The sequence below is a fragment of the Solea senegalensis genome, linkage group LG1 (assembly GCF_019176455.1).
Source record: "Solea senegalensis isolate Sse05_10M linkage group LG1, IFAPA_SoseM_1, whole genome shotgun sequence".
Lineage (NCBI taxonomy): Eukaryota > Metazoa > Chordata > Actinopteri > Pleuronectiformes > Soleidae > Solea > Solea senegalensis.
This window is the reverse complement of record NC_058021.1, coordinates 15,011,251-15,276,412: the sequence shown is the minus strand read 5'-3', so window position 1 is coordinate 15,276,412 and position 265,162 is coordinate 15,011,251. Positions and strand designations below refer to the sequence as shown.

Here is a 265,162-nt window from a genome sequence, read left to right as displayed (position 1 = left end):
GTATCAAAGGCAATTTTCTCATAAAATATACTTTAGTTTTAGAAGTAAAAGTATTAAAAGTGAGGATTTAGGATTGAGCCATGGTAGCTCAGTGGTAGGATGAGTTGTCTTTCAGCTGTAAGGTTGTGGGTTCAATTCCTGGCTCTGCTAGTCTATATGTTGAAGAATGGCAATGGGTGATTTTATTTGGTAGTAATGAATAACAAAGATAGTTAAAGGAAATGTAGTGGAGTAAAACTAAAAGTTGCCACAGATATAAATAGCAAAATAAAGTACAGGCATGTGAATATTGTACTTCACTACAGTACTTTGTTACTGTGTAAAGAACAAATAAACGTCTATCCATCCATCTGTAATGTATAATCTTTAAAACTTACAGAGTAAATGAGTAACGTATTAACCACACTGGTTCTCCACTCCTCGTCACTTTTTCAGCTCCTACCTGCATGAGGCGTCTTAAAATCAACTGTTTGCCTCACGGCACTTATATTTGTACAGCGTGTGATCTTTGTTGAGCCGCATATTGTTGTGTCCCTGTGTCAATTTGTTCTGCGTTGGATGGGAAGAATTGTGGCGAGTCCTGAAGTGATGCTAATAAGAGAAAACATTGTGCTTCTTTTCTTACTTGACTGCGTTTATTTGACGTTGTTGCTTTACGGGTACAAAATGAGTGATTGTACAATATGATGGTTTATGGTAGATTAAACAAACAGAGGCTTGGCATGGACTGGTGACCTGTCCATGGTGTGACCCCACCTTTTGCCCTGTGTCAGCTGGCATTAGCTCCCTCACATGGAGAGTAATGTAATCACCAACTGCAACACTAAAATACAGCGTATTACTGATCAATACTATATTTTTTATCATTAGATACAGACTTAACTGTAATATACAGATGCTATACGTTACTTTACCCTGTATGGTTATAGTTTTACTATAAGTATATATACAGTGGAGGCCTTTGTAATTGTATTTGAGTAAGCAACTGTTGCTTTTCAAACAAGCTGTAACCGTGACTCAATTTATCTTGTCATGGCCAACTTGTATTTCTACAAACACCAAATTGTGTCTCTGTTGTCACATCCTCATGAAATTCAGCAGCATAATTGCACCTTTAAATATTGACTGTATAAGCTTCACAGTATTTGAAAACGTTTGGGTGGAAAGTTCTACTTTATCAATGTACTTTATCACTACATTCCAGGTGGAGACATTTTATTTTTCAACCATGACGTTGATTAGAGCTAATTAGCAACATACAAGTTTGTAAACTATGATTTATTATAATGTGTATTTTTGATTATCCTGACAGAATGACGATAGGGAAATGAGAGAGGAGCAGTTAGTGTGGAGGACTTTATGTGTAGAACCTGGGACTGAAGACTGAAATATTTAGTGTATATTAGATGTTAAGTTTATCTGACAATATGAGACAATGGCCAAAGACTCCGACCCCTTTTGTGTAAGACTCCAGACAAAAGGAAATGTGTTTGTGGCCATTTTTGGCTCTTCGTTACTCATTGTGAAAACTCTTCTTTTGTGTGTGTTTTTTTACGGTCATTCTGCATCTTTGTGGAAATGTTGGGTCTCTTTGTGGTCATTCCGTGCCTCAGCTGAGGAGGGATAGCTAAGGTGCGCAAAGGAATGAGGCAATAACGCAAGATGTCAACTGCCGTAAAACACACAAAAACAGTTTGTGTGACTCATTTTGCATTTATAGAAATGTCCTCTTAATGGTCATTCTGCGTCTTTGTGGTCGTTTCACATCTTCATAGAAATGATGGATCTCTTTGCAACCATTTTATATATATATATACATATACATATGTATACACACACATATATATGTATATATGTATGTATACACACACACATATATATATATATATGTATATCATATATATCATGTTTCAGTTACATTTTGCTGGTGGGACCTCTGGCCCTTTCATTAATGTGTCCATGTGTTTTGTGTAACTAATAGAACCCTGGTCCTGGTCTGTCCTCTGGCCTTCACTGTGGAAGTGGGTGAAAGGAGGCTGTTGGCAAAGCTAAGACGCATCCTGGACAAGACCTCTCACCCCAACACAAGAATGTGGGAGCTTTCAGAAGCTCACACAGCTCATTCATCAGCAAACTGAAGCACCCACAGTTACAGGAGGGCGAATTATGAGAATTATGTCTCTCAAACGACTCAACACACATGTGTTGTTAACACATATTTCATAAATGGTCTAAAATACTCAAGTTTGTGATATCGGTATCGGGCACAACAGAGTGGTATCGTCCCATCCACACTTCCCACCGCAGGTTGGTCAGACTCGTTCACACCAGCTCAGTATAGAACCCTGCCACACCACTCAATTCTATAATTTCATCTCATATATTTGTTTGAATGAATGCGACACATCCTCATGCACACTGCAAACTGAAAGCTATACACTGTATATCATGTAAATACCTTAATAATATCTTCTTTTCATATTCTCATGTCTATATTGCTTTACTCACTAGTTGACCTCTGACCTTTCGCTGCTGTAACCAGTGAATTTGCCATCTGTGCAGTAAGCAAAACACGTTTCTCTTTGCTGTCCACACAAATACCAAACTAACAAAAGTTCACTAACCTACTCATTGAAACTCTTCACGGTTGACTGTGGGTGTGAGAGTGAATCATTTGTTTGTCTCTACGTTTCCCTGTGATGGACTGGCGACCTCTCCAGGGTGTACCCCGCCTTTCACCCTGTCAGCTGTGGAGGATAAAGCAGAAGAAGATGAGTGAGTGAGTGAGTGAGTGATTGAAACTCCCACCAGAACCTTAAATAATAAAAAAAAGATCAGCATAGGCCACATAAAAGACATAATGGGACATTTCTACAAAGGCCATCTTTTATTTTCTTCTGTATTTTGTGCTTTTACATTTTAACTGAGACGTTTCATGGTGCAGAAGCATTTATATCGCACGTCTCGTCCACTGTTTGACCATGACATTTATAGACTGACAAATATTCAAGTCAATTCCAGAAGAGAGTACAGTATGTAAACAGCTCTGAACCATTCATACTGTGATAGTAAAGAATGGGTGGCAGGAGCAACACGCCCCTTCTCTCCTCAAATGGGAAGTTAAGGGAAACCACGTGACCTCCGTTTGGACTTGACTGGCTCCTGAGAGGGCGGCACTTGTGACGTCAGCAGGGGGAAACGATACAAAACACTGTGCGAAACTTCACTCACTTCAGATGAGTGACAACAAGTGTGAAAGTGGGAGTAACTGACAGCAGCCTGACAGGCAACGAGACACGAGCGCGAATCTAAATCAGACTTCAGACTTCACAGAGCAGCAGCGGCAGAGTCACTGTGCTACACAGACAACTGTCACACCTGAAAAAAAAAGGGGGGAAAAAAACACGTTTATCTCCTTCTCTCCCACCACGTGGACAAGTCACCAGAGTTCATGTGTGACATATACAACCTGGACACCCACTGCGCGTCTCCACAATGCAACATGAGTTGGGCGATGGAGCCTGCTAACTTCTACGAGTGCACCAAGCTGAGCAGCGGCCCGCAGCACGGCGGGCTCTGCAAGCCGGGCAGCAGGAACGTCGGAGGGGTTGAGGAGAGCCAGACCATGGTGGAGCTGAACACCGCCCCGGCCATGTACGACGACGAGACGGCCATCGACTTCAGTCATTACATCGAGTCGATGACAGCCGTGCCCAACCTGGAGCTGTGCAACGACGAGCTCTTCCTCGACCTGTTCAACAGCGTGAAGCAGGAGAAGACGGATTACTACAGCATGCAGAGCTCGTCCGTGCTGCCCGGCAACATGCAGCAGCTGACAGCCGCGTACGCAGCGGACAGGAGAGCTGACAGCGAGCTGGACAAGGGCGCCTTCTGCGCGCCCATCAAGCAGGAGCCCGACTGGAGCGACAGTGACATGTCCTCGTCCTTGCCTTCCCAGATCGAAACCTGCGCGCAGACGTCTGTCAGCCTCCCCATGGGACAACCCACTCCCCCGACAACCCCGGAGCCTGGCTCCCAGGTCAGCTCGGCCAAATCCTCCCCGCGGAAGATGGGCAGCGGCGGCAGGGAGAAAGGCAAGAAGTCGGTGGACAGGTTTAGCATGGAGTACCGACAGAGGCGAGAGAGGAATAACATTGCAGTGAGGAAAAGCAGGGACAAAGCCAAGAGGCGCAACGTGGAGATGCAGCAGAAGCTGATGGAACTGAGCAACGACAACGACAAGCTCCACAAAACCATCGAGCAGCTCACCAGAGAACTCACCGGCCTTAGAGATTTCTTTAAGCAGATGCCCAACTCCTCATTCGCGGCTCTGTCCTCGAGTGTGGCGATCCGGTGACAAACATATGAACTAACTTCTGTGAACTAATTGCGCTTTTTTTTTTTTTAGGAGACATACCTCAACTTTACCATCTGTACCAGATGTATTTTAAGCTTTCCATAATGGCACTGGAAAATATATGATGTTGCTGCCATATTTTTTGTGGGATTTTCTCTGTATTAAATTATTTTACCACTGCATTTATATGATACAATGATGATATACGTGATATGGTACTTTTTTATATATAATTCCAAACTTTGTATAAGAGCCAGAGCATGATCTTTTATATAGTTTGTATGAAACCCGTGAAAAAAACATTTTATTGTTAATGGAATCTGCAATAAAATCATTGAAAATGAGCAGAAATGTCCTGGTCTGAGTAGTCTTTGCATGTGTAGCCTCACAACATGTCTGAAAGCACAACAGGAAATGGAAGTGTTAAGTCAGCAAAAAAACATGTTTATTGACAGTGTCTTAAATACAGAGGTAGATGATTTGGTCTGAAAAGGGGTTTTAAAGACACTTAAAAGACGTATAGCTCAATAGTTGTCCTCTGAAAGTCAGATTCAAGTTAATGTACCACGTGGGCAGCTTTGACAGACTGCATGCCACTGGTCTACCCTTGGGCTGTCAACTCCTGGTGCACAGGATCACATATCATTAACACAAACAAGACCTTGTCTCCTTGCATGCCGCCTGTTGACTTCAGCAACAGCCTGAAGCTGTCAAAGAGGCCTTCAGAAGGGGGCGGTGCACTAAACTGGCTCAGACCACGGCCTAGTGTGCATGCAGATCCTTGGAGCCTGAGGATTGATATCATTAGCTACTTGCCCTGACAGCCATTAGAGGCAGATCTCTTCCAGGCCGATCCAGGGGGCAGGTTTCTTAATGATGACACGGACGTAAACTGCAAGGGGGCCCACCTCTTTTCCCAGGACATTCTCCACATCGTAGCCTGGGAACTGAGACACACAGTCCATCAAAAGAAGAAAAGAAAAACTCGTACCTGGTACATAAAACGTAGTTTCACAAATTGTATCTACTACTTTTGCCTCTTTACTATAAAGTCTCAAAATGTTTTGGACTGCAGCTGCACAAGGAAATAAACTTGAATATGACGTCACATATCAGGGAACTACACCAGAAAGGATGTTGTTCTCCTTTGTTCGTGTAGTGAGCTCAAAAAGTGAAACTCACTCTCCGATTTGTCAGTTGGGGGCTGCAACAGAAACGTGCCGGTGAAAGATGGTGGCCTGCGTAAAGCAAGACCCTTGCCTTAAGTTCTGATACCTTTTCCTAAAATTTTTTATTTTAAAAGGACACTCACTTATTCACACAAACTTATGGCTATTATAATTAATATCTGCCAATCATTGAATTCTCCACATTAACACCAGTGAAGTGCCTCTCTATGAAACACAAAAATAACAACAATATCCACTGATGCCGTCACAAATTATTACTTTCTTCGTTGAGGGATCTTGACATTATTGTCTTGTCTATAACACACTAAAAGTAAGAAGAAAAAGTCCATACTATGATCACATGATTGAAAGTTAGTCAAACCAAAAACAAACAAAATACAACTCATTCTTTACAAACTCAGTTTGCCTGCAAGTTAGCGTGAAGACTATGTCTATATTTTGAGAGCACATTCTTTCATCTACATCAATAACCAGTATGACTCAGGGATTTTTTTTTCAGCTTTATCTCTGTGACATGTGCAGATGACTGTGCTTTCAGGACATATTGACAGATGATCAATGCACCGTGCAGTCCGGCCAAGCCTTATGTAACAGTTTGTAAAAGCAAACCTACCTCATTACCCTCCAGTGCTGCAGCGTTAAGAATCGACATGACCGTCTTTTTCTGCAGCTGTCGAGTGGATCAGAGAGCGTGGAGTCGTTAATGTCTTTTTAATCATAGCCCCATGTTGTAAATGAGGAATAAAACCAAACTAAACTGCTGACTAACACATTGAAAGAAGGACATGAGAACACTGATAATTCTATCAGTCATTTTATCATGATAGAGTCATAGGGGGGTTTTCTAACAAAGACACTATTGTGCACTGGGATGTCTTATCGATGCTGTTTTAATGTGCAGAATATTCATGCAGAATCTTATCTTTACAAGTCAATAAAAATCTGCGGAGTCACTGAAGGACAACACTTGAGAGAGGATTCACTGTTGTGTTCAAGAACACGCCTGCAGGTTTCAACAAGGTCTGAACTGAGCCTCAGTCACTGCACCGCCCTCACAACCTGCATTTGACTTTTCCCTCCATTTGTCTTAATGCAACGGCAAAACACGTTCAAAAATACTTATTGATGAGGGTGAGGTAAGAAAACGAATATGACTCCCGCATACGTACTGCAGATATGAATCCTGACAGCAGGAGAGGTTGGCGGTGCACTCAGATTAGCATAAACACAAGAAACAGCTGACCCAGCTTAGTCCTTTAACAAAATCCTCTAAATCTCAGTGATTAACACATTACATTTCCTTTGTTAATCTGTACAAAAAAGACGAAAACGTGAAAAGAGTCATAAACAAGGGTTTGTTTCAGGTTAGAGCTGTTGCCCTTTGTTTCCAATCCTGAAACTAACTATTTTCTTTCCGTTGCTTTGTACTCAACAGAGGTATGTGTGCGTTTTCAATCATTTCATTTCTAATCATACTCAGATTCATACTTAAAAACATCATAAACAACGTCTCACCTTAACCTTTAAAGTGCAATTGCTTAACGACGAACTGAGAAACACTTCCAGTTGAACCTTTGTGTCCGGCTTGTCCACGACTAACTTACACGTGACACAGTAGAAGTTCTGACTGTGGGAAGAAAATGACAAAATGATGACTTACTGTAGTGATTAATATTACGCTAGTCTGATTTCCTGTGAAGACTTACTGCCTTTCAGCTGACACCTCCAAGTTGTCACTTCCACAGACATTGCAGGCAGGCCAGGAATAAGCCGTGTCCTCGTCTACGCCAACTATCACCCCTGCAGGTGGAACCAAAAACCGCTAAAATCAACATCAACATTCACTCTCACCATTAAAAAAAAACACCATCCATATAAACTTATGACTAGCACTTCATAGTTTGATCTACTTGAAGCTCTTACTTACTCTTACTTACTTCTAGTTCTTATTTGTACCCAAATGTTTAAATGCACTTTTGTAAGTCGCTTTGGATAAAAGCGTCTGCTAAATGACATGTAATGTAATGTAATGTAATGTAAACTGTACATTCTCACTTGACTTTCATTTACTCTTTGGCAACAACCTGATTATGGTTTTAATTACTTTTATTTATGCTTCTTACTGTTTTGAACTGGTAAGTAAAAACATTCATGCCCAACTAGAAGAAACACTGATAAATGATCTAACCATAGGCTCAAAAGTGTGTGTGTGTGTGTGTGTGTGACAGGGTGTAGGAGATAAATACATCCAGTACATTTTTTTATCTGAGATTGCAGTGATAAATGCAGCCGAGATATTACTCCCTGCTTCTGCATCATTTCACTTCGACACCCAGAGCTCCTTTGTAACACACAAATTATGAGACCTTTTAATAAGACACTGAATTTAACACGTTCTTCTCGCACCTTCTGCTCTGAGGATTTTTCCACTGCTGATTTCCAGAAGATTCTATTTGCACACGCGTACAGGAGATAATATGTTTGTTTTATTTTTTTCCAGCCACCTGACCAAACATTAACAGCCAGAGGGGCCAGAACCAAGAGGGTTCACAGTTTGATCTTTGCCCTCAACTGCAGCACAAACGCGACAGATGCAGATTAGTCTCCGATTTAAGCCACTTAGTTCTGCACCATTTTGACAAGGTTTCAAAGAATTTAAAAGGGGGAAAAAAATACTCCTGCAAATGAATTTAAACCAGGAAAAAGAGCTTAATTTAATCAATATTCTAAGTACATTGCAAGAAGTCTAGTTTCTTTCACATAATTTTCACATCAATCAAACAAAGGGAAATACTTCCAATATTTGTTCATATTCCCATCACACTACAGGAAAGTGAAATTTATAGGACATAGGCATGTTAATTACACGAAAAATGATATAGGAATTGTAAGTGAATGCAGTGATATTTCATGTGTTTTCATTTCCTTGGGATCCAAACAATGCAATCCTGAGAACAGTGAATAAGAAACAGAAGAAAGTTTTTTGGTTTTCAAACCACATCAAGACCTCTTGCTGAGCTGTAAAGTTATATATGAAAAAAAAAACAAGCTCTTTTCTTTCACTGTGAAAAAAACAACACGCTGCATATTCTGCAGGATATCACAAGGGAGAAACTGACCTGAGAGAGTACAGAGGGAGTTGGGCGTGGTTTCTAGACTCAGGGGATCCAGTCTCACAGGTTGGGGCAAGGTCTTTGCCCGAGGCTCGGTCAACAACTGAGAAAGTATCTCCGGCCTAGTTGTGGACTGAAGGCTGCCTTCAGAGCAAACCTCAATGACTGAATGCTCCACACACAGGAGGACACCTAGATGTTAGAGATAAAAATACAGGTGTATGAACACTCAACAGTCATGTTCTAATTCTAATTTTATGGACAAGGTTCTAAAGCATGAACTGCAGTGTAAACTCACAGCTTTTTCAGACACGGCCTACTGATTTGTTTTCTGAATAACAGCATTTCAATGCATTTTGGGCTGTAGGGTCCACAATTAATCAGTGCAGCTTTTGCAAAACACCATCTAGGATAAAGATCTTTAGAAACAAACATTTTGGCTCATAGCAACATTGGTGTCAACCTCTTTAATGGCCATCACAGAAAAGGTAATTTCACTTTGTTGTTTTGGTGTTGCTTGTTTTGCAACAAGTACATTTCTATCCCATATATGTTTTTATCTAATTAGATATTGGTGCAAACTTTTTGTCAGAACTAACTATGGCCAGAAATATGTTTGTGAGGTCAGACTGACCTTGAATTTTGACCGTTAAAATCTCATGGGTACAGGAGCATCAGTGCGTCATAAACACAAGATGAAACTCAAGATAAAGACAACCGTCCGTCTCAAATCCAGTGGATTTGTGGTGATAAATGTGGCAGGAGAAAAGAAAAAAAACAAAACAAAAAAAACGTTTCCTTACACAAATGTGTATTCCCTTTTCTTTTGGAGTTTTCCCAGGACTTTTTGCTGAAATATTGGATAATTTTACCTCTTTGGGCCTCGACTTCTTTAAATGAAAACATGTGAGAAGTTTAGGGGAGAAAATGTCTCTGTAGAGATATCTGAGACATGACAAAGGGCCCCATTCAGCCCCACTATTTGTGAGGAACCACAAATTTGCTGTGAACCACTGGTTTAATCTTCATTGTATAAACTTATTGTAATTATGGTAACTTAACAGTTTGCCTACAAACTTGAATTACCACTTGACCAGTGGTACTTTTCAATTTCAGTTTCAGATGCCAGTGACAACTTTCCCACTGTCCCTGTTTTTATTCTGAGGTTTACTGCACCATTTAACTTACAAAACACCATACCCATCCACAAACACACACACACACACACAATAATGACTTTTGGCCTACTTTAAACACATTATCGTTATTTTTAACGACTATTTTAATTCAATATCCTATTTTTGAGGGGCCTCCTTTTTATTGTTTGCTATGTGTTGGTTGATAAAACACTCCTCACATTGTTTCTTTGCAATAACTGCTCAAATTATCCAATATTTTACAAAAGTCCTAAGGTTAGAGAAGAATAACACATTTCTGTTGCACAGCTGCATTTTATTTTCTTTCTTACCTCATTAATCATCTCATGACCCCCCTCAGATTTATCTGGTGAACATTTGGAGGGGTCTAACCCCAAGGGTGTGGACAACTGGACTAAGGCCCAGTCCTAAATACCCCCCTTGGTCTTACCCCTAGTAGGGATTGAAATGTTTATATTACTCCTTTCGAAAAGAATCATGGGATTTTTTTTTCTTCATCTGAAAACACATTGGAGGGCTAGATGACCACTATTCCTCAAACTCCAAAAGAAACAGGATACCCACAATGTAGCAGTGTGAAAACCAGAGCATTTGGATTTTATAGTTCTCTGTGTAAGTCCACCTTTAATAGCTTTTACTTAAGTAATGTTTAAAATGTCAATGTAAGTACTTACTATACATAGCATAGCAGCTAGTAATGGACTAAAAGTTACTATGTTCCCCTTTAAAATGTAGTGGAGTAAAAACATAATGTAGCATATTACGGCGTTCCACAATTACTATGAAGTAAATATACAATGGTGACACATGCACACAGTCTACCCCTGTACAATAGAAAACTTAAAAGGTCCAGTGTGTAAGAATTCATATACCAAGAGAGCATGTCAGCCTTTGTTTGCATAGTGACACTGGCTGAAAAATGCTGCTTTTTTCTGTTTGGGCTGCTGCAGAAACATGCGTGAAGCAAGGCCCTTGCCAAGAGTATGTATAACAACACACAAAATGATTTTTTTTTTTACTTTGTAGTAAATACACACTATTCAAACACAATTGTGGTTAGTAGGTCACTTTCTCCAAAAATTGAATTATAATGATCCATAATTCGTTCAAATATATTCAAACCCCCGTCCCACCAAACCAAACCACCGCAAGCACACGCCTGGACCTCTCCCCCAAAACTCCACAGCGCTTTCTTTACTTTATGAACGAGTATTAGTGACATGAAGAGTGGGAAGAAATAAACACGCCACTCCATACTAAAATTAAATAACGTTACATCCAGTCGCCATTTGTCAACTCAAACAGTTTCCTTTCTGATATTAATTGACAGAAACAAAAGTGTTGAGTGTGGCTCTCTTTTATATTTACATTATAACCCGCAGATGAGTGTCCAGCACTGTGAGCGCTGTGTGTTTGTACACAGGTACGTATGAGACATGTTGGTGCTGTCATTTGATAATATATCACGCTCGAACACGTATTAAGAGATTAAACATGAACTTTTAATCCCACGTTCGAAAATATAAATTCGAATTTCAAACAAAAAGTGATGACCCCAGTGGTTAGTTCATTTGTTTTTTGCCAGTAAAACTTAAAATGTTACACGCTGGACCTTCAATAAAAGGTAGTAGTCATATCACGGCATATCACAATAAGCCATGTTATATTTTATCTACCATGTTCCTTGATGGCATCTCTGAATGACAACCAACATGCAGCGGGGGAGTGCAGTGCTTCGAGGATAGAGGAAGTGAGCACACAGGAAGTGCTCACACACAGGGTGACTGTTCGCCTGCACGGTCTATCAGGCTGCTCCTCCTGAAGACTTGGGTCTGTCAGCACCAACCAAACCTCACCCTGGCCTACATCACAGCTCTGATGTAGGAAACAAAAAGGCAGACAAAGAGATAAAAAAAACAAAAAACAGACAGAGGAATATTTAGAAAGTCAGAATGACCTAGAAAGTGAACTTTAATGGAAACAGGACATAACAAAGCTGCACTTAGATGCACAGCGATTTCTGAAAACAGTTGTGATGAAGTGAGTCACAGCTGCACACAACGCTGACTTACTACAACAGCTCGGCTCTGAAAAGAATATCTATGTTTCAGCATTGTAAACATGTCACAAAGTCCACCAATTTGTTCTGAGCCACTATCTCAGCCTGGTCAAAGTTTAAAGGTTGAACCAATCAATGACGAGGAACACAGGGGCCTGACACAGATTGTCTTACACAGAGTGATATGAGAGCCGCTCAATGTCAGAGCTGAAATCTTATCAGTTTGTTGGTTCAAATGATCTGTAAAGCAGCTCCTGAAGACACTATTTATTCTGAATGTGTGGTTAAAGTCAAATTAAATCAGTGTTTTTCTGATATAAGACAAAGCCAACAAGAAAAAAAAATACAGTACCTGCACTTTCTTGTATATCACAGTGGCGACAAAACTGCAGCGACCAGGTTTCACCTCACTCTGAAAAAGAAAAACGACTGTTATGAGAGCCAACTACTGAAGACAAGTTGTCTTAATCTGGCACCAAAGTTTTCAAATGTGTACACGTGGGTGCTGTGAGAAAATGTTCACCTGCACTATGTCTCGTAAGGTTTGTCTTGCGGGGGCAACGTACAGCGTGGACACACTCTGTCCCTCAGTGGGTTCCACAGAGCTTTCCTGACCTGACAGCAGGTAGCAGAAACTCGGCGCTGGACCTGCAGCTCTGATCTCCTGCAAACGGTGAAAAACCTTTTTTTTTTTTTTTAAATGCTTGGCATTTTAAACAGAAGATATCAGAGCTTCAGATGTAACACAGGAAGCATGCAAACATGTTGTGTTGTATTTGCAGCATGTTTTGACACTGGATATGTGTTGAGTGTGTCTCTTTGACACTCATGATGTTTGAGTGTGGACAACAAGCATGCAATTATATAAAGCAAAGGCAGATTGAAGCAATGTAAAAAGGGCTCTGCGCACATCTTGATTTATTAGAAGTCTTGTGTTTTGCACCCTGTTGAACCTCGTCTCCAAGTAAACAACGGCCAATCACACCTTTGTGGGTGGGGCTAAAAAATAAGCTATGGATGAGACTGAGAGCAGTTGTACAAGTTGACATACAGACATAGCAAAACTCTTAAAAGTGTCTAATTATCCAAGAAAAAGAGTTGTCAGCAGGATAAACACAGTGCAACAATAGGACTTACATGAGGAATTAAACATTACGTGATACAAAATATTATTTCTGCCCAATACCGAGGGCAAAACATTGTAGAGTTGTCAATTGTGTTCACCTAAATTTAATCCAAACACAAGTACTTCCAGCTGCTAAACTGTAAAATTAGCTTTTCAAACTTGAAAATACATTATTATGTTAAGGTTTAGAGGTCAAACCAAACGAATGGATTTGGGCTGCAACTATGACTTATTTCCTTGTTTGAAACTTTGTTCTGTAAAATGTCAAGAAAATAGTATTAAGGGATGTGCATCCCTTAGTTTTGTCTGTTTCAAAACCTTACAACATTGATTTTTTTACATTTTCCACAGCAAATGATATTCAATGAAAACATTTGTCAAATGATAGAAATAAAGTCATATTCCCACACCAAACTAAGGCCTCACTTGAGGAAGATATATGATTTCTTATGCACTCAGAACTTACAGTGGACGTGCTTGGAGTATTTCCATGATCTCTGAGGGGAAGCACTGGAGGCCAGAGACTGTCAATCAAGCTGAAAAGTCTTGTGCGCCTAAGAGTCAGAAACAAAGAAGAATGATCACCCAGCAGCTGTAAACCTCTCATTGTACACATTTTTACCACAGAACCAGAGCTTGTTATTTTACGTTCAGGAAGCCAAACACAAATTTGTGCAAAACGTAAAAGGATTTCCTGCAAGTGTTACTGAGATAGTACATTCACAATACAACAACAAAAAAGAGAGAGATTCTCGACCAATAGTTTGTTCTCAAGTCCAACTGACTGCCTGTGCCAAATTTGAAGAACACTTAAACAATAGCACATCCCTCGCTCTCTTGGAACTGGAGTGAAAACATAATTAATGTTATTGGTAAAATCTGTGTTTGTCCTATTTCATGTGAAACAAAAAAATAGCTGCTGTGAAAAAGGTTGATTACGCCAGATTTATTCAAGACATGCTTAAGCATTACATAAACATGTTATACGAGTTAAACTCACAACTTTCAATCATTTAAATCCAAATGCCAATGATCACAGATTTTGACAGACATCCACACAACAAAGCTGGTGGTGCCCAAGGATTTTGCACAGTACTATGTAGTAAGTACATAGTGGACATGTGAATGGACAACCTGAAAAAACAATGCCTACAGCCTTCTACAACCAGCGGGCTATGAGGAAGGAAACAGAGTGAAAAGGGGGAGGGGAACAAGGAGAAACTGTTGAATCAGGGACAACAGAAAGTTTCAAAACCAGTTTCACTTCCACTGAAACATGAATCTGTTAGGATAGTGCTTGTTCTAACATCACCTAGAATTTACTGGGAGCATGCTTGGGCTGGCAGAGGCATATACATGCAATAACAGTTTTCACACAAGCCAAGTTTTGCGATACTGAAGGCTGGGAAAATGGGTTCACACCCCATGTAAATCACGTTACCATTATGGTGCAAAATGACCACGGTTTGGAAAACCAACAACATGAAGGTTTAAATCATAATGAGTCATTTGTTACATTTAATCTACATAATGACAGAATGAAGTTATGTCTCATGATGTTCTATTTACATTAGACTGATTCTCGTAAGAGGGATTAAAAAAGAGAACAAAGTAGCAGCTCTGTCAGAGCATGTCAATCTTCTGATTCATTGTCTCTGTACTAAGTCGTGCATGGAGCTGAGGGTGGCTGGTCACTGTTAGTTATTCATCCATGTAGGCGCTGTCATATCAGCTTGTGGTTAACAACCTGTTAGTCAGCCTGTAATCACAGGGCTTTTTGTGTGGAACTGGTTCTGCAGCCCATTCAAGTCCAGTGACGCCCGCTCCAGGAAGAGTAACAGCAAACTGACAGGACTCATTCTACACACTTTGATAATGAGCTGACATAGCAAACAAATGCGTTTGTTTCAGTGTTTCACAGTACAACTCAGGGTTTGAATAAACACTCACTGGCCATTTTATTAGGTACAAAGGACACCCAATAAAGTGGCAGGTGTGGCACACGCAGTGGTCTCTGCCGCTGTAGCTTATCTGCTTCAAGGTTTGACGAATTTTGCCTTCAGAGATAGTCCTTCTGCATACCTTTAGTATATGAAGTGGTTCTATAAGATACTCTTTTAAATGTCTACTTTTGCCCTTTTTAACATTTTGAACCAGTCTGGCCAGTTTTCTCTGACCTTTGGCATCGACAAGGCATTTCCAGAGTTCCATGGGCACACATCCAAAATCTGTCATTGTAGTAATAATGAGAGGGAGGAGCTCACACAGGTGACTGAGAGCCTTCTGATCATTTGATTAGAGATGAGATTTGGCAAGTAGTTTTGGAACAAGTCACATTTTTATTTATTTATTCATTTAACTACGACAAAGCCCTATTGAGATCAGGAAGCTCTTTATAAAGCGGAGGTATAAAACATCCGGCCCGCGGGCCACTTGCGACACATTGAGTCTGAGACCCCCGTTTTAAAAGGGAGAGGTGGCAAAATGACAGGCAACTCTAGTAGTAGTGAGAATGTTTTTGACACATTACCTTGACAGGCAGCTGAGGAAACTGATCTTTTTAACTGAACCAAGTGTCATTGATATTGACCTGGTCATGAACCTGTGTACCCTTTTTGTTGACTAATATATACATATATATATATAAATACATTTTCAAAAATATATTTAAGTCCTAAAAATGGGATAAAATTAATAATTATTAGTCACAACCATCATAGATTTGGACATCTTTCGACTTCACGTCATAGGCATTTGTAGGTATTGTTAACAACGCTGGGCTAATTATTGTGATCAAATAACACCAATGGACGATGCATTTGTGGATCGGCCATCCTAATAACAGGGTTTGGAACTATTATTAAGATATGCTTAGAAGTCTGGTTGCTTCTAAGAACTTGGACGTAAAGTATGAATGACTGATTTGTCACCACCAGCCACACGTGTTTTTCCACTTGAGCGAATGAGACAGCCCATGTGTGAGCCCTGAAGATAGCCCATCCGTCAGTCTGACCACAGAGAACTTCCAGACACATTATAGGCTGTGGTAGCATTGAAAATACCAAGGATGTAAACATACCCCCAGCCTGGCTCTAAATGTTCCAGTGTCACTGCTTCTAATCTGGGATCCTGACTATGGAAACTCACATGGGACCTAGAGCGTGCACCTAGGGATCAATTTACATGTAAACACAGTGGTACCGCTGGCAGGACAGCATAATAGATTCACACAGCAGCATAAATGTGGACGTTCATGTTTACAAAAAGGACACTTAAGGCTAAAAGTGAGGATTTGTTGAGCCATCTAATGCTTCAGTCCTACTAAAATCCAGACTTTTAAAATACAATACAAAATTTAATTTCTCAAAATCAGACCAGATAATGTGATGGAAGTAAAATTCCTATTGCATGTATCACCTATTACACAAATATCACCACCTATCATAGAGGAGGTCAACACACAACTTCAATAAATGAATTCCCCGCTATTAGAAGTCTGGCTTCAACTGAAGATTGACTTCAATGTACATTGTACTATACTATTATTATTATTATTATTATACTTTTGAATTGCAGTGGCTGGCCTCCACACGACTCTGAAGTTCTCATATCTGTTGGACGCATCTTGATTTAGAAATTCTTTTGGTCATGTTTTGGTGTGGATTCACAATGCAGCTATCACTTGGGAATGCACTGTGTAATGAATTACAGTACAATACTTACTTATTACTTAATTACAGTTCCACCCGTCATCATCAGTCCAAGCAAAGCTACCATGCAGTCTACACTGTTGTATCCTCATTTGTAGTAGTTTGTGCGCCTACACTAACTAACTAAGCTGCGGAGGAGACAGCCTGCCTCCTGTTTACATTGGCACACCAACGAACAGCATTTTCAGGTGTGTTACCAGTGGTATGTTTACCTCCACCAAGGAAGTTAGGTATTTGCCAGCAGTTGTCTGTCGGTCTGTTTGTGAGCAGCAAAACTCATGGTTACGGCCCAAGGAAGGAGGAATTTTATTTTGGTGGTGTTGGCACTGGGAAACCGTGGTTGGCAGAGGTTAATTTCTTCATAAAGAGTAAAAAGGGTTGTCTGAAAGGAGATCATTTTAGACCTGTCTATCACAGGTATTTACTCTGGGTTGTTGTCCAAGATAGTCGAGGAGAGAGATCAGATAACCTTCCACACAGCAGAAACTCAAATTTGGTATTCTTCACAGGGAGTTTATCTACAGCTGTGAGCTGAAATTCTGGTGAAAAGCTTTCCTTATCTAGCTTACAGAGTGCAGTACAAAGGAGAATGGGGATCTTACTTTTCTCGAGTGACCCGCTGAACCACTTTAATGCCTCTCAGAACACAAGTCTTCCCCTGCCACTTCTGGCAATAATGGAGGACGTCGTCCTTGCAGGGCAGGAGGTGAAGCTGGACCACACTAAACATACCACAACTGTCCTGGACAAGCACACACAGCCTGGAAAAACACAAAGAAGAAGAACACAATGAGCTGAGACATTTATTGTCAACAAATATCACTCTTGGAATTGTTTTCTTTCATCAAAAAAAGATATAGTTAAGGGCTATAGTAACATTTCTCTACACAGATGTATGCAGAACAGCACACTGAGAGTGGATGAGTGGTCTTAAACAATGGAAAAATAATACAAAGGCAAACTCAACTGGATTAAAGAAAGTTTGTGAGGTCTATTCTTTTCTTTTTTTTTTTGTTGCTCCCAATTTTTGTGTGAAATCTGTGCAGGTCACATTGTTTTTTGTATGCTGCCTTTATCCTGGCTGCACCTGTACATGAGTAGCAACATATTTATCAAAATAACAATAAACGGTTCAACTACTTATGTTCATGGATACAAATATGTGTATTAAACACCACTGGTATCAATGGTACACTAAACAATACACAGTTAAGACTTGACATTTTTGACTGGTTTGACAGTGTGCTGCTGCTGACAGAAAAGACCTTTGGCCTACAAAGTTGTAAGGCAGTGAACTGCAGTGTGTTCCTTCACCCTGCTGCACTCCCAGAGCACACTGCCTGAATTACTACAGGCTCTAGTCTCAGTCAGTCAAGCCCAGACACAGCCCAGTACCACCCCCGAGAGTAAACAGTGGAGTTCATATCCCTGGTTCAACAAACAACTTCCAGGGAAGAAAATGAGAAAGAAAAAAGAAGAAGAAAAACAGGAGGGAGGAGGATTGTCATCGTGCATGTGCATGCATGCACATATCCCATCCCAGACATTGGGAACGTTCTGAGACATTTTCAACCACCTGATTGGGCCTATAAATGTCCCGTGTTGGTAAACATTAGGTCCGTCTGTGTTTGTTTTGAGAGACCTGGAAATAGATATCTAAATAACATTCCTTTCATAACTTTTGGTGGTGTGTAAGCCAACGTTTTAACCAAGATTATTCCCAGTTGTTTGTTTAATTCTCAACCCAAAATCAGACCTATACAACATCTTCTCTGAAACCTGAAAAAATAAATATCAGATTTTCTGAAAGCGGCCAGTTAACACAAGTGCAAAGGTTCAAAGTGTCATGTGAACAGACCCCCGCCCCTTCTGCATAGATGGTAATTATCCCAGCAAAGACCAATCACTTCGTGACAAGTTGAACACGGCGCAAAACTCACATTCTTCACATTCTCTAAATTCAAAAATATCACACTTGCTACGTTTTGAGTGAGTGAAGGTCCAGCTCTAACATGAAAGATGTCATGCAAATCTTTAACAATGAACCAAAACTAACTAATCACTGGCATTTGTGATTTATGATTTGTTGAGAAGTCCAGTAATAAAAAGGGTGGCACCATCACCGATTAGAACCTCAATCTAAAACTTGGTTTTGACTGATGTCAAAGAATATGCAGCACATTTTCACATGAATGGAGCTGGAAGCAGCATATGATTTAATACATTTGCTTAAAAGATGACTAGATGACTTTAAGATACAGTCAGCAGGATTTTCTTGGCACGGTTGAACAATAATCCCATGTGTCTGAGCTCAGAACTGACTGTGATGACAAAATATTAGTATTTAACAACCTGTAAATGAAACTCAACAATTGTGCTATTGCAGCTTAAAAGTTGAGTACCAAGATATAATAGGTTTTGGGTAACAAACTTAAAAAAAGCTACAATAATATGTCACCACTGTTAATGCAACCGTTTGCTCTCTATACAGCCAAGGAAAATAACTACTAAAACTGTATTTATATCTTCACAAATAAAGCTGATAATATACTGTATATTTTGTGAGCTTAACCACTAGCTAGGGCTAAATCAGTGGATCAAAATCTGAAATAAAAGTGGGAAAAAAGTGTGTGTGTGTATATATATATATATATATATATATATATATACATAAATTCACATTTGGTGGAGCTTGTCTGAACTTGAAAACACTTTAGGGTGAGTGCTGATAAGACCAATCACATTAACAGATAAAGAGATAGAAGGGTGATGAGACTTGTGGTGGTACCAGCTTGACATAAACAACCACAGCTCCTTTGAGTCCCTCCCTTTAGTTGCTCACAGCCTCACTTCCTCAAACTACTAACCCCCTCACTCCCAGCAATCCTCTGCCATTGGCTGGTTGTAGTCAGTGGCCTTTTTCAGGAATTTGTTATTGTGAGTGATCACAGAAAATTCTCAGCAACTCAGTTTTCCTTCCAGGAACAACGATACACTGGGTCTGTTCAAACACACACACACACACACACACATTCACACACAGAGTGTGTTACCTTGCAAGCCCACACACATGAACATTACTTGGCAACATGCTAAGTAAGCGACCCACACATTAAGAATACAGCAGAGGGGCCTCATTGGTGGGGGGTGGACAGGCGGGATTCCTTCCGATGTGTTGTGCACCAATCAGTGCAGGCAAAGCAATAAACAAGCATGTAACAGGATCCTTGCAGCACATTGTGTTCCTTCTCCAGCGAGAGAGAGAGAGAGAGAGAGAGAGAGGAAAAAAAAACAACTAGCCTCTTCTCACTTCCTACAAACAGTTAATCTTCTTGTTTATTCTACTCTGAATTTACGGGAACTTAACATCTTCTTCAGGCATAAATATCATGCTGGCCTCACTCCCCTGTGTGTTAACACAGAGGCTAAACAACAAAAGGATCAAATAAGCATGCTGACCAGGGAAGTGAGTCATACGGGCTAGGGACACAATATGAGAGGTACAAACTGTCCTTGTCTTGACATAGAATGAAGGCAGTGGTTTTCGAAGTAAACTGCAGTGCTCGCTCCAAAGCAGACAAGCACACTGGAAAAGTACTATAACAACACAATGTACTGAGTGTGGTTATTTCTGTGCAGCAACTCAGACCAAACCCTCTTATGTGAAGTGATTATGGTTTTGGCATGTATAGTTATATTGTTTGTACTTTTCTATAGCATAAAAAAAGAAAAAACAAGATGGTAAAACTATTGTATATGTACAGAACGTAAACGGCTACTTTCGAGTGGGCAATATTCAGATTAGTAACAAATAGATATTTTGGACTCAGGCCACGATCACCTCCTAAACCTCTGCCCCACCATAATTTCACGACCAACTAAGCCTGTTGAATCTGGTTGAGTTCAAGAGAAACAAGACAGAAGGGAGGGAGAGTTTCCGGTCAGAGGACGACGTTTGTTTACCAGACGAAGAGGCAGCGTGGCAGGAGCAAGTGTCATATTACAACTGCTGCTCATTTAGTCAGTTCGCTTGTCAGCTGACTGGGGCTCTCCTCCCTTAACCACAGTGCCCCCCACACACACTACCGCAGCCCCCGCCACGCTGAGAAACTATTGCTTTTTATTACTCAGCAAAGGAGAAAAACAATACGTGTGGGGAGAGTCAGGAAACTTACTGGATTTGCTTCAAAAAGAACACTCACTTACTCATTAACTATAACAAGACCACTCAATTAAACTTCTAAGTCATGTCAATAACACAGGGCACATGAAACAGCTTGTATTGGATACAAGGTGCACTTGTTTTATATTTAAATCTTTTTAAAACGAGACTTATAACATGTAACTTATAACTAGGGGCGACAGTAGCTCAGTGGTAGAGCGAGTCGTCTTTCAACGCGAAGGTTGTGGATTCCCGGCTCCGCTAGTCTACATGCCGATGTGTCCTTGGGCAAGACACTTAACCCCACACTGCTCCTGATGGCTGTGTGTGAATGGGTATGAAAAATGAGTGGTAGAAATAGATGCGTAGTATGAAACTGTGATTGAATGGTGAATGGCAGTGGTCATCAAGACTAGAAAAGCGTTATATAATTTATCATAACTTGACCTAAGTAAAGCTGTACTAAATAATACAGGTTTTGTTTATTTTTTTAAATCCATAACGTTAGCTAAAAGTGTACACTGAAAGTGGAAACCTTTGGGATGCTAAAAGCAAGTTCATATTTTTGATTCCCCCAGCAAGAAAACAGTACATTTTAAGAAAACCTTTAATCATAGTAAAAACAATGTTGTATGATTGTACACTGTCACAAACAATGCACAATGTTTTCTTTGTCTAGTAAGACAAGTGGAAGAAGGGGGAGATCAGCCAAATGCCCAAAAACCTGCTGCCAACTAGCGGTCGGAGGCTTCAATACAAAGCAAAACCACTGTCAGAAAACCCACGTCAACAATATTTCCATATCGACACAGAGTTTCAAAGACTTGATACAGTATTTTAGCACGAAATATTACAATATTTCAGTGTATCAATATTTTCATGCATACCAAATGTCTACCCCATTAATCAATCCCGCTACAAAAGCTTGGTTCATTACTTTTTTTGAGCAATCCTACAAACAGCCCTGCAGACATAGCCCTTTAAGGTCACCACAGTCCTGATAATTCATTGGTAACACGGGAGAAATTATGGTTAGCTACAAAATCCTGGTAGAAAACAAAATTGGTCGTACAAGGAGAGCAGTACATTTGTGGACTTGTTATGACTACAAATAAGTAAATCATTTCTGTTGGATGCTTTTTTGTTTGGAAATGTTCAAGAAAATGTCAGGAATTCATCCAAAAACAATTTCCCCTTTATCAGATCCTCAATCAGAACGTTAATGGCTTCTTCCTTGGGTCTTCCTCCACCCAGATTTCATTTCTGTGAATATAATAATATAACCTGGCTTCATCTTCACAACACAAACTAAAACCTAAAACCAATCATCTCATGTACATCTATTAATTTTTTGCATTGTTTAGACTAAAATGAATGACATCAAGTGAAAAAAAAGACTCTGTACAGGTGTTCTTTGGAACAATATAGTAGAAAAGAGGAGGAGTATGAGTGGGCATCATTTCAACACCGGGCTTGCTGGTGCACGAGATTCTGAAAACATCATGCTGTCTTTCATGAGAATTTGGCTAGAATCACTCACAACAGGGCTGGATCCAATTAGAAGTATTTGTGTCCTTTGTCAAGCAATGCCATATGGCTGGAGACAGTATAAGCACTTTGTGGGGCCTGTTGCTCTGAGAACAATACACATTCTGCCACCAAGGGGAAGCATGTGAGGCCTGGGACCAAGGAAACTAGCATGCAATCTCAACAAAAAAGAGCAATGTATATCGTGGGAGAGAAACACACACACACAGCAGATGAAGTGTCTCGCTGGCATTGAGTGACAAACCAAAGGCCTCGCTGGGCCAGCGTGTTCAACAGTACCTGGTTTTCCCTCTCTCCGCAGGAGGAGGAGCTGTGGATGACCTGGAGGGAACTCTGGGTTTGACAATGGACACAGCAGAGCAGTCAGGCACAGGATTGGAGAAAACCCTCTGGACCACCACCTCTATGTCCTGCCCCACAGAGCCGGCCTGGCCCAGTCCCTCTATGGCTTCAAGGAGAGAAAGGCAGTGTCCTGTCAAATCCCTCCACCCTCCAAATCTGCTCAGAGTACTTGGGACAGCAACCTGGAGAGGAGAGAACATGACATTGAGATAATACTTTAAACTAATTATATTTGGCATCTGAAGGAATTAAATGGCTAAATGGAAATTATAGCTGCAGTTCCATAGCCCTCCCACTAAAACCACAGAGAACTCTATAAAATGAAACTTATTCCCACGGGCATGTCAATGTACAGTATTACGTACGTAACTCAATATCAACAAAACTCGCAAATTAGATTTACAGTTTCGCTTTTTATTTAAAATCTGCTTGAGCGCAATGGTGTGACAGAATATGTTTATGTTTTGCAGCCGTTACCAGAATCACTTTGCTCATTTATTTGTATTTGCTCAAAGTAAAAGGGTTTAAACATACATGAAAACCAACAACGGAATTCAGTGGCATCTGTCTGCCATTGGTAGGACACAGAGACTATTATGTTGTGAATTGGAACGACACACAGGAAGAGAACAAACCCTTCTGTTCACAGAGACGCACATGTAATTTAATAACTACGACCTGAAAAGTTAACACAAGCTTCTAGTGATTTGAGTTAATGTTTATTGACATTAACAGCTAAATCAGAATCTTGTCTTCTGGCCAGAAGCCAAACTGTCATGCAAACAACATGGTGAAACTGTCATCACATTTCAGCTCAAGACTGGTGTCATCTTTCCGTCTCGCAGTAATTGATCCATTGAAAGTGAATTTACAAGAGCCGCCGAGAGTACGCAACAATGCTTGTTGTCAAATCTAAAATCTAAAAAGGTGCTTGAATGTGCCAATAGTGAAGCATACACACCTCAGTGTTCCTGCACACCTCCACCACTCCAAACATTTTACCCAAATAATAGGGCATGCATTTGTCTGCTGTGAGCAGGCTTCTTGAGACTGGCATGGCGGCGGGTTTGGAATCACGGAACACTTTCTGGCTGAAGTGTGTGTTGAGAATAATATCATAGGTGAAGCCCTCCATAGAAAGTCTTTGCCTGAAGGAGAGAAAGTTTATCAGTTTTAAATTGGAAATTCACTTTTGTTGCATTCTGCTCTTCAACTCCGCACTTTCTTTTCACATGAATTGCGTGTGGGAACAAACATTATTTAGGTGTTGGAAAATGTTGAGATTACACTGATGACACATGCAAAAACTTGGATTTAAGCTGTTGCATAAATATGGGGGGGATGTCAAACTCAGATAAGCCAACCACCTCTGCAGGTCTCTTTTACTGTGCACCACCCAGCACAGAGTACAAGTTCAAATACATTTATCTCATCTGAGGCAACTTGACATACACACCGCATGTTAACTGTTCTCTTTCACAGAGGTGAAACACAATTTTCCATGTAATTGAGGTTCTTACAAGGCTGCACCTTGCAGACCTGCAGAGCTCGATTTAAAACATCTTGCAAAAGTGACGTCAACTGTGGAAAAGTACTTCAGCACCCAGTGCAATCAAACAGGTTGAGAGTTTGCTGATTAAAAACACAAATCAAAAGCACGGAGTGTGAAGTGTGACCTGAAGCGCTCTGGTGATACTCTTTAATTTCAACGTTACAAGCTTGAACCTCTCTCAGTGGTGAGTGCCAAGAAGACGTTACCTTTATTTTTAAAACCTTATGGAGCCTTTCTGGTCGTGGTACTTTACAACAGCCAGATACGTTTATGGCATATTGTTTGCTGTTCAGTTTATTTCTTTTTCCACATGTTAAAATGGATAATCATGTGATGATGGCTTATTACTGACTCAGAGCCAAACGCACTCTGTGACTGGAACTGCTGTACATGTCACAGCTCGTCATAGAACTGTGGTGATAGTTGAACCAGATAAATAAAAAATAAAAAAAACAGGTAAGTGGGGGGAAAACCAATTTTGTTTGGATTCACAATTACAGCAGTTTTATATAGTTCAGAAAAACTATGTGTTAAACTGAGAAATCCTATTATTTCTATAAATATAAATATAAATGATTATTTATGAATGTCTTTCAACAAATCAACTGGGTCTTTATTAATGGTATCTATTAGCTATAAAATTGCAATATATTACAGACATATTTAAACAGAAGACGCTGGACATAGTGACAACTAAATCACAGCCACCTTGTACAAAATAAATCAACATCTCTTTGACACCATCTCAATAAAAACAAAAAATTACGGTTTAACCTCAAAGACAGATTTATTGCAGTGTTATTAACTGTGACTGCATTAAACTCACTGCACATAAAGTTCCTGTACCCTGTACATTCACTACATAGCGTTTATTTCCCGAACAGGTGGAGGCAGAAGTGTGACTCATCTATAGCTCACTCAAAAGAAAATGAATCCACTGCTATTGTGACAGTCAATAATTTTGTGTCAATTGTCAAATAAGGACAGCTTATATTTGTTGGCAGTGTACAGTCATTAATTATCTTTCACAACACAGCCTTCACTCAAAAAGTAATTATTGTTGTTGACAAATACATGATAGAGAGTGATAGTGTGGGACTCTTTCACATAAATGAATGTCTGTTACTCTGAGTAATGAGTTCACATGAGTGGATTAAGATCGCCAGCACTGTGTAAATCTCAATTTGGTTACACTTCACCTGAATTTTTGAATGTTTGGTCTGTGTAAACGTTACCGCACTGATCCACTGTGATACTTTTTTTTTCCCAACCATAATGACTGATTTTTCCAAGCTGAAATACAGAGAACAGAATTATTTATATTTATCTATATTATATTTATATATAAACTAACATCAACACATGTATCGACTATTGGCCAAATGGTTATTTTAAACCTCAGTATAAGCCAATAAATTGGTCCATCATTGCATCCAATAAGGTTTAAATGCTTGAAGTATGTTTTAAAGGAGTCATTTCATTGTGTGGTTTTATTTTCCTACTTTGCAAATAGGTGAGGTTGTGTTTGTTTCCAAACACAAAAATGAAAAGACCCAGAACTCCTGTTCTGATTAAGCTTGTTGGTCATCAGTCCAATATCTCAGCAGAGATCGGCAATCAGTAAAAGCGATGCTTCATTGTTAGCAGAGCAGAACGTACTGTTCACAGACACACGTACATTTGTACAGGAAGTGTGGCACTGAACTAAACAGGTGAGTGGGCAGCTGTCATCATTAGACAGGTAGCCAGGTTAAGGAGTGGCCCTGGCTGCTGGCGTCACAGCTCATCAGTGAATAATCCCTGCAGGTATTTCCGCTCAGTCCCCAGCCCACTCACAAAAAGGTGTGGGAGGTGGGAGGAGTCAACCTACTCACTCCCGGAATTACGGGGGAGGTTGAACCTTCGACTGTCACACAGGAAAATCAGAAGAGGAATTTTACCAGCCAAACTGATGCTCTACATTCTGTGTTTTTCCACTTTGGGCTGTTCTGTAGATGTTAAATTTGGATAAACTAATATCTCTTTGGAGGATTTCTAGCATGTCATCAGCTCCTCTTGGTTATGACAGTTGATTTCTGATTTATGACTTTTTATTGAGTTAAAAACTAGTGACTGATTTAAAATGTAGACCAAATGCTGTAACGTCTGTAAGTGATTTTCACAAACAAAGAGGATGAAAAGAGGCATGTTCACTTTCTCCAAAAGAATTAATGGGTGTTTATGATGAGGGAGGGGCTCTCTACTCTATCTTGTGCTTTCAGGAATACAGCACAACATGGAATGAGAGGTGCTAAACCCAAAGATACTCTCAAAGCCGCCATGTGTTTTCAATCTCAGCCCTCTGGCTCCCTCCACACTCTTCTCCCAAATGCTCCAGAAAATAATCCAACAGTGTTTTTTCCCCAGCTTGCTGGAAATGACCTAACGATTGCCAGGAAGAGGAATGTGAAGCATTCCCTGGAGCTGTTTGTGACGTCAGAGCACAGAGGAGGCCCCTGCACTTCCGCCAGCCTGGATATTCCAGAGCACACTCAGCCCAAACTCCCAACAGCTGGAGTCAACTGTTGCTGCCTCGCTCCAACTCCATAACAATCCCAAAAACACTCACAAACCCCCCCGCCTGCAAGCCTCTCTGCTCCTTACGTGAGGAGATGTTCTTCACATCTGGGCTGTTGTTCCTTACTGATGTGAGCTGAGAACTTCATGTCCGTACTTAAAACCCCAAACAACTATGACTGCCACAGAATTATTTTGAAACAACAAAGTTATTCACATGCAGTACTACTGTAAATCTCCTCAGCATTACTATGCATTTCTTTCTGCAGTAAATCAGTTTCATACTGTATAACAAAAGCCTTATTGTACAGTTTTTGATCACCTGTCATCAGGTAAAAAAAATGCGGAAATAGACAAAATAGGTTTATGACCACAATATAAACTATGTTACCCTGATCATATCTCAACATAGTTGAACGGAAAATGAACAAGTCTTTTAAAAGCATTTTTCTGTGGAATTTTTTCTTCAGTTTCGGGTAATTTACGGTATGTTATTGTATACTTGGGGCTTGTCAGACCGAGCTTGGGACAAGCAATTTCTCTTCTGACTCAACGATAAATAGGAAACACAGACGTTAAGAATTGAAGACGGCAAATGATCCGTCTTACGTTATCTTACGAATCAGTTTTCTGGCAGTCAGCGCAAGACGGGTGCCAATTTAAATGTCCTACAAACAGCCCTGAAGCTCCAAACATGCACACAATTAAAAAATTAAAAAAGAAAATACATACACATACACACATCTATATATATACACACACACACACATCTATCTATCTATATATATATATATATATATATATATATATATATACATATATACGTATAAATATATATTCACACATATATGTGTATATATACATATACACACACACATCTATAAATATATATATACATATATACGTATATATATACACACATGTGTGTATATACATATACACATATATGTATATATACAGATACACATATATGTATATATATATATATACACATATACACATATGTATATATACAGATACACACACACACACACATATACATATATATATATATATATATATATATACACACATATACACTATTTTAATTTTAAGATCCTATCTAGAATGGACAGGTGCTGTGCTGTAGGTCTTAAATATCACCATTGATAGCATGTTTTTTTCATGCAAAGCAAATCAGAAACTTGGAGATAACAAAGAGACGAGCAATGGCCTTGTTTTGAATAATGTGATGTTGATGTATATAAATTTGCATCCAACCTACTCTTTCTACCTACATCTGAAATCCTTGATAAGAATCTATGAATACACAAATACACAAATACACAAACTTAACGGCCTTAAAAATATACCTGGTGTCAAACATCCAAGTGAATACAACACATGCCTTTTTGAGTAAAGGGGTCTTTATAGTGTCAAGGGAGTGAAAACAGTTCCTCTCCAGGCTTGCGTCCATGATGCACCGGATAAATAATTAGCACAACTCTTCCTGAAATGCTGTAATGATATAAAAAGACTCAGCATGCTTTAACAGCAGTTTACCCATTCACTTGTTAGCTTAGCTTTCTTAAAGATGAGAAAATGAAGTAGACTAGACTAGTAGAATAGAAAGAAGAGCAGATTCCTACTTTAAGGCTGCAGGTACCACTGATCGAGAGGAAGAGGGAGACATACTTGTTGGACAGGTGATCTGATACTGCTGTGTTTAGGTTAATATTCTGTGGTGTGTGTCTTTGGCTCCTCCAGCAAACATGCCCTCTGTGTTTCAAAACAGAGAATGCTGCTTATTTGTACATTATCTGAAATCTAAATTTAACACAAGATGCTTAGTAATACGTTTTTCTGTGAGGTGACAAAGTCAAATGTGTAAGAACTGGTGATTTTTTTTTTAGGTGTTGAAGTTCTTATTCTGCCTCCGTGAACAGAAACAAGGATTTGTATGCTGCATCCTTCACCTGAAAACAGTATAAAGTTTAAAAAAAAACATGACACATATTGCATCCTCTCACCATGGCGGGTATATGTGGATGATATCTCTGGATGCAGGAATCAGCTGCGCTGCAGTCTCTCTGTTGAATAACACCAGCACACGAGTTCTGTCCTCAGGGACAGAGTTGCTGTGTTGGTGGCCCTCTCCATGAGGCTGGTTGGGCTCACAGAGCGCCAGTTGCATGCTGCACTCCTTCCGAACTTCCAGCACCTCCAGCATTAGCACACCAGGCCTGTCCACTGGAGAGCAGAGCAACAACAACACAGATGTTCAGTGTGCATCTGCAAACTGTATGGGTTTGCTTACAGAGGGAACCCGTGCTCTCACGGACTCTAGCTCTCTGTGGAAACCATTATGCATTATGAGAGTAATCCACTTTTAGCAACAGAACAATTTGCACTGCATAGCTGTGAAGCTGTTAGTGACTCAGGCTGAGGTGCGTATAAAATTGAAAGCCCACTGGGCAAATGTGCAAATTCTTGGAATTGTACCACTGCTGTGAGTGTACTTTTGGCTCCAAAATAAAGTAGTCAAAGATAAATAAGATGAATAAAGTTGACAGAGATAAATCAAGACAATGCCCCAAAGTTATAAATCAAAGTGAGATAAGAGCGCAACTTGGCTGTATGCAAATTCCAGGCGAATTGTGAAAAGTGAAGCACGTGAACGCAGTTATTGACAGTTGAATGTCAGTGTATGTTAATGCCTGAATGTGGCTGGAGGGGGAAATATTAATATAATAAGCATAAATCACATCAAAGGGATCGCTAGAGAGCTATTAAGTTTGAATGAGCGTTTGTCCAAACATGAATGTTCAATGCTTCAATTGTGCATTCAGGTCCCAGATTACAAAATCAGCAGAACAAACTCAGGCAGCAGGACAAAACACGGATAGTACAACAGTCTTGACCTATAATGATGTGAAGTCACAGCTAGAGCACTATGTCAAGAAAGAGATCAAGGCCTCCTGCAAGTTAATATTCAATGACTTGCATCACCCTCCAAAATGACTACAACAGAGATTAACATGTGTTCTGTAATAGAACACTCACCAGCTGGGCAGCACTGTCTTGGTATCGTTATTACTAAGAAGGTGCTTGAAGACAGACAAAAATACATGCTTTTTCTTCTCGAGGAAAGTCATTTGATTGTAAATGGATCAAAAGCTTAACACAAACAGAACAAGGGATCTTCAAAAGTCACTATAAGCCGCCTCATTTTCATCCTCTCATCAAGTCCTTACACACATCAAATCATTCGCCCCATTCAGATCTTATACTGACATCCATCTCGAGTGATCTATACATATGCGGACAGCACCGCCTATAACGTTCACACCTCACATTAAAGTGATCTTATGTGCTAAGACCACATAAGATCAGATCTTGCGTCCTCGCCCTTTTATCAAATATATATATATATATATATATATATATATATATATATATATATATATATATATATATATATATATATGTATACTGACATGTCTGTTGCGAAAGAGGAAGAAATGATGTTTATAACAAGTCTGACAGTACAGACGTGACTGCTGTAAGCGTGTTTGTGTGTGCCTCGGTGTGTATATGTGAGAAACAGAGACCAGAAAAGCTCTTCTCGCACTCCTGTTGAGTTTTACCTTTGAAAAACTGTATTGTGATAATCAGCGTTTATATATTGTGACAATGACTACAAAAGACTTAACATATGGGAGCTGATTAGTGTGAAATTACCACAGATCGATCAACATCAGCTGAAAAGGTGGACACTGCGGGGGGATAAATGCATCCCGACAGTTTTTTTTCCTTTTACCTTTCCACAATCAACTGTCACATTTATGTACCGCCTTGGCTCCCATTATAAGGAGATAATCAGCATCAAGAGAACAAAAGGGTTCGGTCTGTTACACCACGGAAAAAAAAAAGAACTAGGTAAGCAGTTTCCTGTCACCCACATACTTTGTTCATGACCTACAGCAAGCACTTCCTCTGTATGACCTCTTCGTATGATCAAAAAAAAGTCACACCTGCTTAGAAAGAGGGCATCATCCCACGCAGAAATCAAAGTTCATTCACTTGTGGAGTTCACCATTGATCTGTGAGTGTGTGTGTGTGTGTATATGCATGTAAAACATATTGCATGAGGTTGGTCTCGTATGAATCACCTGTTGCCGCTGTTGTTGATGAGGTGTCAGAAATGGACTGATGCCTCCACAGGCTAACAGCTGACCTCTGTCTGCACTGGAGTTGATTCAGCCTCTCAGCAAGGCCGCCCCTTTACAGCAGATAGGCAGACAGATGCAGATGTTATATGATGAACCCACACGGCACATGCGACCTGAACAAAGGCAATGTGCCGAACTGTTTGTTTCAAAGAAATTAAACTTTTCCCTGATGCAGACAGCAAGCTGTCAAAGACACCAGATAGCCATCTGTTAGCATCAGAGGACATGAAGACGGCAATGACATTTAGCACCCACATCATGACACCAGGTGTCCCTTTCATCGTCTGGAAACTCTGCCGCCAAAGTTTGACAATCAAGTCTGGCAACAAGCACCATGTGCTGCTCTCTAATTTGTATCCCTCTAGCATGAAGCAATGCAACACAGCGGTCAATATATAAACTTCCTGGTCACTTTCTTTTGCTTAGCGAGAGTAATCAATTCAACTATACATAAAACAATACTCTAACGCTGTAGGGGATGTTGAACTATTATTGCTTCTAATTTTCTTCCTCCATTATGTTTGTAAAATGTGTGGGGGAGCATTATAAACAGTTCAGTTCAACACTAGTGCAACCTCAACAATAAACATATCATTAAATTACTACTTCTTTGACAGGTTTCCATTAAAATGAATCGCAAATTTTTAATTTTGAAGTTCCGGTGAAAGAAAATGCTCCTTCAGTGTTTCCATCAACTACTGTTGAGTTAGTTCAGTGAGATAAGCAGTAGGTGGCACCAACGTCCATGTCGCTGCAGAGGGATAATACGCCACACCATGTTCGTAATTACTGAATGCCAGTTGCTGTCGATACATGGTCGTCGCTTGTTGCTGCTTCAATTCATCGCTGTAGCGTCGTTGCTGTTGCGACCACCTCCTGTATCCGCCATCTATGCTATTTTTCCAGTGAAGTGAAATGCGTAAAAGCGTGAGGGACATTTCAGTCATGTGATTCCTAAACGTCCGCTTTCATTTGCTTCATGTGTTTCCACTGCACTCATTCACATCTACCTTTTATCAAAACACCACATTTTTCTCCCTCAAGCAAAGAAAATTCAATGCGATATTTTTTTTTTCGAATCGTCTGTTTCCATTCAGCAACTGGAAAATAAGCATGACAGAAGCTTAGAAATACTATTTTTTTTATAAATGCAAAATGTACTCTATGCCTGAGCTGATGAATTAGATTTCACAGGTGTTATTTACTACTACTGTATGTGTGACACATACATGAGACAGTGTTGCACTTCATCGGGCAAGTCGGATATTGGCCAGACACACATGACTGTTAGACCTCATTAGATACAATTTCTTTATTTAAAGCCACAATAAAATGATATTTAATCACTTACGTAATTGAGTCTTATCTGGGAGACTGAAGGTTTACTGTTATCACAAAGCAAACCCTGTCTTCATACCTCACCTGAACCCAACTACATCATTTAAATTTGGGGAAAAGGAACCATTAGTACTCAATTGGGAATTAAAGAGCCAGACTGGATCGGTGCATTCCCAGTAAGACTAAATAAAATAAAAAAATAAATCAAACCTCTGAAACTTTCTTTTCTTTTTGGCAGAGTCTTCAGGGGTCTTGGACTGTCGCACAAGCAGTTTCTGAGGTGTTTGCAGCATCGCCTGAGCAGATCTGACCCAGTCACTGACTGACCTTCTGCTGCCCTCAACAGTTTGGAGAGGAAAGCTCTCAGAGTCCAGCCTGCTCGGGGTCACTGAGTCACCAATGTTTTCCCCATCAGACACATAGCCTGAGATCTCCAGCTCCGCCACCTAAGGATAAAGTACAATAATAATAAGTATGAGGATCAAATCTTAAAATAACACTGCACACTGAAATGACCTTCCCCGAGTTTCCTTCATGAATGAAAAACGAGTTTTGTGTGTGGTTTCCTCAGGTTCACTCAGCTCGTCAGCAACCTGAGAAAGCCAAAAGCAAAACTCATTTACTATGAATAAAAATTAAATGACTTCAGTGTGTTCTCCACCCCCCCCACGTTTGATCCACATATTTTTGTTCCTGCAACCAACCTGACTGTTGCCTGGTTGTGCAGGGAGAGTTTGCATGATAGTAATAATGATCATAATCATCAGAATAATTGTAGTAATGACAATACTGTCAATAATAATAATAATAATAATAATAATAATAATAATAATACTACACACCCAGTTTTGAAACATCATGTGTCGTATCACAAGTATATTCTTAATATGACCTCAGGATTCAGTTGATTACCACAGAATCAACAAAGATCAAATAAAAAAAATCAATGAACTCACTGATGCAGTGTGTGGTTATGGTACACTGACACACTGGCAGGCTGACTAATAACAACATGATACGGTAACAGAGCAATCTTTTTTGCTGCATCACTGCACACTACACCTGAGGGAATCAGTTCTCATGGAAAAATCCATGAGAAACCTGAGTTCTTGTCATGTGCTGACAAGACCAGCATACCAGGCTCTGTCAGCCAACACGCTCTCTTATTTGAATCAACTTGACCCTGCTAGGCGGCGTGCCAGCAGACGTCACACTCCAACCAGCCACAGAGAAAAAGGAACACTATGTTCCTGGCTCTGGCTCAAAAATGTCCTCACCCGGCACTAAAAGCATTGTAAGTGCACAGCTCTGTGCAGCCTCTTCCACTCTCATGTTTACCTGAACAAACAGTAGTAAAATTATGTTTATGGTCCTGCTCTGATGGTACAGCCCAGATCCAGCAAAAACCTGACGTGATGGTGGAGACTGTTCTTCAGGGACTTGGACTGAGCACTTGGGAAGTGGCCCTAACTCACAGCTCCACCTATCCACTAACAGTGTTAGCACAATAACACGGAGATCTGGCAGACATATGTCTCAGCCATGCATTTATCTAGAGTAATAAAATGACCTGAACTGCGATCCTCCCCCTCTGTAACCTGTTAGATCCAGTTTGATTTACATTTGGCGCTACAGGACTATTGAATAAGCAAATTCAAACTAGGTTAATCCATTTTGCTCCTCTAATTAAATCAAAATGTGTGCTTATAATAAAATAAAGCCCTAGAATATGAGGATGGCTCAACACAAACGCATAATATAAAATTATGATTGTGAATACACGCTAATCAAGCTGCCTATGAAACAACCCATATATAAACTTAAGTGCAACCAGTCATCTAGTGGGCCTCTGACCTCCAGCGTCCTGTTGGGTGATCTCAGATCTTTTCTGACACCAGAGAGCTGATAGCAGCAAATAAACTGTGACAAAAGGAAGTAGCTGGGTCTGTGGGGATGATGTTTATCTGTTGATATGCTTCCTCTACACAAACTGCCTGCACACTCAAGACAGTGGTTACTTCAATCCATCCCACCTTTTAATTACATGATTAATAATGTTTCATCAACACCGTGCTGTACTGTAGTGTACTGGAGATGACTCACGAAGCTTACACACTCTCTTCATTGATATTTTTTTATGAAGCACAATCTCGAAAGACACCTCAGTGATCTGGCACTCGTTAGATCAATTACATGTTGGTGTGTGTGTGTATGTGTGTGTGTGTGTAGGTGTGCACGCACTGCGATAACCCTTTGTGCTGTGTGGTCTTAGGCCCAAGCACACCACTCCTTTTACATTCTCTCAACGCGAGCCCTGCCTTTCACAAACACTGCTCCTGAATTACTTCTGAGAAGGAGTCAACAGAGAAGCCCACACAAGATTAAATACAAAGATAACACGTTTACTAATTATATAATCAGAAGAATTGTGTTCACTAAAATACACAATTCTAAAATACTAACTAAAAGTCTAGTCTAAGATGTCAGTGGAAATGGCCCTACATCTTTGAATCACTTGATTTGTCTTGTTAAAAGCACAAAATCCCCCCATTTAGGGAGAACTAAATCATTCAATTGATAGTCAATAATATAGCTATATTTCGCTCTTAACATGTTTTGATTTCAGAGGTTCAAATGATGAAACATGTCTTCATCTCGAATCTTCATCATGTGTTGATAGCTGCCTCAGATAAGTGAATGAGAGATTCACTCAGCGCTTTATTGCTACCTCTATGTTGTGAACTTTGACAGTTTGGAACTTGAATCTACAATGTGCTCAGTGCAGCTGCTGGTTGGAGCCTGTCAGGTTATTTGAGGACATTAAAACATGAGCGCAATACTCCATCTGGTGGAGAAACTGTAAAACAATAGAAGTAAAACAAACCCAAGTAGGTATAATGCATTAATAAATAAAGTAAAACATGTTAAATCTAAAATTAATTTCAGTATCAAGACATGAATGATGCATGAATATAATTTTAAATTTCAGGTAAAAAGTATGAACATTTCAGGTATGAAAGTATGAAGTCTTTCACGCTGTAATTTACAATGTACACAATGGACATTATATCAGCTGGTGTCTCACCAACACATGCTCGTGCCCGAGACAGCTACGTGCACTGGCAGCTAACATACACTTCTACATCTAAATAAATATACAGTCACAGCTACATGGACAGAGAAACTAGCTGGATAGAGCTTAAGAAAGTGTATGGCCCCATCTAGTGTCCTTTAGCAGAAATAACACCACTGACACAACATTGAAAGGAGGTTATCTTCAGGCGGACCAATGTGCATTAAGTGTTCTACACGCAAGGTTAAATAATTCTGAGCTTCCAGCTGAATAAATGAAGCTCACTTACATTTGTTGATTTGGGAATCAATTTCTTCTGTCCATCAGAGGATTCGGATTCACAGTCAGATATTTGTTGTCCACTGTCCTCTTCAGCGTCCTTGTCAGACTCGTCCAGATTACTGTCTGAGTCTATAACAGGGAGGTCGTCTAAGGAAAAGAAAATAGAAAAAGAAAATATTGCTTGGCTCTTATGACATGATCAAAGTTCCTCATAGGATGAAAAAAAGGATTTACACTGTTTACACATGTTCGTTTATCTGCTCAGCTCTAATATGCAGCTTATATGAAACAAAAAAAGCAACTTAACTGGAAATCAACATGTCAAGGATATCAATCTACTGCATCTCTGAGTCAGAAAACTGATATGTCTTTTTACCTTTATCAGAGCTGAGTAGGCATGGTTCTCTGGTGTAAGACCGAATGGGAGCCGAGGGTCGATGAGGACGTTGTTGCAGTGCACTAACTCTGGTCAGATGCTGCTTCTGTGTCTCAGTGTCAGACTGTTCACCGTCACTGGAGCTCCATGTGATCTGCACCGGGTCTTCATTGCATTGAAGGCCACTGGTCTGCACTGGGCAAACACGTACATAAGGAAGATGTATTATAGTTACAATACAGAGAAGGTAAACAATAAGAAACAAAGATATATGAGATATGTCTCTGAGTAACTCTACACCTCTGGAAACAGTCAGTCAGTCATCATCTACCGCTTTATTCTCCACCAGAGGGTCATGAGGGGTGCTGTGCCAATCAAAGCTACATCGGGCGATAGGCGGGGTACACCCTGGACAGTTCGCCAGTCCATCGCAGGGCCACACACAGCTAGAGACAAACAATCATTCACTCTCACACTCACTCCTATGGTCAATTTAGAGTGTCCAATTTACCTAATCCCCACATTGCATGTTTTTGGACTGTGGGAGGAAGCCGGAGAACCCGGAGCGAACCCTAGCACACACGGGGAGAACACGCAAACTCCATGCAGAAAGACCCTTGTTCCAACTGGGGCTCGAACCCGGGTCTTCTCGTTGCAAGGCGAGAGTGCTAACCACTATATCACCGTGTGGCCCCCTCTGGATACATTTATACACAAAACCACACTGGTGGTATCGGTAAGTGTATGTGTGCACTTCCCGCTGTCCAAATTAAGGGGGAAAAAGTTGAGGTTTGTCAATAATGGCTGAGCTTTACAGCCTTTATAACCACTGTGTTGCATGAATTACCTAAAGCCGGTGACAACTTTCGTATTGCAGACAGAGTTCTTCCTGATGACTTGAGGTTCTGTGACAAAAACAAAAAATTATCAACACCACCGAACAAAATTAAAGCCTTTTATGACAAAACAGACTGTAACATTTTCATAGTGGTCAAAGAATAATTGGAAACAAACCCTAAGGTTAGCCATTATTTGATAATATTTCAATATATTAACTTGGTGAACCTGGTATCATATTTTTGACTGGACTTCTCAGATGCATATAAAAATAACTCCTGGAAATGTAATTATTCAATTAACACAATTTTAATTTTTAAATAGATTACAGAAGAGATCAACACTCAAAGCCATAAAGTGATCAAAAAAGTAAATAATGTAGTGGTCAATAATGTTGCAGCAAAGTGCAATTATTAGAGATTATATCATGGTCAGTTATGCATCTGATTTATCTTGTGGGTCCTGCATAGGAAAAGTTAGGGGCTCATGCAGATGGATTGTGGGGAATTTTTGGGGGGAGTTGCCAAATTAATTTGCCTTTTACATGAGAATTATCGAATAATACAAAGTGAAGTTGTGATTCATCACACATTATATGTAGTATTTCTCTTGGAAATTCAAAGAATTAAATCGCAGAAGAACAACATGACAATAAACAGGCAAACAAACCTGAAAAAAAATCTAATAAAATAAATAAAAACTGTGTAGGGTTGATGTTAAAATGTCGATCAGTGTTTTCCAAAACATTGAAATGATGATGATCCCAAATGTTAAATGTTATTTGGAACAAAGGAATGAGAATATATTCACATTTACTATTCACAGAATTATTTAAATAGTTGAAGATCAATTTAGTAATTGATTATTAATCGATTCATCATTGCAGCCCTAAAACTGTGTCACTATATAAGTTAATTGTGTCATGGTGGTGTGTCATCTTTAAAAAGTGGGGCCCCATAAAAAGAAATTGGCAACCACTAGTTACCAAGGACTCATTGACACAGATTTAGATGAATGACAGATTAACAAAATTAATGAATCAATCAATGACTGAAAGTCAAGTGAAAAGTTCCACTCATCACTTGTTGAAAATTCGTAAAATGTAAAATAAAAGAAAATATTCAGCCGTTTTAAAATTAAATTGATAACTTTTTACTGAGTTATTGTGTTTAACTTAACTATAAACACCTGTAGAAAACACTCACTCTACCGACCTTTACTACAGGAGACTCCAGAAAGCTGCCACCACATTTCTCCCAGCTCTTGGCTGAAGAGCCTGATGACAGAGATGAAGGCTCTCTCTTCATACGTGGAGCACCGTCAATGACATCATCCGGGAAAAGGACACACTGCAGATCCCTGGGATACTTTTTACGCTGCACAGAATTCACTAGAGTCAGGTTAACGTTGCTTCATAACATTAAATTAAACACTTGCTTTGAAAGTACATTCTAAAAATCAGCAATGATGCGGAAATTGGCGCTCATTGTAATTCCAACGGATTTTATTGTGTCAGATGAATTGTTATAGTTGCATAACTGTGTCGTGGTGCAGTCACTTCATTATACATTTGAATATACGTGCCTGGCAGTGAAATTCCACTCAGATGTAGAGTGAGGCAACTGCAGCTGACAACAAGTGTTGCTCAAGCAAACTAGCCACTGTGGTTAGCAATAAGTGGCTAACACTTTAGCTAGCAAGCAAGCAGATTTACTTACCTTTCTGTGAGACATGGCGACAAAACAAAGTTCACATCACAGCTGAAGTTCACATGCCAGACAGCTAATTCTGTTTTATCAACCTATTCTGGTAAAGTGGCGGTTCGCCGGCAGTCCCCACTACTCATTACTGTGCACGTACAGCTAACTAACATGCACAACTAAAGTTGTTGCTGTTGCTCAATCAAATTGCAGAGACAGAGAGGGGTGCGTTTGATTATTCGACGGCGTGTACCGGAGGCGGGTAGCTGTACCTGGCTGTACGTTCAAAATACGAAAGGGAAATAAAAGGGATACTAAAGGAAAGAATAACGTGAGAACTTGTGTTTCAGTGAAAGAAGTCAAAATTATAAAATAAAGGTACACAAATGTACACCTGTAAAATGTATTCTATCAAAATTTCTAAACTAATACAGCTATGGAATAATAAGAGTGAAGTACAAAAAGTAAAGCAATACACCCCATTTTAAATAGAGCAACTTTTCACTGCTGCATTTTACATTAAAATGTTCTAAGCTTCTGCACACTGACAAGTTTTCATCTTAAAAATTGTGTAAAATCATGATTAAACCTAATAAAATACAGTATGTTGTTTAACCTACAAGCTTTGAATTGAAAAACGTTTAGATGTTGATACATCATACATTGTATATCCATTTTGCACAATTTTAACATCACTTCAGTTCACATCGTGTTTTTATGCCGCTTTTATTATCTTAGGATCTCAGTATTTAACGCAGCTCCTCCCTTTGGGTATGAAGTGTATGAAATACTTGAAAAAGACAAATGAAATGGAACCTTCTGTCTCTTGTCTTGCAACCACCAAACCTCTAACATGAGGCACAGCTTATTGAATTCTTCAAAATCTGACTGTCTGGAGTGACACGACAACCTCACATGGACTCAAAACATAATTTTATTTCAGCAAATCCACCCAAATTGCAACATCTTTCAAATAGCAGGTTAAACATACAAAAGCTCACTTAACATAATGTTTGTTTTTTGTTTTTTTATTAAATATGTAAAAAGCCAGTCAAGTTATTCACAAATAAAATGCAAACATGCAACACAGTTTTTGGGGAATGCATAATGAGTGGGACATGGAAAGAAAAACATTTACCATTCAATAATTATTGACAGTACAAGTTTACATTCCTTTTCATTTACACAATAATATAGGACTAAAGCCTCATGGTGCACTGCCCAATTCAGTATTAGTAAATGCAATATTAAGAAAAAGAGTATACAATGTACTTACTGGAATATACTATGGCAAATTACTCAGTGAACCGACTCATCTCCCTAAGACCAGTGGTTGAAAGAAAAACCTCGGAACTAAACAAACAGCCGAAATCTGAACAAACCACAGGTTCCAGATGAGATTTAAAACTTAAAACGCTGCATCATGTTAAGAAGACTAGTCCACAATGATTCTTCCCTTCCTATGTTAAGGACAAATAAAATTATTTTTTCTTAGCCTAACACCAAACTTGTATGGTGTGAGTATCAGTGTGGAGAGTACAGATTATCTAAAATGTTGTATTTTGCAAAGATAGCTGTCAAACAGTCATAAATTGGAATTATACACTACAATCAACTGTATTGTCCTCCTTCATGAGGCTGCAATTCAAAATATTTCACTATTTCTAAGGCTTTACAATAATAAATATGGTGAAAGTCTATGGACAGATTGTCCAATACAGAGTCAAATGTCAGTGCAACGTATGGAAGGAGATTAAATAAGAGCTACAATGAGCCCTTTTAGGGCTTTTCTTATTGCATTCTTGTGATTGATATTGTTGATATGCAAAATAAAAACAAAATAAAAGTGGAAATAGGACAGAAGCTGGGGAAGTTAACACTTGCACTGACAGGTAACATTTACCTGTCTAAATTTCAGCATTTCATCACATCTACTGCAGGATTTGAATTGACGTTTTTCCACGCACAGTCTTCGGAAACGTCTGTGATGGTCTGAGCTTGTCTACTGGTGGAGGTCGTCACCACAAACCTGCCACAGCAGTTCACCAAAAGTCACAAAAACACTGAACAGTGAGCAAAAGGATACAAAAAAATAACAGCTGTAATAGTGCTTCTATTCAGGAAGGTTGCTTCATGTGCTCAGTCTTGGAGAAGACAACAAAAAGAACCATGAGGAAAAATTAAAAATCCGTTCAACAGTTCTCACATATTAAAAACAGGGGTGTAACTGTATTGAAGGATGGTGGCAGTCAGTATTCATCCTGTTCCTCCTCCTGACCTTGCTGGTCTACTTCCTGTCCGTCACCCTCAGCCTCCTCTACTGTATCCTATGAGGAAAAAAAAAAGACAAAAGGACACACGTGTTAAGAATTCTTTGTAGCAAACACACATGATTACATGCCGACCTGTGATCTTATTTATTTCAACTGCACAATAACTTTCACATGATTTTACCACCAGCAAAAAAATGACACTTGCACATGGTACACTTATCAAAAAAAAAAAGATTGATCCCTGAATGACCGACCTGCTCCTCTGAGGCATAAAGGATCTCCATTAGCCGTGCCACCAGCTCAGCATTTTCGTCAACATGTTCCTGGCACAACGTCTCCACATCTCGCAGCTTACTGAAGTAGTAGTCCCTCTCACTCACCACCCCTTTCAGTGTCGACTGTAAGTGGTTCACCTAAAACAAATATCATAACATTATTTATTTTTAACGATTTGTAATTCATTTATTACAGTTTCATGTATCTAATTCTATGCTTTATCCCTTTCAAAATGCTTTTTTAGCAAACTGCATCAGTGCTGGAGTGGACAGATAAACTGGCCTGCAGAGATACTGGAGAATCCAAACCCAATTAATATTGTGAGAAGTCATAAGATCAGTTTAACAATCACAGTGACTAGCACAGCACTATTATGTAACTGATGCAAGTTGTCAAGACACCAGAGTGCACAACTCCTACATGACGTAGAAAAGTAGTGCTAAAACCAAACATTGCCCAACCTATTACTCAATGGGCTGCAACTGATTTTAAGATTGTCTATTCACGAATTTAGTCAGGTAAATATGCTTCATCTTTCTTATTACCACTTCACAAATGTTGGCACAAAAAAAAAACAATATTCAATGAGATACAGTAGGTTTTCATTGGCTGCAGACCACACCACATGAGCAAACTACATCTTGGACCTGTCTACATGTGCAGAAGCATGTTGGAACAATTACATTAGACACACACATCTTCTTCTTTACTGGACCGTGTATGTGTAGCTCTCAGCCATGTACAGTGCCTCTTGAATATATCTGCATGTCTAATGTTTTGTTCCACAATGAATCACAATAGACACGCCATATATTATGTCAAAGCCAGTAGTATCTCTATTAGTAGACCTACATACATCTAAAAATATAGAATAAACAATATAGACAAGTATTATTATGCAGTCAGTATTCAGATGAAGATTGGCATAGAATATATTGTATCCACAGAGGATGCATAGAAAGAACAATGAATAGTCTTATGTTGGTGTGGTAAGAAGCAACGAGATTCCATGTGTGTTTGTGACAATCATTTGTCATTTTGGAAAATTGTTTGTTTGACTGTTGTGGATATTCTTGGCTGTGCTAATCTCAGCTGACATAGGGCAATAGGCAGGCGGGAACCTGGACAGTTTGCCAGTCCATCACAGGGCCACATACATAGACAAACAGGATATTCTAGTATTTCTATTAATTCTTAAATAAATGTGTTAGATAGTAGGTAATAGATAATGTATTTGTACATGTATTTACAGCAATTAAATGCAAATTTTGTGGATTGTTCGACACTGATTTTATGCTTTTGTTTGTTTCTCCATTCTTCTTTGCATATTAATGCTGTGCTACAGCTTAATAAGGAGCCACAAGTGAGAGTGTTTCGTTTTATTTCACTGTAATTTTGTTGTTGTTGTGATAGAGGTTTTTAAATCCTCCCTCTAACAAATACAGAGCATTTGACAAGTCTACACAGAGTGTGAAGTGGGAGGTAGAGGCATAATTGACATAGTAGATTGATAAATAAGTTGATGAAAATTGATGATATGACGATATGACCAACCTCCTCTGTAAGCTGTGTGACCTGTGCTTCCAGGTCTTTCTCCCCTTTGGCTGGAGTTGTAATTGCAGGGACCTTTTTGGCTGAAGAGGGTCGGGATGTCGGTGTTGCGGTTTTGGGGGTGGTCGAGGTTGACCTTGACGCTCCTGGAAGCAAATAAAAAGCTCATTACTCAAGGACAGGCCTGGGTATTGAACATCAGTACAATCTGGTATCGACTGGGTGTCACACAAACTTCCTGATATTGAAAATTTGTTGTCATTCAATATCACATTTCAGTGCCTAAGGAGTTAAACTCATCAGTAACAAAGAGCCAATAAGCATCCAGCATGCTGTCTGACTGAGATCTGAAAGTGCTCGTGATTGGCTGTCTCTAGAACCAAAAGGAGAAGAGGAAGACTGAGCTTAACATGCGTGTGTGAGAGGGTGTGTCTGTGTTGTGAGAGGCTGGTGCTTGTGTAATGAATGAAGGTTATGTCGTGAAGATTTTAAGTTCAGGGAATAAATATGAGAGCAGAAAGTTGCTCTATTTTGACTGCAGAAAGGAGGCCAGCAAAAGCTGTTACTATAATGTGTATTTCTGTCAAAAACAGATTTAATAAAATTGGTTAAAAAGGGAGGTATGATGTAATTGCCCATCAAAAGAGTAACTCTGGAAGGGATGAGAATTTAGATCGAGCCGTTTAGAGTTTTTGCTGGATAAATACTGTATTTATATCTTGGCAGACATGTCAGGCCACAAGCATTTATGTTGGCGCAACTTAAATCAGTGTTTCTACCACCATCAAAAATAAAAAATCACTTGAAGTGTACCTGCAGTGGGAGAGCTGGCTGCGTGGTGAGACTTCTTCGGCAGATTAAAGATCTGCTCTCCGGGGTCAGGTGGTGGGATGGCATCCTGACCCTGTCTGGCTGCAACTGGGTCATATTCTTTACCATCGTAATTGGCATCATAAAACTTCTTAAACCACTGGATGAAATCAAGATTGTCCTGAAATCTGCCTTTGACCAGTTTCTCTACAGGAATGATCTGAATCAAGGGGGTGGGGTGGGTGGGGGGAGTACAAAACATGTAAATTCAACCACATATTTTGTGGAAGATAATGTAGATGAATAATACTGAAGATAAGTAAAATAAGATTCCAAGCAATTTTCTGCAAAACCCACCTTGTCCACATTCATTCTTTTGAAGGACGCCTGCAACAGCTTAAAATTGTGGATGTACTCATGCTCCAGTTTGGCTTGAAACTTAACCTTCTTAAGACTGATGCAGCCAGGGAAGAGCAGATCCATGAACTGGCAATAAGCAGCTCCTAAAAATGTAATAAGGAGTTAGTTGGGTGTATAATGTACAACACATTGACGCCACAGGCTTGGATTTATCACGTCTGTTTGTTTTAGCATGACAGAAATCCCCTGGAATAACAAAAAGCCTGGGAGCCATTTCTGTGTCTAGACCACTGACATTTTTTCCTTAAAAAGAAAACTATTAATGCATGTTCTTGGTGGCATGGTTAATATTAACTGCCTAACTTTTAACTTTTATCCATTTGAAAACACCAGCTTAACCTGGTAGTGATCAGATTACACAAATCTGACAAGACAACACACAAGAACTGATTCACATTGAAAAAAACTTACACCTAAACCAGTGTGAGTGTGCAAAGCTCAGTTTGTGTCTCCAGATAGTGACTGAAATTGGATTTGGATTACTTGGTCACAGCAGGAGAGCACGGCAGGCAACAAGTTTATTTATAGACAACTGTTTGCCAGCAAGAGGTGAGCTTGTTTCCACAAGTTGCTTTAACTGTCAGCTTACACAGAAAATGAATTGACCCCAAAAGACGTAATCTCCAAAACACGTTACCCATCTCAAATTGTCTCTTTTCAAACTTACACAGGAAGTAGAGGGTACAGCATGTGATTGAGAGACACAACAATGTTTTGGTTCAGTTCTCACCTGAGGAGAGCTGCTCCACTTTCGTATAGTTTAAGCAGAGAATATCGTTTACCCAGGCAGTAATGTCATGCCTGCTCATAGTCTCCTGGGTAATTGAGGTAGAATATACGTTGACCGCCATCCCCCAACTGCAACAGAAAGACAATAACATTTAATACTTTAAACTTGCGAAAAGCAATGCTAAAACAGGAGGGAGCTGAAAAAATGAAAGAAAAAATCTAGCAAGCTATTTTGAACAGCTTTATTGATTTTTATTAAAAACAACTTACAAAAAGGGACTTCACATCACATCAGTGATTGCTTAATTGAACTGTTCGGTTTACCCTATGACACGGGAAGCCACACAGCAAGACTGCATTATTAAATGATCTTTATCAGTAGCATTTACCCACATGGCCAGAGTGACCCATGGATGCAAGTCCAAGGGGTTTTTCAGTCAAATGTATTTCTTAGCTCTTAGTAGCAGAAAAATCATTACACAAATTAAATATGTCTTGGCAGCTAAAGTATACCAAGCACAGTAGAACATTTTTTTTACCAATTTCATAGATCATGTAGAGAAAATTGCACATCGTCCACCCCATTCATTAAGGTATTCATTATCTATACCACATTGCTGCAGTCTGTGGTGCTTTTAAACTACAATTATGTATAATTTGTACAGATAGGTGTTAATAGTATTTTATTTATATAAAAACAGTGTGTGATTTATGGCTGGGCAATTACTCTGTGACGTGTCTTTCTGTGATATGTCTTTCTTCAATTGCAATTCAACAAATATTCAATGTACAGTATATTCATGCTTACTTTGAGGTTTAACACTTCACCTCAGATGTGCAAAACATTTCTGTGTTTAACAAGTTTTATTAAAATAAATTACAATTGACTGCTTTCTTTGCCTTTCACTTAAGCAAAAAAAAAACAATCAACCCTTTATCATCTGATATTTATAATCAATTAATTGAAAAATTGAACATTTTTATTGTGATGACCTTTTTGGCCACATCTTCCAGATCTAGTGCAGTCATCCTTTAGGTCTTCTCCAAAACACCACAACATTCCAACTTCCTCAACAGCAGCACAGACCTATGCAATCAATCACGATCAATATGGTATTAAATCTCCCCAAATCATTATTGCCTGCACAAGAACTAGCACACCAGGGTAGGCAGGATAATAATAACCCTTCATCATTAAATTTGGGCTATGGCAGCACTGCAGGAACCGAGATTCTCTGAGAAGGGAGGAAGGAAACTGGGCCAGAGGATCCCATGTCAACAAAGCGGATGTTCATGTGTGCTGCTGCTAGCATGCTTTGTTAGCCGGGACAGGGCTGGGCTGATGCCTGCACCCAAACAGAACAGGGGTGATATACAGGTTTGTGTGACAAGTACTGATGAGTCTGTGCATGAAATGATCGATCCACACAGACACAAACTGTGATATAAGAGGTGGTGTAATCACGTAACTGTGGGGCGCCATGTCACGATGGGAATATTCTAGCAACTGTCGGTGCACTCCTGTCATTTGACAAGCTGCACCGTTTCCACGGCTCCAAAAAATCTGCCCACACACACACACACACACACAACATTATACAGCAGCCAACGACAGCTCCTTGTGCCACACGCCAGCACAAACCACGGTTTCATACGAAAAATGTACGCCATAATCACAGGGCTAACATGAGAGGAGACTGGGAGACAGCAGGGGAAGAGGAGCGGATGGGAGCAAAGCTTAACCGACACACGTCGAGGAGGAAGAGAAGGAAGAGGAGGGGGAGGCCAGAATGCAGGGTTCTGTCTGCACCATTTTTAATGATCTTTTTTATTCTTACATGAAATCACATGCGGCATTTCACTGGTTTACCTGTAGGCGCGCTCTCCCCGCACTGTATTTTTCCTGTAAGGAATGATGTTGGTGCCGTTGTCCGGGACGATGTCGTTGTTATTCTCTCCATTTGGGGAAAGGGCTTGGGTGGGACCGGGCATTTGGGTCTCTAAAATGTCGAACAGATATTCTGTTCTCTGTCTGGCCAGGAAAAAAACAAACACCCAAAGCAAAGAAACAAGGGACGATGCGAAATAATAGAAAGTAGCGCACCTCCTGTGGGGCTCTTTGCCTCTCAATCTGCCTGCTTATTCTTCACAAATCTCTACCCTAGTAATGACGTTGCTGCACCACGTGACCGCCGGGGTTGGCTGCCTGCTCCTAATGTTGGGCTATTTCAGTACACACACACCAAATTACATTGATCACTTGTGTGCTTTTAACATAATCGTAGATGTAGGGCTGAACAATTAAATATTTTCAAACTGAAATTGCAAAGGCTGCATATTTAAAAAACATCTTTGATTGTATTGTTTTATGCCAATTGAAAAAATGTACAATTAATGTATACAGATTAATCTGTGTGGCCGATTAACAGGTTCTTTTTGTTTTAAATAATCTACATTGACTATTATTCAACGAATGGCCAGTTATTACCTATGTATGAGACCATGTTTACACATTTTTTTTCTCGAAAACTTGATGAACGCAGCCAAGTCTTGAAAAAGCTATATTTTCCACCAAAGATTAATATGATGCAGTTTCTTTTGATTACATGTGTTTAATTTTTACAAGTGTACTGTGGTCCAGACTGAATTGATAGACTTTAAGTGTTATTCAATAATTGTTTACAGTTTCAGATGAAGGAGAGGAAGAAAAGTGGCCATCTATTTTGATGGTGCGGTGTGTCAATCGCAATTTAAATCTATAAAGCAAAAAACCTATATAGCAAAACATATGTGCAATTAGATATTTTATTTCATTTGTTCAGCCCTAAAAGGAAACAAGCAGGCAGATTCTATGAGATAAAAGTAGTGCTGATGAGAATAATGACACACTGTATGCAACATTATGCTATTTTGATTACTAACCACAGGGAATTAAAGATACCGCTTCACTTCAAAACACCATATTTGATGTTCATGAGCAGTATATCTACATTTCATAAATGGTTTTTAAACACATTATATGATGTTGTAGTAAGCAGCACTGCTACCATTGATTCAAACAAGAGTTATTCTATAAAATAAATACAACTGACAAAGATATTCATCCATTTTACTATTGTAATGAAAAAATGAGCAGCATATATAAGAAGTACACTTTATACTGTAAGTTAATTGTTGACACAAAATGTCAATACTTTGACTGAATTTTTTCTGTCAAAATCACTGATTCCACCTTTTCTTTTCAGACGTTATGGGTTTGTACTGTTAAAACAGTCCTGCAGCTTTTTAACAATCAAGCACTTTAAATAGTTTTAAACTCCATTTACTCTATCTATAACTATTTTTGGGAATGAGAAAGAAAGAACAGATTCATCAGTAATAAAACAGTATCTGTTGTTTAAGTGCTGCTTCTTTTTTTATTATTATTATGTAGGTGCCTGTATGTTGAAACTTACTTTTGCTGAATTGACATTCACATCTATCAAGTTAGCTATAAATGCACATGGTTAGTAATCAATTATAAGAGGCATGATGGAAAACTGACAGCTCTGTAAACAACACTGGACTTCAACACCAGATAATACATTGCAGCTATGATGATGATTTACACAGGAATTTAATGCAAGTATGTCCCGCTATTTATAAAATATTTCCATTAACTAGCAATGCTCTTTTACTGCCTTGATTTTTTTTCATGCTTCATTTCTTATTCTGCCTATGGCATATGCTATTTTATTAGTGTGTTGCCACTTAAGTTGAAAACAGAGGTCTTCATCAGTATTTCTTTAAATCCAAACACAGATAGAGAGGTGGGTGTACATCATGAGATCAATATAACAATCATGCAGTCCACAGGTCAGCTCAGAGTCTGTGCAATAATGCTTGAACAGCTTTCAATTGGGTTGTGTGATAGTGAGTCCACCAAGTAGTTTTATTGACAGGAATTGAATGTTTTGTCTAACACTTGATTTTGCAACTCTTTTAAGCTGACTGAAGCCCTCAGTTGAAATGAAGGAATCTTCTGATTAATAGATTGATAATATTAAAACTGTCAATTACTGCTTTTAAAATATGTGCATGTGAAATACTCAACTATTGGTTATCAAGCTGTAGTCACTTGAACTAACTAAAACTCTAGTGCCACCATCTGGCCAACGTTGATGTCACATTTTGCCATTGATATAGATAATACATGCCCACTTTTTTTTTAACCTCTCAAAAAGAATTTGATCAATGAATCAAATAAAATAAATTGAACTCATTTTACCAAGTAACAATAATCATACATTCTCCTTATGAGTGAAATATTTGTTTTGCCTTTGTATCTATTCTCCTTATTCACGTATTTGCATTTAGGGAATTAGGTAAATTGGACACCCTAAATTGACCATAGGTGTGAGTGTGAGAGTGAATGGTTGTTTGTCTCTATCTGTGTGTGGCCCTGCGATGGACTGGCAAACTGTCCAGGGTGTACCCCACCTATCGCCCTATATCACCTGAGATTGGCATAGCACCCCCGCAACCCTCTGGTGGAGGATAAAGCGGTAGATGACAGATGGATGGATGGTATTTGCATTTAAATAATGTGAAAACAAGAAATAAATCAAGGCAGTCAACAGGTTGAGAGAAATATCCATTTCTACTTTGCAGTAAAAATGGAGGGAAATAAGCATAACCAGTTACTTCACTGGGTCATTCTTAGGTCCTTACACAAATTCCTGCAGAGCCAAACACAAGTCACAGTCAAGTTAAGAACTAATCTTATTAAGTGGCCAAACGGTGGACTCTAAGGAATTCTCCTCTAGAAGCCAAAAGCATGCAGAACTACATTTCCACTACAGTAATGCTTAGAGCATATTAGACTGGACAGTGACAACTGCAGCTGATTGTTTCATTACAATCATTCAACCTGCAGCACAACCTTCTTTTGCATCAGATGGCAAGCAGTCTGTAACTTCAGTGGCAGCACATTTTTGTCAATGTTGGTGTGCCACTGCACTGTAGGGTGAAAAAGTCAAAGGCAGGTTGTCACTTACCAATCTGAATGGCCTTAAAGTGCCACTAGGGTATAGCAGCATGCACAACCTGCTTTTTAAAAATGTTCAGAATGTGGAGACTATGATTTAAATACATAAAGCTCAGAGGGACATACTTGCCCTCTGAGCCCGTTTGTGCTCACAGATTCACCTGTAGAGGGATTCTCCTCCGAGACGCTCTTAAAGAAAAAAAAAGGAGGAGGTAAAGAAAATGAAAAGAAAAAGAAAAGAAACCTGAACATCTCCAACATTCAACATCAAAGGAATGATTATAGGAATTTAAAGAAGCTGCTTTTTTTGTTTGTTCTGGCATTAGGCACGTTTTGAGTACGGTAACAGCAGGGTTAAGATTTATAATTATGGTGGCCTAAGAAGAAGTCTTCTGGTGAGGTTTATCCCTAAAGTGGAAAAGGGTTATTTATTCATGCTGATGTTGTACATTTGTATACCTTTTAGTGTATTTTTAGTGCTTTCAAAAAGGAGGATATAATCATCACAAAACTCAGCAACAAAATGCAGTCTGTTTACCTATGTTTTTTAGTTATGCACACAGACATGGTGTCGCTTCTGCACCTCTAACATAGATTCATTCATGCCAGTGAATGTATAGGCTTAAAAATTCAATAATGACAAAAAAAGCAAACATCTAGTAAGCCATACGCTTGGTTTCCCTCCATAATGACGTGAGTATACAGCCTTAATATATGATGTTTAGCTTTTAATCCTAAGGTTGTTCCATTACGACAGACATACTGTAGCAGCCCTCCAATCTTTCTTCATTCATATCTCTTGAGCTGGTCCATCAAGTAAGTGGGTGAGAAAGGATGGCAGCTCCACCAACATAGAGAAATCCCTCAACATTCATAAAATAACAAAGTCATTGGCCTGAGCTGAAGTGTGGACAGGTCATCAAGGGTTCTGAAATATTAATCCCAGAAAGACAAATCAGGGTGTGTATAAACACTTGACAGGAACCACAAAACTAAAGAGGGCAGGGAGGACCAGGGCCAGTGAGGAGGGAACACTAATTCATCATGTCTTAAAGTTTAAGATGACTCAACATGAGAGGAAAATTTTCATTTGCTAGGTACAAATAAAGAAGAAGGTAGGGCATGTAGGCATGGAAAAATATGAAACGTCAGTAATATTGCGACCAAAATAAAGTCACAATATTACTAATTGTAAAAATAAAAACTCAAGTAAGTTACTAAAAGTTACTAAAAATATACATTTTTAAGTTTAGTAACTCAAGTAAGTTAATAAAAGTTACTAAAAAAATACATTTTTAAGGGGACATTTTTAAATGAAAAAAATAAATCGTAAACAAGAGCATTAGGAATCCTGAGCTCCTGGGATGACTGGTGCAGCTCCCCCTTGTGGCACTTCCAAATATATCACTAGGACTGTATGTTGGTGAGATAAACAAAATTTTTTGTTGAAACGTGTTGCAAATTTTATCAAATGTCCCAAAATTCTATATCAAAACAAACAAAATATTGCAGTTACTTACATATATTTTTAATCTAAGGGCCTGTCCACACAGAAATGGGTTTAGGTGAATATGCTTCTTTTTTTTTTGTCGGAGAGGCGTTCTGTTTTTTGAGTGGGAAGATCTTAAAACACCGGTCTTGTGTTTCCGTGTAAACGGCAAATACAGTACTTTTGGAAAACAATGACATCATATTCACAGCTCTCCCCTGCGCTGTTAATTTTTTGACCTATTAAGTTTCCATTAAGGTTTTTAAAAGGTACGAATCGAAAATACACTGGTGTAAAGTACCTACCGGGTCACATAAAATAATGTGGTGCAACAAGCAAAGCATCACTTATTGGCAGAAGCCATAGTTTGTACCAGTGCACTGACAACAGTACAACAGCATTGAACGCGACACAACAGACAACAACACAACGTTGGAGGACATTCAGCAGCTCGAGCAGCTTTTTTTCTGCTCAGTTTGTCTCAACAAGATGTCAAGCTTTGTATGAGAATGTTAAAGAAACACCAGTCACAAAGGAGTGATGCTTTTCTGTCACCCAATCAGCTGTCATGGGTCTAGCTCCATCCGTACCATACCGTACCATTACTCTGGTAACCCAAGGGAAAGGTGCAGAAAAATGGAATGGTTGGGGTCGGTTATTTTAGTACAATTCGTAATGTTAATGAAAAAAAAACTGTTGCACCCAGTGTTTGGCAAACAAGCGGCCCCCAAACAGCATCTTACATAGGACCCCCATAAAGCTAGAAACGGCACTGGGAGAAGCTAAACATATTATTAATTACCCAGATAATGGAAATTCACCCCAATCAACTTATAATTAGTGCTTTTTAACGGGATGCACGAGGATACGGAGAACTGTCCCATTCTTCGGGGTATGGTCACCCCATCATCTCGTCTGTGTTCACTACTTAGCTAATGGGCGGGTATGGAGGAATGAGACAATTCTATCCAATAAGTGTTAATTTCAGAGATTTATTACTGAGGGAGCGTGAGGTAATTCTACCCTGTATGTGCTAATTTCACAGTATTTTTTAAGCAACCCTGTGAGGAGGCAGCTAGCTGCTGTGAATGAAGCTAACTCTCGTAAAGAAAGACAGTGATTTAAACACATGCTAGTTACGTGGTCAGTGAAAAGAACAAAACAACAGTGTTTGAACGAGACAGACTCGTACTTACAGTGACGGTAGAACATCTCGTTCCGCTAACCGCCAAGTTACAGTAAGCTCATTAACACATTGTTCAGTTCAGTGACAGTCGACATATGCCCTGACCCTGGGTTAACATCACACAACCACGTCAACACGCTCCAGGCTTTTTTTTAATGCACGTACACGTATAGTGTTGCAGCTTTCAAATGAAACTCGACATTGAAATTATTGAGCAAAGCAAACGGGACTCACCAGTGAACTGCGACCCGTAGATAGATAGAGGTAACTCAGGTTACAAGGTGTTAAAAAAAAAGGAAAGTAGCTGTTTTCCGGCTGAGTCACCCCACCTTAAACGTCCCAGACTCACTCACTACAACAGCGAGCTGAGAGGGGACACCTGATTGGACAGGCTGTCAACAAAGTGGCAGCTGATTGGCTCGCGGGCGACATCTGTCGTGACATTAACCAATCACGTCTTGATGCGTTGATCACTGGGAAACGTCACACAGGTTTCCGGCTTGACCGTGTTTGTCGTGTATTTCTCCTTCATAAAATCGCAAAATGTATTATTTATTTAAAATTAAATGTTCTATTTTTTATATATGTGTATATACGTGTATGAACACACACACACACACACACGTTATTATATAATATATAAGCTTTTAATTTTACACACACATATATATGTATGTGTATATACATATACATATTGGAATATTTTCTTGCTTTTCTTTTTACAGTTGTGGAATATTTTCTTGTATTTGCGATATTTCATTGAGACATTTTATTATTATGTTTGCATGTGTGATGTATATTTTCTATTTCATATCTATCTATCTATCTATCTATCTATCTATCCAGCAGCATATCATGCTGCCAGGCAGTGTCACCCCCATCTGCTTTACTGTATTTTTACAGCTAGGGACAAAACAGTAGTAGTAGTAGTAGTAGTAGTAGCGTAGTTCACATTTTGCAAGTAGCTTTCCCATCAATGACTGCACACAGCTGCATTCCCACTCTTCTAACAGCAGGGTGCAGTCATGCACCTGATAAAAGACATGAAGACGAAGCTTTGTATAAAATTCATCAATGATTATAGCAGCTTGCTAACTGTGCTGAGAGACGGTGCATCAATGACCACATAAATTTGAGACCATTTTATGTTATCAGTTTGGAGCATGTATGTATGGAAATGGATGAATGCTGTTTTTGAATGTAGAAAATATTGGCCATTTGTTGATATACTGCATGTATATATATATATATATATATATATATATATATATATATATATATAATATTTTTTTGATAATAATAATGAAACCTCTTATCAGTTGATTCATATGCTGATAATACTGCCGAGTCTGAGAGCGAAATCCCCTTCCTAATATCCACATGAATGTTAGATTCAGAGCTGGATGGCTGCTTTTATGTTACCTCAGATGGTGAGTCTGTGTGATGAATTATAGACAATAGGTTGAGGGCAGCCAACAGTGCATTTATGACAGATAATAAATGTGCACTGCCAAACCAAGCCAATTGAAGTGTGCCGTTCTGGAATGGAAAAAGAAAGAGAGAAGGAGTTCATAGGCAAAAATTGTGATATTGTGTCAACACTTTATTATGCATCACCACCATGCAAAATCACTGCTATGAACTTGCTCCGGAAAAAAAAAAAAATCAAAGTAGATATATTTCACACATTTATGATTTTAGATTGGCTTGCCACTTTCCTCAAAGTGACTGAGCAAAGTTTTGCGCACTCTCGGTAAAATACATCAAGAGTGTGTATTTTTGTCTTGCAAGTCATCCAAAGATTTGTGTGAGAGCACTGGTGCTAACAAATGACGCAAAGGCAAATGAGTGATGATCGGACCTTAATCCATAAACCCTTAATTGTAAACACAAATTGTTCAATGTCCTTACCAGTGTTAACCTTTGAATTTCAACTCTCTGTTACATATTTATTTCAATATATTCTAAGATGCTTTAACTTATGTTTCTTTAACCATTTGTATGTAGTCAGTATACATATTAGCAGATAAAATCCATTCCAAGCATCAGATAAAACGAGTTTCACCTCATTTATCCTGGGAAACACATCTAGCATTGCTGCTGATCTCTTCATGTTGTTATCTACTGTACAAGTGGCATTGACACTTTGAACAAGCTTGCAGTCAGCTAAGGCATAGTGCATTGGTTTGACTAGTCAAAGAACTCTTTACGTATATTTGATCAGTAGCAGTTGGCCTGCTCCATAAAAAAGGTTACAATGAAAAATAATGCAAAAGCCACTTGACAGCAACAATAATAAATCTATGGAATAGTGACATAGTCTGCCCATCTCGGCCATTTACAAAAGATTGCAATCATTTCAACTCATACATAATTCTAAACATAAACCAGACAACTTTTCACTTCATTGAAAACCAACTCGGAAACATGAACATTTAAAATAACCAGTATTGTCACTGAATGTACGTACCGTTTTGTTGTAAAATGATTACAACTCATATAAAAAGGACAAAATAAAGAAGAAAAAAAATCCCCCAAATCATGACGTTTTTATGGCACCTGTGGTATCATAGACAGCTCATTAATTAATCTCTTTACATCAGCTCACAGTATTATTTTAAATATGTGGTTGGTTAAAAATATATATCTTTACATAAATGTATCCTGTGGTTGGATTTAACAATTGTTTTCAACTCAAATTCTTTGTTTCTTCAGTGCTCATTGGTGTTGGCCCATCCAGTGTCTTCTACTATTGTTGCTTTTCATATTGCTCACCTATATCGAACAAAAAACATGGCATTTTATACTGACATTATCAGCAGTAAAGGAACGTTTTGTGTGTTTACAACAACATTAATATTCCAGTGTTATAAACTTACCAGTAACCTGGGCTAACACAGTCACTGCTGCAGAGTCACCTGTACCACAGCATGCACACCAGGTTAGAATTTAAACAAAGAAGCAGGACTCGATAATGCAGTTATTGTCTTTAATGTAGTTTCGGTCTCACCATGCATGTTTTGTCTGGCTCCTGCTGGTGCTTCATTAGCTCCTCCATCTTCAGCTCGTCCTCCAGCTGCTGCTCTAGGTCGTTCTCAAAGCTCTCTGCATCTGCAGCACTGGTCATCCTACGCCACAGATCACACAGTTTAATACAAGATTAAAGATGCCATATAAAACAGGGTATACTGTTTATAAAATTGTTTCCATTGAACATGATTTAATTTCATAATGAAAAACCATCCCACAGACTTGTTGTCTTTTAAAAGAACCATCATATTTTATTCAGTTGTTAAAAGAAATGACCTGAGGTACATGGCGTTTTCCAAACACATCTATCTAACAAAGCAACACCACAAGGCAGCAAACAATTATTTGATAAATTGACTATGAATCGATTACTAAATGAATCATGGACTATTTTGATAATTAATGAATTGGTTCCAATGCTTTTTTTTTAATAATTAAAACAAGCTTTCTGATTTTTCAACTTCTTTCATTTTAATATTTTCTGGTTTCTTTGCTCCATATAACAATGGAATCATTAAAACAACAACATAATTCTGGTTTGAGAATGTTATCATTTCAAGGTTTGGGGAAACAACAATCAACATTTTTCAACACTCTATGACTGATTTTATGGACCAAACAATTATTCGATTAATTGAGAAAATAATTGAGAGATTAATTGATTATGACAATAGAAAACACTGCAGTGAACTAAAGCAGTATCTCAGGTTATGCATAGACATGTATCAAATGGAAGAGTGAAGACACCAATATTTATTCTTTGACATTGTTTTCCTCACTTTATTACAGTCACTCTCCTACAACAGCACAAACATTTGTAGAATTTCTTATTTATCGATTATTGATGACAACGTGTATCTGATTACAACCTTGTTTTATATGTGATGAAGGGATCTGAGGAGGTCGTTGCCAACAGGTCACTGCGTCCAAAGTCTGAATCTGCAGTGCTCTCACTCTCACTTCCACCCTCTGTGCAAATACAAAGAGATATAACGTCAGCTGTTACACAAAATTTCAGGGACAAACAGGCGGTCAAGCACTTTGGAATTTATTCCAACCTGAATTGAGTTCCCTGACCAGTGACGACATTGTGTTGGTGATGGAATCAGCAGCGATGAGCAGGTCATTTCTCAGATTTCTCCTCGGACCTTAAAAATAGACCCCCAAAAAGATTAGTTTGATTATGTAATATGTCAATTTGTCTTGAGACATTTCGGATTCCCTACTAACTTTGCTTGACTATAGAGATTTGGAGATACTTGGGAGACTTTCACAGAACTAATGCTGCAAATTGTACAAAATTAGATCCTGTCTAACCTGGTGCCGCATCAAAAAAAAGTCATGTTTACATTGGAAGAACATCAGGAAAAGGTCTTTGTTGTCGTTATACAACTGAAATTGCGAGGGTTGTACAGAGCTGCTGCTGCAACCTGACCGAATGTGTCTAACATTTGAACATTCACACATGTTTTGATGGTGGGAGGAAACTGGAGAGCCCCGGAGGGAACCCACACGGACACGAGGAGAACATGCAAACTCCACACAAAAAGGTCACAGACCGGGAATCGAAGCCAGCGCCTTCTTGTTGTGATGCTAGTGACTGAACAGACAATCACGGCTCAAAAGCATCCGAAATGTGGCATGTGGACGTATTTCTGGTTCACCACATAGATTTGTGCATAGGAGGATATAGGAAATGGCATACACAGTATTAAAAAAATATAAAGATCAGGATTTTATACATGTTGTTTCAAATAAAAAAGCATTACTCTTAGCTCTACTATATACAGCTTCCAGTCAGCCTTATCTTTGCCATATTTTGGAACCAAATGCATGTATATTTGTATTTGTTATATGTATAAGTATATAACTTACCCTGAGCGAAGGCTTCCTGGACGTCCCCGCCCACGCCCATGAGTGAGTCCTGAGGTGTGTGAGTCGGGGTCGTGACAGCAGAGTCTGAGTGGATCGGTGTGGGGATTGAGCGGCTGATGGTGTGGCTGGGGGAAGAGCGTGGAGAGCCCGGGCCCTGAGTCTGCAACACAAACACGCGGAGTCAACACAGTCATGCAAAAATGGCAAGACAGTAAAAAGAACATAATATGTGATTATAAAGGCAAACACTATAAGCAACATGTCACATGACTAAACTGTCAATTTCATTCTCAGAGCTCAGAACCTCAAAGCGCAGCTGCAACAATTCAGTTGAACAGTTTTTGAAGGTTATCAAGAGGTCAATTTGTCCTAAATGTGGACCACAAAAGCTTAGTGAGCAGCACACATTACACGCACGTTAGAAATGTACAATATGCAGAGTCGTTAAGCTGAAACACAAAATTATTCTAATACTCAACATGCTGTTTAACTGAGTTTTCTCCCTAAAAGTGTTCCAGTTATGCCCACAAACCAAACCACACGTGTGTTTTTTGTCTGGTAAACAAAATCTTTCCGAAATATGTAAAAAAGAAAAAAAGAAGAACTGAAGTAAATTCATCTCTTTGTTGTTATTGGAAAGATAAACGTTTTTAAGGTTCAAGTATTCATTTCAAACATGCGTCCAAGTTTCACTCTCTTTTGCTGCCCTTGGGGGGTTTTCACACACTTACAGCTTGTCTCCGTTCCTCCTCCAGCTGAAAAACAATATTTATGGCCCATGAAATAAGAGAAATTGTATTTCTGAGTATTTCTGAAAATAAATATATAAATAAATAAATAAATAAATAAATCATGGCCCTGTTTCCCCCAGGTTGTGATGGGCATGTGGCTTCCTCATTCAGCTATAATGGATTAACATTGATCTTTTTAGGCTAATTGGATTGCTACCCCTGGAATGGATTGTCAACTTCAACTAAATGTTTGGTTTGGAAAAACAAAAACAATGCTGTTGTCATGGACAGCCAGGGTTTGGGGAGTAAATGTCTGTAAGATAACTATAATCATGTGTTAAGGCTCAAAGAAGAAGCAGTAATTCTTAAAATTGAAATGACGCACAATAAACATTAATAAAGTACGAGTACGTATCTCACACGGATTTGTCTTCGCAACAAGCTGGTGTTTAAAAGCGTCCACATTATTGTTAGCTTAAGGCTGTTTTTTTTGTTTCTGACTGAAAACGTTTTAAGGCATTTTGCCTGATGAAGATATGATGTTTTGGCCCAATATTCAATTGCTTTTACTTGCTGATCCCTGATTTAGAGAGTCCATTTAACCTGATATGCACGCTTTTGGACAGTGGGAGGAAACTAGTCTACTTAAACATGCAAACTCCACACGGAAAGGCCCTTTGGTCAAACAGGGGTCTGAACCAGTGACTGTCTTGCTGTGAGGCAACACTGTTTGCCACTGCACTACTGTGTGACCCCATATTTAGATCCATATATTTAAAATTGATGAAGAAATTATATGAATAAACCACATCTATATTCGTAATGCTTAATTAGCGTCGATAGTTATATAAAAGCAAGATCTTATGTTAAGAGTATGCTAGTGTTTGGCTGTTAAAGATGGACGCCCTGTAATGGACATGTTTTTTTTAGGTTTCCTCATCTGTAAAGTGCAGTGTTTGCTTTACATTAGCTGGAGTGATCAGCCACAGCTGGGAGGAACTGTAATACAAGATACATTCATCATCTGGCCATATTGCCTACCAGCTGCATCAATGTGAAAAAAGAAAACATACAAGCACTATATGTCCATGTAGTATTATATAAACATGAAAACATAATGGATTATGGCCAAGAAATGTTTAAAAAATAACAAAATCACAAGCATATTGTGCTGTACAGAGTGTGTCTTCCTCCAGTAATCACAAAGGCGACTTAATCTGTATGTGACTACTGTGCAGCGAGCGAGATGAGAGACATGTCTCTGGTACCTTGAGAAGCATCATTAGCTGCTCCAGCTGCACCATGAGTTCCCTGCGACTGTCCTGGAGACTAGACATTCTTTGTTCCAGCTCATCTTTGCGTTGCCTAACAGGAGAAACAAGTTGTACAGTGTGATGATACCATAATGTCACGTGAGTGGGCAAAAAACGGGGGGCATGATGAGCATCTGTTGTTCATTTCCCATTATAGAGTATAAGTTCTACTGCAGTAAAACCATAAAAAGAATTAGTGTGTTGAATTGAGCAAGAAAAGGTACCTGAGAAGTCGAAGCTCAGCCAGCAGAGTGGGATTCTGCTGACCCTTGTCAGGAGGTGGCAAGGAGGCCTCCTCATGCTGGAGACGCAGACGCTGGATTTCCTGCAGGATTTCTCTGTGATTGGGGGACAACCATGCAAATTATGAATTTAGACATGCTGTGTTGTGTCTTTGTGGATGTTATTATTCTACCTCTATTTTGTCTTCTTGAGCAGAAACTGTGTGAAATAATTTGTATGTCCTTTTTCTGAAAGAGGGCTCTGTCAAGCAAAACTATCAAACCTGACTATGAAAGCATTAGTGTGTATACACATGCACGTATCAAACTGCTAAACAACTGTTTGTTTTGTTTTTTTAGCAATACAATTCACTTCTGAAACTCTTAGTAGGTGCTCCAAACTGTTTTACTTACAAGTAATAATATTATAAACAATATATTTTCTTTCATTTGATTATTGATTTGATTAATATTATTATTAACAGCCATTATTAATGCAACTATTAGTTATTATATGAGAAATTTAAAAAATAATTCTAGATCCCACATAAGCAACAAAAACGATGTAGAAACATAATTTAAAGCCCTGATAGATAACCCAGTTGAATATTTTAGTTGCCTTTTTTATCGCTAAAATTGACAAGCTTTTAGTGTCCCAGAATTTGTCAAGAGACAAAGACAAAAAGGGCCGAACAGTATCCACCAAGGCAGTCATCCCTGACCTGTTTTTGCTCTCAAGCTCAGCAATGAGCTGCCTCTGCTGTTTGTTGGCATCCAGAGAGCAGGGAAGGTCTGTGGGGATCCGCTGCTGTTGAGCCTGTTGGTGAAACCAAGCAAGAGACATCACGTGAGCTGGCTTTACTTCAGGATGATGTCATCTGCTACCTTATTTAATATCTCCGAGGGGGAATAAAACGGTTAAGTCACCAGACCTCCATCAAGATCTGTTCAGAGGATAAACCGACATACGAGTCTGCTTAGAAATGATCACCACCCTTTTTCATCTTAGCAATAAAATGGATGAAACCCCCCAAAGGTAGAGCAGCAGCAAAAGTGAAACCCTTTTCTAATCAAAGACAGGATTTTGACTCTAACCACTGTTGCCAAAATAATGTGTGTAATATATATAGATATTTAATCTCACCGCAGCATCAGCAGCCAGTCGAGCAGCGTAGCGGGCAATGAGACTGTGCTCTTCATCTTGATGGTTACTGCTCTCTAGCAAACTGATCAAGAGGAAAATAGAGATGGGCGTCACAACATAACACAGTTAATGATACATGGTGAAAGCGATATTAAATATGCAGCCAAAAGAAATGCAAAAAAATCCCCCCAAAAAATTGTTATTTTGTTTGTCTGATTAATCAGAAAAGCTTCAGACAGCAGAGGCACCAGAGAACACAGGTGGACAAAGGTGTTAGATAGCACTTCACCACAAGCCAAGTATTAGTGCAGACACATGCAACACTATCTTAGTGTTGTTTATAAGCACCTGTATAAGCATCTGTGCAACAGAAAGAAGCAGATATTCTCATTAATATGCAGCATTTACTGAATCAAACATAGGGCTGAACAATCGAAACTGTATTGAAATTACAACACGGCCTACTGCAATTTTCAAATCGCAGGAGGCGCAATGTTTGTTAGAGTCAAAAAATCTTTGTTTCTCACAGATCTACACAAATATCACACAGTAAACACTTTTATATATGTTTTTTTCAAATGGAAATGGGAATAATCATGTACAAATGTGATAACCATTCCCTCTGATATTGCCACTCATAGCGAAATCGCAATTCCTGTCAAAGTAATCGCAATTAGATATTTATTCAAAATCGTTCAGCCCTAATCAAACATATCAAATACCTTTTAGAGATTTGCTGATTAAGTCAAATCTCAGCAGCAGCTAAATACCAAGAAACAAACTAATCCGCAATGAGCATTTGGAGTAATGCAACATAATGTAACAAATTACAGACTATGTCACATTATTTCAGACAGAGACAAGTAACATGTACATGAGACAAATGTTAAATCTCATCATTACTACATTACTTTTAAACTTAGAATCCACTCCAGTCCACTTAGGATACAAGTCAGTCACAGTAAACACTTAATTCTGCTGAAGAGCAATGATGTGTTGATGGAAGTATCAAATGTCATGGTATCTATTTAGCATAATTGTCTGACACATGCAGCGTTAGCACTATGGCAAGTTCAGAGTTAGATCAGGGGAAGAACCGCGGGGGTTCGGCAGCAGACCACAGTTTCCACTGGTGTTTGGCAAACACAGTGGCACACCAACTAACCAGGTTTTGGGGTTGTTTTGGAGGAGTTTCACATAGAGGCCAATCAGAACATGTTCGTCTGCAAGTCTATCGGCAACATCAAGGTTGTAGTTCAACCTGAAACAGTCCAGGGTTTCACAAAACATAAAACACAACGTTACACAGGTGAAAGCAAGAGGAGGCACGGGGGGGACAAGAGGGAAGAGAAAGCTAAAAGAGAAAACAAAACGAGGAGAAGAGTGGCTGAAAAGAAGCCTTTCATGGGTGACTAGAGAGAAACAAGGCCATATTATGTTTGGGAAGGCTAGGAGCAAGATAAAGCCTCATGAACTCCATGAGCTGCATGCACTCACTCAGTTCACTGCTATGAAAACTATTAAAAGTCATAATTTTTGACCCAAACGCTCACTCTAAATACATATCGACCATGCACAGTCATCATTTTATTCATTGAGCAACATCAGTTATGAGGCATTTGCACCTTTTTCATCTGTTATGTAGAAAATATGTCAACTAACGTCATTGGACACCGCACCAGAATCAGCCAGCGAATTAGACACAGGAATACAAGAGTAAAAGAAGTCATTTATATTTCCCTTTTGGCTTAGGAACAGAGGAACAAGCTGTAAACACAACATAACATAATATCACTGAAAAGCTGTTTAAGCCAAAGTGTTTGCACACAGCCGCTGATTTATGCATTAGGTGGATTAAGCATTGGTAACTCACATTTAAAACCATTTGTTTCTGGCAATGCAGCAAAGAGAAAAACAACAAATATGAAACTATTTTGCTTCTGCAACACACTCCAGAGCCGTCCTTCAAACCACTGAATGTTCCACGATTTTCAATGGCTGGCTGATAAACTTGTCTATAAACAGCCGAACACAATGAGGTTGTGAGAGTGAAATAAAAAAACCCAAAACATTTAAAACAATCAAATTAAGAGTCACTCTGTATTTGGTGAAAATTCTTCTTTTTTTACCCAAATGAGCAATGCCTTTCAAATTACACAGTCCTTTCCTACACTGTCAGTAAAACATATTAATTAGTGCAGCTTTAACAAAGGCATGCAGCAGAAATTGGGCCCATGAAGAAAGTAAGGAGGCATATTGTGTTGGATTGAAGGATTTCTGTCTTAAAAACAAAAATATCCCAATCTTCCAACAGAAGCACAGTAATAAATGTCTGGATTGCCACTTTAACTATTTATTCCATGCACTTTTATAAACGTTGTACATTAGAAACATAATCAAGTCATCTCATCAGTCACTAGCCAGCACCTGAAAGGCCCTTTATTATACATCAGACGCTCTGACACGCACACGGAGAGAATAAGCTGTAAATACTCATCACTCAGCACATTCTGTATGTTTTTAGATATGTTATGAAAGGGAGTAGTGTTCGCTTATGAAACCTTGTCCACATCATATACGCAGGTGCAGAGCAGCCCAGAGACCTTGTCGTTACAAGAAAAACCAGTGACTGACAAAAAAGGCTAATCCCGCTTCATCTAAACAGACACCTCTATTCACATTTATCATAACAAATGATTTAGGGGAATTTATACAGTTGAGGTGCAATAACTTCAACGTAGATTATGTTAGAAATGTAGCAGTCAGACATTTCCAGTTTTATGTGACTGAAAAGACTGTGACAGGCACTCTAAACTAATGGCCAGAGATTTTTATGATGCATGCTTCATCTGGCGTCTTTGAAATAGCCCCTAGAGTGCAACAGTGTGAGCCCCTCTCCAAGAAAACCAGTTTGCCAATAGTCTCCTTAGGACGATAAGCACTCTAGGTAATGCCCTGTTATTATTATCTATATTAGTGCATGCATGCATTTGCGCTGCATTCATATGCATTCATATGTGCACACCTGTGTCACTTACCCTTTCCCTTTCAACAGATGTGGAGCAGCCTCAGTCAAGGGCTTTATGTGCTCAACATCATTATTCTTGCTGTAAGGCAAGTCATTTACATTCAGGGCCAAGAAACCACAGAGAGGCATGGTGAAACACACACACTGCTAGAAACTAAAGACAGTGTGGGTCACTGAGTGAATCTATGGGACAGGGGGCCTTCAGGGACCATGGCAAACCGAAAAGAGCTGTTGTAAAATCCAGGACGTCCATTGTTCAGCCTGTGGTATACTCACTTTTTGGTGGAGTACGGGTTCCCTGATGTAGGCATGGAGTGGGAGAATGAGTAGTCATTGGTGATGTTTACAGGTCTAGGAGGCCTGTGGAGGAAAACAAATATTAGTTTTTCCAAATACTAGTATTAAAACAAATTGCCTTTTCACTTATTTTGTAATGTAAATTCTTCCATTGTTGTGGATTTCAGCTGGATTATTTGTGGTTGTCTTTGCGCTACAGTACATAACTTTCTGTACATGGAACAGAATGGGGCAACAAAATGCACTACAATTAGTAAGGATGTGGTCAACAAGGACAACATGCAATGGCTCGAGGAACAGATGACTGGATCAACAAATACAGCAACTGCTCTCAGAGAAACCAGTAATAGACACTGACACTTCACTGGGGCGGGGGGGGGGAGAGGGGTGACTGTGATTAGCACAAAGAGTACAAAGGAACGTGAATATAAAAGCATGTTTCTTGTTTGTCAAATAGTCAAAAAAAAAACTCACCACGTGTCTCTATTTTGAGGAGAGTAAAGAGCAAAGAAAGGAATGGAAATAATTTATTACAACTGGACACTAATTGTAAAAAAGAAAATAAAAGTACAGCAGCAAATACATTTGACAAAATCTTCACAATTAAAAGTGGCAGGAATCAAAACATCTCATCACAATTGTCTGTAGTACAGAGTGTAGTGGAAAACATCCTACTGAATACATATTATAGACACAAATGTTTTGTGCACAAAATAATGAATTTAAATATAAAAATCATATTGAGAAATGTTTTAAATAACTCCTGCTTAGCTCAAAAGTCTAGTATTTTGGCTGCTTTTCAAAGGTTAAAATGTCTTATAGTGAATGGGAAAAACACACAAACCTATAGTGAACACATTAGCAGCAGAAGTAGCTTTATGTTCCATATCTAATTTCGCCATTACAAGACTGTGTGCCGCATAGTCTGAGCTGGTGTGGGCCTTCGTCTCATTATTTACAAGAAAACACAAAGCACTGCAGATTACAATCCTTCTCTCAGACATAATTAAGCCTCATTGATCAGGTGAACCAATAGTTCAGGCTTACAGGCAGCTACAGGATGAAATTCTGTATTTAAAAGTGATTCCCTCCGACTGCAGAGCCAGATTTCTATGTTTCTCTGTTGCACAGAAAACAGAAGGAAGATGAACTCACACAATATGAGCTAGGTTGAGCGGTTTCTCTGGCATTTCGAGAAACATGGGGTGAAGAGGCTCTCTGTTGGATGCACAGCTCAGTGACTTACTGAGTGCGCGGGATAACTTCTTAGCAGGGGATTTCTGGGGAGAAACACAGCAGTGAGAAACAGATTATGAGGAGCGCTAATTTCTTTCTCAGCACACGTGGCGTCGCGACAGCATTTCTGTCACCTGTGCCGAACATTTGATGGCCTCAAAATTGTGGTGAAGCAGAGCGAGAATGGCCACAATGACTGGTCCAGTGCAGACACACCTCCCCTCTGCCCGCCCCTCTCCTCCTTCCTCCCACCCCCACCTTACCCATGACGTATACTCCTTCATTTGGTGCTGGTTGCTATGGGAACCACTGGCATGCCCCCTCCAGAAGCAGTCCTGACAGAGCTGGTAATTATGACATTGCTGGCAGCGGTAGCGGAAGCCCATCATACTCTCAGTATGGCAGTAGGAGCACTCGACCGGGTGAAAGACTGCAGGGAGGAAAGGAGGGGTCAGACACACACACATAGTACACACACGTACACACATATGGCCTTACAGATGCACAAACAGATGTGACAGCAAACCCAGATATTCTGCACAACGCAGCAAGTAGAGGATTGATTTACATTAATTTACGCACAGATGTGCTGGGATATCAAGCCTGCTTTGTTGATTTGATTTTAAACAAATACACACCAATCAACCCAGGGCAGCATCAAACCGAATAGGTCACACTGTCCCTTCTGCTATCATGGAGGTGGTTCGAGATGATGAGTGCATCACAAACAAGCACAAACACACTCTCATGCACAAGGTGTAAGGTTCCTATTTACTGGAGGTGTGTGTGTGTGTGTGTTTTGTGGTGGGTGTCTGCTTGACAAGATTGTGGTGACTGCAGATTATGATGCAAAGCTGAACTTTACATCCTCCCAGACCTGCTGCCTTTTCCCGTTCATAAATATTCTGTGTGCCTTCTCACCGTTCTCCACGTTGGCGAGCCGATGCATGAGCGGCAACCAAACCAGACACTGAGGGGGCGGGTCTGACATCAACGTATCGAGGAATGTGTTGAGCGAGACCTTTTTCTGTTGACGTTCAGCACAGGGGGAGATTCACTCACACACTGCTAAATGCTAAGACAATCACAGAATCCAGTTCAGATCATGCGCTGCGGTTAAAGAGCCCTCACCTGCTGTGCAAAGCAGGTTCTCGCTGCTTGTTCTGTGTAACCAAATGAAGGCCCCTCAAAAACCGCCATCGGTAATTTGAGAACCTCCCTCAGAAATTGGTCAAACTGTGCGTATGCCATTATTCCAGCAGAATCTGATATCTGTGAAAAAATATCTGCAAACAAACGCAGGGAGAGATTATACAAATGAATCAAACTAATTGCCACCACAGTCGGCTAATTATGCGTTACACAATGCAATTATCCCACTTATTTGGGAAAACAAATCAAAGTAAAGCAGTTATTCAAATCAGACAGTATAATACACCATCCACACGGCTCTCCCTTTTCCTTACATGAACTATTGTTACGGCACCCACAGATTTAGTAGATTATGTAATAAATTGCATCCATCAGACGATGAATAATGAATTCTCCATTAACGGGCCAGTACTGCTGCTTTTTATGAGCAATAGGTTTAGAGTAAACATATACAAAAGATATAACAATACGCTTGTATAATAAATAGTAATACATTACTTAAAATAGGGACTGTGTGAACTTTACAAAGTGAATTAGCTGATTTATTGCATGGCAAAGGGTTGACTTTAATTTCATTCTTCACAATTAAAACAAAAATAAAGGGATTTGTCGTGTGTGCTTACATCTTAATTTGTCCAGCATTTTCCCACCACAGATGGTTGCTAGTGCCATCTTCACAACGAAGACAGATATCTTGCCATGGCCCTCCCTAAAAGGAGGAAAAACACTTTACATCATGGCCATTTAGCTGTAAAGGCCTTGTGTAATGCTGTTACAACAATGCAATGAATACAACAGTTTTTTGTGAAAGACACACGCTTAAAGGAATACTTCACCAATTTGCATTTAGCTTTGTATTACTAGAACAGGGGTAGTATTTGTGAAAGATTGTGCTTCCCAATCTCAGTTTGATATTGTTAGCGTGACACTTGGCCTGTTAGCGTAACTGTTAGCAAAGATGGCAACATTCTGGGAATGAGGTCCCGTCGCTAACAGTTGAGCTAACAGGACCAAGTGTCACTGGTGGGCACGAAACAAAGAAAAGAATGAAGATATTTCTCATCTCAGGGGAAACTGAGGTTAGGAAGCACAATTTTTCAAAAATATTACCCCTATGCTAGTAATACAAAGCTAAATGCAAACGGTGAAGTATTCCTTCAAAGCGCAAACTTGAAGTGATATTCAAAGGTGTTTAACTTCACTCTTACCCTCACAAAATATTCACTCTACACCAGCAGGTTGTGACAGTATTATTAATTTTAAACACGAGCAATCTGTATCGTCACTTCACGTTTTCGAACACTCTAACGTCCAACTGAACACTATGTTAGCTCGAGTCAAAAGCTCAGACGTCTAAGTACACAGACTATCATGTGATTGGCTGCTCACGGGTCATAGGCCGCCAGCAGGAAGTTCAGCAGCAGGCTGATGGACTGCTCCACATTGATCTGGTGGGTGGTGGGCATGCGTTTATTCAGCTGGTGAAATATAGTGGACAGCACCATCTCCAGACGAGCCACAGAGAGCTCCGCATTGAGGTCCATGGTGTTGAGCCCATTCTCTCGAAAAGCCTCAATGACATTCCAGATATCAACCAGATGCACTGGAGAGCAAACGGGGAAATGGGATATCGGCATTTTTAATGGGACAAACAAATGAGGTGCACTCACTCAGACATACTTAGTGCCGTACTCACGATTGCATTTCTTCTGCACAAATCTGAGTTTGCAGGCTGTTCTGTATGTTGATAATCGTATGGAATCCAAATCCTGAGCCCCTGAGAAAGAATGTATCATTACATAAGGTCAGATATAGCAACTCTGAATCTGAAAACATGTAGTCTGCTTTGTTGTGTGAAGGCCAAGACTATTCAATATTTAAAAAAAAAAAATAAACATTATGCAATACTAAGTGTCATATTATAAAATCTATCAACCACACTTCACCATTTATACTAAGAGGAAAGCTTGAAAAGTGTGTGCCTGTCCAATTTTGGAACGCCAATGTCAATTTAATACAAGGAACACACAGCAAATTTATTTTTCTAGTTCTACAGCCATGAGAAACCACTTGTCCAACGTAAACACAAAATATATTTAAGATCTGCAGAGAGCAGGGCTAAAAACAAACACTGGGTATCATGGAAATTTAAATTAAAAACAGACAGGGATACTTTGATAATGAAACGACTTAAATAAAATAAAAAAATAAAAACTTTTTCATAGCAGCCATTTAGACATTAAGAATTAGATAAACACAAGCATTTTTTAATTAGGATTCAATAGAACAGAATCTCCATTAATGTAGTAAGTAGCACTTGAGTTTACATATTTCAGGCCAAGACAGCTGCTGTAAAAGAGATCAACAAACACTTAAACACTTAAAATTTTAAAAACAAAAACAAAAACAAAAGAAACAAACATAAAAGCGCATTTTCATTTTGTGTAAATAGTGAAAGTGGCCAGTGTTAAAAATCATTCTGGTTGAAACTAGTGAAGAAAGGAAAATGTGTTACATGAAAGTTGCAGAGAGTAATTTGCCATTTTTATGGTCAGCGTGTAAAACAGGCCTGCATAAATCACACCGAGCTGTGTCCGGGAGCACTTACTCATCTCGACAAACAGTTGCCTTCTATCTGCCATGTTGTCACTTCACCGTCTGGAATCTTCAATCATTCTGGTCAGGAAGAGGGGAAAGCAATGTCAGAGTCCATGTATCCCGAATTTGTTTCAATTTAGGCTTAATATTGTTCTACCACTGAAAATGTGCTTCCTATTGAACTTGTGCCACATTCTGTTTATTATGACTACTAAAACTGAAGTGCTATTATTTTAGGACACTGAATGTAGTACAGCTCAGATAACATAGTAGACACACTGTCACAATATTATGTCCATTGGACACTCTAAATTGACCGTAGGAGTGAGTGTGAGAGTGAATGGTTGTTTGTCTCTAGCTGTGTGTGTGGCCCTGCGATGGACTGGCGAACTGTCCAGGGTGTACCCCGCCTATCGCCCGATGTAGCTGAGATTGGCACAACACCCCCCACGACCCTCTGGTGGAGGATAAAGCGGTTAGATGATGACTGACTGACTGACTGGGCACAATGCCACTTCTACTGTGATATTTCTTGTTAAATTACACATTATTACTATGAAAATGACTATTAGTATCCTGACTACGACTAATCTGGTAGATTTTTACCATTTTCAAATGTTCAGCAGTTTACATATTTTTATTGTCAGAATCTTGACAAATGCTGCTCAGTCAAAACTGTGTTGTTGTTTTATTTGTGTACATTTAAGCTAAGCAATTTTGTCTATCATTTCTACTCATATGTTCAGAGCAGTTTCTAGGGTCTCTGGGGGGCCCTGGGCAAAGAGGGCCATTGGGGGCACCTTTTGGACCGTCACAGCTTGGGGATTCTGGTTATATTCAATAAAACATACAGGGGGAAAAAAGTGAATAATCGCACATAAACAAATTATCCTCATATACAGTACATCGGTCACAGGCTGCACCAGATCAGGCGACTATAAATGACAGTTCCTGGCAACCAGTGAAAATTGTAAGCAAGTATGTCTGTAAAAGTCACTTTAAAATAAAAAATAACTAGATTTTTGTGGCTCTTACAATAAGCCTTTTATTTGTGCAAATAGGCAAAGGCACTACATTACAGAGGCCTTGTGCTTGTGCTGCCATGTTTCTACAGTAGCCTGAAAGGACAAATGAGGAGAGGAAAGCAGAGGATCTCACCATGAGATGTCACTAATCCTTCTACACTGAAGCTGTAAACCAGGTAAACGGACAACAATAGTGTTTCTTAAATGTTTACTCTTGAGGCTAAACAAAGGAACTTTGTGAATCAAAAATCTGATAGGCCTACTTCACCTTGTCAACTATCATTGGACAATCACTATTTGAAGGAGGAGGTAAAATGACCAGACTGACTCAAATACAGGCTTCCCAAAGCATTAAGGTGGAAAAACAGGGGCACCGCAACTCATTGTGCCCAATGAGAAATGATTGGACCATTCCACATGACAGGTTACTTTGGCTGTGGGGGGGCGGGTACTTAAGTAAGCAAAGGACAAGACTTTCAAAGGGCTAAAGCAGCATAGAATGCTCACACCACGCCTCACTGCACAATGTCCGAGGCAATCTAATACACCTAGTCATGTGGTTGGTTGCCATGGCAGCAAAGATCCCAGCCACTCCATTCGTAAAAACATAGCGGTAAACCACCCACCCCAACACACACACACACAGACACATAACCCCTCCCACTGCAGACAAGCAAAGTTTGTAGAGGAAAGTTTTGTGCACTAGTTAATATCTTGTGAGATAACGCTCAGTGGGATGATAGTTGAGAACTCAGTGGCACTTCCTGGGCGAGTGGCTCGAAAAGCACTTTTTCTGCGAGACAATCGTTCAGGCATGTTATTTCAAATTACTCTGACAGTAATTGGTAGACCTGGATATTACGCTGCCGTTGCCTGTGGTGCGGAAATTAAAATTAGCCTGGTGTTAAAAAGCAAACAACAGCATGATTTCTTTCCCTTTGCTATCCTTCCTCTGATTTCAGTCAATGCGAGCAGTCAGTTATGCCACTCGATGGAATCCAGTTTAAAGTGTGAAGTGGAGGTGAAATTATATTAATTTAAATTGAAGATAAAGCAATTGTACTTAAATAAGTGCGCACCTGAGCACCTGATTGTGTGAATTATTATTTTCATTCGCCCAGAATCAGCCTTTTTATATTTATATAAGGAGCACCATTTTTTGCAGTTTTATTTTGATGCTTGATAAGGGAGCGAGAGCTGTGATATTCAGCTACAATATGCAATGTTACCTACATTATAAACACTGTACCTTTAAGCAGAAAATGAGATTAAGAGGAAAAAATGTTAATATGTAAATATGATGGTGCGTTGTCCTGACCCAGCAGAAGATCCACGAGAATAGTGTAATGCAACGGACAAAAAGTGTGCAAAAACACAAATAATGACTTTGTTGTTTCATCAGTTGTGGAAACGACACATTAATCTACAACAGTAAACAGCAGTGTTGGATGTAAACAAAGCAATGTCCGCGGCGGGGAGTCCACTGTCATCCTGGAAGTAATGGATATGCGAGGCCATTCATCACTTCCACACTGAATGAATGAAAAGGTGTACAAATACATGCTCTTTCACAGATTAACATCAATATCCTTTTCCACGGCACAAGCAACCACCTCCTGACTTCCAGCTATGTGACCTTAATACAACCCATTGCAGACATTAAACCAGCTGACCATACAGAGATTCAACGCTGGAGTAGGAAACAAGACGATCGACATACTCTACCTTTCATAAAGCACCATGGTTGAGCTGCTTTCCCTTTCCTGAGCTGAGTTGATTCTCCTCCTAGACACAATTGTCCGCAGCTCCTGACTGACAAGGAATCATTAAAACAAAAGTGGTCTAAAAGCACGGCCCCGACTGACGATATCTGAAATTAGAAACTATCAGCGAGGATACAGCCTGCACTGCCTCTATCTTTAACTACAAATGAGAAGGCTCTACATTCTTGCACAGCTTTGCCGGCTCTCCAGTTGCAGACCCCAAACCTCAGTCCTGGCATGTGCCCAGCACGCATAACTCTTTCCCTCTCTGTGGCACTGTCACATTGGCAACATTAAATAAATAACTTCCCCTCTAAAAAAAAAGAGCAAATCCTCATTTACAATCAACATCACAGTCAGGCAGTCATAGCTGGTCAGGCAAGGACCGGCCAAATCCAAAATATGAGTCTCACAGTTATGACTCACTCTGTCTTTGGGGCTTCACTTCCACGGCATCACAGGCCAGCGATGAAAAAAATTGCCTTATTAGTCAGTTATTTATGTTGTGAGTCTATTCCTGTCGCTGCAACACCGTTAATGTACATCCTCCCACATGTACACGGAACAGATTGTCACACAACATGTCCAAACACAAGCACTTGCTTGAGTTACAGAGAAATCTGTGTTTGGCTGCGTACAGTTCATCGCAGCTGTTGCCACTGATTGGGCCAGAGTTATTTTTACATCATAAGACTATAAACAACTCCGGCATCCAAATATTCCAATCCCAGTCAGTGACAGGAATGAAAAAGAAAGAAAGCTGCACCAATTGACTTAAAGTAAGTCAGCTGCTGTGTTTTTCCTGTGGAGGTCATGAGACAGTTTTGTCTTCCCCGTGTGGTACCAGTCAGTGATGCCTGCTGTCTGCAGGGCCATGTGCTCTCTGTCGCCTGCTGATGATCGCCATGGTTTCAGCTACAAAAAGGCCAAAAACTCTGCACCTACAAATTTGCAGTTGTCGGCACTGTCCTTCTCTCCGTGACACTGTTATTACCTCTGCTGAGGAGGTCATGTTCCTGGCCACGTCTGTCTGTTTGTGGGCAACATAACTCCAAACAGAAAAGCACAGACTCGGATGACATTTCCAGGAGATGTAGGTCGCGGCCCAAGGAATAAAAGTATTAGATTTTGGTCATGATCCAGATACGGCCCAGATTCAGGGGTATATTTGACACTGTGGGAAACTGGCAGACGTAGGTTTGCCCTCTCTGAGTGCTTTCTCGTGTATTTGAATATTGAAGCATAACAAACAGAATAGGTGGAAATGCAGTATATTTACATTTCACGTGGGACGTGATTGCATTTAAATCAGGAGCTCAAAAAATAGATCGATAGCGGTGTCATGTTTGTCTCTTGTGGACAATACAAACAGCAAAATTCCAACACAACATTGACCAAAGGTAAAAGAAATGACAGGCAACAGGCTCCTTATAGTGAAGCATCACCTGTCACTGACTGACACCTGTATGGACCAGAAACAAAGGTCCCACTGTTACACAAGTAATCAGTCTCCATACATGCGACTGTGCTGCATCTTCTCCGTGTTTCAACCCTCGTTTTCATCGTCAAAACTTGATAAGTAAACTCATTTCAACCCGAGGTCGCTCCTGTTCAGCTCAGCAGCCGCTGTAGCAGCAGCAGCAGCAGCAGCAGCAGCGGCTCCACACAGCTGCAGCTGCGGCGCACTTGCATGAGACTTACCAGAATTTGTATCGAGGCATGTTGTCATGCAACATCACTGTTCTCTCCCCCTTCAGGAATCGGACTGCCGGGGTCGGTGGACCGTGTCCTGCGGTGCTACTTCTTCTTTGGTGTGGGCTGCAGCGGCATCGTTGCACGAAGGCTGCTGGCCGCTCCTGAGCCGCTCGTTCTCCTGCAGGAAGCTCGTGTTGTGGAAATTTTCCGGGCAGCGGCGGCGGCGGCGCACTGGCTGAGCTCAAACACACACACACACACACACACACACACGCAGCCGCTGCTTTACCTCCAGTGTGTGGCCTTTTGCGATGACGTAATGCGGGATCTCTTCACTTGCGTCAGTCAGTGTGCTCCGGCTGCAAAGTGCTCGATGCAAACAAACAATAATAAATAAATAAACTAGTGGGGAGAATAATACGCAGATGCGTATGGCTCATGCAAATGGATCGATGCAATAAACGCAGTCATTTCCTGTTGTGAAGCTGTTGTGTATGTTGCGATTATGACGTCATGTCATTAAAATCATGTCATATTTCAGCTAATTGTGTGGATGGAAAACAAAGCCGTGCATTTTTTAAGGGTTTTCATTTCATGAAATTCAAAATATTTGTCCCCCATAAAACAATTTAAAGGGAAAGTGTCAAACATTTAACAGGGTTTATCAGTGGAAATTGAAAAAAAACCCACTACCCTTTTTGGTTTTAGTATGACTTTTATATGTACTGTAGGTGAGGGCCTTGCTTTACTGAAGCTGCCATCTTGTGCCACAAGCGTGTTTCATGTTGAAGTGGAAACTCAGCGCATAAAAAGAAGAATGATACTACAGACAGACTGAGATAGTGGAAAAGTGTAGAGAGTGATGTCGTTATAAAGCCTGTGGTATACTTCCGTGCGCCGGAGTGTGCATCGTATATATCGCCAGTGGCGGCCTGTCCATAGGGCGCCGCCCCACCAGTCTCACATCGAGAAGACGATAGCAATCATCTAAAATAATTTATAAAAATAAAAATTTGATTAAATAAACAAGCTAAACATTATACAGTCCTTGACTACAATGTGTAATCTGCATTCAAGTGTAGTTTAACTCGATTACAGCGAGTGCAGGGCCCACGGCCGAGCAGACTGGCCCAGACAACCAGATATAAACATATTACCCCGGGACTTCATGCTCATGTGTGCAGCGTCAGTGTGGACACAGCAGGTGAGACACGTGTCTCTCTCGTGCGCCCAAAGAAGAAGAGAACGATGCTATAGCTCCCTCGGACACGTCTAGTTCAAGCAGTTCTCATCAGCTGAAAGGCGAGGAGTGAAAGAGGAGTCGGGGGGTCAGCCAGTTCGAGGGTCGCCAGGTCAGGGCTAGGATGACTATCCTTGGCAACTACTTTTCTGTTGTCGAAATGGTTTTTCTGCTTGGTGACCGGGGCTTATACTCCACCTACCGGTGGGATGGAGATTCAGTTTGCTTGTGCGCTGTCCACGCGTACCCAACACGCTATTTGCGCGCTGTTCCAAAATGTCGGCTGCAAAATCTGCAACCTCAACAGTAGAATCAGAATTCATTCATCAAGTGACCAGTTCTTAAACTCGTACTGTTCTCCAGGATGTTGGCAGTAAATCCCCAAATCCCTCCTCTTAGCAGCTGCAACTCAGAATGCAGGAGGTGAGACAATGTTATGAAAAATACTTAGCATATTTTCATAGTCAATTTTCTTTTTTTTACTTGGATATTTCCCTTTTTGATTTGTTATGCTACCACCATATTTCCAAGGGGAGCACTGTCCTAGTGAATTGTTCCTTTTGGGCTAAGAGGATTCTCCTTATTCTTTAGCTAAATAAACTTAACCCCCCTTGGATTAGCTGTACCACACATTATCACAAAGCTGAGGAAATGACTGTTTTCCCTTTTCTTTCAGCTCATGAAAACTGACGTCTTTGAGATTTTCACATGAAAACGATGATGCTACAATACATTTGATGATCGTACAGGTCTTTTTTTTCCCACAGTAGAGGTTTTATCACGTTGCAGTGGGGGAAATGAATGATGGCTGAATTCCATTTTGCTGCTCCAGTTTCATGTTCCTGGTATATTGTGCATGCTAGCTCACTGTCACGCAGAGACACCTGAACTGCAGAACCATTATGAATGTTCCAACATCTTTCACTACGGTGGCATGTGTGTGTATGATGCAGCGGTGAACTTTACATTAAATCTGAATGGTGAGTCTCTTTTTCAAAGAACCAAAAGCCACTATGGCCTTCGCTCGTTTGACGTTCTCATCTATCTGTTCCTCGTGTTAGAACTGAAATGGGGAGTGTTCAGCTTTGCTGCTCCCTCTGCATGGGACACTCTCCAGACTGATCTGCCAATGTCTGACCTGATCTAATTAGACTCTTATTAGCCTGTGTTTTTAAATTATTACTGTGACCTCAACTCCTGCACTTTGAATGTCAAGCCTTCTTCGCACACTGTTTGTACAGAAAGCTCAATTGGAAAAACAGCATTTTGAAGTGGACGTATGATATGCAAATGATGAATAACTGTATCCTTCCTGTTATGTGAAGGCCATCCATAGTTCCCTGATTTGTTCCTCTTTTTGTTGCAATCTGCAAAAAAAACACTACATGTGGACGATTCTTACATACTGCACCTTTAAGTATTATTTGAATCTGGTTTTGATTGTGTGGTATCAATAATGTTGGTTACACCACCACTGTCATTCAATTCCATTCCATTCTATTCTATTCTATTCTATTCCAAATGTACATATCGTCTTATTAAACGACTAGGACTCACCTCACTGAGCCACTACAACACAAAGCACCAACATTCAATGTTGCTCTTGAACGCGCCTCACTCTCTCGGAGCGCAGCCCACTGTTTCCTAGCAACCAGCACATAAGATTGACAGAAACTTCAGCTGATTCATGTGAAAGGGAACTTTGACAAAAGGCAACTTTTTGTCACAGGATAAGCTGCTGCTGCGGTGTTAACAACTAACAACTATAGTTTCACGGTGGCAGACGGTTAGATGGCAGGAGGAAAAGTAAGTTGACAGACAGCCATTTTCTTCTTCTTCTTCTTCTTCTGTGCTTTCACTTTCTGCCATGGCAACGACCCCCCGTCGATGGTTGTATCATTAATAACAGCAAAGCTGCAGCGATGCCCGACGTGGAACCTCTCAGATATCCGTCGAGGGAGGGACGACCGAGTCAACAAGGTGAGAAATGGAACTAGTTAGTTCATATATTTTTTTTTGTTTGTTTGTTGTTGTTTTTTAAACATATTTAATAACTAACTTTCGTTGATAAAATTTACTTCAGCTGTCACATCTGACTCTGAGAGAGAATCCAGTTTAAGTCATGTGATATTTAAAACAAACAAACTGAACGAACCTATGAAAAGCATCATTATGATGATTATTATTGTTATTACTATTATTAATGGTGATGGTAGTGGCGATGAAGCTGATTAAAATGTTATTTATGCACCTCCTTGAACCACACAAAATGTCATGCACGAGCAACTATGAGTGAATAAAGGAATTAAATAAATGAAATGAAATAAGGAGATTAAGACCATAGCTTTAGGCAAGAAACTATGATAAGTGTTCCAATTGTTTCCATAAGGGAAATAATTCAAAACATAAACTCACTGTGTCCCTGCTGTTTTGTCCACAATTGTATTTATGTATTTATTTAGTTAAACGTGCAAAGTCCTCTCACGCCATTGCGACTTTGTCTCCTTTCAAACAGGTGAGTGTCTTGCATAAGTTCAGGTGATGATTTATTCATTTGAGCTATTTTAAAGTCTCCAGTCAAATCTGTGAATCTGTAAACATTCTAACAGAATAAGGACCCCGTTTGTCGGCTCAAGGTTTGTTGTTGTTGTTGTTTTATGCATTCGTTAATAAAAAAATGATGAAAAAAACAGTGGACTATACTGCTGCCGATGATACTGAATGGCATTAGAGGACGTGTAACTCTAATCTCTAATGTCACTGGATAAATGGGAGATGATTGGCCCTCACACTCACATGGGCCTGCTCTGTGGCTACAATACACCCAGCCATTATATAGAGCTAATTCAGCCCGCCACTGGTGTATTGCCTTACACTTTGTTTCTCCAACTTTGTTCCTCCACCTGGGTCTTTCACTGCGGTGTTATTCATTCCAACTGCACTGCAACAGATGGCCTTTATTCCCGGTTTGTCCCTGTAGTTTTTCTTTCTCCTCACTCTGCTCTCGTGCTGGTCTGAGTCAGCTCACGCACGGGCCATTCTTCTAATTAATGGAGAATAATGGTGGTGTCTGTCAAATCAGCTGGGAAAGCTTTAACTAGATCCAAACATAGTGTTTTTAAATTACCCTTCCCTGACTGATCAGCGTGCATATTTGTCTTATTAGCTCAGTGAGTTGATGAGCATGTTTTGTCGCTGATTGAGAAGAGAGGCGAACAGTTTCTGTTTTTGTGAATCAAATATAATTGTTACTAGGGATGGGACGATACCACTTTTTTGTGTCTGATACCTCGACTGTCTACCGATACCGATATCAGGCCGATGCGGTGATTTTAGACCATTTATGCACTATGACGCTGTTAACAATAGCTATGCATCATTGAGTCATTTCAACGACATAGTTCTGTAACTGTGTAAAAAATATTGTCATAAACAACTAAAATGGTTTTGCTGATTTTTTATTAAGTATGATTTCTGGATTGCATCGGTTTTTACATTTTTATCTGTCCGATATCCGATCCAGTGATTTTGACCAATATCTGATACCAATGCTGACCGATACCAATTTTTTGATTTGGAATTAGTGGACAATCATTTTTCTCACACGTCAGAACAAACAAAACAGCTGCCACTATGTTGTTTTCTGAATGACAAATGGGTCACGACTAGGGCTGCAACAATTATTATTATCGAATTACATTTTTATCGATAATAAGTTTCTCTCAGATTTTTCAGCTTCTTAAATGTGGATATTTTCTGGATTCTTTGCTCCATATAGCAAAGAATTCATTCAAACTGAATCCGTTTGGTTTGAGGACAAAACAAAGACATTTGAGAGCATCATCATTTCCAGGTTTGGTAAACACGGATCAAACATTTTCTGACATTTGATGAACCAAACAAGTAGTAATAGTAAATAATTGACATATTAATTGATTATGAAATATAATTATTCGGTGCAACCCAAGTCACTCCAGTGTTCTATTGACTTGCCATGCACAGTTGACAGAAAACTATACTGAAGGAGCCTAATCAACTACCCACACATGTAACGCTGCCCAGTAAATGCTGCCAGACCACAACAAATGTCACTGTCTTGGCATGAAAAGCCAATTTTTTTCCCCCCGATGTGGTTTGCAGACTCAAGGAGAGCAGTGCAAGGGAACCAATGGATGCTCCTCATAAACGCTAATCTGTTTATCCAGGTGGGAGATGAAGATGAGGAGATTTTAGTCCCTGTCCAACATGGTGTCAGAGCTCTCCAAGACTCTGCTGTTCAGGGACCTTTATTTAAGCTCTCATTTCTTTCTTGTCTGTGATAAAGACTCAAAAATATGTTGTCTTTAAACATGTCAATCGTTATCATGACAAGATAACAGCGCAGGTCACCTACCTATTGGCCAAGGCGTGATCATTTGAAATAAAAATAATGACCACTTTACAATTTTGTCATTGTTAATAAGTGCACATAATACTTTGCATTTGTTTGCATTTGGCAAAGTGAATTTTGTGCTATGTAAACTAGCAGCCACAGCCTTTAGCAGTGTATTCTACAACTCCGGCAAAACAGTAAACCCTCAAAATAAAGTAGTAGTAGTAATAAAAGCAATGAAATGTACTGTTTTCTGTGAACATCTCTCTCTCGCTCTCTCTCTCTCTCACCGGTTTTCCCATAGACCTTGCAGTGTCAAAATCATAACACCAGCTTACCTATTACACAGCAGCTTTCAGTGTACGATGGAAGAGTGGGAATGTATAATGTTATAAAGTCTACAGTGTTGTTTGTAGTAAAAAATGATCAAACAAAACCTGATGCTCTGTTATCCTGTGTGTGCATTCGACTCTCTGTGGCTCTATCACCAATTCTAAGAATAAATGAAAACAAAATACAGTATAGTGAACATTTTAGGTTTACCAAATAAAGGTACCAGTCCTATAGTCATGTGTGTATCCTGTAGATTCGACTGCACCACTGCTGTATGTTTTCCCTTTTTTGCAGCCAGATGGCGTCCTTTCACCACCAAGAAATGTGCCCTTGGGTTTGTCTTGAGATGCTCAAATTTTGTCGTTCCCTGCTCTTTCACTGATGCTTCCAACGTATTACAGCCTATGCAAAGTGAATCTAAGAGAAGGGAAAGAAAGAAACAAAGAATGTATTTTTTTTATTACTTTTCACCGTAAAGTTAATGAAGTAGGTGGATTATTTGCTCCAAGAAAATCCAGGTTTATGTTATTCCATTGATGGTAATTTGTGAGAGTGTGTGTGTGTGTGTGTTTTTTTTTTCTCTTTAATAATATATTTCAGAAGAATTGTGCCATACGGCAAACTGGAGTGCTGTCTTCTAATTTCCTCCCTGAAAAGCAATTGTTTCCTGAGTTTTGTTTCTGTTCCTCCAGATCAAGCAGATCTCGGAGTCGTTTGCTCTGGTCGACGTCGCACGTGTGCTTTGCTCAACAGTCCCTCGCCATATGTCAACAATGCTATTCACCATATGCACGAGCTTAAGATGGCTGTGGAAAATTGGTGTCAACAGGTAAAGCGATACCAGATGTGATCGAGCATTAACATCCTCATAAGAGCAAAAATCAACCATAAAATGCCCCCCCCTCACACACACACACACTTTTGTTTTGATCTAGTGTGGGAAATATCAACCACACATGGACCAGGAGAAGCAGCAATACAGCAAAACTTCAAGGTGAAATATATCTTCTTCTTTTTTTTTTAAATTTCCTGTAATTTGTTAACAGCAAAAAATGACGTGACACAAGTTCAAATGCTTTTTTTAACAGATTACAGCCCAGGGACTCAGACACTGAGGCAGTGATGACTACAGAGTTGTTTGTCGAAGGCTTTGCAATTAGTGCGCGAGGTACATAAATAATGTTTTTCCGTCATTTCCAAATGATTTTCTCTCAATTATCGTTCTACCATAGAAAAGCAAACACTGGCCCTAATGCTCATGCAGATAATAGAGCAGCACATTAAGTAGAAAAACTCTGGTTTTGGATAATGTTTCATTTCTTGTAGCGGTAACTGTGACAATAATAGAGTCCTGGTTACTCTCACGTATTGTACGCGATAGATTTGCAAATAACATTCCATGGATGAGGACTTTCTTAACCTTTCCTTTGTAGATGGTTGTTTTATTATAGGACAGTTTATTTATTAAACTGAAATACCGTTTGCCAATCTTGGTAAGTTTTCCGTCCTCTAGGAAGTACAACATTATCGCCACTATTGAAGAAAATAAATGACGTCCTTGGAGAGGTTATGTGTCTGATCGAGCGTCTGGAGGCTGATCGTCAGAACGCAGAAGAAGCCCTCCACAGAGAGAAGAGGAGAAAAACATTCTTGGAGAAGAAAGTTGGCAGTATTTCACTGTGGAAGCAGCAAGAGCATTCTTCTGTTGTCCAAAAAGGTCAGGGACTATAAGGTGGTCTGTTTCTTGTGAATTATTTCCCCCCACGACTAGTACAAACTTTTTGCACACTATTTTTTCTAGCACGAGAGTCTTGCACGAGAGATGTCGCTGAACTGAAGTTGAAGCTGAAACTGGAAAAGGGAAAACTTCACCAGGTCCAAGGGAAACTATCAGAGACGGAGATGTCGAACCGGCGTTTACACGAGGACATCAACTTTGCCAAAAAACAAATTTCCATGGCGAAAGAAAACCTGGACCTCCAGAAGAACCTCATAAATGAAATCAACACTGCACAAGCTGAGGTAACTTCCAATCGGACTCATTCTCTTTGCTTTTTTTTTAGTTGGTAACACGTCAGTTTTAGAGTTTATTTTGGAATTTGGTGGTACAGGATTGTAATCTTTAGTCATGCCAAACAAGGTTAATATAATATAATTTTTTTTTTTTTTTGAAATTGGACTATTCTAGTGTAGTTTCATTCAACTAGTTTCTCACTTGCTCCTTTATAACTTTTTATCAACAAGTGCAATGGCACTAGCAATGTATCCATGTCATGTCAACTGTCTACTCTATTCAACACTTTGAATAGATATTTAATATTTATTTAACAACCGACTGCCTCTGCCATTAAATTTGGCACAGACGTCCATTCTTCCCAGACAGTGAATCCTAACTAATTTAATAACTCCTTGACATTTAATTTTGATTTTCCACTTAAAATTTATCGAATTTTTCACAACATTTGTCAAAATTTAATGATCTTTGGCTGTAATCTGAGCTTAATGTTGTCATGCAAATACCGTGGAAGTGGCGGACAACGGGTCAACTTCATGCTTGCTCATCGGAGAACCAGCCTGTTAGATGTTCTTTAATGGCATTAGATCAAGTCAATGGCTTTAACATTCAAGTGTGAATCCTCAAAAATAAGCCGATATGACCCCCTTCCTTCCTTGTTAAGGCTGACAAAGTTTACTCCGAAACACAAAGTGATCTCCTCGTGGTCCAGAAGGAGTTAAAAAAGATGGAAGAGGACGCCAACAATGAAAAAATATCATTGGACCATGCACTGATGGTGATGAAGAATCAGCTGTCTGACAGACTGTGAGTATGTGTCCTAACTGTAGTGAGAAGAAAACCCAAAATACCTTTAAAGCAGGTTTACTATCAAAGTAGTACAGCTGAGTAGACAGGAGACATCTTTCATCAAATGTCTGAATAGCTTTCATCAATTAAAATCACTACCAATGTCAGACAAAATGCATCTACTGTATACACTATATGCATATGTATATATATATGTATATGTATACATAAAAATAAGGATCGTACAATATATAATGTAAGTTCCATGGCATATCACAGCAGCAAGGGAGGAGGTAACACATGACACACAGCTTTATTATACACAGGAGCACCCACAAAATGGACAACAGGGAAACATGCAACTGAAAACTAAAGTTCCACATGTCCACATAGTACACAACATAATCATTTCCACTGTTACATAAGTATACAGTCATTTTCATTACCCCAGAATGTTCAAACTCAACATGTCTCGACTTTGAACGATAAGTATCATGAAACACACTCCGCTGCAACTGGCAACTGCGGCTAAACCTTAACAATACACCGTGTATACTGACCTCTGTCCAGTTTATGTGCGGTGACATTTCGGAAACATCTTTTTTGTGCTAATTAACAAACGTATTTATCCTGACAAACTCATAGCGCAGTCACTGAACATTTCATCAATTGTTATCACAGGGGTTTGTTGTATTTAAATGTATGTCACGGCCACAGAGAACAACTTGTTTCTGTTTGGTTGGCAGGTGTCTGCTAATATCAAAAAAAAAAACCAACCCAGGACAGTTTAATCAGTGTTCTGTATCAGTGCACAAGCCAAAGTATATACTGCATGTATCCATAGCAACCCAACCATTTGTTAAACTGCCTATACAAAAAGATGTAGGTGTCCTGATTTCCATAAATAATGGATTTGGAATTGTTTTAACATTGCTGTTTTGATCAGGTCGTAAAGGTAAATTCTCATAAATGAATGTTTATATATCGTGTACCATGTGGGTTGTGAGGTCATATATCGTGTAATTCTTAACATTCACCTAACGAATGAATATCTAAACGTTCTTCTTTCCAGGGAAGACTTAAACCAGTTGAAGATGCTTGAGGAAGGTGTATGTGGTGAAATAGCGACTGCTGAGAAGACCGTCGCTCTCGCACAGGAAAAGTGTGCAGCCGTAACGCAACATATCCCAGAGATGATGGAGCTTGAGAGAACTGAAAAAGAGCGGGTCACTCATATTTTCTATATTCCTTCCTTAAAGTTGTCTCCCAGCTGTGTCAGTCAAAAAATCAGTCAAATGAACGTGTTTCCTCCCTCTTTCACTACAGATTGTACATCTGAAACCTGAGATCGAGAACACGGTCCAAAAGAATAAGAAACTAAAAGAGAAAATAATTGCACTGCAGGAAGATATCGAGAGATCTGTAAGTATGTTCCCAGTAGCATGAAAAAAAGTCTCAGAAGCACAGTTACTGTACGTCTCTTTGTAATGTTGCTGCCGCCTTTCTGCTTAACATACAGTGCCGCACGTGTGTCTTGAGAGTTCACTGGTTAAAGCGGAGCGTGCAACTGCAACGGTTGTGATGGGACTCTCAGTGGAGTTGTGCATGCTAATAATGTTTCAATCCGTGGCACAGTGAGGTGTTTTCACAGTGAAGTGCGTCCACTCAGTGGCGTCTATTGAACATTGTGGTATCCGCAGAAACTTAATGGGGGAGCAGAGGTTTCCTGCATAGAAGAGCAGCTCCATTCAAAAAGCAATGCTGCCGCAGCTCTCCGCAGGGAGAACTTGGAGTATGAAGAGAAAGTTGAACACTACAAGATGCAGATTTTTGAGAGGTGCACTATTGCAGTATTCTTTAAATGTTGTGTTGGTAGATATTACTACAAACGTACAGTCGCAGGCCGCGTGTTTGTTTACCATCACTTTACTGTGTGATTGTTAGTGAGAAAGCAGTGGCGCAGATGTGCACGGAGACGAAGCAGATGTTTCAGAAAATCATTGACAGCGATGAGCAGTGGGGAAAGGCCAAGGAGGAAGTGACCCGCATTGTAGCCCAGCACAGTGTCATTCAGGCTAAGCTGGAGCAGCAGGAGCAGCTCACCTTCCTGGAGGAACAGAGAGCCAGGGTCAGTGGCAGAATACTGTTTGTACATGTTCTAAAAATACAAAATGTGAGACACGAGCTGCTTTCTCCGGTGTTACACGGTGCCTCTTTTTTTTTTTTTTTTTTTTGCTCCACAGAAAGAGATTGAAGACCTGAAGAAAGACCTGACAGGTCACATAACTGTGCTCGAGCTGCTGAAGGTGAATTCATGAGGTGTTTCAGATTCGTCACTCTGAGAACAGGGAAGGGGAAAAAAAGTCACTGCAAAACTGAACTGCAGATTAAAATAGATTTCAATTGAAAGCTGCAAACTTTTTTCTTTTTTTTTTTCATTTTCTGTGGATTGTAGAAGTTTATGGCAACAGTGTGTTGTCATGGAGACAAGCTCAGTATCAATAAAAACAGCAGTGTCATAAAGGGTGTTTACATGCATGTGTGTCATCATTGTCATCTTTATTTTTAAATCCAACATAATTGCTTTTACCATGATTTTTTTGGGGTTTTTTTTTTTGCATCAGGGTCAGTGTGCAGACATTAAGGAGGAAATGAAACGGCAGAAAAGAAGCTCAGAACTCTCCAGACAAAAACTTCAGAAAGATTTGGAAGACGCACTTTCAGCAACAGAAGCCCTAGAGACGAAAATTGAGGTACCAATAAAGCATGATAGTAATAACACAGGATTGTAAACGAAAAGCCAACCATAATGTGTGAAATAGTTTGTTAGCCTGTGTGATCTTGTTTTGGTTTGTTAAGAAAATCAGGAAAGAGACAGAAATCTTGGAAAAGATCCAGCTCGAGCACAGGAACACGTTACTCGACCTCAAGGAGGAGAAAGAGCGCAGGCGTGATCACCTGAAAGCCGCACAAGTAAGGGTCGCATGAAGCAAGTCGCTGTACGTCACATTTACTCTATTGCATCAAGCGATTCACATTCACATTTATCAGGAGTGCAGCCTTTCACAGTATTAATGCTGCTCTTTGTTAACAGGATTTACATGCTGCGACTATAAAGAGATATGACGACACCCAGGAGAGGATCAGTGACCTCATAAGGAGGAGCAAAGAATACCAAGATGCTTCAGAACAAATGGAACAAATAGTTGAAAGCATGCCAGAAATCATAGCACAACTTCAGTAAGATTTTTTATTTATTGAGCAAATGAAATGGAGTCACTGGTAAATATTTAACAGTTTTTTAAAAAAAAATAATATGACAACAAACATGAATATCTACATGTTTTTTGTTTTTCTTTTAGCATTTTATTGATTTAAAGTATTACATTTTAATCTAAAAGGCTGGGTGTTTCTGACGTAAATGTCTCACATATAGGGCAACAATGGGGAATTGTATTTCTCATAATCTCATTGTACACGTGTGATTTCTCCTCGCAGAAGTGCGTTTGATGCTGTGGATTTCCAAAACAAATCAGCTGCTCTCATAATGAGCACCTTGCAGTCTGATATTAATAACTGCCAACGACAAACACAGCGATCCATGCAGACACACACTGCTCACGTTAGAGCAAGAAAAAAGCAAATGGAAGAAACCAAGGTAGGAAAATGTGGTTTCGGTGTAACACCCTGTGTTGAATACATGCCTGTTTTTGTGTGTGATATAATGTGGAGTCAGAGGCAAGCTGTAAAACACATCTCATTGTTTATTTGTTTGTGGATTAGTGTCAGCACATTGCTTGTCACAATACTTCTCTTAAGATGCAGAGAAAAGAGCTGTGTGCAATTAAAATTACAAGCCATGGCCATCTTGTTTAAGTGCTTTTCCCACAAATGACAACTCACTGTTGTTATAGTCTTTTGTCTGGACGAATTTGATGATGCGTGTCGCGATGAGAGGCTTTGCCTGTTTTGTTACCTGTGGGCCAACATTATCAATTGCGATTTTCAACATATGGATACATTTCACAACATCAAACAAGCATGTAATCAGGATTTTTTTTTTATAGATATTAATGTCACAAATGGGCTCTTTTTTCTCTCGAAAGCGTGAATATTCTGTGCACAAAATGGCATGTGTTGGAACACTCCTTTTGTAAGAGAAGCCCCTGTTTATTGTAGGTTTTCATCTGCAGGATTATCAGCCCCAGCCAGAGCCTCTTTGCTGATGGGGGTTTCACATGGCTTATCTAATGTGAAATCGCCATGTGGTATATAGTTTCATTAAACGGTGATCAAGAATGCATTAGTTCAAAACAAGAAAAGGCAATGGAGCTTAAGCCGCCATGCATCCAAGTGCAGCAACTTTAAAGAAGTTGTTGGTGTGAGACAGTTTAAGAATTAGAAGTCTTCCTCATAGACAACTCCCATTAGCCGGATAAAAATTAGCCATGCAAACAAACGGGTTTAGTCTTTTCACTCTATGAAATAAGATGACAAAAACAACAACAATGCTCCTCACCGGATACAGAGATCAGAGTGTGAAGTTGTGGAGAAATTGGTCACTTTAGTCATTGGCACGGATATAAAGAACACATAATGTCTGCATTAGCATAACATAATAAGCAGAGAGCACATTCAGATGCTGCAGTGCATGAAGCAGAATGGCCAGACACTCAGATATGAGACTTCCTGTAAAGACACTGACCTGACACTGAAATGCCTCTCCTTCTCCCTAAAACACAAACTCGTACAGGTCAGTATCACAAACAGCCTGATGGAGACGTTTTAAGGTCAAGTGTGTTTTTTTATTTTGACCAAAATTGAATATAATACCCATAAGTATAAGTGTATAATCCCTTTAAAATAAAACATAGGGTTTGTTAGCCTTACAATAAGCCTATTTGTATGCACTGTCAGCATGGGCCTTGCTTTACAGAGGCCTCCATGTTGCGCCACCATGTTTCTACAGAAACCTGAACAGAGTGTGCGTTTAGCGTTTTTGAAGCAGAAACTTACGACGCAAACAAAGAAGAATGACATAGTTTCTGGAAAACTGTAGTAAAACTGTAATTCCCTGACACCGAGGTGAGTGTAAGATCTTCACTTTCGTCATTAGATGTCACTATATAGACTGGACCTTTAATTTGATAGGTAAAGGTATTACGAGGTATGTTAGGGCGGTATTTTATAAATGTGTGCTTAAACCCACACACATCTGGTTTCATACATGCATCTGTTTTTCTTTTTTTTTTTCTGATTTGATCACGGCTTGTCGTTCGGTGAGGACAAAGTAAACAATGCAAAATGCAGACGCAATCAGTTTCTTATGGGCAATGAAGTGTAATTTGTTCCATTTACACTTCACAACAGCGTCAGATGGGCTTTGTCAGTGCTGCATGGAGTAATTAAACCTGAAATCAATAGCAGGCATTTGTCATGTTTACAGCCCCTCTTTCTGCTGGGTTAAACTCATCACTTTAGTGCTGTTCTGTTTTACTGCAGAGACACACTTCATTATGTCTGCAGGTAGTGTTGAGATATTCACCAATCACATATCCACTACTCGGGGAAACGCTGCTCAAATGAAGAGGGGACAAGCAGAGAGACACATACTCACTGTGATTTATTTGCTTGATTTCACAGACAAAAACGGCCCATCGCTGATGTGTGTCTGGTTATTATTATAGCGGTCTAATTAACAGCACATTGTACTGTACGCACACATGGCAGGTCAGCGGTAAAAGTACTGCGAGTTCTAAATAGCTTGTGTGCTGTCACTATGTTAGTATTGTGTTACTTTTGTTATTTTTAGTTTTTTTAAGTAAAAGTCTTACAAGACTTAAGTGAAATATCTACATTTTCTCATCTATTGAGGAGTTACCGTTGCAATTTGTTTTTGAAACACGGAAAACATTGGGTGTCTGATTTCGCGGCCTTGCCTACAAACCTGGCAAGCGATACCAACACCACTATGAGTCAGTTGGTTGCATTAATCTAATGCTGGTAAATTTCTGGATATTTGAAAAGCATTGCGTTTAATGTAGAACTAATGTCAGTATTATTTACATTTTAGGCTCTGTAACTTTATTTATTTTCATTTTGTTGATGTTGATTATGAGTAATATAGTGTGTCTGTTACAAATAAAACTCTTTCTAAATGTGGCCTATCTTCTATATTCATAGCAGGGACTCGACTTGTGTTGATCTTGCCTGAGACTTGAAGGTTAAGACTTGAGACTTGCACATGTGCGACTTCATGACTATAGTGTCCTGTGGTTTCATCCATTATCTGTTTCAGAACTGAACTGTACATCATGTTGCCTCAGTAGTTGTTCTTAAGTAGCTGTGTCTGACTATATAAAGGTCGATATAAAGCTACCAGTGTGCACCAGCCATTTATTTAATTTAATTTGTATTTTCCTTTGTATAATTCCCCTAAGCAGCTGAAAGCCGAGGCCGGGCCATGAGTTCAGGCCAACAATCACTGGTGTTACTGATGAGGGAGAAGCAAACAGATTTCAATTGTGCTCGGACTATTTAGTGTTTGTCACACTGTGTTGAAACTTATCGGAAGTGATAGATGCAACAGTATGGAGTATGGACACAAAAGAAAATAAATGCATTATGTCATAAACTTGGAATTTCACTGTTTCACAAAACCAATGTTTTACAAACCTCTCCCACTTTTTAAAGATGAGAAACTATTGTGACCCAGTTCACTATAAATCACGACACAATATAACAAAATAGCATAATTTGTGCACGGTACAATGTTTCTGACTATTTTGATTCAATAAATCAGCCATTTCCAGGAGATATAAGTTTAATAAATGAATTACAGCTTTATTTTACGCAGCAAACTCATTTGGCGACCCGGCTGTGTGTCTTGACCCAGTCTGAGAGCTGCCTTTTTCGAGACCTTGTCATTTTTTTTAGCACACTAGTGACGTGTAATGATACCCCAGTCAGATACACCAGATCGTTATCATTGCGTGATTGATGCACATTAGTGTAAATATGCTCTCTGGGTTAATGTCAATATAAATATGAGCTATATTCTTTCAGTCCCAGCAGGATGCTGAGTCATGTTTTTAGCACCACCGTAATCAATGCAGTCAGGTGCTGAGATTTAAAAAACAAAGTAAGTGACACTGTAGTGTAGTTATGATAATAATGTGCCATCAACCAGTGTTTGTTTCTATGGTTATTTAGATGCTGTGGTGAACATGTTGTTTACTGGCACTGTTGTATTCAAACTTTTTGATTTCATGTGTGTGTATGTGTGTGTGTGTGTATAGGAAGCACTGGAAATTGCACTGAAGGAGAACAAACAGCTGGCAACAGAGTACAAAGGTCTTAAGAAGATTCTCATGGAGGCCAAACAAGAGGCAGCATCAGCACTGAGCAACAAGAACCACGAGCATAGATCTTTTCATTATTACACACAGGTAATGTATGTATAACCGTTGCTATGTGTAGATTATTTCAAACGTGATGTAGTGTATGTGCAAACTATGTAAACACCGAGGCGATTGCTCTAAAATGCCGACAAATATGTACTTTGTTGTATTTCCATTTCAAAAATAAGCGTGCACTAGAACACGATTGGAACGTGTTTCTGAACTAGTTCAGAATCAGCTAATCAGCAGAAACATCTTACGTGATTTCCGTATTCCCGTAGCAGCCTCCACATTAAAACCTTCTCTATGGGATAGCAGAATAGGCTTGACAGTGATTGGACAAATGCGTCGAAAACGTCACTTCCACTGAAGCTCAGCTTCTTTGGGAATCAGTGGATAAGTGGGCGGGCACAGAAGCTGGGCTTCTGCATGATGATTGGAGGAACTGTCTGAAAGGCGGAGTCAGTTTTTGATTGGCAGCGCTGCAGAAAACATACACCTGTGTGGATTTTGGGATGGAAGTCTGTAGACAGATAGCTGGTTGTTGTGCGTTATTTTCTAGGCTATATAGCTCATTTTTGTTTGTACATATACACTGTGAATAAAAACACTATTATAGCATTTCAGTTTTACTTAATTACCACTCTAGTTATACGTTTGCAGAATTTATGTATAAATAACTGGACCTGAAATGAGCTTCCCCTGTTTCAATGACCAGAAACCCGACCTTACAATGTGTTCATGCACATACACATAAGTCATTGTCCCACTGTCTGTTTTATTTTATTTTTTTATAAAAATGTAACCTGTTTGCTTAATTTTAACTTGTCAGCAACAGACAGAGATTGACAATAAAAGTTTGCTATAGAGCAGAAGTGGAAAATCATTACATGAGACCAGACATGGCGACGGTAAAAACATTTAAAACATACTTTAAATATCCATCAACAAAGTATATGTGACAGTATTCGCTAATCTTGGCTGATGTTCCCCCTTTTTAACTCCCATTTCAACGAGTCAAGTATCCACACTATATTTTAACATATTTCCACTGCAAACACTTGATTCTCCTCTGATTGATATGTTTTGGAAGGTGTAGTAACATTCAGCAATTCCAAGTCTTAGCCGCTCCCTGCTGGCATCCTGTATCCTGAAGTGTTATCGGTCAAAGGTGGTGGGTGGTGCAACTGACCAAAGCTCCCCAAAATCTGATGACACATGGTCATTTTATTGTCTTATTTGAATACATTTCGTACACATAGTATAACCTTCCCCCCCCCCGTCATGTTCCATGTTATTCTCCATAGCACAAGATGACTCTTCTTTGCATGGGCAGTAATTTAAAGAGGGTTTCAGCTTGGGGACCAGTGAGGAGGTTACTGCAGCAATCTAATAATGATTAGATAACTTGAGTGGAGGAGGATGATGGATGTGACATAATGTAATGATAACTATGTAGTTTTGCCACCAAGGGGAGTAAAGCAAGAGGTTGATGGTACATGCACATGCCATAATCTTAATTTTTTTTCTGATTATAGTTTCTTTAAGGTGATCAGAGGTGAAACGTTTCATTATCATTGTGTTACAAATGTGCCTCTGCTCACCACTGCGGTTGTTAGGGATCAGAGGCAAACTCAGTTTAAGATCAGACTAAAAAGTAAAAAAAAACTAATGCATCGTAGGTGTTGACTAGCTGAGGGAGACACCTCAGCAGCATTTTATTCTCTAATCTTTATAGTTTCTGACATGGTTTCAGTGGAATAGATCCACACATGACAACCCTAACACCAGAAAGAAGCCACATTGCTCCTGCAGTGAAAAAAATACATATTATTTATCCCCCCCCCAAATGGCTAATACCTTTACTTGAGCAATTCCTCATCTAACTGCATGAATGTTATCAAGTGAGAAATGCATGCAAAAATAAAATCCTGTGGACAGGATTTTCCACGCTCATGATCAAAGCCTGATTTTCTTTTACTCTGGATTCAGCCTTCACCATTTTTGTTTGTTTCAACTCTACACTTCTACAGCAGCAGCCTCTCGGCAAGTGTTTCATGCCTAAATTTAGTTGGGGTTTTTTATAACAAGCTTATAATCAACAATGTTTGTGAAAACGTTGAGGCAGGCCTATCGCATTTAATCTGATTTATACGGGAGGATTCCAGTGCTCTTCTTTCCTCTTTAAATTTCCAAGTGTCCTTATAATGTTTGCACATACAGTGTATCTTACGGTTAATACAAATAATACACAATAGAGTTTCCCTTAACAACTTACCGTTAACATTGTTTGGATAATTTAATAGATCAGAGATAATGTGTGTCATTTTCCATCATTTAAATCTATACAAAATAAACTGAAAAAATATACCGATACAAAATGTGATAAAGATGATTCTTACATATTCAATTACATGATTACTTCTGTGGATATGGTATTTTTCAGAAACCATATAAAATAATGAAAGATAATAGAACTCTTCAAATAATTATTGGAAGTTTCAGGTCACGCTTTACATTACATTACAGTATAGTAACAATATGGCAATAGTATGGTCATCGTTTTTTGTTTTTTTTTAATAAGGAGGCAGTAATATGGTAATTCCTATTTCCAATGCTATTTCTAGTTTGTCAATAACAGTGTAAATAGTGTGGGAATATGGAGATAATATTAGAGTAATGCCATGTCATTTCCATTTCCCATTATCATTGCCATGCTGTGACTTGGTGATTACTATAGAAATAAGCCTGCATTACCATAATATTACTCTCTATCACACTATTACCATATTGTTACTGTCCTGTGATGTGAAATGTCACCAAATTTCACATTTCCTTTCATTTCCCAAACCTTTGTGACACAACCAGGAGTTGATTCTCATTTTTACTGTTCAATGCTAAGTCTGTGGTGGAAAGTAACATTGCAGGTGCAGGTACAACAGGTGTACCTGTATGGACTGAACAACAGTGAGACAGTAACATGCTTTGAATACAGTAATATATCAGCAATAATAATCCAGCAGGATGATATTCTTTATTTTTCACTCTCACTACTTTTGTGTCACTTTGCCGACGAGTATAAAACATATGATGTTTATGCCACATGTAGTGCTACTGTCCGTCATAAACGTGTCTTGATAGAAGGAAATGGAAAGCATCATTAGTTACAAACACACAGTAAATGCGTGATGTATGTTGGGATAAGCACACTGTATATTAATATTCAGATGCAGATAGTTTAACTTATAAACTAAAGTTACATAAATACAGAAGCATGCTCTCTTTATTAATTAGCTAGTCATGACCCACTTCATATGACTGATGCAATGTTTGAAAATAATGTAGTTTAGAGTCATATTTGAGCTGTTATTTTTTTTAAAAGCCAGTATAAAGGACACAAATTCATCGAAATTCAACAAGTATAAAATCAAGCATTTGCAAAACTCTCTCTTTGAAAAAAAAAGAAGCATAATCTGTCTATCTATCATCACTTGTTTGTTTGTTATGCACCGCTTATAGAAATGCTCTTGCATGTACTGTACATGTAAGCGTTGCTTTGTTTATGTGGAGGCTTTCATGTCCTGGCTTTTAACAGGGCGCACCATAAAGAGCATTCTTGTTATTGTCTTTCCTTCAGGAGCTGATGACTGAGCTAATTCGCTTTAGTTTTCAATGCACTGGGGAACACATTGCCGAGCAATGATAAGCTTTGTAGGGAGAGTGGAGAGATGGAGGGGGAAGAAAAGCAATGGCATCTATCAGAATTTAAACCTCTTTGCTTGAAACTGTGTTCAAATAATAAAGCAAGCAGCATGTCTTTCCGAGAGACTAGGAATAATTTCTGGTTTCAGTGGGGGGTTCATGACTCTGTGTGTATGTGTAAAATATGTCTTGAGGGGATTGGTATAAAGTTAAACTGGGTGAAGTAGAAATATTTTACTCATCAGCTTTGCAGTCACAGAGTTTGCCTCGGCTAGAACAAAACTGCTGAAGCATTTAGAGAAAATTAACCCCCCATCCTGGCAGCCAGATGTGACTGGATTCTGATGAGTGCACACGAGTGGGCAGAGAAACCAAGAGACTGTGAAATTCCTGTCAGGCCCGTGTACTGCAGAATGGGCTATTGACTGCTTTCTCTATTCCCCTCCATCATTCTTCTTGAACACTGCCATTAATTTCCTCTCCTGCCTTACCAATTCCTTTTCTCTGCCTTCTCTCCCCCTAGCTCTCTTTGTTGCAGAAGAGGATGCACAAAGCTTTGGTGAAATACTTCAAACAACGCAACCTCTACAGCCAGGCTGAACTGGATCGGTGCCAGGCTCTCTCTCAAGAGACCAACCAGAAAATAAAAACAGCCCAGGTATTTGTACATATACATGTAAAACAGGCAGGAAACTGCACAAGCCATCACTTTTCATTTGAAAGGCCCTTTATTCGACATTTATCCTCGTCTACGTTTCCTGCCGGATGGGAGCATCCTCCTTTGCATAAGACTGTAACTTCATGCTATACTCAGTTTTGTTTGAGCCTCATCCGGCTCGGCAGTTGCCTCGTGTCTTCTTTGCAAGGCGATGGCAGTCGAGCACACGCCCACTGAGGCTTCGAGACTCTGTGCTGTGGTGGAGTTAAAGATGCCAGTCTTACATTACAGTCTATACATTCACTCATGAGATCACAGACGTGATGTGATGGATGATGTGTCTTTGCGAGTGCCTATGCAGTGACCCCATGTCTTGGCTTAGCTCTGCCTTTCTAGATAACTCTATATACACACACACACACAACACATTGTGTGTAGTCACGTTGCGTTAACGTCTGAACCTGTTTTCTCTTTAGGGAGTTCACCTTTTGACTTTAACATCTATTTCAGAGTGAGTGAAATGCAAATGGTCGATGTCGGTATTACAGCTCCTTTTTTTTTGCCGAGGAGAGTAACCTTCTGTCTGCCTCGGAGACGAGTCGCAGCCTATTCTGCAAGGTTGAGAAGTAAGGATCTTCAATTAGAGGATAATCGGTGTCTAATCTCTGCTGTGACGTGAGATGAGGTCAAAGCGGACAGAGGGACAGTGATGAATCTTTATGAAATGTTCTGTCCAGCATTACAGTGGAGCCGGGAAGCATGCAACCATAATATGGATCACTTTTTTTTTTTCCTCTTTAATAACCGCAGGGCATCCTAACCTCATAGCCTGCTATGTTTCTGTACACTTCCTTCTTTGTTTTGGCCAAAGGAAAAAAATATATAAATATTCTTTCTGACTTTATCACATGCTGGAGGCAAAATATGCTCAAGAATGCGATTAGAGGTTTTCCAGGGAGTACCTAGTGCAAATACTATTAAGTGGCTTCCCTCTCAGTTCCTCCTCCTGTGGTGGCTGACATGATTTTTGATAGGTCTGCTACAGACATTACAAGGAGCAGCCATGTCTCGGCAGCCCAGCCTCAAAAGGCCCCGGCAGATCACAGCTCAAGGCAGGGAGGAGTGGGGCACAGGGGGAGGAGCTATCACCGAGCTGCAGAGTGTGAAGGACAAAAGAGCTGGTGTATTCAAGCGCACCACACCGTCACCCGTCACAGCTCAGCACTGGGTCCATCAGAGCAGGCAGCATTCACTTTAAACAGGCTCCTCATGAGCAGTCCGGCCCAGGGTCTACACACACACACACACACACACACAGACCCCATTTTGAGTTTAAAAAAAAAGAAAACCTTTATGAGGTTATAAGCATGCGTAAACACACAATGTGCATGATTACCTAAATATGGGAACCTTGAATGTGATCCATGAAGGAGTGCACCAACAGTTTGTTCTGCCACAGTGAGGACGAGCCATTTTGGGAAGCAGAGGACGCTAAAATATAAACTCGACTTTTTTGTTTTTGCTCACATTTTCCATGAATTGGAATCAAAGATTTTGGATTTGTATATGTCTCACCTTGAATATTTTTGTAAAGGCTTAGTGCTCCGCAATAGAGAGTCACCAACAATGACAGAAAAGAAGCCTTTTGTTTGCGTGCAGGAAATTCTACACCTTCAACTCAGTGGGAGCACAAACATGGTTCACGATGAGTTTATAAGAAATAAATGAACACATCAACAGAAGGGATGCCAAATGTAACTGGAGTTAAACCGGGGTGAATCCTGATGAGGCCTGTACTAATCCATCATATCCACTTAACCTCACAGGCAGAACATAAGCGAGGTCAGGTTAGCACTTACACGGCTAAGGCGTGCTGGATCCACAAGCCAAGTGGCAGTTTGCTCAAAAGTATCTTGAGGGGAGGAAGGCCGGGGGAACCCTAGGGGTTGGTGGGGGGGGGTGGGGGAAGCGGGCTGTCATCCTGTTACACTCCTGCCAGAACTGGCAGTTCAGCTTTGTGTTCTTCGAGTTTACACCAGGGATGGCATAATTGACAATGGCTAACAGCGGAGAGCAGTGCAGAGCCTTGTTGAATGGCCAGTAATGATTGGAGCAGACGCCCACTGCCCCAGTCCCGGGGGACAGTAATCCAAGATCCTGTTTCTGATATAATTGTTAGTCAGAGAATTTCTGCATGGCTAGGCCGGTTCAGATTCCCAAGCTGGTTGACAGTGCCAGGCAGTTTAATAGAAAAACTGGATGCTGAGGTTTTTAAAACAGAAGAGCACTGAACCTGGACATGGTTCACCAGGAGCCCCCTTCTTCTTCCTTCCACACAAAAATAAGCACAAGATGGTACCTTCTCCTCTCACAACTGTGGGACGTGCACGGACTCACAGACATTTATTGCCTTTTAACAAAAACTGCACTTTCTTAATTAGGCTCTTTCCATTTCTGTGTGTGTGTGTGTGTGTGTGCCATGCATTCAAACAGGAGGAGTTGTCAGAAGAAATCCAGCTCATCTCTGCCTTCCTGCATTCCTTGACAGATGACTCTACTACCAGTCATGATGTCGGGGTGAACAAACAAGCCGGTCCAGATGCTGCTGGATCGAGATGACTAGATGCCCTCACTTCACATGGCACTGTAATTGGACATTCACCTGTACCAGACAACTTACTTACCCTAGCACGCTTCACTATTCCCCCCTCTTTACTTGCAGCAAATCCATAACAATGAAACAGGTGACTTTCATGCTGCTGTCAGGACTGATCTAATTTTAGCTGGGTGAATGATTGCAATTGGCTTTGCCTCATCAGATAATTAATCTATGTCACCATTAATTGGAAAAGAGAATAATTACAGGCAGTGTTGACAGAAATTCTACGCTTCTCCAGATTCCGAGATCTAATTACAACTAGTGAAACCCTATGACCTTAACTAGCACTTAGTGCACCTTGCCCACCTTGACCATGGCCATGAAGACCACTGTCTGCGAGAAGACGCTGTTTTTGTAATCACGCCGTGTGCTCCTCCACTCCACTCTCTCCACATTCCCTGAGAGCTGTCTCCCTCAATCACTTTTCAATATTCAATCTTAATTTTGTGGAAGTTTAGCATTTTCAATGAGCTGGAGATGAATGATTAATGAATAAATTTAAATGCTTCATTTTGTCCATGGATCATTAGTTAAGTCCTTTGTGGGAAGGACCTGAGAAAGGAGTGAAAATTATTGAGACATTAGCCTGAAGCAATCCAGGGGTAAATAGTGTGCACAAAAGGATGTTGTGTGTGCACTATCCACTGGCTTTTCTAAAGAACCCCGGGGAAACACTGTTTTCAATTTGGAATCTTAACCGAATCACATCTAGTACTTGTGGAAAATTGATTTTTTTGTTTCATCATGTTGTGTACAATGTCATACTAATGGCAGACGACGCTAATGTCTGCTCTATATAGACTTTTAAAAGTTGTGTGAACGTGTTTGGAGCCGAACAGAACTTTGTCTAAATGTGAGCAGATTAATTAACATTCTCATGATAGGAAAAAAAAAAAAAAATTAAACATGATTAAATAAGGAAATAAAATATACTGTATGGGCAGCAAAAATATAACAGAATAGAAATGACGGCAAAGTCATTGTTAGGTGCTTAGGGGAAAATAATTCAGTGTTTAAAAAGGGTGTAGGGTGAAGTAAGGATCAGTGTTTGAATGATTGTTGGTATTTATCATATTAAAGGAAAGAACATTTCATTTACAGTGGTCATATAGGTCTTGAAAGACTTGAAAAAGCGTGATATTGACATTCTTTATAGTTCCAGTGTTGTTATTGGTGCTTTAAGACTGCTCTTCTGTCTGTGTGTGGTCGATAGAGACGCTGTTATTTTGGTGATTTGCTGGATGCCTCTCCTACTAGTGATGACAGAAGGGGGCAGCACGGCCAACACAACCCTGAACACACGTTATTGACAGCAACGTGGTCCACTTTGTCACCTAAGAGGGGTTGTATCATTTAATCCAATTAAAGATCAGTGCTACTTACAGTGTCATCTATATACATACATCGAGAGGAAAGGGCAGAGACAGAGGTATAGATGTCATGTAGTGCTATAGTATTGTGACATACTGTATGCACACTAAGGCGATGCCTCATATTGACTGCTGATAAAGCAATGATGCCCCTCGAGCTCTGAGAGCACCTTGAAGAGAAAAATGTTCCGTCCGTCTCATATTCTTTAGTGACGATATGGCAATATCTCAAAAGAAAGAGCCGCCCCAACGCATTAATCTACGCTCCTAGCGTCCAATCAATCCCCCTAAATAAATGAAAGAGAGCTACAACTAGACGTCATCACATTTATCTGCAGGCGAGCCTCAGAGTGGACACATGCACCTAACTGCTGCAACTTTAAAGAGGGTGAACTGTGGAAACGCAGATGAGGGCCAGAGGCGTTTTGAATACACACTGAAAGGCTTTGCTTAGCGTGCTGTTGTATTCTTTCAAACTTTATGTGCTTTTATCCATAGTTTTGTATGGAGGCATATACAGTGTTTTTCAATAAACATGTTGGGGAAATCTGATTTACAGGCAGCATGATTCTCAGCCTGGCAACACCACGCAGGCGATGGGCCCGTTTCGTTTGGATTCACTCCAGTGATCACTTGTGATTGTTGATGTGAAGCCAAGTGAGTCAGAGCAACGTTCTGTAGCTTACCAAAAATTCTGCCTCAGGATTTTTTTAAAAGAAGAAGAAGAAAAAAAAAACCCCGAACAACAAAACAAACTGGAAAATGGAGGTGACCACTCCAACTGTCCTGCCTTTGTTCATGAGAAAGTGAAGAGTTGAGCAATGGAGCTGATGGAGTCCAGGAAAGAATGTGAGTGGCGAGAGAGAAAGAGGTGCTACTGTGTCTAAAATATCAATGAGGGAGACGCTGCCAGGTTTAGGAAAACACAAGAGGAAACAGCACTTCTGTTAACATAGAAAGCACCAGTCAGTTCTGCCCTGGTAACCATTAATATCTTTTATCTCACACAGAATGTTGTTGTTTTGTTTTTTTTCGTTCTCATTTTGATGCAATCATTTTAAACATTATCTGCTGTTTATTCCCAACAGAATTCACACACTACAGCAAAGTTATCGGGGAGTATGTTCCTTTAAAGTTGAGGCAACTACAGCATCTGTCACTCAGTCATACTGTACGGCTTAACAATACACTGGAACAGTGTTTGCCCAGGTGATCCTTCGGTGCGGAACTCCGCCGAAAACATGCCAAACAAACCCATCAGTATAACAATGCATGTTCCTTGTGTTTTCACACTCATTTGATTCCAAAGATATTTATCTTAACAGGATAATAATTTGTGAAAGTCTCTGACATTTGTGGCTAGCTAGCATGATAATAAATCCGTGGCTTGGAACATTTTTTAGTTAATTAGAGTCAATCAATCCAAACTTTTCTCACTTACCGGTGTGAAACCAGAGTATAATGAGCAGAAATCAGCATGGTGATTGGAAAACACAAATTACAGCTGTTAAAGAGAAACTCATCCGCTTTTCTTCTGTTGATGCCAGTGCCTGCTGCGAGGATTTAAAATTAGCATGGCATTCCTTTAATGGATGTTTGGGGGGAAATGTGTGCCTCTATAATTAAAAAAAAACCTGTTAATATCCTCACAGGCTAAAATAAGAGGGGGGTTAGTATTATTACATGACAACTCTTTAAAAAGAATTGGTCAGTTAAGTGTTAAAGTAAAAAAAACAAAAAACGTCTGTATTTATTCAATTTTATTTTATCATGAGACTAATGTTCTTTTGGAAAATATACACCTAAATCTCCCGACACCACTTACATACAGTATATATATATATATATACTATTTGTATATGTTAGTAATGCTGTTTTCCTGTTAATCTGTATTATGAGGAAATAAAGTAACCCTACATAATGGTGTGTGACCATAGCAGCACTGCTGCCTCAGTAAGATTATGTGGCATATTAATGAACTTTCCTGATAAATATGGGACAGTGTGTGCTGTTAGAGCCTGTGTGCTCTATCTCTGTGGTCAGGACTACATCCATATTACTCGTGACATATTCCCTGCACCTTATAGTCATGGTGTAATGATGTGAGTAATAACCCGATAATGTTAACAGCACTCGACATAAGGACCCGTTTTCTGATCTAGGCTCCCAGACAGTGGCATGAGTTGACCCGGCGGCTCGCGGCCGTGATGTATATGACCTCACTGCTGGATGTAATTTCCTCTCAAGAGTTCTTGGGAGAGAGAAAGAGAGAGAGAGAGAGAGTGAGAGAGAGTGAGAGAGAGAGAGAGAGAGAGAGAGCTTATGTTGTTGAGCTCATGTCGTCGAGGCTGGTACCAGCAGCTTGCCATTGTATTAATTATTGTCAGGGAATCCAAGGGGTGTAGATAATACAGAATGCACTGGTTGGTCCCATTTGTTTCACTTGTCAGTGGAGTGAATAATTGGGAGTGCTGACCATATTAGACACAGAGAATTTTCGAAAAAGATACGACTCAAACAGTCGCAACACAAAAGTGCGGCTCGGAAATTAAAAAGCTTAATGTCGGGAAATTTCAAATCAGTATGGAATAATTTGCTGCCTTGCCGTTGCCAAAAGAGTTCACTGAAGTTAAACTTAAATTTACTTCAGATGCGACTGTGAATGAAACGTATAGTTTAGAATTAATGGACAATATTAATTGACTATGTTTGGGACATTAGACCAGAATGGTAACACTTTATATTAGAGTAGAGTCATAACATAGTAATTGTATGTTCATTAGAATGTTTTCCATGCAATGTCCAGCCTGATAATAACAACGGTAATTTTTTTCATTATTCATTAATATTGAGCTTTTACTTGGTTGTTACTGTAGAAATAAGCTAATACTGCCATGTTATTACTTGCTTATTAAAATAATTATCATAACATTACCATACTGTTACTCTAATGTGTTTAAAGGTGGTCCAACAAGGTGGTAATTATGTGGTAATAAAAACAACATTACATACATTCAGGTGATTGTCCATTAAAAACAAAAAAACATCATTATATTTATTCCAAATTTGGGAGCAATATCACCTAAATCTTACACAGGTGACGTTTAAACATTACATTCCTGATGATAAACCTAAAACTTGCCTTTCAGAATCGTGTCAGATATTTTGAACCCCAACTTTAAAGACATGGGAGCACTGATACAGTTTTAGGTAGAAGGGTTTTGCTAATACAATGGGGCTCATCTTGCAATTCTCCCAAGAAATAACTATCAGTCCTGCTACAGCAGCTTCAGCGTCCCTAGGTGACCGCGCCACTGAGCTTGTGCTCGCTCCATCGCATCCCACTCCACGCCTGCTGCCACCCTGAAGGTAGATGCATCACGCTGGGGAGACTGCGCAACAGCACCACCCCCCCACCACCCCCACCACCCCTCTCCCTCCAGCCCCCAAACCTCTACAACAGCACACTGGCCTCCTGCGGCCTTCACACGTCTCCTGATGTCCACTACAGCCCTAGTCCCAACATTTCAGACTCTCCCCTCAGGTGAGTCTCCACATCGCCATCATACCTCCTCCCACCTGAGCAGCACAACTGGTATCCTTTTGTCATTTGAGAATGCCACACACATGAGTCCTGTACACACACACACACACACACACACACACACACACACACACACACACACACTGCCATGCTCACTCTGGAGGGGACACCGCCTGTTCCTCTCCGCTCACCTCCCGGCTGCCGGCTGACTCTCTGAGCCGTGTCTGTGGTGGCTACACCATGTGTGGGGATCTGGGGGTTTAAAACAGCAGGCCTCCCATACTCCCTGAATGGCAAATATAAGTGCTTCCACTTTATTACACAGCGGATGTTTTATGAATCATCTCTGACTAAGTTTGATCCGAGATGACAAGCAATTGCTAATCACACCAATAATCAGAATATTATGTCAAATCAAATGTTTTCATCCAGATAAAGTACAGTTGAAACCCTCTCATGTAGATTATGATAAACTGAAACAACCATTGGTACAGACAGGTCAAGTCAGAGTTTACTGAGATAATCCTGCTTGTGTTAAAACATACGGGTCCTTTAATATAAATGTAACTATACCGAAAGCGTTGTAATTTGTTATATTGTAGACTATTAATTCAGTCTTATTCCAGTGGCTCCATGCAGAGCTTTATTTCCTCTTAACATTTTATTCTAACAAGAAAAGGGCTTTAAAATACACAGAATACATTTTTATTAAAAACACAAATTCCAGCTTTCACTTTTAGAGGATGCTTTACCACACCACACTTAGTTAACAAAAAATATTTTACAAACAAGATGATATCACCCTCTCCATGATATTAATATGATATGTTCTCTGATCTGTAAACAGCTGGTTATCTTGCTTTTCCATGATAAGAAAAAGTGCTGAGGATTTACGCTTGGTGAGCACATTTGGGCTGAATCTTTCACACGTCACAAATTGCAGATGGGAAGCAGTGATCTTGAACAGCCGATCACATTTCCGTGACCATCTGACACCTTCCATTTAGGAAAATAATACTTTCTATCTTAGCATACCCCCTCTGCAGCAGCCAGCAAAGAGGAATTATGCCTGGTAGACTTTGGTATTCACAACTTTGGAGCCTCTCGTTGTTTTTCTGTCATTGCACTGATTAGATTAAATGTTTGCTCTTTAATCGTTTTCTTTTTTTTTTTCCAAGGCTGTAATAATGGCTACAGTTCATTTTGCTTTGCTTTCTTTGGGGGTTCTTTTATGCACAAAATTGCAGCGCTGTAAACAATAAAGGAAATGTGGTATACCGTGAGCACGACAAAGAAAGTTGTGTAGTATCCGAGGTTAAAGGAACAATCTTACTGCATCACTGCACCGTTTGGAGAGAAAGACTGGGATCTTTGTGAACCCTTTAATCTCGTTGGAAACTGATAATGTGTCTGTGTGAACCCGCCATTCTTTTAAATGTCGTTTAAGTGTTGTTATTTACTTTAACAATGTCTCCCCTTGTGTCTCTATAATATTAGGATGCAAAAAAAAAAACAACCCACCTTGTTTTTAGTGGTAGATATGGTATCTGAGTAATATGACAGATAAATATGAGTCGGGTTAACTGGTACAGAGGGTTGTAAATCACTGTAGTGTGATTCTTTGTCTCAAAGGGTTTAATTAGTCTAGAATTCCTCTCTTATCTGATGACCCCTTCCCTCCCTCCTTTTGCACACTGCAACAACTTACAACCATAAACGCCCTGCAATCTGAAGACCAGTGGCCTCAGGAGACTGAGTTGCTACAAAGAGCTGAAAGAGTTAGAAATGGTCATTTTATTGCGTTAGAATAGCTCGCTGGAGACTCGGGTAATGTAGTGCTAACGGAGAGCTGCTAACGATAACAGTGTGCGACTCCGAAGTGAAATACAGTGAAGTGCTGTGATGCCTCGTAGTGGCAAGTGCCTCCAAAACGAGAGGCCACACAATTATAATATCCGTCATCAATACATAAACTGCTTTCTCGGTGGTTTCAAAGAAACCACTAATTAATGCTCGAGTCTTGAAGTTTTCCTTGAGTGGTGATAATTGTTTGAGACGCAGCGCACTAATCAGTCGCCTCACGCGTTAGCAGGACGGCAAGTTATATATGCCCAGCAATGTTATAAAAGCTGCCTATATGTGGCCTGTTATTGCTTCAAGTATAGCACGGTGTGGCTCTATTTCATAGTACATGAACAAACCCATTTATCCTTATCTGTCATTTCATAACTTGTGAGGTATCTGTCACTTCTGGTCCCACGGGAGTCCTGCATGCAAGTTGTTTTTTTTTTCTTCTTCGTTTTTTTTTTACTCTAACTGAGCTCTTTATTTAATTGACAGTTTATTCTGTCCTAATAAGTCATATCTAAAATTGTTTGATTGGCAGTTGTTTTCCATCCTGCAATTATCTAATAATCAGGATTGCATTCTCTTAATTCCCTAATGTGCAAGGCCACACTCCTAATTTAATTGCATGTGAATATGTCTTGATGTCAAGGCTTTAAAATGTCACACATGCATTAATCTGAGAAGATGTTAGACTGAATAATGTGCCATAAATAACTTTTAGCTTATGACTTGTTTGCGATGCAGCTGTTCATGGGTAGTCCGGGCTTTGGTGGAGGAAACATGGAGGTATGTGAAATCTAAATCTACAAACTGGACTTTCACATAGCTACACCACACTACTGTGCACTGATGGATGTTGTATTGGGTTTCAGCCCTTTTGTGTTTACAGGCCTGCAGCTGGGCCTGCAGGTCATGAAACAATGAACTGCACCAGATGAGATAATAGTGCATCCAAACACTGTATATAGTGTGTGCAACTTCCATTTTTCTGCATGTTGTTTAGTAACTTTCCATCACTTTGTTTGTGTGTGTGTGTGTGTGTGTGTGTGTGTGTGGGGGTTTATGTGCTTTAATTAAACATGATAAACATTGTAAGGACATGATGTAGTGTTTATAATACAATCTATGCAAAAACTTGAGTTTGTGCACCTTCTTTTGAAGGACTAGCAGGAGCAGAATGAGATGAGGGGTTATTTTGGCGATGGAGATTAAGGCAGGGGCTTTTTGTCATTTGTGCGAGACAAGCCATTCATCCATCCAGTTCACAGCCAAAAAAAGGCTGGTCCCAGAAATTAGCAGTTTCAGCTCAGCAGCAAAGTCGTCGGGCTGTGAAGGCAGAGAGAAATTGACTAATTAGCAATGCGCACTAAAACTTGACGGTTCTCTCTATAACAGCGAGGGAAAGACTCGGTTTTCTCCCCCCTTTCTCTTTTCTTTCTTCCATAGATGTTTGAAATCGCAGTCATTTACGCTCGACAGTTTTTACAATAGCCTTGAGCCATAATTTTGCGAGTCTCTCCAGCATCCATACCCCTGCATGGTCTCTCTCCACCGGCCATGCACGACCGTTTCTCTCCCCAACCGTGGATTTCCTATTACTCTCGTTACGACTCACTGAGCCCCAGGCCCAAGGATAATGATGTGTTGTTTCTTGGTAGCATAATTTGTCACACGTATATTTCTTCTTCTTCTTCTCTTGCAGAAAGCACAGCTCCCTCTCACACACTCACACACTTCTTGTTAATTCAGAAGAACAAATGATCAACGTCAACAAATAACCTGAAATAGTGACTTTAAGAGTTGGGACTCCATGGTTATTTTAAGGCACCACCAGCGACTATAGACTTTTAGGAGGAGAAAGGACATTTCTTACAAAAGGAGAACAAAGGAAAATTATTGGAAACCTGAAGCTTACTTTCTGTGGGTGTTTTTTTGGTGAAGAGCTGAAGTCAGGTAAGTTTCTCAGGCAAACTGCTCACATCATTTAGTTGTGACAGGCGCTTTTAGTGAATCTGGCGACAACGTTGCTACACGCTTGTGCCAAGTTTGCGCACATTACGCACCTTAAAATAGCTTTTGTGCCGCTACTGGAAACATTAGGCATGCATGTTACATGTAACTTCTGCATTGCTCGGAATATTTTGTTGGTACTCACGTCCGCGTAACTCTCAGGTAGACTAAAAGCGAAAACGTGCCGCTGCTGCTCGGCTTGCACTCAGACAAACTAATTGCTTTTGTACGACTCCGTAAATCTATGCCGTGTGTAATGTCCTCGTCGTGTGGGTGTGCAGGAAGATAGGAGAGGGGATAAGTGTTGGCTGAATGCTGCATGTTGTCCGTCTGCTTTTTTCCCCCCCTCATCCGACAACTTCAGCCGCGCCACCGAGCTGCAGCAGCATCTCCGTCCGTATCCTCCTGGCTGTTTTGTTTTGACTGCGCCCTTCACACCTCAGCCTCCATTAAGATCATCTGGCGCTCGGGTTGAGAATGAATAAGAGTGGCACGCTGTGGGAACTACTGCGTTTTTGTTTGCTGCTTTACGACCACAGCGCAAAGTTGAAAGCGGCTGCATCCGCGGCAGTGGCGGCGGCGGCGGTGGTGCTGCTGCTGCTGGTGGATGTAGGTTGTCGCCGCCTGACATGGCACCGGTTCTACCCTGCTGGACGGACGCGCGTTCTATTCAATAACTTATTCAAGAAATCGTTTATTCCTATTGTGACAGTTGAGTGAAAGCATCCATAGGGCTGCATGTAGTGTTGTGCAAATAAATGACCTGAGGTAAATGGCTTGCATGGTTTATTTGTTGCCTAGGTGGCGTTCACAGTCAGGAAGTCATGTCCAGATCGGGTGATAGAACATCCACCTTTGACCCAACACACAGTGACACCCTGCTGCACGGGCTCAATCTCTTATGGAGGAAACAGCTTTTCTGTGATGTGACTCTCACTGCCCAGGGACAGCAGTTCCACTGCCACAAAGCTGTGCTGGCGTCCTGCTCCCAGTATTTCAGATCCCTCTTCTCCTCCCATAATGTGATCAACAATGAGGGGAGCAAAGGGGACCAGGGCAGCAGTGGGACCCCATCATCTTCTCCTGATGACAAGCTGGTGACTCCCAGTGCCAGGCCCATCAACAACCTGGTACTCCAAGGCTGCTCCTCCATTGGACTGCGATTAGTGCTGGAGTACCTCTACACTGCCAACGTGACTCTTTCCCTGGACACAGTGGAAGAGGTGCTGTCAGTCAGCAAGATCCTCAACGTGCCCCAGATTACTAAGCTCAGCGTGCAGTTCCTCAACGACCAGATCTCCGTGCAGAACTATAAGCAGATCTGCAAGATTGCAGCGCTCCATGGACTCGATGAGACCAAGAAGCTGGCCAACAAGTACCTGGTGGAGGATGTGCTTCTGCTGAACTTTGAGGAGATGTGTGCCATGCTAGATGCTCTGCCACCCCCGGTGGAGTCAGAGCTGGCTCTCTTCCAGATGTCAGTCCTCTGGCTGGAGCATGACCGGGAGACTCGCATGCACTATGCACCAGACCTTATGAAGAGGCTGCGTTTCGCCCTCATACCTGCCCCGGAGCTGGTGGAGAGGGTGCAGTCTGTTGACTTCATGAGGAGTGACCCTGTGTGCCAGAAACTACTCCTGGATGCCATGAACTACCACCTGATGCCCTTCAGGCAGCACTGCAGGCAGACTATGGCCAGCAGGTAAGCACAAGACAAACACAAACATCCAGGATGGATGTAGGGTGATTCAATTTTATGTTTTAATGTTTGGTCCCACTGCTTGTGTGGGTGGTCAGTGAGAGGTGTGAGGCACTCTGAGGCACAGGTAATGACAACAGAGGGGGGGTTCTTCCTGTAAAATATTACCCAGCTGTCAGAAGGGTTGATGCTACCCTGTATTCGTAATTACAATGTTACCTTATGTTTTGGTGAAGGGGGAAAAAAAAAAATTTTATTTCCTCACACATCTGTGTAATTGCTCTCTAATCTGTGCAGACAAGACGCAACAAACCAGATGAAAGTTATGAATTCGATTTGTGGGAACTCTCGTGAATTCAATTTTGAAATGATATAATTAGATTTATACCAGAATTACATGGCAATTACATAACAATTATGATGTAAGTACAAGGCCCAGACAAACAGAAATATAACACAGTCAATGGAAATCTAGTATAAAAGTAAAAGTATATCCAGGTGGGCTATATAGGAAAAAGTGTTGCATAACATTTTTTTCTTTTTTAAATGGCAATGTTATGTTATTCAGGTTAGAGGCTTGTGTCTCACTCTCACAAAAAGCAGGCCATGGATGGTTTGCTTTCCTGTTTGTCCCGATGAGCACTTTGAGGGGCTTGTCTGTGTTGTCACCAAGTTGACTGGTTAGTGCTGTCGTCAGCTGACTGTCGTTTGCTGGTCGAGTCAGAACAATTGTTTTCAGTGTGGGCATCTGTATTCAGATATTTAAATAATGCTATCAGGTCAAAGTAGAATTATTTTACACGTATCTCTTCCTCTATTATCCCACTAACATATCTATTCCCACATATGGACCTAAATGAGCAGGGAATCAGGAATCCTCATAATTAGTTTCACATGCCACTGTTTCTCTCCTCTCAATTAATCATTATTATCTATGTCCAGGGGCTCATTTGCATATGAATAACCCCCAAACACTTCAGAGTGGGCCAGTAGCAGGAAGAACCTACCGAGACAATGGTGATTTAGCCATGCATTAAAAAGTAAAATATGAAACTGGGGGGAAAAATGTGTCTGGATATAAAGGCCAGCTACTCTTAATCTTTTTACAGTATATTGTGATTAATTGGTGGACTTGTGTTGAAATCCATTAGGAGCCAGATAATGGGCATTAATGTAGAGTAAAGTGTGCAGCTTTGAGGTTATACATCATATACAAACAGTGGGAAATATCTCACGACTGGCCCAGTGATGTCACATGAATCACCGCAGCCAATGAAACGGAGACGTCGTATAGGCAGGTTTATGTAGTCAATTGTGCCGTTAGCCTCCAGCGTGGCACCCTGCAGGATTGTCCTCGCTTCACAGCTAATTGAAAAGATATATTTAGAGTGCAATAATTGTTCAATAACACATCAAAAGGATAAGTGCGGTGGAGAGCAATTTTTTTTTTGGTTAATTATAATGAACATGGACGCACGTTGTCTAATTGTATAGTCTCAACTTCTGTGGTTGTAGTCGGACAAGGATGCGCTACATATCTAACCATGCATTTATTTTATTTTTCACACACTAAGGGAACAATTAAACACACACTCTGTTAATAATGTCAAATGAATCATGTAAATAAAGGAATCAGAGGTTGCAGGTTTTTGTTCATTTTAGCCTTTGGATGTTTTATGTCAAGGCTTGATACCTGTTTTCTTTCTCCTCTTTCCAAACACTTGTCAACACACCCACACTTTTGACATTACAGAATCCGTTCCAGTAAGAGAATGCTGTTACTGGTGGGTGGTTTGCCTCCTGGACCCGATCGTCTCCCCAGCAATTTGGTCCAGTACTATGACGACGAGAAAAAGACATGGAAGATCCTCACAAGTGAGTACCAAAAGTGTTGCTCCCTCCTTTTTCCTCTTTTAACCCGGGGCATCGCGTGTTAGTGGATTTTATGATGAGAAGTAGTTGTTCCTATGGATGACTTTAACACAGGTTAATTTCCACCGAAAATGAGTGGAAGGAGTTCCCTAAATCCTTCAGGTAATAATGTATCACTATCACTTTTAATATAAGTTTTGAATCAGAGCGTGACTTTACAGCACTGTGGAGCTTCATGCCCGGTTTCTCTTGTTTTTGCTGAAATATGCTGGCAGGATGCATGATGAGATTTACTTGAGTGTAATGATCTATTGTGGCAGAGCTAGAGCTACAATGAATGACATCTCATCGCCATTTAAAATTTAGCTTGATTGTTTGCGCACATTCATCAATGCGCAGCATCGAATTACACCGATCCATACTAATACACAGCACGGGATTAACCTGTTGACCTGGTGTCACTATTGATATCAGGTTTGTATCAGGTGAAGTAAATGCCAACAGATAAGGTCAGGAAGACAGCAGCTGTATTGCTTATACAAATAATCAATAGATAGGTGATTGTAATGGACTAAGCAAAAAATAATAGTGGTAATAACAGACAATAAAGACGTATCCCAAAACCTGTGGGGGTATTTTTGTCAGGCTATTTTGTTATATCGATTTCATGATATTATAATGAAAACAAGATGCCACAGGTTCACAGAAAATAATTATTCTGTTAAAAAGGGGAAACCATATCTACGGAGAACACATCGTAATCCTTTGGGAATTTAGAAACACATCCCGACACAACACACCTATACCTTTCCCTGTCTTCTCTCTGTCTTCCTTGACCTTTTGAGGCTCACCACAATGTTGCCATATTGCAAAGGTCAAACGCGAGCTAATAGCCAACTATATTTGTCCTTTGCATCATCATTGCTGGACATATCGAGTTTTTGTCCTTTTGTTTTGGCTGGAGTGATATCTCAGCAGCCTCTTTCCATTTATACACATTACAGGTCTGTTTTCTGTCAGCTCGGCGCTGTGCAGTTTATTTTCTCACTGTGTGGCACGAGCTCTTAATTCAGGTGTTATGTTTCTGTTGTTGGGTCTTAAATTCAGCAGCAGCCTTTGCTGGAACTGGTTCCTTTTTGTGCTCAAATAGCATTTGTTGGCAGTCATCTTGTTTTTGTTGTACACTCCTGTTTGTCTAAATCATTTGGGGTGCATTCCATTAAAAGGAGGCATGCATACACAACAGCCCGAAGCTCACTGGTGTTTATATTGTCATTTTCTCATTAAAGTCACACTCCTGGGTATAAACTGCAGAAAGCAAAAGGTCAATAGGGATTTCCATCACTCAAAACTAAAAAGTTAACACTCAAATGGTCCGTGGCCAAGTGGAAGGACAAAACTGCAAAATCATCCCTTAACACATCAATGACCACCTGATGTAGCCTCCACACAATGGACGTGGAATAGAAGATTATTAACATTCAATCATAACTTTTCAATGAGGCGAAACCTGAGAGGGACAGCCTTTGATTAAGACATTCATCAACACAATTTGGGGAGAATCTGATCTCTCTCAGTGTGAGATGTAGCTGCTGCTGCTCCTGCCGGGTGATTCTAGTGGAAAGTTTGCCATCTAGTGTACCCACGGCAGCGTGGACAAACACGAGACAAAGGCAGGCACTGGCTCAGCCACAGACCCTGCACTGTTCTCTTCCTCTCCTTCGCCACGTCCTGATATGAAAATGTCACGCTCGGAAACGGACGACGGGCACACAGCGTGGCCTGGAACAAAGGAATGCAGCTCAGTGGGACGCAATTGTAATGGTGGTAAAAAAAAAAGCACGTCAGAGCTCGAGCAGCAGTGGTGCATTAGCTGTGGAGTCATTCAAGCGACCCCAAATGTGCCTCTATGCAGAGGTTTCTGACTCCCTCTAGTGAGCCCTGCAGCTCACTGTAGACTGGATTGATGGCGTCCATCTCATGGAGGACGTGCTCATCCTGCCCTCCTATGGCTGCTCACCTCTGGGCTTAGTGGAAAATTTGGGGCAAATGTTGCAGTCTGATTTCATACTCTTTTTCAGATTATACTTCAGAATATATCATGATATACTGTATATTAAATATATATATCATGTTTTATTTTACGGACAGTGCAGCCTTGTGTTTATTTATGCCACTGCTCACCTGTATCTGTGGCACCTGTAGAAGCAAAATGTCCTCACACTGTCGCCTGCAACATACTGTAAAGCAATAATCTCCTTTTCACGTGGGCTCGAGATGATTTTTGGTACGAGTGCAAGTCACTAGACATCAAATAAGAAGCCACCCGTCCATGTCCTATATACTGCTGACTGAATGATAATGTAAATAGCATGTAAGGGAATTTGCCAGTCATATGGCACTTGTCTTTGAGGTGCACCAGAGGCAAACAGCCTAATCCCCACCTCATTCAAGATAAATCTGTGTTTAGCGTATGTGGTATTAGTTCCCTTCTGAGACTCCCCTCCCATGGAGAGGACCGGCACATGTCAGCCCGCCAGAGTGAGATTGCAGGGGGAGACCAATAGGAAAGAAATGAGATTCAAGGCTGTCTAATTTTGCTGCAACTGTGATCCATCAGGCGGTGGAGAGGTGACAGTGGAAATGACTGATGGAGACAGACAGGTGGGCTTTAACATTCCACTGATTTGTGCTCAAAAAGCACCGGGCCTGAGATTTATTGAGTGAACACGATCATGTTCATTATGACTGTCACCTAAGACCATTTCTCTACATCTCAATGGGGTCACTTCACCAAAAAAAAAAAAAGATGGAGGAAGAGAAGGGGGGGAACACAAAAACATAGACACAAGAGGGAATATTATCCATGAGGGGTCCTGCTCCGTCTGAGGGCCCGTAGCAGTTTATGATAACTTGTGCAAAGATGGTGTACAGTATCATCTCATTCGTATTATAGGATGTAGTTGATTAATAGCTGCTTTGGCATATATTAATGCTAGATAGAATGAGTGGGGGAAACCTAAATTCAGTACCAGATGTCACATGAAAAAGCACCAAAGAAGAGATTATATCGTGTAGACTTTCTAATAACATGAACCCTTTTTTATCGTGAAATGTTTAAATGCTGTTCCACATTGTGAAACAATAGAGGTTAGTTAGAGGGACACTTTCACATTTTTGTTCCGGAAACACTTACAGGTACTTGTTGCTAAGATATTGATCAATTGGCCCCCGGTCTTGACATCACCCATAACAATCTGAAGTTTGATTTAAAGCCTCAGAAATCATGCCATGTTGAGGTTTGGCAAAGATGAGAGGTCTTATTGGACAATACCAGCTGTCAGTCACACTGGCGTCCACTCATATGCACTGTACTTTATCATGAATTGTTTTCTAAATGGATACATCATTTAAAGAAGTGAAAGCTCATTTTCCCATCGACCTCCGTTCAAACTAAGTTCTTTTTGCAACCAGCATAGTCGCCCCCTGGAGGCATTTCAGTATATTCTTTCTTGCTGATTGACTAAGCTGAGGTAACATGTGTCCATTTATTATATTATATACAGTCTATGATCCAAATTATTATTTGACAATGTTAAACACTTAGTTATAATTTGATATCGCTAATATCATAAGCCACAGGAAAAACCCACATCAGTCGACCTCTACTTCAGATGTGGGTGTACTGTTTATTATGGTTGATGTTGTTGTTGATTCAATTAATTTAAGAATAAAAATTCATTGATAAAGTTGTTCGTTTTAAGACAGATGTAACTTTTCCTGTCAGCACACACACACACACACACACACACAATCAGGCGCCAGCTTATTTGATACATTCAGCTATAACACCATAAATCATCCTTCATAAAGGTTTTAATGTTCAGTTTTTATTGCAGTTGTTTAAGAGAGGCGCTCACTCGACTGTGGGATGATTTCAGAGGCTGTAGTTTGTGATGCCGGCTGAACTATATTGCATTATACAAAGATGTGTCTGTTATTTAGCCCGTGCTCATTAATATGAAGACCAAATAATAGCCACATCTGTCCATGTGTGATTGTTCTGTTTAGTGTCATCACGAATGCAGCCTGACAATATGACAATAAAGATGAATCAACAGCTTTTCCAAAAAAAAAAAAAAAAAAAAAACTGGTTTCAATAAAAACTAAACATTATATCCGTCATTAAGGCGGGATTTGTTGCAGGACTGTTGTTTTAGACTCCATTACTTTTAGCAATGTTTATCTAATAAACTGACAGGTGTACATGTGTCGTTGAATTTGTAGGACGCAAATGTAATGATCAAATAAACTAAGGTGGTAGAATTAAATCTAGACTATGTGGATCAGTGGGCTCTTTTTTATTACATCTAAGCCCCAAATTGTCCATCTGAAGTTTTTTTGTTGTTGCTTATTTTAACCATAAAAACACCAGAAAATGTCCTGTGAGTAAGAGAAAAACAAAACGTTTTTATATTTTAAAATAAGAATGGAAGGGACAAACAGAACGTAACAGTATATAAAAAAAAGCATAATGTAAACTTAAAACAAGCTGCTCCAAAAGCAGCCGATTGGCCTACAGGAAAGAGAAAGACACCAGCCAGATACAACCAAACTCAAACCACAATAGTAAAAAAATACACCCTTTTTCCACTAGTGAAAGTATCACATGTACCGTTGGTAACAAGAAAAAAGGTTGAACAGAGTACACACAGCAGTAAAAACAGTAAAAACAAAACCCAAAATAACCCCTCAGTGGCTTGCAAGCTCACATGGCTCCAAAGAACTCGAGCACCATACCAGCTGTTCCACAGCTTTTTAAGCCCACAGCTTGATTGCTGAATTGGAGGCACCTGTGGAACAAGCAGAATGGGCGGACCCACAAAGCACACAGCACACACAGGAAAAAGGATGTGTCACACGGCACCCTGGCACATAACATTCATGAACACCAGCTTTTGTGTGTCAAATGTGAAATTTGAACAGTACAAAACATATTTAATGTAACATTTGTTTGAGTTTTTGTCTTTATGTACCAAAATAAGCACACGTTGGCTTTGATTTGCAACTTCTCAGCTTTCAGAAACAGTTGGAATTTTGCGCAAACGTGTCTTCTGCGATACATTTTGGTGTTAAAGGGGGAAGTGTTATTTTTAAGTTTATTAGATTAAACCTAAGTCTAGTGAGGCTTGTCCATAGTCCAGGTGGCAGTGATGTTGTATTATACAATTATACCCTCAAATATAGTTGTTGAATGGCCAGATTTCTTTTCCTGACGCTGACCTTATGTATTATAGTCATTCTTTTGCGTCTTACACCTTTGATTTTCCTGTCTCTCCTAGTAATGCCTTACAACAGCGCTCATCACTGCGTGGTGGAGGTGGAGAACTTCCTGATGCTGCTGGGTGGAGAAGACCAGTGGAACCCCAATGGTAGCGTAACACCACTGACTGTGGTCGCTTTTCCCGACTGACTTCACACAGCAACAAATTGCCAGTGTTTACTGTGTGTAGTGAGCAGTTTTAGCCGTGGAACCCCATCAGAGTGAATGTAGCACTTTCACAGAGAGAGTTTCAAACAGTCATTCTGCAACCAGGTCAGCTCTAAGTGGACACACAGCACTCTCCAGTCAATAATAGGCACAGGAAACAGTTATCAAGACTGTGGATGTTTGTGTTTGTGGTTTGGACGTGTTAATGGTGCTTTTTTTTTGTGGAATAAAATACAACAGCCCAGTTTCAGTGATCTACACGTGATGGAATCAGCAGGGTTTATGTAGCAACATACATTATCAGAGAACATTCAAGACTTTGCTAAATGAACCTGAACTTAATGAAGTACTTTCCTTAATATTGCTTTGTGTCTGTTCTTGCAGGAAAGCACAGCACTCATTTTGTCAGCCGCTATGACCCCAGATTTAACAGTTGGATACAGTTGCCCCCCATGCAAGAGAGGTGAGTCTACTTGTATTTGGGTGTGGTTTCGTCTATTCATGCATTCATATGTATTAAGGTTTTAAATGATATTTTCCATTGGATCGGTGTTTTTGTTCAATGTTCACCAAATGCAAGGTTTCCAATGGGCGGCAAGTAGGTATAAGCATCATAGGATGGAAATAAGAAAAGATTTTAGAAATGACAAGGTGTTTTTTTTTCCATATTGTGCACAGTTTAAGCTAAATGTACAGTATTTATAGTAACTGTAGAAATGTAAAAAACGTTTCTTATGCTAAATTGATAAATAAATAAATATCATTGCTGTGGTGTTTAACAGCTGGTCACACCTGGCAAACATGTAACTCTTCACACCTCAACTGTAAAACTAGAAGAGAGAGAGATGGAGAGTCTTAATCCCCAAATAATTTCCTTTCCACTCAGAAGATCTTGTCATTGCCACTTTAATGATGTTGTCTGTTTGACACCCGCTCCTCAGGAGAGCCAGTTTCTTCGCCTGCCGCCTGGAGAAGCACCTGTACGTGATTGGCGGTCGGAACGAGACGGGCTACCTCTCCAGCGTGGAGTCCTACAACCTGGAGACTAACGAGTGGAACTATGTGTCGTCTCTGCCTCAGCCGCTGGCTGCCCACGCAGGAGCTGTACATAATGGCAAGATCTACATATCAGGTCAGAAGAGAAGCTGACGCTCGCTCAATCACATTTGTTCTTCTTTTGAAAGAAAATGTGCCGGATGCGCATCGCGCAGCCTCTATTTATCAGCTGAAAAGTCATTGTCTGATTGTCATACGATAATTCAACATCTTTTCATAAGGCACTATTGCATTGTATTATAAGAATCTGATTTTGAAGCCTTGTCATAAAATGACCGGTGCCATTTTAAGGTTACTTACAAACATCAACTGCAACCAGGCTCCTGTTGGACAATACCAGCTGTCAATCACTCTGCTCGGTGTCTGCTCACATGTGTTGTGTTTCATCGTCTTTTTCCCTCAAAATGGGAACATCATTTACAAAATGCTGTAACCAATGGAGTTTCAGTATATTCTTACGCTTATTTTTCTTACCAATATTGTAAAATGTACAAATCTATGACAACTTTATGTTCAGCCAAAGATTTATCACACTAACGCAGAGAGTCATTAATCAATATCCTCCCTCCCCCTTCCAAGAGCTGACTATCAGTGAATCACTGGTGAACTTTATGACGTGACTAGTGTGCTGGATTATTCACCACGGCGGTGATTACAGTGTAAAACTGAAAGAAGGGAACAAAGGCGCCAGCTCTGTGCTTGAATAGCGCTGACTGGAGGAGGCACCATTAACTATGACGCACTATTAAAATAAAAATGTTAAGCCAGCAACAAAGGTTCTGGTTCAAAAAGAGCCAATAAGCTTTTCTGTAAGCGTGTTCTTCTGTATAGTATGAATATATGCAGATAGTTATAGTTTGTAGGTCATTTGTCACCTGGCATTTGTAATAAATAATAAAGGAAAGCATGACTTTTGCAGATCAGTGTACAGATACATGTCATTTCGGCATCTACAGTGCATCTACAGTGCTCCATGTATTTCAGCACAGTTTTTATAGACAGAATTGTGTGCTTACTTGTTGCAGGAGGAGTTCACAATGGAGAGTATGTGTCCTGGCTCTACTGTTACGACCCCATAATGGATGTGTGGGCTCGGAAACAGGATATGAACACAAAGCGCGCCATTCATGCCCTGGCAGGAATGAATGACCGCCTATATGCTATTGGTGGAAACCATTTGAAAGGTAAGTGCTCGAGCGTTTCAGGAAATCAAGGGAAAAAGGTTTTCAGATTGATCTTTTTGTTTGTTTGTTTGTTTTGTGTGTTTGGTCCAGGTACATTTGAAAAGCAGGATCATGTAGTTTTAATCAAATAAGGCTTTGGAGTCCCTGAGAGACATGAGAACATCCAGATGAGAGTGTCTAAGACCATATTTGAAGGTTCACTCTGTAACATTTAGGAGTGGTTATTGGCAGACATTTAATATGGTTATAAGTATGTTTGGAGTATCACTTCAAAATAAAAGCCTGAGGAAAGAAATCCTTTTACATGAACAATAGTTCAGGAAAAGGCCTTGCTTTTTGTAGGCCGCCATTTTGTGCCAGTGCGTTTCTTCAGCAGCATAAATAGACAAACCTTTTGAGAATAAAGTCCTACTAATCACAGGTTACAGGTGATCGTCAATGCTTTCAATAATGACGTTATTCTCGTAATATTACAACTTCATTCGACGTTCTTTTCAGTTTGGCCCTAATACTCCGTCGTAGCTTACCAAGCAAATGGAGGTAAATAGCTCCTGCCTGCATAAACCTAATTCACAAACAGTGGAGACAGTGGGAGAGTGGTTTACATCCTCTCTGGTATGCAGAGGTCATCAGATTTTCGTCATCAGAGTGAACAACGGAGTCCTCCACTTGTTGCACCCCTCTGTCTCACTGTTAGATGTCACCACTTCATACTCACTGGACCTTTAATTGCATATTGTGGCCGTGACATGGTCGTCATTATCATGATTTCAAAGTTCACATCACTTGGTTTTACCCATAATACCCCACCCCCTGATAAAACAGAAGAAAGCACATGAATAGAAACCCAAACTGTTTTTTACTATGGCAGACATGTTTCAGTTCACGTGCGAGTTAGAAGAAAATATTTTTATAGACAAACAACTGATTTACTACTGACATGTTAAGATGCACAAACGCCATTATTTTAACACAGTTGTCCTCGCACTCTCCCAGGTTTCTCTCATCTAGACGTGATGTTGGTAGAGTGTTATGACCCCAAAGCTGACCAGTGGAACATCCTGCAGACACCCATCCTGGAGGGTCGCAGTGGGCCGGGCTGTGCAGTTCTAGATGACAGCATCTTCCTCGTGGGAGGTTACAGCTGGAGCATGGTACTTTTGTAAAATTTCTTTTTATAGTACACGTTTTTTACACGATTGTGACTTTTCCTGGTTTTCGGTCTTGCACAGAAAATGAAATACATCATTCTTCTCCCTGCATATCTCAGACACGGTGTACAAATATAACTGTATTGTTCCAAATCACAACATACGTCATCTACAACACTGACTCATTCAGAAATTACACCGATACATTCAATCACACTTATTACCCGAATGGTGGTTAACTCACCGTACTTCTGTTTCATCCAAGTGTTGCACATGTTTTCTCTTACTGTGAGAAAATGTATTACTCATTTTTACACATTTCCCTCCACTTTACCACACCATTATGTGAATATTAGGAGTTGGTTCATCAAGATAAACAGCTGGTGGTGTTAATCCTCCACACTGGTGCCAGCAGTGTTATGGTGTGGTTAGAAGTGCTACAGTGAAACCTAAAACATGATGAAAATGTGGCATTCTTGTTGATTTAGAGGTGTTCCTTTCTCCTGAGCGCACCACTTAACTCTAAACTGGATCTTCAGTGAGCGCTTGAGTCACATGCTTCACGTGTATAATGATTGCCAGCATTCCAAATCCAGCTTTTGTCCACAGGACTTGTGGATGTGGAGCCAGCAAGGCTTAGAGTCTGTCTCTAAGTCTCACATGACATTTCATTCACAGTTACAAACTTAGTAATTTATTAAAATGGCCCACTACTTTAATTTTAGAAACCTATTTTTAGGTGTGAATGAACATACGTTGGTGCTTATTGTAGTGCATCCGGCCGGTGACTGTGACATTAAATCAAAAAACATTAAGAGCCCATGCCGTCTTGTAATGAAGAGTCATGTCTCTCCACTGCAACCACTGTGTGGCTCACTTCAAAATCCTTAAGTTTTGTATGGACTTTGTTCACAAAGTATTCCAAAAATCTGCAGACTTTTACATTAAAATTTCCCCTGCTTTTTGATCACACACTCCCCCCCCCCTGGTTACAAATCCAAACAGCATTAAGATTAATGACGAGAATGACTTTATTTTTGTTTTCCTCAGGGAGCCTATAAGTCTTCTACCATCTGCTACAGCCCAGAGAAAGGAACATGGACAGAGTTGGAGGGAGAGGTGGCGGAGCCTTTAGCGGGCCCAGCCTGTTCCACCGTCATTCTGCCCGCCTGCCTTCCTTTTAACAAATGACAACTAATCCAACCAACGGGCGGTGAGGGCAAGAAGCTGCCGAGAGACTGGGGGGAGGACCATCAATAAGCAAAACAGTTGTCAACCATTTTGTGACAAACCCTCCGGTGAGATGACAAGGGAGTGTATAAATTATTTTTTTACAGGTTTGACCAAGAGCACTTTCGTTATTCCCTACTGAAGGTTTGGAAGGAAAAAAAAAAAACAAAAGAACAGAAAAGAAAATTGTGTAACTCATGTATTTAAACTCATCGGTGTTATGAGAAATGGTCAATTTCATATTTGAGTTTTCTTTAAAAACTGATAGTGAGTGTTTTTTGCCTTCTCTTCTATAGCACGCATAGTGTTGAACTGAATTATAGCTTTCAAATCCATTGTATCTTGTATTCAGTAGACGAATATTTCCAGCAGAATGCTGCGTTGATTCATGGACTGACACTGGGAGGAGAGAAGCGTCACGGGGGGGTGGGGGTGAGTTAAAGTAGGGCTGGGTGAGTTACATCGCTTGTGATGATCAAAAGTGGATCAAAATCAATGAATTATTACTCATATTACCACTCGTTTTTCTCTGACGCATCACGAACCTACCTTGTTGACAAATGCGCGACTGTTTGGTTGTTGTCTTTGTCTGAAAATGAACAGATTTCCGTCTAAAACAAATTGCTCTGACAACAGATGTGAGGAACTAGGACCCGCAAGCAAATACCCCAAGGTTCAAGCAATATACGCAACCACACCGACAAAAAAAAAATGTATTACACAATGATCTTTACGAGGATGTGTTTGTATCACCCGGCCCTAATATTTAACTAGTTGTCATAATAATTTCCATGCTGGTTAAAGTCGTGTTTCTGTATAACTTGTTGAACAGAGAGTTCCTTACAGGTTACCTGCTTGACAGAAGAAAAAAAAAATCTTGCCAAATGTTTATGGCAGCTATTCTTTGTGCTGCAAGTCAAACAATTTAAGGATTTACCATAGACTTTTAATGTTCATATGACGCACTAATGTTCACGTTAATTATACGATGATGGTACAATCAAATTGTAATTGCTAGCCAATGTATTAATGGGTGGCACGTTTGGGCAAACAGATGGGGACGATGTTTGTTTGGTTTTGCTCTCCCTTTGCCGGTTAATGTTAACAGGTCCATTTATGAGGCTGCGTAGCATTAGCTCGACGGGATATAATCTTTAATGGGTGAAAAACCAAAAAAACATCAAGTGATCCTTAATGCACTAAAAGTGAACTTATAATTCAGCAAAAAAAAAAAAGTTCACTAAAAATGTAAATGAATTAATGTGATGTGTTTGAAAAAAATAATAATACCTTTACTACAAATGAATCTAAGTCCAGTCTAGTCTACGTTATTAGGTTCAAAAAGTCGACTCTAAATATTAATGCAGTACCTGTTGAATTCTGTACAGATTTGTTGATTTCATTCTTGTACATAATCGCTTGCAGTGAAACATTTTTGTGCACTCAACCTTGGATTTATTCTCAAATCCTGTTATGTCCTTTGAATTTTAGAATATGAAAATAAATTGACTCTTGATGATTAAAATGTCCTTATAGTTTTTTGTTTTTTCCCCACAATATTTCAGAAAGAACGCTGAATTTGACCTTTTGTATGTGTTTCCTCTGCTACGTCACTGCCCTTCAATGTGCAACTGAATTGTCCCTGATCAGATATTTTTTTCTTTCCTTGAAAGAGAAAACCCAGTTCAGTGGGAAACTGGGCTTCAAAGAATCATAGAAAGAATAACTTGGAATGAATTTGGTAGAATGAAGTCACAAAATAGGTGTCAAAGTAGAGGGTGTTCAGGGGCCTACAATCTCATCCACCAATGTTTTTAATTTATTTAATCAGTCACACAGCGGAGTAGTGGTTAGTGCTGATGCCTTGCAGCGAAAGGACCTGGGTTTCGGGTATTTTCGCCCTTTGTCACCAGCACCAGCAGCCCCTCCAACCTCACAAGCTTGAACTTATATTTATGCTAATATTTATGTGTATTAAAAGGTCCAGTGTGTATTTTAAAGGAAGGTTGATTCGCAGAATTTGAATAAACTATACTCATAAATATGTATATGAGTATATAATTGCTTTAAAATAAAATAATAGTTTGGTTTTTGTTGCGTTAAAGCAAGACTCTCGCACCACCGTTTTGCAATCTCACCATTAGATGTCACTAATTCTCACATACTGGACCTTTAAGTAGCATAAAAAGAAAAGAATGACACAAATCAGCATTTGATGACATGTACTTATTAACAATTTTACTCCCCCTGGATCACAGTACAGTGATGTCAGTATACGGGACTGATTAAACTCGCAGAGTTCCCTTCTTCAACCTCTTCTTAGACTGACTGACGTAAACAACAGCACCCGTCTCCGTCAACCTCGGAAAATTAAAGCAGCATTACACGGAGCAGGAGTCTGTAAAATGTGAGCCAGTAAACGTTCAGACCAGATCTCATGTTTATCCTCGGGGCAGCCGCTCATGCCAGACCAGATTTGATTTGCCAACCATTTACTACCAACTGTCTCATGCGACGAACAGCATGCACGTCCCCCCAACACATACACACACCTGATGGTTTATTCTGTGTTACATTCTTTCAGCCACAGCAGTTTCTCTTCAGTTTGCCATGTGCCCAGAGGATAATACCGCTTCATTTTCCCATAAAGATGACTCTGTTCGATGATATAAATCCATTTCTAATTCACATTATAAACTACGTGGAGATGTCGTTGTGTGAGTGTGTCACATTCTCCTCAGAAACCTGTCTTGAAGTGATATATTTCAAGGTCCAGTGTGGAGAAAATGTGTGACATCTAAAGGCGAGACGGCACATTGAAATTTTCCCAGGTGTGTTACATGAGTACGGTGGCGTTTGCAGAACGGAAAGGGTGTTAATAGGATGTTAGCACCTCTCTCCATTCCTCAAGTGAACCACTCTTTCTGCCGTTTCTCCCTCCTTCTTTGTTTTATTAACATATGAGGGCCTTGTTTACATATAAGCTGTCACTGCAAAATAAGAAATACACATCTGTTGGGGCTGCTGTGCAAACATGGTGGCACAAGAGGCTCTTAAAGTACACATTCAAGACTTAATAGTGAATACACACACCTGTGTGATCAGTTTCTGCCCATGAACCCTTAGAAATGTTACTTATTGGGCCTTAAAATCTGAAGTGAGTGTCTTTTCTTGACAAAAAGAACTAGACTGAACACACCAGCTGAGGGGATAGTGGGCGATGAAAGAATAACATCATCATCATTAAAACAAAGTCATTACAGGGTAAAAAAATAAAATAAAAATGAAGATGTATGGGCAAAGGAGCACAGACTGTCTGCGTGTCTGTGTGAGTGTGATTTTGAAGTCTTCATTTACCTTTCAGCATTGGTGGCAGCAGATGGTTTCTACAGGGCTCTCAGTCTCGATGCTGACACCTATTCAGAGCTCAGGGAATAACAAGGATCGCTTTAAAATGAACACAACTGACCTTTTCATTATCTACGCACACACAGAGGCATCATTAGCCCGTGGGCTTCAGGGGGTTTATGTGTGAATGTTGTCTGAAGAGCCCTGGATCTATTTATCTGTCACTCGAGTCTTATATGTCGAACTCACTGAAGACAATATGCTATTGTGGATATTGAGGATGAAGGCAAAAGATGCAGCAGGTGAAACATGAAGAAGAGGAGGAGGAGGAGGAGGAGGAGGAGGAGGAGGAAGAGCTACCAGATGAGTCAGGATGTGTGTAACTGAACATTGATGAAACTGATATATGTGTTGGTAAACACACACCAGTGTGTGATGAAGAGAAAGACCAACAATGTTAAGGAAAATGACTACAAAACATTTATTAATGGTTTTAATTTGTACAAACTAATTATGTCAAAAGTTTAAGACTTGATTTGGTCTTTGGTTCGAATGTACTTGTTTTAGCAAGAGTGTGACGGATGAGAAGGAGAGCTGCTGGAGAAAAACTTTAACATTTACTGTCATTATTATTATTTTGGTCACTTGGTCCAGTATGTGTTACACTGTGACAGACAGGTGAGGACCCTTTATATTAGTTTGCTGAACTGTGTCCCCCGGTCTCATTTCAAGAATATACCAACACCTGAGACCAGTGAAGGTTAGTTGTAGTCAAATGGACTTGCTAGAGTTTGAAGATGGTTCACCATTTCACCTCTCATCTTAGAGGCTTCTTCAAGACTGGACACACACACGTCCATCCATCTTCTGCCCTTTTATCTTCCACATTAGGGTCAATCCATCCAATTTCAATGGATGGATTTGAGAACCACTGCGTGAGGCGACCTATACAGTAAATACATTCCTATTCAAATAATAGTAAGAATGGAGATCAAGGTAACCTCCACATTGATGTTCTTGTTTGTGCTTTCTCCATTAATCTCAATGCTTCTCCTCTTCCTCACCCGCTGTGTGGCAGGTGCGTGGCTATAGTCCACCATCTAGTGGTCAGAGCATCTGGTGCCCACACACACACACACACACACAGTGCTGCGGTTTCAGACCTGTTGCTTTGATTCACTTAAAAACTCATTTCATCTCCCTCTGAGGAACATGCACAGCTTTAATTAAGTCTTTTTTCCCTTTTCTTTTTTTCCTTTTTTTTAAATGAAGCCATCGGCCATTCACTGTGAGCCACACCACACAGAGTGACTCATAATCTGCCACCGTGAACATGATGAGGATGATTTCCATGCCTCTCTCCTTGTCCCCATGCCTGTTTACGTTCCTGTGAGCCACACTCTCCTGGCTCGCAGCCACCCAGCGGTATTTATAGCCATGCAGCGGCAATCATCACCCAAGGAATCCAACGAGAAGCCATCCTCAGACCTCTAAACTTGGACTGAGGTGAGAGGGCTGCGTGAGGGATCCACCTGTATCTGGTCACTGTGGCGATGACGGAGCGCGCGGCACCTCAAGGTAAAACCTGTCAATGTAATTCATCAGTACATGACTTAATTGAAATGATTGCTTCCTGTCGCGAGCTCTGCATGGATCCCCATTCTCTCGCGAACACGGGGGAATCTTAATCATCTCTTCCTGGGCTGTTTGCTTTGATTTCTCCACTTGCTTGTAGACCTAAGCACTTAACTCCGAAGGAATTAAAGAAAAACATCTCCTCCAATTAGCAGGCTGGAGACTGTGCAGCCAAATAAATGGTGATTAGCGTCCTGCTTCTGAAGAAGACGGGCTAAGACAGGGAGTCTAATTAAAGCGGAGATCCAGTGATGAAACATTTGAATTTGAAATTGAAAAGCAAGTGTTTTAACTTTAACAAATTAGACAAGCCGTGCAGCAACAGGAGGCTGTTTGATGCTGTTAAAGCAAATTCATCCGTGTTATTTTTTTATTCTTTTAAATAAGTGAGCCAGGCGTCATGGCTCCACCCTGGATATCATCCAAGTGTGTTTGATGATACAAATGCCTTTATCATTTTATTTCAGGCTGCATTTTTATTTCTGGCATTAAAGGGCATGTGCATGTGAACTTGCGCGTCTGTGCTAAAATGAGCGTCAGCCCGCTCCGCGAGCAGCAGGAGTCGCCATCAAGCCACGCGTGTAAATGCGCGCGCTGACCTTGCTCCGTCTCGCGGCTCTCAGACGCGCGCTGTGCTGCTTTTAGGGGCAGAGAGTTGAGCTCAGACTCTGCTCAGTCTATATGTGAGGGGCAGGAGTCATGCTGCTGCTGCTGCTGCTGCTGAGTGAGTCACCGTGCCTCTGCCTCTCCCACACTCAGTCATCTTCCTCTCGGCCCCGGCTCACAGCATAGAACCTTGTTTTGTCTCTCATGACAATTACTCTGGATAATTACAGCAGCAACCAGTGGCCTGCAGACAATTAAGGGGGCAGGGACTTAAGTGAAAGAAGGGCACCCTCTCATCATTTTTAATTCCATCCATTCCATTTTCTACCGCTTTATCCTCCACAGCGGGGGGCGCTGTGCCGATCTCGGCTGACATAGGGCAACAGGCGAGGCCAGTTTGCCAGTCCATCACAGGGCCACATATAGAGACAAACAACCATTCACTCTCACAATCACACCTACTGTGGGAGGATACCGGGTAGAACATGCAAACTCCATGGAGAAATGTCCAACTGGGGCTCAAACCGGAGTCTTCTTGCTGCAAAGGCAAGAGTGCTAACCGCGACACCAACCGTGTGGCTCCTCATTTTTAATGGACAAATGAAAATAAAAACAAGCCTTGCATTGGAAGAACTACTTGTTTTTATTTACATATTTATTTATTTATTTCACAAACCATGTTTCAATACTCCACATCAAGGACGTGAGAATCCCAGTTGACATTGGGCAAAAGGTGGGGTAACCTACGGTTCATTTAGAGTGTCCAATTTCCTAATCCCCAAATCTGCAAATGCTCAAACCAATCATGTTTCTATAAAATGATTGTATAAAAACAACTGCTTTCTTAAAATGACAACATAAATGCAATATTTGGGCAGGATTACACACTTCTTTTGTCTTTCAACTTCTCCCTGTCACAGAGTTGCCACCGTGATCCATGTATGCAGGTTTGGGACCAGCACTAGGAGTACACTGGATGTAGCCTTCATGGCTGGGGTCAATATAGAGTGTACAATTAACAGTGAGCAATGGGGATTGGGTACTTTGCTCAAGGGGCACCTGGTAGGGACTTGAACCAGTAACCTTCCAGTCCTTTCCACTTGACTCCAGATTAAAAAACTGGAAACTGTCTTTCAAAAAGATGCACATGTGCCACCTGGGGTCTTTCTGTGCACGTCCATGGCAAAAACAACACGTTATGTTGTGTTTAGTATTCTGGAAACAAAGCATGTCACTGGAATGAGGCATCAGACCGTCTCTTTGTTGGTTATACAAAAACATCTTGTAGTCTGCAGACAATTACAATCACGGGTCTATTTTTTGCACGTCTGCTGCTCCTCAGAGCTTTTGTTCTTCCAGTCAAACACAGTGGCAGCAAAGATCTGGCTGAGACGATCATTTAGGGAAGAAGTGCAGACAAGCAGTGGCCTTCCCTTGGTAACTCTGCATTCAAGCTGAAATGTTTGTAGGAATAGGAAAGTATACTATCCTACGTTTTTATTAAACTCAATAATTTAGTTTTACTGTAAAAAAAAAAGAAGTACCCCATTGTATTTTGTTGCACAGAGAAAACAAAGACGGAGTTTACGGAAACACGTGCAAGTTCTGTGATGCTGCATTTTACTACTGTAGTCCAGAGAAGCTACACTTCTCTGGAGTGTGTAGCCTTTTACTATTCTATTATGTCTGTTTTACTTCTATTTTTATTGATTTATGTTGTATGCCTTTTATGTTACTGTGCCTTTAAATCTGTAAAACACTGATGGTTGTTTTTAAATGTGCTCTAGATATAAAGTTGACTTGAATTGACTAAAAGCTAACATTAACATATTGGCATTATTACATTGAAAATGCTTATATAAAGATCAGACACAGCAGAAACATTATAACAGGTAGCCTCTTGGAGCATTTTTCAGGTGATGAAGCTGCTGAAATTCTTAAATGAGTTTAAAGATCCTTGGTCACTACTAGAAAATATGTCATTATATGCTTCTGCTCTGCTCAGACTGGTTTGACCATTCACTCTGCTTTTGGAAACATTCTAGCTTCCATTACGCCTATAAGGTTTGCCTAAAGGACATATTAAAGATGTATTCTGAGGCTTTCAAACCCAAATTACGTTTAACATTACACACATATTAATGAAAAGTCAATTTTACTTGAAGGAACACATGAAGGAAATACATCCTTTTTAAAAAGGTAACTGTAACAACATGACTACCAGTGGACTTTTTAACTTGGTCTTTCTACAAAGGCTAAATTCATGGAATTACGAGTGACAGGTAAATTAATCACACGGTGATGACGGATGTCTGCACACAATTTCAAGAAAAATAGATTATAACTCAACACCTTTGAAAAAGTCATCTATGTCTGAAGTTCAGGGCAGTCCATTCAAAGGTTGTTGAGATATTTGAATCTGGAGCAGGACTCAGCCACACTGACAGAGGCTTATATAGATGAAATGAATGTTTTATGAGCAGCATATAGTGCATTATTGTCTTGGTATCTTTTAAGTGTCTCCTATTTTCTTTGTTCCATTTGCAGCAGTATGCTGAAACCGGCAACCTCAAAAATCCGTCGAGATGCTCACCAGTTCAGACCAGTCCCTCTGCCTCACACCAGCTCACAGCCTCCACTCTGCAGCGGAGACACACATCCAGTCCACTCTGTCTCTCCCAGAGCCGGAGGCCTGGAAGAAACCCAGTCCCACAGCCCGTCACGGCCTCACTCAGGGAACTCGCTCATGTTCTCTTCAGGTTCCTCACACTGTCCCTGACTACCTGGTGCTCCCCCCGCGAGCAGCCAGCTTCGATGTGCCTTACGGTCAGGAAGAGGGCTCATCTGACCAGGGTTCGGGGTCTCTGAGCCCCCACTGCATGCTGCGGAGGCGCGGGGGACTTGTGGAGCAGAAGGACATCATCATGGCCCACCAGGCTCACAAAATTCAGAGCACGCCTCAGGCCCGCAGGAAAGAGTGGGAGTAAGTATAAAAGAGATTCAGAGGCGACGGAGTCCTTTTAAATTGTACTTGTAAAGATGCTTAATCTCTGTGGGGGAGGATGAAAGTGTGAGGGTGAAAGAGTGCACATATACTGCGCTGTACATGTGCAGTATAACTTTTCAACCTGCCTTCTGGGTCCATTCCAGAAGCATCCTGGGAAGTCAGAGATGTCATTTTCATTTAAAAATTGTTTATTTCTGTCAACCTGCCGGCCATTTTTACACAAAAGGCACAGTTGTAATCAGAGATGATGGCACTGTTCCATGTATGTGTCTCAGTAAGACCTGCAGTAAAGCATGCATAATAACAGGAGGGATGGACTGGAAATGGAACGTGGCCAAACGCATGTCTGTGCATTTCCTTCTTTAGACCCAGAATACATTTTTTGTTGATATGTTGGATCCAGTGTCTGTCTGATAGATGTTTTTGTTATTGACCATAGACTGGATATAAAAATTTGTAAAGTGAAGCCTAGGAAGTAGGACAGAAGTAGCAGTTAGCCACCAGGGGGCGACTTGCAAATATAACTCAGATTGCCTGGAGGTCTAGGGAAAGTGAACCACCTAATCACTTGATTTATACTGTAGTACACATTTTACTGAGGAGTTAATGTTCTTGATTGTTAGTTCCAGGTCTTCTTTAATAACACCACACATATGAGTGGACCCCAGAGTGATTGACAGCTGGTGTCTTCCAGTAGGAGGCTGCTTGCAGGTGACATCAGTGAACCTCCGGGTTGAAGCAGGACACTGGTCACTAAGCAAAATCTTGAGGCTTCAGAACGGCAGTTTGTTTCGCAACTGGATCCATTTTTAAATCCAGTCTGTTATAGAGACAGATTACAAAAAAAAATTTTTGTGTAAAAAAAAATTTTTTTTACACAAAGTTTAATCAAAAAAACAAAGGCATACTTTCAGAGACAGGTGCGTAGAATTGCAGTGACAAGGTACTTTGATCTTGCCTGATTTGAATCAAAATACACTCTCGTACTTTGTGTATGTGATCCACACTGCTGTGCTTTCAGTTCTGTAATGTAATTAAGTATTGCATTGTAATGCACCTTATACAGCTATTACATTGTGAAATGGCAAAAATCTGAAGTGAAGTACTAGCCAGTGAGGAAGATAGTGTCTGTCTGTGATTAAACTTAAGCGGAATTGCTTGATAAAAAAACAACTGTTTTAGTCGTGTGACAGGATGAAGATCCTACACGTGAGATGCATGTTACTTTGAGTCTGCTCGTTTAAACAAATATAATTCACATTGTGGATTTTTTTTATAGGTGATATAAATGTATTGAGTTGAAATGATTAAAATGTGCATATTTGAGGGACAGCTCAGGTTTAACGGTTTGGAAATAAAGTAAGAGAGTCACGGTTGAGATGGTTTGGTCACGTGCAGAGGAGGAGGAGGAGGAAAGTGATTATATTGGACAAAGGATGTTGAAGATGGAGCTGCCAGGCAGGAGGAACTGAGACACAAGGGAGAGGCGTGGCGACCCCTAAAGGGAGAAGCTGAAAGAAAAGGAAGAACGCAATGAATTCATTTTCTTTGAAAAGCTCCAATTTTACATTCACATTCAACTTGTTAGCAATGTCCTTCCTTGTCTTTGTTGGTGTTACGACCACCAATCCAATGTTGATCAGTGGGTGCAATATGAATTTAGTGTAGAGTACCGAAAACTCAAGGGTCCAGAATGATGGCCAGTGATTGTGTGAAACAACTTCTAATTGTTGTTTTGTTGCTTAGATACACACTCGTAATATGCCAATGCCTTTGTTGCAAGCGGTGATAGTTCCACTTCCACCAATGAATCAGATCCTGTTGCTGTCATGCATCATCAGCTGATCTGTTTTTTTATTTGTTTGTTTTGTTTCCATCGCTCATGTCTGTTCATCATTATTGACTGTGGTTTAGTGAAATCAGACGCTGGATTGCGTTATTAATGGTGAAGCTGATGGTGCTTGTTTGTGAACCTTTGAACTTAGGAGCCACATCACTCTGATTACCTGCTTCCCTCCACTTGAATGTGGAGTGGTACTCCATCACCATGACCCTCCACCCACCAACGAGCCACCCCCCATCCTCTGATTCCTCTATACCCTTTTGTACCTCCTCCTCCTCCTCCTCTTCCACCCACACCATGTCCACTTTAATGACGTCCTCTCCTGTTTTCCATATCTTTCCTCACATGTACAGAAACACACTGAAGTGAATAGATGCCAGAGTTGTTGTATTTTTTTTTTTATTTGCAACATGCAAATGTTGTCAGAATGAGCAATAGTCTAATAATATGAAAACGAGGACCTTGAATGGGGAAAACATTGATTTCAGAGTACTGTACATGCATTGTGCTTGTTTGTCCATTAGGGGATGCTAGGGAACCAAAGTAGAAGCAGCAGGGAGGCAGGTGTTAGAGTATGGAAACAGTTTAGCTTGCTTACAAAATACTAAACAGGATTTATCAAGATAACTGAATCTTAATCACATTTATTTGACTGTAGGGGGCTGTTCAGAAATGAGAAATTCACATATTGTAATTGAATAAATTTGAGTACAAATTTGTCTGTGTTTTCCCACCCTACTCTCAAACTTCCTTTTTGAGGTCATGTATTGATAGTCAACATTTAGAAATTTGATGGCGCTTACAAATGATGCCCTGTTTGCTCTGAAACGAATGTTTCAAGGTGAGCCGGCATCAATCTGCCGCGCTATATAAGCAGCAGTTATTGGTCGAATCAAACTGACATAACTCAGTACTAGAGGATGTCTGTTGCTAGGGAACAGAGAGGAAAATAAAATGCTAAAACCACTCGAGTCAGTGTTGGGTGAAAGCCTGTCTACAATTATATAAATGCTCTTCAGAGTTCTGGCTCCAAGTACACCCATTAACGTTTTAACTCACAGTGCATGTCACCTGCGCCCGCTTCCAATATGGTATTTCTGATTATGTTTGTTTTTTTTTCGCTTCCTAAACTATAGACACAAATATGTGTGTTTCTACTAAAAGTGCTTCCCTTATATACTACTCACCTGAGGACTGCTCTTTCCGCTCAGGCTCATTCAAAGTTTCACACGAGTCTCTCTGCTGCTTTTATACTAACAGCTATTTAGAGCCACATTTGAGTGAGTAGGCTTTGAACAAAAGCAGAACAACAAAAGCAAACACTCCTAAATGAGACTACACCTGGTCATCTGTGCAGCGTGCAGCAGCATGGATCATCCGTGTAGCAACGGTGCTGTAAAGCAGCCAGTTCATCTCCTCTGTGTAGACCTGTGTGTTGACCTTGTGTGTTTATGTCTGTGTGTGTGTGTGTGTGTGTGAACATGCACGATGGGAGAAACATATTTCTGTAGGAAGAGGTTGCTCCATTGTGCAACATGGCTTTTGTTGGCAGAAATGAAAAGAACTGAGCAGGAATGCAAGAGAGCTATGTCGCTATGGAAACAACAGCAAAGAGAGAGCTCAAGACACACACACACGCACACACACACACACGTAGCCTACTGTTTGCGGAGATGGAACAATATTGTCATCGGGCAACATACAAGTAGATTACTTTTTCTTGTTAGAGTACTTATGTGAGACTGAATGTGCAATATTTTTAATACACCGCACAGATACTTACAGTACAAGTACATTAACTCTCATTAAACTCTGCATATTACATGCTGATTTAATCATGCTGCTATTTTTACATCGTCCACTCAATAGGTGATGATAGTCTTCCGTTGCTCTCCTATTATTCATTCTTTATGCACATTAGGAAGAAGAAAGTAACAGAGTTATGCCAGAGAGCAGAAGAGCTCACATGGGACTTATTCATAGATCCTGTTAAATGGCTTTTTTCATCTCCCTGAGATTTTGACTTGTTTGCCAAGGCATAAAATTGTCACTCTCTCTTGGATTGCTTTCACAATCCCCCATCTGAGCTCTCACCTCCTGCTAGTCTGTGTCATACCTGCATTAGTAAGGTCTATCAGTCCCAGTCCCCATTATAGGTCATTTCTGCGTGGACTGATGATGTTGTTGATTTTTTATTTGTGACAAGCAGCAGCTTTGGGCATTAAAAAAAAGAAAAGAAAAAAACAAGGCTGAAGAATATCATGTCTGTGGGGGCTGAAGTGGTCATCCTCAGGAAACAGTGGGGAAGGGAGAGAGCAGCAGATGGAGCGAGAGGGCCCAGTTGCCTAATGAGGTCTCACTTGTGGCACTGAGTGTGAAAAAGACCCTGCTTTCTTTCCCTCTCCCTCTAAAAGGGAGCAGCACTATACGATCTATTTCATGCTCTATTTTTACTCCTTTCACTCCAATATTAGAACAATGGCCTACTTTCAAATGTTTTTTATAGTATGTGCATGCCTCAATTAGTGATAATACAATAAATGGGGATGTTTCGTGACTATGATATATAGTGTTGCAAATGAGTCACTCATATAAGAGCTCCTCTATACGTTTCTTCTATAATATATTCGACTCGCTTGTCTCATAACCACATACTTGTTGCACATTTCTCAGCCTTTATAATTTAGCGATACATATATTTTACTCCCCCTTCTCTTCCCACAAACATCTTTATATAATTGTTTTTTGAGCCACATACCCACACAGCCTACTGTATATAGGCTCGGCTTTTTTTCTTTCTTTTAAATAAACGTTTTTGTTCGTACCCAGCAAACTGTAATTGCTATGGAAACAAAAATATATGTCCCTCCTCTCCAGCAGCTTTCATTCAGATGCATTTTGAAAATTGCCAACATGTAATGTAATACTGCGGGAGGGGACTGCCACTGCTTATGCGTGATCATTTTTCCTGCAGGAGATAAGAGTGTACGATTCACGCGAGTCTCTTGCTACACTTTCCACAGAGAGGAAGTTCAGGCGTTGGTTGAACGGGCTTCGTTTGAATGAGAGCCTTTTTCTTCTTCTAAATATCAAGTTGAATGGATCCAGAAAATGCGTAAACTTTACCAACTCTTTCCTCGGATATCTCCATCTGATGAGCGCGCAATAGTTTGTCACGCTGCTGCCGGTTTGTCAGATTTGTCAGAAATTGAAACGTAGGGGAGAAAACCTCGGTGGATTTTTGTCCTCATCTGTAGCCTGAGTTAAGAGACGCGCTCAAATTAAAAGTTGTCCATTACGCGCTGTTAAACCGATGGGATGACAGAGATGCCGAGTGTTTTGCAGTCTGTGTGCTGAATGATGTGGTTTTCTCCTGTGGATATGGAGTGATAGGAATCGGCAACTTTTTTGGGTGGAATCTTGGTGCTTGAAAAGCTGTCCGCGGATTGAAGGTGGACCATTCCCCGCACAGCTCCACTGCACGTTTCCTCTTTGTTAGAAGTCACTCTGCAGTGGTGAAATACTCTAAGCCGAGCGTCTCCTCACCTCTTTTTTTTTTTTTAGAATGGCTCGGTTTGGAGACGAGTCCGTTCCCAGCACGGTGGACTCCGGGGACGGGGACCTGGAGCCCAGTGGGGACGCGCAGGACCAGGCGGCGGCGGCACTGACCGCTTCCATGAAACAAGCCAAGGCGCAGCGGGCCCGGACAATGGCTCTGTACAACCCCGTCCCCCATCGGCAGAACTGCCTCACCGTCAACAGGTCGCTCTTCATATTCGCAGAGGACAACTGCATCAGGAAATACGCAAGGAGGATCATTGAATGGCCATATCCTTCCATAAAGAGCGTTAAGAGTCATTGTGTTAAGTTGTTTTGTGCCTTTTTAAATGATAGGCTACTTTTGTTCCAGAGGGAATGTTCAGATGTGAGTTCAGCACCATGGACAGCGACAGGCAGCGTGTATATGAGCTGCAACGATTTAAAAAAAAAAAGTTTCATACAAGCCAATGTCAATAATTATCGCGATAAATTTCAGATAAAGATTTACATTCTGGCTGCAGAGTGAAAGTTTTGACAACATCTCACGTGTTTGCACAAGGCATGGACATTACAGCGTATTAAACATTTGTCTTACTGATACTGGATGATAAATTGTATTGCGATAATTGTTATTGAATGACCGCCCAGCCCTGCAGCATTTTCTAAAAAGTACTCACACCGTTTGTATGATTTGTAATAACTGGCCACATGATTTCTTGTGCAGGTATAGCTGTCCCATCTCTAATTGATTTCTCTGCTTAGCTTAATTTAACCTCTTCATAATTGCTTAAAACCTGCATTTGATTCATCTGTGGGCTCTCCCATGTGACCCAGTGCTGGCAGAAGACAGAAAGTTAGCATGTGGTGATCATTAGAAGCACCAGTGCTCACTGCTGTGGGGGAGGTATGTGGGCACATCTCTGCTGCCTTAGTGCTCATTGAAATATGAACCTGGCCATGAGTAGGTGTCGGTTCAGATCCACCAGGCAACACTTCTCTGCTTCCTGCTGCAGCAGCCAACACTTTATGTCTATCCATTGAACTTCTGCAGATCTAAGATAATATGACAAGGAAAGCATTTTATTGCAGCAGAAGTATATATTGCAGGCATATACCATGAAACCACTTTCCCTTATTACAAATCAATAGCGCTATTGTTTACTTAAAGCTGCAGTGTAATCTTTGGTGATATTATTATTTTTTTGCCACTGTTTGGTCTTTAAGGAGGAGTGACATTATTTGTATGCTGCGTCCTCCATCTCAAAATATAGACAATGACATCTGAAAATGTCAAGCAATACTATCAGACGTGACTGAGAGAGCTTTTGTATGTGTAGAGCCAGGAAGCATTTATTCCATCAAGCAGCCAGATGACCGGGTTTTTACTCCTTCTGTTACCATCCCGTCATCGCTGTCATTACGGTAGCCCTCAGGATTTCCGCGGAATGACCGTCCAATCACAGACGAGGTTCACCAGCGCGTTGCACGTTTGTCAGCTTATTCCTAAACATTTGAATAACATCCAGATATCGAAAGTAAAAGTAATCTTGGAAAACGCAGCAGAAAGGGGCTGAATCACTCGGTCGTTGAACACTTTTTGACAATTCTACAGCCATAAAATCAATATAAATCCAGGCAGCCTCATTATATTGATGGTCATAAGAGAGTTAAGCAGAGGAATTCTCTTCTGAAACATGCAGTGCACGCCTGTTTGTTTTATTACTCATACTCCAACTTAATTGCGGACATCTTGATTTACTAGTGCAATGTTGCTGTTGCCGCCGGGCGACACAATATCTTAACACGGCTATACTGAGAAACACTAATCAGCATGCTCGTCCATTTTTAATTACTTTATTCACTGGTTTGCATGTTAAGTGATTTCCTGGTATACTGTGTGCATGTTTTACTGTTTTCATGGCGTAATCACTTCAACAACATCACTCAGTTGCCATATCTACCCACTGCTCCTCCTGTCTTACACCCCCTCCAAAGCAGTGTGCCAGTCTCCCACTGTTATCTAACCACAGGCTCTGTGGGTGTGTGGGAGTGGGGCTGTGTTGGTCAAGACTAGCTGGCCACACTGGTAGCGCGGTAATGTGGCTGTCGGTATTATAGAGGCAGAAGTATGTGGGAGAGAGCTGGCCAGTAGTACAGTGGTGGTTCGTGGGCTGTAAAAGCAACACATGTCAGAGTATTGACTGTGTGAGACCCTGAGATTTGCAGTTAGTGTTTGTGTTCTGAGATGGCAAGAGAAAAACAAATTCAAAGCAATAATATTTACTTGAATTTGAATTTGGACAGGAAAAAAGAAAATAGTGGGACAAATTGGAAACACACCTAAATTAATTGGGTTATTTTAAACATTCCATTTTCACTTTGGAGCTTCATTCAAATGTAGATGTGATTAAAACAGACGATAGTCGATAGCACGGTGTGGACGATGCTTAAAGAGCATTGTATGTCATTTTTATAGTAAATGGTCAGCAACGTGCTCAATCACCTGTATGCATGGTAACAGATAGTTGTTCCAGTGTAGACAGGAACAGCAATGGCAGGAGTGTGGACCGTTCAATGTGAGACAGTGTCCCAGAGGGCTCTATCTGAGCTCTCCTCTGTGAGTCAGTGACCCCATTTCACTCATAGCAGGAAAATTAATAACAACGGGCAGCTCCCTCATGGGAACTCCAAGAGCCTGAAAGTCACAGCACAGACCTGTGTTGGGACAGTATAATCACATGTATGTAGCCACATGTGGTGTCTACGCAGGCACGTGTCAGTGAACACACAGAAAACTGTCTGACACAACTGATTCATTGATTCAAATTGTCCTAGTTATTCTTCTGTTGCTCTATTTATTAATCAGCCCAGCGTCTCTAAAACATGGATTGCAGATTTGATCTCATTATGCAGTTTTGTGAGTCTCCAAAGCAGAAATGAAGTCTCTCTCAGGACACGATTGTTTACATGCAGCAGTTCTCATTCACACTGTATTGTTTTTGATATTATTTACTGTACAAAGAGAGCACATGGCAACGGTGGCAACATCTCTACTGTGAAGAGACATTGAGCTGTAACTGAGCTATCTGCCTTGTCCAGTTGGACTGAGAAAGACAGAGAGAGAGACATATGACCGTGGTGCACCCTCTCTCACCACGAGACACTCAAAAATACTGCCTCCCAAATATGATGATGTGAGGGTAAATCATCACAATCCAGTTCGGGCTGCTCAGTATGATTGGAAGGTGTTTTTACAGGTTACCGTGACAATGCATTAATTAATTGGTTACAATCGGGTTGTGAAGAGGATTTTAAGCAATACAGTAAAAACTTTATATGGCCCAAAACTTTGTACTCCATTGTGTCCACTGTGTAACATTTAGGCGTGGTTTATGGTCCAAAATTTAATGTTCTACTCATCAGTATAGTTAATAAAAAATTGTTTTCTTAGCCTTAGAATAGGCTTTTATGTGTATAGAGGCTTCCGTTTTGCGCTGCCATGGTTATAGCAGCCCAGGCAGCACAGAAGCTTTCTGTGTTAACAAAAAAGAAAAAAATAAATACATTTTTTTAACTAAAGGCCACTGTAATTCCCTGATGTGCTTTGGAAAGGAAGGGTGGAATGGACGGGTCCTCTGTTTGTAATAATCCGCAGTTGATTACAATTCTGTTTAAACTTGGTGTTCAAGCCTTTCTATATAATGTATTTACCAAAAATAACCTTATATTTGTTGCCCGTTTGATTTCCTGAGCATTAGACAAGATCATCTCAAAAAACCTGATTTGTGAAACTTTACATTCAAATCCGAGTTCAAGCATAAACCTTTGCTGCTTATCTTTAATAGCAAAGAGACATGTCAACATTGTGTTTTTCTCAAGGAAAAAAGAAAAACAAGGAAACTGTTGGATATCGCCGCGTATGTATCGTAAGGTATGTTGTTTTGTGAGCTGTGGATGCTGACAGGAGTTCAGAGGAAGTCTGTGTCAGGCCAAGGTGACTTCTCTTGCTCAATTTACTCTCTCCCTCCCTCACCTGCTCTTTTTCTTTTCATGAAAAGCACTTTTAAAAGCAGGTTGCCATGGATACTGCTATCTCTCTAAAAGACTGCTTCCAGTATAGCAGAGAATACAAGCCATGCTACAAATCATTTGTCATGCAATCATCCATGCATTTAGACTTTTTATCCCCCTCCACTGCACCACAGACACATTTATTTTAAAGATTTCATAGATATGCAGTATATGTACATAAAATACAGTGACTGTGTTGGACATAAATATCTTGTACGCATGTTATATCATATAGAACTACTGCATGTATCCATGCATGGTATATTGTCTTGATTTTTGAGATACTGTCGCCGTTACAGTTCATCCTAATTTGTTTGATTTACGTGTCACTTGTGTTCTGATGAAAGAAACCTCCTTAACTTTGTGGTCTTTACACCATTTGAGTACATGATCCTGGCCACCATCACCGCCAACTGTGTCGTCCTGGCGCTGGAGCAGCACCTCCCTGGAGAGGACAAGACCCCCATGGCAAAAAGACTGGTGAGGACATAATCTGGGCTTTGTTAACTCACAACACATGTTCCAGAGAAATGACCTCATTAAATGTGTCTTCCATCACTCTTTCCCCTCAAATATAACCTGCCATGACATTGGGTCTATGTGTTTTTCACCCCTGCTGTGCACGCAGCCATGACGATTCGGATAAGGAATATATATCGGTTTCCCCTCCCCCAACTGTTTATTTAGGGTCATAAAAATGACTATCAAGTTAAACTGTGACAAGAGTGAATGTGTGCAAGAGATAATGGAAGTAATTTCATGCATGATATTGAAAACAAATAAGATAAGATGAGGATAAACATGCATTTTTAAATATATCCACACAAAAATCCTAAAATTCTGTAAGTTTATTTGGTGACCCCCAAAAATCTCTTGCAATGCACCTGTTGGTCCTGACCTAGTTTATAATGACTGGTCTGCAAATATTGAATTTTATGGAAAAAAAAAAACCCTATAGTGAGATATGATATAGGCTATTTATAATAGTTTGCTCACCTCAGCTTCTTGTCCCTACAGAGCATAGACTATATAAAAATTAAGGTAGTCCTCCAATTGTAAAACAAAGTCCTGTTTCGAAGCCTCGAGACGCTGACAACCTGTTGCTTTATTATTACTCATACATTTCCTTGTGCTCTATTATTCCCCACAGGAGAAGACAGAGCCATACTTTATTGGGATCTTCTGCTTTGAGGCGGGGATCAAGCTGGTGGCCCTTGGTTTTGTTCTCCATAAAGGTTCTTACCTGAGGAACGGCTGGAATGTCATGGACTTTATAGTTGTGCTTAGTGGGTGAGTGACATCTGCCAGTCTCCATAACAACAGTCCACTGTGTGTGTGTGTGTGTGTGTGTGTGTCTGACAACTTTAAAATGACACCTTAACATCCATAACGTTTTTAGCCGAAAATAGAAATGAGTTGGCGTTTCTTGAGAACAGTCCATCATATAATCTCTGAATAATTTTTGATCATTTGCGATTGATAAACTTAGTACCCAGATACCCAGTAGATCAGTTAATTAATGTAAATGAAATCCACCTCAACCTGGATCAGTCACTTATGGAAAAATATAATTATATTACCAGAGGTAATATAATTTGAAAAGCTATGACTTGATTAGTTCTAGCACCTTATTTCTCCACAGTTTTGATATTACATTTGTCAGAAGTAGCTTAATCATACTTGAGCTTACAAGAGTAGTGTTACAGGCCTCCGATGATTGGCCCAAATGTCACAATCTCTGCTGATTGGCTGGGTGAAAATCCACGTGATTCTAAGATACTCCTGTTCCTTGCCCGGTAAAGGGTTAAAGCTTTTCTCCAAATGCACAGATGTGACATAGAAAAAAAAAGGACACTATACCTACACAGCCTCAAACCGCTGACAGACACAGTTAAAGACTTGCAGGCGAACGTAGTGATGTATTTAGAAGTTTAAGAGCCAGATATTCCTCACTGGAGTTGGTAGAGTCCAAATACATGACTTAAATCATGCGGATATTAGATGTTTATTCTTCAGGTGGGCACAAGCATGATCACAATTATGACAATAACGTAATGTCACTGATGTAACGACACATCGGTGACAGGAAAACAGAAAATTACATGGACTCAAAATGCAATGTTGTTTCACCTTAAGCTCTGTTATTGAACTGTGATTACCATCAATGTCCAGCAAGCAGGACTAATAGTCAGACTATTTTCAAGCACGGACTAATACACAGATGGCACTCGTGTGTGTTCTACGGTGTGCAGCGCATGGCACCGAGTCAAAAATAAACCACGGTGCTCATGCTCAAGATAACGAAGGGACATGTCACCCAGTACAACAATGTGGCTCATTAGTTTGCTTTTAATGTGTTTTTGGACAACAACCGAGCTCTGTGGCTCAGAGGCTCATTAGCAGGATGGATTCATTATACTATTTGTTGACCACAAAAATAAACAAGTACTGTCAGCCTTTTGGTAACAGTGTCACACTGCCCACATGAGAAATATAAGTTGTTAGCTGTAGTCAAAAGGTCAGCAAAATAGCCTTTTAATATAAAACAGTGTGAATGTGTATGTGTATGTGACGCATGCCTCCAATAGTCCTATTTTCATTTTGAATTTGGTTGAACTCCGTGATGAATTACAAACTTGACTGAGTGTATGAGAGAGAAAAAAAGCAAAAGTTTTAAATGAATGTTCAGCAATTAGACAGTTTTCATTTTCACTTTACCAGGCTGTGACCAGTGAACCAAATGATTAATTTCAGACACTGATTGTCAAGTTATGTTGGTGCATTCATGCATGCGACTCTCCTTGTGTCGACGCTTATCAGTATTCCGCCATGCATGCAGCTGAGAGGATTTTTATTTCCTGCGTGTTCTACCTCATGTCTGACATTATTGAAACATGGTTAGCGATGGCTGTCCTTGCCGGGTGGACGTTATTGTTGATACCCTGATGCGATTCCCTTCAATACGAGCGTGTGCATTTACACGCCGCGTGTATGCACGGGCAGAGAAAACATAAATGCAGAAAAATGTGTGTTTCCATGGCACAGTCAGGCTCTGCAGTCAGTAATAGGTGGGTGGATAAGTGGATTGGCAGTTGTGTCTAAAACCTGCCTCAGTTCGCCTCCAGGACCTCTGTGAGTTAAATGTGAATGCAGCGTGAGAGATGTTATGCAAAGAGAGAATGGACGCATGGTAAAGAGAAAGACAGGAAACAGGGAGGGGTGAAGAGATGGAGAAAATAATATAAAAAAGGAAAAAAAAAATTGTTTTTGTTCTTTTGTTCCCTGTGAGATTAGATTAAGTGGATTGTTTATGCATAAATTATGAATTGTTGAATGCTGGTGTGGTGTTTGGCTACATGCACAGTTTTCAGTATTCCGGAAGATTGCTGTTGGCATGTTGACATCTCATTTTAACCTGACACCCACATCTTTCCCTCAATCTGTATTTCTCTTATTTTTCTTTCTGTCTTGCACTTTCTCGATTTGCCTGTTACATAAAAAAGGACACACACTTAATAGCCGCACTAAACGCTGAGCATCTTTGCTGTTCCCAGATCACCACTAAATTTCCACAAAAACAGAATTATTCCGGAAACATCTCCAGGATGCAACCTGTAAAACATTTTGTCAGGCAATCAAATTTCATGAAACAACCCAATCACTGTCCCTATAAAAAAGGTTAGTCATTGACAGAGAATGTCCTCTGTGCAAGGATTAGTGACATCTAAAAAGGTGTGACTGCAGATTGCTCACCGCTCACCTTTCAAAGTGTCAAAGAACTATGGTGGCCTTTGCATACCAGAAAATATGTCAGCCCTCCTTGTTTGCATAATTAGCTTCCATTTCAAAACGTGAAATCCATACTTGGGCTAGTTTGTGCAGTTCAGGCTGCTGTAGCAACAAGTAGCCCTCAAAAGTAAATATAAAAGTTATCATACACTTAGGTATTACCCATAGGTATATACACAAATATACCTAAGGGGAAGAATATTCAATGTTAGCCAAAGTAAATATTATACACTGGATGTTAATGGAAAGTAGGGCAACATTTTTGATGAAGTCCACAGAGCTAATTGCTGGTTAGCTGTGGCTTGTGTTGTAGTCGTTATTTCATGCACATTTAGCACAAAAAGACATTGGTAAATATTTTAAATTGTTTATGTCAGTGGTTAATAATGAAAGACCAGGCATTGACAATGTGTGCACCAAAACTCAAAATGTGGCTTTTTTGTTGCTTCTCTAAGCTCAGCTGTTGAAACTTGAAGTCTTTCTACATCAGTCTTGTCACCGACTTTTATAAAAATGCACTAAAAGACATCACCGTGCAGCCCAAAGATCAACTCACCCAATTCCAGCCACAGCTGGAAATGGTAACTGATGACCTGGTTTCCTGCCTTCAATCTGACATATTTTCTGGTCACACATATGTTACTTTCCCAATCTCTCCTACCCTCTCTCTCTCTCTCTCTCACACACACTCTCACACACACATATACAAACACACACACAGACAGACAGACAGAGTCCCTCTCACTTGGTGGCTCAGTACAAGTAAGTCAGACTTAAAAGAAAACACATATGTGTCATCAGGGCCAGTTGGGAATGAAATCGAGGCCACTGGGCCAGCGCTGGCGGCATTCATTCCATATCATATTAATGAATCGCTAACAGCAAATCTGCTGGGACACTGAGCTCAATTAAAATTCTTAATCTGAGTTTAGAGTGTGTAGCAAAAAAGACCCCTGCTAGAACAACTCATCCACAAACTAAAGTAATTAGTGGGATTCCTAAAATGGTCAATTATATCCCGGGGCAAACAGATTGGTACAGGTGGATCTGATGCTTTGACTGGCAATAAAATGTCTCTCAAATGACTTGAGCATGAGTGTGTACTCGTTATTCCATTAATAAGGCACATGTTACCGCTGGAGATCCCGTTGCCCTCATGTTGTTAGATATGGCAGAACCCAGCTGTGCCCGCTCAGTCTCTGCATGTGTGTGTGCGTGTGTGTTAGTTTCCCATGTTGCGTGAAGGATATCACCTTTCCCTTTTCGCCTCAGTCAGTGCGCTGTCCCTCTGCAAAGTGTGATACTTTACTAAAATGGTTGCTCTTTAGACAGAATGAATAATACAACTGGGTGGGAGTCGGGAGTGATTCATTTGCCATCTGGCACAAAGATGCCAATGTCTGTAACATTAAATGTGAATGTGGCTGCGGCCAGATTAACTTTAAGTGGCCATGAGGTAAAAAAACAAACATTTTACAGAAGTGTCGCGCCTCCTCTGCATTCTTTATTGCATGAAAATCACCTTCAAGTACTGTGCACAAACACTGCACATTAGACAACTGTTACACCTCCTCCTACTGTATGCTTGACTTTAACAACACAGTCCTAGTATATATGAAGTCCTACATTTTGTGTACATACAACAGTATATGTACCATGTGAGCAAACTATTGACAAAATAAATTTTGATTTTGCCACTTGACTCACACATGTACCGTCAGAAATCAAAGAACACTCATCAGCTGACTATGAAAGTGACCAAGCTTAGAGTGAAGAGTATGGAAGCTACATAGCTGGATGGGATTTATAGCCTGGCTGTTTCCTTAAAGCTGATTAACATAGTGCTATTGTGATAGATGGTCCTAAAGATAGGGCATGAGATCATTTTCTGGAGCATTTTTGCACATTTGTACATGATTGTAACCAATTAATTAATGCATTGTCACAAAAAAAAATTAGGCCTGTACAAACACCATCCAATCATTTTGAACGGTCCAAACTGAATAATCAGATTGTGTACTCTTCTTCATGCAGTAATCGTGCATGCTCATAAGAAAACACCACAGCTTATGCTAGCTTGCTAAATCCAACGAGACAGTTGCAGCAAAGTTATGGCAGAAAAAGTCCCAACAGCAGGTGTTGGTTGCAAACGAACAACATATTTTGGGAAAGCTACTGCCAAGAAAAAAAGGCTTATGCAGCGCGATCCAAGACCACAGTGAGCACCGATGTGGTGCTGCGTTTGAACCGTGGCGACAAATGAAAGCCCAGAAAGGGCTGCAAAGGGATGGCATGGTGGCCCTGGAAGTTTTGAGCCCCTTTCATCTGCCTTGATTGCATGGAAAACCCATTGCACCAAACCAACAAAACTGATAGTTAAATTACAAATGCAATTTTCCAAATGTTTCATCGACTTCAGGAATTAAGATATGAACAAAATCTCATCACAACAGTGTTTTGTGCATGGAGGACAGCTGCAGTTTTACTAGCTTCCTATTGCTTGTATAATTGAGTGGAATAAACAATAGCCCATGGTCCCAGGTGGGTTTTCTTTGGGAAAACATACAACCAGCCATTTATTCTAATGAGCAAATGCCTTTTTGTGCAGTCCCAAATCACCAGAACGTTATTGATGCGACCATTAGATGCATTGTTTGTGTTTTTCTCAATTTAAGTCAAAAGCATTAATTTGTTAATGCGTTATGTTGATGTTGATTTAGCCGTGTATTACCATATGCAGAGCGGGTGCTGAAATGTGAGCAATATGATGCTGCTGATTACTGTAGTTTTTGGTGGTGTTCTTTGTGTAGGTGGAGGTGTGTGGGAGAGGCTGCATTTGATGCATGTAATGAATTCACCCTCTCCTCAGCCAGTTTGGCACAATACTGTGCAACAGTGCTTCACTTAAAAAGCCAATGAGGAAGAGATGAGCCTCTCACTATGAGCATCAAATCCGGGCTGGATTGTTACAGAGTTTAGTCAGTGGAGTGACACTATGTGCAGTTATTTCATGTTTGTTTTGTTATTTTACTAATAGCTGTGCTGAAGTGATGATAACAGTATTGCTATGGGCTTGTTATATTTTTCTGGCCGTCAGGGTGAATTCTTTAAAATTACATTTTACTCCCACAAAACTGGATTATTTGTCAGGTGTTTGGCATAATGTGGATAAACACGGCATGGCAAATGTAGCTAGACAGAATGATTCACACGAGGCAGTTTCTTTTAAATAATAATAAAACAAGAATAATCAAAAGGGAAATATGCATATTTAGAGGCGATAAAGACATGAAAACGCTCTATGTTAAGACTATTTCTGACTCAATGTCATGCTTTACTTAAAGGGCCACTTCACCCAAAAAATATACCTTTTCTTTCTTTCTTTTTTTCATACTAATTTCCAGAGATAAATGTGTTATTCGGTCATCAGACAGTGGAACTGAGATACATGTCTCATTCACACAACAACAGAGGAAGTTACGATTGACAAAAAGTCAACGTCAAAGTCACTTCCTTCAAAGAAAATAAAAGCCCTACTCTGCTGTTTAGTGCGTTCCTGTCAAGTTTTATGAGTAAAAGATCTGAAAAAATATGTGAATTAAACAAACACAGCAGCATCGTAATGTTTTTAAGTTTATTCTTCATTTGACCAAGTGGGAAAAAATGGGTGAAACTGCCCTTTAATCAGGTTTTATCATTAAAACTGTGTAGTTGCTCTACATTTGCACTCTTTACAAAAATGACTGAATTTGATATGAAGTTACTGCAGGTTTACATTTAACCCTGTAGAACCTCATATAAACACCCACTCTACTGTATGGTATTGGCATGCGACGTTAGCATTATATGCATTTCTTATAATATTTGTCTAATCCTTACTAAATCTTACTGTTTTGATGTATAGTTGTAACTCTTTATATTTTAGGATATCCTTTATGGTCTTTATCTTTATTTATGGTCACTGCATCTTCTTACTGCTGTCAAAATTGCCCAGCGGAAGGTTTTGTTCCCAAAATGCCTCTGTAAATTTGCCAGCCTATTATTTAGGAATTAATTATATTTATTTTATAGTGCATATGGCATCTATGCTGGAGAACTGAAGAAAACTATCACAATGTGTTTAGGGATGATTCATGCCCTTCCACAAGCAGACAGTATATTTTCTTTCATGTTGACGGAGCCCCCAATGAATTGCTGTGCTCAAAGTGCCGACTTGAGTTTTTGTTTGTGTGTGTGTTTGATTTTAAGAGCATTTCCACTGTCACAGACTGTCACTGCCGCGCCTCCACTCTGTCATCTCTTTGTCTGACAGTCAGTCTTTCTCTCAGTCACTTATTAGAAAAGACTCAGGACACATGGTGAAAGAGCCTTTACTCCTTTGCCCTAAAAAAGTATATAAAAGGGCAAAAATCAACTGATTACTGTGGCAAATCAGGAGTCAGTCAGATGAGGCAAAAGTTTCAGAATGACAGGATTTAAGAAAGAACAAATAACTAAGAAGGTAAACTACTAGAGAACCCAAGGAGACAGAATGCTAGGAGGCTTGCATGTCAACTAACAAGTAGATCTGGTGAGTGGAGCCTTTATACTGAGCTGAGATAATGAGGAACAGGTGTAACGTGTCATCTGGGAGTGGCCTGCAATCACTGTGGCAGGAGAGGGAGGAGGTGGAACAGGAAAAGAATCACTCACTGCCACAGAATAACTAAATGCTTTGTCTGTGTTCATTAGTATGTATTATTTCACATCATTTACTTTGATGTTATGCTGCTCCACCTCTGCCTGTGCGGTCGCTTGTGTGCAGAAGCAAGACGTGAACATGTCGCGTTGGACGCTGAGCTTTCAGCACTTTGAACAGCATTTTTCAGGTTTATCTGCATGAATCTGCTTGAATATGACCTCACTCATTCACTCGCTCTCTTTGCCTCGCTCCCTCCCACTGCTTTCAGGAGAGATTCTGCGTGGGCTCACACTTGAGTTTCTGCCGTGTGCTTAATACCTCCCCGCTCACACACACACACACACACACACACTCACACTTCCCAATGCCATCCAAAGATTTTATGAGTTTGTATATTTCATAGCGCTGTGCATGTAAAAGAGGGAGAGAGGTGGAACCTAATTTTGACTTTCAGGATCATTTTTACAGATCACTTTAAACATTACACGGCTGTGGATGCTGACCCTCTCATCGGTGAAAGCATTAGTGGTGTGGGTCACCAAATTGACTTGGCTGATTTCGATGGAAAAATGTAAATGAAAATTGTCTCTTTTATGGGGAATTATTGTGTCACACTTGAAATTTGTTATCCTTGCTTGAGCGGAAATAACACAATTATGTTTTCGCCGTTGCTGTAAAAAATGGGATGTCTGGTGATCGTTGGTATAAACGATTGCTTGTTGGTTGATCCGGATGCTGTTTTTCAGGGTTTGTGTGTAGGTGGAGGGACATCAATATGAGCGTGGGCAGATGTGAGTAGAGATGCCTGCCAGGTGAATTCAGTGTGCATTCTTAGTCTCTCACCATGTAAGTCTGGTGTACTAAATAAATACAGTATGTCGTGCTGCATACTGGGTGCACAACTGACTGTGATCACGTTATAATTATATGATAGAATACACTTTATTGTCCCCATGGGGAAATTTGGTTTGGGTGTTTTGGGGTATAACGCTGCATACATCACAGTCACTAAATACCACACAGTTACATTAAATAGGAAAGACATAACATAACTAATCTCAGTATTGCACAGACCCTCACATTGCACAGTATTGTATGGAAATTAATAGCATATTACACAGACGTCAATGTCGAAATCTTTGGTTGGTATCAACTACTGTATCTTCTTCTGGATAGTAAACACTGGCACTCAAAATTAAATAAAAATAACAATTCTTCCCTACAACTGTTCTTGAGTTGCATCATTTCTCCTGTGTTTGTTATTTAATTTACAAAGCATATACAAGAGGCTTTGCACCAGATTTAGCCTATTTTACATGTCCATGATGCATTTTCTCTATGTCTTTTTCTTTTCGCATTACAGTGTCAAACCTAAAATCAACTATGCTGTACTGTATGTGTTTGTGTGTGTGTTCTCCACCAGGATCCTGGCCACTGCTGGTGCCCACATGAACATCCCAGTTGACCTTCGGACGCTGAGGGCTGTTCGAGTGCTGAGACCTCTCAAACTTGTCTCTGGGATCCCCAGTGAGTCATATACTGTCCTCTTGTGTGGCACTGTCAAGGTCAAACAAACTGATATATTGCGGCACACAACCATTAGTCATTCTCCTCCTTATATTTAGATGTTTTCCCTCGTCATCAGTGCTGGCATTTCAGATGAGTCAGTGATGTAAAAAAGCCCTATTTACTCTGTGTTCCCACAGTGTTCAGACACAGTGTCGCTTCGTTGTTGTTAATCATCATGATCATCTCAGGACCTTTGAACCAGAAATGGATAGTCAAGAATTTGATCATGTTATTGTTTTGTAAGTCTTTAACGGGGCATCTTTTATAGGCCTCCAGATTGTGCTGAAGTCCATCATGAAAGCCATGATCCCGCTGCTCCAGATTGGCCTTTTGTTGTTCTTCGCCATCCTCATGTTTGCCATCATTGGTCTGGAGTTCTACAGCGGGAAGCTTCACCACACCTGCCTGCCATCTGCCGACATTCTCGGTACGATCCACAGCCACACAACAGTCTCTTCCTCTTGTAACGCGAAGAGGGCAGACCATCAACCAGACATAAAGCATACCTACCATAACTGATTTGCCTTCAGCTACATCAAATATATGATCTCAAACAGAAGGGGTAAATGTTTGTCTTTGAGGAAGTGAAACCTTCCACACTTTACAGCAGCTGTGAGCTCAGATGTATCATTAGAGTTGCTCCTGGCTTAATTAGTCAACAACTACTCTGTAATCACATGCCACGCCATGGTATTTACTGCCGTCGCCCCGGAACAACAGGAAGATGGATTGTGATTCAAAACCTGAATAAGTTGACAGCATGTAAAGCTGAAATACCAGATTTCTGTTAAGGTCCCCCAAAATCTTTAAAATTTAAAGGATCTCCTTCAGATTATTACACTCCTTTGTTCTCTTTACATTAAATCTGTGTATACAACCTTTGTTCAGGTTCAACTGCACCACATTTGGTTTACAAATGTTAGGGCTAGTTAGGACTCAAGTTATGCTCTTATAACTGAAACTTAGAATTACTGTGAGTACAGAAAAAACATCCATCCACCTACATCTCAAGGACAAGGATTCACTCTTTTGAGGATAAGTATGTTCACAATCTGGCCAGGGAAGACAGACGGTTTGAAAGAGGAGTGAAGGGAAGCCATCTTTGTTAACCTGGAGAAACCATCACTCAGGAGGTGGACTAAGACACCAACTATCAGCCACCTGCAATGCTGTCCTGAGCTCTCTTCCAAAACAAACAAGCAAACACAGCAGTTAAGTCCAACACCCACAAAATAGTAGGTGAAACCAACAACCTGAAACTCTCGAGAGGTGAACGATCTGCATTGTTCAACTTAACGACTCTCTAGACCGGTATCAGCCACTTGGATGAGAGGTGAAACGTATTCAACTTAACTCAAATAAGTCGAGTTGCCCACAGCTAACTACTGAAAAACATTATGACATGGATGTCTGAGAGCCTTCACCAACATCTCCACCTTCCCATTGTTAAGATGGAAAATTGAAAGAGTTTTCAGACTAAAAAATCTATTACAATAGTAATTCAGGCTTTAATACTATCACATATTGGCTGTTGCCCCAGCAGTTTGGCTGTTACACAAGACAAGATCACAGAACTAGAGATTTACACCAACATGCCACCAGACATGCAGTTAAAAGACATTTTTCATGAAGATCAAAGTCAATCAATGAATGCTAACTAATTATTCAACATTAATTACAAGTAGCTTGTGTGTGTTGTCTTATCTGTGATCATTGTATAATATAGTGTTTTCTTGTAGCCCCAATAGAGAATAGTAGCTGCAATGCATTAGGTGGATCCTAATAAAACAAGGGCTGGGTCAAACTTACCACATTCTGTGTCCGTGGAGAGCCCTTTGTAATTCCATGGTTTTGTTCATACTAGCATTTCACGCATCCACTTTCTCAATCTCATACTTCATTTCAGTAGTGGTGTTATGTTTTAAAAACATTAAGGACCCAAATGCTGGTTGGAAAAGTGTTCAAAAGTTAAACACAATCAGAAAAAAATACCTTGAAGACAGTGGGGAGAGGCAGGGCCAATCAAGCACAGGTGCAACTAATGAGACACAGGTGAAACACATTAGGAGGGAAGACAGGACAGGAAGTGAAACTTAACAACGTGAACACAAGGAGAAACTTCAAAATAAAAGAGGAAAACCGGAACCAAAGAAGTAAAAACCCAGTGGGTGATGACAAGTGGAGATTTCTCACCAGGAAGTTGCCCACATTTGTATATCCACATATTCTTTGAGCGCTGACTTGTACATGTGTGGGTTACTGGCAGATTTCCTTATATAACCTCGAGCAAGTTTCAGTGGTAAGCCTCGTCTTTGTTGTCTCTTGTGACCAAAGGAAAAAAGCTCACCAGACCTCTAGAAAAGTTCTGCACACACATGGACATGTAGAGTATGACTTAGCCCCAATTTACTAACCACATATACATTAGTCTGTAGAGTAAAGCTCAAACATTTAAGAATGTAAGATATGTTATGTGACGTGGTGGAGGCTTTAAATATGTCAGTTCATCCAATACGGAATGGACAAGTACATAACAAACACAGACAATAATTCTATGCACTGTCAGGAATCCTCTCACTCTCATGTGAATACATACATTGAAAATAGATTGACGACAGCAGAAGGTTGGCTTTGCTTAGCACCTGGCTCTGTACTAAGGCAACACAATCCACCCACTGGATACTTTGGTTCTTTGGTTATTAACCCTTAGAACACAGAGCATTTAGGCTGCATTTTCCCATTACTATGTTAAAATGTATATATTTATATTTTATTTACATTTATATTTATATTTATTTATGTATATATATATATATATATATATATATATATATATATATATATATATATATATATGTATATATATATACATAGGTTATAAGAATATAGGTTATAAAAAATGTATTTTATTTAATTTATTTACCTTACTGAGAACAACTGATCACATACACAAAAGCTTTAAAAAACATTAAGCTTTACACTTAATGTTACAAAAATGTAATTGTAACAGTGTCTAAAAACCACAAAAACCATAAATCACGTTTAAGACAGAAAATCCTTTCCATGATAGACAAAGGGGCAATTTACCACCTGCGGCACGGATCCGTGCCACGTTGGCACTTAGGGTTAATGAAATCCTCTCAAAGGCAAACTGTTGACTTTTGGTTTTCACCAAACATGTTAAGTTTTAATCAAACAAGATCGCATTAGCTTCCTATTTGAAATGACACTTACAGTATATCACTTTTTTCAGCTTAGTCTCACAAGGTAACGAAAATAAGTGTATTTCTCAAAAATGTCTGATTCCTTTAAGGATTCAACATTAGGGATTGATTTTCGTGTTGTGATTGATACCAGATGGTTTGATTAGACAGGACATAACTGGGGTGTGAGGAGTTAATGTATACCACATACAGCATGGCAGCTTGTAGTGTAGATTCTGCGTATGGAGCTGATTTAATTAATATGGAATGGGATGGGTCAGTCGTTGGCGGTGAACCTTGGCACCCAGAATAATACACATTAGTCTCGATATTAAGCATACAGTACATCACCAGAAGACTGTAACATTTATTACATGCCTCTTTTTTTTTTGTAGAAAATGAGACTGTTGACTCGTCAGAACTGGCTTTTGCATGTGGAGTGAGGAAGTGTCCGGAGAGGTACGACTGCAACGACACTTGGATCGGGCCCAATGACGGCATCACGCAGTTTGACAACATCCTGTTTGCTGTGCTCACGGTCTTCCAGTGTATCACCATGGAGGGATGGACAGCTGTTCTATACAATGTGAGCATTAACTATTCAACACAACAACAAAATCACACTGATTACTATAATCAATTAGTGATTGTTGTGGATTCCAGACCAATGATGCCTTGGGTGCCACATGGAACTGGATATACTTTATTCCTCTCATCATCATTGGCTCATTCTTTGTCCTGAACCTGGTGTTGGGAGTCTTGTCTGGGTGCGTAACACTTTTCCCATATTATGTACATATATGCTGTATGTTTCGTCCTGTTTTCTGGAAAACAAAAGCTATTTTCATGCTCTCGTCTTCAGAGAATTTGCCAAGGAGAGAGAGAGGGTGGAAAACCGGCGGGCCTTCATGAAGCTTCGCCGCCAACAGCAAGTGGAAAGAGAACTGAACGGCTACCGTGCCTGGATAGACAGGGCAGGTACTGGGCAGCAGAACATTTTTACATATTTAGAGACAAACTTGTTTTTTAGCTGCATGCAGATATATACAGGCAGGATTTGTTATTTACAGTGACTAGAACAAATATTCTGTGAATATGTCGTAAAGAGTGATCTGTTCTTCATCCAAATCACAAGTTATAACAAACACAATGGGCTTGAGGTAATCACATACAAACAATTAAAACAATTTGTGTTTTTAGTAAACTCATTCATTCATTCATTCATTGTCTACCAATTTATCCTCCAAATGAGGATTGTGGGAGCCACTGGAGCCAATCCCAACTGACACAGGGTCCAATTAACTTTTACATGTTTATAGACTGTGGGAGAAACCAGGAGAAAACGTATGTGCACACAGGCAGAACATGCAAACTACATGCAGAAAGCCCCTTGGTCAGACCAGCCACTACAACCGTGTGACCCTAAACTCACTGTGTGTACTTTGTGTCCCTGCCTGTTCCTGCACTGCTGGTGCATACACACAAATGCTCCCTCAGATAGGTCTGATAGTATTGCTTGACAGAGCCAGTTTTCAGATGGAGGATACAAATAACGTTACATCCTTTCTGTTCATGAAGACCGAACAGAGGCAGAATCATAACACTAATCAAAAACACCATCAAAATGTACAAACTGCAGCTTTAATACACAATGTGGACAGAGCCAGGTTAGCTGTTTCCCCCCCATTTTTAGTCTTTATGCTAAGCTGTTTGTGGTAACGGATTCTGTACTGACTCTACAAAGAAAGGTGTATGAACATATTTCCCAAAATATCCATCTTTTCAATTATGTTCCACATTGTGAGACGGATACTACGCACGCACACACACGGGAATCTACATCTCTAGACTCCCACATCGGCAGAGGGTGAGGAAAAGGTGACACTGACTCACTGACTTAAATGTGTGCACATGTACAGTAAATCTGCACACTCACATTTCCATGTGTTTTCATGCATGTATGTGAGAGAGCGCTAAGTGCCGTGCATAGTTAATGTGCACAGATGTGGGAGAGTGTGGGAAGGGAGAGAGATAGAAAGATAGATAGTGAGAGAAGAAGAGCTCTTTCCGTGAAGAAGGTCACACTGGCCTCCAGAGCATGAAGTCCTTACATCAGTTTGGCCTCAGCTCTTGTAAACGAATGTGAATTAAAAATAAAAAGCTGCACTGACATGTATATTTCCATGTCTGATTATTTAAAATGTTGCCCTTAATAAAAAACAACACACAGTAGTATAAGCCTGTGTATACAGTAACTTCTAGTTCCATTTCATTACAGAGGAGGTGATGCTTGCAGAGGAGAATAAAAATTCAGGGAGATCACCGTTGGATGGTGAGTTCACACCTTCACACCTACAGCTAACACCTGTATCTGTAACACTGCTATTTATAACTGTATCTAAAATTCCTTTCGCAGAGGTTGTACCACAGAAAGACACACATATCTAATAACATTTTAGTCCTACAAACAAAATGTCTCATCTATGTGACAACTCTTCAATGAATTATTGTGCACAATGGAATATATTAGACTGAAAGTAACCATGGCAACAATGCTTAAGAGTACGGTATATCAATGTCATATTATTGAGTCTCAATGGTGAAACAGACCAAAAAAAACAATAATAATCATCCTAATAATAACCGCTAATAAATGGTAACTAAGAAGTCTTGCAATAACTTGGCCAATTATCTGTAAATGAGACCTTTTGAAGTCTTCTAAGACAGCTGTATTTAGCAGTGTGTTTTTGGAAATTCTTTTCTCTTTTATGAGTTTAATCTTTGTGAAAGAGGACAAACTGTCACACAGAACACACACAATCTGTAGGAGAGAATGACAAGGAGTCTGTGCAGAGACATCTTTCTATTATAGTCCTGTGAGACAACGAAGGGTGTGTTTATCTTCTGTCCTTGAAGGAAGGAAACACAATTGTGTAGAGCTGGTTCAAACTGGCACTGATATCAAAAAAGAGATATTGTCTGAATCCAAGCACAAATTATAAAAGGTAAAGTAAAAAGGTATTTGATGGTTAAACTAGCCAATTTTCCATTACATAAGCATCTGTTAATTTCATGATTTTTGTACGTATACTTGCAGATACTGTATATTTTTTAAACTTAATTTTGCTCATCATCTTTTTAGTGTTAAAGAGAGGGAGTAAGAAGACTGGTGCAAGAAGAGGAGCACCCGGGGATGACGCGAAGTATATAGACAGTAAGTGAATCAATGTAAAATGATTTGCCTTTATTGTATATTCCATCTTTGTTTGACTACACCTTATTACCTTTCTCTTTGCTCAGACATGTCGCGATCAAGGATGAACTTCCGCAGCGGCCGCCGCGGCCCTGCTGCCTACCTGCGTCGCAAAGAGCGCATGTTACGCATCTCCATCCGCCGCATGGTGAAGACAGATACTTTCTACCTGATGGTGCTCAGTCTGGTGGCTCTGAACACCATCTGTGTGGCCATCGTCCACCACAACCAGCCCGACTGGCTGACCATCTTCCTCTGTGGGTGCTTCACGTTCTTAGATTGTTCTTTGTGGTTTGATGCTAAAATTTCATGTCTGATAAATGGAGTGCTGCCTCGATCATTCTCCCTTTTTTTTTGTTGTTTTACAACCACCAGACTATGCAGAGTTTGTTTTCCTGGGGCTGTTTTTGGCTGAGATGTTTTTGAAAATGTATGGTCTGGGTTTCCGGCTCTACTTTCATTCATCTTTCAACTGCTTCGACTGTGGGGTGAGGTCCTTCATCTCTCAAACTAGTTATCTTTCATATAAGAATGTGAGGATTTGTGATATGTCATACAATTATTTCTCCTCTTCTCTGTTTTTATTTTATTCTAAGGATGTAAATGCCCTTATCATATCTCAGTGCTGTTTGAATTGGTGAGGCATAAAAAGATTTTAGTCCTACAGTTAGGGAAAATGAAGCACAGCTCAACAAAAGAAAGTGAAAAATGGGGTTGAGTCCTCTTAAAACATGATGTCAACCTCCTAGCTGAGTGGTTTTGCTCAAGGTGTAACATTATATCCTCCAGCCAGTGTTAATGAGATGGTGCTAGTCCTTTTAATTTGGCCACTTCCACCAGTGCTTTAATTATGTTTTACAGGTTATTGTTGGCAGCATCTTTGAGGTGGTTTGGGGTTTCTTCAGACCTGGCATGTCGTTTGGTATCAGTGTTCTACGGGCTCTGAGACTTCTGAGGATTTTTAAGATCACAAAGTAAGTGTGACAACTATAATTTTGAGACCATACTATATCATTGTGTACATTTTTGTAGATAATTGGTGAAAAAAGACACAAAAAGCGTGCCGTGTCATTTCTTTTTCTGTCAGGTACTGGGCCTCCCTCAGGAACTTGGTTGTGTCCCTCATGAGTTCCATGAAGTCCATCATCAGCCTGCTGTTTCTTCTTTTCCTCTTCACTGTGGTGTTTGCTCTACTGGGGATGCAGCTTTTCGGAGGAAGGTAAGTAAAGATTTACCATGTCAAAATCCTCCCTTTTGAGTCTGCCAGAGTGGTTAAGACCAGTGGTTAAGACCAGTGGTTAAGACCGGTACCCTGTGAAAGATTGGTTCAGTAGATAATTCAGTGATTCGATTTACTGTAATACTTTGTAATATTGAAATTGTATCTACACTCTGTAAACTAAGCATCAGTTCCTTCAACGGATTATTTAATAAAACTGAGAGGAAATGGCACGTCCGGATGAAAATAGCAGTGGCCTCCTCCTCTTCCTCCATCTCCTGTTCTTCCTTGGTCATATCTGACCCTGTTTTCTCTGTGCCTCCCCTCTAGGTTCATCTTTGAAGAATACACTCCCACCAATTTTGATACGTTTCCAGCTGCCATCATGACAGTGTTTCAGGTTTGGCTCCCACAGATCCCCTCATTCTGTCTGCTCCTCCATGACACATTGCACCCTGGGATATTTCTCACCCCAGGCGCGGATTAAACAACTCTGCTAACTCGCTCTCCACCCCCTGCCTCCGCTATCATCCCACACATTCATGCTCACATATGCGCACATGAATATCAGACAAGTGAAACGTGAACAAGCCCACATCAGATCTGCTACAAAACCAACTGCACTGTGAAAGAGTGTTTTGATCAGCACACATAGTAATTATACATCTTGCTGCCATTTTTTAAAAGCATATCTTCATCTGGTTTGTAGATAGAGATTATGTTTAGGCCATAATATGAGCAATATAATTATTTACGCTGCTTGTCATGTGCATTTTCCTTCAGATTCTGACAGGTGAGGACTGGAATGAGGTCATGTACAACGGGATTCGCTCACAGGGAGGTGTGCAGTATGGCATGTGGTCATCCATCTACTTCATTGTCCTCACACTGTTTGGAAACTGTATCCTTGTTTAGTCCTCAAATGTGACTGGAGAGCGCTGATCTAGCTTCTGAACATGTTTGCGTGGTGTCTAAATAGATATGCTACTGAATTTCACTGTAAAAGTAAAAGTAAAAATTCAACAAACACATTACCTGAGTAAAATATTCAGGGACCTATACCAATTTCCTAACAAATTAAATCAAATTGAATCGTATACATGTCTGTACAAGGCAGAAGTCCAAGGTCATCCATTACAGGTACCAAGATATAAGATATGCAAAGGTACGCTCAAAAGTATACACAAACTATTAACACAATGATAGAATATATATATGCAATAATTAACCATCTGACCAGTGCAATTATCCAGAATAAAAGCAAGTTATACTTCAGTTATTCTATGAACAGTACAATCACAAATGTAAAACTAAAACACAGAGCTGCATCCTTTCTCTCAAAAATACTGCATCTGCATGCCTTAATTAATTACTATATTGAATAGTTGATATTGATTACTATAATGACCAAGAACCAAGTGTAAACGACATTAATGTTGTCTTACTTTTATTGTGCTATACTTGCAAAAGTGATGCTTTTATTTTGAAAGGCCAAAATACCAGAAGTAGAAGAAAAAACGAGAGTGCAAACGGGTCTCAAGCACTTTTCATGGTTTATTTTAGCACCTGGGTGACAAGGGCGCAAGGTGTGTATATGTTTTATTTGGTATTATGTGTGTTTTGAGTTAATCTTTCTTCTTTAATCTCAGTTAGTACTTTATAGAGTTTATAGAGTTGTAAATGTGAATGTTACGCTTGTAGCATCACTTAATTATTACTTAATTAGCATCATCCTATGTGTGAGTTATGCACAGTTAACTCTTTTACAAGGACTCATATCTTTAATAATGAAGTTATTATTAGTTAGGATGATTTAACGGCATATTTGGAGTGAATTAAGTTTTCAATAAAGCATTCTGAACCATCAATAAAGGAGCCAGACCATTATTCAGCCAGGGATGCTACACCAAGAGCTTCATATACGTACTAGAAAATTCAAAAGATGCAAGCCCATAAAAAACTATTTATTCTCAAAAGTTTTATCAATAAAGTGTGTCCATATGTAGTCATGTAAGAGACAGGGGAGTAAAATCTACATACAGTATGTGCACAGTATTTTGTGAGTGTGTGTGTGTGTGTTTGTGTTCTTAACTGCCTCCCTGTCAGACACACTGCTAAATGTCTTCTTGGCCATCGCTGTGGATAATCTGGCCAACGCGCAGGAACTGACAAAGGTCTGCAACATTTTTGTCTTCTCACTGATTCATTATGTTGAAGTTTGCACCGGTAAAACTTTTATGTTGTAGATGCAGTGTTTATGATTGTGAATCTCTGCTGTCAAACAAAGGCTCACATGCTTCAAACTCAACACCTTCTGTTCTTCTGATTTAAAATCTTCATAATTTTCTTAGTCCTTAAAACCTTTGCACAGCACTACTTAAGACAAGCATGTCCAAGCAAGTCCGGCCCTCGATCAGATTTTGTGGCCCTCGGCAACTCTGTGTTTTTTTATGTATTATTTATGAGATACATGTGTTCACATTGATAATTGTGACAATGAACTTTTAAATTATTACAAAACAGTGCATCTGTATATCAGTTTTACTGTTAAAAAAAGGTCTTAATCTTAACATTATCAAATCTGTTAAAAACATTGTTAAAAAAGTTTGGACACCCCAATCAAACTGAACCTACTGTGTAAAATCATACATTTGTCTTTGTCTGTCTCAGGATGAAGAAGAGGAAGAGGAGTTCTTCAATCAGAGATATTCCAGAGGCAGAGACGGCTTGATCTCAGAGTAAGTTATTAGTGGATAGTTTAAACAGGAGATACGCCCGAGGGTTCACAACACATAAGTAAATCTTAGTAGTCAAGTGTAGAGGCTTTCCTCTTGAACAAATAGATAATTAGCCTTAGACTGATGAGTTTTTCTTATAGTGCCATCAAACTAAGGTTTACTTATCATATGGATGCTGTGATAAAACGGATGGTGATCCTGAATCTGATCATGATGCTGCCTCTGTTACTGGAGGAGATACCACTGAGCCCATAGACTGAATTGATTGTGGACTCTCTATGAATCAGTGTAGCAGACTTTTATGTTCCTCTGTTTCCTCAGCTGCATGGTGAATGCAAAACAAAAGACAGAACAGCATGTCTAAGGCATTGATGACGCGACACAGTGATGAATGTGTGTTAAATGTGCTTGATTGAAAAGCATGACCTGTTGCGGTCAGCAGCTTAACTGCAGACACCTTCTGTAACTGCCTTGACCTATATGACTGGAATGGAGTAGCCTCTTTTGTTTAATGACTTCCCTGCTCCTCTTAGTGACCTGGTGGCCTTCCCATAGGTCTAATGATCCAGATAGTCAGGGGGAGGAGGAGGAGGCATTTTTCAGAGGATATTGGGAACAGTTGGGAGCTCAGTGTGTCACTCTGCTGGGAGGAAGCACACTTTGGAGTGTGTCAGATTTTAGTGAAGCCTCCCTACTTTGTCTGATTAGCACTGAGCTTTTGTAATACTGTGGCACTGGGGGCATTAGTGGCCTGAAGTGACTGACCTGCCTTTTTTGTAGGAATGTATTTATTATTTTTGCATGACTGTATTTTATATATTGTTTTCCACAAAATACTCTTTAATAGACCCCTGAATGTGCTGTTCCTGCTCTCCAGGTGGCCACTTATTTGTGTGAAAAACAACTTGCAGAGACTTGAAGCTTGCAATTAATCACCATGGTGTTTTTATCAGCTTTTTTCCCCCTCGTCAAAGTTATATTAAAATTAACAGCAGGATTTTCTTTTTATCATTGTTGGGACTCGACATAAGAGTCACTCCTTGTTGCCCCTTTTGCTCCCTCCTTTCCATTTTTGTACTGACATGCAAAAGGAGGCAGAGTCAACACACCTTCTCCAGCCAGAAAAATATTTCTGAGGACAATGTTTCAAATAATTATTAATTTAAATTCTCATTATAATGAAAGTGATTAATAAGTATTATACTTGCCACAAATGTTGCCCTGGCTGTTCGACTGTGAGTTCAAAATGGTTCAAGTCTCTGCAATTTGATTAAAGATGACCTGTCCAGGTTGCACCCCGCCTTTATAGGCGACCCTCATGTGGATGATAAAGCAGTAGATGATGAATGGATGAAATGAATATTCAGAAAGATCAATAGCTGCCTTCAGGCAGGAAATGAAACCAGAAATATACATCAGGATGTGCTAACCAGTGAAAACAGGACTGGAGAAATCCATGATAGCAGGTTCTTCACACTCCCTAAAAAAACAAAGTAACAGATTGTGTCTGTGAATTTTTACCCTCTATGTTGACTCTGAATGTATCATTCGTCCGTGACATATTTGAATGTTAGTCTTGTATGTGTTGCAGCTATCAAGGTGCTGATATTAACATGCATTACAGTGTTTTGATGGTCTCATCACATTGTCTTGTTTTATGCCTGTTATGTGACACGGACCAAAATGCTGTGTTCAAGGACACACAATGTGAGAAGTGATAAGAAATAGTCAACAATGAAGGCCATAAAAGTCAGTGGACCTTAAAGGTCCAGTGTGTTGTTGAATATTCTACATACAACATATAAAATAAAAATCATTTGGTTTGGAGGCTTTAAAAAAAAGCTTTTCTTTGAACTTGTGGCATCTTTTTCAAAGGCTGCCATTTTGCTTCACCATGTTTATAAGTCTGTGCTCTCATATATGCCTGAAACAAAAAACAAGAAGGATAAGGCAGAGAGAGTAGAAGAGTGGCCGCTATAGTTTTCTGGGGAAAGGGAGGGATGAGTGAACGAGTCCTCCCCTGTTGCTCTTTGCAGCTCCACCATTAGATGTAATTTGCTCATACACACTGGACCTTCAAATCACATATTTACACATAATAAAAACACGAAGATTTCAGACCCTCAAAACCAGTATTTTGTTCTGTGTCACCACAAATGTTTTGTCTATGGTGTAAAACACTAATGTCTTGTTTTCAAATAATCACTCATTGATTACATGGACAACAAAAGAATCTGAATACCAGTAAGTATGATTGTATGAATCTTTGTCACATACAATTTTTCTTGCGTTTTCCTACTCAATTATTGAGCTTGTTTTTTTTGTTTTTTAGATATTTAACTATTTCTTCTTTAATCCTGCACATTTCCCTCTTTGGTACTTGTGGGTTTTGTTTTTTTCCCTTTGATCTGCCCTTTACCCTTCAGGTATTCTAAGTGATTTTTGAGTTTTTTGATGCATTTGTACTTTTTAACTTGGTTTTTCCCATTGGATTTTTTTGTGTTACTTATCAAGTAAAAAATATAAAATCACAGAAAAGGCCTGTCCTTTTCTTTGAGCTTTTATTTTAAGTGTTTCTTTTATGTTTTTGATATGACTGGTATGCTGAATGCACATGTTAGTTGTAATGTTTCTTGTCAAAAATTCCTTAACTGTTAGCCTGACAGTGATGTGAAGTATATTGTGCTTCTTAGTGGGCGAAGAAGACCCTACCTGTACAGGAAACGGGCGATACACAGAGGTCGTCCAAATTTCCCAGAGGAACCCGAGATTGTGACGGCAGCTGCAGATGAACAGCCTCTCAATGGCTCCAATGCCTTCGCCAACCGCCGTGAGAGGAGGAGAAAAGTTAACATGTCAGTGTGGGAGCAGAGAGCCAACCAGCTACGCAAACGCCGCCAGATGGCGAGCAGAGAGGAGCTGTTTGCCAGCCCTACAGAGGACACCACTGAAACTCCCACTAACGCCCATGTACCTGCCATTTCCCCAGAGGTGAGTCCAGGTCACTTACCTGAGTCTCCCATGTCGGTTGGGATGCCTCTCCCTGAGCCCCCAATGTCCATCTCCATCCCCATCCCTGAGCCTCCTGTGGCTGAGCCGCTGGTAAACCTGAATGAGGAGAAAACTGGAGTAGCTAACCACCGGACTACAGGTGGGGGCAGGCACAGGATGGCCCGCAAGTTCAGGCCCAGTCAGGGCCCGGAGGAAGGGGCCCGACACAGACGCCACCGGCACCGTGAGGCTCGCACTGAAGTCAAGAGTCTGGACTGTGCTCAATCGCCCCATGAGGTGCCACAAGTGACACGCTCGTTCAGCCAGGAGCGGAAGATACTGGATGAGAGGGATGAAAGAGAGGAAAGAGTGAAAGCAGAGGAAGAAGGAGGGTCCATCCAAGACGACAGTGAAACGTGCATCGTCAATCCATATGCAGAAGTTGGAGAAGAATGCAGAAGGTAAGGCTTGTGTATTTATCCGTTTACAGACTTGGTGGCACCCCACTTCTGCATGAACTCTAATATAATTGCTGTATAATGTCTCTATTTAGTACCCAAATAGTTAATTTTTCTTTTTCTTTCTACCTCAAAACATTGCTCACATGTCCTCCATACACTCTCCAAACTGGCTGTAAAGAAATCCCATTATAATGTGTCTCCAAGGGAGGAGACGGAGACAACAAATCCTCATGCTTTGCAGATTTGGCACTCTAAGTCTCAAAAACTGGAACAAATTGAACAAACTGTCCTGTGAAGTCACTGGTTGTGAACCCACAAATCTGAGCCATCTCAAAAAGTCCCTCTATTGTTTCTGACCCTCAGCATTTGCAACATGCTGAGTTTCATATGCTCCCTTCAAGACAGAGGTTTAGCCCCCTCAAAGAGAGCATGAACACACTCAGATTGTCCTTTGTACTAACAGCTGTCAGCCATGTAACAGATATGTGAATTGTAATTTATTATAACAGCATTCACCTGCACTGTTTGTATCCTTTTGAATGTGTCTGTCTATCTGTGTTGTAATGATTTTTATTTTAATATTGATTACTGATGAAAAGGAAATTTCCCTTTGGGGTTATTGAAGTCTTACCTTATCTAAATAATATAACAAATATCATAAAAATGTACTACAATTCAATACAATTGGTGCAGTGGTTAAGTAAAACATTTTGTTTTCTGTCCTATGTCAGAGCTGTTGTTCCCGGCGCAGAAATCCCTGATCCTCCTCAGTGTGAGCCACTTCTTGACTGCACCTGGTCAGAGCACCATGAAGGCAAACACACAGACCAGCACGAGTCCCTGTGTCAAAACATCCCAGTGGAGCCGGCCTTAGAGGCCACGGAGTATACTGTGAGTGCCATGGTGTCTGAACACTGCCCAGTCTCCGTCAAACACAGTAAGTCCAACCTGGAGGGAAGTGTTGTCATCGAGATGTCTGCACAACCACTGCTGGAGCTCACCCCGATGACAGGTGTGTTCACTTCCCACTGCCAACACACTCTTTACTGTGCATCATGAAGTGGGATATAGTGTCTGTGTCGCTTTGTATCATCACTACGTGTGGGTGTTTCTGACATCCAAGTGCCACACATGCACTTGTCTTTTTTTTGATCAATCCATTGTTCTGGTGACTCACATTGTTCTCTGTGTTAGTGGCTGAAACATTGTTGTTTTTTTTCTTTCTCCTTTTGCACCTCTGTCACTGTTTCAGTGAACAGTAAAGAGCTGGAGGCTTACCAGTCTGAGCAGAGACGGAGGGAGGAGGAGGAGGAGGAGGAGAGGAGGAGGAGGAGGAGGAGGAGGAGGAAGAACCTCCAATTCCACCCAAACCTGTTGCCCCTGACAGCATGTTCATCTTCAAGGCGTCCAACCCGTAAAGCCATTAAATCCCAGATGATAAAATGTTACTTTTTCCTATTTTTACTGCCATTCATCAAGCAAGAATTAAACACCCTCCCTTTTTGTCCACAGCATCAGAAGGATTTGCCACTATGTGGTCACTCTACGCTACTTTGAGATGACCATCCTGCTTGTGATTGTGGCGAGCAGCATTGCACTGGCTGCTGAGGATCCTGTGTGCACCAACTCAGACAGAAACAAGGTGAGATCCAGATACATCTCTCCAGATAGTGAGAAATAGAAGATAAAATCACTCATTTACTCTCAGGCTTTGCTGAAGTGAAAAAAGTACTGAAATGGGTGTGAATCATTTCTGTCATAGTGTTAGGAGAAACCTTCAGATTTGAAGCATGAGGACACCTTTAGGATTAAGTTTATCAAAGCTACTCACTAGATGGTTGAATATATCAGAGTTTAGTTTAGTGGGAGGCTGCGTCCAAACATTTCCGTAACTTTCTAAAACGTATCTATCCAATGTTGTTATTTAACAGTGGATTTATCATGTGCAAAGGCAAATTGCAAAAGTTAATAACCACTCTCCTGTAGAAGTGCAGCAAATGTCAATTAACCGGTTAATTCCATTCATTTAAATGTATATACTGTATGTTTGAACTCTTATCAAATAATTCCTCAGTCGTCGTCCTCAACAAAGCACACAGACAAATTTTACAGGTTTGATCTGAAGTTTACATAAAATTGTGCCAGCAGCAAAGTGTCATGACACATTTAGTTCACACACATACAAGAAGGGAATCAGCAGTTCTGTCTGCGCAGATTTTCGTCACTCAGTATTGTGCAAAAAAGTGTCAAGAGTAAAGTTGATGAATCACATGACTAAAATCTACTCTGTATTTCCCCTGTAACATGAATGAGAGAAAAGAGGAAAGTCACTCATAAAGTAAATAATCCTATATTTATAATAGGAAGCAAACATTGGAGCAAACCTGGCACTATGGAGCTTTTATTTTGAGTTTTGCGTTTTCCCAATATATACTGAGAGTAGAAGTGTAGTACTTAATTTCCCGTGTAGTCCTTTACATCTGGCAGGACTACATAGGAAATTGGAGAACTGTGTTTTGTCCTACATTGTTTATAATTGCATGGATTTAGCCTGTGAAGACTTGGGCAACGGTAGCGGTAGAGCGAGTCATCTTTCAACTTGAAGGTTGCGGGTTCGATGAGGGTTGCTCCTGCTCTGGCAGCGTGTGAATGGATATGAAATATGAGTGCTAGAACATGTGCTGCACTTAGATGTGCTGTATGAAGTGTGAGTGAATGGGTGTGAATGGTAAAAACTGGAGTGTAAAGCAGCTTTGAGTTTGAGTCATCAAGACTAGAAAAGCACTATACAAATACAGATCATTTACCATTTATTCTTAATTCTAAAAAAAAAACAAAAAACTCTGATCTAGAAAGATTAACTAATGCTAGCAGTGTAAGGCAGCATTGGCGTGGCAAGAAATTAGTGAAGAAGTGTTATTTCACCTCAGTGATTAGAGTGTGAATGATTGACTGCGGACAACAGTGTCCTGCATGAACTAACATCCGCTTTATCCTCCACATCAGGGTCCTAGCTGACAGAGAATGTACACAAAAACATAAAAATACTGAAATAGACAGTGAGTGGCAGTGGAATAGCCACATCAGGTGCTTCATATCCTGCTAGTGATAATTCATGTATATTGTGTGAATATCTGTTAGTATAATGAGAGAAAATATATGGAATTGTATGCTAATAACAGAAGTTGTACACCGTTACAACTGCTGAAGCTAAAAAAAGGACCATTAGTGTGTATTATGTTGAGCATGTGTTTCCAAATTGTGTCTGTTTGTATTGCACTGTTTTATTTAAATTAGATTTTTCTTCTCTTTTTTGTGATAAATGCAGGTCCTCCGTTATTTTGACTACGTCTTCACCGGAGTGTTCACCTTTGAAATGATCATTAAGGTAGGCCAACGAAACAAGTCTTGGAAAACACCTGTGACACACTGAAAAAAATATTACGTGTTCTCTTTGCATGTCCTTGAACGCGGGTGTGTTTGTCCTCCAGATGATAGACCAGGGTCTCATTCTTCACGACGGCTCTTATTTCCGAGACATGTGGAACATACTGGACTTCATCGTGGTGGTGGGAGCTCTGATTGCTTTTGCTCTAACGTGAGTCACTGTACTGTGTAGTGCTGCCTGTGGATGACTAATGACTGACTCACTGCAGTAAATCATTTTCTGAGCAAACGGTATTGTTATAAACAACCTTCACTCAAAGGCACTTATTGCAGTCGCTAAACAAACATGAAGGCCGCCTGCTTCTCTGTCTCTGTGAAGGCAGCTCTGTGCATGGTCGTGCAGAGTGTGTAACACAGACTTATGTTCAGACTGAAACAAGAGGAAAAGGTGGAATTTTATACATGGGTGTCATGACTGATGTCGATGATGTGTTTCTTTTTTCTGTTGTCTTTCACAGCTTTAGTGTTTCTGATAACTCAGCGTGCGTTGTAATGTACAGCAGGACTGTACTACTATACATGTTAATTTCTCTGTTGTGAATATAGCTGTGATCCTCTGATCTCTCAACTTTTTTTCTCTGTTGTTCCTGGGATTTGTGTCACTGTTGGGGCTACCAGGAATGTGATGGGGTAAACATTTCAGTCACACTAAATGTAAATGTGTCACATGCACCTCTCCCATATTTCATGTTTCTTTCATTTTTGTGTATTTTATTTTCCTCTTCTTTTGTACTTAACATGTTTTATATTCTACTGCAGAGCCTGACCGGTATCATGGGTGAAATCTTTGATAACTTTTCAACAGTAAAAGGTCACTTTACTGCTTTCTTATCCAATATTTGAACTCAAGTTTCCTGATTATTATCCTCCATATATGATAATTATTTTTTACTGCTATGGCATTAATTGCCTGCATTAAGTTTCACCTACTATAACCTAACACCCTTACCATTAATTAAGGACATGCAAAGTGTAAAAGGGCTCAAAGTAAATAAGGAAAGGTATATATATATAAAAAAAAAACTTTTGACCCCTGCTGGGCTCCATACAGACACATTCAATATGTAGTTCTGTGTTTCATTGTGGTTTTTTTTCATATGCACTTTTTTTGTTGATATTTTGGTTTCACTGTGTTTTTTACCTAAATGTGTCTTTGCTGTGTGTCCTCATGTGTTACCTCAAGGGCACAGCTATGCTCCTAAAGACTGAATTTCAATTTTCACAGAAACAACAAAGGCAGAGATATCAAGACAATAAAGTCTCTCAGAGTTCTGAGAGTCCTGCGACCGCTTAAAACAATCAAAAGACTTCCTAAACTCAAGGTATGACGTCGGCCTCTCGCCAGTATTCCAGTGTTTAACTCATGGACCTGATTTTCTTGGCCATAATTCTTGTGTTCCTTCTTCGCAGGCTGTTTTTGACTGCGTCGTCACATCACTGAAGAACGTCTTCAACATCCTCATCGTGTACCAGCTCTTCATGTTCATCTTTGCCGTCATTGCGGTGCAGCTGTTTAAGGGGAAGTTCTTCTTTTGCACTGACAGCTCCATGAATTCGGAGAAGGAATGTCAGTAAGTGAATATTAACACATAATGAAGCACATCTGTCACACATCTGTCATACCATTCACACACTGCTGGTGCAGTTGTCAGGAGTAGCTTGAGTGTAGGTTTCTTGCCCAGTAACACATGGAGACTAGTGGAGGCAGGGATCAAATCCCAGACCTTGGAAGACAGCCCGCTCAACCACTGAACACAGCCACCCTGACTTGTTGACTAAATGTCCTGATGAAAAAAAGCTCACTATACAAAGAGCTCAGACTCACCAGTCATAAGTATAAAGTGTAGCGTGAACATGTATTGTAATAATAGATGTAATATATTCCTCTTCATTAAAATTGGCGGTTTAATCAGAGAGTGAAGTGAAAACAATGGCCCAATGTGCTGCTCTGTTCCCCCGCAGAGGCTACTACATCGACTACAGCAGAGACAAAAAGGAGGTGAAGAGGAGAGAGTGGAAGAGGCACGAGTTTCATTACGACAACATCTGCTGGGCCCTGCTCACGCTTTTCACTGTCTCAACAGGAGAGGGATGGCCTCAGTAAGTATACTTTAATCCAAGACCTTTATTCCAAAATCAATGCACATCGCATGTCAGTCAGTCTGATGTGTATCTAAATTGAATGGGACAGTGGCACATAACAGAATGTTTTGTTTTTGTGCACAATCAGACCAAGTGTTTTTTTTGTCTTTGCTTTCTCAGTGTTCTCTGAGCTAGTGCTGTAATCAAATAAAATAAAATGGTGGGCCAAGACACAGCAAAAATGGAAAACCTTCATAAAAAGGAAACTGCAAAATGTCTTCTAAAACCCTGTTTTAGAAGACATTTAGAACCCTGTTACAGATAACTCTGATGAGCAGACCTTCCATTTTGAGATGAATTGGCAACTGCTAATAGCTGTTTCTGTCATATCAGAATTCTGAAATAAATAAATCACAATATTCAAAACGATTCAGTTTTCCCCCCCACTCTGGCTTCTCTGGGAAGAACCTGGAAACATCCCTGGAAAGACCCATTTCCCCACAGTTTCTAACTGACTTTTCTACTGCTAGGGTCCTGCAGCACTCAACTGATGTAACAGAGGAGAACATGGGGCCAAGTCGGGGGAATCGAATGGAGATGTCAGTTTTCTACGTAGTTTACTTTGTGGTCTTTCCGTTCTTCTTTGTCAACATCTTCGTGGCTCTGATCATCATCACCTTCCAGGAGCAGGGTGATAAGATGATTCAGGAGTGCAGTCTGGAGAAGAACGAGGTGTGGCGCGGTGAAACACGCACTCACAGATGAATTATATATGGTCTTTTGTGTTCAAGTAAGGATCATGGATCACCATTTCTCTCCATCAGAGGGCGTGCATCGACTTTGCCATCAGTGCCAAACCGATGACCCGCTTCATGCCCCAGAACAGACAAACCTTCCAGTACAGACTGTGGCACTTTGTGGCATCGCCCTCGTTTGAGTACACAGTGCTCGTCATGATCGCCCTCAACACTGTGGTCCTCATGATGAAAGTAAGGAAGCACATTGTCTTTACTGTAGAGCTGAACCTTTGGTTTAACATGCTTTCACTCTATAGCACCAACACTGACGAATAACAGCTGACAATGAACTGATCCGCTGTTACTGGCCTAAACTGACTTACGTCCTCATGCATGTGATCATGCCTCAAATTGAATTTCACTTTTTAGATTTCTGTGAGGCTCAAATTCAGATTAGACCGAGCTTTTGCTGCCAGGTTCCCTCAACTTTGGAATGAGGAGAATCCATGGCATCTTCTAACTGGCATTATTGTGACTTTGTCTAGTCATATATTATTTATTTAGTTCTATATCATCTACCTTTTATCCTGACTTTTATATTGACAGTAATTATCTAACACATACAGTATAAACTTTTATTGCCTATATTTTTATGACTATTATTAACATACTTCATACGATGCTGCTTTTCAACAAGCTCTTTGTTGTATAGTTGCACCCCTTCAAAGAGGTAGCAATGTGGCAAAAAAAAAAGGGATGATTCAGGTTATAAAAAATGTCTCATTTCAGTTAAACACATTAGTTAGATGATTAACAAAGTTGTTTGACCTATTGTTCTTGTTGTCCATGCTCACAGTTTTTCAGTGCAGTGAATTATAAACCGGATCAGGTCATTTATTTGTCTTATTAGTCAGCTTGTTAACATAGATCATGCCATTACACTCTGAGATCTCAGCACCTACTTTGCTTACTATGATTTATTTGTTATAGGCGTGTTCAAATATACTTTTCTTGAGGAAAAAAAGGTTATTATCAGAACAACCACGTATGAGACTGGAGGCACGAAGATTAACACAAAATGAACACCTTTCAATGAAAAAACAAGCAGACAATCCTTGTCACAGCGCTCCCCTTTATTTATAGTTGTCTTCGGTGTTTGATTGACACCAGACCTGACAGCAAAGACCACGCATTTTCTCAGTGAAACTTCAAACAAGACAAAACTTTGCAGAAGAGTTGTTATTTCTGCACCAGAGGACAATAATTAAAAATATAAAAGACAAAGAACCATTTTCATTTGGTCTCTGCAGTAGTGTTTTCATATCAAAATGAAATGAAGTGAAACAAACAATTACGATTCTATAAACTCAAGGTATTCTGTGGAAAATAGTCAAATAACAAAAAATGATATGTGCTATATCTTGGCGAGCAAAACGTAACGTAACGGATGAATTTGTTTTCCCTTCAGTACCATTCAGCACCAACGGCATACGATACAGTCCTGAAACACCTGAACACAGCTTTCACCGTCCTCTTCTCCATGGAGTGTATACTTAAAATTATGGCGTTTGGTTTGGTGGTGAGTATTGTGATTTGAAAAAAAAAGTCAAATAGTAGAGGAGAAATTAAGTCAGCTCCACATGAACAAATAATGTTTTTTTCTCCCTGTGTTCTTTCCTACAGAACTACTTTCGAGATACTTGGAATATCTTTGATTTCATCACCGTCCTTGGCAGCATCACAGAGATAATTGTGGATTTACAGGTAACTTACTGCCAAGACAACGTCGGTTTTCACATTGTCGAGAACAGTGAAAAACAAAAACAACTCAAGCGGCACGCTTTAAATGTGCCATTCTTGCTTTAGAAGTTCCCCCTCGAGTGTTACGATCCCTGCCTCCAGACACATCTTAAGTCGTGTTGTGATGAATTTTGCCATCTGTGTCTCACGTCCTGTCTCTCCCTTCTGTCTGCCACTCTCTCTCTAACCATTTGTGTGTGTCTCTCTCTCAGTCAGTGAACACCAACATCAACATGAGTTTCCTGAAGCTTTTCCGAGCAGCCAGGTTGATCAAGCTGCTGAGACAGGGTTACACCATCCGTATTCTGCTGTGGACCTTTGTGCAATCGTTTAAGGTCAGACATATTATTATTTATTCTCTATTCAGTGTATGAAAAATAAATAAATGATTGTCCTAACAGTGGTTTCTAACCTCCTATCTTTGTTGTCTCTTCTGCCACAGGCTCTTCCCTATGTGTGTCTTCTCATTGCTATGCTTTTCTTCATATATGCTATTATTGGAATGCAGGTATCCTTACATTAATAATAATCTTATTGAATTATAACAATGTTAGGTTTTGAGCTTTTGACTGTGGTAAGACTAACTTTCTGAAACATTCATCCTGTGTGTAGCATTAGAAAAGCGGGATATGCCTGCATATTTAAATGTATACAGTTTTTGAGTGAGTGGTATTAATTTGGTGGCGTTGTATAAGGATTGTTTTTTGCTTTCTTCAAGATATTTTTGTTTTAAAAAATAAATAAATATACCCTCCACACCTCAAAAACTTACAGGTGTCGGTCGCAGGAACAACAAAAAATTGGAAAACCTCTCACTGAAATGGCTTCACTTAGTTTTATTCATAGGTGAACCACCACTATTGAATTGCTCAGTCATTTCAGTATATACTTATGTTTTACTTGATCCCAGGAAGTTTAGCATCAGTGAGGGTGGAAGCTAATGGCGACTCGCTGACATAATTTCACTAAACCAACCTGTTTTTTGCAGGTGTTTGGAAACATCAAGCTGAATGATGAGAGTCACATCAATCAGCACAACAATTTTAGGACATTTTCCAGTGCACTCATGCTTCTGTTCAGGTGAGCTTATCAAAAACATGTTCACCGTCTCATGGTCGTTTGAGTTAACATTCATCATACTCTTTTGTTGCTGTTTACGTGCGTGTTGAAACCACCAGGAGTGCGACAGGAGAGTCCTGGCAGGAGATCATGCTCTCCTGTCTGTCAGGTCAGGAGTGTGAACCTGACCCCTCCATCGCACCCCTCACCATGTCTCCTGACCATGAGGGAGGCTGCGGGACTGACTTTGCTTACTGTTACTTCGTCTCCTTCATCTTCTTCAGCTCATTCCTGGTCAGTGCTCAAACAAAATCCAGTTATATTCCTGCCTCACTCCTTTTTCATCCTACGTTCCTCCTCTAACTTTGATGTTCCTCTTTAGATGCTAAATCTGTTTGTGGCCGTGATTATGGATAACTTTGAGTACCTGACCCGAGACTCGTCAATCCTTGGACCCCATCACCTGGACGAGTTTGTCCGTATCTGGGGGGAGTATGACCGTTTGGCATGGTGAGACATTACTGCTGCATTTTGTCACGTTCAGGCTAATTGTTTGTCTTCTTGATCAACAGTAACGTTTTTTCCAGCAGAGGGCAGCCAAAGGGTGTGAAATGTTATGTAGCAGTGAGCATATACAGTGGGCATATTTAATTAAAAGGTAGTAAAGGTATCTGTAATTTACAGTTTTGTTTGTTTTTTAAATGATACGAAAATGACATCTTTCTAAAAACCAAATAAGAAAAGCAAGACAATGGAATGGGAATTGTGGGAGTTTTGATGTCATTTCATTACATTTAATGCTTCTTTTTTGTCTGAAGTGGTCGTATCCACTATACAGCCATGTACGAGATGTTAACACACATGTCACCACCCCTCGGCCTGGGAAAAAAGTGTCCTGCAAAAATTGCCTATAAGGTATTAAACACATGCTTCCTTATCTATCAAAAAATATAAATTATATACATGTGTTCTAAGTGTACATTGAATTGAAGTGAATATAACTAATGAGTAGTTGTCTCCATCAGAGGTTGGTGTTGATGAACATGCCTGTGGACGAGGACATGAGCGTCCACTTCACCTCCACTCTGATGTCACTCATCCGCACAGCTTTGGACATCAAAATAGCTCGAGGTTAGAGTTACTGACAAGCATGACTCACACATTATGGGTGCAAGAGCAGCTACTAATGATTATTTTTATGTTTTGTTGGGGTTTTTTTACCCACAGATTATTCTTATATTTGATTAATTGTTTGTTCAATAAACTGTTCTGTCCAATTTCCTAAAGCCTGGGGTGACATTAAAGTATTTTGTCTAGCAAATGGTCAATGCCTTTTAATCATCTGACTAATGATTTCAGCTTTAATGGCATCAATGACGTGCTGTGTTTGTCAAAGTGGCTCAAAGTGACTGTTTGTCACAGGTGGTGAAGACCGTATTGCTCTGGATAGTGAACTACAGAAAGAGATCAGTATCATTTGGCCGTATCTTCCCCAAAAGAACTTGGATCTTCTGGTACCTATCAACAAAGGTCTGACTCTAACTATGGAGGAAATACTTGGAAATAGTGTGCAGCTGAGGGACAACCAGTAACAATTAATGCAATGTGTCTGCGCTCACAGATACGGACATGACAGTGGGGAAGATCTATGCTTCGATGATGATAATGGATTACTTCAAACAGAACAAGGCTAAGAAACTGAGGCAGCAGCTAGAAGCACAGGTTGGCTCATTATTAAGTTTCTGGTGCCTCTTGAGTGAAAGTCTCTGGCTATTATTTGACCTGTTGACCTTTGTTTCTCAATTTCAGAAGAGTAGCCTGATCTTTAAGCGTCTGGATGCCTCTGCACTACCAGAGGACATTCTCTCCAACACCCAGCCTCTGCCACTGATGGCTCACAGTGCTGGTTCAGCCCTGTGAGTGTGAAAATGTCTATAAAAATGCCTCTTTACTCTCTGTATGTGCATCTCTGTGTTTAATTCATGTTTTGTCTTTTTCTCTGTCCTGATACAGGACCAGAGGAGGCTTTGTGGCACTGAGCCCGATCTCACCACAGGAGCTGTTTTTGCAGCCAATGAGCTCCGACACTGATGCCAGTCAACAGCAGAATCTGGTAAGAAAGAGGGCGAACACAAACATACAACATTGATACCACAACTGGTTAATAGGGGGTGGAGTGGCTCAGTGGTTAAGACCGGTACCCTGTGTGCGAGAGACATCATGGTCGCAAGATGCTCATCATGGTCGCAAGATGCTATCATAATAGCATTAATATTAGCATTAACATAATAGCATAATTGCAACCATAATAAGGTTGATAGCATCTGGTCACAGAAATATAGAACTTGCCTAAATATGGACCAGAAACACATAGCCCATTCACACTGCCATGGCTCCAGCATGGTTTCATTTCCCAAACCAAATTCTGAACCTGCAAGTATGTTCAGCACTGAAAATTAATTGGTTCAGAACTCGAAAATCTGATCCCCATCAGGAAGAACATCATTAGTGGGCTTGTCAATTTAAGCTGTAAACAAGAGGAATGCTGGTGAAAATGGCGACGGAAACAAAGTATGTATGCAATGATGAATTCCAGCTCACAGGAGCTCCTTGTGATCCACCATGTTGCTACTGTATTGTTTACTTCCTCACATGTTGTGCATCGAGTAATGCTCACTGTTGATGACATCGAGCGGAGGAACCTTTGCTCCACATAACTAGTGTGAACATGGGCTGGTTCACTGTGAGCACCAAAGTTTCAAACAGAACTTAAGCCCAAGTGGGAAGTGTTCCGGTGCTTGCTGGTATAGAAGTGTTACCAGAGTAAACAGAACCAGAAGCTGTGCCTGACTTTTAATATGTAGTTGCGTGAGATGTCCTACTCCTGTCCACACCTTTCAGCCACAAAGTAATATTTTCATAGCTGCCTCATTCAGTTGTAAAATTAATATAAAACAAACATTGGTTCGGATTTGCTTGAATATTAAATGGCTCTGAGCCAGCTCTGGACCCAAAAGATTTGATCACAATGATCTTATGTTCAAGCAAGCTCACTGAGTATTCAACAACAAAACAAATATATATTTAATTTCACTCTGAGGCAGTGATTCAAGGTTGTAATCACTTAAACTAAAACATGATTTTTATGTTCTCAAGTACAGTATATCATTTTTAGTGAATACATTTTACCACAAGTGAAAATGTTGAGAACCAATGATTTTAATCGCACATTTTCCCTCTGAAGCATTTAACTGTAGGAAAACATTATCAGCATGTTTCAACAAATGACCCTGCTGTGATGATCTGTCAGTGCCTTGGAGCAGCACGGCATCGCTGACTCTCTGTGCCCATCTTTGGTTGTGTTTTAGTCCCATAGAGGTCGGAATAGTGGACGTGGACTGTCCAGTTGTTGATGTGTCGCTGTGTATACTGTCTGGTTTTACTGGCCTACATCGCCTGTTTGATGAATGATACAGGATTATGGGGAAATGATCACATATTAGTGTGCAGAGGAATGTGTTTGGCCTATGGAGAGATGCTGTCTGCCTCTTGTTTGTGTAGCTGTAAAGACTTGAATATGCATGAATACATTTGGATCCCATCTTTCCCTGTTACTGTTTATTGTCTCTATCATTCTTTCCATCTTTCACACTTCTCTTCTTCTTTGAAGTAAGTTTTCTTGTTGCTAGTTGTTGATCTGTCCGTTTTCTTGGCTGGAATGGCTTCTGAGTGGATGATGGCTATGATAGATGAACCTCAGTGATGAAATGGCATGGCTGCCCTCCTCTCACCTGACCTGGACCTGCGTGTGTAGACGCAGTCGTGGCAGGGACGGGCCTGATTGGTGCTCTGTCTCTCCTTGCCCTCCTCTCTTGTTTCTGTACTCACATAGGTGGGCGTGTGCAGAAGGGGGATTGAAGCCCCACTGGAGTTTCCACTGGGGAAGGGCCTGTGTGTGCGGGCTTCTTCCATGCCCCGTCTGGCTGTAGAGTCGCAGGTATTCTCATCTTCCATGACAGGGACTCCTCTTTGGTGCCTCTTTTTCCTTACGTGCATGAGATATCAAGGTTAAATCAGTGAGGTTTTGGGTCGGCTTTTGGTATGCAGGGAGTCAAGTTGTGATCCCTGAACGTTGATGCCTTGCCATTTTACCTCAACTTCTTTCTTTTCATCTCCAGAATGAAGCAAAGACTATAAAAGCATGAGAAAGAATGAATTGCTAAAGACATGCACTGCCCCACTTTTATGGAATATCTACATTTTATCAATGTTTTTAATGTTTTGTGTTTGCACTTCTGTCTGTGTGTGTGTGTGTTTTTACAAGCAAACCGAGGTGGCAAGTGGCTCCATGAAGCGTTCCGTGTCAATTGTGGGGGATGAGCGAGTGAATGGTGTTTGGCAGGAGGAGAAAAGTCCTGAGCGGTTGTATCGGCCTCGTCACAAAAGCTACAAGGCTGCTGGTTGGTCTATTCATCTATTATTACCAAAATAGTTTGTGAGGCTTACCTCTTAATCACACCACCACTGATGCAGTGATACAATGGCTTCAATCGTGTTACTTTGATTCTGTAATTTTGCATTCTGCCCTTTTCTGAATGTCTAGTTTCTAGGTCAGAACACTGGAAGCAGGGCGACAGGGAGCGTGGCCGATCAAAGGAGCGCTGTCACCTCCTTTCTCCAGACACATCTCGCTGTAACTCAGAGGAAAGAAGCTTGCAGCCGTCACGCTCCTCCAGTGTAGAGAGAGCACACGCTCAGGATAAACAGGTAGATCAGAAAAACCTGAATGACAGCAAGGGTGTCTCTGCAACTCCCTGACTCTATTGCTTTGTGACCATATAACACTGTGACTTAATCACTGCGTATTCAAAAATGGACATAGTCCTTCAGTTTGAAAAGGGAAGCCCAAGACTTTAAATTGCTTTGACGAAAATGAGCCAATTCTTATGTGATTTGATAGTTGATAACTGTAGTAAAATTTTTCTTAAGGATTAATGTCTCATTTACTAGTTTCAGGTCTTATTCTATAGCAAATTATGTCAATGCTGGAAATGATCTCATTTAGAGGAAAATAGACAATAAAACACAGCACATATCATGTCATGTGCCTGGATTAACAACTATTTTCATTATCACTTTATAATATGATTATTTTATATTTTGTACAGTCTGTAATATTGTGTACATGGCCCAAAATCAAAAGTGGCAGGCTGTATAAAAATGTGTTTTATTATTTCATATGATGTTGAAATTGCACTGATGTTGACAAACATATTCTCCATACTTATTGCCATTTTCACAATTTCAACTGCACCATTCATTTACAGTTCACATTGCTTGCCACAACATGCCTTTAGTCATATAATTCAGTGAACATATTCTATCAGCACAAAAGTTTTAATGAGGTAAAACTAATTGGAGGTTATTGCAGGTAATGATAAACTCTTAGTAACTCTTGTTCTCAGGGCAACAGCTCAGAAAGTCCAGTGCCCTCAACCTCAGAGTCCAGCACTCCCAGTGGCCGGCGACCTTTATCGCAACCCCGCTCTCGCCCTCATATCTCCTACTCCCCACTCGTGTGTCGCACACAAGTGTCTGTCGGTGAAGATGAGGATGAACAGGACAGCCCAGAGACCATGAGGCGAAGAAAGCCCACCTGGCAGACCAAAGAGGGAGCAGGAGAGAGGCAGGCCGAGGCTGGCCGACACCAGTCCCCACCTCGACGTTACCCATCTGAGCCTTTCCTGGCCTCGCAAGAGGACGACCACAGCCCAGATCCAACTGGTCCCATTGAGACCTTGACCTTTGAGGCAGCTGTGGCCTGCAGCCTGGGACGCTCAAACACCGTCAGCTCTGCCCGCCCACGTTTGCGGACTGGCTGGCAGGTCCCCAACGGACACTTCCGTAAACGTCTAGCACAGACGGCCTCAGTTGCAGGCTGTGATCCTCTCAGCGACACAGAGGAGGACGACAGATGCTAGGGAAAGGAGTCACAGCATGAAAGAGGAGGGAGAATCCCAGAGAGGTGTGAAGAGGAAGATGTACGACAGTGTACAGAGAGAAGGTTATTGTGACTCTATTTACAACACAGCTTTGAGGCCATGAGCTCTTATGGATGTTTGGTCAAATGTGAACCCAAAAAACAATGAAGAAGAATAATACTTCCCGAAACTGTAGTTGCCAATTCACACAGAACACTGACAATACATAAGGTCTATTTCCTGACTTGTACTTGATAATAGAAAGTAATAATGCATTTCAAATAGTCACGGGATGCAGAAAACGAAATAAATAAACATAAATGGATGAGAATATGTCATTTGTGTTAATATAAGATATTTTCAGTTCTGGAGATGTTTCTAACTAATTCAGTATTTATCTGTGGGGTGTGTGAATATGTAACTACTTTTTCTTATAAATAACATGTTTTGTAAATACATTGTGATTACCACACCACTGCCATTGAGGAGACCAGATTAATACAACAAGCCATCATGAAAAGATGATCTGATACTTTACAAGACAATTTGGATACTAATACTCAATAATGCTGGATTTTTTAACAGTGTGAATGAATATGCTGGGGAAAACTGCTTGATTCTCCCCGTTGTTGTTTTTTTTTTGGTATTGCATATGATAAATTGTGAGATATGAATACAGTTTTAGAATAACATAGAAAAGATGCTTATTTGTTATTTTACCCTGTGTTTTGTAAATCAAGTATCCTCCAAACCACAAACAGTTCTTTATTATGCTTCAAAACTTACTTTTGTTTCACCAGTTTTCACCTTTTTATTGAGAACTTTTCAATGATGTTTAACATATTTTTTTTTTCGGTAAGTAATTTTACATGGCTTAATTGGAAAACAAATGACCTTTCAGTTGTTCTTCCTTGTGAATATTGTACGAACCATTGCAGATGATAGAGAACACTAGAGACACAACATGACACGTTTTGCTTCATAAGTTAACATTACTTTTACTCACTAATAATGTACAGAGAAAGTATACCGTTTGTAACATTTAGAGGGAAAAAAATAAACACTGTCAGCTCATGAGCTTTAAAGGTAAGGGAATCTTTAAAGATGATTATTTTAAGATTTGTGTGTTTTATTTGCCTGAAGACGGCCAATTCTGTGAGAATCACTTAACCAAAAATATGAAGATTTGTATCATAAATTCCTGGAATGCAAATAATGTGTGGGTTTTTATGTGTACAATAGCTGTATATAACAAAATAAAGCTGTCCTCAAGTTGCCACTGTAAATGTCTTTACTTTTAAATGTATGCTATTTGATAGCTCAGTATAGGGGATAGTGTTGTTGTTGTGCCACATACAGTTTCACACTGGAATTTTACCTTATTAATCTAACAATCTGAAACATAGTAGTGGGTGTTTTCTATTCATGTAATTAAGACTAAATAGTAAAGCTTCCCCCACAATATATTTAGAACTGATATTATAAAACTGGTAAAGGAAAAAGTATCGATCAGGAAACAGTATCGAAATGAAGGTATTGGTACTGGTATCTGCTGTCTGCAAACATCGGGAAACAGTAGTTTCAATCATGGTGTAACTTATAAAATGATGCAATTTATTCCTATCAGAAGTGAGCTCACCTTTTCACCGGGACCACAAACTCGGCCAGCGTTGCCTGGTTGAGACGTAAATATCGCATTTGCAATTCCTAAAAGATAAGTGTAATGTTATGCCTAGAATATGCCTGTAATTATAACTTTAACTCTGAAAGGGGGCAGCACCATGTGTAATTTAAAATAACAAAGTATTTGTACATAGTTACATTACAACAATGACTATTGTCCTATGTAATGAAACAGAACCTCTGTAATTTCTCTGGTTTGCTTTTCTGAACGTTTTTATATTAGAAATTTACTTTGCGGACAACTTATTTCTTCATGTAGATGTGTATTTCTGCACGTTTGTTTTAACTCTTTATTTTGAAAAACCGGATGTGGTTGAGTTCGCTCCGGGCTGCACATTTAGGAGATGGCTGTTTTGACGTACGGACGTATGAGCAAATGTAAAAGATGACCGTGTTAACGGCGATATAATAACGTGAGTAACCATTTTAAGTTTATGAAAATAAAAATTATGATGATAATAATATGTGAATGGAGTCGTCTCAATGCGACATTTACTATCTGAAGTGTATAATGGAGCAAATTGATCGTGTGGCTTAACAGAGGCATGACTCGACCTAACCTGGCAACCCCATCGTAACCAGACGTCAGTTGTCTGCGGAGGTTTGATGGGCGGTGCTCTATCTATTATAATACATCCATGATCTATAGACATCCACATGTCATTTTGACACACGTTTACATTTCCTCGTTTTGTTATTGTTGACATTGAAGGGGGCGGGCCTTAAAGTGCTTGCTGCAACGTCACAGAAATACTCCAATCACCGGCGCATAATAACACCTACGTCATATCCAAAGGACTGTTAACATGTCGATTGTTCAAAGAAAGAGCTAAGTAAGAGCTAGCATGGAAGCATACTGAGTGATGTAATTCATGAAGTTCTAAGGCAGATATGTCGCTTCGGTCCAGTTCTCAGACTCCTCAGATTCATCGTCATAGTTTCCATTAAAGTTGATATTTTGTGAAAATTGCAGTTTCATACAAAGGCGTGACTGGTACGTATCGATGTCTGGCGAAACAGTGGCTAGCTCTGCCGCTTGATATCCTTAGCAAGGGAGTTCTTTGTTTTGTTTTGTCCGTGTAAACATGAACACAGTTTAGTTTGGACGTTTGTTGTAAAGCTTTAGCGTACGCGCAGAACCTTTTCAAGACATGCATACAATGTTTCCGAACTGTAATGTTGTGGTTTGCGGGATAGTAAAAGGACAGCACCAACAATAGCCACTGAGAGCAACTTTAGCAACAACAAGATCAGGCTGTGTTTGGTGTGTTTACGTCGCCCAGGTGGAGCGGGGACACGAAGACATGGGCAACTGTCTCAAGTCACAAACAACGGATGACATCTCACTGCTTCACGAGGCCCAGTCACGTAGGGCGAGTTTCTGGGACGCGACGGACCTGGAACCACCTCCACCGTATCAGGTGACAACCATATACTTTACTCGCACCTGTCACGTTATTAGCTACACCTCTATAGTCCCGTTTGGACTGAACCCCCGCCTTTACAACTGTCTTAATTATTCGTGGCATAGCATCTGTCAAGGCTGCACATCCACAATGCCGATTCACCACATCCCAAATGTGCTCTGGCTTGAGATCTGGTGACTGTGGAGACCGTTTGAGAATGTTTTAGAACATTTTGAGATGATTTGAGTTTTGTATCATTGCACAGTTTTAATATGCTGGAAGTAGCTAACAATCAGAGTTAGGCTGCTCTGTGGTCATAAAGGGATTGATGAGGTTAGCAACAATACTTAGGGGAGACGGGGCTTAGAGCTGGGCAATGTCAATAATGTTTCTTCAGTCTTAATGTAACAGAGTTTCAATATATACCTATACAATGTTAATGTACTACACAGCGACACTTGCGTTATGGGCAGTCAAACTGTTGTACCTAATAAAGTGACTGGTGAGTGTATTTACATCAGTAATAGACAAATTAATGAAGTTTCTGCTACATGTCGGACGAGTGTTGGCAAAGATAGTAAAAGTAAAAACTCCAAATGTTGTCAGTGTGTCAGGTGTTTCATGTCATCACATGCCTGTCTACATGTAAGTAACATGATATCATTTTGGTCTTTTCTCTGTTTTCTCTGCTGCCAGGAGCAGGCTCATATGCCCGTGTACCACCCCACACTGAGTCAGGCCCGTCTGGCCTCACAGCTGACAGAGGAGGAGCAGATACGCATTGCTCAGCGCATTGGTCTGATCCAACACCTCCCGACGGGTGTTTATGATGGAGATAAAGATGGCTCAGAGAAAAAGATCAGAGAGTAAGCATTTTTGTGTTATTGCAATTTAACACATGCAGCTAGTGCTGAGTGTGGCTCTGAATGTACCTAATGAATTCTGAGTGTCTTCTTCTTCCAATCAGCATTCAGAGGTGGTTTGGAGACACATGTGGCCACAAGTTTTGACATGCATGAATGCAATCCATTCTCAGGATGCATTAGATACCACCTACTTAGCTGAAGTATTTTGCATTTCTCAGTGCCCATATGTCTAATGCCAGTAATATTAATAATATTGTGGCTAGCCAGTTGTTTTGGTTCAGTTTGCTGAAGTTTATACAAAGTGGTATCATGGACAATACAAAGCTGTTTACAGAAAATGTTTGACATGATCAATTATCAGTGACAGAAAACAGAAAGTACTAAACTCCTATTCAAAAGATACATTTTAACTTCTATGTAACTGTATTGTGTATTTTGGTGGTGGTACATTGTGGTGTATATATGCTCTTAACTTGTTTGCAGGTGTGTGATCTGTATGCTGGACTTTGTTTATGGGGACCCCATCCGGTTCCTGCCCTGTATGCACATCTACCACATGGACTGTATAGACGACTGGCTGATGAGATCCTTCACCTGCCCCTGTTGCATGGAGCCTGTGGATGCCGCCCTGCTCTCCACTTACGAAACAGATTTTTCACCCCTCCATGCTTAGATCAGACAGAAGGCCCCTCCAGTCCCAACCCTTTACACAAACCTTACAACTGCCCTCAACTAGTGTGAGAAGCTGGAGAAAATAGGTCTGCTGTTGTATTGCACTTTGAAAAGTTCAAAATTTACTCACCTGATGTTGGCCTTCTATACCCCCCCAAGTCTAAATGAGCTGGTCTTAAACATCCATTAGAGAAACTGTTTGCAGTCAACCCTGCAAAGTTGTGTTTAATGTGCAGAAGCTGTGTGACAATGAGCATGTGGGATTTGTGAGCGATTGTCTCACTGGTGTTCCCTCAGCTGACACCATTTTATTTTTATTCCCAGTTAGTCATGTTACTGACCAAAATGATCAGAGGTGTTGCTCGAAATCTGTTGGATTCAATGTGAAGTCTTATGTGGAAATAGCAAAGACTTCCTCAACACGTTGTTTGTCTTCAACCGGTCTTTGAGAAAATGCTCTGAGTTGACGTGATGTAATGGTGATGTTTAATGTGATTGTTTGACCAGAGGGTGTGTAGAATAGCTGGCAGCAAGTGTAAAGGGCTCACTTGTGCATAGGCGGGTGAATCAGTCAGTCAAAAAATTAGAAATGCTTGCGCACACTTTTCATCTGATCCAGAGATTTGCACTTTACTTATAGGACAGTATCTAAAACAATATATTAATATATGTACCTTACAACCTTGCACTATCAATATTTCATTCCTCTTATCTCTTGAGATGCAAATGTGTTAATATGGCTGATAAAAACAGTGGTCAGTCGTCACTTGCCACATCGAAAGTAAGCCTGATGTAACAGTAGTGTGAGCCTCCGCTTTATTTTTTGACTCTTGTGTGTCTTATGTGTTAGTATAGGGACAGAAGCTTGCTCATGGTTAAAGGAAAAGTTCAATGTTTTTGTGAAATTTGCTTTTTATGTTTAAAATTGGGGTGAGAGTGGTGCCGGTCTGGAGTTGCAGCCAAAAAGGCAGTGAGCTTAACACAAAGACTGGGAACAAAGAAGGGAGCTAGAGCTTGAATTAGCCTGGCCCTGTTAAAGTTGTAAATTATACCCGCCAACACCTTGAGATAAAAAGTAACACACTGTTTGTTTGTTTGAATAAACTGCACAGAATGAAACTTAATCATCGTCATGCTTCACAGGGAGTTACATGCTGTTAAAATAGAGAAAGACCTCAGCCAATGCCTCTCAGTTTCCCACAGTGTCCATGCACTCAAAATAAGATCATTTTAAAACTTAGAAGTCCAAGAAAATTCTCCTCTATGTTGTTTGAGTTATGCTGCTCAAAGATGCACAAACATGTCCAAAACAACCTCCTTGACAGAGCTAATAAGGATGTAACAAATAAAGAAATTGTTATTTACTTTCATACTAGATTTTTAAGTGATATTCTTTTGCTTGAAATCTCTGGACAGAGTTAGAACAGCTAACTATGGTTTTTAATTTTAAACTGAGCTCATTATCAGTTTGCTGTCGCTTTACATTTACTGTATACACATTCAGTATTTCTATAACTGTCACACTATTCCATTTTTTTTAAAAAAAACCTCAAGAGTGTTAAACTTTGAGTCCATGTTACGTGCATCACATTTTTGTTACACATTAATGAATTAAGTTTGTTGCTTTATTTTATTTGTATTTGTGGAAGGGCTTGGTGGTGGTGATGATGTGGTTGTGCATTCCTTGTTACCTGTGTTTTATCTTTTCCTTTCTTCACATTTTGCAAATTTTTTTTATTTCATTCATTTTAATTTAGGGCAACACGTATGTAACTATTACAGAGGGCTGATGTGTGGCTGTGCAAACCTCTGTCCCAACTCCTCTCATGGTGTGATAGTTAGATCTGAGATATCACGTTTTTCCATTGAGCCTCTACCTTACTGTGTTTTTCTGCTTAACTTTATTCTGAAAATTAATACTTTCTGTAACCTTTTTCTTTTTATTTATTTCCTTTTTTTGGAAGGCTGACAAGCCCTTGTGTAAAAATAAATAAATAAACCGAAGTGGAAAAAACCTACTTGATGTCATGTAATGAAGGAGTGGACTAAATGCTTGTAAGTGGACAGATTTGTAAACCCTGTGGCAACTAACTCTGAGTGATTACAGAATGAGTGACATGATTGCAAAATGTTTCTCTGAGCAGTTCATTAATGAAAATCTCACAATCTGTTTCATGCTTTGTTTCATGGTCTTGCATCAGCCGGGGACGGAGACGTGTGAATCAACTTGCCTGTTAAGAACATCTGAGCCTGTATGTGTAATTATAAAAACATGGTAAACCCTCCTTTATCCTTGACAACACAAGTTGACACCATTCACACCAAATGGACACTTGCATGTATCCAACAACACTCTCTTTCTTTCTTTGTTGCTTTCTTTCTTTCAAAAGTTAATCAGCTTAGGGGTGCACGCTCTTTCCTTTTTCTTTTCTTTTTTAGATTAGATTCAAGACAACACTGAGCAGCACAATAAGGACTGTCACAGCAAGGTCACTTGCAAATGTGACCATAATAAGATTTTGTGTTAAATCTCCTTAAATATGTGAAGAATTTTGGCTGAAGGATTAATGGCACTGCTCGCGTTTGTTGAACTGAATTGTGACTTGATGCATCTGGGAAAATGCTTGCTTGTTTTAAGAAAACATGCCAAATGTAGATCAGGTTGAGGAAAACTTTTAAACTATAGGATTAACTGAAGAAAGACTCACTTACACAAATCTGGACCTGAGATGAAAGACACTTACCAGCTTCCCAATGAACAGATGTTTTTATTTCTCCAACCATGAAATATTATTGACAACATGTGAACAAATCCATTTCCATTATTTAACCAACAATGACACTCGACTAATATAACTTCTACCACACTCAAATTGTTATATAACATCTTGACCCACAAAGGCCAAATACATCCCGCGAGATAGTAATGTGTTAGGGTTTGTACATCCCATGAAAGGTGACTGGAATGTCGCATTCCACTTCTGCTCTGGCTATCTCAGACAGATCCTTGGCATTAAGGATGAGGAGAAAAGCTGGTCTCTGGGAGCCGGGAGCTGCCACAATGGTCATCAGCACTCCTGATGGTAAAGAACAAGGTTATCTAATACTAATATCTATCAGAAATAATTAAAAGCTTTTTTTTTTACTTACCATCGTCCTCATCTACCCCATCAGGAGTCTGGACAAACAGAGGCTCTGAGGGGTAGGTGTCTGGCTCTTGCCAAACCCAGGTCTCCTTAGTCTTTACGTTCAACTTGACGATCTGCACACAAGGCAGAGGAAAACAGTTGTTCATGTAAGTTGCTTTACACACTCTCATTCACGTAGTGTGTGTCTGAAGGCCTTACCCTGTCTGGTATGAAATGGTTGAGACCCAGACCGTAGGTGTATGTGTAATTCTTTCCCGCATACTTGCTGTAGTTGATCTGAGGGAACTCAAGAGCTATTCAAAAATAAAAATTCATGGTTAAAACCAATATGCCACTGTATCCAACAAAAACAATAGATTTTTGATGGTTCTGTTGGTACCTTGGCGAGGCCCGGAGAACAGCACCTCAGGCTCCAGCCAGATTGTTCCATCAGAGTGCATCACCGCAGTGGCGGTGGTGTACGGGAGGCTGACGAGGTTCTTGCCTTGCTCCTCCTAAGTCATGTCCACGTCAAGACGACAGAATATAATAAGACTCCATTGACTGGGTGGGTGGTAGTGTGTGTGTCCTGATTTGTGTGAGTATGACAGGTGAATCACCTTGTGCACATCCAGGGGAATTACGTATCTGCGGACCTCTGGCTGAGGCGCTATCATGGCTGCCTTCTTCACCTCCTCCCAGTTGGCTCTCAGGTTGGCCAGCCAGAGGTAGTTGTAAACAAACTCAAATCTGTATGAAAAAATGAGTGGTTATTGTAAAATGGAAAGTGCTCCATCTGGGTCTCACTTGCAGTGTTAAGTCTACTTAAGGACAAGTGACATTTTGAAACATAAAACCTGCTTTTGATTCATTTCTTATCCTTCCTCTGTTACAGAGCACACATTTTGTTGATTATAACATAACATCATCGCTTTTATTGTGATTTTAAAAAGTGAAATAATCATTTTGAGTATGTATTGTATGTATTTGTAGAGATAGATCATTTACTAGATGTTTGAGGGGTTGAGAAAGCTTGACAATAGACAATGAAATTATTTGGATCACCACGAAACGAAACCAGGCACGCACCCTTTCCAGGCACACAGGTCAAAAACAACAAATCCTTGGTCCTCATAGGCGTTGATGTGGTGAAACATGCCAATGGCCGCCCCCTTGAACTTAAGGTCAATGTATTCTCCTGGGTTTTTTCTGGCAATGTGGAACAAAGTCTACGAAAAGTACACGAAAACAGAGATTTTAGGAAATGAGCCGATGATTTTCGAAGGTGTTGACACTTTTAAAATCGCAAAGGACGTCAGTCTACTGCAACATCTTACTCCTTGGCTCTCGTTGGACTCAAAGCAGTCCATGTAGTTGGATCCTCGGATGCTCCAGGCACTCAGGAATTTCAGCAGATTGATTTTCACCGGAGTCTCCACAAAGACAAAATAGTTTTCTGACATGCCAAAGCTGAAATGAATGAGTGAAGGGACAACATTAAAAATTCCCGAGGGGGCATCGATAACACACCAAAGGGTTTCACGACAAAATCACACACCTGTGAACATAGGCGGGCTTGAACCTCTCAGCACTGGGGAACTGCACCACCACCTTGGACTTCTCGATGGGATCAGACTTATCTAAGTTGTGATAGTTGAGTGTCATCCTTTTTTTTTTTTTACACTTCATTTACAATGGTTATACACATTAATACCAAAGAAAAGGTTTATTTAATTGTAAAAGAAGGTGCAGTTTCTATACTTCCTTTGGGCTAAATAATAATAAAAAAGGTTCATTTGCCAAGAGACTCTGTGGATCTTTTCACACCAGTGATACCCTCATTAGTGCCTACCTTTCTGTGTGGGTGGGATCATGACAATGTTGTAGGCCAGCGTTGCTCCTTTCCCCATGCAGTTTCCAATGTTATACACTGTGCCGTCATTCTCAATATGAGGGTGGGCTGTCACTCCGTTAATATTGATGTAGTTGCACATATCAACCTTCACAGAAAAAAAACAAAATAGTTTGAAATCAGATAAGATTAGTTTTTTGTTTTTTTTATTGTTATATATGAACATTCAGTGGTATATTTCTACCTTCTTCAGTGTCTCCAAGGTGTCAGGATTCACTTTAGTGATGTAGTTGGTTTCTGTAACAGCGTAAAAGTCCTCACCAACAGGGTAGACATTCACCAGGCAGTTGTCTGTGACCTCCACGCCCTTGAAGTAAGAGAAAAACCTGCACACAAAATATACATACAGGATTGACAAAGTGGGCAATAGATGCATTGATGCAGTTCCATTTGCTTTTGGCCCATGCTGATATAATAGGTCTGCGTCTCGTGATTTTTGGGAAGCATTTAACATGGTGGATAATGAGTGTTTTGCAGTCACTCACCTTGAGAAAATGTTTCTGCAGGGATCAGGATATGCAAACGTGCCAAACTCTGTGATCACCACACGTTTCTCTGTGATGGCTCGCACATAAGCATCTGTTCTGATAAACCTTTAAAAGACAGGGGAGACAACAATGAAAGTTTTATTCCATAAACACAAACGCTATAATCTAAAAACTTTGCACAGAAAATTATTTTAGAATATCTTGAAAGTTTGTAAAAAAAACAACAACAACACGGTAACCAACAACTGTCTTAACAAAGAGGTTCAAAATGAAAACAACGATCTGCATTATTGTAAGTTATGTCAGTACTTAGTTGGTAGTCTGTAAAGTCTCACTTTCTGTAATAGGTAACTTGACCATTCTTGAAGTCGAATTTGTGCATAAGTGCCTGGCCATCAAAGAGATGATAGAAAGGTTCATCTCCAACTTCAAAAAGCCCAGGTCCCAAACGGAGAAGACTTCCCCTCAGAAATGAAGGAATCCTTCCTGTAAAGCATCGATAATACAGAGACAAATGACACCTGATTCATTTATGTTCTGAGACTGAAAAGGAAACACTCGTGCTACAGGTAACTTTCAGTGTAACTCAAGAGTGAATGTCAAAAAACATAAGTTTGACAAATACTAAACTTGTAAACAAACCTGTGACTGATGCTGGAAGAGGCTCAGACAATTCCTCACATGTCTCAAAAATCTTTTTGTAGCCACCAGCTGGGTGTTCAAATCTGCCATCACAAAGCAAAGACGTCAACAAACAGTACAGCCTTTGTTGCAGTGTGAGTCTGTTGACTCAGAGCTTTAAGAGCTGGATCAGTTCATGCAGTTCAAGGCCTGAGAGGTCAGCGGGAACATTCAAGTCCTTCAGCAGCAGATAAAAAGTTTTATTCAAAAATAAAAATAACATTTTTAAAATGTTCACAATTTTCAGCTATGATGTGCAAACCATTTGGTTATCAGTGAATGAATGATAATTAATGAGAAACTCACCGGCTGACCATGTTTCTTTCTTGTTGTGGCAGCACACAAAAGCAGCTCTTGGGAAAACTCTGGTCTCCTCTGAACTGAGGGCTTCTGATCTCTCAGTGGATTTGGGGTATTTATTTGTCTGGTCCCCCTCACAGTCATGGAAATCTGCCCTGTAAACCTCTCTCCTGGCCAATCATGTTGCACGATGAACAAGAATCCCATTGTCCCAATATCCTCAGTGACCACCATTCTGAAACCGGATTTATCGTGGAGAATATTAAATACAGAGAAACATGTGTCGCAATGGTACATGTGATTGTTTTTTCAAGTCATGCTGCGTAATGCCAAGTGCTGTGTAGAGTAGATTTGAATGCTGATGCATATGTAGGGCACGTGGATTGAAATTATTTTATTCACAATTAAGATTTTTCGAGTGGTGAATTTATAGAAGGAACTATGTAAAATATTCAATAAACAAAAAAAATCCAGGAAAACAATAAATATTATGTTTAGAATAAATGATGATTATAAATAATGTAGGAATACAGTGAGGATATAATAAATATATGTGAAACAACCATTTTTAATGGTGAACCTTGACTTTGTGTTATTGCACAATACAAAACCAGGTGGAATGTAGCCAAGTCATTGTGTGAACTTTCTTGTCTCGGTGCAACTACAGACCTAATCCTCAGGTGTAGGGATTATGTTCGACGTAGCCTGAAGACAAACGCTGTATTGTTTCTCCTGGGAGAAAACACTATTAGTAGAAAGTGTTTCGTCAGATGCCGTTTGGTCAGCGGCAGGGCTGTGGCATGTGGTGTGACTTTAATTAGCCACATTTATTTGATAACTGGTTAGTGCAAAAGAGATTTTTGCTATATTTGGCTCCCATGTGGAAACAAAACCAGCCAGGAATGAAAAATGTAAAACACAGAGAAGAAAAATAAAATTTTTGGACATTTCAGTCAATACAAAGGAGTTGTGGTACTTTAGTCTTTACAGGTGTTGAATTATAAGTGACGTGGAACTGAATTGACCTACATACACTTGATAATAGCTTATAATTCATAATAATAATAAACTGTTCGACGCCATGTAGAGCTTTCAAACACACAATAGCTGAGCATTTTCAAGTTTAAAGGAAAGCTGCACTATTGACAGTCACAAAGTTAACTGTGTACAGTTAGAAAATCATTATATCGCTCATGAACTGCACTGACTTGATGTGATAATGAGTATTTTGTATTGAATCCATACAGTGTAAACACAACACAATTAGACATAATGGGTCACCACAGTATTAATAACCTGTGCATTGCTTTGTAATGACCAAATAAGAAACAACAAATGTATTTGTTATGTATAGATGAAATACATTTACATAATTTACATTAGAAAATTAGGTACAATAGCTTTGGAAACCATTTGAGATTATGCATAATATTAATATGTATGATTGGGACGTTTTTGACTGAAATCTGAAATGTATAATAAAATAAAATATAATGTTAGAATAATAACAATAATAAATCAAAAACATTTCTTTAAGAAGAAGGAGTTTTACTATCCAGCACATCTAAACTTTGTTTATGCATTGAACAAGTGTACGGCGCCCTCTGGTGGATGCTCATTGCATTTGAAAAATCTTCCTTCGTAATATTAGTCTTCCGCACCAGTGTATGCAAAACTGGTTTTGCACTGATTAGTCACATTAGGCGAAAATAAACCAGTACGTCAATAAACTGTAATATTTTATCAATACATAGACCAGTAAATAGAATTTTGCTTTTATCCCTACTGCGCATGCGCATTCTGCTCAAGAGTCATTCAACATGGCGACGAAATGCAACAGTCCGTCGTTGTAGTTGAGATTTAACACATAGCCAAACCAATTACCGACGTACAACCGGGTTAATAGCTATTTTATAAGCGTAATTCGAATTTAAGTTTGCGTTACTGTTTGTGTTTTAAGGGCCGGTAGTAGAGAAAAATGAGTTACACTACGAAGGTAGTGCAGGTGACGAACGTGTCGCCGAGCACAACATCGGAGCAGATGAGGACGCTGTTCGGCTTTTTGGGAACCATCGAAGAGCTGAAGTTATTTCCTCCAGAGTGAGTTTACTGGTTGCTGGTTTATTGGGTCAATCGATAACGAGCTGGGTGGGTTGTTAATCGTGTAAACTACCAAGAGGTACGGCCACCTAGGCCCATGCTAACTAGTGTGGCTAACAAGGGTGTACATACATACTGTACCTCATGCTACAGCGTTGCATTCAAATCATTTGGAGCCCGTATCATTGCTTCATAATTCAGTATCTGAACTGAGACTGCTGGGATTCAACACAATTAAATTACTGATAGTTCTCACTATCTTCATCATTGCCTTCAATGCATTACAACCACCCTTTTGATTTACTGTAATCATACATACAATTTACATACTGTTGTAATTTAACCTGGTTAATTACTCATTTTCATTTTAGTAGCCAGGTACTGCTAGTTAATGTGGAGCCTATTTCTCCATGTCAACTATAATATTACACCGTTTATAGCAATCAACCACAATTAATGTTATGCGTCGTTATTCTGGCAGTGATGTGCGAGAATATGCAACTTCACGTTTTCCACACAGTCCATGTTGACACTGTGCTGCTTAAAGTTCGCGACTTTGCAACAAATGACATTAAAACTTTTTTCTTCCTCAACAGCGATTCTCAGATGCCAGTGACGTCCCGGGTGTGCTTTGTTAAGTTCCACGAGCCAGAGTCTGTTGGAGTTTCTCAACATCTGACCAACACTGTGTTTGTGGACAGAGCACTGATCGTGGTCCCCTTTGCAGAAGGTTTGTGTCATAATTACTTTAATGTACATGAAGTCTCTGTCTATTGAATGCCATGACTCCTGAAAAGTGATAATGCCAAAGAGTCCAAACAATTTCACCTCTCCCCTTTGTGAAGTCAACTCACCTTGGCATGTACATATGAGCTTTATGAGATATAATGAATTATACTGGTAATTTCTTTTTCTCTCATATTGTTCATAAGAAGCTGACCGCTAGTTCTCAATTTCTGGTATGCTGTATTATCACTACCACAAGTTTCTTGATGAGGTGTGCACATGTCATTAAAACATTGACTTGCTCGACATGTAGAAAGTGCAGTATACAAAATCACTTTTACATGCTATTTAAGAACTCAACTTGTGGGCTGCACAGTTCAAATTTGAAACTGTTTTAAACTCTTAACCATATGTATTTTATTTTTCCCCACATTGGACTGTCCTCTGTTAAACTTCTCTCTGTTATTTGTGCGAGTGTGTGTGTGTGTGTATGTGTGTGTGTATATGTGAGCGCGCGTGTGTGGTTTTTGTAGTGAAGAAGGCAAAAGCAGCCCCCTCATTGATGAAAGTGGTCCTCTGCCTGCCAACAGGGGACTGTAGACATTTGCAAAGGCCAGCGAGCATTCAAGCCCCATCCCTCTTGTTTTTGTCTCCTCCATTCTTTCTCTGCTCTCTTTCCCTCTTTCCCCCCCAATTTATTTTTAAACACAGTCCTAAAGGTCAGAAATCAAGGACTCCGTCTGAATGGGTGCTAATTCTGCACTATCCTGCAACACTTTTGAACGCTGCTTAGCCATTCAACAATTTTATGGCTAAAACTTTGTTCCTTACCATATGTCCTTCATTTTCTTGATGTCATTATATATTATAATAAGACAAAAATCATGGTCTCAAAAGGCATATTTTAAGCATCAGTGAACCATAATGTTACACTGGGTGATGTGTGTTTATCACAATAAATGCTGGCGCTTATTGTACATATACTTGCTCCACATTTAAAACATTCCATACACCATTTTTCAGGTTTGATGTGAAATTCCATTTTTTGGATTATCAGTGACACCAGCAAAGTTTGTAGCTGCTTTAGCCACTGACAGAATACAACTAACAGAGTGACTAAGATGAAGTTGGATTTGTTCGGTGCATGGATATCAATTGGGATTTAACTACAATGAAAGTATACCTAGCCCTATTCCTTTTAATGGTTAAATTGAAACCACAGTATTTATTTTGGTTCAGTGGCAAGAGTTTCACATATTGTTAAAGATATGAGTGAAGATGGGAATTAAAGGTCTAGTATGTAGAATTTATTGGCACAAAGGGTTACATTTGCATAATGCAGCAAAGTAAATACCCATGGCAACCAAATAAAGCATGAAAGAAGACTTACTGTGGACAGTTTTAATTTACAAGTGATAATAATTACATGAAAAGTTGATTTTATATACTGAATTCAGTATCTGCTGAATTCTACACACTGGACCTTTTGGGGTGGCATTGGTAAATGTCTTGTCTGATATAACCATTTAAACTCACTTTTATCCTGAGTTGTCTAAGATAGCCACCAACATCATACAATGTTGGTACGACAATTATTTTAACAGTGGTCTTCTTTTGTTGTTGTGTTTTACAGTTCTTTTTCCTGGCTCAGCCAGTCCTGTTTACCAGGCCCTGCTGAAAATTCCACCCAACAGTTTTGTCTCCTGCAGAATTTTCTCTCTCCAGTGTGCTTTTTTGTTTATATGTTGTAATGATTGTACGTCCATATTTATGTGAGTTTTGGGGATGGATGCAATATGAGAGCATTAAAAACAGAAAAAAAGAAAAGAAATAAAAGGCAAATTTGGAAGACCAGCCCAGGTCTAATTCAGTCCAGTTTGGGTAATTGACGCAGAGATGGCAGGTAAGGATATCAGAATAATGATGTACAAATGGCACACTACTTACCCATAAATCTGTTTATGCCATTAGTGTTTGTTACCACTTTACTCTCTGAAATGTGTTTCGGTAAGTAGACACTGACAGCTTTTGTAGTGTTCTTGCCAAATCCTTAAATCTCTCTTTGTTTGTGTGTATCTCGATTTTTCTCTGTGCTTTTAGTAGCGAAGCCGCCAACGTGAGTCGCTTGTTTCAGTAAACGTCTAAATGAAAATTGAGGGCACACCCAACTGGAGAAGCAGCTGTGCTTGCTAACGTTTGGTTCATGACTTAAAAAACACATGTTCAGGTGATATACTCTTGGCAGTGTTCATTGGAGTAGTGTGATTTATTCCAGCAATAGTTAAGTCACTGCAATGATTTTGTTGAATCAAGGGAACTCTTCTGACCTGTAAGGTAACCTGTTTGTTGAGCCTAATTTGAAGAAATGCAGTGTGAAGACTTTTCCAACATGTCTGTCTGTTGTTAATGTGTGAAGAAGTTTTCTCCTAATGGCCGATTTTATTTTTCTGTAGGCTCCATTCCAGATGAGGCTAAAGCTTTGTCACTGATGGCGCCAGCAAATGCTGTGGCAGGAATTTTGCCTGGTGGAGGACTTCTTCCAACACCCAACCCAATCCAAAATGCACATGTAAGACCTTATACTCACTGATCATTAGAAAGTTCAATGCATGAAGTGGTAATAATAAGAGATAATAATTCATGAGTTGATGTAATAGATGGTCAATTTATATACCTTTTTTTTTTTTTTTACACTATTCACCACTAACCTTGTGTTAGTGTAGATCAACAGAAAAATTAATGGCATAGGAGTGTTTGTACATTAAACGGGAAAAAATTTAAAATTAATCTTAACTTAAAAGTGATAGTTTTACAGACTCGGGCCTAAACATCTGCTCGAATGACGTGATTTAACAAACTTGGAGGTAATCATTTCTAACATACTCACCTGTGCTGAGAGGTCACAGCAAATGCAGCTCTATTTCAAGGGGTAACAAACCTAAAATGTATGTTGCTGACATTTCACTGGTTTCATCTAAACCAATTTAACATAACCTGGGCCAAAAGTCATTTTTTTGACATGGGATATTGACAAAGAATGGAGCGAATCATCGTATGATGAATTGATAATAATAATAACTGTTAGTCAGTGGCTTGGCTGTTTGTCACACCACATAAAATTTGAAAATATGAGTTGTCTACAGCATGCTAACAGCAGTTGACAAAACAAACTTGGTTCATATCTTTGTGGTGTTGATTTTGTTGTTTTTAAAAACTAAAAGGGAGTCAGTAGGTTAATGATCATTTAGTTTTCACATTTGAAATGTGTCTGTTGTTATTTGTTGTTGTCATCTCTTGCCTAATGAGTTGAATTTAAATGGTGATCTGTGACCACACTCAATCAGGATCATTTCTGCACTTTAACACCCAATATTCTTAAATCTAATTATAGAAATCTAGTAATTATCTAAGAAATCAGACAGACACTGTCTTTTTTTCCTTCCAGATGGGAGGGAACCCATTTGGTCCAAACTTGGATGCAATGGCTGCATTTGGCTTTCCAGGAACCAACTTGAATCCTCAGGTGAGACAATGATTAGTGTTTTACTGTATTCCTGCAAATCCGTTTTGTTGTTGTTTAATTCATAATACGAAGCCTTACCTAATTTTTACACTGTCTCATCACAGGCTGCTGATCAGCTATTAAAGTTCATGACTGATCCAAAGTACGTTTGTATAAATAAAGGCTCAAGTTGTTTGAAATCTCAAAGTCAAAAATAGAGGTTTGTAGAAATGATGAGTCAGCTAAAGACTGTTCCTACGTTTAGGCTGAATCCACTGGCGGCAAGCTTAAACTTCAATCCAGGCCTGAAGTCTGATTCCTCTAATAAGGAAATTGAAGAGGCCATGAAGAGAGTCAGAGAAGCTCAGTCGCTCATTTCTGCCGCGATTGAACCTGGAAGTGAGTGAACAAGAGTCATGATAACTCCCTTAACTGCCAGGATTTTGATTTTGTATTAACATTATGTGTTTTTTGCTGTCCGGCAGATAAGGAGAGCAAAAAGAAACACTCTCGTTCCCGTTCGAGGTCCAGAAGGAGGTGGTCTAGATCCCGCTCAAGACACAGGTGAAATCTTCAGTTGATTTTGTGAATGCTTGTCATGGGGATGCTCTTCCAGCATACTAAAAAAGTGAAATGGTTTCATTGTCTGTTTGCAGGCGAAGCAGATCCAGGCGGCGATCCAAGTCTAGAAGCAGGAAGCGCTCCAAAAGCCCACGCAAGAGACACACCGACTCCAGAGACCGAAGCAGGCGATCACAAAGCAGATCCAGGTGGAGTAACTGTGTGAAAGCTTCTCTATGAGATGAACATCCTTTTCAGAAAAATTTAAAACACTTTATTTCTTTACAGAGATAGAAAGAGAGAGGACACTGGGAGAAGAAGATCCAAAACGCCACCCAAGAGCTACAGCACAGCCAGGAGGTCGCGCAGCGCGAGCCGGTGAGTTCAGCACAAAGAAGTTAAAGAGCTAAACGTTTCTAGGTCAGGAGACACTTTTGTTACATCTTGTTCTGTTCCACAGGAGACACAGGAGAAGTCGCAGCAGCAGCAGATCGCCCAAGAAGTCCCCAAAAAAGAGAAGCTCCGTTTCTCCATCTGCTCGAAGGTTGGTGTGTCATGTGATGTATGGTTTGTGTTTATATAGCATAGCATAGAATATTTGAAAGGAAATATAAGCAATATTGGAGCACTTTTCACAGGATACATCCTGGGCTTTTTCTGTCACCTCACACTTTTTGTCTCCTCTACAGACACAAGAAGGAGAAGAAAAGGGACAAGGAGCGGGACAGGGACCGCAGGAGTGATAAAGAGCGCGGCCGGGAAGAACATGAACGCTCCACTAGCAAGAAAAAGAAAAGTAAAGACAAAGAGAAAGACAAAGAGAAGGAGAAGGAAAAAGAGTGGGACAGGAAGTCAGATGGTGATAAAGGAGATGTTAAGGTTGGCTAATGTTTTATTTGAGACGGTCTACATCAGGCCAGAGATGTTATCCCCCCTCCCCATTTTAAAATATGACTCCCTTTTCTACAGATCACCAGAAACTATGACGAAGAAGAACAAGGTTATGACAGCGAGAAGGAGCGTGAGGACAGGAAGGACTCGGACGACTCTGCTCTGTCTCCTCACTCGCACGACGACAGCACAGCACGCCGCGCTAAGCAGACCAAAGTTAACGGTGCCGACGATCATCGCGAAGAGGACATGGACGTCAGCGACTGAGACGTCTGTCCTGTTTTCTCCCCCTCCACACCCTCCACTTTGGCTGCGAATGCATTACAAAAAAAAAACAAAAAAAACCCTGTTTTTCTTACTGGGGTAAATTTAAAATGTGAAGAATGTTTGCTGGACTGTAGGCGTCTTTCTCTGGCTTTGTCACATTGCTTTAAAGAAACAGTGTTTAAGAATTAGTGACATCTGGTGGCGATACTGTAAATTGTAACAAATGGAGGACTCCTCCGCACACTCTTCCCTTTTCACACACACACACGTGTAACTGAACTACGGTGGCTTTTGCATACCAGAAAGAATGTCATTCTTCTTTGTATGTGGACTACTCTGCTTCAGAACATGAAATACACACTCCAGCTGATTTGCCTATTAGGTCAGCTGTGGACACATGGCCTTGTTAGATGGTGGGTAAAGTAAAGAAAGGCTCTTGCCTGACATACATATTAAAAGCTACAAAATCCTTTTATTAGATTTGTTTTAAAGCAATTTATTATACAACGAAATAGCGTGTTTATTAAATTTCTCCCCCCTCCTAAACACACTGGACCTTTAAAGCATTCATGTGTGTTTTGCTTCTACTGAGTTGACTGTAAAACTGGAAGTAGGCTTGCTTTGCTTTCCTGAGTTTGTGATTTCCTCTCTTCATATATTATTGTATCCTTTCATTTTTGTGGTGTGATGCCCAGGCTTCTTTCCCCATCCTTTTTTATTTGGAAACAGTTAGTACATTTGTTTCTTGTTCTTTAAAAGTGCTGATGTTTTATCAGGGATTTCTTTTTTTTTTATATAATAAAGCCTATTTGAAGAACCAAGACTTTAGTGTCACTATTTCCCATGAAAATCTACTGAGAGAGCTGTCTGGTTTATGGTGACCTGGTGTAAAACTAGAGATTTTAATGGGCTCTTTTGCACAGCAGCCATTTTGACATGTTTTAGCTGGAAAAGCACTGGTGTTATTGAGCAAATTAGCTATTGCTCTGTTCTATTCATCAGAACATGGATCCAGAAACTGAGTTAAATGGAACTCAGTTGTTGTTAACTTGATTATTTACACCTGTGATGTTCCTACTGTGACCTGTCAAAATGGCTGCCATACAAGAGACCCATTTTATTGATACCATGATGGAAAATATAGCCTGTATTATTCTTTTGGTGAAACTGAACCAGGTTTTTTTGAAACGGGAGTGGATGAAAGTAGCACCCTATGTGAGTTACTATCATAATATCAATATATCAAATAAAACTAAAACAACTGTCACTTGTATGCACACTGATGTGGCTTTTGAGGTGCCAAAGACATAAGAAACACAGGACTAAGAACGGGAAATGGCCTCAAACACTTGCACACACACAGCAAGACCAGAAACATTGTGACACTGACTCTCATTTATAACGTAGGTCACTCCCACTTGACACGTGTGCTGGCAATCACCACAATTAACCTGCACCTGTTGTGAGTGAGTCAGCGACCAGTCAAGGAGAATTGAACAGAAACGGATGACACCACTAGATTTTAAAATAAAGATTTGTAATAGATGTACATCCGTATACATGACATAAAGACATTTTTACTGTCTAGCTATGATAAAACCTTCAGAATCAGGTTAAATTCAACAACGTGTGCTGCTACTGAATAGTTCATTCATATTTCTGGACCAAACGTTACCTCTGTGTTCTGCAATTCACGTCTTTAATGCTCTCCTTGTTTTTGACTAGACATGAGATTTTTTTATAGGAATTGATTTGCATGTATGAGGGTATTTGAAGCTGTTATGATTCAGTATAATTATAGTATAATTACATTGGCTTCAACAACCACAGTGGCAGTTTCCATCAGGAACAAGTGTCTTTGTAAAAATCCAATTTGTTGCATCTTTTGAAAACCATTAGGTGTTATTATGGTGATTATAGTACATGCCAATGTTTTGTTATTGTCCCTCTAATCTGCTCTGCACCTTGTCACAAACTACCCATAGGTACAACCATGTTATAGAAGACACGCTGAAACATCCAGTAGTTAAAACAAGCTCAACCAATGTACCAATAGGCAGTTCTTTAAATAAAGGACATTCGTTTTGAATTGAACCATCTGATTTCCTCTCTCAGGTATATTGATACTGGAAAAATATCCTTGGAGGTTTTACAGGAGTGAACACTTTTGGATTGACTATTTTAAAACTCTCGTCACCACATGGACTGAACATTGACTATGACCTAAAGTGTCTCTTATAATGGACATCTTTGATGTACAGTTAAATGTCTTGTATGCCATATTGTATACTGATGTTAAAACCTTGTCTGTGCATGTATTAGAAACCTTTCATTTTTTGTATTGGTTTGTGTTTCTAGTGTCTAATTCTCCTCGACTGATTGCTCACTCCCAACAGGTGCAGGCTAATTATTGTGATTGCCAGCACATGTGTCAAGTGGGAGTGGCCTACGTTATAAATGAGAGTCAGTGTCACAAGGTGCTTGATCCTGCTGGAGACCTGATGCTTGAAATGTTGTTATTTTATGTAAAACTTTGTTCATATGGGGCGACCGGGTGCAAAACTTTTTGAGTCTGCTGTTTTAATGTACCTTACCTTATAGTTTCAGTCATTTTGTTATTTGATGTCTCCTGAAAACAAACAACATTTTCTCCTTGAAGCTATTTCCAGAATAACCATCTATATGAAGATTAAATGAAGACAAGGGTCAACTAGTGGCTATAGGCAAACAAAGCTTTCAAAGGGGAACTGTTTGGAAACCAGTTTCAAATCTTCAGGCTCTTAAATCTCAAGGTTCAAGGTTCAAGGTTTTTATTTGCCATTTGTGCTTAAACAGAAAGTCCAGGCACATTGGAAATCTTGTGCGGGTTCTACGAGTCAGTAGTACGAAACATAAACACACTTAAGGATAAATATAAATATAAGTATAAAAGTAATAATAAAATAAAATAAAAAAAATGTTGAAGATGTGGGGAAATAAAAATAAAGAAATATACAGTTATACAGCAGATTATGGGGTGTATTGCACATTTCTGACATTGCACATTTATCAGGGAGGGAATATTGCACATAATGTTACACATGGTTAGGTGAGGTAGTGTCTGGTAATTTACAGAGAGTTCAGTGGTTTTGATTTGCCATCAGTCTGACTGTGGCCGGGAAAAAACTGTTAAAAAAGCGAGTTCTGTGTGTTTTGATGCTGTCCGCTCTGCTGTGCCTCAGGTTGTACTTGCAGCGTTTGTGTTTGAGCAGAGTGTGAGCGGGGTGGAGTGAGTCTCTAATGATTCCCTCTGCTCTTTTCCTACAACGCTGCGTATACATGGAGTCCATGGTAGGAAGTTTTGTCCCAATAATCCTTTCCCCAGTCTTTATGACTCTCTGCAGGGCCTTCCTCTCTGCCTGTGTGGTGTTCCCGTACCAGACAGTGATGCCTGCGGTGAGGATGCTCTCTATCAGTCCTCTGTAGGCCAGGGTGAGAGGGCGGTGGTTCAGTCCAGCTTTCCTGAGCAGCCTGATGAAGTACATTCTTTGCTGGGCTTTTTTCACTGTGGCTGTGGTGTTACAAGCCCAGCTCAGGTCAGATGTTACCTGCAGTCCCAGGAACCTGTAGCTGTCTGTCCTCTCCACCTCAGCCCCGCTAATGAATAGAGGCTGTAGAGGGGGGGGTTTCTTCCTGAAGTCCAGGATTAATTCCCTGGTCTTGTCTGTGTTGAGGAGGAGGTCGTTCTCCTCTCCGTAGACCGTGATGTTATTTACCAGGGCCCTGTATCCTGACTCGTCTCCCCCCTTGATGAGCCCCAGGATGGTGGTGTCATCAGCGTATTTAATGATGATGGAGCTGTCCTGGGTGGAGACACAGTCATGTGTGTACAGGGTGAAGAAGTACTGTACACAAGGATTGAAACTTGTCAGTGTTGTTTTCAGAGCCATGGAAATGTAATATGTTTCTGCACTGCACTAAGGTTTATTAACCTATTTCCAAAGCTGGAAATGACAAACAGATTTTTCATGAAATTTCATGAAAATCACCCAAAGAAACACCCATTAAACCTCTTTGTGTGTATTTGATTAAACGTGTGAATACAGGATACAGGTGGTGTGTGTGTGTGCACTTCAAGCACTTTCCAGTTTCATATTTCAAAATGGATGAATTCATCGTCTAGTGCTCCATATGAGGGTTGTGGGGGATCTGAAGCCAATCCCAGCTGACATGGGGTGAAAGGTCACCAGTCCCATCACAGGGCCAACATGAACAATCATAAAAGCTATAGTCTAGTGAGTTTCTAATTAACCTCTGCATGTTTTGGAGTGTGGGAAGAAACCTGGAGAAAACCCACACACCCTTGGTTGGACAACCTGGGTCTTTTTGCTGTTAGGCAACAGTGCTAGCCACTACTCCGCCGTGTGTCCTGAAAAATGTATTGTGCAGTGAAAACTGCAGTTGTGTGTGCACCATCGAACTTGTTTTTAGATCATATAAAGGGTAAAAACTATTTTACTGGATTTAAAAACAACACTTAACGTAGATGTAGAACATGGAGATCTTATCTGATAGCTGAAAAACAACCCGTTTAAAAAGTGCCTTCAATTATACTTGCACAAAATCAGTTGGAACATGATGCTGGTGCTTTATTTAAAGGGATGTGAAGTGGGTGTGGTTGCAGTACATAATAGCTGAAGCCAGAGAAAACTCAGTGGATGAGATTAAACTTCCATCTGGGCATTTTTTTGGAAATATCCAGCAATGATCAACTTCACAGCTTAGTTTACTCTCCTTGAATTAAACAAACAAACAAAAAAACAACAAAAAACAAGGGAAAATTATAGGCAGACCATTATCAAGGAGAGATTTTATATGCAATATAAGGTGTGTTCAACGTGTTAGTGTTACAGTTTTCACTTTCATCTAAATGCCGAGAAGTCTGCAGATCATATAACAAACAAGAGAATATACCTTAAAAGATGCATGTGATCCAGTGGGCCAACACAGCCATAGCATGCCTTAAATATACGTAATATCAGTGCAGTATTAAACAAAGAACAGTTTACCTGATATTCCCATCTGGGTTCTCCCGCACACAAACGCACACACGACAACCCTTAATACAGTACGCAGTTACTCATTCACACTGAGCACAGAGTTCATACTATCACGACAAACATGGAGACAGCCAAGAGGTAACGTGAGCTAACCTGAAAACGCAGGAGACTGCGTCCTGCACAGGGAAAAAGGCTTCAATACTGAACTGTTGAGAATGTGTTTTCTTCTTTTTTTTTAAGCTAAACCTTCTCCCAGCTGGTTAAAAACATTCGTAAGTATTGGAAATGTATTGCTACACAGTGTTACTCCTTTTTTGAGTTTCTATCTATATATTTATATGTATAGTTCATAATATATATATATATATATAAATGAATATTAAGCTCAGTTTGAGGATGTCGCTCTACTTTTTAGTTTTCTTTTCTGACTTTAAGATGAGTTTTTATTTACAGGTGAGCGTCAGTGCAGTGTCAAAAATGAGGATTTAGTCATCGGTCCATGGATATCACGTGTGATAACTAAAAGCTGACGCAGGGTCCAGACGGAACTCTGCGACAGCTTTCACAGGAGACGACAGCAGCAGCAGCAGCAGGAGATGGATCTGCTCAGTAGATGAACAGTGAGCACAATGAAAGCAAAAAAAGAACCCAAACAATTGCTTACACGCATATTATTACATGTGAGATGGCACTCTGCAACATCTGCTTGCATTGACTTGCTTTGGATCCGTCTGCTAAAATGTAAAACAGTAGCAAATAACGATAATAACAACTGATCAATAAGACTAGCTCAATGATAAAAGATCCCTCGTCGCTGTTGTCACAACTCTCCCAATATTTACACTCGCTGGTTTCCACTTTAACAGGTCAGAGGTCGGGGAAGCGGCTGGGATCTTCTTTGTACTGAGCGGGGATGGAGAAAATAGACTCGTCGAATTTGTCGTAGCGAAATTCCTGAAAGGTGACGGTGGCTGTGATGGTGGGGAAGACTGGGATGTCTGCAAGAGAGGAAGGAAAAACACGTTTTTGTGATTTTTTTTGTGATCGTTCTGTGGAAGCTTCAGCCACATACACATACACACACACACACACACACACACTCACCCAGTTTGACTGGAAACCCAGGCGGGAGTTTCATCTGAACAAACTCTCGGAGCTTGTTGAAGTGTTTGAATGGAGCAATGACCTCCAACACGTTCAGTAACCTGCAGGGGGCAGAGAGAGGGTCAATGTGCGGTTTCCTTCCAAATATCTTTTCTTTACTGAAATCTCAACAAAAACAAAGGACAATCGAGCCCCCGAGTGACGAGAGAGAAGAATGTGGAAACTAAAAATTGTTACTCTTTTTTTATTGGTTCCATGATTTGATTTTTTCCATTCGATTTAATTTAAAATGTCCCTTTTACAAGGATTGTTAAAAACTGCACCGCTACATTAAGAGTAATATTTTAAATTGAGTCAGCATTCCCCCTCATAAATAACTTACATAAATACTAGTTTCATTAATTATTTCATATAGAAGATAATGCAGTGCAATACGAAATAACTTCTCGTCTGGTTCTGGAGAGCCCGGTGGTAAATTTAACATTCAAACAACATTAAATGGGAGATATTTTAACATTACAAAGCATGCAATACAAATGGGGTGTGGGGGGGGGAAATCACATTAAAAAACCATTAGTGATTATAAAGGATGGGGTTTTAGTGCTGGCTCCATTAAGGTTCATTCGGTAGAGGAGATAAAGCAATGTACTACATTATGTCCCAGTAACATTTTACAGCGCTGCCTGTAACCCATTATGAACCACATCCTGTTTGAATCCTACCCTCCTCTTCTACTCAGTATCACATGATTTAATCCTTTAAAAGAAAAAGGCTCCTTTTTCTCACATTTTGGTCACTCTTCATGAACGTCTTTCTTTCAGAATTTTACACGATCATACATTGAAAGTCACTCTCTGTGTTTTGTATGCAAGAATCCTGTGAATCAGCCTTAAAAACCTGGCTTAATTATGTCCGATGCTAACGTCTCCATGTATCTCCATGTATTCATTTGATCAAAAACAATGAAGCACTATCCAAGCCACCAAGTACAGGTTCAGCAAAACAAACACAGCTAATGTCGAGGCTTTGTTGGATTGAACAATAAAGTAAAAACACATATATTCTGTCATCACGTGGGTGGAGCAATAGATTTTGTTTACATCTCACCAGGGGGGTTCCTCCACTCACTCAGTGAAAGCCCCATGTTCACCTGGCCCAATTATCTGATCTGAATTATTCCATCTCCTCGCCACCTTCTGCAGATCCCAAGTGTATCTGAGTGTATTCACCTGGGATCAATCCGAGCAGAAAGCCTTGTACATAGATCTGAGGAGGAAGGATGTACTTACGACTCGATGCCTAGAGGGAAATCCTGGCTCATGGCCACAGTAGCTTTGAAGTTCTTCTTGCTTTCCTTGCACATGAGCTCTCTTCCAAGATGAGGTGGCCTGGAGGTGGGAAGAGACAAAGATAAACACACAGAAGAATTTGCTTTTTAATAATCCATGGTGGTTCACATACAACATTTACAGAATCCTTCTTATAGCTGCCCTTGATAAATTCTTAATCGGGGTAAGGACCAATTAAACGAGGAGAAAAGACCAGATGCTTACTTTCCCTGCTCTGCACTGATGTATTCCTCCCAAGAAATGGTGTTGGGGGCTGGAGCTGTGAGCGACTGCCTCCTCACAGGCTGCAGAGTGGGAAAATATTAGCCAACACAGCACCTTTTTAACATTATTAGTCAATCAACTCTTTCTCACCTCAAAGTTCTGTTCACTGATGCTGCCCCCTTTACTTAAGCTCTCCATGATGGCCTTGTTCCTCAGGATGTCCTCCTCACTGAGGTGCTCGCGTCGTTTTCTCGACTCCAGCACGAGACCGTTCACCGCGTAAAAGTCCGCCAGGAAGTTTCCAACTCTCTCCTGCACAGAAAGCGAATAGTCTTTGGTATTCAGGCTTAAAAGTTAAACTTTTGTGCCAAACATTGTCTTAAGCGCCACATTTAATTTTATTAAACAAATTCAATTCGTACTTTTAATGGAATGACAAAGACGCACGCACACAGATGCTTTTTGGGTCTGTGTGTGCACAGAGGTCGACAAGGGTCCTCGTGTTGTAAATTTTGTTATTCTGTATTGGACTTGGGTAGACTTGTCTGTCCAGGGTCCACGCCTGGAGTTTGATTCTGTACAGACTGTACTGACCATACACAGCGACGTGCGTGCTCCCTTTAGCACAACACTTCCCAGTCCAGATAGTGGCGTGCTGTCATTTTGGTCCAAAGGGTAAAAGGTGACAGTAACTATGGAAACTTGCTGTTTGCCAGTAGCCACATGTACAGGTCATTGATTTCCTTTTGTGACATTGCTGCATAAAGTAGGTTATCTGATGTTGGACCCTCATCTGAGCATGAACGGCACTACAGGCTTGTACGATTATACAATGGAGTACAATGGATAAACCGATTTCTTTTAGATATTAGCATATACCTGTCACTTATGGCGTGTCCACCGGGTATCCTTGCCTCGGCACGGCACGGCTAAGTTGCATTTCTAGTAGCATAGTATCTGGTACTAGGTACTTTTTTTAGTACCTGCTCTGGCGAGGCGTGACGTCACCAGACTGTCGGCCTCTAATTGGTCACAGTGCCATCACAGGAAGAGACGTCCGAAACAAATATCAAGCCGAACTGTAGATCAGTTAAAAATACTTAACAATACTAAAAACTTGGGTTAATCTTCTACAATTACCAGGGAAATGTCTAAAATCTCAATATTTAACATAGGTGTCTGGTGTATTTAGTGACAAACCCTTTCAGTCCAGTGACTGGACCAATATTTTTAATTAAGTGATTCTAGTGGTTCAGTTACACTGAAAACAACTAGCTTTACACTCGTCACTTGTTTGTGTGTGTGTGTGTGACGTGTGTAAAACAAAGTCACCGCAGCTTTATGCAGCCGTGCAGTGATCCGTGGAAATGCAACCTAAACCGTGCCGTGCCGAGGTGAGCCAGGGCCATGAGCCTGGCTCGTCTTTGCTTGCTTTGTTAACAACTCTGGACTTTTGTTTGTTTTACACTGTTTCACACATAGTCAGTAATTTCATGGATCTTTTTTTTCTGGAAAAAAAACTAAAACATGAATTACTCCATTGGTAAACCACAGTTCTCATAAGCCTTACTGTTTTATCCTCTCTAAAGAGCCAGCCAATCTGACTGCGGGAGAAAGTGATGGACTTGGTGGACAGAGTCGCGGAGTAGACGTCACTACTCATCAGAATATCCACCTCCTCTTCTGTCTCCATCTCGGACTCCTTGGAGGGAAACAAAACAAAACACAGAACGTTACTTCTCGCTATTCATACTAAACGGCTGATGACACAGTGCGAAACGGTGTCGCGACTCGCCTCATGGTGTATTCTTTGGTACACTTTGGCCTCATTGTCCAGCACCACAAAGGACTGGGAGGGCGAAGCGTCGCCTTTGAAAATGAAACTCAGATCACCGCGCTGACATTTCATGTCGGTGAAGTCTATGAGAGTGGTGTCGAGTCTAAATTAGGAGGAGAGAGATGAGAGGGCGTGTGAAAAGATTGTTATGTCCCACTTTTTAGACCTAAAAGGAGTCTGCGACCTGGATGTCTACCATGGCGACCAGTAGCTGCTTCACACACACAGAGTGAATTAGGATTTTCTCAATAGCAACAAACTTACTACTTTCCACTTGAAGTCTTACCTAATATTGATGCCCTGCTTGTAGATTTTACAAGCATCTGATGGCAGCATCCGGGACAGCAAAGGCACTAAAACACAAATGAGTGAATTAGTGTTAATGACTTCTGCAGTCAACACATGCCACATACTTCAAGACAACAACTCACCCCAGCTTTGAAAATCCCAATGTAGCTCCAGATAAAAGTCACCAAGCTACAGGAAAATTCAAAATGAAATGAATTCAACTGAGAGATTCTAATTTTTTAAAAAGCATGTTACAATGGGAAATCATTGAGCGCAAATCAAAGCCTGCAGAGACTTTTTTAAAATACAATATAATGGTGTGGAACAACAGCAGTTGCACACAGGTATTTTACTGTGGCGGCAACATCTGTGAACGAGAAGCCAGCTGTGATCCTCACCTCCCTGAGAGCTTTCAGTAATTTTGGCCGCTTATCCTCCACACTCTCCCTGGATTGCTGCTTTAACTTCCGTAGTATAGCTGTGACTGAGGAAAGAAGAGAATAGATATGTCAGTTATAGACTTGGATGGTGCAGAGTACACTTGCTGCAAGTTTTTTCCCTTATTATTCTACAATGACTTTCATTGACTGGTTGTTGTTGTTGTTCTGTGCTATTATATCCAAATTGTTTAAATGAAATGGTGCAGTCTTTATGTGAAGCACTTTGTAAAGTGGTTTAGAAAAGTGTTCGAAAGGATTATTATTATTTATCAGCCCGGCTTCTGCGCTAGAAATTATTAATCCGTTACGATACTAATTTACCAAATGCAGACAGCATGCGGTTCATGTTTCGAGTATCTCCTACAGCTCCCCTGTGAGAAGAAAGCGAGAGCTCGCTTTGTCTGTGGAGCGGCTGACTTACAGTAAATAGTATATCCTCCCTTTCTGTAACCTTGTAGAGGTGATAAGACATGCTGCAAATCAAAAACTCACAAGACCGCTGCTCAGCGTCTTGACATAATTTGTTAAAGCATATAATAAAACTTGCAAATAACTGATACATCTACACAGTTAATAATATCTAATTTTAGCTTGCCATAAGTTTTAAGACAATGTTTATACTAGGGACAAATAAGTAAAAAGGCAGAATATTATAAGAACCCATAAGGCTGGACAGCAGGGTTGGCTAATGTACTAAATTGGCATTGTGATGTTTGTACAGTAAAACATTGTGATGGCTTTGTTAAAAATAAACACATAAGTCTCTCTGTTTCTCAGATAGGAGAACTACTTAGACTTTTTTTTTTTCACTTTTACAGTTTATTTATTCATAAATCAGTCCAGGACACTGTTGCTCCTTAATCCACAATCAAGTACTCAAGAGATACGCAAGTCATTATCAGTGATTGGCTCTAGAGAATCTCAGCTCTCTGTCTCAAACTGACCAGCAAACACTTAACGCTACCAAACAAATCAAAACATCTGGCACATTATCGTAGTTATCTTGAGCAGGGGAAAATACTGGACTGTGCAAAGAAGTGCTGACAAGGCCCTCACTGCACTCAAACAGCTCGTCACTGCACACACACAGGAGCTGCTGACGCATAGTGCACACGTGTAAAAGCGAAAGGTGATGAATGATGACAGGACTGCAGTGTTTCGTGGAAAGGCTGGAATCCAAGTATTTGATAGTAAGCTCACATTATTTTCCTCACCGAGTGATCACCAGCTGTTTGCCGTATTTTATTTATCTAAAAGTCTAAACCTAAATACCCCGCTGTCACTGGAGTTTGACTGTCTTTGCATGTCCTTGCTAATGGTGTGTGTGTGTGTGTGCGTGCGTGTGAATGTACCCAGCCCCCTCTCTCTGCTTCACTGCCTCCCCTTCACCCTTGTGAGCGATGTGACCTTCTCAAAGTGAAACTCATGGTCTCAGTCCCAAGCCGGCACTGCCACACCAGGCACGGAGATTCGAGATGCATACTAACAAGGGTTGGGGGTCATTTCTCAAACTGCTAGGCCTCACAACTTCCATGAGAGGAAATATAGGAGGAGGATGCAGATGATTTACTGGACGTTATCGATGCAGCCACAAAGCAACGGCTGAAACCAGTGATCCAACAATAGTCACAAGTAAAACGGAGATGAATTATCAAATATTCAGTCTCTTTATTTGTCATTTAGCCTACATCTTTTTGTTTTAGCTCAAATATCTAGAATGTAACATTTAGATGGGTATCTTGGCAATAATTTAATATTCTAACCACAAGTATGAGCGTATAAAGATTTTAAAATTAAAACCATTGGATATTTATGTGTACTTTAGGTATATTTTCTTCAAATATGATCATAACAATTTCAACGTGTATATTGCATACTGATGCAAGGTTTATGCACTATGCAAACATGAGACACAACACAAAATTGGTATGAATGTCACAAATGCTTTCTGTGTTTAGCAAGTGTTTGTTGTTTTCTATCCATTAAGAAATTTAAAATCTTCACCATTCACTCAAGAGCAAAACTTAATCTTCAACCACCTAAAAAAAATGATCACAGTAATTATCACTTTCATCCCATTTGAATTTTTTGGCCATATCGCCCAGCCCTAATTTAAGACAAGTGCTTTGCTTTACAGAGCATGTAATTCCAGTTTTTGAAACAGAAGCTTACTATGCGCAAAGATGAGTAACATCCTTACTAATACGTGAAGGCCACCTTAGTTCCCTGATGCTCTAGGGAAAGAGAAAGGGGTTCAGCGGTGAAGTCCTACGTTTGGTGCAATCCACAGCTTGACTATTAGATGTCACTGATAGTCACTGACTCGACCTTTCAGTGAATTATACAACACGTCAAAAAGGGCAGAACAAGTGAATTAATCTCAGAGGTATTAGCTGGTGCTTTTCATGTCATCTGACTCAGTGGACGTGAGATTTAAAAGCAGCGCGTTGACCGGTCTGTAAATTAACACTAAGCCATTATTCAGGCAAAGCTCCAGCCATCTGGATGACGACAGCTCAGAGAAAATCCCAGCCTTTAGCTTTTTAGCTGGACTGACCAGATAGCAGTTGCGTCTTTATATATACTGACTTGAATTAATGACTCACACACATGCCACCACTCACAACAGTATTTAGCACTGTTGCTGTTTTGCAAACCATAAACATTTAATTCTTTCATTCATTAAAAACACATTAGTAAGCATAATAGAAAAAAATATTATAAGGATACAGAATCAGAGCACTGCTAACTTACTCATTTGTCTGTCACCATAGCTGATGGCTTCTGCTAAAGGACTCCATCCCTGTGCATTCTTTATCTTTACAGGTGCATTATGGGCCAGCAGGAGGAGGGCACATTCTGAAAGAAAAGGACAAATCATGCAGATAATAGTTAACGCACACTGACCATGTTATTATTATAATTTCAGAATGACAAGCCAAGAATGCATGTATTTTCCCGACTTATTAAGGCATGAAAGTTCAAATACATAAGGTCTTAATTATTTAGGAGGCATTAGTTTGTTATTTCCCCTCTGATCTAAACAATTGCAATCTTGCCAAATTAACAGTGTGAATCGAATGAGATGAATGCAAACTCCACAAAAGCTTCTTTGCTCATATATTGGTGACACTGCATGACATTTGTGTGCATTTTCCCTCACATTTATTATACCAATTCTCTGTTATCCCACTGCAGAGGTCAGAAAAGACATGCTGAGTGCTGCAGGAGTGTGGACAGCCTGGACACCAATTCAAAAATAGCGGAAATGACTGTGCTAAAAAAAAAAGAAGCCCTTTCTTGAAGATGTTAAAAAACTCTTATACTTATGCCACAATAAAGCAATGCTCAAACTAACCTTAATAGATGATCTTCTGACAAGGTTTTTATTTGCTTTGGTTAAACAACTTGGCTTTTAAGAAAAACAAAAAAACAAAACAAGTTCAATACATTTATTCAATCACACTAAAGTTCAGATTTACCTTTGTGGCCCAGCATCAGAGCCAGGTGAAGAGGTGTATTCCCTGACAAGAGAACCACATCAAAACAATAAGTGGAGCAATAGATGGTGTGGAAAAACAGATGAATACATGTGTTACAGCAGCCAGCCACATACTAAACAGTAAAAAAAAATAAAAAAAAAATACTAAAAGACAAGCATAAAATACAAAAACATACACCACAGCTATAAAAAGAATAGGAATAGTATGAAATACAAAGCACACACTCCACAGCTTCACTCACCAGCCACTTAGGAATGCTTTATCAACTGCTTGTTAACACAAATATCCAATCTGATGGCAGCAAATCAACACATTTAGGCATGTAAACAAGACAACCTGTTTACTTTCAAAGTAACTGAGCATTAGCAGGGTGGAAAATTGTAGTGACTTTGAATGCAGCATGGTTGTTGGGGCCAGAAACGGATCTACTGAGATTTTCATGCACCATTGTCTCTATGGTTAACAGAGAATGGTCCAGTGAGCAGCAGTTCTCTGGGTGAAATGTCTTGTTGGTGCCAGAGGACAATGACCAACTTGGTCCACAATTATAGAAATGCAGCCGCCAAACAAATAACCACTCATTATACCAAGGTATGCAGAAGAAAAGATCAAACATTGAGGCAGAGGGGCCAGCAGCCGAAGATCATAATAGGTGTCACTCCTACTACTTTAATGGGTATCCTGTGTACCTACAAACGTGGCCAGTGAGTGTATGCAAAGTGAGGAATAAAATGTTACAGTGCAACATAAAACAATGAATATTATTATTAAGTTCAGATGAATATATAAACATTAACAACTCTGTTAACAAATGTATTATATACCACACATTAATATGCAATGGGAAAATAACAGGAGCTCACCGTGTACATCTTTCTGGGAGATGCTGTGGGTCCTGATGAGAGAGGAGAGGCGACGCACGTCTCCCTTGAACACACATTCATGAACGGGGAAGTCCAATTCCTCACTTGACAAAATGATAGGATTCTTGTTGTTGTCATTGACAACGGTACCAACTGATGGCGGATTCCCATTGATGTTCTTTGCATTGAGCTGCTGTTGCTGCTGCAGCGCGGAGGATTTGATTGACTTTTGAAAAGCCTTGTTGGATGTGAAATGGTTACTTGTACCGTTAGGGATGGACTCGTTTGAGGTATCGTCGTGTGCGTCCCTTACTTCTTCATTTTTGTTCGGTTTGTTGTGGTCCTTTCGCATGGTGCGTATCTTCTCACCTGTCATGATAGCGATGGTCGTGTACGTTACCAGTTTGTAGACAGGCTACGAGCAACACGGCATAAGCAATACAAGAAAATATGATTGATAATCAGGCGCCGTGACGATTTTCGCTCGTTATTCTGCGGTGTTCAAATAACGTTACACCTGCTACACGGCTCCAGTCAACATTAGCTCCCAGCTAGCCCGCAATAAAAATTAATACGATGGGCGCGGCGATGGAAACAGAGAATAATTCTTATCATATCAAAAGACACGCGCTAAATTAACACATGCTTGAAATAATAACAAACGTGAAACGACTACATCGTTGTCTTTACCATTTCTGTAACGCGTTTTAAAATTTCGATAGATTCACTCGGCTTTGTGGCAAAGATCACACTGTACAATGAACCTGCGGAGCTAACTTATGGGCTAGCTACATACTCTCGCGAGACTATCTTGCGTCTCCCTCTAGTTTGAACGCAAGTTCGTTCGTGCAGTGGATAAGCATCCAGGGTTGCCAGGTCTGCAATATTCCCGCGGATTTCCTCTTTTTTTTACGTGTTTTTTTTGTCCGCGAGTAATAAAATGAGGGATCCTAAAACATAATAAGCGCACTGGCAACACATATTTCACTTCACGGCTCTAGCTGAGATGATTCGTCTCACACACAGCCTGTGTACCGTAAACCGTTTATTGGGTTTATACATATACTGTGGTTATTACCTACCTTGGTTTAGACGCACCTCATGTGAATTCACAACTACTTCTAATATTGTGGCTCATCTGTACACTCATAAGCCCTGAACAGTAAATGGATGTCATACATGCAGGAGAGATTTAGTGCATCAGTAAAATGATCGTCATATTTACATAACTATATATTGTGTATGTTAACACAACTGTGTCTCATTGTAAAATGCAATTAGAGAACGAAGAAAAACCAAAGGACTTAAATAACTGGGTAGTGTAAACTGCCTTTAATGCTGGAAAACTACAGGCTTGGCAACCCTGACGTCATATGTATGCGACACAATTTTTCTTCATCGTTTAGCGAGCAGCTCGCTAGCTAGCTCATACTTTGTTGTCCTTTCGATCATGTCGGCCTCAAAGAAAGGCAAGAAAGTCGTGAACCAAGATGAACTACGGCGTTTGATGAGAGCAAAACAAAGACAAACGACAGAAAAGAAGCGCGTCGAGTCTCCGTTCGCTAAATACAACAGTGTGGGTCAGCTCAGTTGTGTGCTGTGCAGTGTGCAGGTGAAGTCCGAGCTGCTGTGGCCGGCTCATGTTCTTGGAAAACAGCATAAAGAGAAGGTTGCTGAGCTGAAGGGAGCTAAGAGTCAACCAGCGACTCCACAGAACCAGCCAGTGAAAAGGAAAGCACCGGACAGCGAGGACGTTAAAGGGAAAAAGTCGAAACCACCGACGGCTGAGGCTCAGTCTGCGTCAGAGCTGCCAGGAGATTTCTTCGAGAAACCCAGTGAAAAGGCAGCTGTTTCTACTCACAAGTCTGCAGGTTTGAGTCTTCTGGCTGGAGTATATGATGAGGACGAGGATGATGATGCAGATGCTGAAGAGGCAGGTCAGCCAGGAACCTCAAACGCACCCCCTAAAAAAGCAGAAGCTGCAGGACTGCCAGACGATTTCTTTGACAGCTCCATCCCATCCACACCCGCTATCTCTCACTCTGGATCCGTGCTCAAGGCAGAAGTGCCGGAGAAGAGCGTGGAAATAAAGGAAAACACAGCCGAGGCTCTGCCTGAGGGCTTCTTCGACGACCCGGTGAGAGATGCCAAAGTGCGCAACGTTGACGCACCCAAAGATCAAATGGACAAGGAGTGGGACGAGTTTCAGAAAGAGATAAGACAGGTGAACACCAAGTCCGATGCTATCGTGGCTGAGGACGACGAGGAGGGACGCTTTGAACGTCAGATCGACGAAATCGATGAACAGATTGCGTGTTACAAGAGGGTTGAGCTGCTGAGAGACAAACGCGATGCAGTGAAAAGCAAACATGTGTCCAGCAAGGAGGAACTAATGGAGACTGAGGGTATGGAGGAGGAGGAGGAAGAGGAGGATGAAGAGGAGCTGCTGGGACTTTTGTCCCGCGATTGGAGAGCTAAAGGGGCACTGGCATAAGAGACGTTTTTCCCCCCCAGAATGTTGTCAAAACATCTAAGAGAGATATTTTTTGTATAATTCATAAGTTTGTAAATACATTTAGCAAAAGAACCTCATTGCCTCATTTTTTAAATGTCACCCTATTAAGAAAGTACAATGCAAGAACATTTAATAATGCGATACAATAAGACTTGCAATAAAAAAAACGCCTGTTAAAACGCTTCTTACTTTTGGTACCCTGCTAACGGACCCAAATACATAGCAGTGTATTCATACACTGAACAAAATGTTTTTTTATTAAGCAAGATAATCTTTATGTCTCCTTCAATAAATTCCTATTATTACCTGTAAAAATTCTCAAGAATTATATATAAATGTTAACAATTTAAACACAATGGCAATGTCTCCTGTGGCAGTTGCCTAACCAGATCTCATCAGCTAGAGATCTCCCAGATCTCTTACCATTTCTCTGCCCACAAAGCAGTTGGGGTATGATGATGTTGCAATATCCATCCATCTTCTATCACTTTATTGTCCACATGAGGGTTGCAGGGCAGCGCTGTACCAATCTCTGCTAACATGGGGCAAAATGCAGGGTACACCCTGGACAGATCGCTAGGCCATCACAGGGCTACATATAGAGACATACTATGATCAAGGGATTTAAATAAAGTGTGTTGGTCTGCCATATTTGGATAAAATAATATTTAAAAACCAAAACACACTTATTTACCTTAAAGTTAAGTTCATGGCCAAACAAAACCATTACATTACATTACATGTCATTTAGCAGACGCTTTTATCCAAAGCGACTTACAAAAGTGCATTTAAACATTTGGGTATGAATAAGAGCTAGAAGTAAGTAAGAGCTTCAAGTAGAACAAACTATGAAGTGCTAGTCATAAGTGCAAACTTTTTTATTTTATTTTTTTATTTTTTTTGTCGTCTTAGTCGAGGTAGAGTCAGAAGAAATGTGTTTTTAGTCGGCGTCGGAAGATGTGGAGGCTTTCAGCTGTCCGGATGTCGATGGGGAGATCGTTCCACCATTTGGGAGCGAGGACAGTGAACAGTCTTGAGATCTGCGAGTGCCTCTGCGATCCCCCCATGAGGAACAATTTATATTTATCTAAGTTCAAGCAGTCCTTGCCATATGAATATTGTGCATGCTGATGTTGAATTTCTGATAGATTGTGCAGCCCCAGGGACGTGCAGCATTCTCCCAAAACATGTAACATCCACCACACAAGGCCTCTGGCTTCCCATCTTAAAACATCAGCACAGATCAAACCTTTCAAGAGTGTGTTTATTACCTGGTGTCCACACAAAAAACACATTCATAAAATCCCACATGGAACCAAAATTTAAGTCACAATGGCCAAAAGCTACTTGATATTTTGAGCTCAACTGACCACTGTCCTGCAAAAATCAAGTCACTGATTATGTTAAGATTAAATTATTTGTTCATGTTACGATGTAAGCAACATGCAAAGCACAACAGAACAATATTAAATGTACAATCTTAAGATTAAGACCGTAAATGCAAATTTTGCCAACCCAATCCCCTATACAAGATAATTAGTGTTGAAAACATTTACACCATTTTTTACAGAGTACAACAATATTTGAGTATAACAACCATGTTATGTAAATAATACACTACTTTTAGGTCCATAAAAATGGAATAAAATGAATCAAGTAGAGTGATAATCAGTGCTTTCTGTACTACCTGTTAAAATTCTGAGCTAGGTGTGCATTCTGTCTACTGCAATTCCAATCAAGCAACATCTACGTCATTTGTTATTGCTACATATGCCTCGCAAGTTACCACAGAATTCTTTACGGGAGATTCAAAGTGTTTATAGCCCTTCAAATCTTGTAGGACTAAAAACTGTAACAAGTGGGAAAAAAGCCCTACAACGGATGAAACAACAGATGCACTACTAAACATACAACCCCTACTACAGCTAACTGAGAAACAACAAAAACACACAACAAAAACAGCAACTTTAGATTTAGTTTAGAAAAGAGCATACAAAAACCCTCCACTCTTGTACTCAGTTTTGTGTTTCAGATAAGTTAGTAAACTGTCTAAAAACAAAGTCTCACAAAAGGTCTGCTGATAGTAGTCATTTGTAAACATTCATAAAATTTCCACATGGAGCTCCATAAATAAGATTCATGTGAGTTGTACCAGGTGTTGATGGGTGACATCTGCGACAGATCGACATTCACAGCCTCCAAAGATGATAGATAAATAAAAGTGTTACATCAAGATGAAACCAATTGTTTAAAAGAACAAAACAAAAGAGAATAATAGCAAATTTGAGAGAGTAGACAGTAGGACCCAACATAATTCACAACACTCACGTTTTACAGTTAATGAATACAAACCAATACACTTGCTAAAATGAGAGCTCGATATTCTGCAGATTGGTGTTCAAATTTAAGATGATGTTTTGTGGCTGGGGTCCAGACCGAGGGGAGGGGGAGTGAGTAAGGAGGACATGCCAGCGCTGTTGCACACATCGGTAAGATAAAATACTCAGTTCACAAAAGTGCAGCAACGACAGTGGAAGGGAGGGAACTCCAAACACCCCTGACCCGACTGGGTTTCAATACTGTTCACTGCTGTCAGTGATAATGTGCTCAAAAACCAACAGCAACTCTCAGTTCCATTAAGGAATACATTTGGTTCCTGTCACTGTCAAAGCAGTCAAAAGTTTGAGCATCAGGAAGTGATGTTCCAAATACTTTCCTCAGGTCCTGGTAATCGAATCCGAGTGAACGTTGTCCAACCCCAGCTTGCTGGAAGATGTCCTCCAACTCTGTGAACACAAACAGTTATTTTTTAAAGACGCAAAAAGCAGGTTTAAGCAAAAGTACATCATGTAAATACACTTGTTTGCTTTGTTAGATGAGGAGAATGATACAACTTTTCTGCACACAGGGCACACAATCGGCAAGCAGCTCTAGCTCTGTCCAAAAGTAATCAACCTACCACTGCCTGGTAAAAAAAAAAAAAGTACAGCTGCTTTATGCTGGTTTTATTATTATTATTATTATTATTATTTTATTATTTATTATTATTTTATTTGTTGGCAAGAAACAGCATCTAACCCACACAACCACAGACACTTACCATACTATAGCTTCCTATTTACCAAACGCATTTCTACATTGTCATCTAACCCCTGGCAAGAAAGCCACAATGTCATACTGTTCCTGTAAAGCACAACTAACCCCTGAACCACTTTTTTCAGGGGAAAACCAATGTATAAGGGTTACTAGTAAGTTATTTATTGATCTAGGTCCAAATCTTAACAGTGTAAAGTATTTGAATTACACATATTGTGTTGGAATTAATGCTAAGCTATAACAGTAGTGAGTACCTTTCAGAGAATTGACACCAGGCAGGTAGATCCTGTCATGGCATCTTGTCTTAGCATTCCTCTTGGAGCGTTTTGTAGTTAAGAAGCGTGGATGTCTCCTTGTGAGCGGCACAGTCTGTGGCGTGGATTTCTCTGTGAAAATAAAATGTACTGAGTGAATACACGATTGAAACACGGGGGAAAAAAATCAAGTGACAGCCTGCTTTGAGCTGCACTGTACCCGGCACATCTTCAGGCGGTGCTTCGGTTGTAGTAGCATCTTTCGCCGTCTCAGTTGTTGTAGTTTCACTCATGGCTGCTGCGTTATCGTCATTTACCTGTAAAACAGATGGAAGATGGAGTGTTGAGAGTACTGTTTACTCTCAGGGTTGAATGCCATGCTCCAAAAATGTACAAAACCGTCTTGGGATGACTCACAGTTTGTTTTGAGCCACTCTCTAACGACTCCACTCTCTGACGTAGATCTGCAACTGTAGACAGGAGAACATGGAACTGCTCAGTGGTCCACGTATGGTGCTGCTCCTCTGTCTTGTTAGCTTCGCTAACTGCTTTCCTCAGATCCGTTACATCCTATGACAATAAAATAAAAATGATGTGAAGCAAATTGCAGTTCACTCTTTGATAGCTCTTGTTTAAAATACAGTGTATTTATGTACACACACGCATGCATAATTATTTGGTCTATATCATTTTCTCATCGTGTTTTGCTTGTGAAAGATAAAATAGAGAAAACATTCCACAGATGTCTTCCATGTGACCTAGTTTTACTCCAAAAATAAAGCACCTAATCACCCAAAATAGATTGTTGCTTTTTTACCATGGATTATAAAAGTCTATAAAGATTATAAAGATCTAAAACAATGGCAAGACCTTTTTAACCTTTCAAATTAAGCCTGGCAGGTAGTACAAAATCATGCGTGCTTGATGAACAGATGGCAGTAGTGAAGTACACTACTGCTTCACTTAACCACTACTGGTAAATCAAGTTATTCAGCCGATCAACTTAAAACACAAAGTACAACTTTGTTTTCCTACACACCCCTTCTCAAACCAACAATTATTTACTTTATTTAAGGATGTAAAGCACTTTGGGCGATGGGGGTTGTTTTTAAAATGTGCTATAAAAATAAACTTGACCCTGAATTTAGAGATTTAGAGAAAAAACAGCTTTTATCAATGTCTGCAGAGAACATAGAGAAGAAAAAATGACAAGCTGTCAAAAACACAACTTGTGAAAAAATCCACCGTCTGTGCTCTTGTAGAATACAAGAGCTTGTGCTGCTCTATACTACAGAGCATAGTATTCTCCTCTGATGTTTGTCAACAGGCCAACGCACTGTATTGACTTCTTAGTAGTTGCAAACAGCCTGACAGACTGAGTTAAGGCTATTCTCATCGACTGCCTCTCACTCTCACTGCATTTATTTATCATCACAGTGACTGGAGGCTGGAAATGTATTCATTCTGACCAATGAATGAATTAGTGAATGCACACAAACTTGGTAAAAAAAGATATCATGAAAGACATAAGCAACAGAATGAAAAGCTAAACTTCTGGAAACAAAAGCAGACAACACCTCTCTGTATTCTGTAGTGGTCAGACCACACCTATCCTTAAAGTCAGACAACAACACAACCTGTATGCACGCACTGTTGTGATGATCACTCAGTGACAAACGTTTAGAGATACTATACACACCCACTTGCCAACATATTCAAAGTAAATCATGTGGTGGATCCTGCCACACAGACATACAAAGCATCGAGATGCAGAAGCAGTGGGTTGGATTTTTTACAGGTTTACAGCCCTAAATATCACTCATAATATGATAATAGGTAGAGTCTCATCCAAATGTTTTGAACATTTAGACCCGATTTCAAGAAAATCTGCAAATGAAAAAGCAAATAAATGTGTTTACTTTCCATGCACAACCTCTTTGGCAATACTAGAAATAGTTGTGCGTTTACTTTCCATCCACAACCAGTTTGGCAATATTAGGAGATGATTCATCAAGATAAACAAACAGTGACTCCAGTCTGTGCCATTGGAGTGCAAGTTATGATTTACTTTTCTCATCCGTGCTTTGTCACATTTAGCTTTTACTTATTTGTGTTACCGAATAAGTGTTCAGGGTTAAAACTAAGCTATAATCATAATAATAATAAAAAAATACATCATTGGCTTTTTACCATTGTCTTTTTAAAGTCATCATCTTTCTTCTCATTTTCAAGGGCAGTCTGCATTGTCTTCACATCATGCTGGACACTTGTTAGTGTGCTACCAATTGTGGCAACACTCTGGAAAAGAAAAGTATTTGATGAGAGCAGGAACAAAAAATTAAACAGAATGTTAATGGAAAGTTTTTAAGCCTTCCTTTGTTTATTCTTTGTTGCATGGTTTTTACCTTTTGAAGCTCTTCAACTGTTGTGGGAAGACTAATCAAATCAGCGGCTGATTTCAAGTTGGCCTTCAAGTGGTTCACAGCTGAGTCCAGCAAAGTGATCTGCAGGAGTGAAATGACAGTTACATCACCATGTAGGGGTGCGTAATTTGACCATTCTATTACATAATGGACCTTCAGGATGTCCACAAGCAACTCTCAATCTACCATATCACCATAATGGTTGTCAACAGCTGTGCCGATGAGACAAACTAAATATATATAGTTTATATCACACGTTTTAATTATAAGGTCTAGTTTATACTTGACATTACGATAGGTTTCAAAGTTACGTTTAACAATGACAACTGACCTTTCTATTCATTTCTGTTAGGTTAGACCAGAGTTTAATTAAACCCTTGTCCCCATTCTCGATGTCATCAAGCTTTCTGCCCTTGTTTTTCAGGTCGTCACTTAGTTTTGGAATTTCACTTGAGGACACCTTCTGGCTGGATTCCACTGTTACAAAAACAATACAGTATATCACAAGCAATGTTAAGAACTGATACATACATGACTGTGTTCTTTGTATAGTTGTCACAAGGTTAACTGTTGGTTTGTGATGAAGAAAAGAAAGTCTTACTGCTGTGCAGCTTTTCTTTTAGGGAGTCAAGATCTTCTTTCAAAGCAATCTGCATCCAAATGAGTCCAGCACAGGCCATGACACAAGCAGCTAGTATGATGAACAAAAACAAGGGGTAGCACACACTGCAGCACTGTGTGTAGCTTCTTCTGTAAAAAAAAGGGGGAACATGAGTAAGTTAGACATGACAAATCCACAGCCTCATTTATTATGAATGAACAAGGTATTTTTAGAAGCCTGTTACAGCTCATGAGGATTGTGACTACTACTGAAAAATAATCATACTACAGTAACTACAGTACATCATGATATAATACTCATGCATACTATTGATGGATTATTGCATTTTGTGCAGGAGATTGTGTTTATGGCTTTGTTTATCTGTGAGTAGCATATCTCAGAAAGTAAAGTACAGATTTGGATGAAAATATCCAAAGACAAAGGCTGTGACCCAAGGAAGAAATTAATTGATTATGGTGGTCATCCACCACAATGAATGGACATGGAAAACCAAAACCTTACAAAAAGTGGAGTGTAAAGACACTGGGGAAACCGAGAGGCTTTGGCAGAGGTTTGTTTGTCAGTCTGTCAGCAACATTTTTATTAAATTAAAGAATAGAATTTTGAATACATTTTCTGCAGGTGCAAGTTATTGCCAAGAATTTTTTTTCAAATGTGATGATAAACCTAATATCCTGCAGACCTAATATTCCATCATATGCATGCCATATGACAAAGAGCTGTCAAACCCTTGTGTTTGGCATGTGTGCCTTACACTAACTACATTAATAAATTCATGATTACCCAATGGATATTTCTGGGGTGTAGGAATTGATCATTGAATAATTTTAAACCTTGTTTTGTGTCGTACTTGACGTTTTCTTCAGAAATTACGGTTTTGAGCAGGTACTTAAAGACATTACACATCAGTGACTATTCCCTACGTATTCCCGTTCACTGACTTGCCAAAGTTGACTCCGCCGTTCAGGTTGTTGAACTCGTCGTCGTCTGAACTCGATTCGGACTCCGAGTCCGGCGGTTCAGTTCGGAGGAGGCGGTGACCCGACCCCTTTTTTGTCTTCTTTCTCTTACTGTCCCCGAGTCCTATCAAGGCGTTCAGCTCCTTCCTCTTCTTCATCTTCTTCTGAGGGGTCAGCGAACCCGCCGAGCCCGATTTAAACCCGACTAAATCCAACGTTTTTTCCAGTTTGCTGGATGTTGTTGTTGACGTAGCGGTTAAGCTAACTCCAGGTTCCCCGTGAATTTCAACCAGGCAACGGTGGTAACGAGTATAGGAAACACATCGGACTGTGCTGGTTGGTCGCTTCTGTTGACTGACACCTAATCCCCAAGATATTCAATAGCTCCACGACATGGTGCGACTCACCCACAAAGATTCCGTAACGCTACTTTAAACGACTAGCTGCCGGCGGTTACGTTAGCTAACTCGCCTAGCATCTGGCACTATGCTAAAAGAAGCTAACAGAAGCTGTGCGCTGCCATTTCCTCTCAGCAAGGATTAAAGTTACCCGCCGCGAAGTCGCTCATTTTGGGACTCTAACAAAACGGTCTATGAATAGATCGACAGGACCTGTGAAAATTATATAACAGGATTTAAAGCTGCTGCTGTTGTGAGCTGCTGCCTGTATTGTTGAGGCAGGGCGTCCCAAATATCCCCACAGCTGATTGGTGCAGTGAGGCTACAACTTCCTCTGTTTTGGACATTGACGCAGATGATTGCAACTCAACACCGCCCTCCCCTCATAGACCGGACAAACGCGGACGGAATATGAGACAATGGTCACCTGAGCACAAAGAGGTAAAATACGACACACCACCTCTAAGGATACTAAAGCTGCAACTAACGATTATTTTCATAGTCAATTAATCTGTCGACTATTTTCACGATAACATCGAGTAATCGATGTTATCGTGACATTGAAAAAAATGTTGATCAGTGTTTGTCAAACATGGAAATGATGATGTTCTCGAATGTCTTGTTTTGTCCACAAACCAAAATGATTCACTTTTAATGATTTATTTGTTATCTTGAGCAAATAAATTAAGAATATTCACAATGAACAAGCTGAAACAATCAGAAATCTTTTTTGATAATGAAAAAAGCTTAACACCGATTAATCGATTATGAAAATAGTTGACGATTAATTTGGTAATCTATTAATAATCGGTTAATCGAGTAATTTTTTTTAGCAATATGGGATACTGCACTTTTCATTTAAAAAGTCTTATGGCTATCCTTAACCAGAACAAGTTAACAAATCTTAGCTATAAATTTTACCAGTTCGTCAGAAATGAAGTTCTGCCTCCATAGGATCAGATTTTGGTCCCCATGAGGATTATTGGTCCTGTCTTCATGCTCATTTGCATGTATCAGCCTCGTCCAGGTGGCTTTCCATAAGTCTCTTTTAGGCAGATTTAAACATTAAAAAAAATCTAGCATCATATGTGGGTCACTTCTGGCAGTGATGAAAATCCTCTGAGACCCACACTCAAACCTTGAATCACTGATCGACACACAAGATGAGGATCAATAATTGCCCTATATATTATTGTTTTCATGTGAACATGAGGTCCAAAAATATTCATTTCATTCATATGTGAACTTTCATATCTTTCAACACACGTGGACCATGCATGTGGTGTGGTTCTCTTTCATAGCACTCGTTTCGAGTCTCACATTCAAGATGAGACACTCACTCATGCTACTCAGAGATCTGGGGTTATGCAAGTAGCTAAAAGCCATTACAGCTGTGCAAAAACAGAAAATAAATTCTCAGTGCAAATACTGAAATATTAGGCCTGTATGCTGACCGGCTGACACTGGATAGTTACAGAAAATGTCACAATATTATATATATATTACCTGTTATACTAGGTCAGATAAAAGAAAAAAATATGCATAATATAAACACCATGGCTTTGTTTCATTCCTCATCAGTATTTCTTAAAAAAAACATATAATAAACAACATATTTATTTGCACTTAAGTGCCGTAAGTCCACTGGAAATATGGATCTATGTAAGTGTCAGAAATGGGAAGTATGTTATCTTGAAATACTGCATAAAAGTTTTTATGCCTGAGGGGGTGGATAGTTGGTGTATAAAGATAAATAAAAATAGGTGGAATGGAAACAGATTCTGTGAATAAAAAAGGATGATGTTCAGAAATCCAGAGACTAAAATGTCTCCACATTTCACTGCACTGGAAAAAAATGGTGGAAAAGGAAAACTACAGAGCAAATATTACTACATTTATAGATGTGAAACAGCAATTGATCGCACACTTTTAAGTCTCGCGTGGCGCTCCTTCTTAGACTTTAGTGTTGACCTGCTTTTGCATCATCTACTGCTTTACTTCACAAACTAACTCCCAATATGCAGTCGATGGAAACACACATGCACTTTCTTTTGCAGAACTTCTGAAAATTTGGTTCAGATTTGTCAGACATTTTAGGAGAAACTAGGCTTCTGTGATAAAAGTGTTTGTAGTCATTTCCTTTGGTGGCTGTTCAGTGACAGTTTTGTATATTATGTTGTCACATCAGTCATGAGAATATATATTATTTGATACTCCATTTATGAGTTCAATCTTAGCTTTTTTTTGGATAGTTTCACTGAAACGTACAATTATCCTTACCTCCTCCCATTTATTCTGAATAAAAGTGCTTAGGCTGCTAGTGCAAAAATCCCTATAGATGAGCTGTCTGCATTAAGATGAACCCCAAATAAACACCAGCATTTATATGCAGCAAGTACACAAAGACTCCCTTAATGGAATTCACTTGGAGAAAATGAAATTGAAATTAAATGTAAGTGTATGACAAGCAATTAGGCAACTGTCAGACTGATTTTCCCCAGTCAAATTGATCTGGTTATTAGTACACAATTCAGCAATTAATTTCAGATGGGCAGCAGTGGAGGTATATGATTAGGTTTTTATTATTCATGGTATATCTTTTCACATTTTTCTCTGTAAATTAATTTCTTTTCAAGGTTTCTGTCTAATAGCCATCATCTGAGCTTTGGCTGAGAGGAATTTCAAAAACATTGTGTATGTAGTTTTAGCTCAGTGGCATTATGACTCTATGATGAATTCATTGTATTTAATCAGTTTCTGCTGAAGTGAAAGAAAACAAGTTCTGATATAATTTCTAGCAAGACATTGGAACACCGTTCATTGTTCTCAACCTCACTGTTTTGTCTATGTTCTTTAACACATGTCATATGTTTGTTTAATTGTGATATATTATTATTGGGAAAAACCTTACTAATGTTTTTATCAAGTAAACGACTTTGTCAGTCCTAATAAGAACTGCAACAAATGTTCACTCTCTGGATTAATAGAAATACAACTATAACAATGACACAGATTTGCTGTTCCAACTTAATTACTCAGTAAACCTTGGCCGTTTTACACCATTAGCCGATGTATTGTTTGATCTCCAGCTTTGCCCTCAGATCACTGTGCTCCTTTAGCCAGTTTGTTTTGGAGTTTACATTAAATTTTTACAAGTGCGCCACATAAAAAAAACAAAAAATCAATTGCATTTTTTGTCTCAGTTACAGAGTCCAGCAGGGTTTTCTGGAAATCCAGCTGACCTGCACTGCATTTGGGCTGACCCAGCAAGACACAGGGGCTGAGTAGAAGTGGGGGTGGCTGCAATCTGGCCTTTAGCTCCTTCTCATTGAAAACAGACTCCCACTGGTCTGCTTATGGCTTTGAAAATACATTCTTTTATGTGTCTGCCCCCTATTAGTACCTTAGTACAACGCTATTAATAACGACATTAAATGAAAATCGTCACACTGGGCCAATTTACAAACACGCAAAGGAATTGAGATGCTCCTCAGCTTCTCCGTTTGAGCTTGGTCATTGAGTTGCAAGACATGAGGCCGACTGCTGATGTTTTATTATCCTGAGAAAATAATTTCTCAAAGCATTGCTTGTCAGCTCACAAGAATAAGTGTGATGCCACCCACACAAATACTAATTTAATATTATTATAGCTTCCTCAGGCTTATGTGCCTACCATGTTATTTGACTGGATTAAACCGCAAGGCATTTGCTGTGCTGTTTTGAATGCATTTGTTGTGGATCCGATAATTAAAATAAAATTAAATCAGTGGGGTTTCTTTTCACTATAGGAACACCTGGTGAGGGGACAAGCATCACGCCAAGGGTGTGTGCAGACCACTACCAGCATGAAGCTGCAAATCAAAGCATCAGAGGTGTTTCATCTCTTTGCTGGAGTCTCAGTTTTTCAGGTATCGAAAGTATGACACTTCAACTTGTGGTTGAACACATTTACAGCCCATGGTAGGGAGCATCAGGTATTAGAGGCCCGTGACTGTGATTAATACAGAACACTTGTTTTTGCACTTTGTTCACAGCAGGGTTACTCATATTCTCACCACGCAGAAGTGATTCCTGCAACTGTTAGGCAGTGAATGTAAATAGTACTGGCAAGATAGGAAATGCTGAATAGAATTGACTGCTAATTGAAGGCTTTCTTCTAACAAGGCAGACATGGTGAGAATAGGGTTTATCATCAGTTGGAGGCAGGGAAGCTGTCAGAATACCAATTCCTCTCACCAGGTAATTTCACCATCTTTCAACCATTATGGTGGATGACTCAACCGGTGGACATGAGAGTTCCATCGTGAAATATATACTTTACTGGCTGACAGATGAAATGGGATCCACATGGCATGTAGAACTGTGACACATACTTGAACTAGTGAACTTTATCTTTGACAGCCGCTGTCTGGGGCTTTATAAGGAAACACATAATTTACAGTAAAGCACCAGTTTCCTTTTCCATTGCTCACGGCACTCCATCTCTGTCCCCTTTATTATTAAAGTCCTGAAAACAAGTTTTGTTAATCAATGATTAATGGGGTTCACTTTTGGTTTTGGCCATTTCACATTTGTCTGGGATGTTTTCTTTCTGTAGCCAGCGTCAGACCCATGTATCTTCCATTACAGCAGCATTTGCTCAGCGAACCACGCGTCTTTTTTTCTGTCCACTGACTGCAACAATGGGTCAATTAATCAGTTTGGTGAACATCATTAAGAAGTTAAAGCCACCATGGATTTGTGGGAATTGCACTCTTGCTGAATGTTTTATTTTTCTTTAAGAAAACCAAATGATTAAGACAGAAAATAATCAGCAAATGCATTTCTCTATTAGTTGTTATTGCAGTCCTATAAAAACACAAGGTCAATTGTAACAATCAACATCGTGTCATATTAAGACAAGTCATCGGGACAGTTGTTTTTGGTAAAACAGGGTCTCAGTTAACAAGCTTCAATTTCTGAATTGATTTATTGTCCATCTATCCATTCACCCATCTTCTACCGCTTTATCCTCATCATGAGGGTTGTGGGGGCGTTGGTGCCAATCCCAGCAGGTCGAATTGAACAATTGTGTCATGTATAGACAAATAAATAAATATATAAATAAACAAATAATAAAACAATAAATAAATGCTGGACCGCAGTTAGCAAAGGTGATCTCACGTTCTTCCATCAGCAGCGTTTGATGTAAAACAGTTGTTACTGAGGAAACCTACCTGAGATTTCAAACAAGACGAGAGATTTCTAATGTTAATTTGATTGTTGTTGTTTTTTTTAATTATCATAAATATTTAAAGCCACAACAATGCCATGAAATAAAATATTTAAGCTAAGGAGTCAGGTTTTTATGGGCTTTGATGCTGCACTGAAAATAACTGTTGCCTTGATGCTCTGCATCAATTAGTATTTTCTCTCTGGCATGCAATAAATATTTATTTGCGATATTTGTGAATTATTTAGGCATCTCAAACTTTATTCTGTGTGATTTTTTTCCCAACCACTTCAGCTTGTGTGAAGTCCAAACCAATATCAACAACATATCCAGTATGTGACACATTTGCTGCTACAGATGAGACTCACGGGGAACCGGTTCCTGAGTGACACGAGAATAGAAACAACAACAACAAACCACAAAGTTGTCAACGCTAAAGCGTGATTGTTGTGCAGAACTTGAGTGAGCGCGTCACACATGTCTTCTGTCAGTCAGCTTGTAGAGGCTCTCATAGTGTATGAAAGCGAATCAGCAGGGGGCAATGTTCTCACATCAAAGAATCCTTGAGTGCAGCAGAAAGGCCACGCTTGAGTCAAGGACAGATGAGCTCAAAATCTCTGGCTTGGCTCAACACAATGGCAGCGATGTAAATGTTCATATCCAGCACAGCGGTCATCGCTGATCATTTTCCTGCTCAAATATTTCCTGCTGAATCTTGTGCAGAGATCCTGTAATTGCACATGCATGTAAATAGGTGACATAATGGCCTCCGACTGAACATTAGTTACTGACATACAGTCAGCTGTGTTTATGCAGCAAAATGCATGTGTGGTGCACGTGTGAGTTAATAATTAAAGCTGTTGTAACGTCGGCTATTGTGAGATGGCAAAATGTTTTCTGTGTAAAAGCAAAAGATGGAGAGGGAGACGACAACAAGTCCTACAACTATGTGTAATTCCCCCCACTGTGTCGAAGTGTCAGTTAAATGTAGAAGGAAACGTATCGGACAAGAACATCAAGGCTTAACAATCAATTTTTCTGTCCTCTGCTAGACATCACACTGTGGCGACACTTAACTGTATATAGGCTGCCACTGCAGGGATACAGCCGAGGTCTGATATAATCTGAAGTGGTGGATAAAAGAGAATAGATTAATATATTAAGCACTGAAAGTCGTGGGGGGGGGGAAGACAGTGAGATATATATGTATATATGGGGAGTTCAACCCAAATGTGGAGTTTATTATTTAATGTACATTTGTACACTGCTAACATATTTAAATGTTTATGTAAATGTTTATGACTTTGTGCTATTAAGAAACATTTATATTGATAGGTCTCCCATATGGTGTAGTAGAGCTGAGTGTAAAGCAGAAACATCAGACATTTTAAATTCAATGAGATTTAAGGATTGGTTTCGCAGACAGACAGACCAAGTTCTCTTTTTCAGTGTATTAGACCGGGATTAGTTTAATCCATGTCTGTGAAATAGGCCCTTCATTTTCTTGGTTATATCTTCAGAGCACTAGGTATCTTCTTCCTCTGTTTGTTGGAGGGGGTAGACATAGTGCATTAGAATAATGTCGTTTTCCCTCTTTTTATAATAAAAAGGAAACCGGAAGCACAACACAAGCAAATAGAAGTAGAACAGAGAGAGACATTTGATGTGCAGAGTAAAAGAGAAAATGGAGGCGAGGGTAGCAGCGAAGCATCTGAAAGGGGGGGGGCATCCATTGAAGTTTTCTAGATTTGATTAAAAACTGTTCATCTGAGTGATTAAAGCGGGACAGAGAGAGAACTGGTTCCATTGATATCTGGAGCTTTGAAAAGGCTAGAACAATGATAATTATTTTATGAGGTGGAACAGGAGTTTTTGAAAATAAGTCACTGTATTAACAGTTTCCTACCCTGGTCTGAATTTCTTTTCCTCAGTGGTGATTTTTTTTCACCGTGTACATTCACCTTACACCGCTTCCCTTCCTGAAGATCATCCGTGACAAAGGCTGATTTGTGCTGTGAAAAGCAGCTCTGTATTACTGTCAGTAACAGCAACGGAGAGTTCTATTCCGTTGCTGCAGTTTTAGAAAGCTATTGACAAGTTGACGTCGTATCACTTTTGATATCTCTCCCTTTATCTCCTTTATGTCTCGTAGAGTTTTTCTCAAACTCTCCTCCGTCACTGACATCTGTCTTTTATTCACTGAGTGGTTTGAAAAGCATCTTCACGTAAACACGCAGAGTTATTTTTTTCCTCGAAGACGTGGAGGGTAATGTGACATCCTTTTCCACACACTGTAATTTGTAAGTTGTATTGGCAGTTGCATAAACAGGATTGTGTGTGCCAGTGCGTGTGTGTGTGTGTATGTGTGTGTGGCTGCAGTCTATTTTTTACTTTAGCTGTTATTTAAGAAGTCAAAGTCAAAGTAATAATAAAAAAACCTATTTGTTGATTTTGCTTTGTTTTCTACACCTACGACTGGAAATGCACAATGAAAGAGTTTCTGGAGTAGAAGTATAAAATGGCAGTATATAGAGACACCGCAAATAACAATAACAGCGGCAACAAATATACCTTTAAAGTGAGTTTAGTGCAGAACTTTTCTATTCCCAACGAGGGAGCTGTTTCAGTAAAAGTCTATTTTCAACACTGAATTAATTCAAGATTCACAAAGCTATATTGTCATCATGCCGCACTACAGAAACGGTGGAAATAGATTGTCATCGCTGAGTTCTAAAACAGTAAGAAACATGGTCACATAAAGAGTAAGAAGAGACTAAAGTACTCATAGTAAAGGTTACATGAATTAAAAAATTCAAATTGTACTTGGAAGATGCATGTGCTTATTAACCACCTTTTAATTCCAGTTTTTCTGAGATTAGTAGGAGACCCTAAGTCACAAAGGTGTCACTGTTGTGTGTGGGAATTATAAAAAATGTTCGACTCATTATTCATAATATCTGGATCCTGGCTGTTAAATTGCCTGTTTCATTCACAAAGACTTTGCACATATGGAGTTTGAACTGACATCTGCTCAGTGTTAATGCCGTCTGCACCTGATTGGAGAAATTAAGAGTGTTACAACTACACCGCACTAATGTCTAATTGTATCCCCACACACACAGGCTTGTGAAATGATTTGAGCTGTGTTTCAGCTTTAATTGTGAAATGTTTTCACATTTGTGAGTGTGTGTGTGTGTGTGTGTGTGTGTGTGTGAGAGAGACAGAAATTGGGCTGCTCTGCATTTCTTTCTGTGTAAACAAACATGAAGTGGCAGAAATAGATATTTTTTTATGCCTTCAGAAAGTCATCTTAGCTGCGGAGAATGGCACAGCTGTGTTTGAGAGAGAGAGGGAGAGGGAGAGAAAACACATTTTAAGCTGGTCTCCAACACCACGCACATCCTATGAACGCCCGACTGTGCTGTGATTTGTTTGTTTGTGGTTCGCCCGTTGACTTGCTCCATCCCTGCTCGCCTTTATCAGTCTCAGCTGTTAATGAGCTGCTTTTTTTTTTTCTTTCTGTCTTTCTTCCTTTCTTTCTTTCTTTCTTTCGACTGTTGACTAAACGCTTGTGGGATATCCAGTGAATGAAAAGCACAGGAGGGTTGTCTGTTTATGAGATGCTGCAGCCATCATGCCTGGCAAGCACAATCACAGCAGCGTCCTCAGCAGTGTCGCTCATTTCAGCGCAGCTTTGTCTGCCTGCTCACTACTGCAAACCACGGCCGCGTGCCTCACTAGATCCACTTTCATAAATGTTGTAATACGACTCTTAACGGTTAACAACAATTGCAAGCATGAGCAAGGATGATTATGAAATAACAAAGTGTTGTTGTGTTTTTTTATCCTTCTTTCTGACACAATGCCAAGGAAGCAAAAGGAAAACGTATGCAGTTATGAATACAAGCACAAATTCCTCTCTGCTCATTTCATGCTAAATTAAATAATTTTTTTACTTATGTTGAGGTGCAGGCAGTGCTGTTTAGTTTCTTTGTGCTTGGCTGTATTCATATACTGTCAAGCTGGGGTTGATCTACAATTCTCTTTGTACCAGATCCTCGCCCAGCATCTACGATCCATGCGCACAAGGGAGAGACCTTGACGAGGCGCATGAGAAGAAAACCAGCACATTGGGGTATGACTAAAACCTTCAAAGCATTCTCCGTCAGCCAGATCTTTTTTGTGATTCAGCCTATAATACAGATGAGCAGCACATGGAAAAGGATATTCTGCTTTTTTTTTTTCTTCATCTTCTACAGCATGTGTTACTGTATTTGTGTTTCACTGGACCTTGAGCTTCATGGAGCCCCCGCAAAATGAAGTGTGAGCTTGCAGCAGCTGCCATTCGGCATGTAGGACAGACATACTGCCTCCTCTGATGAGGTCGAGAGGAAAGACACATTTTTTAAAAGGAGAAAGGAAATAAGAGGATTAGGGCTGATAATGTGTGTGCAACCACCCACTATGACAAAGTGTGTCCTGTTGTGGAATACCTGTGGCTCGTGATGGAGGTTATTTGCAGTGAATTCAGACTCACAAAGAAGAAGCTTTTCAGTTAGTTTGTGGAGGTTGTGTTCGCAGCAGACGTGACGTAGCAGAGGGTCACTGGCATGTGCATTATTTTAATGTCTTTCTTTTTCTGGCGGTAAAATGGACATCCTGAATAAACAAAAAAAAGAAGAAAAACTGAATAATAATAATAATAGTAATAATAAAATGCTTTTCCACACCTAAACCTTGGCAGGAGATACCTGGATATATTTTAAAGAGGGAATTGGATAACAGTGTTGAACAGAAACACATCTTTTTTTTTAGAAATGTTGTTATCAAAGACGACTTTGTTCAAGTTGTAAATCACTGGCTCGTGTTGTTCACCATGTGCAAAGAATTTACTTGTAACCATGTGTTTGGATCGCTTTCCAACAACAGCAACAGGAAAAGAATCTGTGATTCTCAAGGTTAACATGGTCCAATTTTTTCTGCAATTTAAGTAATTAGCAAACTTAGTGGGACTCAAATTTATTTGCTCAAAAGTATAGCCAAATGAATTAGGAACGTGCCAAAAAAAATAAAAAAATAAATTATTCCCACATTTGCTCTATTATCAAATGTAGGTAATAAAAGGTGGGATTGATGAAGATGTTGGCAGAGAAGTGGATATTTGCTCTCTATGCCATATTTACATCTGGTAAATCCCAGCCTGCAGGGTGAGTGATTTGGCATGTTGTGCTATGCGCAAACATCGATAAGACATAAATAAATAAAATGAGGGAAAGGTGATTATGAATGTCTGTTTGGATTTTGTAGCCGGACAACTCTGACAATAGGGTTTTAACATCTTGAGCAAGCTCCCTCTTGCCAAGTGTCTATCAGCTTCCTAAGTCGTCTCAGATGTTTGGGTTTTATTGGGACTTAAAACAGTTATTAGTCTGAGCACAAACCCTGCTGGATTTATCTTTCGCTTAATACGGAGCCACACAACAATGATCTCTGCTGAGAGTAATATCTGCTTTTTCCATTTACTACTTTAAATCAAAAACTATTCCTTTTTAGATTTATGACAAGCAGATGAAGTGGTAGTCAATATAAGACATGAGCTATCTCTTAAAAAAGATTAGTATCCTTGGAATTTAGTTCTGATGAAATAAAAAGTTTACAGAGCCAGACTTATTCAAAGTGAGCAGCTAAAATGTTCTTCACAGTGGATTAATGGAAAACCTCCATTAGTCAATGGACAATGCAGTCACAGCGGCTCTGTGCACAAGAGGAGAAAGTTTTTGTGTCAGACCATACTGAAAGGGTTGGAGGAAAGGTGAGGCATTCATATCATCCACTGCATGTTTCCTAACTTACAGCATGTGGGTCATTTCTACACCGGTAGCATCACAACTGCTGCCTTTGTTTGAAATCCTTTCCCCCGCTATTTTAAAAAACTGCAAATCCTCTGCTAATATCCCAGCAGGTCCTGCACCGGAGAGGCTGATGGATATCCAATACATGTTCATTCACAGTTACTAAATTATTGCATTTAAAGCTGCTACAATGAGTTTATCAAGAGGAACTAAATTGGCAGGACTAATCGTCACGGATCGTTTTTTGAGTCTGGTCTGTCTTTTCTGGTTCCAGCTTCTCTCATGTTACAGCTTTGCTCAGATTTACATCAAATAGAAAGTGAATATTATTACGCCTTGGACTCAAACGAAATAAAACATTTGAAAACGTCGTCTTAGAATTATATACAGTCTGTGCCTTAGATGCGGGGAAAAAAGATTAATAGAAGACATGATCATTCGATGACTCAAAGAGATAATTAAAGAAATTAGTCATGGAAATCATTGTTAGTTCCAAATGAGTTGATAATTTATGTAGGAAATGTAAATTGAGAGCGCATTTATTTTATTTCTTTGGTACTTCTATGATTGACAGTAAATAAGACGTTTGAATGTAGTTTTCTAAAGTGGATTTTGTCTTTTACGCTTTTAAACTGCAGGTGAAAATAACAACAGAAACAGTGGAATAATTAAATAGTACTATTCAGGTTTGAAATTGTTCTACATGTTCTTAATGAAAAGGACAAATTAATAAAACTGAAAAACGAATATGTCTGTCATGATTTTTTTTTTAAATGACGGTTTAGATTCTACACATACAGTTATGTAATATGCATATTCTATTCAAGGACCAGCTCTGAATGATAATGTAGATCACTGTATATAAATGGCAATTTTTGGTTTTATATCTTTCTCTTCTGCTGCAGTATATACGTCTGATAACTTGATTGTGTGGAAACACCTTGCTTTTGTGTTCTGTGAAGGCTGCTACACACACACATATACATACGTGTGTGTGTGTACATTTCTATTCCTGCAATGGAAATACATACACACATGTCTGCGAGAACCAAACACAAGAAACCTTGGAAATCCATTTCATTCAATAAAAGGGAAAATGGTAGTTTATGGGAAGACAGTGGTTTTAGAGGAATAGAAAAAAAAAATCAATTTGTCCAGAAATTAATATGCAGAATCTATTTAAAACAGCAATGGACGTGTTTGCGTAACATGAGCACGGGTGCGTCCGATGTTATCAGTGTTATCTTAAAGGTTGTGATGTGGGTGAACAGTGACAGGAAAAGAAAAAGTTGGCAAATCAAGCGAAATCCTTTTCTTAGCCCGTCTCAAATTGCACTTGAGTCAAACTCTGGCAAGAAAACGTTCACCATTCAGGTGCTGGTCAGAGGGTTGATTGTGCTTGACTATTTCAAATTGATTTCAGGGTGAAGGGTGGCCGCAAGACCTAAATTTAGGGAAGCTTTCACAAGTCAGATCTGAGATTTTATCCTCTTTTTTTTTTTAACATGGGCTTCAGAGAGACTGCTCCCTGTCACTCAGGATTGCTTGTGTTCAAAGTTAGATGACGAGCACAGATCACAGCTAATTCAAATAGACACGGAAGCAAAAATAATGACATACCCCCCCCAACACTGAGTTGTTGTTTCTTTTTCATTTTGAAATTCCGGAGCTATCTCATTAATCAGTGATGTTGCATACTTTTGTCATAACCTCCTTTCAGCCACAGAAGAAGTTTGACCTTTGCTTGATGAAAAAGACAAAAAAACAACAACAACAGAAGACAGTTAATTTTCTTTTCCCTTCTGTCTGTTTCCTTTGTGTCCTAGTTAACATTTATATTATTAATATAACCTTCTAAAAATAACCTTTGTTCCCTCACAGGTATAACAGTCAAACATTTCAATCCCTCTCTGACAGACTCAGTTCACACTGTTTAATTAGTCGTGGAATTAAAAGCAGAAGTAGTTTAAAGTGAAAACACTTTAGGAAATAAATAGTAGAATGGAATGTTTCTGTTTGAAAAGGAAAAACTTATTCATTTATATATGTAGCAAATATGTGACAAAGTTTATATATGTAAACTTTGCCACAGGGAATTTCATGTATACACTCATTATTAGTATTAGTATATACCAATAATGTATACACAAATGTATAATTAGTATATACTTTATTAATCGTATGCAATGCAATACCACTGACTGTTGTTGTATGACAGTACAATATTTATTTCTCAATCACTTTATTGGAACACATTCTGAAAAACCCAGCTTCTACAGGCTAAAGTGTCAAGTATTCAGTGTGACCCACGACCCCGGCTCTCTTAGGAACCCTAATAATGTTACTGTTTGTCCTGCTATTTCCTGTCGACGAATATCTGCTGGGAAAAAAGTCTTTATTCAAGACGTGATTGAGCGTTACGTACACGTTGTGGGGAAATGTTAAACAGTATTAAACTCATTGACAGCTTGCAAACCAACTTTCAGTCAAATCATTCCAATCCAAATGCCAATTAATTTGACTGACACAAAAACAACAAAGCTGGTTAGGCCCTGAGACTTTAGCACAGAACTGTATATATAAACATCTACTTTCAAACATTATGTTAGTTAAAAAAATAAATAAATGGGCATGCAAAGAAATATGTCATATTAATCATAAGTAAAACCTTTTTTTTTAAAAAAGGCAGCGTTATTATGTACAAAGCCTTGACATGCCAACATCAGCACACAGCTCCTTATCTCCAAGAATATGCAGAAATCTTTGTTTTTCTCCCCTAAAAGTGAAAGGATGCGTCAATCATCGCTCCTTCATTAACATAATCACAAGTCAGAGAGTTAATAACAAGTTGGGGTTTGTAACACTGCTAACAAAAACCCAATAACTATGACTGAAATCTCTTTTGACACTCGTATGCGAGCACCCTGCAGGACTCTGCTCCATAATTCCTGCCCTCCTTATCTCCCTAAATGTCTTGCTGCCGTATAATTCACGCCGTGTCACCGCTGCGTTGCGTGTCACGCTGGTAATGACACAACACGTTTGTGAGTTTAAACCCGGTAGTTTGTCGCGTCCATCATCCTGTGTTTGGACTAACGTTTAGGCCCCTTTTTTTTTAGAAAGGGGGTGCAAACACTGTTAGGATGCTCAGATGCAGTGTGCACTTAACATTGCTGAGTAAGTCAACACGATCAGTACAACACAACATCGCTGTCCAATTGACTGATATTAGTGTCAGGTATCTTGTTAAGGGGGTGGTCTGTTAACTGCTGTGAGAGCACACCCCCATGTAAAAATCCATATCGCTGCATGTTGTCACCACCTGTCCTATTCACACTAACATGATTTCTATAATAGGTGTCTTGTACCTCTTGGTGTTTACTGTATAAACAGTGCCAAAAACAGCCCCAGGTGCTCAGTTTATTTTATGCATTTATATTGATGGGTCAATCTCAAAGAGTAGAAACAAAAGCAGCTTTTATGTAAAAAAAAAAGAAATAAATAAACGTATATAGAGCTATGCAGCAGCTGCTTCTCTCTGCGGATCGCTCACTGTGAATTTTCGAGTGAATTGTGTTACACTGTGCAGTGTTAAAAGAATAAATGAGGAAAACTTGACCTGCCTGTCTGAGGAGATAAGGTGCAGAGGAGCCTCCTGCCTCTGTTAATTCCCAGTTCAAGAAAAATCCATACGAGTGGAAAATATCAGCAGGAAAATCGGAGCCAGTGAGAGAAAATAATACATATTGGTAAGTCTAATTCTGTAGCCAACTCAACAGAGCCAGAAAAGAAATCACAATGCCCAATCAGATAATTGAGTCCAGAAATTGACGAAACAAATTACCCGTCTGTCTGTGTCACAGCCGGTGATAACCTTGCAATTTGGATTTTGAAAACCCAATAATTTTTTAATGTGGGTCTGCAAAACACTGTCAGATGGGGGCAGACTAACCATCACCTTAGTCAAAATATTAGACAATGACTTTATACTCTGTAGTGGCTGCTCTCTGTTAACACTGATTTGTGATCTGGGGAGACCCAAGACATCCTACACACCCCAATCTGACTAAATGTAGTAAAGAGTTTTCTACATTTTTGGATAATATGAAAAAGAAAGAAAGAAAGAAAGAAAAAAAGCTTTACTAGCTCACTGAACTTTTGGAAGACATTAGATCATTTTTCCATACAGTGTTTTCCAGCTTGTTCACCACATTCCTAATCCTGCCAAAGAACATACAGTACACATGCCACATACTGTAATGATATTGGGATGAGCCAGAGCAGTGTGTGTGTGTGTGTGTGCACAAATGTAGATTACATGTTTAGTATTGTAAATGTGAATAACTATAAAACACATGTGGGTGTTACAATAAGTCATACTGGTGTATATACAGATAATGAATGGACATTTAGAAGAAAATGACAGCAATGGAATCACATAATTGGTAAACTTATGAACTCGTAAGTGCAATATGTCGTCATGTTGATAGCTGAATGATTACAATATGAATAGTTTTTTTGTATTATATTGAATCACTAACTGTGTCACTTTTATTTATATTGATTGTCATGTATAGAGTACTGCTGAGCATGAAAACAAATTGTTTGAATAATACTGTATTCACTGAAGTTGATATAGAAAATGTCCTAATTACAAGTGTGACTCAATCATAACTGTTACAGTAAACAAAACACAATCCTATGTTTTTCTCACTACACCTAATGCACATTCTATTCAGCCACACAGTGCAGTGATGCAGCTGTGGCATCCCTGTGTAATCTCAGAGCAACATAGTCACAGGCGTCATGAAAAATAAACATTAAATGACCCAAAACAACAACGTCAGTAAGGGAACATCACTTCACTTGTTTCTAACCTTGGTCCCTGACAAGAAACAAGAGACAAAGAGACACACATTTGAAGATAATGGCAAAAAGACGGACGCGTGGTGTCTCTGTATTCCAAACTAATGGGATCAAAGAGTAATTTTGACTTGTCTGATAAGCCGTTACTGCATTTTGCTCAAATACATTCCCTAAAAAAAAAAAAACATACTAAAAAAATCAAGCTTTGTATTTGTCCAATTTACCTTGTGTTTTATCCTGGTGTGAAACCATATTTAAACGTAATTGAACAAGCCATTCACATCATTTTTCTTTTTTATTTAATTCTTTTCAAACACGGGAAAATACAACCAAAGTGGAATGCTTGATGCTGCTTGGTTAGCAATGCCTGCAGCTGCTGACAACACTAGTGCTCTAAATGCTGTATAAAAATCTAATCCTGGAATGAAGCTCTTCAGTGACTTCACTCCGATGCAGATGAATACAATTATTTTCCATGCCGTTTCATTAATTCATTATTTTTTTTCCTCAGCATTGAGTAACGCAGATGTTGTGTGCATCTTTGCACAAACCTCTGGGTATTTCCACGGGGAGAGATTAACCCTGTCCTCCTCTGTTTGATGTGGCCGGCTGATGTGAAGCGGCACAGCCGACTGTGTAAAGACACACAAGCTACTCTCCATGCTAATGCTCAGAGATGTGTGTGTGAGGCATATAAAGATGGTATATGAAGCATGCACTCTGCTAGTTCTCTGGAAGCCCTACTCTTAACAGCTTCCAGCCAGGGATGATGTCACTTCATGCCCTGCAGAGGAGCAATCAGTCTCCTGCATGCCTGAAGGGGCCCTTAGGAGTCATCAGTCTTTGATAGTTGTCTGTACTGCAGCTGATTCAATCTGTAACACCACTTCAGGCCCTGTGTGAGCATATAACAAACATACTTAATCATTTCTGTCGTTAGAAGTGGAGAAATTCCTCCATGAGCCTCCCTAGTTATCTTCTAGTTGCAGAGTATTAATATCAGAGCAGACAAAGTGCTACACCCTGCAAGAGGTATCATTACATACATACACATGACAGAGGGAGACGGAGAGCGACAGGGAGCTCACACGGATTCACACGCACACACCCGCAGGCTAGTACAAGCGCATAGAGACTCTCTCTCTTTCACACACACACACACACACACACCCATGCTCAGTGTGCCACTTCCTCATCTCCTGCTGCTCTGTCCTTAAACCTCTTCACCCTCCATGCAGGGAGTAGACACTGGGCTCTTTTCTCTTTGTCATGGTAATAACACTAAGCCTAACTGTCCCCCACTTTGCCTGTCAACTTACATTTATTTTGTTTTCCTTTTTTCCTTTCTTTCCCCTGCGTGTACCGTCAGGTTTCTCAGAGTGCGTTTTTTGGTCCCTCCCCGCATCATTCACCACTCCTGGAACCAATTATATTATCCGGCCAGCCCTTCCAATTCCTACACAGGGAATGACAGAAGGGAATCTACATCTATTCTCTACGCCCGCAGCATCACACCTTTACTAACCTATTCTTAAGATCCCACTCAAGAGATTTTCATTCCTCACTCTGCCTTCTCCTTCCCTCTGAATCTCTCCTCTCTGTCATTTCTTATTCTTTCCATGAAGCCTCCCCTGACAGCGTGAATAAGGGTCTTGTTGTTTGCGACACCAACATGCTGCTGTGTGACACATTATCTGGTGTAGTCTGCCATTGCGGAAGGCTTCTTGCCTCGGAGCCTAACCGCCGCATTGTCTGCATTTTCACCTCACCCCTGGCTATCTGCTGTGCACTGGCTTAAGGCTTATCCTTAGGTCTCTGCTGAGCTGCCGGGCCAATGAACACTAACAACTTTCCCTTTGTTTGCTGTGAGAGCGTCTCCTCACCAGCACTAGCACATTTACTACTCTTATCTCCCACTACTGAGATTATCCTATCTGTCTATTAGTGGCGGATCGATAAGAGGCATTCTACCAGATTGTTTGGAACAAGCCTCTCAGTTCAATACTCGTGGTGTTTCGAAACAACTCACTGTGCATTGCTCTTGCAACAGTCTTTTGAACACTCGTTTCTGACACAGCACCTGCTGTTTTTGTGAAACTTTGATGCTCTTCTTTTCTTAAATGCGCTGCTGAGAAACAATTTGAAAAGAATCAAATGTTTTTATTCAGTATGAGCAGTTGAAGTACCCAAAGGTATATATGGCACTTTCTTGAAACTAAACTCGCCTCAACAAACTCCAACACAAGTCTGCCAGTGTATCCCTTCGCCCTTGTATTCGAGACTGGCTGCAGGGATTTACTCCCATTTATCCTCAAGAGAATTAATGAGAGTTGTTAGACACTATGGTCTGGCTTGCAGTCAGTGTTTCAGTTGATCCCAAAGGTGCTGTATGGGCTGGAGGTCAGGGCTCTGTGCTGTCTAATTCTTGCACAGCAAACGCACATTTATTATGAGCTCGGGGGCACTGGCATGTTAAAACAGGAGCATGTCATCCCCAGACTGTTGCCACAGAGATCAAACCACTGCCAAAAAAAATTCTCAGTTAGGCTAAAAACGAAAACAGACCAGACCAATCTAAGTGATTCTAGCCTGATGAAAACTTTCACGAAAAACTTCCATAGATGATCTGACACCATCAGTGTAATGTCCCGCCGATGGCAGACAAAAGAATGGCTCAGGGCCGGTCATACATTCCGCATTCAATGTCCGTGAAGAGCTACTTCGCATTTCTGCGTGTGTGCACATGCCCACAGTTCCGCTCAATCAAAATCGATCAGTCCATGTGAGCCTGACGCGCCGCGCATGCGCACTTCATCTGTCATTCCGCTCCAGTAGTAGCGATTTCTCAGGAAATCACCCTCTTTTGTACGTCCTTGTGTTTTCTTTTAATTGCTGAGTTGAACATTTGTGGGTACAAGCAAACCTCCTCTCATCTCAAGCAAGTTTCCATGGTTACCATCTTATTCATTGTCTCTTTTGACCAATAAACGGGCTCACGCCAACTGGACTGGAAAGTGTTATGCTAGAGAGAGCATGCACAGTTGGTGCGCAAACTCCAACTGGAGGTGGGATCGTGTCTGCGTGGACCACAGCTCTAGTTGACTTCTGTGAACAGGCAGGCATGGAATGTGTGACCCAGCCCTTACAACTGGCTACAGAGACAACCGTGAATATAAATGAAATGGTGAGAAATCTTTGTTGCTACTTGTATTAAATGATTTTGGGCTGTCCCAGATGAAAAATCCTGGTGATTTCTTTGGTTGTGGCTGCTATAATGGTCCTCCGACACTGCACCGTGAGAGAGGTTCAAAGACGACTGTTTTGACGCCATAGTTTTGCGACCAAAGACGGCCTACAACACTTTTATGACAGTGTCAGAAATTGTGCAATCGCTACTTCCTGCTGCTACGTTTCATCTACACTAATTCGTGTCGTGGCTCACATTTCAGTCATTGTGCAATCTACATACGTCACACTTGACGTTGTGCCGAAGTTCTTTTTGATTCATGTGTGACTTCAAATGTCATATCCATCGGTCTGTGAGACAGCATGAAAGGATTCCATAGTGTCGTCGACTGCTGCGTCTCATTAGCACATTCACTGTCAGACCACAGACTCAACTATCACGTGACTACGAGATGAATGTAAACGTGAGATGAACCGTACATCATGAGGCAACAACATAACCTGAGCACTGTAAGTTACACTGAATGAATAATCAATGTAAGTGCACTCCTGATGGTTAAGTTCAATTTAAAGATGTAAACAATAGCGGTCGAAAAACAGTCGGCCACAGAAAACGCATACGAGGAAAAAAGGCTGTTAAAAGACTAATAGAATACAAACTGATAATCACAGCACAAATGCACTCAAAGGAGCTTGTTGATCAAATCCTCTAGGATGTATAGCTGCTATATACATACAGACCATTCGTTAAAAATTGACAATGAAACATTGTCTACCTCCATGTGAAGGTTGCAGGGAGCTGGAGCCAATCCCAGCTGATATAGAGCGAAAAGCGGGGGAACCCTCGACGTTTGACAAAGGTTTTAACTTCAATAGCCACAAAACATTGGCCACACAGCATAGAATCGGTTTGGAAAGATTGTTCTTGAAAACCCATGTCACTAGAAAATTTTGCAACATTTAAAAACCCCCTTGAGCACCTAACTGCAATAGATTATAGCTTATGAAAATAAAACCTCACAAAGCATGTGGACTTGACATCATCAGGAACGAGATGGTGAAACACAGCAGCTCAGTTGTTCCATGTTGTTCTCCAGTAAGGTTGCTTTCCTTTGATCTGCAGCCCGGGAGCTTATATCTCCAATAATGCATAAGAGGAGATTAATTAAGCCTTAATAATTACCAAGGCATTTGTGTGAGGAGGAATGCAGCGATGGGTTTTTTGCAGAATTATCAATGCACGACTGCTGGCCCTCCTTATGGAACACAAGTAAAAGGCAATTTTGCATTTCATGTTTTATCGATTTTAGAAAGGCTTTTGGTTCCATCTGGCATGGGGGATTATATTTTAAATTCTGTGTAGAAAGTAAACTTCAAATCAATGCGTGTCAGGTTTAAATTTGAAGGAAAGAAATTGGCAACATCTACCTTCAGCTCTTCACTCAACTCCTTTTAAAGGTCCTGCATTTTACACTCTTCCCGTGTGTTATTAGGAGTTTTGATAGCAATACAATCTATTTGTTTTCTTTTGTTTCGTTGAAGCACCATCAATTCAGTTTCACACGTCCTCTCTCTCGCACACACTTCTTTTTTGCAGCTCCAGCAAGATCTGGTTGGTCAGCCAATCATCTGCTTATTTTCTGACTGATGCACAGCCAAGCCGGGCATAGGTAACAGATTGTAACCTACTATTATGAATGCAAATGGCAATAGTCAAGTTACTGCTTAAATGAGCCAAACAGATGGTCAAATTCAAACTAAAAAGCTCCCACTGGAGTGCTGGGCCTGGTTCCAGTACAAGCCCCGCTGATCATCGGGTGATGTCAGGGTGACTGTCCGCGGTGATGCAGGGTCCAGGTCCAATGCGATAGTGTCAGAGCTCACTGCCTCTGTCTGCAGCTCACGCTCATCAACATTAATGTAGCTACAGCAGCACCTGCACCTCCTGGACTGGTACTGTCAGAATTGGAGCTTGACTGAATCATGAGCTACCTTATTTTTGTCTTATTTGATTACTTCTAATTCTAATCCCTTTTGCATTTGTCACTCTTCCTCTTCCGTTTTGTTGGAACAAGTGCATTTCCCCGGTGTGGGATCAAATAAAGTCTAATCTAATCTATTCTGACACCTACATCCGAGAAACCCCCACCCCATATTATGTCTGTATCTGAGAATACTTGTCTCAGGCAACTTTGGTAACAGTGAATGCAGTAAAACACAAAAGTACATTTTAGAGAACAGACATACCAATTGAGTCTTGGATTAAAATATTGATATTCTATCCAATTAGCCCTTTTTAGTAATGATGTTCATCAGAACCACACAAGACAAGGGAGGCATCCTTTAGAAGCCCTGCAGGATTCTGTAGCTTAGTATTACAAGTCCAAAGAAAAACACCAAGCAATGCATGCAGGGTAGAATTACACGGTGTGCTCAGTGATTATTAAAGCTGTAGTATGTAACTTTTCAATATATATATGAACAAATGATTTCACTCAGTATACACTCTCGATCTGTTTCTCAGAGTAGCTGGGCTTTGTTTTCATGCCTTTGGTGACGTGGAACTGACGGTGGAAAGGCAGACGCACAACAACTACGCTACAAAAGTGAGTCAGCGGTGAACTTTAAGGAATTGTCCCCTGAAACATGAGTCAGGTGGAACAAACACTGAAAGAGAGGTTGAGGGTAAGGAATTATCCCTGTTTATGTGAGGTAGTGAGATTCTGAAATGTATGTTGAAAGAGAGCGGTGGGGATATGAACCTAAGTCTTCCTTTAATGATGCTTTTCCTCTTTCTTCCGTTACTATAGTACCTCCTCAACGTGGGCAGGGTCGTCATAGCACTGCTGCACGAAACTGCCGTGACGTCATTTTATACTAGTGACTAGAGAGCAAAGCAGTTCTTTCTTTTCGGTGTACTGAATCAGTTAATTAAAAAGATTAATTCAGTACTTCCTGCGTGACCGGAGTGCAGACTTCATCTGACACAGACACTGAATGGTTAAATACGGGTTGTGATTCAGCACACGATCGCCGCATGTGTTAAATATTGAGGTTTCAGAAATGTCCTTGCTAAATGTTGGAGATTAACGCACGTTTTCAGGATTTTTGAGTCTTTTAAACTTATCTGCAGTTCGGCATTGTTCGGTTTGCTTCTTGTTTCGAACGTCGCTCTCATGACATTTCCATTGACGACACCCTCTGCCACATTTTAGTATCGGTTTAGCTTGCTTGGAACCTCGCCAGAGCAAGCACTAAAAAAAGCACCAGGTAACAGTTGGAAAAGCAAAAAAAGCAAAAACTGAGTAGAATCGAATCGAGCGGATTTGTGTTACAAGTGTATAGTGGAAACCTCTGAAGGCATTAGCAATGTTATAACAACATAAGTTACACACTGGAGCTTTAACATTAAAACTACACACCGAAAGAATCCAGGAGACAGCAGTAATGCAATAAAATGAATGTGAACTGCCCTGAATGACCAGTACCAACCTACCAACGCTCACATCACCAGCACTGTTGTCTTAACCAGAGAAAATCAGAGAAAAACAAACGACTGCATGAATAAAAGATACCTGTTTAGAACATGGGTTGAATCACAAAAAAAAAACAACTGGCAGAGTATTTCTTTACTATTGCAGGGTGAGTCACTGACCACAGTCAGTGGACGACAGAGTTACCAACAGAGGGACGGGTCTGTGGTCACTGCATGACAGGTGATATGGAAAAAGAGATGCACCTCCTCTAGAAATGTGACAAATGTAATATCTTCAAAGTGGAAAAGGCAATGGAATGAGAAAGTACATATATATATATATATATATTTATATAAAAAAAATTGATTTTGCAAATCCCAAAACTTCACAGAGCTGGAAGGCAGCAACATCCAACTCAACCTACAAAGTCACAAGCACGACTCCGGCTATCGCTAAGCTCCTCCAGCTAATTCTTGATTTCAGAAATCACAATCGGACACGCTCAGCTCATGGTGTCAAAATGCCAAAGATTTAATCTGCTCACAATTAATGTAATCCTGACTAATTCACTCACTCTCCTCGTTCCTCGACCGAATCCTCCCGATCGGAGAGGACACTTTGCCGTTTTTAACACCACTTTAAAAGCCATCTACTTCATATTGCACATGCAATACCTGTTCAAAGACGTGGAGGTAGACAGCACATGGTAAACTATTCTTTCATCTCCTCTCTAGCTGCTGTTGCAATCAGACAGGGCTTTGCCCACATAATCATTGGCTTTGATATGGATGCAATTCCACTGAGATTTGTGTATCATCAATTCTTTTTATGTTGTATTTCTCAGTGGCCTGACAGTGGTTTATTTTGACTGCAATGTGATGTTCAACTTCAGACAAACTTCATATGAAAGTGATTCTTTTTTTTTCTCTCTCTCCGTTTTCCTTTTTTTTTTTTTTTTCCTTCAAAGTTTCTGACTCGTACACAGGTAGGCAAGAGCCTGAGCACGAGTTTGAAATTCCGGTGTTGTTCCATATTCAGTGTTCATCAGTTTCAGCTGAAATGTGGTTCTATGTAATTACCCTAATTGCAGTTTTAAAAGCAGTGGAGCTGTCAACGGCTTCCGTGCAGGTTAAGACACATATTGGCTATAAAGGAGCCCTGTATTGTTCTGTGACACCTTGCTATTATGAGTTACTCAAAAAATGACATAAATGGGAAGTAATAATGCTGACACATCTTCTTCGGTGTTTTAGATTTATGTTTTCTCGTCTCCCGTCAATTATTATCGCTGTGTTGGTGCTATTTGCTCTATACGGCCGCCGCGCCGTAATGGATAAATAAATATATGGTTATGTAAATATGCAGTGCCCTTCTTTCCATAGCTTTAACACTCAGACATTAACACTCAGTCTGCGGCACTTGTTTGTTCAGGCGATTTTAATCAGATGAAAAACTCTGCGAGTTAAGGAGACTATGTGTTTAACTTTTTGTATAGATATATTAGAATCCAGTACAACTGCTATAGTTTTCAGAGATTTGATGATGCCGCTGTAGATATATTTACCAAATGATATGATAAAGCACTGCAGGATTTCCATCACATCACGATAGATAGATTTTTGCTCTTGAGTGGAACTTAAGAAGAAATCAGTTAATTGTGGTTTTAAACTCGTTCATGGGACACAAACGGAGAAACCTTAATGCTTAACAGTATATTGCTTTTTTTTTTTTGGTTTTATTGCTTTTATAAATTGCGTAGAAAAATGGCCATAGTCTTCTGGAAGCCAACCAGGAAATGAGAATATATCTAATAACCACTAGGGGGTGACGCCACTGGTTGCAATGAGAACTCCTGCAATGGAAAGCTATTGTATAATGAGCCTATACTTCCAACTTGATTTATAATGTAAGTGAACATCTTTTCTAAAGGTGTTAATGGGTCTTCAACAGTATGTGATGTTCATTTAGTAAATTAATTTAGTAAAAAGACAAAGTACAATACATGTATGAGTGGACACAAGTGTGATTGTGATAATTAATACATGTATATTGTGATAACTTACCGTATACTGTGATAACTAATTTGTTTATAATTAAGTTGAATTATTATCATTTTTATTTGCACACTTATTAATGAGTGGTAATGAATTTTAACTCTGCATTTTAGTGAACAGCAGTGTGCAGCATTTATCTGTGCTCGGGGAACAACGGTGGTTGGACAACTTGTTCAAGGTCACCCCTGTCCTGGGATTTGAACTGGCGATCCTCCGGTTACAAGCCGAATTCCCTTCCACTCAGTCATGGGCTGCCATTTTCCACATTTGGGGAATTTGCAGGGGTCAACACGACCGCAGTGCAGCAGCCGACCTTAGAACTATAACTGAATGTAATGCACATCAATTAAAGAATATCATCAACATAAATTAAATATTTTTTTTAGAAATCAGGACTTTCTAGTGAAGCTTTTAAGCTGAATTGTAGCCAGTAAAGTGACCACAGAGCTCTGGGTAGAGCTCTTGCTGTAATGACTATTTTATGAACCGCAAGTGATTGAGATGTCTAATTTTAGATAAAAAAAAAATAATATGGAGAGGTGCAGTGGGCTGGTGGTTGTGTTGTAAAGCGATGACTCGTTCATGCAGCACGAGTGTGATGCTCTTTTTTTTTTTTTTGCACAGCAGCCGTTAGCGTATCGATCAGCAAGAGAAAGGTTTGGTGATGCTACGCGTTGTCATGACAAGTGCAGAACCAGCTGTCCTAGCAGCAGGGGTCAAAACAGGATCACACACACACACACACACACACACACACTGAGCAGATTCAGCAGGAGCTGCTCGCCACTCAGGTCACTGACAGTTCAGACTCCCACATTTGTGTTCCTACAGCGTCAAGAGTCTGCTGCCGCTGAGAGAGGAGGTGCGGATAGACACTTCAGAGCCCCACAAGCACAATCTTATTTATATTCAGTTATAGATTTACCCTGACTCATCACGCTGCAGTAAAAAGTATTAAAGAGCATTGCTGCATATTATACAGTATTACGGGAGGGGGAAAAAAGGGACACATTTTTCATACATTTTGTTCACAAAAAGCAAATCTATCGTTTACATTTAGTTGGCTGTGCAACAGAAAACTCAACCTTTTTCTATGGACTCGGCACACCGTTTACATTTTTATTAATATTTCAATTAGTCGAAACCTAAGAGAAATGAATTAGGTTTCGGGGGAATTGTAGACGGTGAACACAAGATACAGTGTGTGTGGAAATGTCACCGTTGCTTTACAGAATGAGTTTTGCCACACATTAGCGTAATTTTAACAAAGTACATTTGCTCGATTATAAATCGAGCAAATTGACAATTTAAATGTTCCTGTGGAGTTAATGGTCTCTGGTAGTTGCAGGTCTTCTTCGATAGAAGCGTGATGTAGATTCAAAAGCAATCAAATACGGCGTATTTGCAGCTTGGTTGCAGGTGATGTCGGTGAATTTCTGTGATTCTGGAGGCTTCTGAACGCGAGTTCAGATTCTTATGGGTGACGTTGTGACGTTGGTTGCCACTTCATAAATGCATAATGCGATATTGTTATTTATTGCCTAGCCCTATAACTAAATGTAATGTACATATTATGCTGCACATTATACACTATTACAGGGGGGGAAAGATCAATCCTCATACGTTCTGTCAACAAAAAGCAAATCAATCATTTACATGTGGCAGTTGGTTGTGCAACAGAAACCCGTTTTATATGGACTTGGCACGTTGCTTACATTTTTATTAATCCAATTTTTCTCAAAAAGGATCCACAAAATGGCAATCAGATGTCAGTGTTGTGTGTGTGTTGTGTGCAATATATTGCTTTAATAAGAAATGTGAGGTCACCAGCTTTCATCAAATCCACCTCAGAACAATCTGATTATTCGATTGAGTTTGCATACAGCGCTTTGTCTGCTGCTTTGTGCTCAATGAGACGAAACAATACAGCCACACACCAACAACAGTGGAGGGGTATTTCATCACGTAAGGATAACAACAGCTATTCCCGGTGCCTCAGTAGAAAAGAAGAAACTTCACAGCTGTGTGTGTTTAAAGGTCTATTAATTCCAGCCACGACTACTGCGAAAAGATGAAACAGCTGTCCATAAACTCATAATCTTGACACACGTATGCACTGTGAGAAACAAAGAAAGGACAGCCATGCTAAGACGGTCTGTGTCAGCGACTTCCACTTCCTCTGTCATCGCCTGTGCTACATTTCCTCATTTCTGACAGAAAGAGCACATCTTTAGAGGAAAGGGCAGAGAACATATTTCATTTCCTAACGCTTCACTTAGGACTGTTTTCTTGGATTCCTCAAGGGCTTTACAGGTAGCTTTTTTTTTTTTTCCAGTGCTCAGTGTGTACTTCAACTGACATGAAAAATTAAAAGGAAGATTTCCTTGCATGAAAAACATGGGTCTTGCAGTATATGTTGAACCTCTTATGTGGATCCTTTGTTTGTCCAAGAGCCGTAAATCGTAATGATAAACCACCGAGGTCAGGGTTTGCCAACTCATCGGTCAAGGTGGACTCAGCTTGTAACGTACAAGCTGTTTGTGATGAATTTCAAGATTAGCCTTGAAGATGCTTCTTCTTCCTGCCTATGGAGCCAGCACCTCTGGGGGGCAGTAGAGGCATCAACACGTCCTTTCATCTCATCCTGCAGCAGGAAAAGGCAAGGTCAGAGGGGATTTGAGCTTGGCTCACCGACACATGTGTCTTTGCTTGCCCAGTCTCGCTTTAGGCACAGATTATCACCATATACCGGCTACTGTTACAGTTTATAGCCGGTGTGCCATGCCAGATCTTGATTGGCAAGTCAGGAGACTCCTTTTCTACCTTTACTTCCTTTTTTTTTTTTTTTTTTTGCAACCAAAGCCCTATAGTCTCCACTTCAACATCAAGACATGGTTCTTAAAGGATTTATGATCAAAATACACATCAACAAAGCAGAGCTGGATGACATTTAAAATGAGCTTTAGCTTGAAATACTTGGACTATGTAAAAAAAAAAAAACAGCACTCTGATTTTTCTACATCATAATTTTGTGTTTTTGGAGCCATTTTCTGTTTGTGATATGATGATTTCCAACTTGGCATTCAGCCGGACACTCCTTTAAGGACACTGTGTGTGATAAAAGATTCATAAAGTCTTTGGGTGTGCTCGCGCTTTCCTTTGACGGCACATCTTCTGCATGGCCAACATTTGTTTCAAATGAATAGTTGCATCGTAAACACAATGAGGGCTCTCTGGAAACTGGTGGCGTGTGGTTTGGTAGTGTTGATGATTTGGGAGAGAGACGAAGTGTCAGGCAGAGCGTGACTGAAAGAGAAATATTTCAATGAGTGGAAAACAAAGAGAAATGAATTATGTTTCTGGGAACAGTAGACAGTGAATAGAAGATGTGCGGTGTGGAAATGTCACCGCCGCTTTACAAAATGTGTTTTGTCACACATTAACATAATTGTAACAAAGTACATTTACTCAAGCGTTGTAATTCAGTAAGATTATTAGGTATGTATGTGCTTTTTTTGGGGCCTCTTCATTTCAAGGGAAAAATATTGCATTTTAAACTTGTTGCTGCACATTTATTTAAAATTTTATGTTTATAGTCTCAAATCCCATAGCATACTTTATCTAGAAACTTTACGAGTTACACTTTTTTATGGAGATTTTAAAAGCTCATAATGAGCCTATAAAACACCATGTCATGTTACACAGTAGATTAAGATACCGTAATTAGTTTTATAATTTATACAGTAATTCATGAATAATAATAATAATAATAATCCTATTTTACTGCAAACTGTTGGCACAAATACACCAGAACTCTGTTGATACAGACAGTCAATGTCACTCACACATTTCCCCCCTTGTAGGTACAAAACAAAACAAAAAACATTTATTGCTTTATGCATTTCTCTAACTCTCCAGAGGCCTCAGGAGGTCTTTGCTCCGAGTCCCAGCATGGTGAGGTAGAAGTCATACTGCAGTGGCCTCCGTCTGGCATTTTACCCAGAGCACATCCTGTGGGAGCAGGAGCTTTGGAGCCGGCTGTGCGACCACATCAAACAATGGCTTTTTGTTGTAAACAAAGCCAGGGCAGCTTGCCGGGGGCCCCCTCGCTCTCCCTCTCTCCCCTCCTGCTCACGGCCCGGATCCAGTCTGTCTAATATAATTCTGGACAGTCAGACAAATGTGCGCCAATGCACCGCAAGACTCTCTTTTCTATTTGAATTTGCACACAAAGACGACAACCCTGGCAGAGCGACGCACACATTCAAATTACTCAAAAGGGAAAATGAAAAGCAAAACTAAAGGATAGTTAAGAGTAAATCACCTGAGCAGTCTGTAACTGCATGGCATAAAACATAATGTTTCAATGTGTATTTATCTGCGAGTGTGTGTGTGTGTGTGTGTGTCTATTCACAGCAAATATTACAGGTGCATCTCCCCAACTCAAACATATCATCTACATCTATGAAACCTGATATGATCTAAATCAAACAGAATGAACCCAAGAAATGTGCCCATTAATTCCATTTTAAAATGTTGTAAAACACATGTTTAAAGAAAGAAAGAAAGAAAGAAAGAAAAAAAACAGATTCAGGTTTCTCAGTTTTCACCACTAACTTGGTACCAGGTTTTTCCTTCAGGGCAGAATACATTTTAAGCATGGCTGTGTTTGGCACATCGGCCAGTATAACTAACAAGCTGCACTCACCATGAAATGACACTTTACAGGTACCCAAACGCGCTGCACCACAATGTCACATTACATCGAAAACCTATTTCTGCATCAGGAATGTTTCAAACCGCTACCGAGTGCTGCAACCTGCTGCAACCCCTGCTGTTTCATGTTAGTGCCATTTCCGCTCGTGTATCTGCCTGCATTCGATCAAAGGTGACAGTGCAGAATGTTTGCAGAACGGGTGTGTGTGGGGGGGGGGGTTTGCCAGTGATGAGCGACACATTACCGTCACAAGTGTCGACTGGTGTGTGATCACACTTTAGCTATGATAATGAAAGATTTAAAAACACCCAGCTAATTGAAATTCTGGTGCAAGGCAGCAGCTGGGATACATGCTTAGCAATTATCACTACTAATAGTTTCGATCAGAAAGGGAAACAAGAAAAGGAAAGGGAGGCCCACGTGTGTCCCTGGAGTCAATGAGATCCTCTGAGGCTATTTGAGCTCTGTTGTTCTATTAGGGCACTGATGTATATGTTACCCAAACTGATATTCTTTCAGGAACTCATGCAGAGTAGAATTTTGAGAGCTGGTTAATTGCAAGGTTTGCTGATAATTGTTTCATTAACTCTAGCTGGTTCTCATTGTTTCTGGCCAGGCGCACGGGTCCAAGCCGACACAGAGCTTGGCAGTAGTTTTTAAATGAAGGGGAAATGGAACAACCTGCTTCACTGCTCCCGCTGATCCCTCGGGTTTCAGCTATTTTTTTCCCCTTTTTTTTCCCCCTCTCATATCGAGTGAGTCAAGGGCATTCCTTATTTTCAGGCTACTGAAAACCTGCAGAGGTCAATCACTGTTAAATTTGGTGAGAGCACGCAGAAGGGGACCAGATATACGCACTCTCGCCATATGATCTTTGACAAGAGTTTTAATTCTTAAATGTCACAGATTTTACAGTACCGGGCAACACTTTGCATGACAGTACAGTAGGAAAATTCAGTTAATTTTGTAATAAATAGGTAATATTATGGTAATTCCATCTCATAAGCGTTCCAGCTTGGTTATAACAAAAGTAATAGTATGGTAATAAGGAGACATTAGTACAGTAATTCCATGTTCCATGTTCCATGTAAGGTTAAAATGTCACATGCACATTGTTATTACCAAGCGATTACTTTGTGATTACTACTACAAAACTATTACCACACTGTTACCATATCCTCACTCTGTGCCGTAATGTAAAGGGTTAACCAGTACTGTAAAATAAATCATAGAAACGGCACAATCTAAGGTCGAGGAAACAAAAAAAAAAACAAAGGAGGATTAGCATTCTGTTAACATTTATATCCTGAATCTGTTTTGTATGAAGCGGAAATTACAATGGACTGAATTCTAACCAAGGATGTGCATGCTAATCACACTGCTTTTGCGATTTGAAATCCACATGCAGACCGCTGAAGGGGAAAGAGGCTCCTATTGACTCAATTTGAATCCATTGGTGAGCACATGTTTCAATCTCAACACTGAGAGCTGGGGTTATAAAGTGTGGCAATGGGAAGTACACCAGAGGGCAGAGGCCAGTGGCTTTATTGCTATTTGGGGCACTGCTGTGTGTCTCTGAGGTTTGAAAAGTTTGAATTAGATTTGCTTCAGCACTTCTCCAGCTGGGAACCGTGTAAATTGACAGTCAGGAACCTTATCGGTGCAAGAAAAAGAAAAGTTAAAGCCACTACCATCAGCTCCACAGTCACAGGTATTTTATATCCTCTATGCTGGATGACTAGTTCATAAATTGTCATGTACCAGTGACTGAATAGGCTCCGCTTCTTATCTAGTGCCCATCAACAGCAAGAATGTAACCATATGAGCGTATCCTGCTGATAAAATCTATTTCCAGTCCTGTTCTTTGGGACAGAACTTTTTTTCATTTGAGGGAATTAACCCAGCATGAAAATACTTTCCATTATCTTTTTTGTTCTCAAAGGAAAACAGGATGTCCACGCTTTTCAATTCATGTGAAGTTTCAAAAAAAAAGGAAATAAAAGAAGAATCCATCGCGTTCACTGTGCGCTTTTGAAGGATACAGTTTGGCTTTGAACCACAGTGCAATTCTGAGTTGTGTTGCTGCTGAATTCGTGGAAGTCTGCGGGCTGCTTGTGGCCTGCAGACCAAGGGCAGGGCTGTACAGTGTGAGACAACAATCCCTCATCGTGGCTGGTGGCCATTTTTTTCCCTCCTTGAACTGCAAAAACATGTGAGGGGCTGAAACGCCTCTCTCTGTAGCAGAGGGGGTAGAAAAAGAGTCTATCATTTATTATTCAAATGAAATGAGGTCCGGCAGATGGTGGAAGAGGGGCTGTGGGCTTGCGGCAGAGAACCTCCTGCTCTCTACCTCTGATTTGAGTCAGCCCGTGACGAAATAAAAAGTTCAAAGGGAATCAGCAATCATGACAGATCTCATTAGCATATTTCCAATGAGCAACATTAGAAGCAGAAATGGTTCTCATGCACATGCAAGGAACTAATCAATGGCTTAGACTGTCCTCCCTTACTAAATAATGAGTATGCAAGAGGACTTCGCTATATATATATATATATTGTACATATATGTATATATATGAAAATGATTAAGAATCTTATGATCTTAATGGGAGTCAACTAAGACAGTTTTAAAATCTTTCCCCTCCTCCTTTTATTCACATTTAGTGAACAAAGAGTTCAGTTTTGAATAGTTCATATTGTTGCCAGAGTGAATAGTGTTAGTTGTCAGTTTTTTTTGTAAATGCATAACCCTTTTTTTACTTTGCAACATCACTTGTATATATGCCACCGTGTGTGCCGTTGTTTTAGAGTTTCAGAGTAATCCAAGGTCTGATTATGTTGTGGAATCTGAATAGAGCCTGGGGGGGAGAAACAACAGAAAGTAAAAAGAAATTTACCCACCACTTTAACACATTATATCTTAGTTTGTTCAATCCACACAAAAAAAGTGTAAACTTCCCAGAGACTTTTGCTTCACTGAAGTTTATTTTACCATTTTATTTTTGTACAGACAAAAGCAGAAAAGATGTAAGCACAGGTGAGACCACCTGCAGGGAATTTCTGCATGACGCACTTGTCCCATTGCCACCGGGTAGTGTCAGTGAGCTTTTAGCCTTTTGGTTTAATCCTATCCTCATGATGTTAAAACTGATTGCATAGTGCAATAGTGCTAGAAATGGACACTATCCCCATTTGTACTGATCCCGTCTGAGAGCTGCTTTTTTTTTATGATCTTCTCTTGGCCACTAGGACAAGGTTTTCTCAGAAACTGATGACTTTATGTACAGCACATGACCTGTATTGTTCCGTTCCTAGAAACAATAAAGAGAATAGCGTTCACTCCCTATACCTATTATGTTTATCATGTCAAGGATGCTCGTGACGCAACAGCAGCAGGGACAAAAGTACCTGTGTCCTTGCCAGCATTATGCCATTGCTGAGTATTACCCACAGTGACCAAACAGCAACCGCCGGGGACAGGAAAGTTGCCTCATGCCTTATTAAATGATTCTCAGCATTCCCTTCCTTTATGTTACGTTAAAGGCTGCATTACAGCTGTACGTTTGCTGTACAGACATGAGAGGGGTATTGATCTTCTCATCTAGCTCTTGGCAAGAAAGTACACAAGCGTATGTTTACTATTCCTTTAATAGTGTCCTTAAGGCTTTATTAGGGTTTTTCGCCAAGTACACAGGCGCTGGCTAAACATGAAACTTCAAGGGCTTCAAAAGATCTTTCATACAACATGTACTAAACGTATTGAAACCCAAAGTGGCTCCTTTCACTCTGTTGATGTTGTAGCATTTTGGACTGCAGTCGTGACTCTGCATTTGCCTAAGCAGCGTAAAACACTGCCATGTGTGGGGTGAACAAACCATGGAAGGGCTTGTAAAAAAAAGCAGAAAACTCTTAGCTGCCCTTCAGGGGATAAGACTTTAGCACCTGTCAAGGGGTTAGTGGAGTGTCAGCCGGCAACCATGTGCACCCAACAACACGCAGCCGGCCTATCGCACACAGGACCTACTGTTATTTACTATTTTATTCCAGAGGAAGCCATTACCCCTTCTTTCCATAGCAGTGTACCACTCTATCTCCGATTTGAAATATCGAGCTGGGAGATGCTGTCACCCCACAGGCATGAGTGTATTTTAAAAAACTGGAATCCGAGTGAGTTTTTCTGAATTTTCCTGTGGTGCTGTTCTTTTGGACCACAACAGGCCACAAATCTGGCAACAGCAGTTTTCTCTCAGTGAAAATACACAGGGACATCTACCCATTAAAGCACAAAAGGAATGTGGTTACAGCAGGAATGCAATAAAACTGAGGCCCTATAAAACAAAAGCCAAATTTGACTTTACACAAAGGATCTAAGAATGTCGCAGAACCAAACGAGGGATAAAAAGGAACAAATAGATCAGAATCTTTTTATTTATTGGATATAAAGAAAGGAGTGGTCACATCCTGTAATAGGGCTTTGGTTATCACATAACATAGGAATGTCCCAACTAGAGAGTAGAAGGGAAACCGTACAAGTTGTTAATCCCCATTTGGAACAGATTGTGGAAACCGTAATATGTTGGCAGTTTTATTACTTGTTATTTGCATAGTAATTAATTGGGTACATTTATAACATAATGTCCTCTGATATAGTGTTGCATTTAAAACTGAGAGAATGACAATAAAAGTCTTGAAACCGAAGCATTTGGACATTTGGTTTGGCATCACTTTGCTCCTTTGTTAAGCAGAGAAGAAAAATGGCTCAAATATAGAGTGGATTAATAAAACAAAACTCCCATTCCTGGGAAAACACCCAAATCTGACTTCACTGGCTAGAATCAGTCATCAATGTGTGATTTACAGATTAATGACTGAGGTCTTTTCAAACAAAGATAAAAAAAAACATTTTATGGTGATTTAGGAGGGAGATCACTGTTTTGGAGCGCCGATAACTTCAAGCTTACGCGACACTTGTGCAAAATCCCTTTGTGAATCCCACTCCTCAAACGGAAGCACTTTGCAGCGCCACCTTGTAAATTCCTCATGCATTTTAGTGCTCTGAAAATTAACAGACCACCATGGGCTTGGCAGGAACATACATTTACTCGCAACAGGTTCTTCTTTTTTTTTTCTTTTTTTTTTTACCCCCTCCCACCCAAACACTCGCCCACTTACTCCTCTCCACTTTGTGGACCAGAATAGAAGCAGCATAGCGACATTGACGAGCACGCTGGGCCTGCAGGATGACGTGAGCCCACCCTGGGACGGGGTTGGTGGAGGACCACCCCAGCAGGCTGCTCAGGCCAGTTTCCTCAGCCAATTTATGACACCTACAAGGCAGATTGCACTGTAAACACTTCAGAGAGCAACTGAGGCATGGACCTCTTCCTGCTCCGATTTATGGCTTAGTTTTAGACTGTTTATTAAATCAAGAGTTCTTTATTGTCATCTTTACTGAGATAGAGTGCTGCTTCAGCGAGCATTCACATCTTTTTTAGCTTCATTAGTCTGGCCTGTGCACTCACACAGTGGCGTGAGGACCTATTATAAGTCCCGGAAGTCTTCCGAAAGGATCGCGTTTTTGAGGCACTAAACATTGGCAAATCAGAACTAGTGGAAACATTTATAAAATAAGGGTAATAAGTGGTGCAAAATGGCTCTGTAGCGCCCCCAAAAGTGAAACCATTTGCCACCAAACAGGAAGCTTGAAACCTCACATGTGAGACATTATTAGGGCCTGAGCATGAAAGTGTTTTCCTTCAGATTATTATTATTATTATTAATTATTCCGTGTCATTGTGGTCACTTTTGAGGGGGTTAACATGTATTACAACTCTGGAAAGTTGGCACAGTTCTCGGACCCGTGCATTGCTCCAGGACTCTATAGCGCCCCCCTACATTGAAACATGGATGGAGGAAGCCAAATCTAAGTTGCACCAAATTTCATGAAACTTGGTGGGAACGTGTTATAGTGCAAGATGAACAAAGAAAAAACGACCATGGCCTCAAATCAACAATTTGTACAAGTTATTATTGTTGTTGTTACTAAAACATGGTAATAGTATGGTAATAAGGTAATATTATGATATATTGAGGTAATAGCTTGGTCTATTACACATAATTCCTATACATTATTACAGAATAATTCTTTCACATGAAAATGATTTAGAATCAATTTTGAAATGAATCTCCCTATACTTCCCATTTTAATTATTAGTTTTGATTGGTGATTTTTTTTGTTATCACACAGGTTAACAATACAATCAAGGCCCATTCTCTCCATCCATCCATCTATCCATTTTCTACCGCTTTATCCTCCACTCCACCTCCGGCCAATCTCAACTGACATAGGGCGATAGGCATAACCATACACTCTTGCTCTCACACCTACAGTCAATTGTCCAATTTACCTAATTCCCATATTGCATGTTTTTGGACTATGGGAAGAAGCCGGAGAACCTGGAGAAAATCCATGCACCCCACTCTCTCCATTCTTGTATTTGTAACAGAGCAGTACACAGTGCTCAGTATCAGATCAGTTCAGTGCAGGTCACTGGCTATATAATGCATTATTGTACACAGGTAACAGTGTTGTTGTAATTAGTGCGAATAACTCGAAAATGCTCAGTATAGCATACAGTTACCATGTATTTACAAGCTCATTATGGTGACAGGTGCAGTTAATGAGTTAATTATGACTTATTATCATTATTACCTAAAAGTCTATGGAGGCCCATTCAGTCCCATTTTATATATAATTCAACACCTGTACAGACTGAAAGTACCACTGAAATCTCCCAGTGTTAAGTGCCGCACAGAGATTACCTCATTACAAACTCATTAGATTATGATAGCCAGTTTATATATCATGATGCACACTGAGAGCTCATACAATTATAAAGCCATGAAAACCCATTATTGTTGTTGATGCTGTTGTTGACTCCTGAAATGAATAAAAATGAAATGAGCCTTCAAAGGTATGACGGTAATCAGAAGCACACCTCTCGTCTGACTGCACAAAAGGGGGTGGAATTAAGACCAGACCAGAATGTGGTCAAAAGCTTAATCCACAGCAGACTCTGCCCTCAGCTTGAATAAAGATTGCAGCATAGTTCTCCTGCATGTCTGCTTTCTCTGGTAACACGCCTCCTTCTGTGACCAAGGAAGAGAAAATTCATAAGCAAATGTACGGATGCCCCCTCTCCCTCTCTCTCTCTCTTTGCCGTCAAATAAAAGAATGCCAAGCTCCCCCAGAGAGAATGGCACTAGGAGGCCACTAGGGAGCATTCAGTCCCCTCTCCCACTTACTCCTCGTTTTTTAACCAGTGGCATCCATGACCCATGCAGTGTGCACGCGAGGCAAGCCGAAATAGATAATAAGGAATGTCAGCCTGGAAACAGAAAATCACCTCTACCAAGACCAAGCTGTTCCACAGGACTGGCTTGCATTCCTCGGCAGCTCTGAGTGATTTATTACTACCCCCCAAAAAAAGTCTCCCAAAAAGACATTCAGCTCCACAGCTGGTTAATGCCAACTGGTTGTGACTTGTGATGAGTAATGACAACCCCTTTGAGTCAGTAGCTTTGTTCTGCCGTGTCTGGATGATGGATCATTCATTTAAATCTGTTTTCAAGATGTGCAGATTATCTGTTTCATAATTATTATTTTTTTAACAGACCAAAATATATATATATATATATATATATACATATATAAGAAATCATTTACCTCTTGGCCATGTCAGTGTGTTATCGCATTTCTGTGGAGCACGGGTTGAAGCAGGAGATGTCCACTTTTCACTGTGCTCATCAACAGTAGATTCAAAGTCCATACAAATCTAATTAAGAATCAATTTGAGCCAGTGTCAGACAGTCTGGCGCCTGGAGAGGGGTAAATGCTTTTAATATGAACATTTTATCGTTGTCTCACAGTCCTGTATCGTCTAACAGTCTGGCATGTGAAAGGTATCTGTCATGAAGCCTTGTTCCTGTCTACTACCACAGTAGTGCGTCCACAGGGCTGCACACATGGCATGCATATAAGAAAGGTCAAAACAATCCCACTTGAAAGAACTATTGTACATCACAACATACTTGACACTGACATTTTCCACAGCCGCAATTAATGGCATATTGTATATTTGTAGCGTAGCGAAAGTCACCGGCCACTTTATTAGGTACACCTGTTACACCAAGTAGAACAATCCAGTCAGCTAGGTACATAGACAGGATCGCGATAACCTGCTGAGCTGAAGGGTGATTTAAGTGACTTTGAATGTGAAATAATTGTCAGTGAAAGACGGACTGATGTGAGAATTCAAGAAACTGCTGATCACCTGGAATTTCCGTGCACGTTCACCTCTAGCGTTTACATAGAATGATACAACAAAATGAGAAAATATCCAGTGAGCAGCAGTTCGCTGGGCAAAAAAATCCCAACCCTGTTGATTCCCAAGGTCAGAGGAGAATGACCAAACTGGCTTGAAATGATAGAAAGGAACTCACTCGCTGTATAACCAGGGTATGCAGAAGGTCAGCTCTGAACACACAACATGTCAAGCAGATGGGTTCCAGGAGAGAACACCACACCGATGCCTCTTCTGGCACTTGATACGGTGTGCTGTGTAAAACCCCTTTTCCACTAGCTCGGCACACCTCGCCTCGCCCTGGCACGATAACGATAGTACCCGGTACCTGGTACTTTTTTTAGTACCTGCTCTGGCGAGGTTCCAAGAGAGCTCTGCATGACGTCCGATACAAGAATCAAAGCGAACAATGCCAGACTGTAGACCAGTTATCCTAAAAATGTGGGTTAATCTACATCAATTACCAACAGAAATGTCTAAAATCTCATCATTTAACCATTTACCTAACCAAAGCATGTGTTTGGTATGGGATGAAACTAAATTACCAGAAGAAAACCCATTGGGGAATTATTTGGAGGGCATGCAAACTGGATACAGCTGCATTTAAAACCTGGAACCTTCTTGCTACGAGGCGACAGCGCAAACCACCGTATACCCCCACCAGACACAACATGTTTACATACATTTAAACGAAACCACAATCCTTCCTCGACCAGTAGGATTTTCTTACCTAAACCTAACCACACACACACGACTCCGGATGCCAGCCCCTCTCCCTCTCGTAGCATCGCATCTCACCACATCCAGCACCCGGCGCTTCCAAGAAATGCACCATGTCATTCAGCAACTAATTTCACCTCTCACAATAATCTCACAAAATGAACATTTTTTTCCCACAAAACACATTTGTTGTTGCTGTGTAGGTTTGAGATGTAATGTCGAGAAGATGTGGCAGACCAAACATCCATGTTCCCTGTGTTTCTTTTTAACAGTACACACATGCCATTAATAATGGAGCTATCAAATCAATATCACGCTATTACTTCTGCCTCTGCTCCCCACCAGGTAGCACACCGTACCTGCATTTTCCATCAATTTGCTGCATTTCATATATCAAGAACCGGCACTTAGAGCACACACTGTCTGAAAACGGTGCTTTTTTGGGTGCTCTTTCCACGCTGTCATACCTGTGGTTGTGAAACGCTATGATTATCGTGTGAGGCAGCGCCGCGCAGAAAGCAGCGGTGCTGAGCTGATGGCTTCTAATGACTGAGTAGAAATGAGTCACGTCTTCTCAGTACATTCACTTGAGCATGAAGGTAGTTTTTTTTTTTTTCTCTCTGCACAAAGGTTTTCAAAGTCACGAGTGACAGTGATGTTTCACGCTGCTCTTGATTAAACAATTCGCGTATTGATTGGCTGCAGTTTGGAGCCGCCGCGGTGGAAAATGTTTTCTGACAGTTGTGACTGTGTGCTAAAAACATTTTGTTTCTCACTGTTGCTATCACTGCTGTGGTGTTTATGATTTTATGGGGCTTGACATTAAGGCTTGCCTGCTTGTCTTATGCACTTGGATTCTATATAGGGCAAGTGGAAAAGAGAAAGGAACACATGTTAAAAATCATAAACAATGTGTCACTCATCAATCACCACTGAGGTATATATATATGTATGTGTGTGTATATATATCACATAATCCTGAAGTTCTTATACTCTATTTATTGAAACCTTTTCCAAAAGTAGATCTATATGGCTACACATTTTTACATCGTTATTGATTGAGAACATCACTCACATACTCCCACATCACACACGGCACGCCTCCACGCACGCTTAAGTCGGGCCATGGTTGCTATTCATCACAAGCGGGGGAAACTGATATGTGAAATATGAAAGTGTGGTGATAAGCAGCTTGTTGGTTAGGCATTTTCAGGTTGACCTACTACGCCACAGAACAAAGCACGGTTAGCTGGAGGCCACTTGGTACCATGTTGAGCACCATTCTGCGTCTTCCTGCCGACAGTGTCCTCGTCGTTCCAAAAATACACCGAAACCAAACCAAAAGAAGTAGCCTTGTTTGTCCTCACTGTTGTCTTCCTCTTCTGTGCACCAGCTTATTCTATAATTTCTGGGTCAGCGTCCGCGGTTTGGGAACTGTGGAGCGCGCGGGGAAGAGCCTTGTCCGGTTTACACGCAACTCCCAACTGCATTGTCTGGGTGTGTTAGTCTGACTTTGGGAAATTTGATTTAGTCCAAGTAAAATTTACATGTATTTCAGAAATGTCGTGTTAACACACGGACTCCCACTGCGGGCCTCCTTCCTATTGTGTATCCTGTTGTCATCTCTGTCAAAAGGGGGTCAGCATGGAGACGCTGACCGACTTGCTCCAAAGTTCTTTACACAACAAGCTGTGCACAGTGTGTCTCTGAAAACTTTCCATCATAGTCAGCAAGGTTTTCAGTAATTTGCATTGCAGATGTTATGTGCAATTGGACCAATTGGCTGCACACATCATTGAGCCTTGGACACACTGGGTCATGGGACTACTTTTGGGGGGTAATTGCCACTACATATTGGGAGCAACATGCAAAACCTGCTGCTTTGGAGCTGCTCTGACCAAATCATTTAGATATTATACTTTGTCCCCTGTCAATGTCAATTAGATCCTTGCACTACATATTTTTTGTGTGCCAATATTTACAACCTAGTCATCCTACCCACTATTCAGATGTGAAAAAACCTTTATGTTAACAATATATACCTATATTTATTTCCTCTGAGTTAAAACGCTGTTTAAACCACAAACCTGTCAAAGTTTCTCCATAATAATAACACGTTGTCAACATGTTTTTTTTTTTAAGGTGGCAAGTAAATACAGTAATTTACACACGACATAAAAGTGGTGTGATATATAAAGAGATCTGTTTAGAATCACGGTGCACTCACAAGCATTTTCGCTTATGCCGTTTGACTTGGTTTCTGTTCGTGTCAACGCTGCATGAAGTTATGCAGGGAATAAGCCTTCTGGCACGCACACGCACAGAAACAGCACAGGTGTTACCATTATTGCGTCTGTGATGTAGTGCCCTGTAGTTACTGACATTTTCCCGACAGTGTCCTAATTCTAAGAAAGAAGGGGAATAAACTAAAGCTGTCATAGTATGAAAACTTGCTTTTAATCCTAGTTATATTTCTCTGTTTTAAATATGTTATTTGTAAATATGACTTGACTGTCAGTTGAATCTGTAAATTCAGGCCAATTTTGGGTGCAATATGTGAAAATACTTGTTGCTGTGTGAAGGTGTACACTCTTTAATCCTAATACATTGTCATTTTACATCGGAAAAAATTAATTTCCAATGCTTCATGTGTTTGCTTGGAAATCGCTTAATGGGAAATGTTTACTGTGTGGGTGAACACAACAGCGGCTCACTTGAAAACAGGGCAGACATCACACCTCAGTTCACTTCCTCTCACTTGTATTCCACCATGGATATTTTTGCGTAAATGGTTTAATTCACACAATTTTCCTTGTGAGCTGCTTCGTAAAATTAATTACTTCCAACACCTCTCAAGAGTATAATATCGTCATGTTTGGTAGATTTATTATTTATTGCGTTTGTGTTTGTGTCAGAGTTAAACTGCGCGGTATATGCTCCAGAGCTGGAGCTATACTAAAAATAGAGGCAGTCCCACAACTCCTGCTTGACTGACAGAATTCCTTTAGCTGGCACACAAACACGACCCATTTCTTTTTTTTTTCCTAAGCCAAGTTCACAACCTTTTTATGTTGTTATTTGAAAGAAGAAAAAAAGCCTCTTTCATTCAGCAGTAGTATTTTCTGCCATGGCAGTTAATTAAAAATTATTTTAGCAGTATATAGGTTTATTCTACTGGGTGTTTTTTTTAGGGGGAGTGGTGGGAAGTGGGCAACACAACAGTGTGGAAAAAAAAAAGTTATCAGCTACCATTGAGTGGAATCATTACATGCTGTAAATCTTTTTTTTTTCATTGCCTTTTCACGCTGAAACAATGAGCATCTGTTTCCATTTTTCAGTGTTTGAGCCTCTATGTGGAGGAGGGTAGACTCGCTGCGCAACAACAGTGCAACAACTCTTAAAACTACACTCTAAGATAAACATTCACCATTGGAAACCGAGCTAAAACAAATGTTCCGAGCACTTTAAAATGCTTAAGTATAAAGCGAGATGCCTTTCTCAGATAAGCTTGTTTTTCGGGCCGAGGCACACTGGTATTTTTGGAGCAAATCACACAGTTGGAAAGCAGTGACTTTGGTACATTACGTTTATTTGTTCGACGCTTTTACCCATATAAGAGCATTCTCTCAGACGTCCCAAGGACAGGGGAAAGGCAAGGGCGTTGTGAGCCAAAAAAGATCCAGAGAAGAGACAAGTCTGGATCCATGTTGCTTGTCGGATTTTATGCTTGATGTAACTTCTGTCAGCAATGTCTGCACTCAACACAAATCTCATGGGGGGGAAAATGGAGGGCTACATTATTTCCCGAAGGGAGAATAATATTGTATGGTCCTTAAACTCAAAGCATCCTCTAAAGCAACTTTAAAGGCCTAAATTAATAATTGAGTACTCTATTTATATTATGACTGACAGAATGTTCTGCAACGTAGCTTTTAGCCGCTTGCAGGAAACAAAATCTTATAGTATTATAGGCCCCTTTACACCTGGCATTAGAATGCATTTTCTGTGATCGGATTGTGATCTGATAACGCTTCACCACATGTGTTTTACACTCTGGTAAAGATCCTATTACTGTCCGATCATTACGTCACTTCCCACAGCAGCAGACCACGGCGTCACATCCTGTGTGTCGCCATATCAACAACAACACTATTGTATGGACTCTGACCACACCCCCACACCCCCCAAAGTGGTTTGGCAGATCGGGTAACAATCTGTCCTCGAGTGTATTTACACCTGTACTTACAACAGTTCAGGCGCTATCCGATTGCGATCCGATCACAGAAAAACGATTTTAATGCCAGATGTAAAGTGGACCCTAATTAATAGATGTGCACACTGGTTGCACCAGATCTTGCTTGAGTTGTTAGCCATGTTTTTAAAAATGGACTCACCAAACGTTTATCACTGTTAACATAGAGATTATATTACATTTAGACTGAGTCACTCACACAGCCCTCGCAATGCTGTCATAAGCTTGCATTTTTTTCCCCAAACGTACATTATTGTTAGCTTTTTCCACACTTACCAACCTGCCTTTAAGTTAACACTATCACTTGTTCCTCTCAAACATTTTATGTTTGATAATTACACGTTTACTTGCACGAAACCTCCACGTCAGGTGAAGTTTTGTCATTCTGAGACAGTTTACCAGACGGAGTTTACAGGCTCACATAAGATGCATCTGTAAAGGGTGGCACGTGTGAGGCAGGACACCGGCCGTCTGACTCGCTGTCAATTATCCGGAACTTTTCCTGCTTTGTTCTCACATAGGCTCACTTACTGGTAAAATGTCCAAGGGCGTCTTTCCTTTGAAGGGTTTTAGTTTTACCGGTACAGGCTGATTTCATAAATAGGTTTGGAACTATATGTTGTTAGTATGTAAACGGGACTGTAAAAAAAACAAGTATAATGTACTTATGAATAGCTGGTGTAAACCATCCTCCTGGTCCTCATTGAATTAAGCCATCATCTTATCATGACTGTGGTAGAGTGCACTTGTGGTTGAGCCCTATAATCGAGCCTGCTCCATCATGGGAACCAGCATTACATGACTATCAAGATCATCATACTCCCCACCCTTTTTCATGCTTCCCCCTGATTGCTAAAGTACAGAAAACTGCTCAAACCAATAAGCCGGGAAATGGCCGCAGCCAACAATTGTCTTCTTCCCGATGCCGAGAGAACAGAGACTGTGTCTGTCTGCATACAAGCGTTTATTAAATCCCATAGAAAGTCCTCAAGATTCTTTGATTTTCTCCTCTTTCAGTAAACAGTTTCTCCCTTTTAAGGTTTGCGATTGCCTTTGAATTAGCGGCTTTTGATCTTAATGAGTAAAACCACTTAATAATGACTCGAAACTTGCAGTATTTACCACAGCATTCCCCCATCTACCCTCATATGCACCGCATGAATGTTTGTCGAAACACCACACGTTATTACAAGAGGTCTTTGCCCATAATCTGAAAGGCACATTTGGTGGGGGGAACACACACTAAGCATGGGAGGACAAAAAAATCAAAGACAACATGCAGAGGTGAAGGAACTTGAATTCTGAGCCTGAGACTTCCTCTGTGGGGTCGCTGTGGCTACGAAACCCACTAGAATTCTGCCATCAAAAAATGTAATTATCACCCCTTTAACCCAATGTGACATCTGAAATTTGGATTCACAAGAGTGTGGAGTGTGGACTTTTTTTATTTTAATGCTGTTGCTTGAATCTCTGCAGCTATAATGTTCAAGTGAAACAACCAACGGCATGAACACTATTTCAAAGCCAAAGGTGTATAATTGCAGTGTTTTGGACTGTAATAAATCAAATACAAATCTGCATTCACACCACAATACAGATTTTGTATGAGGAAGCCAGACTCATGATTAATTATGTCATATTACATATTGCAGAGAAAAGCGGTAACTAGCAATCACTGCAAGTGTAGGTGATGTAATGTGTATGTATGAATGGTGTTTATTCTCCGCAGTGCTAATTAAAACAAATTGAGGAGGCAAAAACCAAAATGGTTCAAATGTGGACTTTAAGCTCAGGCATAATAGTGAGGCAAATGTAACAAAACAGGGAAACATGTTGTTTCATTAAGAATATAAATTCAATGTGACTAAAAACGTAGGTTTTTTTCTTTTACAGACGTATAATTTACATGGTGATGTCTCTCCCCACAATAGAGACTGAACTTTCACAGTAAAAATATATTTTTCTGTGTGAGTCAGCAGCAAATCTGCATATCACTTTTGGTCCTTTCACGCTATTACCTGGGGTTTTGATTGCACACTGAAAACAGGCACAAAAGACGGGCTGCAGCGGGGAAAAAAGCAGAGCCCAGCGTTTTCTGACAATGTCATCAGTCCTCTGAAAAAAAAAAAAAGAAAGACAAAAAGAAGG

The 265,162-nt window shown here is 40.1% G+C and overlaps 13 protein-coding genes and 1 long non-coding RNA gene across 26 annotated transcripts; 8 read left to right on the top strand and 6 right to left on the bottom strand.

The window, feature by feature from the left end:
- Positions 1-3,222: 3,222 nt before the first annotated feature.
- On the top strand, positions 3,223-4,701 carry cebpd (CCAAT enhancer binding protein delta). Its single transcript, XM_044028930.1, has one exon. The coding sequence runs from the start codon at positions 3,452-3,454 to the stop codon at positions 4,355-4,357; it is 906 nt and encodes a 301-aa protein (XP_043884865.1). The 5' UTR covers positions 3,223-3,451; the 3' UTR covers positions 4,358-4,701.
- A 79-nt stretch (positions 4,702-4,780) lies between these two features.
- spidr (scaffold protein involved in DNA repair) lies at positions 4,781-38,895 on the bottom strand. Its single transcript, XM_044028917.1, has 20 exons — positions 38,708-38,895; positions 38,204-38,365; positions 37,000-37,057; positions 36,153-36,347; positions 35,784-35,923; positions 32,632-32,867; positions 31,024-31,133; positions 28,882-29,101; positions 23,726-23,912; positions 22,702-22,946; positions 17,315-17,473; positions 13,469-13,556; positions 12,400-12,540; positions 12,229-12,288; positions 11,494-11,692; positions 8,667-8,852; positions 7,254-7,347; positions 7,063-7,174; positions 6,161-6,217; positions 4,781-5,304 (listed from the first exon to the last, which is right to left on the bottom strand). Exons 1-20 carry the CDS (start codon positions 38,720-38,722, stop codon positions 5,185-5,187), a joined length of 2,784 nt encoding a protein of 927 aa, XP_043884852.1. The 5' UTR covers positions 38,723-38,895; the 3' UTR covers positions 4,781-5,184.
- Positions 38,896-39,605: 710 nt separating this feature from the next.
- mapre2 (microtubule-associated protein, RP/EB family, member 2) lies at positions 39,606-52,794 on the bottom strand. 3 transcript variants are annotated; one of them, XM_044035099.1, is made up of 9 exons: positions 52,684-52,794; positions 49,936-49,963; positions 46,619-46,748; positions 44,750-44,877; positions 43,957-44,102; positions 43,603-43,819; positions 42,793-42,935; positions 41,217-41,375; positions 39,606-41,016 (listed from the first exon to the last, which is right to left on the bottom strand). In XM_044035099.1, the coding sequence occupies exons 3-9, from the start codon at positions 46,738-46,740 to the stop codon at positions 40,939-40,941; spliced, it is 993 nt and encodes a 330-aa protein (XP_043891034.1). In that variant the 5' UTR covers positions 46,741-46,748; positions 49,936-49,963; positions 52,684-52,794; the 3' UTR covers positions 39,606-40,938. The 3 variants fall into 3 exon arrangements, with proteins under 3 accessions (XP_043891034.1, XP_043891043.1, XP_043891026.1); XM_044035108.1 differs by lacking the exons at positions 46,619-46,748; positions 49,936-49,963 and having other exon boundaries at positions 52,684-52,793; XM_044035091.1 differs by lacking the exons at positions 49,936-49,963; positions 52,684-52,794 and having other exon boundaries at positions 46,619-47,341.
- A 1,237-nt stretch (positions 52,795-54,031) lies between these two features.
- On the bottom strand, positions 54,032-73,806 carry dtna (dystrobrevin, alpha). Of its 3 annotated transcripts, none has more exons than XM_044034103.1 (24): positions 73,564-73,806; positions 69,085-69,152; positions 68,173-68,253; positions 67,866-68,079; positions 67,100-67,185; positions 66,456-66,610; positions 66,246-66,351; positions 65,588-65,754; positions 65,244-65,368; positions 64,563-64,571; positions 64,068-64,151; positions 63,802-63,870; positions 61,929-62,024; positions 60,764-60,845; positions 60,342-60,436; positions 59,623-59,736; positions 59,354-59,450; positions 58,086-58,109; positions 57,355-57,514; positions 56,538-56,627; positions 56,349-56,448; positions 55,460-55,577; positions 55,329-55,367; positions 54,032-55,224 (listed from the first exon to the last, which is right to left on the bottom strand). In XM_044034103.1, the coding sequence occupies exons 2-23, from the start codon at positions 69,116-69,118 to the stop codon at positions 55,350-55,352; spliced, it is 2,124 nt and encodes a 707-aa protein (XP_043890038.1). In that variant the 5' UTR covers positions 69,119-69,152; positions 73,564-73,806; the 3' UTR covers positions 54,032-55,224; positions 55,329-55,349. The 3 variants fall into 3 exon arrangements, with proteins under 3 accessions (XP_043890038.1, XP_043890052.1, XP_043890046.1); XM_044034117.1 differs by lacking the exon at positions 73,564-73,806 and adding an exon at positions 72,289-72,309; XM_044034111.1 differs by lacking the exon at positions 73,564-73,806 and adding an exon at positions 71,825-71,959.
- A 2,692-nt stretch (positions 73,807-76,498) lies between these two features.
- Positions 76,499-98,108, top strand: LOC122771125 (coiled-coil domain-containing protein 178). 4 transcript variants are annotated; one of them, XM_044028526.1, is made up of 20 exons: positions 76,499-76,603; positions 76,707-76,777; positions 80,195-80,331; positions 80,438-80,496; positions 80,591-80,670; positions 81,001-81,219; positions 81,304-81,524; positions 82,181-82,323; positions 83,378-83,531; positions 83,632-83,727; positions 84,006-84,142; positions 84,250-84,433; positions 84,549-84,611; positions 84,930-85,058; positions 85,165-85,278; positions 85,400-85,545; positions 85,804-85,963; positions 89,604-89,753; positions 93,931-94,065; positions 96,559-98,108. In XM_044028526.1, exons 2-20 carry the CDS (start codon positions 76,720-76,722, stop codon positions 96,682-96,684), a joined length of 2,511 nt encoding a protein of 836 aa, XP_043884461.1. In that variant the 5' UTR covers positions 76,499-76,603; positions 76,707-76,719; the 3' UTR covers positions 96,685-98,108. The 4 variants fall into 4 exon arrangements, with proteins under 4 accessions (XP_043884461.1, XP_043884544.1, XP_043884624.1 ...); XM_044028609.1 differs by having other exon boundaries at positions 76,499-76,777; positions 81,016-81,219; XM_044028689.1 differs by having other exon boundaries at positions 76,499-76,777; positions 96,614-98,108.
- A 7,215-nt stretch (positions 98,109-105,323) lies between these two features.
- Positions 105,324-119,596, top strand: klhl14 (kelch-like family member 14). Of its 3 annotated transcripts, none has more exons than XM_044046920.1 (9): positions 105,324-105,439; positions 106,298-107,198; positions 108,949-109,070; positions 114,410-114,499; positions 114,943-115,021; positions 115,500-115,690; positions 116,640-116,798; positions 117,795-117,952; positions 119,000-119,596. In XM_044046920.1, the coding sequence occupies exons 2-9, from the start codon at positions 106,321-106,323 to the stop codon at positions 119,138-119,140; spliced, it is 1,818 nt and encodes a 605-aa protein (XP_043902855.1). In that variant the 5' UTR covers positions 105,324-105,439; positions 106,298-106,320; the 3' UTR covers positions 119,141-119,596. The 3 variants fall into 3 exon arrangements, with proteins under 3 accessions (XP_043902855.1, XP_043902768.1, XP_043902713.1); XM_044046833.1 differs by lacking the exon at positions 105,324-105,439 and adding an exon at positions 105,458-105,658; XM_044046778.1 differs by lacking the exon at positions 105,324-105,439 and adding an exon at positions 105,458-106,207.
- An 8,127-nt stretch (positions 119,597-127,723) lies between these two features.
- On the top strand, positions 127,724-177,513 carry LOC122777467 (voltage-dependent R-type calcium channel subunit alpha-1E-like). The gene is given in 49 exon segments (XM_044038746.1): positions 127,724-127,751; positions 133,183-133,446; positions 137,604-137,709; positions 138,380-138,519; positions 147,123-147,226; positions 147,537-147,695; positions 150,867-151,057; positions 151,135-151,238; positions 151,334-151,449; positions 152,750-152,803; positions 153,614-153,685; positions 153,772-153,981; positions 154,100-154,212; positions 154,586-154,698; positions 154,812-154,943; positions 155,274-155,343; positions 155,727-155,844; positions 157,050-157,117; positions 157,614-157,681; positions 160,375-161,133; positions 161,865-162,145; positions 162,386-162,450; positions 162,453-162,547; positions 162,646-162,775; positions 164,462-164,521; positions 164,625-164,731; positions 165,199-165,210; positions 165,806-165,902; positions 165,991-166,151; positions 166,543-166,680; positions 167,193-167,394; positions 167,487-167,651; positions 168,868-168,978; positions 169,083-169,163; positions 169,412-169,534; positions 169,642-169,707; positions 170,188-170,279; positions 170,378-170,552; positions 170,641-170,768; positions 171,077-171,173; positions 171,284-171,389; positions 171,681-171,788; positions 171,880-171,980; positions 172,068-172,174; positions 172,272-172,371; positions 174,151-174,255; positions 174,583-174,718; positions 174,862-175,025; positions 175,724-177,513. Coding segments are annotated over 48 exon segments (6,789 nt in total). The 5' UTR covers positions 127,724-127,751; position 133,183; the 3' UTR covers positions 176,240-177,513.
- A 740-nt stretch (positions 177,514-178,253) lies between these two features.
- LOC122781140 (RING finger protein 11-like) lies at positions 178,254-182,236 on the top strand. Of its 3 annotated transcripts, none has more exons than XM_044044681.1 (4): positions 178,254-178,335; positions 179,206-179,343; positions 180,025-180,194; positions 180,678-182,236. In XM_044044681.1, the coding sequence occupies exons 2-4, from the start codon at positions 179,227-179,229 to the stop codon at positions 180,865-180,867; spliced, it is 477 nt and encodes a 158-aa protein (XP_043900616.1). In that variant the 5' UTR covers positions 178,254-178,335; positions 179,206-179,226; the 3' UTR covers positions 180,868-182,236. The 3 variants fall into 3 exon arrangements, with proteins under 3 accessions (XP_043900616.1, XP_043900625.1, XP_043900608.1); XM_044044690.1 differs by lacking the exon at positions 178,254-178,335 and adding an exon at positions 178,399-178,755; XM_044044673.1 differs by lacking the exon at positions 178,254-178,335 and adding an exon at positions 178,400-178,916.
- Positions 182,237-183,614: 1,378 nt separating this feature from the next.
- On the bottom strand, positions 183,615-187,467 carry LOC122758609 (retinoid isomerohydrolase). Its single transcript, XM_044012907.1, has 14 exons — positions 187,382-187,467; positions 187,037-187,119; positions 186,730-186,880; positions 186,392-186,499; positions 186,091-186,232; positions 185,847-185,994; positions 185,553-185,634; positions 185,332-185,464; positions 185,084-185,223; positions 184,615-184,744; positions 184,395-184,509; positions 184,214-184,308; positions 184,017-184,128; positions 183,615-183,943 (listed from the first exon to the last, which is right to left on the bottom strand). Exons 1-14 carry the CDS (start codon positions 187,390-187,392, stop codon positions 183,798-183,800), a joined length of 1,596 nt encoding a protein of 531 aa, XP_043868842.1. The 5' UTR covers positions 187,393-187,467; the 3' UTR covers positions 183,615-183,797.
- Positions 187,468-189,179: 1,712 nt separating this feature from the next.
- LOC122775244 (serine/arginine-rich splicing factor 11-like) lies at positions 189,180-196,239 on the top strand. 2 transcript variants are annotated; one of them, XM_044035071.1, is made up of 12 exons: positions 189,180-189,475; positions 190,072-190,205; positions 192,655-192,770; positions 193,647-193,724; positions 193,829-193,866; positions 193,969-194,102; positions 194,189-194,267; positions 194,360-194,473; positions 194,553-194,642; positions 194,725-194,808; positions 194,954-195,143; positions 195,234-196,239. In XM_044035071.1, exons 1-12 carry the CDS (start codon positions 189,354-189,356, stop codon positions 195,420-195,422), a joined length of 1,368 nt encoding a protein of 455 aa, XP_043891006.1. In that variant the 5' UTR covers positions 189,180-189,353; the 3' UTR covers positions 195,423-196,239. The 2 variants fall into 2 exon arrangements, with proteins under 2 accessions (XP_043891006.1, XP_043891014.1); XM_044035079.1 differs by lacking the exons at positions 189,180-189,475; positions 190,072-190,205 and adding an exon at positions 190,457-192,428.
- Positions 196,240-200,025: 3,786 nt separating this feature from the next.
- On the bottom strand, positions 200,026-210,847 carry LOC122775096 (ankyrin repeat domain-containing protein 13C-like). The gene is made up of 13 exons (XM_044034832.1): positions 210,050-210,847; positions 209,166-209,207; positions 208,438-208,542; positions 205,642-205,727; positions 205,387-205,432; positions 205,242-205,308; positions 204,914-205,058; positions 204,689-204,820; positions 203,269-203,430; positions 203,119-203,198; positions 202,855-202,953; positions 201,566-201,666; positions 200,026-201,459 (listed from the first exon to the last, which is right to left on the bottom strand). Exons 1-13 carry the CDS (start codon positions 210,423-210,425, stop codon positions 201,329-201,331), a joined length of 1,572 nt encoding a protein of 523 aa, XP_043890767.1. The 5' UTR covers positions 210,426-210,847; the 3' UTR covers positions 200,026-201,328.
- A 582-nt stretch (positions 210,848-211,429) lies between these two features.
- On the top strand, positions 211,430-212,743 carry znf830 (zinc finger protein 830). Its single transcript, XM_044034845.1, has one exon. It carries the CDS (start codon positions 211,500-211,502, stop codon positions 212,541-212,543), a length of 1,044 nt encoding a protein of 347 aa, XP_043890780.1. The 5' UTR covers positions 211,430-211,499; the 3' UTR covers positions 212,544-212,743.
- Positions 212,744-213,810: 1,067 nt separating this feature from the next.
- On the bottom strand, positions 213,811-220,607 carry efcab14 (EF-hand calcium binding domain 14). Its single transcript, XM_044034617.1, has 9 exons — positions 219,901-220,607; positions 218,939-219,087; positions 218,669-218,814; positions 218,320-218,418; positions 218,105-218,212; positions 216,332-216,484; positions 216,135-216,231; positions 215,915-216,046; positions 213,811-215,350 (listed from the first exon to the last, which is right to left on the bottom strand). The coding sequence occupies exons 1-9, from the start codon at positions 220,074-220,076 to the stop codon at positions 215,172-215,174; spliced, it is 1,239 nt and encodes a 412-aa protein (XP_043890552.1). The 5' UTR covers positions 220,077-220,607; the 3' UTR covers positions 213,811-215,171.
- An 85-nt stretch (positions 220,608-220,692) lies between these two features.
- On the top strand, positions 220,693-232,121 carry LOC122774971. Its single transcript, XR_006361041.1, has 3 exons — positions 220,693-220,757; positions 224,105-224,224; positions 229,583-232,121. It is a non-coding gene; the product is annotated as an uncharacterized LOC122774971 (long non-coding RNA).
- Positions 232,122-265,162: the final 33,041 nt, after the last annotated feature.

Coding starts and splice junctions, on each gene's coding strand:
- efcab14 (XM_044034617.1), bottom strand. CDS start 220,076: ATGAAGAAGAGGAAGGAGCTGAACGCCTTGATAGGACTCGGGGACAGT. Junction 219,088..219,900: donor GGCGGAGTCAACTTTGGCAA/GTCAGTGAACGG, acceptor TTTTTTTTACAG/AAGAAGCTACACACAGTGCT. Junction 216,485..218,104: donor ATGACTTTAAAAAGACAATG/GTAAAAAGCCAA, acceptor TTATTGTCATAG/GATGTAACGGATCTGAGGAA.
- LOC122781140 (XM_044044681.1), top strand. CDS start 179,227: ATGGGCAACTGTCTCAAGTCACAAACAACGGATGACATCTCACTGCTT. Junction 179,344..180,024: donor AACCACCTCCACCGTATCAG/GTGACAACCATA, acceptor CTCTGCTGCCAG/GAGCAGGCTCATATGCCCGT. Junction 180,195..180,677: donor TCAGAGAAAAAGATCAGAGA/GTAAGCATTTTT, acceptor ACTTGTTTGCAG/GTGTGTGATCTGTATGCTGG.
- mapre2 (XM_044035099.1), bottom strand. CDS start 46,740: ATGCCCGGTCCCACCCAAGCCCTTTCCCCAAATGGAGAGAATAACAAC. Junction 43,820..43,956: donor AAAGAATGAATGTGGACAAG/GTGGGTTTTGCA, acceptor CCCTTGATTCAG/ATCATTCCTGTAGAGAAACT. Junction 41,376..42,792: donor TCACACAGCTTACAGAGGAG/GTTGGTCATATC, acceptor TATTTGTTTTAG/GTGAACCACTTACAGTCGAC.
- LOC122758609 (XM_044012907.1), bottom strand. Junction 186,500..186,729: donor CAAGTTACCTATTACAGAAA/GTGAGACTTTAC, acceptor TGTCTTTTAAAG/GTTTATCAGAACAGATGCTT. Junction 185,224..185,331: donor AGTCCAACGAGAGCCAAGGA/GTAAGATGTTGC, acceptor TACTTTTCGTAG/ACTTTGTTCCACATTGCCAG.
- znf830 (XM_044034845.1), top strand. CDS start 211,500: ATGTCGGCCTCAAAGAAAGGCAAGAAAGTCGTGAACCAAGATGAACTA.
- LOC122775096 (XM_044034832.1), bottom strand. CDS start 210,425: ATGACAGGTGAGAAGATACGCACCATGCGAAAGGACCACAACAAACCG. Junction 203,431..204,688: donor TCTTTAGAGAGGATAAAACA/GTAAGGCTTATG, acceptor CTTTCTGTGCAG/GAGAGAGTTGGAAACTTCCT. Junction 201,667..202,854: donor TTCCCTCTAGGCATCGAGTC/GTAAGTACATCC, acceptor TGCCCCCTGCAG/GTTACTGAACGTGTTGGAGG.
- LOC122771125 (XM_044028526.1), top strand. CDS start 76,720: ATGCCCGACGTGGAACCTCTCAGATATCCGTCGAGGGAGGGACGACCG. Junction 80,497..80,590: donor CAATACAGCAAAACTTCAAG/GTGAAATATATC, acceptor TTTTTTTAACAG/ATTACAGCCCAGGGACTCAG. Junction 85,059..85,164: donor CCCTAGAGACGAAAATTGAG/GTACCAATAAAG, acceptor TGGTTTGTTAAG/AAAATCAGGAAAGAGACAGA.
- spidr (XM_044028917.1), bottom strand. Junction 32,868..35,783: donor TGATTCCCAAATCAACAAAT/GTAAGTGAGCTT, acceptor CTTTATCCTTAG/GTGGCGGAGCTGGAGATCTC. Junction 23,913..28,881: donor ATCCACATATACCCGCCATG/GTGAGAGGATGC, acceptor TCTCTCCTTCAG/GCAAAGACTTTCTATGGAGG.
- LOC122775244 (XM_044035071.1), top strand. CDS start 189,354: ATGAGTTACACTACGAAGGTAGTGCAGGTGACGAACGTGTCGCCGAGC. Junction 194,268..194,359: donor AGATCCCGCTCAAGACACAG/GTGAAATCTTCA, acceptor GTCTGTTTGCAG/GCGAAGCAGATCCAGGCGGC. Junction 194,809..194,953: donor GTTTCTCCATCTGCTCGAAG/GTTGGTGTGTCA, acceptor TCTCCTCTACAG/ACACAAGAAGGAGAAGAAAA.
- klhl14 (XM_044046920.1), top strand. CDS start 106,321: ATGTCCAGATCGGGTGATAGAACATCCACCTTTGACCCAACACACAGT. Junction 109,071..114,409: donor GACATGGAAGATCCTCACAA/GTGAGTACCAAA, acceptor TGTCTCTCCTAG/TAATGCCTTACAACAGCGCT. Junction 114,500..114,942: donor AGACCAGTGGAACCCCAATG/GTAGCGTAACAC, acceptor CTGTTCTTGCAG/GAAAGCACAGCACTCATTTT.
- cebpd (XM_044028930.1), top strand. CDS start 3,452: ATGTGTGACATATACAACCTGGACACCCACTGCGCGTCTCCACAATGC.
- dtna (XM_044034103.1), bottom strand. CDS start 69,118: ATGGCAGATAGAAGGCAACTGTTTGTCGAGATGA. Junction 68,080..68,172: donor TGTGCAGAAGAAATGCAATC/GTGAGTACGGCA, acceptor TTTGCTCTCCAG/TGCATCTGGTTGATATCTGG. Junction 66,611..67,099: donor AATGCTGGACAAATTAAGAT/GTAAGCACACAC, acceptor GTTTGTTTGCAG/ATATTTTTTCACAGATATCA.